The following is a 272756-nucleotide window of genomic DNA, read 5'->3' on the forward strand; positions in this document are numbered from 1 at the left end:
AAGGTGCCAGCAGAGGCAGGTATCAAACCTAAGTTCACAGGTAATAAAGCCCTTCAAGTCCACATGTGTTGCCTCTTCACACAGCGAGATGGACTGATTTTTATCAGCTGTGTGACTGATTTTCATTGATTGCAGTTTGCTGTGCACATTTTAATAGAAAGGGAGAGGCTGAACAGCGGAGGGCTGTCTGTCTTCTCCTGGCTGCTACGCTCCTGACTCTTCCCAAAGGAGATTTTACCTTGAGAGTATCAGACCATCTTCAGGGCTGGAGAAGTGTCTGGAGTATAGGACCAGAGGTTGGGAGACCCTTTAGGAGCAGCAGAGAGCAGCACTGAAGCCAAGAAGCAAAAGGCAGAAAATTCCAGGGGGCAGGGCCCCAGGGTACCGTGTGGGGTCTGAGCGATCCACAAGCCCTGCTAGAAGTTGTTAGACTGGGGAGGTGGACTGGAGAAAAAGTCCCACCCAGCCAGGCCACCAAAACCAAGAAGAAAATCCTTGCAACCTTTACTTTTCTCAACATGCCAAGACTCTAGAAACCACAAATATAAACACAAATGTTGGATTGATGACGTGTTTGAACATTGGACTTGCAAACGGAAGACAGGTGGTAGGAAATTAATTTATGTTCAAATTAAGTGAGCTGCAGGGTCAAGGCTGTGCAATAACCTCAGTTAATTCTCTTTCTTTTTCTCCTTGTTAATTAGACACATGAGCTTTAGCTGTAGTGCACTTGCAGTCTAATTATCGAAAAAAAGTTCACATTTTAAGAAAGAAAATTTAAAATTAACAATACTAACAAACAACCTTCTCATTGCTGACATGTATGTAGATTAGTGGTTATTTCCCTAATTCGTGTAAACCACTCATCCAGTAGAATTTGGATGACTGCAGCCATGATGACAACTTTACCTACTTAAGTTTTCTCTTAACAGTTGTGGCAAGCTAATACACAGAGAAAAACAAACAAGTCAAATTTTAAACACACAATCTAACACGTGGGCATATGCCATAAGCAGTGGCATTCCAACACTTTAAGGAGAAGAAAAAAATATCACAAAATAATTTTAAACAGAAATTACCATTACTCCTTCTCTGACACCATGTCTCCAGGAGCATCCTGAAAGCATTTTGATCATACTGATGAGGGCCCTCCAGACTCCTTGGGGAATTTCCAACACCCACCTCCTTATTTTCTCAGGCAGTCACAGGAAAAGAGGTTTTGTTGAAGATGCCAGCGCGTACTGGACTTCTTAAGATGTTCCAGGCTTAACCCTTTCCTGACTCTGACCACCCTGAAGATACGATCTTCACATTGCAGTTTACAGTGTTAAATTAGGACATAAGCCAAATCCCAAACCTCCTAAACTAACAGGATGAAAAATGCGCATGATGTGTTTCCACAGAAATACTGGCGAAACATCTCACAGTCCTGCAACAGTTGCCTGGGAACCTCTGCTATGCCCAGTGCCTTTTAACCCCAATAGATTTAGCTGCAAACTCTAACTCCTCTCTGATAAACACTGCATGACATACTGTAAAGAGTTCTGTTCAATAGGACAGCTGAGTTGCCATTTCTCTTGATTTCTCAAAACAACTATATTCTCATGAGTTTCTTTCACAGTTTGCTTTCCACAGAGTCATATTTTGGGTTCCTAGAGAAATATTATGCGTCTTCTCTAAATCTACAACTTCCAGCATGAGGAGACAGCTCTTTGTTGTATTTTTGTCCGTACTGTGTTAGCATTTTTGTAGCAGCATGAATAAATGTCTGGTTTTGTGTGGTTAATCAATCTAGCTGCAACACCAGCTCAGAGCACAATATTACAGGGCAATAATTATAAAAACACATTATTCTCAGAAACAGAGACGCTGACTGTTTTTCAGGTTACTATCTATCTAAACTGAGACCTGATGTAAGTGGGGGTGAGACACTAGGATTTTGCCAGCTTTCAGAAGGAATGAGTTTTGCCCTGTCTGTGTTTGGAAGCCACTGTTATGCAGCACATCGGACAAACATCCACATCACAGAACGATTGGGGTTAGAAAGGACCTTTGGAGATCACCAAGTCCAACCCACATGCTAACGCAGGTTCACCAGAGCAGATCACACAGGAAGGTGTCCAGGCAGGTTTTGAATGTCTCCAGAGAAGGAGACTCCACAGCCTCTCTGGGCAGCCTGTTCCAGTGCTCTGGCACCCTCAAAGTAAAGAAGTTTCTCCTCATGTTAAGATGGAACCTCCTGTGCTTCAGTCTGTGCCCATTGCCCCTCATCATATCACTGGGCACCACTGAAGAGAGTTTGGTCCCATCCTCTCAACACCCACCTGTGAGATATTTATTATATAAGCATAAACAAGATCCCCTTTCCATCTTCTCCAGGCTGAACAGACCCAGCTCTCTCAGACTTTCCTCATAAGAAAGATGCTCCAGACCCCTTATCATCTTTGTAGCTCTCCGCTGGATTCTCTCAGTGATTCCTTGTCCTCCTTAAACTGGAAGCCCAGAACTGGACATCCACATGAATAACATAGTATGTTAGAGTTACATTATACTTCAGTATCAGTTTAAAAGTTACTTTCAAATCAGCATAAAATCTAAGGGTTTTGCAAGCAATGAGCTGGGTTCCAAACCAAAGCAACCACAGATTACTTTCCTACAGGAGTGAAAAACTCAGCCAAAAGCAAGTTTAGCTCTTCTTCACTGCTTGATGATTTCTGGTAGGAAAGCCTTATTCCATAGCCTCCCAGCTAAGAAGACTCCCTTTGCTGGTTTCTAACCACTTCCACCCGCCAAGAATGAGAAGGCCAGAAGTCACATCAGGACAACAGAGTAGGGTCAAGAACGAAGCAGAAGACGACAGCCATACTACAAGACTGGACAAGGGTCAGAGAAAAGTACAAACCAGCAACAGCCACAAGGAAAGTGTAGGAGGAGACTTGGAAGTTAGACAAGGTGGAGACTGTACAAAATAAGAGATTGACAGTAAGAAGGCTACAGGGGCAGATGGCAGGAAAAAAAGCACGACATTATCACACCATTTCTTCTCTTGATATCCATCTTATTCCTGGCGGAAGCATCGCAACTTCAGGAAACCAAGTGAAGTGACTTGTACAAGTGTTCCCTTTTGCCCATTCTTAATTAAAAGAAACAGAAAAAAAACCCAAGAAAACCATACACATATACAAAACAAAGCTCCTTCACCGTCCTAGAAGCAGCAGCAACCTTTGGAGGAATGAAGGCAAGACAGAATGTATATTTTGACTATGTAGAGGCCCCAATTTCAGTCTTTGTAATTCCCATGGAAAGGTGCTGTGTAGTCAAGGACTAGGTAGCCAGCACCTTGACCACAGACATTGTCTCATGCTTGTCATGGTTAGTTCCCTTGCCTCAAGCAGTCACACGCTTTGTGGTATGCCTTAACAGCAGGGGAAGAGACAGCATTTGGTTAATATGGCGCTCAATAAACAGTACTCTGGGTACGTTTCTCCAGCCTTGGCATGACTCACTTTCCAAAGCCACCTTCCAACCAGAGGCTCGGAGCAGTAACCAGCATGGAATTCAGTCACACCAGAAGCTCAGGCTCTGGAGCGAGGGGAAGGTCTGAGCAACGGCAGCAGGAGATGGAGTAGCACATGCTGGGTGAAGAGTACGGAATAGCTGGAGACTTAACTCTCAATTTCATACACCGAGGTTAAACAAAGTGCATGGATACTGTTCTGTGGTTGAATAAAGCCAGCCAGAACCAGACTGCTGAAAGAAAAATAAAGTCCAGGCAGGAAGAAAGAAGCTCAGACTAGTCTTCCACATGAATATCCTCCTCTTTCTCTTCACAAAAATCTCTTTTTTTTGTTCCCAAACTCAGCACTGGTCTTTTTGGGGCTGTAACATATTTTAAGAATAAGTTAAATGTTTACTTGCTTCAGTTAACATATATTTTCTACATGACTGAACGTGAGGCATTCCTGCCCCCAAAAAAAAAGAACAAAGAAAAACAAAAAAATCTTCAAAATAGATATGATAACGAAACAAAAGAATGCTCCTTTTGTAAGTAATCTCATAAATACTGTGGAAACCTCCTTTAAACAACCATTGCAAAAATAAAGCATCAAGGAGACTTCCACATGCCTATTATTTTAAAAGTAACCCCAGCAAAACCCTCCTAATTCTTGAAATGAAACCCTGCTGAGATTATTAGATTCACAACACATACAACAAAAAAAACATTTAGACAGCTATATGCAACATCAGTACTTTTAAATCTTAGAAACGCTACCTGTGCACATCTCTGCTCAGCATCACTACTTTGGGTAGCTGACAATAGGCTGTTCGGTAGTTTTAACAAAATACCAAAACGTGAGGATTTTGAATGATCCTATAAAACTTCGTGTTTAATATAACATTTTCATTAGCAGCGTATTCTTGTATTTATCCAGAAGACTCTAAAGCTGCCGATTCCCCAAATACTGTACAACGTGCCAAAGACCAACCTCGGTTCACACAAAAATATTAAGTCAGCCTCCCTAACCTGGCTCCTGTGCAAGATGACACTGAGTTAAACTGGTTATTGCATCCTACTTGTGTTGGGATATTAGAGCGGATTCATTGCCAGGTCTCTCCTCACAGAATCCACATGACAGTTAACTTCACGTAACTGGAGCTACGGGTTTACCTTTCAACCCAAAGACGGTAAAACAGTGTTCTCGCATTCCTCCTGGACACCAATTTAATTCTGTAAGAAGTATGCCACCTACTGATGCACTATTTACCATTCTTCAAGCGCCTTCACACAACTACTGATCAAGACCAATCTTAGCTGTGTTAGCTGAAAAGAAACATAATATTCCATGAATTTACAAGAAATGACACCGCTCTCAAAGCCAGTGAAATGTGTTTTATTTTAAGCCACTGCTAAAACAAGGACAAATTTAGTGCAACCTGGAGTTCATAATCTGAAAACTGAATAGTTAAATTACTAAAATGGCAAAACTTGTCACCATTATACAGTACAAGACCTTCATATTCATTGAGTACAGTTACATAAAGATTTATAGTTATTCAAACTGCTTTTGGTATACAATCGCATCACTAACTGGGCTGTGAATCACTGTAACACTGCACAAATAAGCAGCAGTTCCAGCAAATTATAATAAATTTTAGTATTAAATACTATCCAGACAGTACAATAGAACAAAAGCCCTCTAAAACTACAACTCCAGCTATACAACAGGAATGTACAAAGATGGTACGAAATAAAGTGACTACAGTGGCTGGGCTCTGTACTTGCCTCTTCAGAGCTCAAGTACAGTAAATGCTCGACAGTAGCGGCTCTTGCTGAAAAGCCAAAATTCTTACAATAAAATAATTCCTGAATCTTGTCTATATCTTTGCAAGTCAACTGTGTAAAACTAGGTGTTTACTACTGACTGTGTTCCCATCTCCAACAACATGTGGCTCTTCATAGAAAAGGTCCCAGACAACGTTACATTAGAAAATGTAACGTTTTAAATTTGATACCATTTTTGAGAGACCTCATTAGTCTCGGAATGTGGGTTGCTGGGTTTTTGGGTTTTGTTTGTGTTTCGTTGTTGTTTTTAAAAAAAGCTTACACAATCTTTTAAAACTCACGAACAAAGATACCACACAAATTGCATTCAAGTACATCATCTTAGCTGCTTTTTCACATCCTCATTTTGAGACAGCAAATCTTCTTTAATTTTAGCATATGGGTTTGAGTTTTGTTTGGTTATTTTAAGGCTTTTTGCATTCTTCTGTATTATTTATGCACCTTCTTCTGAATGTTTAAACTTGTTTTAAATATGGCAACTTTTAATTGTTCATTTATAGAGGGACTATCTTCAAACTGCTTTTTTTTCTGACAAAATCTTACAAAACATCCAAACACTTTCATTTTTCAGAACACCGAAGGTACGTATGAAGTGTTTGAGACACGGTGTCTTCTGGGACAATAACAACATTGTATGTTTTCATCAACTTCAAAATTCAATTACCAAGTCAGGGTTCCCATATAGGGGAAAAAAAACCATAGCAGGATGAAACAATCTCTACCTTATTACATCTGTCTATAAAGCAGACTTGTCTGATTTGAATGGACCAAAATGCAGCCTTTCATATTTTTAATTTTCATTTACAGTTCTGTATTTGTAATCAGGAGTTTTAAATAAACTCAGTACAATTTAAGACTCACATTACCGAAGAACAGCTTTCTCAATGATATGGTTGACAGCACCAGTTACATATAGTCAGAGTAATGTTTTCCGAAGATTAATACAATTATTAGATTATAATAATGTTGCCAGGCTAGTTTAATGCTTTCCAAATTTTGATACTCAAGGAAAAAAGCTATCCAAAACATTTTCTTTTTAATGGTCCAGAAATTTTGTTGTTAAGTAAAAATGAAGTATTTTATAAGATACTTTTCTCATGCAAATTCAGAAGCTATGCTGTTTTCCTCAAAGGCTAATAAATAGACTTATCCCTTTATGTAATTATTGATTGGTGTTACATTATGTATTTGGATCCAGCCTGAAAAATAATTCCATTTATAAAAATCTTTTTCAGTGCAACTGTTGTCTACTTAACTTTTTGAACAGTTGTAAGCTTTGGGAATCACACAATTTTCTGCGTTTCTCCAGGGAAGTAATTAAAAAGGAAACCTACTTCAGCAACTTTATAAAATCCAACATAAGGAATAAATCAGTTAAAACCTGGCTGTTCCTGTGGTGTTGGTTTGTTGGTTGTTTTGGTTTGGTGTTGTTTTTTGTTGTTGGTTTGGTTGTAGTTTTTTTTTTCTTTCCCACATGTACAGCTTTGTACATTTACAAGGCTTCCAATATCTTGTTCAATTTGGTTCAGTACTAGTACTAGTATATCCTCATATCCTGAAATTCCACCCGGTGAGAACGCAAGGGTTCAAAACCCAGAGCAAAACTTAGTCCTGAGGAACTGTTGTTAGTATTTTATTTTCTTGACATTCCAACGTTACAGGTAAATAAGTACGTTCTTCCTGGAAGAAATTACAGCCAGAGAATGGTTTCAAATTTTTGACTGAAACGACACTGAAAGTCAATCTTAAAAAAAATGAAGGTATAGGGGGTGGGGGGCAAAAAAAAAAAATCCAGACAACTTTTGTACAACTCTTCAAAAATATGTTACTAGTTGCACCTTTGAAACAGAGGAATTAAGATAACTTTGCCCCTCTGCTTTGGGCTCTAGAGAAAAACAATTCCTGAGGCTGGACATTGTATAAGTTGTAATAAAATAAAAGAGCATGTAATGGTTTTTGGTCTTTTTGTCACATGGTATACACAGATCTCTCAATCCGAGGTAATAAACTATGAGTAAAACAGAATTTTAAGTCAGTTGTAAAAACTGGAAGTTCATATTAGTGAGATCTCATACACATAGAGATACACACACATCTATGTGTGTGCACATGTGTGAACACATATGTGAATATACAAAAACATTAAAAGTCTTTTACTCTGTGAGAAAGGGGAACTTTGTGAGATCCAAGGCAGAAATGCAGATGGCAAATGAGGACTAAAACAAAGCAGGTCTCTAAAAAGACCAGTGGAATGCCTTCCTGAAACACAACGTTGCAAGGAGAGTGTGACACCTCTTAGTAATTTTTGAGGTAAGAGACATCAGAATTGTACACATGCCATTAAAATTCAAGAACAGATTTAGAGAGTTTCTCCTTGTTTGTATACTATATCAACAGTTCATTCTTCTACAAAAAAGCTATTAAGATTCTTTTGTTCTGCCAAAATAAGTAAGACTTCATGTTCTCTTGCAAGTGATACAGGTTTTGAGGTGGTGACCTTGTAATTACCAGCATGTGCCTTTTTCTCTCAAAGGATGTATAAAACCAAACAAAACTCAAAAAGCATTTTCAAACCACAGGCTACGTAAAGGTGCAGATTTCCCTTCAGACAGAAGGCAAGTCAGCAACAGTGGTAAGAAAGCTGATTAGACTGCTAAAATGACTTGATTAAAAGTGTCTCTAAAAAAAATTCAGTGAAGGTAGTTAAGAAAAATGAAAAATCAATTTACAAGAAATTTCCCCTTTATGGTTTAATTAGCTTCCTTTGCTAAATGCTTAAGTGCTCACTGAGTAACAAAATTCTCTATTACTGAAAAGAAAATTCATATGTGGAGGCTAAGAAATAAAGAATTAGACTAGTCAAAAAGATGACCAAAATCGTCAGAGGAAGAAGCTTCTATCTGCTACTTTTAACATATCTATGTGAGAGACTAACACACAAATTGTTTGACACAGAATTAAAGTCTGAGAAGTAGTCGCATACAGCTTCAGTAAGAAATTTAGCACTTTAAATGTGACTGGCAAGCTTCAAGAAACCTAGCTGAAGAAGTATTTATCAAATTATGCTCAGCTACCCACTCTGCCCTTCTACCAGCTCTGTGGAAGTCAACAAAGAGAACATGTATTTGCACCTCGACAGTTTCAGAGCAGATTCTCACATCTTCACATAAATTTAAGCTCAATAAAGGTAGCTTTGAAACAGAGTGTATCAAGGGGCTACTTGGGCAGGTCACAATTTTCTCCTGGCAATGGCACCCCTGGGCACATACTGCCTGGCCAATATCAGTATTATTTTTCATTGTCTGCAGCAAGGTATTCCAGAACAGATTTTTGCAGAACGTCAGTGCTCTACGTCCCACTGTGAATACAGCACACACACAAGCGAGAAAATGAGCTATCCTGGCCCAGCAGGGATCCTGAATATCACGCCTGGGACGGTCTCCTCTGAACTCCTATCATAGACAAGGGATTTTTTCATAAATATTTCAACGGTCTGAACACAGCAGTAAATACAATTACACGTGAGTGGACAATATCGATTATGGACTGTAAGTGCACGGTACCACAAAGCACAGAACAGCTATTTTGACTTTCACCTCGAAGACTTTTAACGCTGACAATTACTTGAACATTCATTAGTTGAATTTTGCTTTACATATCTGTGTTCTTTCTATCTCCTTTCAAAAGAGGAATGAAGTGAAGAGGGCTACATCTTTGGATTTTTCAGATGTTTTCCAGGAGCCAACCAACCAAAGACATATTTAGAGCTTGCTCTCCATCAGACACCTTCTCTATCATGTCACAATATTTCAGCACTGCTTGCAAGAGATCTCCAACTTTCCAATCTCTTTCTTGCAGTCTTCTGGAAAGCTAAAGGGGAGACAAGGAAACACAAAACAAAATATTTTGACCAGCACATCCTGATGAACAGTTACAGAAGTTATTCCTGAAACACTAGCTCATAAGAGATCAGTTGTAATGAGTTAATCCTTACGCCCACATCTATAAAAACAAAAACTTCCGCGAGAATCAGGCACTTTTCTTTAGGGCAATTTTCACAAAATTTACTTCTAGAGGGAGCAACATTTTCAAATGATGTGGTGCCACAGGTATGAAGGCTGTGGTTCATCAAGACTGCAGAAAACAGGAAATCCCGAACACAACATTAAGAAATTTGCCACCCCTCCCATGCCAATAATTCACATATAAAAAGACAAAACTCTGTCTTAATAAAAGGATGTGGATTTTCCTTTTACAACATATAGTGTGGTTTGGGTGGCACACAGGCTACCCTCAATGAAAACAGTGTCTTCAGAGTTGGGAAATTATAACATCTTGGTGAAGAGGAAAAGGTGAGGGTTATGTTAAACTGCCACTTGGGAGTAGAGATTAGTGTAGCTGAAAACAATTTTTTTTTGACCGGGGTCCAAGCAAAAAATCTTCTTTTGCTTGTCAAGCTCAGCTATATATTGAAGAAAGTCTCCCATAAGAGAAGGATGCATTTGCCCATTTGCCCAGGAGTAAAAGAATATTTTAGGTTAAGCAAAAAAAAAACAAACAAAACACACGACACACACAAAAACAAACTTTATTCTCTGCAGCTTTCTGGACAGCCATCAATGCTGCATTTAATGAACACAATTTAGACACACTACTTATTGTTCAGAACTGTAGAATTTTATTGCCTTTTTATCCTCCCTACCATGACATTCTATATATTAAGTTTAAAAAAAAAAAAGTCATAAACAGCGTTCAGGGAAATATCTTCCACAGCTACCAAATTAAAAATTCATAATGTTTCTTCTATGCAGGCTGTCAGATTGCAATATGAAATTCTATGAAAAAAACGAAAAGGAATACAACCTCTCTCTGCTTCTTCACCTAGGTGATGTTCCAACTGCCAACAAGGCAGGTGATGGAACTGACAGAAAGAATGTGGGCATAAAAATACGTACAAAACAATTAACTTCTTGAGTGAACAATTGACTTGGACGAGCAGAAAGATCCTCTCTGATGTTGAGTACAACAAATCTTGAACATCAACAATTTTTTCAGTGAAAAAAAAATATATCTTTTCTACACAAAAAGGGACTGAATTCTGTAGTTATTTCTGTAAATTTTAAAACTGAGCACAGGAAGCAAGAGTTTTACAGTCTACAACAAGTAATTCTGTAAATGGTGTTTGTTGGTTTATAAAAGAACAGTCATTTTTCTTATGTCAGAAGAAGCTTTGGCTAATGTCCAAAGACCTACTTCAGCAGATACAGTGTAACACTTCTGTCCAAAGAAGACACCACCATGGTTAAGATGACAGAGCTGGCACCTGGCTTCACTAATCTTTACATTTTAATGTAGAGTTCAAAGTTCAATCCCACTATTTCTTTAGCAGACCGATCTGTTTCTTACTGTCAGACAAGGGAAATATTGAGTTTACTCAAAATAGATACCAGCAATCCTAAAACAGTTAGATATGGCCTGATTAAAAATTGAGTATATATGTTTTTTTAATGCAGGCACTTCCATATCCACGCTGTCAGGCTTCTCAAAGAAGTCAAGAACTATCTATTCTATGTTACTGGTTTCTTGTTCTGGCTTCTAACAAATGTATTTTGTTTTATACACAGGTATTTAACTTCCTTCTGCCTTGCTGAGCATAACATGTGTCTTTAAGTAAGAGTACATACCCAGCTGCAGCAAGTAATACCTCGCCTGACACATGCTAGGAGTATTTTTGTCTTTTATGCAGCCACACCACATCATTACCCAGCTGTGAACAGCTAACACAAGCCTTTCCTCCCTTCCAGAAACCACCAACTGCTTATAGTGAAAATTACTGTTTTCCGTGTGATCTAAAGTCCAGGTTCATTCCCCAAGTAACTGAGGTAACTTAACAAAGTACCTGAGACGATCAGAATCCCATTACTGGCAAGAGATCAGTGTGTAGGCGTCAGTTTAGTTTTCTGCTGGGCTGCAGCACCCTCTGGAGGTGCTTGTCTGGCTCTACTACTGACAGAACTGAGAATGACTATTTCTAATTTCAGACCCTCAGTTTGATGGTCAGAGATCATTCCAACTGGGAAATGGCATGGAATAAAAAAAACAGGTAATTCTTCCCTGCCCCAGGGGGGAAACAGGATTTCAGTTCATTTTAAGATAACTGCACTTGGAGAACTACAAATTAACCTACAAAAATAAGTGAATCAACCATTTTAACATGTTTTACGTTTTATCTTGAGGTGTCAACTCAATATCAATCTACAACTGAAGTGTCAAGTAGAAAAACATTGCAATTTCTTAGGAGTGCATACATAATAGACACTGCTATTTTCCAGAGTGATCTTCTCAGTATATTCTCTTCTTAGGGTAGCCAGAGTGGTGTTCAGCTGCACAGCCAGCTAATAACATCCTTCCTATGCCTCCTCAGGCATTGGCTCCAATAGCAGCATCACTTCTTCACAATCTACTAAGTCAGAGCTGGCAGAAGAATGAGAGACTAAAGGAAATATTTTAAAAGAGGCAGCTGCTATCTATTTTTTGCCTGACGTGATATATTGTGCTGTAAAATACAGGTGTCTCTCACACACAGATTTATTATTAACACTCATGGGTGCTACCACTATTCTGCCCGTGTATTTGCAACACTGCAGTTCATATCCAACAACCGTGATGGAGATGGATAGATCTTCAAAAGATGACAAAATGACTCATGAGGTCAGAACAATGGTAGTCACTAAACCAAACTCATTCACATCAGAAGAACTTCAGCAAAGGCTGGGCCAGGCACGTGAGAACAGAAAAAGTCAAGTATTTTCTTCTTCATGTTAAGACACTTAGAAACTGTATCAGGGAAGGAACATACGAATAAGAATTAAACCCAACAGCTTCAAATAAAAACAGAAATGGAGAAAAGTATTCACAAACTGCCTTCTAGTTTATGAAAGCATGAAGTACACTCTAAGTGTCAGAACTCATGTACAACAAAATGTATTTTTGAAATCCTTCTAAATCGAACATACCAACCTCCATAAAAGAAGTATGAGGGATATGTTTCACTTTGCACTAAGAACATTTCCCAGTTTTCTGTGTTATCTTATGATAGAATACATATACCACACTGTTACATGGGCAAAAGAAAAACAAAACCAGCATTCTTTTTCTGGACTAGGAAAGGAGAAGCCATTCTTAGGAAAATTCAGCCCAAGTATGATCTGGACTGACCTCTAGGTACCTTTCACATTCTTACCACAAGTCTACCGCAACAAAGCACCATAGGTGCAAACATTCATCGAAGTCTGGGGGTCTATTTAGTCACACTGAGCTCCACTTCTGGGCATTCTGCTCTTCTCCTGAAATGATGATTTTTTGCTTTGGAAAGCACCAAGCTGAAAGTTCAATACCAAATTTGGGAACTGAGAGCAAGCTTTTCCTCTCTTAATATACTGACATGCACGTTAAGTTGTTTTTGTCAAGACCTTAATTATGGAACATATACCAATGGCATCACGTTAACGCTTTTTCACGTTACCAGGTCACAAAATAAAAGTCTTTGATAATTTATCGTTCATATCAACCTCATCATTAGAGACAATGCCTATACAGAATCATAGAATTGGTTTGGGTTTGAAAGGGCCTTAAAGATCATCTAATTCCAACCTCCTTGCCATGGGCAGGGACACCTTCCACTAGCCCAGGTTGCTCAAAGCCCCATCCAATCCGACCTTGGACATTTCCAGGGATGGGGCATCCACAACTTCTCTGGGCAGCCTGTTCCAGTGTCTCATCACCCTCATGGTGAAGAATTTCTTCCTTATATCTAACTCAAACCTCCCCTCTTTCAGTTTAAAGCCATTAACCCTTGTCCTATTACTACATGTTCTTGTAAAAAGTCTCTCCCGCTTTCTTGTAGGTCCCCTTTAGGTATTGGAAGGTGCTATAAGCCTTTCAAGTAGCCAGGTAATGTTAAAATAATTCCTTGGTAGAAGAAAAAAAACCAAAAGGTCAAAAGTAATAAATGCCAGATTATCATGTGCAGTTTGGTATGTAGCTACAAAGGAATAATTTTTAGGATTTTATAGGAATAAGAAGTTTCTGTTATATGTTTGTGATGGAAATACTGAGGTCAGTACACGTAGCAAAATTTCCCTAAGAGATGTTAATTGCTAAACCCTAATCTTTAACATTCTGCTTTCTCTTTGGTCACATATTAAATTCAATCTATAAAACTAAAATAAAGCCACCTAAAAATGAAAGAATCTTACTGAGCCTTCTTTCTTAGTAGTTTTGGTTGCAGTTGTTTACAGAATAAAAAGATATTTAAAATTTAATTAGAGCCTACATTTCCTTCCAATAAGCAAATGTGCATTTCCTAGCAAAAAAAACTTGAGGCTGAATATCAAAATATTAAGTTAGAAGTTATTTTGCATAAGCAAGTTCTCAGAATGATTCCATTTATAGACCATTAAATAATACGTAAAAAAATGCCTGAAAAAAATAAATTTTTCAGTAAACAAAAATGCTATAATTGTATCCTCTTTGGAGTAAAACAAGGAAAATAACTTGTGAAACAAGTTAACTCAGCTTGGATTAATACTGTTTTATTTGTAGTACATGCACAGGCTAAACAGGCCATTCCACTTCGACCTCTCAGGATTCAAATAATGATTTTTCCTCAACAGCAAATACTTCATTATTATGGAGTGGCAAATAAAGCAGCTGGTGTATTGCAGCAAATGGAAGTAAAAAAAGAAATCATTCCCCTTCCCCACCACCCATCAAACCCAAGTACTTACAGAGACAAATTCCCTTGTAGCAGCATCATGAAAGTGAAGTTCTGAGAACTCTGTTTCAGAAGCTGCCAGCCACTGGAGTGCTGCTCTGAGCTGGGGGTCCACCAGATTTGGTTCCAGATCAATATTCACTATTGCTAAAATCTTTCGTATTTGCTCCACACCTAGTATTGAGAAGAAAATCATTAAATACTTAGCTTCAAATTTGTTTCAAAAAAGTATATGTAGTTCACTATTTAGACTATATTATCTTAAAAACCTCAATTTAATACAGGTAGATAATGCAAAAGGAAATAATCATGCTGGTCTAGAGCATTTCTGTACTTTCACATTAGGAAGTACCATTTATCCCATTTACAACTGTATGCAAACATAGCTAAGTGCTAAAAGACATTAAGCTTTAATGTATATTCCAAATGTCCAGGAATTTAACACAGCCTTTCATAAATTGTTTGAACAGCAATGGTTCCTACATTGTCAATCAGTCATTTGGGTTTCCAAATGCTATTTTCGCTATGCCTTGATCTACTATATTTTTTGAAAGTGTGTATTTCATAATTCTTTCCTGCACAGGCAGATTGATCAGATTGCGTCCGATTTCTTCCAAAACCTAGTACTGTTTTTTTCTGAGGCCTATCCGGTTTTTCAACACTCCCTTTACAGCATGAATTAAAAAAAATAGCACAGTATTGAAAGAGCAGTTCCATAAATAACACAGAGAAACTACAGTATTGTCATCTTTTGCTCCCGCTCTGAATTTCTGTACCCAGCTTTCAGAGTCATCCTTTGTCACACCCTCAGAACAAACTAAGAATATGATAGTGCTCTCCAAGTTGTGTTTAAGTCTCTACTTCCTGACTATTGGACTTAACTCTCTAGAAACAAGGAATATATTTGCAATAAAAACCTATGTTCATGTGCAGTTTACCTCAATCTCACTGTTCTTCCAGTCAAGTTTATAAAAATTGAGGCACATAAAGTATTCATTCCTAACTGACAAAGCGAAGTAAGATGAAATAGATTCCCCCAGGAGGAAAAAAAGAGACAGAAAATTAACTAGCGGAACTATTATCATAAGTGTGCTTTCAGTGGATAACAGAATATTTGCCAAAGAGCCCCAAAATCTATTATCTTTATAGGAGAAAGCATCAATTATTAAAAAAATCATGACACTTAGTGGATGAAAAGTACTGTGGTAATGTATCACTGGGAAATTTTGAAATATTTTTTTATTTTTATAAAATAGATGTACATTTGGTAATAACAAGGTTTGGTAAAGAAGGTACAGCCAGCTTAGAAAAAAAAACGCATTTCTAGTATGACATGAACAGAGCTTCCAAATATAAAAGAAAAAGTACAAAGGTTTTCTACCTAGAATACTATTTAAATGGTCCTACAATGAAAGTAACAGAAAGAGTCTTTTCAAAACAATAATGATATGGTAAAGAACTTAAACTGGAAAAATTTCACAAAAAAAAAAAAAAGCAGTCTGTTGCAGTCCAGAAGACACCAAAACTATGTAAAGAAATACAATCAAGAATTATTTTAATTGAGTAATTTGAACATTTGTTATGTTAGAACTTTTTAGTTTCATTTTCTCAGAACCTTACAGTTAGATGTGATTAAAAATAAAGAGATGTGGTTCGTTTCCATTTATTGTTCCAGGAGAGAAAGAGAAAGGGAAAGAGAGAGAGAAAGAGAGAGAGAGAGAAAGAGAGAGAGAGAGAAAGAGAGAGAGAGAGAAAGAGAGAGAGAGAGAAAGAGAGAGAGAGAGAAAGAGAGAGAGAGAGAAAGAGAGAGAGAGAGAAAGAGAGAGAGAGAGAAAGAGAGAGGGAGAGAAAGAGAGAGGGAGAGAAAGAGAGAGAGAGAGAAAGAGAGAGAGAGAGAAAGAGAGAGAGAAAAAGAGAAAAAGAGAGAACCACACATATTATTGCTTATATCAAGACTATTTGAAGAAGTGTACCATGGTTGAATATCCTCTAAGTGGATAGCAAAGGTTTCTTGAAATGCTTATTTCATCTTCTGAATATACCCAGCACAAAGAAAAGCTCCATTACAACTTGCTCTAACATCAGCTCATCTTTAAATCATCCTCATACACCCTGTATTCAGGCTGTTCTCATTTGAGTGAAACTTTGCCACTTCAATCAGACTGGAAGCAGTGCAGACATCTACAAACCAGAAAGCTCTAACAAGACTGTGGATAGACGCTATTTTTATATTTCAGTAAGAAGAAAGCGATTATAGCAAACGTATCGAATCAAAGCTTTTCTCCATTTCTCATGACTTCTCTTCCAAGGTTAATACAGCCATGTGAATAACTTCTTCAGTATTTCAAACATAGCCGTGTAGATGCATTGCCTTGGCTGCTTATCAAATATTTTACAAAGAAGTTATTCTATGCACATAAAATTACGCTTTCAACATGCTGATGAGAGTTCACTACCTTATGTTATTAAGTACATGCATGAGCATGAGAGACTTGCATTTCCCAAAGGCTGCACATTTCAGTAACTTTAGAGATGTATGTAGGGATGAATCTAAGAATGCATTCTGACACATGACTGACGTGTTATGATGAAAAGGGGTAATAGTGGTGTCACCTTGTTACGCAGTCGACAGAAGCAAAGAATTAACAAAAATAATTCATGCAGAGTGCACAGGTCAAGAACAGTAGAATATGCTGGAATTGACATTACCTTCTACAGCGTCCTTGGAGTCTTCATCTTTATCTTCTGTTCCATCACTGTATTTTAAAAAGAAAACAAAATTAGTAATACAATCCAATATATGCACAACAAATATAGTCAAACCTAAGAATCTAATGAAGGTTAAAGGACAGGAAGATCATCAAAGAATTATGAAGTGGTTATGAAAAGAAGCTTTGCTTCTCACACCATTTCATGTTGGGAACGAATAATAATCAACTACACAGGATTTGCTCTTAGGAAAACAATGGAGAAGAGAGAAACTAGGGAAGAGTGTTAAAGATCATAATATGAAGACATTTTAAAACAAGACAACTTACTGGTTTTAGTTAAAGATGATAGTTTAGTTTTTGCTTCATATGTGGAAAGATTGAGCCATCTTATGTCACAGGTATGAACAGCTATAGATTATTCAAAGCTTTAAGTCCTAAGTGTTCTACAAAAATCAGTTACCAAGCAATTTTGAAAGTTTTCACAAGCTAAAGGAAAAAACAGAAATCCTGTAGGAAGCAAGCTCTAGTTTGCATGAAAAAGTAAATCTTAAAGACTTGTAAAACTGCAAGCAAGAACATGCACAAAAGGGATCTTTCATTTTGCAAGCAGAACACATCAGTTTAGCACAGCAAAATTTAATCATTCAGTATGGATTAATTTAACCATTCAGTATGGATTAATTAATGAAAAAAAATATTGTGATTAAGTGAGACGAGTGTAAATAATGTAACAGCATAAAAATGCACTGTATTTTCCCAAATAATGATTTCATGCATTAATTATGAGGAACCCATCTGGTTTATGTTTCTCAACTCAACCAACCTGTCTGATGTTGGAAAGGATAAATTCTCCTCATACATATCTCCTTCTAAACCAAGACTGCTCCAGCTACTGCTGTTACCATTACTGCCAGGAGAAGAAGAGAACACGGCTGAACTAGAAAAGAACAATACCTCAAACTAGAACCTTCATTTTCCTTAGAACTGTTTTGTCAAGACATTTAATGCAAGGGCACTGAAACTTCCTAACCAGGTTTGCTGGAACAGAGTACAAACATGACTGTCAGTGCTATTCAGAGCAGCAATGTGCACAATAATGCAAAACTGACAAGTTTCAGTACACACATGGAAGTATTAATTCGTACTCATTAACTTTCCAGATCAGTGCTAGCAGTAATTCTGTCCCCAGGTCTAAGCACACTGCTTGTTATTTATACAAGCTCAACAATTTCAATATGATTACCCATAGGCATACGGATTACAACTCTAATACTTGCTTAAGGACTAGCTAAGAGTACTTAAAATTATACATTGTGAAGATAACTGCACGAACAAAATCCTTCCAACTCGTTCCAAAAATCCAATACTGACCTCCAACAGCCTGATGAAAAGGAATTCTTAGAGCAAATAAAAAACCAGTTTTGTTTTTAATTTTCTGAATATTGTTTTACAAGTTGATGTATTGCTTTGTTTTTAAATAGAGGGTTTTATAGATCAGTGAAAACAATAGTAAAAAGATGAATTCACTCAGTTCATAAACATACTGCATTTATTCCACGACTACATTCAGCCAACATAGAGAACTGAAAGAAGTGAGCATGTCCTTACACTGGTACATTTTAGGCATTATAATTAGCAGAGTTCCTTAGGCCTATGCTTGTGTACAAGACTGAGCTACTCATATGATTAAAGCTCCTGTTCCCCAACTTCATACCTCTCCCAGAGCATGTCTGGAAGCCTCCCAGGAATAAGATTTCAAGACAACCAGCATTCTCTGAGAAAGCTAGATTGTCTACGTTAGATGGTATGACAAGCCATGAAGCAACTCCAGAGGACAACTGCTGTAAGATGCTTTTTCACCTAAGTTTTGCATGACTATTAAAGCTCATTCCACTCAAGGCAAATAGCAAAATTTAAAAAACACAAATGGTGGAAAGAAACATTTCAGGAGACAGACATTCATCTCTTCCAAGAGTCTGCCAGTAGCAGTATTAACTGTTACTGTCCTTTCCTCTCCAGTATGCCTGCTTGGATCCTAATTTCAAAACAGCAGCAGCAGGTTAGCAAGCCTGCAATATGAACACACCCTAGCAGGGGAAAAAAGAAAATTTTAAAGTTGCAGATGCTTCATTCAGCACATTGTTGCTTATTTCAACAACATGTGCAAAGAACAATCAAACAGTTCTCTCATTATGCAAAAAAAAAAAAGAAGAAAATTAAAGAGCAGAAGCTTCCAAAAAAACCAACTTCATTTGCACAAAAAATGTAAACCTGGTCTTCAGAACATTTCTCAAGCTACTGTGTGAGACTATCATAGTATATATGAAGTATTAAATTTGTTCTGAAATACATGTATAGGAAAGATTTAACATAGCGCATTGATACCAGTACTTTGCACACAAACATCCTGTTCCACTTCAAGTTCCAGATGTATAACACAAGTGGAAGCCAAAGCTGTCCCAGTTCTGGGACTAAAGGAAAAAGTATCTGCAACCTAACAGAATGACCTCATGCATACTGCTACTCTGATTGGGTAAGAGACTAATGTATTTTCGAGATGTCAAACTTGGTCTGAAATAATCATATACTTAACCATACAATTACAATGCACAGTGATGCATGAGACTTCTTTGTAAAGTATGATTTTAAGATGCCAAATTAAGAGCCTTGAAAATAAAGTCCTGCAAACATAAATCAAGCAGTAAATAAAGGCATTATAATGCTTCTATAATGCTTCATGCAGCTCTTCAACATGAGTTAGCTGAAGAATTACAAGAAAAGCTTTCAACTTTCATATATATATATATATATATACACTGTATTTATGGGAACTATAGCTCAGATCATCTGCTTTGAGATTCTGCATTATGTACATACAGGCAAAGGCAAGAGGCTTCTGCTCTGAATTATAATCTAACCTGGATGCTCCGATTCATCCTCTGGAACAGCCTATATCTATGCCTATACCTGTACCTTAGCTAGAGAGAAAGCTTAAGACTGTTTTATTTCTAAACTAAAGTTGCTACCATTAGGCAGGCAAAGCAGAAGATATAAGCACTCCCTTGCATAACTACCTTTACCGACTCCACTAAAGAATTTTCTTTCCTATTTCCATTCAAATGGAACTGCAGGGATGATGCTTGGGTAATTCTTTCCAAGTTGTCTTGCTCCCTTGTTTACAGAAAGTTTAATCCTCTGTGAAGTACTGAAGTACAATTTTTATATTGATCTGAGATGCAGAGGGCATGTACCATTTCAACAGAGCTACCACAAAAAAAGTCTTTTTCCTGAAGTAAAGCAAAGCAAGTAAATTGAATCAGTCCACTAAAGCTTGTATTGTTAGTGTTGCTTTCTGGGGATTGTGATCTTGTGTCCCAAAAGAATTTCAGCTACCATTAATGGGATCTCTAGGTTTATTATTATGAAGATAATTTTGAAAATGCCAGCTAATGGAGTCTCAAGTACCAGTATTTATCAAACACTGCAAACATCCAAGAAAATACTCAGGGAAGGGAGAGGTCCTCCCCTACCATGTAAAACTTACTTAATGTTCACTATTGTCACTTAATTGAATTGTACAATTGTCTCATGATACTTAGTACTCCAACGATGGTACAAGCAAGACTGCTGACGGCTTCTTAGATACAAGCAAGCCACTTGCATTAAGAAATAGACGTCAGAGGAGTAAAGCCACCTGATAGTACATTTAAATGTTTTAAATAGATATGGCTTATGTATAATCAGCACAGTATGTTTTAAACAGATGGCCCTGACCATAAGGAAAAAAAAAAAAAAGGACAAAAAAACAAACCAAAGCAAAAAAACCCCAAATCTCTAGCTGTTTTAACTGCACAGAATCACACACACATGCCCCCTCTATGACTGAATGGCATTTGCCTGTTTTATTAAACAGTTCATGCAGTTTTTTATTTGCTTAGAAGATGCTAACACTGTTCCACAAACGGTGTCATTACTGAACCTTGCTGTGTTACAGAAGGTCTCCCCCGCCCCTTCGTACTTGGGGCACTAACCCCAAATCCTGTCACTCCCACCTACTAAACCTCAGCAAAACAAATGAACCCATGTGCTGTTACCACTCCACAGTTAGTTTTGTACAACTTGGCTGATCCATTTGCACATGTCAGTTTCTTCTGCCAACGCCTTGCTACCCAAATTATGCCTCCCCTTCTCTGAGTTAAATGCTAATTTAGGTCACTCCTCATGTAATGAGCCACAGATTTTCTTCCAAGTTATAGAAATTACTTTATCATCCCCAAAAGAGATTTAAAAGAAAACAAACAACAAATACATATCTTTAATCTGAGTGATGCTGGAAGTACTAACTAAAAAGAAAAAACCTCTCCCTCATTTCTGCTACTCTTCAACAGAAACACTGTTTACTCATTTCTCATATATTCCTTATATACAAGCCCAGGACACAATTCTAAATATAATTTTCCCTGGCAACAGGCTGAGTCAGTGCAGATTTTTAAAATTTCCATTGTAATCTTCGTTAGTTATCAATCAGCCAGCGGAATTATAGTGAGAATCTCTGTGGTAAAAGTTACTAACCTGAACAGGTAAGTTCCAGTATTACACACCTGTGAGCTTGTCATTAGTAGTACATAAATACTCCACCAGTATCAGTTAGAACAGCTTACAAATTCAAGTCCCAAAAAAGACAAAATAGCTGCTAAAGCTCCTCAGGCAAGTTAAGCTCATATTACTTCTTTTCAAGAATAGATAAATTTACATAAAACATTCTCAATTATTAAGTTTTAATATTTCAGAGCACAACTTCTAAACAGTACTTTCAAGTTGTATTTTATACATGCATCTTTTGCTAAACCTTAAATTATATATGTACAGTTTTACATTATGTGACTCCCATCAATGGCAGTACAAACTCCACATATTTTACAGAGTATATAGTATGAACATTTGTGGGCAACAACATTTTGTAAGAAAACACAAACATTATATTAGAGTAATTTCTAATAAAAAAGGCTTTTGTGTGTTGAGGACAAAATAATCTCCTCTCCTCCAACCCCCATGAGACAAGTACTTGATGCTAAGTTTTGATGTAAAGATAACCGTTTAACTGTACTAACATGTTTATAGTTACCTGTCGCTAAGGTGAAGAAAACTGCTGCTCTCATCAGGATGCTCGTCTTCAAAACTTAGATTGGACCAACTCCCAGTGCTATCATCACCAATACTACGACTCAGCTGCTGGCTAACAATAGATTCAACAGAGTGAAATCCTTCTCTTCCAACAGAGCTAAACAAAAATTAGAGACAAAAACATCACTGCATTTCATGTCAATCTGTGTTACTTCATTTACAGCAATTTAATACCATTTCAAAGACATTAAATTTCAGGGCGGGGGGAAGGAGATTCCATAAATTCCATTAATTTGCTCCCTATTCTCAACACAAGAAATGGAGCAACCACATCAATTTGAAATTTCAACAGTTTTAAGCCAGGGATTGGAAATCTTTCACTAGAAGGTAAAGGGAGCAGCACAAATAATTCTCTCATTTGGAAGATTATTTGCTATAAAGCATAGAAGGCATTGTAGCCTTACAGATCGTATATCAAGGTACACTTTTCAAGCAGAAGACTTACCACTTTTTGAATTTGTTCACCATAGGACAGTTTGGTTCTTGACCCCTGCCTGCTTTCAGTATGACCAGCTAGGTGTTCTGCTACTTGGGGCAAAGTGCTTAAGTACACACTCGTGTTTAAAATATTAGGATGCCCTTTTTTAAAAAGGTCTTTATGTTAGCAAAAATTTGTCTTCTTGCTTCAAGAAGCATAACAACGCATGACATGTACAGAATTTTTCCCTCAGGAAATAAATTTAAATTTCTTATTCAAGAAACAATCAAGCAAGTATCAAAGGTAATCTTTAGAAGACACTTCAAAAGATCCAGTTTGATAACTTTAAAGAAGTCTGAGCTCATAACGAAGTTATGAGAACATGCAGTTATGAACTAAGTTTCAGAGGCAAAGTGCGATTATCTACATACAGATGAAGTGGTAGAAAGTTCAAGAAAAACCATCATCCTATTAACACCATAGCAAGCAGCCACTGTAAAATTCGCTATTTAAAATGTCAACCTTAACAATATCAGCGACAACACTTTGCTCCAGTGGGCATGATTTTTTGCAGATAAATACGTACCTTTAAATAAATAGTTTTAGCGCTTGAACTTGAACCCCTTTGGGCAATGCAAAGGTGATTTTTCGCCATTTTTATTTACAGTTATATCAGCACTACCAACAGTTCTTTTCACCACACAAAGCAGTTTCTCAAGAAATTTATGCATACATGCATACATTAAATGACAATGCAAGAAACATTTATAAATTTTGTCAGGTTGAAACCCTAATATTGCCTCCTTGTCAAAGATATAATAATAAATAGTACCTCTTTGAACCCTGCATTTTATTGCTGTCATGTTCTAACTAGAAATTTTAAATAATGTCTTCAAGAAGTGATTCAGAAAAAGTGTCATCTTTTATACTGCATATACAGAAAAAACACCATATTACTACATACCACACTCTGAGTAAGGATTCAAGCCTGTTGTGTAGAAAGCCACAACATATGTCTTATTAGCACTTTTGCACTGCTAGAATATTCCACAGTATCACGGTATGTTTGGGATTGGAAGGGACCTCAAAAGATCATCTAGTCCAATCCCCCTGCTGGAGCAGGAACGCCTAGGTGAAGTTGCACAGGAACATGTCCAGGCAGGCTTTGAATGTCTCCAGGGAAGGAGACTCCACAACCTCCCTGGGCAGCCTGTTCCAGTGCTCTGTTACCCTCACTGAGAAGAAGTTTTTTTCTCAAATTTAAGTGGAACCTCTTGTGTTCCAGCTTGATCCCATTACCCCTTGTCCTATCATTGTTTGCCACTGAGAAGGGCCTGGCTCCATCCTCGTGGCACTCACCCTTTATATATTTATAAACATTAATAAGGTCACCCCTCAGTCTCCTCCAAACTAAAGAGACCCAGCTCCCTCAGCCTTTCTTCATAAGGGAGATGTTCCACTCCCTTAATCACCTTTGTTGCCCTATGCTGGACCCTCTCCAGCAGTTCCCTGTCCTTCTTGAACTGAGGGGCCCAGAACTGGACACAATATTCCAGACGGGGTCTCACCACAGCGGAGTAGAGGGGAAGGAGGACCTCTCTCGATCTACTGACCACCCCCCTTCTAATACATCCGAGGATGCCACTGGCCTTCCTGGCCACAAGGGCACAGTTGAATACTTTAATTGAAAGGCCATAAAAATTAAAAACAGATCTTACAGTTTTCTGCAAAAGCTAACCTCACACAGAAAACAAAAACTCCCACTCACATCTATTGAGCAGAAGATAGTATGTATGTGTTTCATATCAAATCTTGAAAAGTTTGATTCAGTTCCATCGTGGTCTTTAGCCACTGAACGTATAAAAAAAAAAAATCAATTTTATTATTCATAATGATGACCCTCTAGAAACAAGGAAAATAAACCTTCAGCTACTGTGAGGAATGCCAACACAAAAAAAGTAGGAAAATAAGTATTACTCTCTCTACATATATATATATGTATTTGAAAATATTGTTCTTGGACCTGAAGAAGAGGAGATTCCAAGTCACTCTGTTCACTGCACAGTCCATTTTAAAAAACAGTTGCTGTCTGCCCCAAAGTTATGATGCCATGTATTTTCTATTTTTATTTTCCTATTAAAGGAAATAGTATATTAGCCTTTCTTAAGTACAGGAGAATTTGAAAGTCAGTTCTGTATCTACTGTATTATTAAAACACATTTTAGCTTATAGAATAGTAAGTTGTTTTTTTCTTAAAAGAAGGTGTTTCGTTTTGGTCTTTTTTTCCACCAATAAGGACACTGTCACAGCAGTCATAATCAAAATGAAGCCTTCACACTATAAATCAATGGCTAGCTTGACCAGTACCGGATGTTGATCCTACTGACAAAAACAAAAATAAATTACTTTTCGTTTTTAGCTCAGAAGAGGCAATAAAGATAGGTAACAAACCTGGATTCCATCACGGCTCACAGATCAACAAAACCTGTAAGGTAAACTATTCTTTACTGTAGGCAAAAGTAACAGCATTTCAAGTTCCACGTACTAGTCAGCTACCCTTCTGAATGCACATTTGTATAAACAATCCTTTTCCCGCTATCAAATGCGACAAATAAGAGAAAATTAATATTACCTTATGTTAACTGCCTGACCAATATTAGTCATAGCTGATGTCATTATTTCAGTAGTAAGGCTTTCAGCAAAACTGACTCCATCTTGTCCAATACCACTGTCGGCTGTCAGAGTTGTGTAATTCAGCTCCGCTTCACCTTTCTCTACGGCTACGGTAGCCCCCTTGTCAGAAAACACTGCCTTCTGTTCTACATCAACGTGAATTTTAGGAATATCAAGCTGAAACACTCTTGATTTTTGACAGGCACGACCTAATCCAGAACGAAGAAAATGCCTCACCGGAAAGGAGGATTCTTGCACAGGTAGATGATGAGATGTACTTTCTGTATGGTACCGATGTTCTTTCATACTACAGCATCTACAAACAGTTCCAGAAAAAGGAGACAGTTTCTCAGTGTACGAGACCCTATCTCCATTTTTTCTGTTTTCAGCCACGTGGAGAAGAGCTGACTCTAAGCTCATTTCTAGAGTATCATCTGCCACTTTTCTGGCATATTGTTCAATAGCTTGAATTATGCTTTCACTGTAGCGATTTTCATTTAAACTGCCTGTACTATGATACAGTTTATGATCTGGGGAAAAAGGAAGAAACGTCCTAGAAAATCTTCTTTTAATAAGATCCCCTGTGATTTCATCAAATTCAGTCTTTTTATATAGACAGGAGTCTGTCAGAGACTTGGGCAAACATGCTCCCGACACTTGCAGCTTCTTCCTGACATCACAAGTGATACTGCGAGCAAGGGATTCTGAAAAATGTAACAACTCCGTGTATTCTGTTTTCTGCGTGCTGACACTCCTTTCCGACACTGGGTCTTCACAGCGATGAATGCTGCTTTTCACTTGCTGGACTGCATCTTTATTGACTGCTTTGATCTCCAGCTTACCATTAACCTGTGCATTTTGCCCAGGAAATGTCTTTCTGTTGTATCTCAGTTTGTTTTTTCTAGCAGCTTGCTGTAAGCCTGATTTGATAGACCTGTACACAAGTCTGCTAGCATATTGATCCATTAACAGGTCTGCATTACCTCCTTCTCTTTTCAAAACTCGAATAATATGATCTGCATATTCATCAGTCACACTTTCACAGCTTGGGTATTTGGAAGTCAAACCTGTCATGCCCGAACCTTGTGGTAAAGGAAGGACAGAGGAATCTCTCTCCCCTAGCCACTGGTCCCACACTTGACCACACTGTTCTTTCGAACTGTAATCTTTACCACCTTTTCTCAGATAAAGGCGATCCACCTGACAATTAACCGGCTTCAACCTCAACAGTTTACAATGCCTTGATTTCACTATTTTCTTGGCCTCATTGATGACTTTTCCTGCCATATCACCTGCAAAATTCCATAAAAAATTGCACGTCTCTTTGCTTTGCATACCTAACTGAACTTGTCCATCAGTTTCTCTTTCATGTGTTCTACCATCTAAATGGGAAGCAGCCATTCCAGTCGCCATTGAAATTATACGGCTAGCTAAGCTATCTGCATACTGAATTGTTTTCTCTGAATGCTCCTCTTTCTCAAGGGGCATATCAGAATGATTTTCATCTTCGCTACTTTCCACTTCTTCAGAAAGAGATCGCATGAGTTTCAGCATAAACTCCTCATTCTCCAAAGAGTCACGTTCAGTTTCAGACAAACCAGTAAAGGATGGATTGTACGGTGTAGAAGGTGGTGTTGCAGGTGCAAATTCCTTTGCTAATTCTCCTTTGAGTTTCTTAGATAGTTTTCTTAGGTTTCTTTCAGAACTACCTTGACACGGTACTAAAGGAGTTGGTGGGGGTGTATCAGGCATTACAGAGGTATTTCCATCTTTGACACTTGATTTATCTTCCACCTGCAAAGCATCTTCACTGCCAAACATCACTGAAGAAAAGCTATTTGCATGCAGAAAACAATCAGCCTGCCTGTAAGTCAAAGGTCCTGATGATGGTTTCTGAGGATCACGGCTTTTTGAGGGCTTGTTTAAGCATGTTGTTGAGCAGCTTCCTGTGTCAGTAAAGTCCTCTGAAATGTGCCTAGCAAGTGTCACAGTGGAACAAGGTGGTGGTGATTTTGAAGAAAACCTGTGTCCTTTTTGTTTCTGCCAACAATCTCTACATTCTGAAGAACGTTGAAAAGAATGAGCTGGAGTAAGAAGAAATTTACATGGGTTATTCAAAGGCATATGTTGTTGTTCTACAACTATAGAAACATTACTTTTTTTCTCAGCCTCTTGCCTCTTGATCACACATTGTTCTTTTCTACCAATATCTCCATAAGTCTGTGAGCTCACATTACACGCTAAATTCTCACTAGTGTTGTATAACACAGTTTTACTTTTATCAACAGATTGTTTTATGACATACTTGGCCGAATGATCTGCAAACACATCCTTGGGGAAATCTTCACCAGCACATTGCACACTAGGTTTTTTATCTATTATTTTTCTTGTTAAAAGATCCGTATACTCTTCGACTGCTTTTGTTACTCTAGATGAGGTTATGGCTTCATAAGCTTCATTTACTATCATATCTACCATAGTTCCAGAGAAAGTATTAACGCTTTTTGAATCACTTATTAATTCTGAACTACTATCCATTCCAGATCTGTTATTTGTTTGTTTGGTATCATTTCGGTTATGTAAGAGTGATGGAGTATTTTCAGCACTTCGACTGTGATTTGAAGTTAGGTATACATTTCTGAAAGAAGCAACTTCCTCCTCTTGCTTTCTGCTTGTAAAAACCAGATGAGTGGAGTCTTTGTGTATTTTCATATTGCCATCAGAAGTCGGAGCAGTGGATACTTTCGCTTTACAAGCATCAGAGGAAACTTGACGTTGACAAAGAGCTCTTCCAGCTAAAGGCACAGGTATTGAACTCACAACCCCAGAGGTGCAAAATAGAGCTTGCTGTACTGTATAATCCATCATAGAATCTTGGATTGGCTTCAGTGCTACCCTTTCACTAAAATTAGGAAAAACCGTGGAAGTCTGTGTGGACTCTAACATACTTTCTGCGCTCACATATTTAATATTGTCCATGGAAACACTAATGGCTGCTTGTGTTGTGAAGGCCACATCAACCTGAGAGAGTTCAATAAAAGCTTCCTGAATGACAGATTCAGACAAATCTCTGGCATAGGATCTTACCACTTTGTCTTCATAATCAAATGGTGAAGGTTGTGCAGCTGTAGGTGTTGATGGATATGAAAACTGGCATACTTCCATGATTCCTTCAAAAACAAGTTCTTCAGCAAGGTCTGCTGCAAACTGAGCAACGGTGTTGGTAAATATTTGTTTCTTTACATGCCGCAACTCTTTCAAAGCACCAGTTATAGCTTCACTCACCAAAAAGTTTGCTATCCCATTAATGGCACGCTCCTTCAAGGAGATTGCTCTACGTCTTCCAATCTCATAAAAAGCCATCTGAAAGACTGAAGAAGTCAACCTGGCAGCCAAATGACAAAGTGCATTGGTGCATGAAGAAACACCTTTTTGCAGGTCTTTAAATGCACTGCCAAAACTTTTTTCAACTAATTCGGTTGCAAATTTTTGAATGCTATCTCTAATCATTAATGGCTTATGTTTAGATTTTGCGTGTTTATCTGGCTCCTTACCAGTTTTCACTTTGAGATCTGCAGCTTGATCCTTTTTCTCTTTCAAAGCACTCCCTTTGTGTTTTGAATAATTTCCTGGACATACTTGTTCTGATGAGCGAAAAACAGAACCCAGTATTTCAAACGAAACACTATCAGCGTATGCTGAATAACTATTATAAGCTGCATCATGGTGATTTTGATCTGTCCCATCACCACCAAGATTAATTCGACACAAACATTCAGAAGAACCACAGCTCCCTAGTGGACTGAAAGCTGACGACCTAATAGGACTGAACAAACCTCCATTCTCTTCCCCTGATGTTTTAACTGGGCGAGGGGAATCCGGGACATCAAAAACGCTGCTATACGGTGATTCTGGTTTACGAGGAGTTGGTTTCTTTACATTGGATGGGAGAGTGGGACGATCAAACTTGAATTTCTGAGGATTCATTGTAATGCTTGCAGAAGACAATTGTTCGTGTACAGTCCTCCTTTTCTGGTAGGGATTCCCTAGGCTGGGATCCCTAATAACTTTACAAGAGTTTTCCAAGGCTTGTTCCAGCTCATCAAATTGATCAAAACTATCAAAAAATTCACCTACTTCTGAGTCTGAATCCTCTATACCATCTTTCACTACTGGAATTTTTGGCAGCTGAAGTTTTGCCTTCAAGCTTTTTTGATATCCTTCTTCATCTAAGAAGATGATGGGGCTTGGGCTGGAGCAATCTGACTCGGAGGATTCAGCGGGAGAGGAGGAAAACAATGGTTTACATGAAGAATTAACACCTTGATCAGAAGGATTATATGGCTTATAGAAACTCCTTTGTATCCAAGGATCAGAAATTGAGGTTGTAACTGAATTTTTTACTGAGGACAGTTCCTTAAGTCTCAAAATATCAATCAAAGTAGAAGATCTGGCAGATGACTTTCGACGCGCAGAACCCACAAGGATCTTTGAGTCAACAGCTTCTAAACACTGAGCAGGGATGGTCTGAGAAGCAGCATCTCGATGGTTTCGAGAAGAAAAGCTGCATGCACCTGTGAAAAAATAATAACAAAAATAAGAAGAAAAGATTGTTTGAAAACCAAGAATTTTTGCAGAACTACAGAAAATTGGGGACATATTTTGATAGCAATTGCTTGGGTTTATTGCAGCAAAATGTTATCTGATCTTTCATGATTAAAGCATTCTCTCTTGTTTTTAAAACCTGTTACACTAATCTAATCACTGACAAATTCAGGTATTTTTTAACACACAAAGTAAAACAAGATTCTATTTGATCTGCATCTGACACTGAGATTAGAATCTTTGGTTTATGAGGTGATAAACTGCTGCAAAAAGAAGAAAAAAAATAAGTTTTCATTTGCATAATATACCTTTACAAAACATGATGAATATAAAAAAATTACTACTTTCTCATGAAATACTCACAGTCTAAATTTCAAACAACGATTTCTACAAGTCAACAGTATGCAAGAACTTACCAGCACTTTGTATCTTCGAGGGCTCATCTTCATCTAAATGTTCAAAAGCAGTGACAAAATCATCCTCAATTGAAGAAACTGACTGATTGGTGTCGTCATCTTCTCCATGGGATGTCTCTGTTTGATGTTTTTGTGATGAGTTTATTTCCACTGCATACCTTATGCCTGTGGTATACTTGCTCAGCAAGGTAAATATATAATCAACTTTGAGCCTTGGGAATGAAGGAGACAGTCTCATCACACAGAACACTTCAGGATGGTGATTCTCGAAAAAGAGAGCAACAAGAAAACAAATGTAACAACCTTGGAATGATTTCAAATCCTCAGGAGTAACAAGGGATTCCTTCAACACATTTTTATGAACAGTAAAGAATTTACAAATATTTTAAAGATAAGAAAATGAATGGAACAGTTTGTGTAGAGTGACAGTTAAAATCATTTTCATAACTTCTGCATTCTGAATAAATCATTGCAGTAAAACAAACAAAAAAGGTTCTGTAATACAATCCTGACAATATGTACTCAGGAATCTACTAAAAAATGTACATTAAAAATCTGTAGAGGAAGACAGTATTCCAAAGTAGGTTTATGCTGAATGGTACTTCAGTTTATGGGTTACTCATGTCTTCAAGGTATTTATTACCTTATATGCCACATAATTAGATTTCACATGCATGATTAGTCAATTTGGCTTTAAGAAGTTTGCTTTAACAACTCTTATAATTGGAAATAATATAATTAACAACAGCAACACAATAACGTAATAGTATTGGAAATAAAAATAATGGAAATTAACATAACTGTAAATAATTATTTAATAAGAGAAGATCCCACTGTTTTATGAACACCTGACATTCTCATGATTTTTGGTACCTCTGCTCCAAGAAGAAAAGTCTACAGAGGATGAAAGCTATAGGTAACTTGAGCAGAGACAAGTAACTTGACAAGTTTTGTCTTCTTCCCAAATTGGCATTGAAAAGGACTATAGCAGAAGCATGGGATCAGCACCATAATTAAATATTTGTTGAATATTTTCCATTAATAATGCAGCACTTTAAAGCATCAAGTTTATTTTGAGATTTTTCTAACATTCACTTTAAAGAAACACTGAAATATAACATTAATACTACTGTGGCTAAGATGGCCCAAAACCACATGCAAGACAAGGTGTGGCATGACTAAACTCTTTATGAGGCCAAATATAATGCTTCTGTAATTAACACATGCAAGATGACACAAAATGTTTACCTGCTGTTTCATGACATAAGGTTTTGCCAAGGTTTTCTTTATATCTTTTAGAAATATAACCTCATTTTCTTTTAGTTTGCACAACTGGAGCGATTTCAGAACATCTGGGAGCTCTACAGAAACAGTTGCCAAGTCCTGATTTAAATATACAAACACAATGAGAATACAAAGGGGAAAAATAAGGAGTAAATGGTAATGGTTTTGATTTTATATCCCCCTTAAATATTAACAGCTGCTAAATTTGATAAAGCTTCTCTTTTCTCACGTATTTCTTGCCCCATCCCCCACTTATTCTCTCCAACTATGGTGTAAAGTTTGTGTAAATAAGCTTTAATTCAGTCCATGCTCATCTTCAGGTCACTGTTCTAGCAAAAGACGAAATTCCACAGTTTCTCAGGCACCCAAAGGGGCTTAAAAGTCACAAAGGTGACTCTTGTGAGCACTGAAATGCAGCTGCACATCCTACAAGGTATGCAACTACAAAGACTGAACTGAGCTAATAATGGTTCTCAATAGATCTCTGCATGCTCTTAGTGTTTTAGCTCACTCTTACACAGAGACAAGGCACTTTCTCAAGCATGATCTTGGAAAGCTTTTTTCCTAATATATAAAAGGCCTATGAAAGATTTATTATTTTTTTAAACAACCTAAACGCTACTGATTCATATGGTACAAAGCAAGTCTCCATAAACATGACTTAAACCCATTTTTTCAAAATGTCATCTAACTCTAGACAATCAAACCGTTCTTACCCATACTTGAAATAATGTCTAGCGCTAGAATCATTTGATTAATTAGCAACATTGATACAACTTTGAACACAAATGGATTGAGAGTTTCTGGTTTTCATTTTTAAACATAAGAAAACTACTACAGCAATCTCTGTCTCCCAAGATCTAGACAGACTAGAAATGTGGAGTTGCACTGTAAACACGTGTGAGTTACATGGGAAGATTAAATACTTCTTAAAATGCCATGGCACAACCCTACTATTTTGCTACATTTCCCCTTTTAAAATAACATTTCCTCATCTAATTCTCCAGATTAGTATCTTGAGGCATAAATATAATATCGACTCCTGGTCCCCCACCAGCAATTCACACTTAGCAGTCAACTGATTAAAGTTTTAGCTTTGCAGATGACAACTGCCCCGTATTAATAAGTAAAACTCTACTAAAGAGAAGGTTACAAATGAAAACACTTATACACACATTTATAAACAAACAAAAAACCCCAACCAAACAAAACAACCACCCTCCCCAAAAAAACCCACACAAATTTCCCCGCCCCCACCGATTTAATTTATTCCAGACTGCTCCAATACAAAGACTGGCCCAGGTAATATTTTACACATATATAAAACACTGATGGTCATACTAAAATAATTATTTTTCAGTCTTTCAATGATACTAAAAACTTGAGGTTTGAAATGCTCAAGATATACATATTTCATTTCTCAAACACCAAAATTCCTCCATCTAAAAAAACTTATGTACTACTTAGAAGAAATCACCAGGGCTAAAGAACATTATTTTCCAACAGCGATACATACATACACACCTGCAAAGGAGCAGCACTCATCTCTTCAGCAAAACCTATAAATGTAACCTGTAAAATAAATACATGAACATAGTGAAGTACAGAAAAACCTTTTTGTTTTCTGCAGATACTTGAGTTAAAAATTCAGCAAGCTTTACCATAAAGCTTCATTCTACTGCCATGAAAACCATACCTTAGGGTATAATAGTTTGCACCAACAGTAGCACATCGGTGTTCATCTGTCCTTGCTTCAAGCTAGACACATATAAGACAGTTCCAGTCCGAAATCTGTCCATGTTAACTAACTGTAATGCATTTGGATATACTGAAGAGAGCATAATGCCAACACATTCTACAATTTACCATGTAAATTGATTAGCCTAAGGCAAAACCACAACAGATTACCTAAGCCACATGTTAGCATGCAATATCCAAGTAGATAAACCCCTAAAAGAAAATATTAAACAAAAACAAAAACAACAAAAAAAAAAAGGTGTTGTCAGGCTGTCAGGCTCAGGAACCTGGAATACGTCAGAAATGTCAGCTTTACCTCAGGTTTCTGTGCTTGTGGACAAGACAGACGTTTTATTACACAATCTCCCTCTCTTCTGTCCACAGCTATCTTGTATTGTTCAACACAAACAGACCAAAGAGAGTCAGTATATTGTCTTACCTTCATTCTTCAGTGTCAGATCTATTTTACATCCACTACTCAAACTTTGTTTCAAATGTCATTTAATATAATATAGTACTTAGTATATCCTTAATGATAAATCAATAATGTATCTGCACGCTCAAAAAAAAAAATCTCAAAGCGTTTATTTTCAAAACAAGGTTGTAAGAAAATAAATTCTGCTTCCGTTTTGTAGATATGGAACAACGCACAAAGATAAAATACTTCCATTGATGTTTGGTCTCAAGTTTGACATGGCTTGGATTCAATTATTTCAGAACACTATAAAATAGACTGAATTTTATGTATTGAAGTCACAGCCCACACTAAATTTGTAGCAGCTACTCCCTCTTACTGTAAGGTAGCCAGTCAATTCTCAAGTTCAAAAACAGTAAAGAACATCACTATGTTTAGAATCACTTACTATTGAGTGGTTCAACTATCTACTTGTGCATACATAGACTATATGGCAGGGATAAATCTAGAATACAAAATGGCTGCAAACAAAATTCTGGTTTGAACTGTATTTGAGTTTTGAATATATTCTTTCAATGTGTGACCAGAGAAAAAACCCAAAATTTATTTTTAAATTAAATCATATTAAAACATTAAAAATGCTGACTTGTTTATTTCAGGAGGTCTCATGCTAGGAAGCTATTACGCACTCAGAAAAGATCTTCGTGTTTAAATGAACTTATCCTTACTTCAGTTATGAAAAAATTATAAATGAAACAAAGCTGCACAGTAGCATTCCAAATAGCTTCAGACAAATTAGAGGTCCCCAGCACTGTATTCACTGTGTTAACTATGAAACAATCTTGTTTGAGCAACATACCCTTCAACTCATACATCTTTTTTTAAACTCCTGAATCTTTTATCTGTACAATATTTGCAAGACACCTTTAAACTTCTACATCTTTTTATCTGTACAATACCTACAATACGAACTTAATTCCTCCAGAGAAGAGGCAAAATACCAAGTAATTTAAAGGACTTGGAAAAAAAGCTCAAGTTACCTGAAGAACATTCTGTGAGGCTTTATGGTTTGTTGCTGTCGTGGATTTTGGTAGTGTTATTTTTTTCCACGAGTGTTTGCTCTTCTGTCTTCTAACGTGTGCTTTCCTCCTCCTCAAGATAATAATTCCAACCCTCTCCTTCTCCCATAGTATAACTCATTGTGTAAGACAGGGCAGGAGTTATAGTTTCACACATATGAAGGTCAACTAGTCCATACTTAGATTGATTGGTCAGCAGACCGTTGTCAAAGAGACCACACCACTGCCAACTCTGCCTATTTTGCCTCAATGACAACACCAACTTGGATTTCTTTTTTGTGCCCAAACTCCAGTCTTCACAGAAAAATAATCACCTTTTCACAGACCTCAACATGTCTGAAACTAGTACATCAGTACAAAAGTTGTTGGGAAGTAGGCCAGGGAGATAGTAAGGCAGGCAGTTGGTAACACAAGCTTTTTCTTTAAACTAAAAATAGTGTATGAGAGACTGTATTTGCAGGTTTTCATAACCCATGGGTAAAGAGGAAATTAATTTAAAAGGTATAGGAAAACTAAATTCTGTTTTTTGTAAGTCTGACTAATCACCTTTGCAGTCCTAATAACATTCTTCTAGTGTTAGTCTGCATATAGGTGTCATTCTCTATATTTTTGTAAGAAAAAAAAAAATGTTCTGTGGCAGGATATTGACCTTCTTACATTTCAACCACAGGGCCCTTAATTGCTTGAGCTAATAGGTAACTAAATATAGTCAGCTATCCTTCTCCATAGGGACCATCATTACAGGCATATAAAACACATTGCCAGGTATTTGCTACAAGAGAAAAAAAACAGGGGGGGGAGGAGGGGCAGAGTTTGAAGGGTTTTGTAGATTCTAGAGCACAGTCCATCTGAACAGACACAGACAAATTTTTGCCCATTTCTCCACTGCTTAACTCTTCTTCCTCACCTTTAATCTGCCACAGCTCTTCATCTTTCACAAATTCAGCTTCTTGCCTGCTCCCCAAATGTTTCATACAGTCACAACATCAACACCTAGCCAGTCCCAAAAACCTTGGTGATACCCAGGCAATTGTAGGTCATTTCTGCTGGTCACATAATTTGCCTCTTCCCTTTCTCCTGCTACTCCTTACCCAATTATCAGTCTTCTCTAACTACTTTCTGAGTCTTTTTTGCTTCATTTCCCCTTCTCTCAGCTCAGGCCACCCTCTCCTTCTCTAAGCTCCTTGTCAGGCCTGTCAACTACTACTTAGTAGTCTTCACAAACACTTAATATGAGATAGATGGTATACATTGCTTCTTATGTTTTTCTTTTCCCTTCGGAGAACCTGCTGTTAGTCTCATAACTCAAACAGCCTTAGTCATTCCCCCTCACAGCCCCCCTAGCTTTACCTAGACAGTCCTGCATTCTGTCCAGGTCTACTTCTCAGACCTTGCCCAGCTTTTGGTCCATCTGTATCAATGTAAAAGAAGTCCAGATTTGCAATGTTGAGGCTTCAGCTTTTAATGCTGAGCACAGGGCAAACAAGAGCAATCACTTCATCTTTTATCTTCAGATCTGATTCAAAATGTTCTGCTACTTGTTAAGATACAATTCACTCAACCTGGATCACAGGAGTGCTCACAAATCCAGTACACCCAGTTATGCAATTCTTACAAAATCATGTATCTACACATTTTGCTTTTTCTGATTTCACAAATCCTTCAAAGTAGAGAATTATGATCTTGAAATGTCACAGCCCTTTTCAAGACTATAGTAACTGAATTCAAGACAGACAATAGGGGATACAGATTTCAGGGCCAGTAACTTGCAGCATTGTTCCCATTTACTGTCCTGCAATTTCCCATACTGCTTCAAGCTAAATAATATTTTCATAGCCATAAAATATATGTAAATGGTCAAGTTATGCCAAACCTCAATAAAATTATCTTGTTCTTCCCGATTTAGACATTCCTCTGCTGATACACTGCATAATTCTTTTCTGCTGTGTAGCAGTGACTTCATAGAGTGCAGTACACCTTCACCAAAACTCTGAAAAACAATGAGAAAAAAATAAGACAAAAAAGATGCATTTTCAGTTTTGTATACATGGCTCATGCATTTAGCCCCTGCCCCCCACAGGTTTCCCTACTTAAAGTACTATTTCCAACTAATTTGTACATAAACCACCAAGTGTGAAGTTTAAATTTACTTCAGGACATGGAACTAAAATGCGTAAATTGTCTTCTTCAAGCAATATTTTAATTCCAAAGGATGCTGACCAGCCTGTATTTAAAAAAAAAAAAAAAAAAAAAAGAAAAGGAAAAAAAAAAAGGTGAGAACATGCAGACTTGGAATAAAGAAACAGATAAATCCAAGCCCCATCTATTTGTTGCATCAAAGCCTGCATATGGAACTTTTCCATTGTTCTTTCCTTAAAAGGGATGAAGAGTAAATTTTGCCAAGAAAAGTAATGGAGGTGGCTTCAAAACTCAGAAAGGAAGAAAACAAACAAACAAACAAAAAAAATCAAGAAAATCCACACACATTCTCCTTTCCAATTCCTTGAAGACTATGAAACAACTGTAACGTAATTCCATGTAAATACTTCTCGTAAACTTTCTTGTATTTACACTTACGGTGACATGCAAGCACCCACAGATGGCTAAAAAAGGCTTAAGAATCTAAGACTTTCTCCAAGTGCAATAAAGTGCAACAAAACAAAAGAACTATCATCACTGGTATTTGAAGTCAAATAAAAGAAGACAGAACAACAACAAAAACTGGTTTGCTCAGCTTGTAAAAAAGACAACATCTTCTCAATTGTTTTAGGAAATTAGCAGCCTTTTTTTTTTTTGTCATCTTCTATAGCAAGTGGCAAGGTTAAAAAGAAAAACATGATCACGATATGGTTATAAATTGTTAATCCAGTTATTTATTCTCTACATGACTACCCTGTTAAAAATGAAGTGAAAAATCCGTGTGTCCAACTTATGACAAGTTATTTCAAATTTGTGTAGCTTCTTAAACAATAGTAGAAGTGCTAGATAGCCAAACTTAGTCAGAGAATGTTTTGCATTTATGATACTCCCACAGCAAAACCAATCCCTTTATGGTAAAAACTGATCCTACATATTACAGTTAAACCTCAACAATATTTTTTTTTCCCCTGTAGAAAAAATGGTATCAAGCACTACTACACCAGAAGCCCAATTATTACAGCATGGCCAGTGTCATCATACTTGTGCTCATTAGGAAAGTGTTCCTAGAATAGATAAAAGTAAAATATAAACTTTACTTCAGGATCCTTGAAATTACCAAAATGTATTTCAGAATGTTAGCAAACATGGCTCAGACTACCACCCAGACAGCCAAGGCCAAGTGACTTTAAAGCAGTCAAAACAGTCATTTTTATGGCAAAGTAACATCTGAACTATTTTAAAATGCATTTAAAGCAATTATTGGGTCATATGAAAAAATTAATGAACTGTTCATTTAATTTCTACTTTAATCTATCCCTTTGTTCCCATATGTTCAGTTGCAATTTACCTCCCCACTTCAGCAATATATCTTTGTACTTTCTGAAGTATGCTAACAGTCTTTCTCTTTGAATCACTGTATCAACCAGATTTACAGGTGGCAGCAACACTAATATTGCTCAAAGACTCTTGTAGTAATTCCACCATTCATCTCATACAAAAGTAATTTCTGAAGTCAAGTGCACTTGTTGAAATGTCTCATTTTCAGCTTCTACAATAACTTCAGTCACAGCACTCAAAATCGTAATTTAAAAAAACAAAGTCACACAATGTAACCTGCTAATTTTCTGCAGACCAACAGTGACACAGTTTGAGAAGGGTTTATCTCTAGTAGTTTATTCTCTAGTAGTTAGCTTTTCTAAGGCTACAAACTACTACATATACTTTATTTATAAGCATGTATTTTTCCCTAGTTTAACATCCTGAAATAAAAAGCACGATGGATAATTAGAAGAGGAGTATGGTATTGGCAGCTACTATAGTTAAGGTGAAAGAAAATTCAAGATTTTGGAGAATACAAAGTTGAAGTAGGAGAATAAAGATGCAACAATTGGAAAAAATCTCCTTCAGGTCTGGAAGAACCAGCACACAAGACTATATGTAGGTCTGGGAGCACACTGATGGTGGCACTATGTAACTGAAGAGACAGAATAACCATATTAATGAATATGGAAAAGAATAAACATGGAAAGAACAAAAAAAATAACTTACACAATATATACATAGGGAAAAGATCTCATCTATTTAGACTTCTATAGATTATTTACACTGAAATATATGAAGAGTTAACAAAACCAGAAAAAGAGTTTACTAAAAGAGCTGTTTCTGGAAAAGAAGAATTTGCCTGAATGGAGTCGGCAATGGGGTTTTTCGGATGATATAGCAGACACAGGTCAATAACCAACTTCCACAAAATTTATTGTGAGACTGAAGTCAAGCACCATCATAATTAATAAATGTAATGGAGGAGAAAAAAGTAAATCTATAGATTAAATCTGATAATTCAAAATAAGTAGTTGTCATTAGTTACGAGGAAAAATACCATATCATTCAGGAAGAACACGTTCAACATAAGAATATTTAAAATGCAACCATATTAAGTACGAAGTTATGTCCTTAGAAACTAAAAGTAAGCCTTAAAATAGAATTGCAAATTCACAAGCTGGGAAATACGAGACCTGAGGTGACTCCTTGATCATAGTATAGTACTCAATGGTCAATACGATACAACACTGAAAACAGCAAACATGACCCTAGTATGCATCCTTTAGGGAGAGACTGACATCATTGGAGCTACTGAGAAGGACATCCGGTGTAATTGCACATACAATATCATCCACATGTAAAAAGCAGATTAACTCACAACAAGCACAGAATGTAGGACTACGAAAGATAATCACTGGAATGCAGAAGCTTTCATACAAAAGCAGACTAAAACATTAGTTTACACAGCTTCCAAAAACAAAGGCTAACAGAGGACAGATCACCAACTGTAAAAACATCACAAGGGTGAACATCAGTGAAAGAAAAAAACTATTTAAGCTGACATCCTTGGGCAAACAGGTATAGATATGCTGTGAATAGCTTCAGCTTGCAATTAATAAGATTCTCAGCTACTACAGCAGCATGGTTCAAAATACCTAAAAACAACAGTAGGTTTGGGGTTTCTTTTTAATCTCCCCTAATTAATTGTGAGATTATATTTAATAACTTTTTCATATCCTTATCAAAATTGTGCTTGCAACAGCAAAGCACTGAACTCAATTTCAGAGAAATCCTCCTATCCAACAGACAATGAAAGCACATTCTCTCACAACCTCAGTCTAGGAGACACCCAACTACATTAAAAACTGAAAATCTGCAAGTCCCTGAGACTATTAGCCCCATTTAGGTAAGGACAAAAGGTCAACTTCAAGAAAAGGACTTAATTTGGTTTTATAAACAGTACAACTCATTCCAATATACCTCAACATATGAGCAAAAAATCCCAGGCAATCTATAAAGCTCTACTTGCTTGGTGTGTGTACTCCTTCCTCACAGAAATTCAGAAGTCACGTGTCTAGCAAGAAATTCTATTTCAATAGTGAGCACGGATTTTGAACTTAATAACTTGTACTGGGGTAAAACCACAAATTATCCTCAAATGTGTGCATAGCAAAACAGACCTAATGACGAAAATCCCTCAAAGTTTTGCACTGTCCCCTAAATGGTCAGCAAATCAAGAAGTCATTATTTATGGATCCTTCACAGTGCACTGGAGGTAATTCTATACTAATCAGTCTCATGAACTATTTTAAACAACTGCTCTCTAATACTTGAAGCAACTCACAAACCTGTAAGATGCCACAATCGGCAGAGAAGTCCAGTGCTGGAAAGGCATAATTACTCTGCTCTTAAGTGACAAAACAGCTCTTTCTGATTTCATGTGCTGTAAGATTTAAACAGACTCAATATTCTGAAGTAATTTTTTAAATGTGCATACCATAACCATGCACTGACAAAAGAGCTACTGCAACAATTCCTGTTAGGCATTATGAAGTTGACATAAATCAGACCACAAACTGTGAATCAACAGAAAATATAACAGCGTGATTCTAACCATCCAACTCTCTGGCTCTGTGAGAAAGAATGAAAGTTCCACATTATAAGTAGCCACTCCTCAGGGAAAAACAAGAGGAGGCACCTACAGATCAAAACACTGGAGTCTGGCTGTATTAAAGTGTATAATTTTGAGACACCTGAGAAGGGTCATATTCATGTTCCCTAGAACCGTGCAGTCCAGAAGGCTTGATGGTATTAACAAAGCAATTCACAGAGTTAATATTTTAGGTAACCACTAGAATCAGTGAGCAATCACTGGTCACTGTCGTTATTAGAAAGATGCTTCTGCAATCCAAAGGTCTGAAAACCAAGGGCGGTGCTGATTTGTTTGTTTTGTTTTTTAAACGGAAGAGAAAAAATGAAAAGTCCTTTAAAATACACTTTATATTCAGGTTAGGAATGCAAAATTACTTGACTATAGTTTAAGATCTCTATTTCAGCTGGAGATTTCTCATAAACCCATAGAAGTTTTTATAACGTGTATCTTAAAGTGAGAGAATAAAATCTATAATTATAATACAAACTGCTTAATGTATGGCAGTTAAAATTCCATATCAGGACCTGGCACAACTGATGTCCCTGGCAGCCCCATAATGCTTACCTTTGCCTTCAGTTTCTACAGGATCTATACCACAGACGGTTTCTTTAAAACAACAAAAATCTGCTTATGGAATAAAAGAATGCGATTGCATGTGACAAGATACTTTCTCGCCCAGTTTCTTGAGCATTGCACACACTTGTAAGTACAGAATTTATTAGTAACCAGGAAAGACCTAGAAAAATACTCATCCGTATTCAATGATTATGACTGGATAAATAAACTTGTTCCTTCAGGAAAAACTGCAACTTTCATTTGAGCAAGTGCTTATAGAGGTTGCAAGAAAATTTCAGGAAGAGTATTTATGTTCTCCAAGCTAAAGTGATAAAATATAAAAGAATAAGTAAATAAATACTGTAAAAAAAATATACGTAGTAAGTACTAGACATAATTCATTTTTCACCAAAGCACTGACTAGAAGTTCATGTAAACACAAGGATAAGCCAGTCAAGAAAAAAAAAGATAAAGCTATCACAGTAAGTCCTAACACAGACTTTACAGAAAAGTTTTCAATTATTACACATAAACTTGAAAAATCTGTGCTCAAAATAAGTTATACTCGAAGTTTGTTGGAAAATTTTAGTAAATAAATACATCGTAATTTCATCGTATCACCTTAAAACAAATGGCAAACACTACAGGCAAAAACATGCACGCCTTTCTTATATTATTCTGTTTCCCAGTTCAACTACACCAAATATGCCAAAGCACAAAGCAAAGGAAGCTTCTCTGCATCCGTGCAATGATAGGTAACCCAATTTAAAACATATTTAAAAAAAAAAAAACACAAAACAAACATCACCACCCCAAAAGCCCCAACCAAACCTACCAGTTCACTTGGTTCATTATTAGACTGTGGCAATAAAGATCGAAAAGCTCTCAAGTATACATATTTTTAAATGCAGATAATTACCTTCTTCACAGATATTCTTGGTTTTACACGATTGCCCTGAGTCCTGGCATACATATCCATGATGTTACCAATCTCAGTATTTGAAGAAAGATGTCAGCTCAAAAATACCTATGGAAAACATTTATAGTTGATTATTTTATGTTTCCCGATTTAGATTGAAAATGCAAGTAGACAAAAGAAGAACCAATAAGAGCAATTAAGAAGCATTTTAAAACCAAGAAAGATTAAACAGCACACCATCCATAGCAACTGCTGTCTTTGAAAAAGTACTGCCTTAACGATTCTCAAAACGATGCACAAAATGCAAAACATGCCTTACAGTTAGTTCAGACATTTTTCTTTAACTAGATTTCAAGGCTGCATTTGGGGGGGTAACATTACATGAAATATTATTTCACTATCCCTGATACTCTGATGAAATTTATCAGCAAATTCCTGTACCATCCAATGCACTGGAACTACCCTTCAACAGTCTTGATAGGAAAATGTATTAGTAATTCACTCAACCAACTGGCCCATTTATTTCTGTCAACCGTAAGTGCTCCAGAGCGTCACATGTGACTCCTGTTTAGGCCAACACGTATCAACAATCTTGTCCTCTGGCACTGCTTTGGGCAGTCCCGTCTCTGCTCACAAAACACAGGGGACCAAAGATGCATTTACCAGAACTCTTACTTCACCAAAGTGGGTCAGAAGAGTTTCTGCTCAAGTCAGCTGCCCTTATGGACCTTTAGCCTCATTCTAACAGCAAGAACAAAACAAAATAAAACACAGCAATGAAATAAAAGTTTTTCAAGTTTCCCTGTTTAATCAGCAGCAATGAAAAGAAGCAGAATAACCTAGTTTGTTACATTTATTATATACATAATTATATATTATAGTATAATAAATATATTGTTATAATTTATATTGTACTATATTATACTATATTATACTACACTACACTATACTTCTATTACATTCTGTTCTATTCTATTATATATAGGGTATTAATAAAGACAGAAAGCATGTGCTGGACTTTTAAGTTCTACGGAAGTTTTAATACTTCATCTTTTCCGACAGTCTCACACTTTAGCCAGGAAAAGAGCTCCTAGACCATCCAAAATAAACCAGGTAAGGAGCAAATGCTCATTAAAATGACTGCAAAATAAAAAATAAACACCAAAACACCAGAGTATAGGTCTCCTTTGCACAACTGACTGGCTTGGTTTTCTCAATCTCAAGCATATATTTAACCTTTATACAAGAAAGAAATCTTAAATGTAATTTAAATAAGAAGATGTGTATGAAGTAATTTTATTCTTCATCTTCCCCCCCAGCACATATAAAAGTAAAACCTCCTCAATATTATAACAGCAAGATATGGTTTGGTACATCTATTCGCATTTCACCTTGATTTCTGCTTTCCTTCATAAAGAGGAACTTGCTAGGATCTTAGGAAAAAAAAGCAAAGGATCTTAGAAAAGCTAGGCTCTTAGAAAAAAAATACACTATGTAAATACACTTTAATCTCTGGGGCACAGCATGTCTCTTATATATGAAGCTTGGAAAATTAAGACAATGACATGGAGTAGCTAGGTACATGTTAGACACATCATATATATTATACATAAATAAAATAAATACAAATAAAAAACTAAAATCATAGCAAATTTCTGTGGATGGTAGTTTAAAAAACATAATGATGCTTCTGTTGAGACTCGTGTTTAAAACAAAAAAGCCATGAAAGAGTATCAAGCAAGAAAAAGAAAGCCACCTCACTTGTCCCTACTGCTCTATCTTCAATGGCTAATCCACACTGTTAATCTGATCATATCAGGTAAATACTCTCAGATATATCCTTGTCCTAGGAAGAGCCAGCTAGTGGAAAAGCTGGTTTCTCACATAGGGTCAAATCAATAACCTGAGACCTACATTTCTGGACTGATCGCTTCCTGCAGCAAAAGCCCAGCACAGCAAAATCACAGAGTTGATTTTATCACTACCTTAGCTTATGCAGGTACAGTAGTCTAGAGTTACACTGCCTTCGGGTAGAAGGTTAAGTGCTTTCCTGTGGCATCAGCTAGTAAACGCTGGAGACCAAAGCATGAACACAGAGCTACCTACAGTGTTATCTACCTCAAGAAATGAACAGTCTTGTAAATCACAGTACAAAGACGCTGAAAGATGCTGGACAGAAACTGTATTGGTTTATCAACATATCATCACCATTCTGTCTTGCCTGTATCCTGTCATGCAGTACTTGAATTATACAGGTTCTCTCCACCACCTATAGCATCTCAGGTCTCCATCATCCATCTCGGAGAAACCTGAAGGGTCCCATTTGTCCAACAGTGCAATACGATTTGAAAGTGTTCTTTTTAATGTATAGAACTACTATCCATTTTCAAAAGAACAATGCTCCAATAATCTGAGAAGTACCAAAACTTCTAAACTAACTGGAAAGGAAGTGAAAGCACTGACAAATAAAGCAGTGTGGAAATATCCCATTTTTTTGTGTAAATAAAACCAACCATTTAAAATAATTTTTACTTCTGTACATTGTATTTGACTATTAAATTTAATTTCTTCCTATTCTAAACTCAAACTAAAGGGGGAATAAATGGCAGAAGTATCAAACGTAAGAAGAAGAAGACCTTCATGTTACTGAATAACTGTGAGGAGATGCCAAAAAATAAAGAAAAAAACAAAATAATGGGAATACTGATAAACACCCATGCTAAGTTTAACCATCTCGACCTTTCTAGCAAGTTGGATGACCTTAAATCCATTTTTCCAGTGACTCCTCAAGGAACACCTTTCTCTCCAGACCATGTAATAAGCATTTAGTTAGCTTTTCCGGTCTTGTTTGAATGTACGTAAGGAGCAAAATTACACAGCAAAATCAGCTTAAGGGAATCAAACAGGATTTTTGCCATGGATTTCACCTCTTTCTATAAATATATTCTATGTTTAAATTTATTAAAAGTCAGTATGCATTGAAAACCATTAGCTGACAGGAAGAGCATTTATGTTTTGTCTGTAAAGTGAAAATGTGCCAAAATGTGCCAAATCTCTTAAATAGCTCTATGGGCATACGTGTGTCTTTGCACAGCTATGTTAAGGGCGTACCAGAACATGAGGAATTTGAACCAGATAGACAATATACTTGAATTATACATAATATTTTCTTATTAAATTATATTTCCCACAAAAGATTCTAGCTGAGGACAACAGTACATCTGTGATTATGTTTCAAGAACATATTTTTGCTGTAGTACTGTTACAAAAAAGAAATTTTTCTTTTCAAGCAAAAGTACTTTTTTTGTCTTCAACACAATGACCTGAAGCAGCCAAAAGAAGTTTGCTGATGATTTGCAAAAGTCAGGCTTAATCAAATACTGAGCTGTGAAAGATTAATTCCAAATATCAAATTTTAAAATACCTTAAAACCAATATGCACTCTTTTGTAACCTTAGTAGAACAATTGCTATTGAAAACCAAATGAAACAAGCCTACACTGACAAGCAGGCAGAATAGTCTAACGGATCCTTTTCTATTCCTCATTTCAAGTAATATATCACTTTCACTAATTGGGTTGGCATCTTGACGAATTCTGTTTTATAAAATAACAATTTGTCTCTACCACAGCCACATCCACACTAAGAAAAGAGGGTGGAGGGTGGGGGAAAATACATCTGTGTTGGTCAGCATTAATGACAATTACAAAAGGTTGAATTTTCTTTTTCTTGTTTGGTTCTAACTATTTTACATTGTGTTTTTGTTACATAGAGGCATGACATGAATACCAAGCTTCACCAATTTCAAAAGAATCCTTCATTTTCTCTGCCTAGATCATTGTTAAAAATCATTGCCCCCAGTTTCCATCCAACTCCTGGGTCTGGATTCTCAAGTACAGCTTCAGAAAAAAATTACTACTCCTTATACTAGAAATATTCATTCGTCTAGATTTTGTGGTTTGTGCAATTAACTTCTAGTTTCTGTACTTTATTTTGTTGTGTGTTTTGTACATAACACAACTAAACCAATTCAGTTGGTGGTGTACTATTTTCTAAGCAGTGGCATTTCCTCACCCAATCTGACTTCCTCTTAGAAGGAATACCTTGTTTAGGAGGTACTTCTTTTTTCAGATTACATCATAATAACAATTAACAGAAAGAGGGAACAATCTAATCTTTTTTTATTATTTTTCCACAGAGTAAGACTCTCCACCATTATACTTCTTCAACTGACAACAGATTTCAAACACTCCCCAAAGGATAAGAAATTAAAAGGCATCACCTAAGATGGCATAATTCAATTACCATGCCTCAAAAAAATCATCCTTCCTGCAGACCAAGAAATTCCCCTGGACAAACAAGGCTAATTGTACAATTCTGAAATAATCTTGAAAAAGTGAAGCACATTAAGACTCTTCTCAAGTGTAACATGGATAAATTAAGCATATTGTGTTATATCATTGATTTCAGTACCACTGATCTTTCCCAGATATAATAGAACCTTTTTTCCTCCCTGTCTCGCTCTGGTAATATCTCAGGGCTTCAATAAGAAGACTGATATCAGAATTATAGTACATAACTGCCCCCCACCCCATTAGACTTCAGTCATAATTAAGAAAGCTTCTCAAAAGAGCCAAGAGAGTAAAGGAACAATACTTGTTGTTCCTCCTCCCTTCATGGAGAAAAGGAATTGGGGAAGAACATGGGAAGGGAGGGGGAAGAGACACTTTTAAAAAGCAAAATGTTGAGAATCGGGTGAGCTTAATCTGTGCGTACCAAACACAAGCCAACCAATGTAGGACGTGAGGCGAACTTACTTAGTCTCCGTGCATCACCATCACAACCACAAGCCAGCCTCCAGCCCTGGCTGCAGCCAAGCTCCAGCCGAGGGGTCAGCGGACCTCCCACCGAGGCGCCCCACCCGCAAGGCCCCGGCGCAGGCCGCCGCGACTACCGAGGGGCACTGCGGGAAGGAAGCGGGGATGCTGTGAGCACCGCTCCGTGGGTCTCGGGGCCAAAGCGCCGCGTTAACCCCTGTGCCCCCACCCCTCCGAGGGTCTCGGGGCCAAAGCGCTGCGTTAAGCCCTGTGCCACCCCGCTTCGTGGTGTGGTACAAGGGCGGCCCCACCCGCGTCTTCTCCTCAGGTGTGTGCGCGCCGCCGCAGAGGACCCACCGGGGCCGTGAGGGGCAGCGCTGCCCCAGGCCACACCGAGCCCGCTGGGGAGGTGCCAACAGCATCTCCTCTCCGCGGGGAACGCCAGCGGAGGATGCTCTGTCCCTCCTCCGCTCCCCACCTGTGGGAGCGAGCCCCGCCTGACAGGCCGGGAGGCTGCGCGCCGCCCTCAGCGCTTCCCCCCGCCCCGCGCGGGGACGGAAGCGCCGGGCCCCTCGCCCCCCAGCAGAGCAGCAGGGGACTGTTGGGCGGGATGGGGGGGTGAGGGATACAACAGGCGCCCCCGTACCTGACTGACTCTCAGTAACCAGCACCCGCAGCCATTTCACCGCCAAACGCAACGGACCGAGACTCTGCTCCGCCACCTCCCCGGCGCAGCGCCCTCCGCCGCCCCGCCCCGCCCGCTCGAGCCCCGCCCCCGGCGCGCGCTACCGCTCTCGCGACGCTTCCCACCAACCGCATCCCCCCGCCCCGCACACCCCCGCAGGGAAGGGAGGGGATAGGGAAGGAGCATCACGTGGTGGCTGCCGCCGCGCTCCCATTGGCGGGAACGAGAGGCCGTCCCGGAAGGGCAAGTGTAGACTCTTGCATCTGGGCAGGAGCAGTCCCGGGTTCCAGTATAAGTTGGGGGGCGACCTATTAGAGAGCAGTGTAGGGGAAAGGGACCTGGGCGTCCTGGTGGACAGCAGGATGACCATGAGCCAGCACTGTGCCCTTGTGGCCAGGAAGGCCAATGGCATCCTGGGGTGTATTAGAAGGGGGGTGGTTAGTAGGGCCAGAGAGGTTCTCCTTCCCCTCTACTCTGCCTTGGTGAGACCATACCTGGAATATTGTGTCCAGTTCTGGGCCCCTCAGTTCTAGAAGGACAGGGAACTGCTGGAGAGAGTCCAGTGCAGGGCAACCAAGATGATTAAGGGAGTGGAGCATCTCCCGTATGAGGAAAGGCTGAGGGAGCTGGGTCTCTAGCTTGGAGGAGACTGAGGAGTGACCTCGTTAATGTTTATAAATATGTAAAGGGTCAGTGTCACAAGGATGGAGCCAGGCGCTTCTCGGTGACAACCAATGATAGGACAAGGGGCAACAGGCACAGACTGAAGCACAGGAGGGTCCATCTGAATGTGAGGAGAAACTTCTTCACAGTGAGGCTGCCCAGGGGGGTTGTGGAGTCTCCTCTGCAGACATTCAAAACCTGTCTGGATGCCTTACTGTGTAACCTCATCTGGGTGTTCCTGCTCTGGCAGGGGGGATTGGACTGGATGATCTTTTGAGGTCTCTTCCAATCTCTGACATTCTGTGATTCTGTGAAGGGACTCTGGGAGCATGAGGTTAGGTGGTTGCAGTGCCTTTTGGCAATGCTTGTGCTCGCCGTTGGGGTAGCGCACGCCATCCCCGGCCATTACGTCTGTTACTCAGTGTGAGGGGGTTGGGGGCCGGCCCACGTGCCGCGCTTGCCTCACAGGAGCACGACTCAGCCTGTGCGCGCCTGGCCGTGACCGGGACAGCCCACCTGTCCATGCCGGGCCTGCCTCGCTGGGGCTCCTTGGGTGCTCTGAGTGGGGCTTAGGCCGGATGGAAGCACTCCCCTCCCGCAGCACAGGCGCCAGGGAGCCTCTGCAGCCACAGCAGCGTGGGGTGGCACAGTCACAACCAGGATCTCTGCCGTGGCACAGGGCTTTGGCACTCTTCCCTGTGCCTGGCACAGTATTTCCAACCTTTGGAAAGGCTTTGGGAAGTTGTGTGCTAAGCTCCCAGGCGTGCTGGGGAGTAGATTTGTGAGGCGGGTCTTTCCTGCCTAGTCACTTTGAAAAGGAGGCCTGGCTTCTGGTTGATTGTGTAAGCATCTCATTCCAGGCTTGTTATCCCACCAGCTGGCTCAGCAGGGTAGATGGGTTAGAGGCTGGAGTCTGGTTTTATTCAGATGAAGCACAGACAGGAGACTGTCAAACCCTGTCTGAAACTCCTCTGACATTCCTCCTTTCTCCATTTTAAACTAGGTGCTGCCAGGTTTTGCTGTGCATCAGGTGTGCTATTTGCCACGTAGCACACTTATATGTGTATTTAAGTGTACATGGTGTTGGGACCTGGGGTTTCTTTCAGTTTGCATGGGAACAGTAGTCTCATGTAGCTTCCCAACAGTACTCCATTTCAGCAGCAGTTCCTTCAGACGCTAACCTGACAACAAGAAGGAGGGCACAAAGAAAGTGTGATGGATAGTATAATGTCAGCTAATAACTCTGTCCCTCCCCAAAAGAGGACACATCTTTCTGAGGCTCAGCATATGAGAGTGAAGCTCAGGAGGAGGAACAACAATATAACCAGAGTTCCCCTGTGACTACAGGCACACGCAAGGCAGCATGTGGGCTTGCAGCAGCTTCTGGAAGACTAAAAAAGAGCCCCAAAAGCTGAATTCAGCAAGAGTCCAAAACTTAGTTTACCATGGGAGAGGGTAAGGAAGAAAAAAAAAGTAAAAAATCATAAAAATATGCTAGCCTTGTAGCTTTTTTTCAGCACTGGGGGATTTCAAAGTCTAACCTGCCCACTTTGCAGAGAGAAAGACAGACAAAATGGAGAGAAACTACCCTGGCTTTCTTTTAAGGTGAATTTTTCTTCTGGGTACCACCTGAGCTGTGTAAAAAGGATATGGGAATTTTTTCTACTGTTTTCTGGATAATTCCTGTTTCTGCCTAGCTTCTGTTTTTACTGAAGCTGTGGCTTTTATTTCTCCTTAGTACTTGATCACAGGCTGTTTCTGGGCTGTATAGTCATTTTAGATGTTCTAGAAGTCAGAGGATGCATATTCACTCATTTGCCAACAGGCAGAGAAACTACATTTTAATTTATCCTAAAAAATAATAAACTGTGCAATGAAGCCCACAAACCATGCACAGACTAGGTAGATAAAACATTAGTTGTTCTGAATTGTGTCACAGTGTTAGGTAAGTGTGACAAATAAAAGGTTTCTCGTATTCCCAGGGACTGCAGGTCCCTATGGAATGGGGAGAAAGTAAAAGAATGGTAGAATCAAATTAAACTCAAGTTAGTCATCATTTCAGTGCCCACTGAGACCAGCCTGGCTTGGAAATACACTGTCATTTGAGTAAAGAAATTTTAACAGTTTTGCACTTCTTCGGTTAACCAAAAAAATACCACATTTTGACCAACTCCTTCTTTCAAAATACTTTTCAGATTTTTTAAAATACAAAAAATGCTATAAGAGGGTTTTGTTGTTTTTCATGTATCAAGACTTACAGTAAGTGAAAAATTTCCAAAACAGAATAGATCTGGAAACAATGTAAACATGAGAAAGCATGCTTTAAAAATAAATTCAAACCTTTTATTCCCTTTGTTTTATAATTCCCCTTAGACCATTCAGAATAATGAGTTCCTATCGCTCCCTGCCAAAACCTTGAAAAAAAATCAAGATTTACTCTCATCAGGAAACTATGAAACATAACACACAGCACGCCATTTTTTGTCAGAAAAAAATGAGGCTTTATGTAATAATAAAAATGGGGATAGCTTTGAAATAGTGATTTATAAATACATATATATATATATATATATATATTTACAATTGGTTTAAGTACTGGCTATGTAAAAGCACAGGAAACTTGGCCAGTCAGCCAACACTTCTTAACATTTATATTAATTACGAAGAGCTAGAGTATTGTTTTCTGGGTTCTGGTATGTTGTGTCCTGCATAGTTCTATATTTTTCAGGGCAGAGCCTGGCCAGGCAGAGCCTGTCTCACTATCCCCAGCCAGCGAGCAGCACAAGCCAGGGACAGCCCCAGCCTGGGGCGTCAGGCACCTGTGGGAACAGGGACAGGTCAAGGCCAAGTCCGTGTGTGGGGGTCAGGATTGAATCTGCTGAGAGGAACCAGCATTAGGCGAAGCTGACTGGACAGGGCCATGCACCTGTAGTATTTTCTGCCTGCTCTTTTGGTGTGAAAAATGGGCATCTTGGGATTCTTTTTGTCAGAACTACTGTCATGTCCCTGGCAGTAGCCTGAGTCACAGTCTGCACCTGTCTTTTAAGCTTGATATTTTCAGGATCACTGGCTTGGAGCAACTTGTTGAAAGAGAATCTCAGGCTGACTTGTTTGGCATCTCTCTAAGGTACCAAATGCCAGTTCTGTAAAAGGATATTAAGAACTAGTCTGTGACTTTATATCTGGTTTTCATCCATTTTCTCTCTAGTCTTTTACTTAGATATTTTCCTTTGTACATGAAAGCTACGCAGTTGCACACTTGTGTCAGTGTTGTGGGTTTGGTTTTGTTTTGTTTTTATGATACTGCCTCTGAAAAATGTCCCTCTATAATCACAACTTTATTAAGTTCAGGCAAGACTTTAAATTACAACAAATAACACCGATGTAATGTATAATAATACAGGTTGCCTTCTCAAAGGCATATAGGCAATTTACAGTCTTCATATTCCTGCCTTTAGCAGGAGGCATAGCATACACTTCTTGTTTCAAAAGCTGAGTAAGCCTTTCCATTGCTCCCCTTGCACCAAGCTGGTAAGGATCTGCTGTACTTGAAACTATTTCTGCCCACCCCCCCAAAATCTAGAGCTCGTAATGTAATAATTTCTTTAATGACTATTAGTGGCTTATCTGTTTATATAATAACACACCCTTCTGCTCCCCAGCCCAGCTATCTATTTCTACAGCTGCACTGCTGTTGGACTGTGCCAGAATGAACATTTGTAAAATTAAGCAATAAATGAGATTGAACTGAGAAGACCAGAAAACAACCTGCTTTCCTTCCTTTTTGCTGATCCAGTTCGCCAACATAATAAATGTGTCAGCATGGCACTGGGGATAGTGCAGTGACAGCTGAAAATGGAAACGGCTTAAATTGGCTTGTTCTACCACCAAGAGCATACCACTATGTTGACTTGCATTGCCATTTAGACCTTGCTCAGTATCTCCTAGAAGATGCTCTTGATACACCTACCATCTACAAAACTGGAACTCTTCGTTCAAGTGCACAAGTTCATTAGTCATCCTGTCGTTAATCTTTGGCCTGGGCTGGACCATGGTGTTTGTCTCTGACAAGGGTTTGGTTTATGGTGTCATGGCATAATGTGATGTCATTTTCTGGTTTCTTTTCACTGCGTGTTTCACAAATCTGTTGTTTCCAGTGACCTGTTTGAGAAGTCATTTTTATTTGCATTTATTTGTATATTGACTCCATTTTTCAACAGTGAAAACCTAATAATCTTTATAAGTATAAATATGTTGCAGCTATTATTCTTCTTTCCCAGAAGCTTAATCTGTAATCTATGTAAGTCCTTATCCAAAACAGTATGCATTAAGTGTGTAATCCACAGACTGTATACTGAATTTATCCCGCAGGTGGCCAGTTATGTCCTGCTGACAGATAAGTTCTCGGAGCCAATTTACTAGGCTTTTTAATGCAAAAGGGAAAGTGTCACAAATGAACCTTATGAAAAGATGCGTTGTACTGCATAGGGATGGTTTCAGATGCGATGAGATTCTTACCCAAAGCCTTGGAAGGCTCTCTGGATTCACATCCTTTCTGTGCATTGTGTTTATCTGGAGGATGCGATAACGCCGTTGCTACGTTACACAAGAGTGTACAATAATAAGTGGAGCTGGCTGAGAAGCAAAATTTTTATTCTACAGGAAATTCCAGCTTGTCAATATTTTGTTTCATGGAGCGCTGGAACAAAACACATTGGCTCTGCAGCCTTTCTGGCAAAAATGGGACAATCTGTTTCTCTGCCAGCTGACAAGTCTGGGGAGCCAAGAAAGCAACTGAGCAGTCAGCATATTGCCAGGGAGCTAAATAGCTGGTCAGCTGAGCTACAGGGAGCAGCCAGCTTGGTTGGATTTCTGTCCAGCGACCACAACCAGATCGTGGCTTAAGCTTCTGTAGAAAGTTATAATGGACAATCCAGCAATTCCAATGCCAATCTGTTCAATTAGGGAATGTTCAGACACCCTCTCAATAACTGACCACTGTCAGAAAAGAATGTAACTCTACTGCACTTTGGATTCCTGATGGATTTATTCAGTTTCTGCCTTGTGATTTACGCAAACATTTATTGCTAGAATGAGCTGATTGAATCAATGAATTTTTTCTTAAGAATCAGAGATGATACCCAAGCCCATGAGGGAGTTTTCAGGGTGTCCGTCACTGATAGTTTTGTGACTATTGTTGTTTAAACAGTGTTGCATGCCAGCAATACCTAATAGTATCTGCTTGTGTATGCCTGCTAAGCAGCTGGTACAGTTACTGTGGACAGTACACTATTAGATTGAAATAAATTCTTCTGTCTGATTTCAGATAACACACAGTCTCTTTGTCTTCAGTCCGTACTTGTGAATGAATTTAAGTTAGGATAAACTTGCCAAAAATGCAGTAATGAGGCAACTATGTCTTCTGAACTAGGTAAAATATACTGGTCTTTACTGGGTGTTCAGTAATGTTGAGGTCAGCATGAACACAGAGAGCGCCCTTCTTTGTGAGAACTAGCTGTGCTCAAGTGTCAGGTTTGCTGAATGTAACCTTAGGTATTATTGCAGAATTCTGGCATTTTTCCAGTTATCTTTCCCTTTTGGTGTTTTTTGGAAAAGATACTGGACAAGTTTGTAAACAGAATTGTATTTTTGTGCTCCTGCAGTTTATGATTATGGTATTGTCATAAAAGGTATCAGCTGCTTTTTTCAAATGTTTAGGTAATTTCTGTTGCCGGGTAAATCTCTTAGTTTCATAAATCTGCAGGTACTGTATACTCTATACTCTTCTCTCATTTGTTAGCAACCAGTTGATGCATATACTTCCTGTTTAAAGCCCAGAGTTGTCATATACCATCATTACTTCAACTGCGGTAACTCCAGGGAACAATGAATTCCCTTGTAAATGCTTAGTGGTAATTAAATTTTCTGCAACTTCATCTGTTTAAGTAGTCTCTAATACTCCTGCTGTGAAATCAGAGGAACAACAGATGCTTTACTGAGCTACATTTCAAATCTTCTTCCTGCTGCATGTAAATAAACCTCTTATTTTCTCTCTCAAATTCAAGTACTGCAGAGATGGCACAGCAGTCTTAGTGAATCCCATCCTCTAACCATTTGGATTCCAAATGAATTCTGTGGCACTTGCTTTGCTTTTCATTGACCTTTATATTTTCTATGCATGGCCCAGTTTATTGCTGTTTTTACAGAGCTTACTCTTGAACTGGAAATCATTTGCACTGTGAGTCTTTTTCTACAATTAAAATAGTTCAATGTACTGTTCATGGTGTGCTGCTTCATTTCTGGTGGATTTGTTATGCAGTTTGCTGTGCAGTGCTGCAATGTATCTTAAAATGTGCTCTTCGTCTCAGATGCAATAACTTGAGCATATGTTTAAGGTTTCAGTCAGTATTAATCAATGTGTCTGTTTGGATTGCCTGGTTTTATGTTCCACACACAAGTAACTGCTGCCATGTGTCATTTAACTCTCTCTGATTCTTAATTTCCTCAATGTTGCCACATACTCAGAGATTACTTCATTTCCTCCCTGATTCAGTATCTAAAAGAAATGCTCTTTAAACATGAGTACATTTTAATGAAAGTGTTATTGTCTTTTCCATCAAAATATTGAAGGGAAACTACCAAATCCTTACAAGCACTTGGTGGCATCTTTTCATCAATAATAGAAGTATTCATAGCTTCTCCCAAACATCATTTTCAGTTCTCTCTCTCTCTCTCAAAAAAAGAAAGAAACTAGAAGTGATGAGGAATCAGTCACTTAAGACAAGCTGGGAGTGCCTCACTCCTCCATCCACGTGGTTGTATAAAAGTTCACTGTCTTACAAAGAGCCCCAAAAAGCCTTGTGTCACAGAGAGGGAGGCTGGCATTGTGAAAAATGGACGCTGTAGCATGCCCTTTGAGGACCTCTTTGCAAATTCCTGTTTGAAGGTGGAAAATTTGGGCCAAAATGAAACAAATCATAGAAATGCCTGAAAGACTGTGAGTTCTTCCCTACTGCTGTAAGGTTTCTGACTGACTTTTTCTGAGCTACCTTTGCTGAAGGGTATTTCATTTTCCCAATTAATTTTTTCCAGGAAAAAGCTTGGAAGAGTTACATTTACATGGCCTGTTGAGAACCAAATAACTTAAATTTTTCAGTTGTCACTGAAGATGATCAGAGCATAAATGTAGAATATAAACAATGTCTGAAATGTCTTTCCAGAATACATCTTGTTTAACTGAACGATCGGGAGTGATGACTACCCCACGTACTCCTGGTGTACAGCATCTGGAATCTGTTGGGTCAGTAATGGAATGGGCAGGGTAATGATAAACCATGCCTGAGTCTAAATAGGAATGATTTTTAAAAATTCTGCTTCTGGAGGTATGTGGGTAATGATCACAGTAATGTCTATAATATTCTGTCATTAAGTCAAGGCGCAGCTTGAAAAAACACAAGCGTGGCACTTTCTGAAAAAGTAGCTCCATGATTTTGCTTTGACCATTAAGACATGAGCAGAATGTAGCTTCGAAGAACAAGTCTTCCTATTTCTTTCTTGCAAAAATGTGACACACAGAAAATACAGTATCTGTTGGCAGAGCAACACAAATGTTCTACACTATTAACGATAGTTATGCCTCCCTTGATTATGACAGTAAATCGAAATTTTCAAGAGTCAAATGTAGCTTAAAATTATGCATCTTGGTAAGACCATGTATTACTGGGTACTTTAGACCACATACCAATTATCTATTAGTTATTCTTTTAATTAAGAAAAATAAATTTTAAGTTTGTTGAAAGTCTCTCTTCTTTGTGGCCGCTGATGCCTTAAAGCCATGGAAATATATATATTAAAAACCTAAAACATTTTCAGTGGTGAAAAGCGAATAATCCATTGTCTGCTTGCTCGGTTTTAAGAACCTGCATGAGGAATATTTGAAATTGTAATAAAGTCTATTAAAATTGTTTGAATAATTTGTCATAAATTAAAACTGATAAGACGCAGTGCTATCTATAAATGAATGGAAAATGAGAATTTATATTTGCTTTCAGATAATTGCCCAGGTCACATCCTGCGTAATAAAGCAGATGTGCTATAGATAAGTCAGAATTTGATCCTGAAAGCTGTATTGTAAAAGTATTATTTTTTTTTTCCTTATCTGCCAGCGAAGTTTCCAGAATTACCAGCAGCTTTTCATTTCATCAGCTTTGAATACATGGAAATGTCGAGGCCTGTCCCTGGAAGATGGCTATCTTGAGGGATTGCGGTCAAAAGGTTCCTTAAGTGTTTTCCTGCTACTAAAAGTTAGGTAAGCATTTTATGTTCTTTAGGGACAGTGAAGGTGTGGTACAGGACAGAAAATAGTGGCTGAAACCTCTATAATTGTAATATTTCTTTACCTTCTGCTAAAATGTCTATGATAGTCATAAGCGTAGGACCGTCTCATCCTTTATGAGCTGAAGTTAATAGTATAATAAAGTCACTGAAGCTAAGTTACAATAATGTACTGATAATGGATTCTTTAGTAATACACCCTTTAAAACACATCGTACCAAAGGAGAAAAATTGAAGTGGATTTCATTTCCCCTACAAACCTTACTTTACCATTTTTATATCAGGAAATGAAGTTACATTAATCTGATTTAGCTTATTCATCAGCAAAACTACATTGATTTTTCAGGGCATTGAAAGCATTTTTTTTTTCAATGTTTGAAGACTGTTATGAATGGTTTGTGTGGCAAAGAACTTCAGGGTTTCAGAGGAATCACTGTGGAGTTTGCATGCGGCTTTTGTTAGGAAACAGTGTAATGCTTGGTTTTTCGATCCTATTTCTCTCAGATTCTGGCAAGGCAGGTTTGGCTGAAGGGGCACATTCTTCTCCTGCCTCCTTCATCATCCATGGAGGGGGAACCCTTTGAAGCTTTGAATGGCTGGTTTTCCTTATCACAAAAAATAGAGGGTTTTTTATGAGGCACAAAAGTCCACTCCTGATACACCTGATGGGTAATGTGCCATGGGGGAAGAGCCTAAACCTGAGAAATGGGAAATGTGCCAGGATCTAGATTGTAGCTTTTTTTGTGGTGTTGTTGTTGTTTTTTAATTCAAGGCATTTATTTTGTCCCCTTCTTTTTCAGGTGTGCCAGGGGAGGATAATTTTCTAGGTAAGTGCACTTGAAAAGACTGCAGAAACCTGATCTATATTGATGGTGTTAAGGCAGATTTTCTAAGTTTCAGGTGTGTAGCTGCTAAGTTTTAAGATATGATTAAAAAACTCCGATTAATATTTATAGTTCGTTTAAATAAGTAATTGGGACTCAGTGTGGCTAAGTGGCATTTCTGAGGGCAGTATATATGTGCATGTGAGAGAAAAATATACACTGTGCTAGGAAGAATCTCTCATTTGTGTTAAAATAAAATAATGTGGGTATTTCCCGGTTGTGTGCTGGAAAGGTAATGATGCACACTGCAGGTGAAGGAGGCTTGTCAGAGCAAGGACTGCTGCTCACATTGTTGACTGAGGAAGAGAGTACCATATAGACCAAGCATTGTGGTCCCTCAGTCTTCAGAAGCATCTGTGAGAAGTCAGAAAGCAAATTTACAGAAAATGAACTTAGAGAAAGTGTATTTAAAGCTACTGTGCACTGCACCCTCCTCCCTCAGTACTCCAAAATGCTTCAAAAATTCTCCACACACAGTGATGTAGGGCAGTCCTGAGGTGGTGGTGTACAGACCTTTCTAAAGTACGTCTTGATTCATTAGAAAGAAAAACCTGATTTAAAAATACTAACGTACTGCTAAAGGACTACTGGATCTTTATGGTCTATATTCATTATATGAAAAACTCCTCAACATTTATCTGAAGTGTGATCATGCTCGCCTCTCTTTTCATTCAACAACCTTTTACAATGGATGATACAGAACTAATGCGAAATGATCCTCAGTCAAAAGTAAAGCTCCGCCAACAGGACAAAGCATTTAGGGGCATGATTCCAGATATTTTGTCCATCTTTGTACTATTTTCACCAGTCTCAAACTATGTAGTCAATTTGATGTAATAGGTCTCCTTTGAAATATTTGACAAGAAGCTGCACAAAACACACGTGCAGTAGTACATAGTACAGTTAGCCACATTTCTCTCAAAGCATGCAAAGTTTGCTTTAAAATGCAGAGACTTTCTGTAATTTTCTGAAATTTGTGGCTGAAAGAAGCTCATTTCGACCTCTTATTCTATTAAATTTCCTACCACCATAGAAATGTCAACATTTCCATGCCAGATCCAACAGTCCAGCCCGTTTTCTGTCTCTGTAGTTAACAAGAGTTGTACTACATGAAGACGCATGTTATTCAATGAAAACCAAATATAGAAAACATTTATTTATAACTTCTGACACTTAATAATTTTCTCAAGATTTACAGTGTGAGAGACACGATTTCTACAAATGTCCTTGTTAGGGATACAGATCTGATCTTCTAGCTAGTGTTAAATTTCCTTTTTTTTAATGAAAGTGGAAGTTCTGCACTGTCAAATACATTGGCATCCATGCAGGGCTGAATTATCTACACGATACCGTATACAGTGCTGAATAGCTCAGTGTTTACAGTTCTTACATATGCACAAAAAGCGCCAAACTCACCTCTCACTTGAAATCACCAAGAGATTTATCCAATTCATCTGATGCAAAATTCAGACAGGATTGACCATCATCAGCATTTAGACACACCATGAAAAGTGCCATAGGATCTTTAGTGACCACAAATAGTTGGGTTTTCTCCTTCTGTCTCACTGGGAGGAGGAAGGGAAGCTCCAGCAAAAAAAGCTGGGATAAAGTATCTTCCTGGGACACTGGTTACGTGTCAAATCAGCTACAGAATTAGTAACGTCATTCCAAGCTGTGCTTTTCAGCTTTCTTTGGAGATGTCACATTCCAGTATGGAAACTACTTAGCTCATGGGTTTTTAATAGCACTTTTAAAGGATTGAGGCTTTTTCTTTTCTCTAGCAGTGCTTTGGTATCATTTTGGAGAAGAGGTTGTCAGTGTTTCTACTTTAATTCTGTTCTTCTCTCTGTAGAACCTGAGCGTGCAGTTTCTCCCAGCTTGCCAGTGGTGGAAGGGTAATATCATGCTCTCTTTCACTTTTGTCATTCCTCTCTTCTCCCAGTACCACCTCCTCCTCGGGCCAGCCCTGGTGCTAGATCCTTCTGTCCCTCCATTTAGTTCATTAACCCAGCAGATCCCTACCACGTTGTTGTTTTGGTCGTGGACTCTTCTTGACCATGTTAGGGAGTTACACTGGTTGGCAGAGAGGTCTGACAAAAACCAGTGCTGGAGCTAAGTCAGTAGCAGAGAGCAAGACAGAGAACAGGCGTGTGGAATCACAACCTAAAATTACTGTCCTTTCAAGTTGCACTATAGCATAACTCATAGTATGTCTGGAAAAGCAGGTGAGCAGCTCCCTGGTTTGAAGGGAGAGCAAATGAGGGAGCAAACCAGGCTCTTTGCAGTAGGTTTCTCACTGAGATGGAGCTCTGCAAGCACTAGATGGCCTGCTTTTAAAGGGAATGAGAAATGTCATCCGTTTGTGTGCAAGAGAGGATAAAAAAGTACGATTGCATCTGCTTTATTATAAATCATGTAGTGAATTCAGGGAATATCAGTTTATTATGGTGCTGTGGAATCACATAATATTGTACTCACTTCATAAATATTAGAAGTGATTTGTCAGATTGTTTAGATGTAGGATCAAGTTAATAAATGAAAACTATCTGTGTACAGGCTCTTGCTGTACTTTAAACTTCTTCCGTAGTGATGTAGTTGAATTACTTCATACTTGCTGACAGATGCAGTTACTGCAGCTCAGCTGATGTGGTATCCTGTGACCTGACCGTGAGTATGAGCCATTGGAGACTATATTTTCAACTCAACAAAAAACAATGGCAGCGGTTAAGGACTAATTCTGTATACCGAATATCATCTCTGTTTTCAAAGTGCATTTCTACATCCCCATACCCAGTCCAGTAAAAAGACTCAACACGTCTGTAAAATGACAGTCATATGCTTGAAGGAAGAGGCACCACCGGTGTTTGGTGTTGGATGCCCTCAAAGACGCTGAGGGCCAAGAGAGAATGGAAGGTAAGAGATGCAGCTGCCCTGCAAAGTATGGTGTTATCAGCAGGTGTTTTGCTCCAGTTTTATATTTGACTATGAAAAAGGGAGGGCAAGAGAAAAAGACAGGACTCAGAAGAGAAACTGCATTTTGGCTGAGGTAAATGAAAGTCCTGCTAGAAGTTATGATTTTTCTTTCTCTAAAAGAGAATGGCTTCAATTCTATGCCAGTAAAAAAAGTCAATGCAAAAAGAAACACTTCAAATATTTTTGTAGAAGTCTTTAACTGCTAAATAAAAATACTACTACTAATAATAAAACAGTTAATATTGAGAGGAAACCAGGCTTTGGTGAAAGAGCAAAGACTCTAACACAAAATTGCAGCAGCATTGTTATATGCATCTTATGCTCCATGATGCTTTAGGTGCCAGAACCACCCGGTGCCCAAGGCTGGGCTGCAGCAGGATTCTAGCATGGCACAGACCCTAAAATTCTCACTTTTCTCTGTTTAATGTGGGAGGTGGGAATCTGACAGCAGCAACAATTGAGTCTGGCAGCCAAAACGGGAACATTACTGAGTTGGTAAAATGTCATGTAACATCTTTCCAGCGCTGCGATTGCTCCCAGGCAAACCCCTTGTGCCAACCCAAAGGGAGCCTGACAGTCACAAAGTAAATAGGTCTGCTGCGGATAGAAGTGCTCTTTAAATTGAGGGAAAATATTTTTCCTTCCACTTCCCCAGGGATTAGTCTGGATATCAGATGCATTTGAATGAGGTATTAGATTAACAGATGTAAAAGAATCAGAAGGGTTTATGTTCCAGCCTTTTCTCCATTTAATCCAGGAAGGGGAAAAGTCTTTATTAGAAGTCCCAGATTGACTGACCATCTGAGAAAAGATAGTACATTGAATCTTGCTTTCAAGATATTTACATCTGTCTCAAAATATATACATTTTGAGAGGGGATTTTGGACATAAGAAAAAATGACCTGTTATTCATCCTGCTGGCAAACTAGCACTTCATCAAACCTTAACTGAGCTTAGTCAGCCATCAGCTATGGTTTTTATTGACTAAGAAATAAATGGTGAATGACTAGCCTAACATAATTAAACATTATTGTATTTTTCAAGAATTTAGGCTCATTTTCCCAGGCTTCTCTTTCCACAATGTTTGGAAGATTTAATTAATATTCCTATCAATATTTTAAATAGGCTCAAGATACTGGGAATAACATAGTAATTGTTTTCATGGCTGAGTGACCACAGGGCAATGAAATGGTACTGAGAATTTTAAAACCAGAGACATTTGACTCGTAAAGCATGATACACCTTCCTAATACAACTTTGGGAAAGTTTTACACCGAAACTGTAGAATTTATGCTGTTCATTTCTCAATGCTGTTGTGGAGCAGGGCTGGCACAGATACTATCTACTCCATCTCCATTGGTTTAGCTCTCTAATTCCTTTCTAAACTCTTTAAGGATCATATTTGATTTTTATTAATATATGTACTCATTCAGTTATTTTCATATGAGATAATAAGATAACAAATGACAGATGTGACTAACTGGCATCTGGACAATTTCAGATTTCAGCTGGATTTCTTGAGGCAATAGATGCTGTCTGATGCTCTCCCACCTTCAGACCTTGTGTATCCCGTGTGTACCAACACTTCCTTGGGTTTACAGTGTGCAAATTAGCTGAGAGAAGGGGCTCAAAACATGGTGGCACAGAAGGTAAGGAGAGGAAGCGAGAGAGACCAAGTGACAGAGCAGAATAATGTAATGCTCACCTGCTTGGAGAGTCAGTGCTTAAAGACGAAAAACCCACCTCAGAACATACTGCTTCATTCAAGTGTATGGGTGCTCATCTTAGGGAAGGGTTATCTACAGAATTCCAGGTAAAGGCACCCTCCTCTGAACCTGCACTTTGGCTCAGATGAGAAGTTCACCCCAGAACCCACCAGCTCCTGCCAATGTCTGTAAAAGCTGGGAAAGGAGAAACCATTACGTACCAAGCTCTTTCTGCAGGTACTGTGAAGTAATTTGTGAACCTACTATGCTTAAATAAGTGGCTTCCCCCGCTCCAAACAATACTTGGAAGCAGCTCCGTGGTGTCTTCAGCCACTCCTGCATTCATTTTTATTCACCTGAAAATAACCCTCTAGTGTTTCTGATTGACCAAATTGATGTTTTTAAGCAAAGTTAGCTAGAAAATAAGCCAGCAAGCGTAAATCAGAAGCACATACTCTTGTTTTGCTTGAAGGCTCCTGCTGCTGACTTGACCTTCAGAGAACTGACAGCTTCAACAGCAGGCTGGAGAAGATGTGCCCAGGAAGCCTCAGCAAAGTGGCATTCCCTCACGGGGAGGGAAAACACACCGTTTGTTGAATAGTTATGCCACTAGCGGATTATTTCCAGGGACAGAGTGTTAGGGGATTCAGAGGTATTAGATGTATGATTTTTAATTAATGAACTGATTTATCCAGAGTATAGCGTGACTGCCAGGAGAACATCTATCTTCTGTTCCATTGACGTCGCTAGGCAGCAGACAGATTTTTTTTTCGGAATGAAATTGAAGAAAGGAAATTGCACTTGGCAACGGGTAATTGGGAAATGACGGCAGGCACCTGAGAAGGGCTGAAAGCTTTGAGATACAGGAGAGGCAAATAGCAGCGAAAGGGCAGAGTGGAGGAATGAGTTCAGAGGGGCAAGCCAAGGCACAGCTGCGCGCTGCCGTCAGGGAAGGGAAATGGAAACTAAAGCCCGAGCAGAAACCTCAGCTGCCCCGACGAGGCATCTGCCACATCCCAGGATGTCCCATTTCATCGCCGCGACATCCATCCATCTCTCCCGCTATAAAAAGAAAGATGCACTTCCGTGTAGATCCCCTGGGTTTGCAGCTAAAAGAGCAGGACTGGGGCCAGCTGCTGCTCTCACTCATCTCTCGCGCATTTGGCCGGGACAGAAACTGTTGCACCCGACTTGTGTTTTGTTGTGTTTAGAGGACAAATTCAATCCGTGATGTTTTCCCGTCATTAGATGGCTGGGGATAATCAAGGCCATGGTTCTGTTCACATAGGTTGTTTTATTTCCTAAAAGTATGCTTATAAATATGATCAGAACTGCAGTTATATAGCTAGAAAATAGCCTGTAATAACTCCAGAGGAAATAGTATGAACATCTAAATATACAGGCAGTTTGGGCTAACACCATAGTCCCACAGCTCCTTCCAGGACAGGGGCAGATTTTAATCTGAACACAAAATTCTAGTGGCCTAAATGCATAATTTTAAAATAACTTTATTTCCTACTTTTTACCATGCCCACTCTTCCAATATTCTAGTATTAAAATGTTCTAATATTCTAATGTTAACATGAAATGAGGGAGCTGCTCATACTGCCGTCAGTTTCATTTTTACCCTTGTAGTTTGTCACTCCATCCCAGCTAAACCTCTTTGTAAGTTGCTAATAGATTTTGTTTTTTAGACATCCATACAGCCCTTTTTTTTAAAAAAAAAAACCAAACAAAAACAACTGTCCAGGCAAGAGCTCTGTTAGATTTGCTTCTAGGGATTTGCTTTGGGACTTCTAATTTAAACTGTTTCCTGCCTACCACCACCATTTATTCGGATTTTAGTGAATTTCATAATGGGAGTTAAATGTTAGTACAATTTCAAAGTCTTTATCATCAGCAATCCATTGTCACTGCTATGAACGCATTGATCATGCACCGCAACTACTAAAATATATACTGTGGTATGTAGTTTGCCCATCTAACCAGATTCCTCTTAAAATTATTAAAAACTTCCCTAACTGCATCTCCCAAGTTAAGGCTTATAATGCAACCATTTTTTTTTCCACATTCTTCGACTTCTTACTCACACTAAATCTAACACAGGGGTAAGAAAACCTATGGGAAGCCTACCTTTTGTTAAGTCTTACTGCCAGAAGCGATTTTGGAGAGTTCACAGTATAAATATACCATAGTATTCAGTCTCCTCATATACCGCCTAGTGCCATCCCCAGCAGTGTTCCCTACTTTTACCTCATTAGCTATTTCTCCCAACACAGTCTCTCATTTAAGCCAATGCTTTATTTCAACCAACCATTTCAGATACACACTTAAAACACAGCCGATTTGATCCTGAGAGATTTGTAGACACCTGGAACTCATTGTGTGTTAAAACCACCCGATCTGACCTTTAAAGAGTCTGGGTTATCCACAAAAATGCCTCTCCCACGTACAGTCACTTCAGGACAACAGGATCCTAACCACAAGATGACTGCCATCACCAACCGGCTTAGGTTCTTATACACCATATTTTTCTTTCTGTATATGCCATGGATTGTAGTTAATTCCACATCACATCTTGCGTTGGGTGCCACCCTGGTAGCACACTGACCCACAACACTGCAGAACTGCCCTGTCTTCAGGTCCTGACACGGAGTCAACTCAAATGAGTGTTTATCTGGGTTGGTGTTGGAGAGGTTCAGCAAATACCACTAAGGAAAAATGTGTTTGTTTTACTGCCGTGTGCTTTGGAAAAAAGGGGCACTACTGTATCTTCTGTTTTAACGACTGTTGTTACTATGAATGCAAATGTAAATCTATTTTTACATTTAATATGCCATATGCCAGCAAGACCTAGCGGAAGAGCCCTGCAAATGTAAACACCTACGTGCACAGTGACCTACTTACAAGTTACACGTGGGCTTGCACGTAGCCATATAAAGTATGTCTAAAAGCTGTACTCAGAGCCTGCAATTTGAAACCATTTTCAGGCAGTGTGTGGCAGACTGAATAGAGATGATGCCTGACAAGTCATTCATCCAAGTTTTATTTAGTTTTAACATACAGTTTTCTTTTACGTTACAAAGGCTTACACTGTGCCAATGACTTGCCATTGTATTGATTTCAATGGAGAATTTTGGTTTGGACTTGATGACATTGATAGCAGCCCACATTTTGAGTGGATGACATTTAAAATTCGGTGTCATGATGTTCAAGGATTTCCACTGACTTCCAGGCACAGAAAAAATTCGAGGACTTACATACATTGAATGCATTCTGTTTATTTGAGAAGGAAGATCTCATACGAGTGCCCATTATGGAAGGCATCTCATCATGTACAATAAAATCAACCATTGCTTCCAGCAGAATACAAAAATACACATCTCAGTGACTTCCATACAATAATAAATATGTAATCATGCATCCAACAATAAAAAGGCACGGAAAACTGGTCACTTAGTAGTCATAAAAAATACTAACTATATTAACAAAGCCACCCAAATTATCTGTACAAGGAAATGTAACAATATATTCCAAAGGTGAAAACACATAAAACATCTTTAAAATAGTATATGCAATAAATACCTCAATTGTTTTTTATATATTAAAAATAAAACTGTGCCATTGTAAACAGTATGTAAACAAACAAAATTCACTGTTCCTTACCATTATTACAAGTAAATAAAGCCAAAAGTTACACCCCTGCTCTGTTAGATATACTTCATTGGCAAGTTTTGTCAGGCAGTTTAAAGGTTTACTCTTTTCTGCGGCAAACAGAGCCCGCTATGTGTGTAATTGTAAGTACTAGAGCAACCACTAAGCTTCAGAACTGACTGCCCAGCATGTGACAGGTCACCAAATAGTCAGAACTGAAACTAGGAAAAGCAATTTTTGCAGTGTTATGGACAAAATTAATTGATTTAAACTACGTACAACAGTGTCAGTAAAACTGAGCCGCTTATATACCACTGCTTTCCTATAGGTCTCGGGGGGCTGTACAAAGGTAGTAAGCATCCTTACTCCCAGGGGTGGAGAAAGTGAGGCACACAAAGGTGAACTGAGTTGCCCCCAGTCTTGCACCAGCTGTGCAGCAGGAAACCAAAGGCAGAATCCAAACCTCCAGCCACTTCCTCCTCATCTCCTCGCGTATCGTCTACTCGTCCTGGCCTTTCCAACAAATAATGGTGAGTCCTGAACTCCAGTCCTGATTGTAATGACAGAAAGATAACGAACATGCAAAAGGGAAGTTGTCTGCTCACTTGGGCTCCCATCTGCTCCCACTAATAACCATGGAGGTTTGGCACTGACTGCACAAGAGGAGCTTTTTGACCCCAAATCTGTAATCAGATCCACAGCAGCAGACCAGCCAGCCCAGGCAGAGCCCTGTGTATCCCTCAGGAGTCTATGGATTTTCCCAACTGTTTGGTCTGTTGAGCTCAACAAGCTTTTGGAAAGTTCAACCAAGGTACATGCTTCCTTCCTTATTAGGGAAGGGAAGAGTAGAAATCTAAACATGATCCTTTCTTAAACAAAATTACAGCAAAAGACCCCTGGGACTGGTGGGCATTCTGCACAGACGTCTTCAGAAAGAGCCTCACGGGGGAGCCGGCTGGCTTGCTAAGTTCATCAGCTTTTGATAACATTGGCAGAACTACCTCATTTTACAAACTCTGCTGTGTCCCTGGGATGACTACCTATGATGAATACAAACTTACCTGTTCTGGGCACATATATTTCAAAGTGCAAGATAGCTCTTTTTTTTTTTGAAAGTTATATTTTTAGCCTTAGATGAAGAGATTAAGATGTATCTATTTAGCTGTTTCACAGCCTTGTGTCTTTTTACAGTAAGAATATACTTAGAGCATACACAATTAAAAGATACCCTGGAAAGGGATTTAGGAAGCGCTGCATTACAGTATTTTTCCTCCCTGGTGCTATTAAAGAACTGATCCTTCTGTCCCCTAAGCAAGTGATTTCTCTAATATCAAGCAGTTGTCTGATTTGCCTTACCACTTCGTATTTTCATCATTTTATTTATCCATTAAATATTAAAAGAATCATTCTACAGACTGGCTCTGAAGATACCTCCATGACTTGATGAGAAGTTTAAAGCCATATACTATATAACCTTATTTTCTTTTTTCTTCCAATAAGGTACTCTGGGATAAGATACTTCAAGTGTCTCACTCCAGACCTGGGAAGCCAGGTGAGCTGTATGAAATCAGTAGGTATACAAAATAGGTGGGACTACTTATTATTCATCAATAAATAATTCTTCATTTTCACCTGCCACGCCGTATGCCCTCCTTGTGGAGAGAGGTATGAAACGTGATCTGTTTTTAGAAGATTCTGTATTAAATCTTACAAAAGTTATTTTAGAAGGTATTTTCTTAGATATATTCAAGGATCAGACCAATGAAAAATTCTGTACATTCTCTGAGGCATATATTTCCACCTGTGTTGTAATTTGCAGGTTCTGTAGAAAAATTCAAATAGCAACTGCAGATTTCACATTGGGAAAAAATAAATACATTTCACTCATTTAAAAAAAAAAAACAAACTATCACAGTAGGAAAATAGCCAGTAAACAACAGATTCGGGCGGGTTTAATCTTGGCCTCAGTGAGATCAATGGGAGTTTTGCCAAGGATTTCAACAAAGCCAAAATTTCACCCAGAATTGTATACAATTCTTTAGCTGACAACAATCATAAACATCCTGCAACTCCATTGTATAAGTTAAATATTAATAAGCATCTGTAAACATCCTGCAATTCATCTGATATAAAAAATATTACAATAAAAACAATGCAGCATCTCAAGCATTGTATAGTTTTAAGTTTTTTTGGTTCTACACACAAGTAGGCATAATTATATTGGGCAAAACCAGGGTATGTATATACATACATATGTACAGGTTTGCACACACATACACCCTACAAACTAGATACTACATATATACACACATGCACATGTGAATACTGGCAAGAGAACAACATTCATAGGTATGGCATTTGTAAGTCTACCAATGGTCAGTCTGGTGATAGCTTTTAGGCAAGGAAGAGTTACTACCTCCCCAAATCCTCTGTAGGCTTATACATAAATGCTACAACTAAAATACATGAGCCATCTCTAAGAGGGACTAAAGCGCTGTTTGAAGCTAAGCACATGCCTCAGTCCCAACAGATCTATATGTTTGCAGACAACGAATTTTCCTGTGGAGTGAAAAAGTCCAAGAGGAAACGAAGAGCAAAAACTACTGAGTGTGCAGCAATTTTTACCTAAACCAGTACAAACCATAGTACATAATTTCATTTTCTATTGAATGTGGTTTTGAATTGAGTGGAAAATGTGTGTTTCAGCTTTTTACTACAAAATGCAATTCAGACCCAAATATACGAGTTAGGCAGAAAACTAGATGGTGCCACATCTCTGCAACACTTCATGTGTACGTTATGCATCCACTCATGCAAGAGAGTGGATGTTACTACAGGATTAACTAACAGCCGTACTTAACTGGAATACCGGTTTAAGTGACAAGCCTGGCTAACGAGAGAAACCACCCATGTTGGGCTGGGATCCTCTCAGGACCTTTAAAATACCTTATAGATTAAATTTTCTTTTTTGAATGCCAGAACATTCATTGCAAAGAAATTCATGCAAGTCCATAATGCTTGGCATTTAAAGATACCAGCTCTGGATATATAGTTGTGACAGCGAGAAGTTTTGTTAGTACTAACTGATATGTCTGCTGTCACCGTGAATTAAGCTGCTGGTATTGGAGGTCATTAAATTATTTGTGTGTGATGACAGCAACGAAGGACCAGGCCTCTGGTGCAGAGATCAGACCCTCTTCATCTCTCAGAAGCTCCTCAATGGCTTGTCAAGTCCCACCTATCGCACATCTCATCTGCTGTGAACATGATCTCGCCCTTTGATGATCCTCTCAACAGACAAGCTTCAGCAAACTAACTGACTAGGTATACCACTGGCAGCTCTAGGAGGGTCCCATGTTTCAGGTTTTTTAGGATTTAAATGACATGATGTAAGAGAGTGGCTAATGAAACAAGTTTGTTCAGGGCAGGTTCACAAGCTGTGCACCTTGAGGGGAAAAACAGTAATTTTTGTCATATATGGATAACTGCATTTTTCAAAGTGCATGTTTTAAGGGGATAGAAATCCAGGACAGAACGTATGGACACCACAAGTGAACAGATGTCTGTAGAAAATCCTCTGAAATCTGGCTAAGCAGTACAGTCCAAATGCCTATTTCAATATCTAGAGATGGCATCTTGTGAGAGGATGATGACACTAGAAACCTTCCCGGTAAGCACCCACATGCCTGTGTGCTCATTGTCAACCTTCACAAACTGTCCCAGGAGAAAAACCTTATATTCTGAAGATTCTCCTCAAGAGCCCCCAGGCCCCGTTTGCCAGCAGACATGCTCTCCCTCCCTGAAAAGCAAGATCGAGCAGCAGCAAGGGTTTTCCTCAACCTCTCCATTCATGTCAGAATTGACTGTAACTGCAAAGAGATTTGTTCCCAAACAGAGCTTACCTCAGCTAACGCAGGGAGAAAAACACAGTCACATCTGTAACACTTTCCCTGTTAATGATATTATCACATTATTAATTAAACCAAATTTTTTTCTATCCAATTAATACTTTAGTTTCAGAAAAGTAGGACTTTAATGTTAATTCCCTTTAAATATCCATAGTAGGGGTTTAAGGCACTGTGGGGATTTTATTTTTGGCTTTTCACACAGTTTGCATCATGAACACGAACTACCCAAGTTTACTTTTAGTTCATTTCTTCCTGGTTTCATCTTCCAGTTCACATGCTCTAGAATAACATAGTTATACCAGCATCAAACACAGCTTCCTAAAAGAAATAACTGTTTCCAATTAATTGCAGGGGGATAGCGGGGGGGTGGAACTAATTGCTTTAAACTTACAAATATATTTTTCCAATGTTTTTGTTCCATAGAATAAAATATAGACTAGTCACTTGCATACTTGTCCTACTAATAGCTACTGTAATTTCTAGCATTTTCAGAAGTCTTACACAGCTGGTGGAGTTAGCCGAAACACCTCTCTTCCAAAGGGCATTCCACAACTCAAAATCCCCTCAAAGAGCTTTTATTAAAAGCATTTCTTTCAGCTGAGAGACAGAGTCTTCAATTATATAAAATAAAAGTTTATAATTCTACCATGTACATCTATGAATTTTCTGTTGACTGCTCTGAAGGTGGTAGGTCTTTAACCACTGCAGCTAAATTAATTACAGTTTGTCCAGGAATACTCTAGGGTCTGTAATTGCCAGCATTTGGCTAGTTTGCCAAAGTGTTAACAGTGCTAACATTTTATTTACAGATGATGAGGGGTTGATGTTTTAAGTTTAATTCTACAGACTAAAAAAGAAAAAAACCCAGCCTTTCAAAACCTTCATTTTTTGAGTTACAATATTGAGGACAACCACTACTAAGCCTACAGAAGTTGCTATGAATTTTGGTATTAGCTCCAACTGGCTACAAGAATAGTCTCCTGAAAGCCTCCAGATGGCTTCCAAATGGAATATAATTTCTGAGAAAAAGACTGGGCTTCTGGATGGCAGAAATGAGCATTTCAAGTACATAAGCTAACCATTAACAGAGCTATTAAACCTAACGCAACAGTAGTAGAAAAGAACTAGATTTTTTTTTTCTTTTTGTAAAAAAGATCATTTTCCACACTATATTCTATATATAAATACAGAAATTTATACAACCAGTAAAGATTTTCTATTGATAATTACCAAATGATGCTTTATCGATCCTGTTGACACTACCATTCATCTCTGAAGAGACAGCAGAGATATTTTAAGTCCTGTCTCAACTCCTCAGCATCCTCAAGTCATCAAAACCTCCTCCTTTTACTTAAGACAGCAATACACTCATGTACAGTTCCTGCAAATATTAAATCTTCGCAATTAGAATAAGCAGCATCAAACTTTGATGATATGAAAATCATACCACAAAACATACAATCTATGAAAACACAGTCAAAAAAATGGGAGAGCCTGTGGTAGAAATGTAACACTCAAGACACTGCAGCTGAGAGGTACTTTTGGTATCGGGGTGAAAAAATAAATTTATAATTATTCAATTAATTTTCTGTAGCTCTCACACAAGTGACAAAATGATTTCCTGGTTGTAAGCTAAATATATTGCTCCAGCTCTGTTATCCTCAACAATACATATCACTGTGACTTTACCTTTCAGAAAGACTTTTTACATTGCTAAGTATTAGTTACCAGAGCTATCAAACCTATATGCAAGAACTTAATACTCAGAGGCACAGAGAGATCAATGGAGAAACAGTAGTAAACATTAGTAATGCAATCATTAAAAGGAAGCATCAAACAAAATGAGATCACTGTGGGGGGTTTTGTCTTACATGTCCATTCTGGAATTATCGCTGCATAATATGTAGTTCTACATCTATTTTTAAAGTAGGACTATGGAACATCCTCTCATGCTTGCTTTATATATTAATTTTCCATTTAATGTGAAAAAGGTCCCCTGCCAGTCTTCCTGAAAGGAAGATTAGATGCACTGAAAAACACTGATAATTTTACCCTTGAAATAAGATCTGTTCATTATCAAGGCATTATGAAATTTTCATTAAGTGAATTAGCATCGCTGAGTTCAATTAAAAAGTCAAGATTGGCAGGTTATCTATTTCTTCACAGAAGCCATAGGAATATATGAAGCTGGCCATTATAAAAAAATCATTTCCTCTTGTTCGAATTACGATTATACAACATTGCAGTATGAATTTCTTTGGGCAAGGATGGACAGAGAAAGATTATTTCTATTTATGATTTACAGGATGTTTACTCCAGTCACAGAGTAAGAAATACAGTATTGAAAGAGTCTGGGAGGGTTTTTGATCACACACTTTACATTTAACTGTTCTTCCACGTTTAAAATATTTTTCTTTGAAAGAATGACATGTTCAGGAATAAAAATAGTGGTAACAGGGAAATACACAAAAATGTATCATAAAGAAAATTTGCAATTGCCATCATATAAAATTTTGCATTTTTGAACAAGTTTTTCTTTACAATATTGTAAAAAAAACCCCTACAACCATGAGTTTGCCTGATTTCATTCAGTTTCTAAGAAGAAGGCATTAGGCGTTATAAAAGCAATACTTGCACGACCTGATTCAGAGGTTGCTACAGCAACTGAATACAGTGAGCTGGAAAAATCCCATTTTGAAAATGACAAAAGAGAAACATGCATTTAGCCATCTGCTGCCATTTTAAAACACGCATTTCTCCTCTTCCTCTTTCTGAGGTGTAGGGCATTTCATCTATATGAATACCAGCCACTTCAAGAAAATGCTGATCGCTCTGTATTCTTCTCAGATTTCAAGGGATGCAGACTTACCACAGAAATTAAGTGTATTTAGCTACAGGAAAAAAATTCATCCAGTAAAATTTGTCTAGTGATGTTTTGTCTTGATGAATCTAGCATGTCGAATCAGGCTCCACAAGATCTACTGGGATAACTTGTCTGAAAAACTTTGTACTTCTAGAGGATGTGTTTATCCTATTTTTGTTGAAATATTGGGATGTGTGCATTGAAACACTTTAAACATCAGGAGCTGGGACTTTTACAGCATTAAGGAAAAAACCTCAAACTTGGAAATTACAATAATCAGAAGATAGTAACATTATTCAAAAGTCTTTCTTTAGAAAAGCCGCATCACCGAACACAGTTACGACCCATCACCAGAAAACCCTACAAAATATTTTGAGCCTACTTGTCAGATGCATTTGGATTTGATAGCCAACACTAGTCTAAGGCATGGAGTTGCATAAAATTTGCTCTCCTGGGCATCTAATAAATACAGCATAAACAATGCTTACTTTTTTTTTTTTCTACTTTCATGTTTAAAAAAATCTTCTGGTTAGGGCAAATGAAGTTAAATTCTTTGGTGGTCATTTTAAAAAAAATGAACTACATAAAGACAATTGATCAGTTGTCCAATACTGAGGTAATTTGAGGAGTGCCATAAGAAAGTTGCGTTACAAACAACATTTGTCCATTTTCCCCTGCCTAAAAGCAGCTCCCATTATTAACAGATGCAGCGTAGACCTCTGCAGCAACCTGAAGAGATCCCATTCCATAGCCCATCTTAATGCATTGCATATTGCAAGGCTGAAAGTTGTTAAGAGAGTGTATCCTACAATCAGAAAAGCAAAGGAAGTTCTTCCACGTATGATGTCCTTGAATCAACCAGGAAGATTAACTACATAGTCTACTGGAACATAGATATATCAGAATGCTGCCACACATTAAAATATAGCATAGCTTACAGAGAAACAAAGAGAAGAGGAAATACAATTCATGAAGACTTGACAGGTGTCATCTGAACATCACTAAAGGGGTGAATGTCAAGTACATTTAAACCAGAAAAAGGTAATCTTTCAATTGTTTGCCTAACTTCCCATTGTTTGCATATACTTTTCCTACAACATGTCACTTGGCAAAGGGATTTTAGTTTCTTTTAATGGAAAACATAATGGAACATAGCCTTTTACTTTTGTTTGTGTACCAGGATAATCAATTATAATATGTCCACAGAGCTCCCAGAGTGGTGCCCATTGAACCTACAGCAGCAAGGGCACATGGTACTATAACTGGATATAAATTAAGCTTGTTTTGCTCCTTTTTGTTTTTTTTTTTTTTTCTTGCAATAAAACAGTGAGAGGAATAGATTTTACTTTCCAAGGGATGATTCTCATCTACTTTCCAAGGGACGACTCACATTGTACTCATGCAAAAGGGAAGGCAAAACCAGGATGCAGTACTTGACAGTGGCCCCTTTAAATGGAGAAAATAGGCTTTGGAAAAAACAAATGAAACTTTACGCTGCTGCCTACAAGGAAAACATACATAGACATTAAGATACTCTTTAACCTGTAAGAAATGCCAAAGCTACTCAATTAAGTAAAAGTCAAGTGTTCCAATGACACCTTGTCAGGAACAGCAAGGAAACAGCGACTCTGTGCAAGTTTTCTGGCAGGTGATGCAATGTAATCTCATCTCAAACATTTAAGTAGTTTGTTGTTTTTTTTTTTTTGTAAATATATGCAAATTATTTTTCTACTAGATTAACATTTTTGTGAAAAAATAACCAGGAAATTCAGTTATGAAGCTATGTTTCATTTAAGTAAGCTGTAAATAACCTTATAAACTCTGGTCTAATGCAAATTCTAAACAAAGATGGTTTTCATTTTTTAACCTGTTTACACTCATAGATTACTATCTTGCATGTGATTCATCTTTGCATGCATAGTGTAAAACCTTAGACTTCATTTTTTAAATGTTTATGATCTACTGATGTCGGAGTGCTGACAAGAAGTGAATCAATGCCTTTGTAAAGAAATGCACACAGAGACATTTTTAAGTTAATAGTTAATTAGTAATGAGTAAAAGCTTACCCCACAAAAATCAAATCAGCTGCTACATTTTAAAACTCTTCTTATGTATGATAAATAAAATGAATTTTCCTGCAAAAAATTTTCATTAATCTTTCAACCTGCTTTTTGAACAATAAATAAAACATTTAGTGCCTAAAAGTTCAAATATGCTACAGATGTTTAAGATAACTGAATAACTACATTAAAATGCACCATGAGAAAATTCTTCATCATTTTCCATGCAGGAAGCCAATTGATATTTTTGTGAGGTACCGGTCTTTCAAAAATACTCATAAGTTAGTTACCTGATATACCTTCTGTACATAGTATATTTAAAAATCTGACTGTACAGTGTTTCAATCATATATAATGCATATAATCTGCTGGATATGGCACAAATGCTAAGTTTCCACACCCACACATCCTTTGCTGTAGAACACATTTTAGGCATAACACAACACTGAAGAATAGAAAAGTGCCTGAAACTGAAAAAAAAAAAAGACACTCAAGTAGTAATAAATTAAATCTCATTCAAACAGATATAAAAGTTGTTCAAGTGTTTATAAAGTATCAGATGTGTCATGCAACAGAACAAGAAACGATTCAGGCAGGCACACCATGCATTATAGTTCGCATTCATGGTATCACAAGGTATAACTTCTCTCCCCACTCCTGCGCAGCCAGGGAGCACTGGTTCCCTGGGGCGCTGCTGGGCTCACCTGGGAAACCTCCAGAACCTCTCGCTCTCCTGCACAGGAGGTTTCACGAAGCTTCGCCTCGGAAGAATAACTGGACAACCTCATGCTGTACAGTGGGATCTTGCTGCAGCGTAAAGAGAGGCATACAGAGCTGCACGTAAGCAAAGCGATCATTTCTTGATTATATTTTCCAGCCAGTGCAGTTCACCATAAACTGATCAATTTACCCAAATGTGCTTATCTGAACTGGCCGAGTTTGCACACCAAGAAGACGTCTTTGCAGAACACATCACCTTTTCCTTTTTTTTTTTTTTTGGCACAAATCCTTTATACTCTCACAGCAAGCTCTTCACCATACAAAACTTCAGAGATCCTAGCCTGTACAAACACACCAGTGCTTATCCTTCCACAGAGTAAACTACAAAGACAGCCAAGTGCCTGCAACAGCTTTGTTCCTCCAGCCACTTTCCCTTCTCTATGGAGAGCACCAGCATAATTACACTTCAGACAAAGGGGTGTTCTTCCCGAGCTCTTTAATTCCCTGCAGAATTCGCTTCATATGACCCACTTTCGTTATCCCCAGGTCCTACAGAAATTCAAAAAAAGAAAGAGAGAAAAAGAAAAAGAATGTTTATTTATAAAAAGGAAAAAGCCAACCAACCAAACAAAAAACCCAACAAAAACACCCCATTGATTGTGATCTAGCCATGCAGCAGATGTTTAGAAATGTTTTCACTGCAGTCAACACGAATTGGAAAAGATTCTATGCCACTAGCAAGTGTTGCCTAACAAAAAAAATTGCTTAGAGCATACAATAAATCTCTTTCTTTCTCTGGCAGACAGAAAATTACTTACCTGCAATAACGACAACCCAAGGCACTGCAATATCTGTCAAAAACATCTTTTCCTTGACTTCTAAGTACAAAAACCTTTCACAACTTCTGGCAAAAAGAACAATCTCCCCCTCCTCTCTAATACAGCAATCGAATGTTTGGTAGGATGTGATGGATTAGAGCTTCTGTCCAGCAATGTCACTTGATCTGAGGCCCTACGATGTCTGTTTTAATCAACAAACACACACATCCCCAGTTTCTCAAGGGAAAGTGGATATAACAGCTACAGGCATGTAGGACAACTTCCCTTTAGAGAGCAATAGAAAAGGTAAGTATTTGTTTTTCATTCCATCTCCTAACATGGATCTTCTTGATTAGAGAGCTGGAAGAAAAATTCTCAGAAACGTGACAGTCACATCCCAAAGGAAAATGTAAAAAGCACAAGCGTAAATCTCTTTGTAGCCACCACTAAAGCAATCACATCAGCTGAAATGTTTCTAATATAAGTTTCTGGGACCCATCTCCTTATGAGTGATGACAGACAAGAAATGTTTGCAGCAAACCTCTTCCAGCATTAGTAACAGCTTTAGCAGCATCCGTTTGTCAATTTTGACTGGCCCAATGGTGAGAGGAGCAGAATGGGATGCTCAGCTGTGCTAACGATCCCCAGCTGCGCTAATGAATTTTCAGCTCAGCTTGGTGAAAATCTGCTTCCCTCATCTGTACAACCCAGCTTTGAAAAATGCTTTAAAATCCTTGTGTTAATGATGTTGAGCAAGTGGCAGATTCAAGCACTAGTTATGTGTAGAATAAACCTTACATAAACAGACTCTGATTAAATAAAAAAAACTTTTCTAAGTTTCACTATCTGTTTTTCTATCATAGACATTCTTTCAATTTAATAGGAAAATTGTCCTTTACAAAGACATGAAAAAGGAGTGTAATTAAGGAGCTTGAAATAGTTTTTCTCATAATGAGTGAAAAATGAAACCATACATAATATTCTGTACATACTCTACACAAAGACTGTATCTACCCTTCTATAGCCACAGAAACCTCAGAAAAACTGCACTTTATATTACTTAAAAGTGTTAACATGCAATTAATTTTACATTTCTCCAAAGGAAGAAAGAGGTGCTAAGATGCCCATGAATAAATTCTTTTATTGTAAATGTAGCAAGGCACAGATTATACAGGTGGATTAATTTTCAGCGAGTCAAGACTGAATTCTGGTTATGTTAGAGATGAAAAAAAAAACCTGGTTGTTTCTTCAGTTGAAAACTGTCATTACTATAAATACCTGACCAACCTTTACAGCCCTCAGGCACAGAGGTGCCAGCATTAAAGAGTTCAAGATTTTTTCATAAAGTCCGCAAATCAAGCACTGAAAAAGCTTCTGGTTTTCTGCACCACATCAATTTATATTTTGTTTCCTCTAATGGTCATCTCACTTATATAAAAATGTAGTACTAATTTTTAAGTTAAGAGAACTGATGTAGGTAGTAGTTGTTAAACTCGTCCCACAATGACAGTAATATTGTTCATTTTAAATTTGGAGAATATTTTATTTTTTTATGCTAAACTTAATCTTTCCATGAATCAAAAATATGCATGACTCCTGAAACTACTGAAATAGCTTAGGGCTACACGGAGAAAATTCTACGTAAGGAAAAACCCATAAGGATACTTCCCAAACCATGAGAAGCCACACGTGTTAAAGGTTAAGAACTTGCAAATTCGTCAGAACAAACATTTTTCACAAGCAGAACTTCTGTTGGACAAGCAACATAGCGAGATGCTGCCAGACTTCAAAGATTAGAGGAAAGAATCATATACTGAAATTCCCAGAAAACTCAGCCACTTTTTCCACCAACCTTTACAAAGTATCGTCAACAACACCCACATTTCAGAGGCAAAAGATTTTTGGTTTATTTCCCTTCCAGTCGAAGTTGCTGTAATGCAGATCAGAACAGCAAATTTCAAGAGCATCATCACAATTTTTGGGACCCTTTTGACCCCCCTGCCACACTTCCAGGGAAAATAAAAACCAAACCAAACCAAAAAAAAGAGACCACCCAAGATAAACTCTGAATTTTTAAGCTTATGTAATAGTTTGGTTTGGAGGAAATTAAAATTTATACATTCCTGACACTAGATGCTATCTAGTACTGTCAGTTTACTACTGAAGCAGGAAAGTTTGCAGAAATTCTCTCATCTCAGACTAAATCAGCAGCATATGATACATCATTCAACAACCAAGATCCTCCAAAGATCTCTGCATTTTCTGAATGCATGAGTTTCACCATGCTTTACATAATCTGTCCATATTTAGTTGACAACTAATTCACAAAAATTCAATTTGATTAAAATATAGCTTTGAAGACAAGACTCTAGCCAGAGTTTGAGGAAGCAAACAGTGCTTTTTTCTCCAGATATGGCCTTTAAAACTACAGGATCAGCTCTTCTTCTACTCTCCCAACCTTCTCTGCCATCTTTAGGCCTTTCGGCAGGTGGGGTTCAAAAAATTCTCGAAAAAGAAAGGCTGGGCAAGAAAATTGTTGCAACAGCTTTCAGGAGGTCTTTACCTGCATTATATTATGGTGATTGCCTGTCTGCTTAGCCAAGAACCCACTTATTCCAGGTTTGCCCCACAGAATTTGGCCAAGCATACCTCCAATGTAATACTACCAAACAATTTATATAAACACTCCTTAACATTAACGTCTTCCATTAACATCTCCCCTACTCTATGCGCATTCCCAGTGTCAAAAGTCACCTAGCATGCCCAAAGATGAGCAAATCTCACAGAGTATCTTTCCTGCAAACACACTACTGCGAAACACAGAGATGAAATGCCCCAGACTTCAACAGAGACTTCAGCTCAACAGGCACTGCTCATCAAGCTGACACGAGCCATGGAAGCCCTTTCTCCAAAGCAACCAACATTGCTATGGAGCCCTAAGGAGATGTCACCCTGCCGAAGCCTGCCAAATGTGTTGCAGTTCTGACTGTTACTAAGTTGTGTCCATAGGAAAAAGTTTATCAATGCTAAGATGCCAGTATTTATTTCAGAAAAACGAGAGTCTAGTTTTCAATGAGTTTGCTTGTAAAAGAAGGTTAAAAAAAAAAAAAACAAACCGAACAAAACACGACAGCCTTTTTTTCTACAGTTTCTACAACACAGTGCAAAATTCACTGCCCAGTCTTTCCTCAAGGGAAAGATAATCACATGGGTGTAAAAGTCTAAGATTCCCCTAAATAAAATCAGGCATAGGAGGCTGGATAAAGGGTATTATTGCAGGGGCTGAGTGGAGGGAAGTACATGGTTCCACTTGGAGGTGCTCTCCATTTGCCAGTTGCCACACACAGAACTAACCAAGAATGGGATCCACAAGCTACACAGAAATATAATTAGAGGTGTCCAGTTCTTCAGGCAACGTATTGATCTATTCCAGTGATGCGTGCAATGGATGAGAGTTTCATCAAATCCTTTTCTGGACTGCTTTTCATCTCTACTTTTGACCACAGACAGGCCCAGAGGATTCAATTAAAATGGGCAACGATTTTTCCCGTTGTCGACATGAGAGGTAATAGAGGTAAATGTATTGCACATGACTTGAGAGCTTGTGGATCAATGGCGAGCCCATTTAGTCTGGCAGGAGGCACAAGCCTTGCACTGGAGGAGAGGCCGTAGACAGATTATAGCCTGCGAGAGCACTGACGACTCATCTGTACTCCTCGATAGCTAAAGGAGGAAAAATTAACAGGGCGGCTTGTGACGTGTTCCCCATTTCCTAGGAGCCACGTTATACTCCTTGACAGCAATTCTGGTGAGAAAACTGCAGTCTGCTGGAGCCATCCTTAACTGGTTCCCAGCAGAGATGGTGCCATGGATCTAATGAATGGTGCGAGTGCTAAACTTCGCTATTTTAAATTTGGTGTTTGCACACAGAGTGCAAGCCATGCTTGGCCAAAAGCCTGGCCTAACTTACGAGTGGCACTGTATGGGGCAATTCCAGACAAAGATCTCTGCTAGCATAGTATACTATACCCCTGGCAACTGGTGCAAAGCAACTCCTTGCCCAGCTATGCTGAGCAATTTAAAACCTGTGCACGGGCTTCCAGGCAGCACTAGATAGAGGGGACAGTGAAAGTCTGTCTCTGCACAGGCTCTATCTAACACAAACTTTTAGATATTTCAGGGCATAGGCCTTTGTGATGGGGTTTTATTTATGCTGAATCAGCATGAGTCTTAGCAACAGGGGTAACAGGTTGATAATAACCCTGCTGCAGATATTTCCTTGGCTGAAGTGTCAGTCTTCTGGGCGTGTAGTCAAATTGGTACCTGTCAGAAACGAGGCATGGCCAGAAGTTTAAAACTGATTTTACCTACCATCATTCATTCCAACAAATTCATCGTCTTGATTTATTTTCAAGATTTCATAACATTTTAGCAAGCCTAGGCATTGTGTGATGCTGAGTTTCCCAGCTGTCACCATTTTAAGTAGTTTTAAATCTGTTCACTGCCCTTCCAGAACAGGGACTTGCAAGATCCATCACTGTAACATTGTGGCAGATTGCTTGGGACAATTTTCTATTTCTAAATTTTTGTAGGGAAAGACTATCCTGAAACTGTCTCTCTGCGTTAGGAAGTATCCTGAAAGAAAGAAATCTAACTTCCATGGAAAGAAGCTTAGGTGGTCCAATATCAAAGGGTAAAATAATATGCAACAGTCAAAGGGATCATCTCAAACACAGCTATTTTCAGCAGCTGCATTCTACTGCAACAGCCACACAAGGCAAGCACTACCTTATAACATCAAGATTTCATACTATATAAATTCCACCAAGAAGTGGCACAGTTGTATGAAACTGTTGCTTCTATCTGGCGACTACTGTACTGTGGCTAGAGCAATGACTTTCACTCCAAATGTAAATGTTTGCAATTTATACAACATCCTATTTCCTCTCTTAGGTGCTAAAAGCAGTTGCAAAACACATTATCAACAACTCATTACTACTGAGCTCCTGGAAAAAGTAATGTAATGAATCCCCAAAGATATAGCCTCTATTACATATAATGGATGCACTTAAGTCATTCTTGAAAAAGACCAGCAAGCTCAAATAACAGCCTCAGCCTGCTAGGTAACATCTCTCCTGCAAAACTTATAAATCTGACCTCAAAGGAAGTAAGTTGTAGAATTTTTGAGACAATTTTAAAAAGTGCTCTTTTTTAAATCTCTACAGCTAAAATCAGGCAGAGGTTGACCAGGGATGAGAAAACCTATTGCAAAGGTCTATTTTGACACACAAACACCAATAACATGTAAGACCAATGCTGCAATTTATTAAGCTCCTTATCTCTCTCACACCCACTATATCCAATATATATACAATAAATCACCTGAAGCAGGTCAGCCCCTCGTAGCTTCTGACCTTGAAGTAGAGAGATTCAAACTTATTAACACCAATTCCAACTGATCCATACTGATCCCGTTTAATGGAAACAGTGAACTCTTGAAGATAACATTATATTACACCGATGTCAGTAAGATATCAAGCGTGCTTTTCCTATGCCTTCTGACATAAACTATAATGCTATCATTCTGAGTAAAGTGCAAAAAAAGGAAATTTCGGTTAACACAGGTATTTCTGGTTGCGAGTACAAGTCAGCACTTGAGAAATTCAGGCCAAAGGACAGCGCATATTAGTTTATTGCATAGTTGCACAGTGTAAGCCAAGCTACAAGCACATAACAAGTGCAGGGAAAGAAGAAAAGTTGGTTGGTGTTTTGTCAAAGAAAATGGTCAATAGCAGAAAAGTAGCACAAAGGAAATACCTTAAGATCTCGCCTTTCCAGATGTAAAAGCTCAGAGCCTCGGATGTCATGGCTGATGAAGATTTCTTTGTACTCTCCCAAACTGAGCAGATCCAGCCAAGCAGCAACTTCATCTGTGCCCCATTTTTGAACTACCAAAGTTAAGAGCAAAACCCCCTTAATTTCTACATGCTCAAATGCATCACAAGCAAAGGTTAGGCCAAAGAGAGTGGAAAACAGAGTAGAACTGCCGTGCTAGCAAAGGGAAAGGTTAGAGGTGTAATTTCCACAAAAACTGACAATTTTCTTTTTACATGCAGGTTACAGGTTAGCAGTTAACATGAGAAAGTATCTAAACAAAGTTGGGGTTCTTTGCTTTGCAGCCATGCTTTCAGCTTTACTCCAGTTTCTTCAGTAAAGCCTTTAAACCCTCATGTCCCAACAAATTCACATTAAACCATCTTAGGATCAGTGGCGCAAAGTCTAATGTTGTTCTGCTTTATACATTAATTTATTAGTATCATCCAGGGAGAGAAGCCTGCAAAAACTAATTAATATGTAAAATTAAAATAGCAACAATACCTCTAATATAGCAATGGCAGCAAGCAAGTCTGGTTTTAATTAACAGCTTATAGATTTCTTAATTAATGCAACTTCATTCTTTAAGCTACTGTGTTACATAGGCCATTAAGAAGCTCTCTGTAAAACATTGTTCTCTAAGGTTAGTTGCCCACATTAGTCCTAATAAGACCACATTTATTAAAAAAAATAGTTATGCTACTTATTGCTACAGTTTTGCAACTTCATTCAATACTGATCAGTTTTACAATGAAGTAAAACCTAAAGTCTAATCTAAAATCTAAAGTCTGATCAACAAGTGCAAGATTTTGCAGATTTTGACCAAAAAAAGAAAAAGATGTAGAAACAGTTTTAGGACCATCTGATCACTCTTTAACTCCTGGACATAATCTTAAGGAAGTAAGTTCATGGATAAGAGTGGGAAGAGAGGAGAGTGGAGTTTGTTCAACTTCTACTAATTAAAAAAAATCAATATTGACTGTCATGGCTTTTTGTTTGATTTGTCTAACTTGCTGAACTCAAAACCCATCTGAAACTCAAGAATAACTGGTTAATTAAACCAGTGTGATAAAAGCTACTGTGCACCTTCTAAAACTAACCTGAAAAACCTGAACTGGAGCTTCACAGGGGAAAAAATGTGTTTACCTACCACTTATATAGCTACGTGTTAATCACATGTAACCACTGGCAAAGACACAGGTCGTGTCACATGACGAAACTATCTAAATATTTTCTGAGTAGTTCTTTGGTTCATTTGGAAGTCTTGGGGTCTTACTGAATGCTTTCTAAATGCACTGAAAGAAACCTTCATCCTAATGAAGATGTCAGTTAGCTCAGTTGCTTTCCACTTTGACTACTCTTAGGTAGAATGCATCATTTCAGCTCTTAGAAAAAAAAAAACAAACATAAAATCACATTTTCCCCAAACGCTACTATTTTTCTTGTAATTTCAAAACACATACCAGGCTGAGGGCTGGTCTTATGCTTCTGAACTTTTTCTTTTTTAAACTTTGGCACTATGCGAAACACTGTACTTCTATTGTTTCTTTTAGCATAATCCAGAGAGGGATCCTGCATGAAAGAAGAGGCACAGTTATATTTAATTAACAGAAAACAACAGTGACATTACATGCTTAGTTGGTAATTCATAGTTAATCAAAAAACTAATACAAAATTTTACTTTCATAAAGAGCAACGTCGGGATTTAACTCTATACTTATTTCATATATATGTTTCAAATAACCATTCGAAACTTTTACATTCACAAAAGGGAACAAAATACACAAAAATGCCCCAAGCTTAGAAGCTTGTTCACAGCAGACAGAGAGGTTTCAGGATCACTACTGAAATTGTCTCTCCAGATCACGAGGGATTGTAACTTACTCTTCCCTATCAGAAGAAAATAAAGTTTGATTAGAAACAGGAACTATTAATCAAACTCACCTCATCATCATTAGGTTGAAAAACATAATAAAGCCAAGGTATCTCAGCAAGTTTTCTCAACTCTATTTCCACGCTGTGCAAAGCATCAGACAACAGCTCTTCATGGGGAGCTTCTAACTGCTGTTTATAAACAGGCCAGAAAAATAGTATCTTTAGTTTTGTTAACATATAACATTTAAATTTGGATATGCTGTTACTATACACAAACAGATGACTACTTCACAGTGAGTGTAAGCAAACAGTGAAAGCAAATAATCTTACCAAATTAAATTTTCCTTCAGAGACACATCAGACCACCCTGACACTACATTTAGTATGGTCCCAACCACAAAGGGATAACTGAGACAGCTGAGTCTCTTGGTGCAGACCAGCTAGACCTAGCCGTCAATCACTGTCATCATTCACCACACTCCAGAGTCATAGAACCCTAGAATCATTTTGGTTGGAAAAGACATTGAAGATCATTCAGTCCAACTGTTAACCTAACACTGTCAAGTCCACCTCTAAACCATGTCCCCAAGTACCTCATTTACACATCTTTTAAACACCTCCAGGGAGTCTTCAGAGAGCAGAAGTTATCAGATAACACCAATACAAGAACAGACTAGAAATTGAAGGGAGCAGCACAAGTGGAGATAAAACCTGACCAGAAAAACAAGAGCCTGGAAAATGTTTGTATGAAAAGCAGTGTGAAAAAAAAAAAAAAAATTGAATAGAGGGTAGTAAGTCTGAGTTATTCTTTGCAAATGTCTTCATATGATAGATGGCTCTCTCATGGTCAAGTAAGAGGAAACGGATCTTACCAAAGATGCTCCATTCCCAAAGGTCTTCCAGTGGTGACACAATACCCGCACCACCCCTTCTAAGTAGGTGAGACATGGAGTGACAGCCACTGCTGCTGGCTGAGGGTGGGAAGAAAAGGGACCAGGCATGGAAGAGGGCATGACTGCACTCCCAGATGGGAGACAAAAAGCCAAACATATCAGTAAAGGCCAGAGGAAAAGAAAGTGGAGCAGTCTAAAAAACTTAGGACTTTCTGACTTAGGGGAATTTGGCTCTATCAATGCTTTGAGAACCCCATGGGGATGGTGCCAGTCTTCCTTAAAACTCTGGTCTGGAAACTATTCTGCAGCTGTTGTGTGAGTCAAACCTGTGAGAAAAAGGTAAGGCGAACAGCTGACTCCTGGCAAAGCTGCTTTGGGCTTACCTGGGGTTGCTGAAACACCATTTTGGGGTAAAGTTTAACCATGGAACTCGTTGCTTGCAATCACTCATAAAGCAATCTGAACATCTATTTCTCTCTTTGAAGTAAAAGTAAGTCCCAAAGCAGTGCCGAATATCCTTTTGAAAGGCTCTAATTAAGCTATAGCCTAGTGAATGCATTTTTAAAAAGGAGTTGTAAGAGAATCTTTGATCTCTACTGCTGGAAAAAGATTTTGATGGTGTTGGGGTTTAGAGATAAATTACAAGCCCCCATTAGTTTATCCTACCTAAAAAAAGAAATATTTCCTTTGCTTCAATCATTTGCATATGTGACCTTCCAAAGGAGAGACCAGCTTTAGTAAGATATTGCTGTTTAGTATAGTAATATTGGAAATATAAGCTCCATCTTGCTATTCTGTTCTTTATTCTAAAGTTCACAGAATTCAGTGCCCATAAGCAGATTGATCTTTCTTTTGCCTTCCTGTTTTTTTTTCAATTTGAACAGTTCAGTTAATTTGGAGCACAGTGGAAGACCCACTTGTCTTTGAAAAAGTTACAACTTTTCTTGTGTTTTCATTTAAAAAAATATTTGAGTCACCTATTTTATATAAATGAACAAAGCAAAGAATTCTCTCTTTCTCAACAAGCACTTATCTAATTGCTTGATTCTCAAAGGAAAACATTTCACATGGGGACCAAACAACTCTCATCTGATGGTGAGAAAGTGCATACCTTGGCAATATTGCTCCTGAAGTAAACAATGACATTTTGTTAAAGGAAGAGTCAGCAATTCAGGGTAAATTCTCTTCCCACAATGCCTTGGAAAAGGTTCTTATTTCCAAGGTGGAAATTAACACTATGAATGAAACAATGAAAATAAAGGATTTCTTTTTCAATTCCTTCCCAAATTAAATTTTTAATATGAAAATATTTTATTTCAGTGAGCTTGGATAATTTCATTCAGTTGAAATGAAACATTCTGCCATACTTCTCCCTTAATACTCTGGAAAACTGAGCTCTGTTCTAAACTGGAAATGCTTTCTAAAAAGCCAAAATTGAAATAGTGTAGTTGGAAAAACATCTAGACAAAAAATAGTGGTTTTTATTTTTTACAAACTGTATTTCAGCCATAACCATCTGGGAGATTCCACAAATCAGCTTCACTGTCCCCTGCCATCATATCACTAAAAATTGTATTTATAGCTAATTCACTATTTGTTTTCATCTAGCTAATACTGTTTTATGAACTTTGTTAATCATATCTTACAAGAAGTGGCAGGAATCATAGTTTCCTTGCATATGTATTTGCATTTCTTTTGTCTCCTTCAGGAGGCATAATAGAAAAACTCAAGAGCCATTAAATGGCAAGAAAAAAAAGCTTACCAAGTAGTATCTATAACAAAGGCATCAATTTACTGCTATCAGGAGCTTTGATCACAGAAAAGAGGGGTGAGGGAGAATTGAAGAGACAAAAAATAAACAGGAGGATACTAAAGTAAGAATGTCTGTCTTTGTCAGATGAGAAAGATAATTTGGAGAACAGCGTATGATGGCAGTGGCTGATGTATCGAGCAAGACCTGACATTCCATGTGTCTCTATTTTAATCAAGAAAGGGACCAACATACATGTAGCTTCAATATTTATAAAATACATGACAATAAGGTTAACTGGGGTGTCTTGTTATTGTGACTGTGAAATACTGTTCTAAACAAGCACAATGTCAAATGAGTGCAATGGACAACTCTGAAAGATTATCTCATTATCTTCCAAATGGCCTTTTTATTAAAAAATGGGTTTGATGCAGACCCATGAAGACATTTGCACAAACCATAAGGAGAAGCAGAAATAGAACACGTAAAAATCAAAAATGGACAAATGAATAAAATTAAGCTTCAGAGCCAGAACAAGGGACCACCCCCATTCTAATACACCCCAGGATGCCATTGGCCTTCCTGGCCACAAGGCCACAGTGTTGGCTCATGGTCATTCTGCTGTCCACCAGGACCCCCAAGTCCCTTTCCCCTATGCTGCTCTGTAATAGGTCATTACCCAACTTATACTGGAATCTGGGGTTGTTCCTACCCAGATGCAAGACTCTACACTTGCCCTTGTTATATTTCATTAAATTCTTCCCCGCCCAACTCTCCAGCCTGTCCAGGTCTCGCTGGATGGCAGCACAGCCTTCTGGCATATCAGCCATTCCTCCCAGTTTGTTGTCATCAGCAAACTTACTGATAGTACACTCTATTCCCTCATCTAAATCACTGATGAATATATTGAATAATACAGGTCCCAGTACTGACCCTTGAGGCACTCCACTAGATACAGGCCTCCAGTTGGACTCTGCCCCATTGACCACGACTCTCTGGCTTCTTTCCTTCAGCCAGTTCTCAGTCCACCTCACTACCCAATCGTCCAGACCACACTTCCTCAGTTTAGCAGCAAGGATGCTGTGGGAGACCGTGTAAATGCTTTACTGAAATCAAGACCGACCACATCCACTGGTTTGCCATCATCTATCCATCTTGTTATGTCCTCATAAAAGTCTATGAGGTTGGTTAAGCACAACTTCCCCTTGGTGAAGCCATGATGACTGCCTCTAATGACCCTCTTATCCCTGATATGCCTTGAGATGGCACCAAGGATAAGTAAGTTGTTCCATCACTTTCCCAGGGACGGAGGTGAGGCTGACCGGTCTACAGTTACCTGGGTCCTCCTTCTTGCCCTTTTTGAAGACTGGAGTGACATTTGCTTTCTTTCAGTCCTCAGGCACCTCTCCCGTTTCCCAAGACTTGGCAAAGATGATGGAGAGTGGTCCAGCAATGACCTCAGCCAGCTCCCTCCGCACCCACGGGTGTATCCCATCAGGACCCATGGATTTACGGATGTCCAGATTGCCTAACTGGTCCCTAACCCAGTCCTCATCAACCAAGGCAAACTCCTCCATCGTCCTGCCTTCCTTTGGGGCCTCAGCGGTATGGGGCTCCTCAGGACAGTTTCCGTCAGCACACAGACAAAGAAGGCATTCAGTAACTCTGCCTTCTCTGTATCTTCTGTCACCAGGGCACCCACCTCGTTCATCAGTGGGCCTGCATTGCCTCTGGTGTTAGTTTTATCTGCCGTGTATTTGAATAAGCTCTTTCTGCTGTCCTTGACCCCTCTCACCAGGTTTAATTCTAAGGAGGCCTTAGCTTTCCTAGTTGCCTCCCTACACCCTCTGACAATAGCCTTATGTTCTTCCCAAGTAGCCAGACCTTCCTTCCATGATCTGTAAACTCTCCACTTCCACTTGAGTTTGTCCAGGTGTTCCCTGTTTAACCACGCAGGTCTCCTGGCTCCCTTCCTTGACTTCCTACATGTCAGGATGCTCTTATCTTGAGCTTGGTAGAAGCAGTCCCTGAACACTAACCAACTATCTTGGGCTCCTTTACCTTCAAGTACCCTTCCCCATGGGATTTCCCATAGCAATTGCTTGAAAAGGCCAAAGTTGGCCCTACTGAAGTCCAGGGTTGTGATTCTGCTTGCTATTCTGTTCCTGCCACATGAGATCCTGAACTCCACCATCTCGTAGTTGCTGTAGCCAAGGCAGCCCTCAACCTTTACCGCTTCAACCAGACCCTCCTTGTTAGTGAGGATGAGATCCAGCAGCACACCTCTCCTAGTTGGCTCATCCACCATTTGCATCAGGAAGTTATTGTCAATACACTGGAGGAACCTCCTAGACTGTGGCTGGCCTTCCAGCAAACATCAGGGAAGTTAAAATCCCCCACCACAACCAGGACCTGTGACTGTGAGGCTGCTCTCAGCTGTCTGCAGAAGGCCTCACCAACTTCCTCACCCTGGTCTGGTGGCCTGTAATAGACATCCACAACAGTATCACCCCTGCCAGCCTGCCCCTTAATTCTCACCCACGGACTCTCAACTCGCTCCTCATCCACCACTGGACAGTACGTAATACATTGTAGTTGCTCTCTCATGTAAAGAGTAACTCCACCACCATGCCTGGCTGGCCTGTCTTTCCTGAGAAGGACATAGCCATCCATGACCATATTTCAGTCATGTGAGCTGTCCCACCATGTCTCCGTAATTGCCACCAGATCATAATCACCTGACTGAACACAGGTTTCTAACTCCTCCTGCTTGTTCCCCATGCTGCGTGCACTGGTGTACAGGCATTTCAGAGACCGAACTGAGCACACTGATTTCACGCTAGGGTATGGGAGGCCTCCCAGTCTTCATCAATTCTAGAGTGCTGTCCCACCGGTGCAAGCCCAGCTATAACTCCATCCCCCTTTGAATCTACTTTAAAGCTCTAGAAATGAGCCTTGCTAATTCCTGCCCCAGCATCCTTTTCCCCTGTGAGATTAAACTCCCACGCATCACTGTCCGGACTGGTGTCTTATAAAACCAGCCGTTATCAAAGAATCCAAAGCCCTGCCTGTAGCACCAGTCTTGTAGCCAAGCATTTATGGACTGAATTATTCTATTCCAGCCCACGTTGGCACCTGAAAATGGAAGTAGGGAAGAGAAAATATCTTGTGCCCCAGACTCTTCCACCAACTGTCCCAAGGCCTTGAAATCTTTCTTCATTCCCCTCAGACTACGGGATGCAGCTTGCTCCCCACCTGTCTGGAAGATCAGTAGTGGGACAGATATCTGAAGTGAGGTAAGATGGGATGGATGCCAACCTAGGACAAGAATTCATAACTCATTCCAACCCAAACCAGAAATGCAGTGCAATATCCTCCAACTGGCCTTACAGAGCTTCTCGTAGCATGTCATAAATCCTGTGCCAATTTAAAAAATCAGCAAAAAACAAATCACAGATAGTCTGAATGAGGAAATAAACCCATGTGTTTTGTGACCTTACCAAAGGCACTCTGCCTACTAGCAGAGATTCAGTTTCATTATGTAGGGCCTTCACATTCACAGCTATCTCCATGGCAGTGTTTCTGGTAAGGCTCTAGGGAATAAAAAGCATGAAAATTATTTGAAGTGATGCAAGTCAGACTGAGAATAAGTACTTTGGGCTTACAGCACAGATCTTAAGTGTCGTGTCTTAGAAGGAATACATCAATTTATCTCTACACTGACAACTTCTTCAGCACTGAGAAAAGAACAAAAATGTAGTATGAATTTATTTTCTTTTCCTCAACTTCATTTAATCTGCCCTTATGCAATCCTGAAGATCACCAAGTGACCAGCCACCTGTGAGATGTATTCACGATTTTTATGGATGACAAAGGCCAGCAGAAAAGTTGTGGGCCTCATTTAATGACTGTTGAACCAAATTGTTCACCTTATCCTTAGCAGAAGTAAGCTCTTATCCATATTTCAAAAAGGTTAACTAATATATTTACCATATGAAAATTTATGTTAGATATAGACAGTCTCTACCTAATTAATCTTTTTTGTGTGTGTGTGTGTGTGTGTGTGTGTGTGTGTGTGTGTGTGTGTGTGTGTGTGTTCAAACCCTGAAAACATCCAAATTGTCTAGTGTGAAGAGACAATCCAGGAAACTAATTTCCTCTCATCCCCTTTGCATTCTCTGCACAGTGCCTGGATAACAATTAAGCATGAAAATTTCCACAAGAATCGACCTATATGTAGTAACATTTGTTGAGCCATTGTCATGCCTCCACTGTGTGTCTGGGGACTTGCCCACACAGTTATCTGCAAGCAGATGTGAACTTAGCTTACTTTCCCTATTTTTTTTGCTGTTTGCTGGCCCAAGTTTGCTTTATTCATGCTCAGAGCTACATTGGTACACCACCTCACTTGATCTATTAAGCACTGCTGCGGCATCGCTTTGGGATGATCACCCCTGGCTGTGGACCAACGTTGCAGATGAGGTGAATTCTTGACTGCTTCCAAAAGGCAACAGACACAATCTTACTGTGCCAATCATCCAAACTCCCTATCTCCCTTTGACTGCTCACTTCTCCCTGCAACAACACCCAGAAAGTCTGCATTTTAAGCGTCATTACTGCCCCTTTCTAAAGTCCCATGTTCACAAAAGAGAGTATCAGCTGGGGAGGACACTGATGAATGCGGAAACTGCATCTTCTGCCTTCTCAGGTGTCACATTGGCCTAACATCAGGGGGGGACTCTCCTCTTTAATACTCTTCTGTAAAAAGGCAGTTCTCCTAACTCCCATTCCTGGTATTATTAATACATTTCAGAATGATTGAGCCTGATCTCTACAAATTCATCAGCTATGGGGTGTTCCTCTCTGCATGTGAAGGGTTGAGATCCCTGCTGCTACACAGAGCAGTACCTTCAAAATCGGAACTTTCCCTTTACTTTCACCTTAGAAAAAGTGGCAAAAAAGGGGAGAAGATACAGCACCCATTCACCTGTTAGGCAATTTCATTTAAATTTGATCATCTGTATGTACATTTAGGAGCCTTGTTTATCAAAAATTTCACGAATTATCATCCAGCTTTTTTTAATACGGACACAGAGAGTACAATACAGTTCCCGTGTCACAAGCTTTTGCAGGCAGATATTATAGCTTATTTCCTTATACAGATCCTATAACTTATTTATTTATAAATAAATCTCTGTTCTTCCTTTACCTCAGGAAACCTCGGGTTGGCTTTATTTAATGCATGCGAACACGCATTAACAGCATGAGCAAGCTCCTGCTCCAAGAGGCCATGTATTTTTGCGGCTTCACAGATCCTACAAAAATATTAAAAAAAGAGAGAAATATTTCTTATTCTTTTTAAAGAAAAATTCTGAAGAGTACACTTTATCAGATGAGAAAATATACAAAGATACGTTTCACAAAACACTTTCCAAAAAATACACTGCTTTATAACAAAAGTTGAAATACAAGTATCTCTTCAAGCAACATGGCACCTCATGTAAATGATATCCATCACACAGAAGACTTATTTTGCTGTGAAATACTGAAACACATTTTTTTTGTCTTGCTATGCCAAAATTGTACCAAAAATGTTGGGGCTTTTAATTTAAATAAACAAAAGAGGAAAATCCTGGCACGTTAAGATAACTGACTTGAAGTTATTTTAAAAACCATGACACCTTTTTCACAAGGCATATCCTTCAGATGTGACAGTAAAATGGGCTGCAATTATCTGAGATTCTGGGAGGTCCATCTGTAATTACAACCTCTGGATCACCTCTAGAACAGTAAAGTTTTTAAGCTGTCTTGGCTAAACTTCACTTCGGGTAATTTATAATCTAAATTAGTCCTCTATGACTACTGAGTCACCAGTACAGTTTATGAAAAGAATATGTAGTTCTTTAACTCCTTTCTTATCAATGCAACTCAATGGATTCCTTTCAGTCTCCTTCCAGTGGTGCCCAACGATAGGATGAGGGGCAACAGGCACAGACTGAAGCACAGGAGGTTCCATCTGAATACGAGGAGAAACTTCTTTACTTGGAGGGTGCCAGAGCACTGAAACAGGCTGCCCAGAGAGGCTGTGGAATCTCCTTCTCTGGAGACATTCAAAACCCGCCTGGACACCTTCCTGTGTGATCTGCTCTGGTGAACCTGCTTTAGCAGGTGGGTTGGACTGGATGATCTCCAGAGGTCCCTTCCAACCCCAAACATTCTGTGATTTCTTGACATACTCCAAGAACCGATCTTGGTGCTTAAGATAATTTGTAATCATAATGAACTGAGTAGCAACTTTATAAAACATTCTGATTTTTAAAAAATGCATTTCTTAAAAATTCTAGTGTTTTGTTTGTTTTTGTTTGCTTATTTGTTTGGTTGGTTTGTTTTTTGGTTTTGTTTGGTTGGTTGTTGTTGTTGTTGTTTGGTTTTTTAATTTTGTGGAGTGTTTGGTTGGTTGGTTTTTGTTTTCCCCCCGTGGAAAGTTCAAGTGTGTTCTTTATTAAAATACTCGCATCTCAGAAAGAAACTAGTTCTTGAAAATAAGCAAGGCTGTGGGATCAGTTTTATACCATTGGCTCACCATCATCTCAAATCATTTAAGTTACTGAACTGTGCAGGGACACAGAGATGAGTATTTTGAGCATTAGGAATGAAACAGAAAGCTGGCAATGTGGGCTCTTTAAATGTTGGTGTCTTTACTGTTTACTTGTACAATATTTTAAGAAAACTTTCAAGTTTATTGAAAAGTGCTCATCCTTCTGAAATTCTGAGTAACAAGGATTTAAAGAGAAATAAAGTCAGGAGAAGTTAAGGTCAGGTGGATAAATCCATACTTTTGACTTCTAAAGTTGACTTCCAAAGTTTTTTTTTTCAAGAAATATGTATTTGCTTTTGCATCAAATAAGAAGTTACAATGAAAAGCCTCTCTGCAGAGATGTTTTCCAGTTTTCCATTTCCACTGCTCCTTCGAAAAGTTGGTTTTCATAAGAAAAAAATATGAAAACACACAAAAATAAAATTACAGAAATACCTAAGAAAAGCATACTTAAGCTAAGCCTCAAAAATAAAATAAAATAAAGTTTAAAAAATTAAACAACTGATAGAGTGGCAACTAAACATTAATCAGAAAATGGAAAATATACACTTCTATGTATGCATTTGCATGAATAATTCAGTCTTGGTGTATAGGCTGCCAATTCAAACTTATTAATTTTACTGTACCTGGTAATAAGTTCTTCTGCAGCTTGTGAGCACAGCTGGATCTGTGCAACTTCTTCTTCTGCAGCCAACTCAACAGCCTGCTGAGGGTACAAGGGAGATCGAATGACAGGTTTACAGGAATCATACTTCTGTTTGTCTTCCCAAGACTTCAGGGTGTTTTCAAAGGCCTAATCAAAATGAATTATACATTCAGTATTCTTACTTACTTTAAAAAATAATTTTATGCACATTTTAATGTCTATAAGATTTTAATTGAAATTAATTTAATAAATAACTTTTAAATTTTATATAAATAATACAAGCCCTATAAATCATACAAACTCTGTAAATAATGACATGAAACTTAATATTTTTGAAACTTAATATAGAGAATTAGTAACTTCTGAAAGCTCACTTTCTCTCCCTGCTTTATCCTCAGTAAGCGTCTCTCAAAACAATAAGAACACAAAAACAGTGATAACACAAGCATGGATAGTAAGATCCAAATCTGAAAGTAATAAAAGATTCAAACCTGAAAAATGTTGTGAAAAAGGTAACAAATTTACTAAATATAGTTCGAATGCCATTAATTTCACCCTACATTCACCATCCAGTTACTGGATGGAGAACTGAAGGGCAGTTACACCTTCTACTCAGTAATCCCAGACAAGCATGAACTCTCCTGTAGCTTTTGACTGGGTTGACTGGGCTCTGCCGATGGCTCTTCTGTCTGAGACTGGGTCATGGGGGAGAGGGTGGATTAGTGGGACAGAGAGAGACACAAGAGAAATCTGCAGAAAGTCATTCTGAAAAAAGTTATAGAGGTTTGCTTTCTCTCCCTGAGAAGGAAGGAAGAAAAAGGGGGAGGGAAGCAGAGAGAGAAGGTGAGAGAGGGAAAGGAAAGGAAAGGGAAAGGAAAGGGAAAGGGAAAGGGAAGGAAAGGAAAGGAAAGGAAAGGAAAGGAAAGGAAAGGAAAGGAAAGGAAAGGAAAGGAAAGGAAAGGAAAGGAAAGGAAAGGAAAGGAAAGGAAAGGAAAGGAAAGGAAAGGAAAGGAAAGGAAAGGGAAAAGAGAAAAGAGAAAAGAGAAAAGAGAAAAGAAAAAAGAAAAAAGAAAAAAGAAAAAAGAAAAAAAAAGAAAAAAGAAAAAAGAAAAAAGAAAAAAGAAAAAAGAAAAAAGAAAAAAGAAAAAAGAAAAAAGAAAAAAGAAAAAAGAAAAAAGAAAAAAGAAAAAAGAAAAGAGAGAGAAAAAGAGAAAGAAAGGAAAGAAAGAAGGAAAGAGGAAAGAGAGGAAAGAGAGGAAGGAAGGGAGGAAGGAAAGGAGGAAGGAAGGAAGAAGAGGAAGGGAGGAAGGAAGGCAGGAAGGGAGGAAGGCAGGAAGGGAGGAAGGCAGGAAGGGAGGAAGGAGATAAAATCTTGACCATTCTTACTATACATCAGTAAGAATAGAGGGATAGCACTAATAAAAGTGATAAAAGCTAAAAAAGAGCTCTGTCACTTACACAAAAGAACAATTCTCTATCCAGCTTATTACAGAAATTATATAACTGTAAGTAATTATAGAAGTTATGTAAATAATTATAAAACATTTTTGTAAGCACTGTTTTTCGTTCATGTTGTAACTGAATCAAATTATTACAGAAAACAATGTTAGTGACGGTATCTCGTAACACACTTTCTGCAACATACTCTGTCTCGTGTTAGCATCTGAGCTCTGTTTTTATGTATGATCTTAATAACTCCTGGGGGCTGGATCCATGCCTCTCCATCAACTTGCACTGGAACCCCTTCATCACCAAGTATGGTGATCTTCACAGACCGACACTGGAAGAGAACAAACACATTATTTTACAGAGCAATAAATATTAATGAAACTGACGGGCCACCTGAAATATCTTAATTACTAGGAGCTGTGGCTTCCCTCCAGGACTGCGTCAAGGATGAAGCGCTTTTATACTTCATTCATCATGGAAGACAATTTGTTACCCGTTAAAATTAAAACAATGTCAGCGCTTTATTAATGTATAGGGTGGTGGTCACCAAGAGCACCGCTACTTGCCAGTGTCCCAAACTGCTGCCAACCGTGTTGCGTGTTTTCAAGTCAGAGACAAACCTGAGCTATCCTGTGGTGCTGCAGTTTGATGACTCTGGACACTGCCATCTGCATGCTGCCAAATACCGCAACAACTTCCAAGATTTTATCATCAAATGATGGAGCCCCAAATATCTGAAAGGAAAAGAAAATATTCCATCTTTGATGGTTAATCCAGTGCTTAGATTGCCTGTTCAATGAAACAGATTCATTTACTATTTGTTTTCAACATTTAAATACTCTTATTTACTGCAGAATAACTACACTTCCTCCCAAAAGCCACAGGAGTGAGATGCCATAGACAACAGGCAAGTATGATTTTAAAACAGCAATGCTAATAGCATTTCAAATATCTGAATGACAGGGCATATTCTTATAAAGGCAGGATGGCATGTTTCAGCGTGCAGACTAAGAAATGTTTTTCAAGGCAAGATGAAAAGCCGATTCAAATCTCCGCTTGGTTAATGTCCTTCATATCTAAGAGGTACTTGAAGTTAAGAGGAGTAATGGTGTATTTTTTTCTCAGAAGTGCTTATCTTATATTCTGAATTCTCTGGAAACCAACATCTGAGTCCACACTTGGCTTTGTTAAGCACAGCTTTCATGCTGAAGAGGATCTTGTTTGTGCTGTATACAGTTATCCACTGTAAATATGAAAACTGCTTCTGTGTGGAACAAACATCCTGATATCCAGCCAAAACACCAAATTTCCATGAGCTTACACAGAGTACAGGAAGTCTCACAAGTGCCATTGCTAGCTGGTGCCCTGCGGTGGAATTCAGCCACATCATGGGGCAAGTCTTAGGCTTGACTTCAACTTGACCATTTCATCCCAATATGCAATAGGGAGCAACTACAGAGAAAAACCATCAGGAAAAATGACTCCAGTAAGAGTTTAATGGGTAGAAAGATCACCTCTCTGGATGGTACTCAGACCATGCCAGCTGGTGCCATGGGCAGAGTAAGCTGCATCAGAGACACCTGAGACAAGAGTTCCTGGAGGTGAAGAATACAAGGGTGCAGACCCAGGACTGTGTAATCTAGATAGTGTCTGCAGCAATGGTTTGGGGAGGGAGAGGATGCGGAACAGGCTGAAGGACTTTGATCCCTGCTGCCCACCAAGCCAGCAGGAGCCTTCACCTCCGTGCAGTGAGCAGTGGCTCTGGCCAGGAGGCTGAGGAGGCCTTCTCAGGGAAAGGGCTGCACAGCACAGTTGCTATATTTTGGCACCACATCCAGGTGATGTTTCCCTTCAGAGCATCCCAGGCTTGCACAGATAGGTCTTGAACAGATCGGCGTCAAAGAATAAAAGGGCAATTTCACTTGGTCTAGTGTGTTTTGAAGCAAAAGGTTTCTCCATCTGAGTTTTTCCAATTTCCATGGAACTTTTTCTGTTTTCCGCATGGGGAGGTGAATGTCTTAAAAAGAGCAAGATGGTGATTCTATTATTCTAAGGTAAAAAGTATGGAGACTCCTTGATCCAGCTTTAGCAGCTATAACTGACATCTACTGGGATAGTTCTGAATGGATTAAGAAAAAGTAGTTGTACAATTTCATGATATTTTGTGTTTCCATTTTAGCAAAAGGATGGGCAAACCACAACACAATCTGCTGTGTCTCTCCAACAGCAAGGCATGTCTGTACTGAAAAACAACCGTACTATTATCTTTTTTCTTTAATATAAAGCCAAACAAGTCTCTAGAGATCAACATTTAAGAAACAATTCCCTCCTTTTCTGTTGCAGGTCATGTTTCCAGCCTGTCTTCTGGACACTGAAAAGCCATGCCTAAGCAAGCCCTTCTCAAGTTGGTCAGCATGCAGCTGCCCTGCTTGGCTCAGTTATGTTTCAGGAATAGTTGCATCTGTCAAGGCAAGGTCTTTCTTTTGTCCTGATAAGTAGAACCAGCAGCACTTAATATCAACACCACTTCTGATGATCAGTCACTCAAGAATACACTAAAGCCACGAATTATGCTCCTAACTCCATCCAGAACAAATGTGTCACTTTGCTGGCACATCTGATCACCAGAAGACTAAGAATATCAGCAAATTTTCTCCAAGACACACACACTTGCTTTGTACTGGTATGACAGCTAGGACAGATCTTCTCTCGCAGTGAGGCAGTCCAGGGAGAAAAATAAACTCCTGAGCAGGAGCTGAGCAGACGTTAGAGATGCTTTCAAGTTATGAATATGAACATGCAGTATATAAAAACTTCAGATATCCATAGCCAAATATAAACACAACTGCCATCCCCTGACAAACACAAAAAATACGAACAAGACATTGAGGTAAGTTTAAATATTTTTTGTGACTTTTATATATGTGTATGTCTGTGTATATATAAGGAAAGGATAATAACTCACAAGAAACCACAAGCATTTCGGAAAAAAAAATCCTGAATTGTCTACATTAAAATCACAAGCTAATTTGCAACTACAGTTTTAGGTGATCCAAACCTCATACCCACTATATCAGGACATGCAGAATTAGGATAATCTGCTGATAATTACAATAGTCACACTGTGCGTGAAGTGGATGGCAGCAGTAAGACTTCTTCAAGTTGTAAGACATTTAGGTATCCACGTACCATAACATTTCTTAGGAGATATGAGGAAGAGGGGGAAAAAAGATATCTTAAAATATTTTGGAAGCTCATTGAAAATAATATTTAAAAAACAGATTACCAGTCCCACTAAATTATCAGTCACTAAATGAATCATTTCTCATTTTCTGAATCACCATCCCTTAGTCCAAATTTGAAGAACAGGAGGAAAATTCAGGTATTAACCATGAGTGATTATCCTTGTCCACCTTGCTTATTGTTAGAATATAGCAAACAGGGGAATCTGTGCTTTGAGAAACCTTATTTACAGGTATTTGTAAAACAATATAGAAAGAAACTATTTGTGTATTTTTTTATAAAATTAGTTTCTAAAAATACTGTCTCATAGAGCCAATAAAAATCATTATGTCTTATTATGAAGTGGACATGACAAAAGGCAATAGACAGAGAAAAACCATAGCATATATTTTCAATTAAAAAAATAAACAAGACAATACAGTTTAACCTCCCTGAATAACAGTTGCTATCCAAACTATATGCTACTACTATTAAATGCAAAGAGCACTTCATGGTATTTATTGCTGGTTTCGCCCAGAAGGTTAGTTTTCTTTCATGTTACTCACATCATCTTCTTTGGTTCCACCCCAGAAATTAGTCCCACCAGCATAGCTGGGAATGTTTAGCACAGCTATGCCCTGCAGACTTGGAAGGGGGATGTACTGTCCGTCACACTGTAATGGATAAAAGATCATTCAGTATATAAATAATGTGATAAAAGTAATCAGTCATTTTTAACACATGAAGCTTCAACAGAGCTGGCAGAGGAGGACAGAGTTGTTAATGGGTTTGACACAAGCCTATTCCACTCACGCTGTGAAGCAGCTCCAATACAAACCTCCATTTTCACATCCCTTATTGTGAAATTCCTCCTGCACTTAGACTATGTTCTGTCTATCTAGGAATAAAAATCTTTTTGCAATGAAAAAAGCTACCTCCCTGAGTGTACACAGTAAGATCACCATAGACATTACAAAAAGCTTCATTTACCCATTCAATGACTAGTTTTCCATCATATATTTGCACTCCTGAAATTGCAATACACTCATCATTTAGGTAAATCCATTGGGGTAGAAGGGGTGGAAATTAAAAAAAAAAATCCAAGACTATTTCTAGCATAGCCACAAAGATGTAGTTAAATGCAAGTGTTATTAGCGCTGTATGCTTGGCTTCCTGTAAAAATAACTTTACTCTCCTCCCAAAAGTGCAAAGGTAAATCTAGGACTGACCCCACAGCTGCTACCCTGGTTTGTTACTCAGTTGTTGACTTGCTCCTATGACCGTTCAGTCCTTCTTTCTAACCACTTCATCCTCCAAAACCCATATGCAACTCCCAAGTTGCTCAACGCGATCATGGGATGCTGTAGGTCAACCTACTTATGGCCAAGAGTAGATTTACATAATCAGTGAACTAGCTCTTGACTTCCAGCAGTACCATTGCCTGCCGAGGCGAGACAATGACCTCAAACCACTCCCCTGGGCTAACACGTGCCATCCTGCTTGAAGCAAGTTGAAAATAAAAGGTCATAAATGCAGGTGTCACTTTGGGGATCACGAATTTGCAGGTGAAGCTGCCTTTGAAGAAGATTGCTAGATGACCGCTAGTTGCCAGTCCCACAGAAGGATCTTAAAATCATACAAATGAAATGGAAATCCTCAGGAAATAAGGACAAAATCGGTAGCAATTTTATCAGCAGGAGAAAGAGATGCAAAATCATTTCCAGAGTATGCTTAATGCTCTTTTTATGATTTAATCTCAGCAATAAGACAGAATTTAACATTTTAATAAAAATGTGACAGTATCCAAAATATGCTGTGATATTAATAGATGCCTCACAACCACTTCTATTACAGCAGAGGTCTGCCTCCAGTTCCTGAAATTGATATTTTTAATTTCCAATACTTTGGACCTCATCACACGTTTTAGCATAAGGCTAATACTATGCAAGGCAATTTCTACTTCCTGGTTTATTTCCAGAAATATTAAAAAATAATTATAGAAAGGTCAGATTTGAATGCTTTATTGAATCTTATTTGAATCTTAGTGAAAAGATCCTTAAATTAGAATTCTATCTGCAGCATACATAACGTTCTTTCCTGTCATTATATTTGCTAACTACTGCATAATTCTTTGATAATTACTCAATCCTTAGATAACAGCAATCTTCTGCTGCCAGAGAAAATCCTCCTAGATCTCAGAGGAGTGAGAAAGAGTTCCAGTAACTTGAAATTATTCTTTCAACTTAAAAAGCTATCTTCACATAAATATCATGAACTTCCATATGAAATACTTACGATGACATAAAAAGAGAAATTACATATGTTCCCTGTCAAAATCCAGCCTAGATACTCTTTGGGTGAAAATAACTGTAACTGTCCCATTTGGTAATCATTTACAGCACCTTCAAGTTCCCAGTATCATGAAGAAAACTTAGATTAAATGGCTGAACTTAAAAGACAAAACCCCTATGTTTAGATCATTCACACTGCATTTGTTGTTGCTGTGATAAAATCTTGTTTCTTTTGTGTGAATGTCTCCAACACCTATTAAAGAACATCTCTACCTGTGTAGCTGGGCTTCTTGTGGTGCACATTCAGAACCTCCTCTCTTCTGTCAGGAATTTTTGACTAAGATAACCTGTGTGTTCTCCCTATAAGTGTAATCAAGTTTTCAGATAGTTTAACCTGAAGGATTAAGACTCCTTATCTCTTTCCTTCTGTTTAGTGCATATTTGTTTCTGTTGTCTTTAGAACCTGGTTTCCCCTTTGATGCAGTGAACATCAAGAAACATAGCCTACCTAATTTCTAATTTTTTTTTTAAACCCAGTAACTACAAGAAACATTATACTGGGTATTTTGGGATATTTAAGTACTGACATTTTACTCAAAAAAAAAAACCAAACATCTGGGGAACCACCTTTTACATAGCACATTTTTAAACAGTGCCTTTGAGACCAGCTTGGGTTGACATAAGAACTCCGAAAGGTTTCAAGAGGAAGCCCAAATTCTTCACTACACATGGTAGAAGCAAGAAAACAATTCTGCCCATAAATGAAATTTACCTCAAGTTGAACTTTTTGTTCTAAGTTCTTGTAAGTTCTCTGCAGTAGCTCTTTTGTGCCAAGAACTCCATACCACATCATGTTTTTTGTCCGACTTCTGAAAATAAGTAAAGCAAAATTCACATATTGAAATTCAGACATTATTATGCCTTGCATTGGTACGATGAGAAAAATTTAAGAAATTCAAATAGAGATAAGGAAAATAAAATAATCGAAAGGTCTTGGCTTTGTCACTGACAATTATATTACCTGCACTTTTCAGGGTGCTCCTCTCGCTTGTTATTAAATTCTAGTGAAATTTTTGCATCTAACCCAATTCCAAAGTAGTTGTTCATGACACATTTTTCTGAATACCCCTCCCTGTTAGAAGAAAAGAGATAATCAGGTGTACAGCTGGACAGCACATGGACACGCAGAGCTTTGACCAAGATTACGGCTGGTGTCAGAACAGATACCTTAACCAGGAGACGTCAAGAGATGTTTCCTCTGAGTCTCCCTGAGGAAACCCAACAGCAGTCGAAGAAACTGCTTTTATGTTTATGGGGACACTCTTCTTCCTCCACCAGGAAGCGCCCAGAACTGCTTCAACATCTTGCTGGTGGCTGAGGTTGCGTTCAGACCAGCAGTTTGGGCAGGAAAAGCCAGCTCTGAAGGACTGCTGTCCTCCTCCTCTCAGAGCCACTGGGCAATGGGCAAGTGAGCAAATGTCTCCTATTATTTCTGCTGCTGCAAGACAATTCTGCACTACTCATAACTTAAATGGCACAATCCAGCCTGTCTTCAGAACCTGACGACTACTCCCAAATGACAGCAAAACAGAAATTCATAATGGAAAAAAAAAAAAAAAAAGATTAAAAAAAGCAAACTAAAGCAAAACAGTAGATTTGGGAAAAAAAATAGTTTCTTACAGTGAATCCGGATCCGGGTCAATAAATGGCGTAGCACCAAATGGATCAATGTTTGCTAGCAACATTTTGCTAATAATTGAACTTCCTGCAATAGAAGCAGCTAGACCAGCCCTCAAGCCTGATTTAAAAGAAAAACAAACAAACAAATTTGTATTTGATAAACAGAGAAACATACTGTCATAATAAAAGCCACATACTGAGAGACAGAATATTAAATCTGTAGAGGAAATTATTATGATTCTATCTCAGTTTTTCTGTGTATCATTTATCTTTCCAGGTCTCTGACTCTCTTGAGCAGAAAGGTACTTAATACCATCATTGAGAAATTAAAAAAAAATAAAGAAAGAAAGAAAATTCAGGATTTCAGATCAACACTCACTGGCTGGCATAGTAATCAAATGGGTGACCTAACATTCAAAAAGATTACTAGAACTTTTTATTTAGTTTAATCTTCCTATCCAAACTGTCCATGATTTTCCTTTGGTCCTCTCTAAGGAATACCCTCACCATCTTTACAACTGGAAGAGTCACAGTTTAACTTAATTTGTGGAAAGGTCACATCCTTGCCATGCCTACCCTGACTAATATCAAAACCACTCTAAAAAACACTGTGGAACACATGTAAACAAAGAAAGTACTTTCTAAAAGCTTTCACTTAAATTGACCTAAAGAAAAATGTAAGCTCAGCTCCATTACGTTTTAGTGAAACTAATGAAGTTAATTAAAACAGTGTTTTACCAATGCCTCCTAGTACTAATTGCATTTTGATAAAACCTGATTTTTTTCAACTGTTTTTACTGCACAGCAGCTTTCTGTAGTTTCAGTTATCCATCTGATAAGATATGTCTACAGACACTTCTTACTCAGAGGTTTGAACCTTACATGGCTCTGTCCCTCAGCCCCTTCATAGCCTCCATTGATTAGGATCAATGATAGAAGGACCTGGGGACATCAGTGGGTGAAAACTTGGACACGAGCTGGCAGTATGTGCAGGCAGCCCAGAAAGCCAACTGTATCCTGGGCTGCATTAAAAGCAGCGTGAGCAGCAGGTGGAGGGAGGTGATTTTGCCCCTCTGCTCTGCTCTGGTGAGACCCCACCTGGAGTCCTGTGTCCAGCTCTGGAGCCTCAGTACAAGAAAGACATGGACCTGTTGGAGAGGAGCCAGAGGAGGGACATGAAAATGGTCAGAGGGCTGCAACAGCTCTGCTGTGAGGACAGACTGAGAGAGTTGGGGTTGTTCAGGCTGGAGAAGGTGCCAGGGAGACCTTACTGTGGCCTTTCAAAATATTGAGGGGGAAGTTGTGGATGCCCCATCACTGGAAGTGTTCAAGGCCAGGTTGGATGCAGCTGTGAGCAACCTGATCCAGTGGTAGGTGTCCCTGCCCAAGTCTGGGATGTTAGACTACATGATTTTTACATGTCCCTTCCAACTCAAACCACTCTGTGATTCCATGAATCTAAGATCCTGAATTGCATTTTTCATCCTCCAGAATTGAACGCAATAATTTCTGCTACATTTGATGTTGTGCCAAATGATCAGGAATCTTCTACATTCTTCTGCATTTCCTACTCTATGATACAACACAAAGATGTGTAGATGTGTATTTCAGTTCAAAGAAACTCAGCGCTCCTGGCATGAAGTCAAAATTGCTACTTGACAGCAAGCAGGAGAACAGGAGGCAAAATTAAAGTTGTGTAAGGAACAGGAGATTTCAAAATCATAATTACCTGGGCATATAATCCTAGTGTTAAGTACTGGGAGGTTTTCTTTGCTTGCAGCCAAAGCTGGAGCAGAGAAAGAGCCTGTCTGAGAATGGATACCTCGGCTTGTACGTCGATCTGGAGATCTTGGTGCAGTTTTAGCTGTGCAGAAGTAAAATAGCACTAATTAGACCTACTGTGACATTATGAAATACATAGCTTTTATAGCCCTGAAAATACCTCAAAAACATTAATTTAATCTGTTACCATTCCATGAAAAATGTCGCTCCCCCTCACACCATAGGTTTTCTTCTAAATACAGGGAAGAAAATTTAGAAACAGATGAAATGACAAGCACAAATTAAAACGAACAAGTGTGCATGGCATTCAGTATGAGGAGTTTCAAATTTATGGTTCAAGCTACTAGAAAAAACTACCTTCTATCCAGCTTCAAATGCAATAGTAATTAATGCTGTAGTAAACTTCTGAAAAGCATGGTAATGAAGTAATATGAATTTAAACTTAAATTCAATCTATATTTACTTATAAATACATATATTATACAGTAGATTACTATTTACAACAATTTTAACATAGATAGCTACTGTAACCCACAGACAATGGAAATACCTGATCAACAGCCACACTAATTGCTTCAAGCAGCTAAAATGGCCTCCCTGCCTACATCAGGTTTCTGAAAACATTTGACAAAACTCTGGCATCTTTATCTACATCCAAACTGAAAACTGCAAGGGAAGGGAAAAAGCCATATTCGGACATTGTTGCCTTCTGCAGTTCAGAGAGATTCTGGGGGACATCAGTTTCCCAGAGGAAACTCAGCAATTCCCAAAATAACTGAAACAACTTATTTGCTAAAATTCTCCAGAAGATGGATCAATAAAATCTCATGACAGATAGCAAGGTGTGGTAGCTGATGTAATTGCTGTCCCTGGGGCTGCATATGGAGGTGACGAAGAAGGACAGGCTTTGCAGAGGGCTGACCTCAGGTGCTGCAATTTACTTTCCTGGCAGAACTTGTTTCATGCAGACTGAGAGAATGAGCCAGTCCCTGCTTTAGCCTGGGGAAGTTAATCTTCGTGAAATTCAGCCCTGTCAGACGTAGCCAGAAATGGGTGCCCCACGGAAGAAAGTTTGGGTATTAGCAAATGCTTTGCTGTAGCATTTCCATGTGTATGTAGAAAGCTTTTGCACACCAGATGACCACAGACAGACATTTCTTGGCTACCTCTGCTCACAAATTGTCTCACACATTTAAACTACTTCAGCTTAGGACAATTTCAACTTTGATCACCTGAAGAAACTCAAAACAAAAACTGAAATTATTTCAAAGCGATCTGATGTATTCCTCTCAAAACCTGAAAACTAATTCAGCAAAAATAGAATGATGAGGACTAGCACCAAGAAAGCAGAAGAAAAACACCACCAGGAGTGTGGCGGGACAGAAAAAATATCCCTTTTTTGTAGCAGGAGGTGACAGCTCGGTTCATCCCAATCATTATAACTCAGCCTGAGAGTAACATGGCTGTACTGTATGAAGCCATTAATGGAAAGAAAATGTGGAGTGGGAAAATCTAGAGACAAAGGTAATAACAAGAACCAGGGTTTAGAAATAGTGTTCAAATCAATTCAGGCCAGGATTTGGGCTTCTTTTTTTTTTTTTTTTTAATGATGATAACCTAGCATGGAACAGTCAACAAAATGGCAAATTCTTCACCCTTTTGTATCCCAGGAATAAGATTACACATCCTTCTGGATGACTTGCTTAAGGCAAACACAAATTATTAGATGCAAGACAGGGCTAAGTGGGTGAAATTTTCTGGACTGTTTTATATAAAAGATTTAACAGCTGTATAACAGTCTTAGCAGTTGTCACAAAATTATGACAACCATACAACACAATGACTTGTATCTGTGCACAATAAAACACTGTACCAGTGTTAAAACATGAGAAGGAATAAAAACCACAAGTGATATCTAGCAAGAGTTATTAAATATTTAGAAGAAAGTAATTAACACATGGAAAAATATTATCTTCACCAAATGACCAGGAAGGTCCTTGGAGGGTAAAATATAATATTCAGTACAAAATTAACATTCATTTTTCATAATACTACTGAAAAGTTCACAATGCTATTCACACAGTCTGTTCTCTCTGTACTTGGGAAGGCAGTTACATTAAATAGGAAAATCAACAGAGCAGCTGCTCTTTATTTGACAGATGAGACTCATGGGGATAACTGCAATAAAGATAAACTTTTGCTGTTCATGCTCTGATAAAAACAACAGAGGCCTAATGAGTAAAACTGGTGTTTCATTGCAGATAATTGAATTCATGTTTCATGCTTCTTCCCTAAACACCTATCCACTGACAGCTTTAATATGCACTCTATTTCACACATATCAGATGTATGAAGAATCATACAGCTCCCGAACAAATGCAGAAATTGTACTACCAAGAAATAAGGGGTTTTTATATACTTATAAATATGGGTATACGTATGTGGATATTTTTATTATATATTTATGGCAGTAGGATTGGGTCATCTGTAGGACTGGCATCTTCTACAAGCTACTACTGAAAATGAGCAATACACATCGACTCCTACAACAAAGTCAAAAGGAGAGGGGCCAAAGAACAGAAAATCATTGATACAAATCTGAAATCCATTCCTGGAGAAAAGGAAATGTGAGATGCTGAATTAACAGAAGACCCAAGAAACTAATGATGTATTTCTAGGGTAGGAGCTACCGACACAGGCATGAGCTTCAGAGCAGAGCGTCAGGAGGACATCATCTCTGGAAGATCTTGCTGTGGGTTAGGGTAACAGAAGGAGATGCAAATCCCAAACAACTTTGCCGACAACTGCTTTTGCCAAAGGAAGTTCCTCGCTAAGTATCTAGAGTACGGCTTTTGCTGTTCACCAGTTATCACTATTTCCCCGTGACCTGCAGTTTAACTCAAGACCTCACCTGCAGTGCATCACTGTCCAGTTCGGTAATATGGCAAAGACTGGAACTTCCACCTATAGTAAGAAGCAGCTTTCCTAATGTTACTATGCAGCTTAAGACTCTTCAATAACCCTGACACGTGAACTATCACTCAGAACAAAAGGCAGTGTTCATGTTAGCGATGGGAAATATCCAAACACAGACCTCTGGCTGGATTGGCTTGATGACAAAATCAAGCAAGGGAGGATGTAAGTGAGGGTCCCATTTAGACAAATCATCCTTCCTTCTTCTACTGCAGCACTCACTGGCAGATTTCATAAAGGACACAAAAAGGAGAGATTTCACCCTATCATTTGAATGTGGGAATTAGTACCGTGCTATTTCAGGAGATGACTACGCTCTAGATATCATTTTATGCACAGTGACTGAACACTGAATAGACAAAAAGAATGCTACCTTCCAATCAAGCTGCTTTAAACTAAGATCACTCTATATTCTAATTGCTTTGTACAATCATTGATACAAATCATACAACTGATCACTGATAGAAACAATACAACTGGGTTCTTTATGTCGCATTTTAAAACCCAGCATGGGCTACCCACACACAAATGCTATTGCCTTTTCTTTGGAGAGCAACCTGCAGAGCCCAACAGTGAGGACAGAACAAGGGTCCCACAGGAAAGCAGAAGCACTCAAACAGCAGCAGCTGATAAAAGTCAATCGGACCAAGGCCAGAGCAGGTAGGGGGCTCTCCAACTTGAAAAGCAAGAGCACCTTGGTATAGTGGCTTGCTATACAGCAGCCGATAGCTGCAAGGAATCAGTTGGACTAATGACCTGTATTTGGGAAAACAATGCAAGAAATTTTTCATGGGAATAAGCTCTAGGATACTGAAGACTCTGGTTCAAATTTCTGCTCTGGATTAGACAAATAGAGAGGGTGACCTTAGTACTGCCATGCCTCAGGAGACTTCCATGCTCCAGTTTGTCTTACATTCTTTCCTGCTTTATGCCATTCCACTTAATATAAAAGACTTAAATTTCATTCTCTTTGTTCCACTAACTGTCTCAAGGTAAGTTCCCAGCTGAGACATCAGAGTTTCATTGTCAACACAATGTTTCACACAATTTGAAATGACTGATCGAAATTCCTGTAATGTACCTTAAAACACCTATGACTGAGACATGCTATTGCCACCGTTACGCAGGCTCTGGTCTTTGCTCAAGTTCATGTAGGAAGGTAAATGTAACCATTGGATTAAATGCAAGAACTTCTCTCCCCAACAAATACCTTCTCAGCTTTGTAAATCCATTCTAAAAGTCAGTTCACCTCATTTCCTGCATTTTTCCTTCAACTTTATCCAAGTTTATCCAAAACTCTTAAAATTTATGACTAGTTTCCAGTGAAACAACATGCTAGTATCTTTAATTATGGAGCCAACTATGCTCCATAACACAACTATAAGGAGACAGCATAATTTAAGATTATTGTACTCCTAATTTACTCACTTGATGGAGACTCAAGTTCCTTTGTATCTTCCTCTTTTTCCTCTTCTTTGGATTCATCCAATTCTTTGCTATATTCTAGTGGGGACTGGTTCACTTGTTCTTCACTATGAGCATTCTGCTCATCCACAACTGCTTATTAAAAAATAACCAAACAAAACCAAACCAGAACATTTCAAGATATTAAACCAAAATCTGCATAAAAGGTAAATTAGCTTTTTTTTTTTCTGTAGATTTAAGTTTAAAAATATTAGCAAAAGATTTCTATTGCCAATTCAGTGAGAGTCTAGTGATCTTTTGCCCATTGATAACAATTTGCTACCAGAAACTTTAATTTTGTGGAGGATAATAGTTACAAAAGAAACACACATATGCACACATATGTGCATACATATGTATGCATACATGCAATCATCAACACCCAAACACGCTGCATGTTTTTTCCTTGCAGCTTGTAAAAAGCACGTAGTTTTGTCTCTGTGAAAATGTAGAAATCAAGCTTTAATAATTAAAATTTATGACAGTAAAGAAAAAAACCCTGCATCATTATTCTATCAGTAAGGATCAAAACGTTGCTGATGTGCACCTTTTTCTGCTTGTTCAATGATCTGCCTCACCGCCTTCTTCAAGCTGTTTGCCCGGAGCATTAACTGTTCCCTCGGTTTGAAGAGTTTCTGGGTGGAAGACTTTGAGACACACTCCGCTAATTGCTCTTTACTTTCAGACAGGGATTCTTCACTTGAAAACTCCTCTGCTTCTTCTTCCACAATGGGGGGAGTGATGCCTGGGAGAATGGGAGCAGCTTGGGCTTCTGTGTGAAGAGCCTGGAGCAGTAGGTCTAGCTTCTCATTTAACTCGGTGCACTAAGACAAAGTGAAAAAGAACATACACACACACAGAAAAAAACCCCAGTGACCATGTGAACATTTTCATGAAATTAAATATCAGATTATAGGGAGGGATCTGATTTCTCCATGCGGTAGGATTTAAAATTGTCTGTGTCTAATTGTCCATGTAAAATCCAAACCCAGGTTCAACATTTTGGAATAGCGTGAGTAGGCCTGCATTGTTTTTTGCAGACAGATCTTGTGACACCTAAGGAGATGAGAGCAATCATAACAAAAAAACCTCCACCCTCACACTAAAATAACACACTGTGCTAATCTCAGCCTGCCACGTAAGCAGGGTACTGATTAGATCTTACTCCTCCACCGATGGCCAGCAGCACAGAAAGAACCACGACAGATGTACCCATACCATGCATTGTAAGAAATTATGGATGCTCAGTACCCCAATTTGCAGAGATAACCTACGGCCCAGCTGTTTAACTGAAAACACATAGTGGTTTTGGGCTTGCTTTTTGCAACACAGCTGGAGATTTAGGCAAGTGAGCTGTCACAGAGCAAAGAGGCTCAAGCCAGAACCAACCACTGTCAAATACCTCTACCCCTGACTGGGCAGTTGTTCTCTAGGTACACTGGAAGAGAGGTGATTTTCTGTCCTTAAGGGAAAGGAAAACAACACTGTTTGGCCCTGGAACAGTAAAAAAGAAAATTCATCTTCTAAAATGTGCAATGAATAAAAATGTGAACCAGGAATTGCCATTTAGCAAGTACATTTCCTGACTCTGGGATTGTTCATGAATTTTTTCTTCTTTTCTTTTCAGCTCACGTAAATTTTGTGCCTCATACCAGATCCTTCTGGGGCTTTTCAGCGCCTTTGCAATATGACCTCTACAATTTACAGCTTAAACCATTATCTTCAACACTGTAATCTCTCTTCCCTTTATTCTCCCGGCATATTCTCTCTTCGTTATCCCATTGTTTTCCTGTAGCTCACTTAATCCCTTTCAGAGAAAAGTGTAACTCCTAATGCAAAATTTATCTCTATGTACATTACCATGTACTTTATCCTTTCGGAAGGAAAAAGAAAATGTAAACAGTTTATAGAGATCTTAGAGTTTAAAGATAGTTTGGAAATAACCGTTCTGTGCACTATGAAGAGAAGATTTTTGAAGTCACTGGTTGAAATGGAAGCCAAACTGGGCATCCTGGAGAGGTTTAAAAATTACACACCTATAAGTTATAACACAAAAACACAACTGTAAACCAGAAAATAGTCATTGTCTTACTTTAATGGCCATGGTATCAGCTTCCTCTGCATTTTCCATAGGCTTTTCATAAGTCTTCCCTATTTTGGCAACGAAGTCTTTTACAGTTTCACATAATATTCTTCAAATAAAAACAGGAGAGGGGAGAAATCAAATTAATTAAGTAGGTATGTTTTGAATATTAAATTTTGATGGCAATTGGTTTATGTGCATATTGCAATACACCGTTCTTGTTGGAAACTGAACTCTGATCAGACTTGCAAAGAAGATGATACTCTTTTCTACGGCTTGCCAAAGTCAAGGAATAAGCTTTGAAACAAAAACCCTTTCCCCTTTCTTATTCCAGCCTTTGCACACACTGCATCTAAGTCTCCTATTTCTAAGAAATTAAATAAACACGACTAATTTTACTCATTCCCTTGCTTGTACACCTTCCAGACCAGAGTTGTTAGCAAACTTGCCTTCACTTTGTTAACTTCAAACAGAGTTTTAAAAGCTCCTGTGGGAAGATAAGGTCTAGAAACCATGGTGAAAATCTACTGACTTTAATGGAGCACATCTTAGACGAAAGCATCTGGCCACACATATGCCATCGTGCTGCCCTTGCTTTCGAACTCGAGCTGACCACAGAGGTTGCAATGGATTTTCATTGTGTAAACCAGAGAAAGACTTGGATCTTATTGCCTGTACTGTAGACAGACAGCAAACTCACTAACGAGGTGTGGATAACTGCTTAGTACTGTTCATTTGGTTGGAAGTTATTTGACAGAAATGAAATAGATTTAACAAGACACAGACACAATGTTGAATTTGGAGTTATAGTAATATCCTGCAGTTTAATTTTCAACATGTGCAACCAATGTATACTTAAAAATAAAATCTTATTAACTTGGTTTTAGCAGAAAAAAAGAGACATGATATTCAGATGTATTTTTGAAGATACTGTCACTGGTCTTCTGCATATCGCAATATATAGAAGTTTCTTCACAGAGAAGATATACACAGAATACCTCTTATTTCAGATGATGTCCAAGATTTGCCAAATAATTATATCTCATTTTTAAGTGTTTCAGTTTTGGGGAATATAAACCTGTTTTCTGAGGCCACTATTTATTGAATTGATATAGACAGAGCTATGACAAAGCTACCTAGCTGAAGTTCTGCTTCACATTGGTGAAGTTGTTTGTCCTCTTAACTATATCGATATGCATAAAATAAAACAGAAAACAGTTAACATTAAATAGATCCCACATTTGCATTAGTAACAATAAATTTCATATTTAAGCTGCATACTGACATGGAGTGATTTAAACCAACTTTATATTATTATGTGATTTTAAAATAATGTTGATGTGTTTACAGTTAACATATCCATTACAATGGCACCACATAGAAATTCTGCAGAAAAAACATCCTTTCTAAAACATATACATCAACATAGATTAAGCCAGGCCAGCTGGGCCAGCCATAAGAAAATCAGGCTTACACAGAAGATTATTATGGTTATGATGTTATACAGGGGATTTATGTCACACATCGTACATAAAACCCATCAACTCACTTGGCAGATGATATGACAACTGAGTGCTGATCAGAATTGAGAATTTTTGCAAGATGAGCAGCAACTGAGTCCTCATAAGCAGATATCTGAAAACAGAGAAAAAATACTTCCATTTCCATGCATTTCAGCAGTTCAACACCAAGTAGTAAGTTAAAATGCCTCCAAAAAAAACAGGATTTCCATTTCAGATCTAATACAAGGACAAACAGCTGGCAATGCAGATTCTACCTGCATGCTGTATTGTATGTAGCAGATTTTTAATACTCAAAGTGCCACTGCATCTAAGAACTTGATACACAGTTCTTTTCCTCCTGTAGAGAAAACAGTAAGTTATTTCTGGGTTAAAAGTAGTCCATGAGGCATAAAAAATTCTACCATCTTTTTAGATTTATCACAATCAAAATTATTACAATATAATATCTTTTATTTCTAAAACAAGCACAGTTTCCATCAAACTAAACTGCTCAACTAAGAATAAAGCAAACGTTTGCAATTACAATCCTGAATTTTCTTTTCACTGTCAGATGGGCTCTTACTCCCCAAGTAATCCCCACTGACAAAGGCTGCTAAACTGGTGTAATGTTTTCAAAACCTATTCTTAAGGAGCAAACCATTTAGGTCTTAGTCTTTACAATAAATTTTGGCAGAACAAATGTGTGTATTGTCTCTTTTATTGCATGTAAGAATTATAAACCCTGAAATACTCAGGCAAAGATTTGGAACGGATCGGATTCACACCTTCACACACTATAACCTGTCTTAAAGCAGGCATGGACCAGTTTGAAGATCAAATTCTAACCAAATTCTAAATATAAAGCTAAAAATAAATGCGGTTCTGAATTTTTCTGACAGCTTCTTTTAAGAATCTCTGAAAATCTCTTCATGTGTGTGTGCTCTTGATATGGAGCATGTAGATGTACTTTTTTTTTTTCTCCTAAAACAGAATCACAGAATGTCAGGGATTGGAAGGGATCTCAAAAGATCATCTAGCCTAATATCCCTGCCAGAGCAGGAACACCCAGATGAGGTTGCACAGCAAGGCATCCAGGCGGGTTTTCAATGTCTGCAGAGAAGGAGACTCCACAACCCCCCTGGGCAGCCTGTTCCAGTGCTCTGGCACCCTCACTGTGAAGAAGATTCTTCTCATATTTAAGTGGAACCTCTTGTGTTCCAGTTTTCACCCATTTACCCCTTGTCCTATCACTGGTTGTCACCGAGAAGAGCCTGGCTCCATCCTCATGACACTCACACTTTATACATTTATAAACATTAATAAAGTCACCCCTCAGTCTCCTCCAAGCTCAAGAGACCCAGCTCCCTCAGCCTTTCCTCATAAGAGAGATGCTCCACTCCCTTCATCATCTTCGTTACCCTGCGCTGGACTCTCTCCAGCAGTTCCCTGTCCTTCTTGAACTGAGGGGCCCAGAACTGGACACAATATTCCAGGTGTGGTCTCACCAGGGCAGAGTAGAGGGGCAGGAGAACCTCTCTCGATCTACTAACCACCCCCCTTCTAATACACCCCAGGATGCCATTGGCCTTCTTGGCCACAAGGGCACAGTGCTGGCTCATGGTCATCCTGCTGTCCACCAGGATCCCCAGGTCCCTTTCCCCTACACTGCTCTCTAACAGGTCCTTCCCCAACTTATATTGGAACCTGGGGTTGTTCCTGCCCAGATGCAACACTCTACAACTTGCCCTTGTTATATTTTATTAAACGCAGCCTAATTGTAGAACTCTGACAATAAATCAGTTTTCATTTCAAAGGAATAAACAATATTTAACCATCTGATCTGTAAGAACGAACTACTATTGTTCAAATATCGGTATAAAATTTCTGGAACCAAACCAAGTGAAATAACTTTCCTGAAACTGGAGGAAAGAAAGATTTATATATGTACTTTTGTTTACTTTTTGAACTGTGCTTTAATACATCAACTACTGTAGGTTTAATCATTATTTTTAACTCGAGAAGCTATGTAAAAACATTAAAATGAAGATTGAAGAGGGTACTCAAAAGAAAACAGCTTTCTCCAACTCAGAGTAATAGGAGGTAACTGTAGCCTCCAGAACTGATTTTCCAAAAAAAGAGGTTTTGTATCAGCAGTTCCTTCCATTTTCAGGAGGGGCTAAAAATAGTTTCAAAGCCAGAACTAAACAGAACAAATGTGCATTGTTTTCTTTACGAGATGAAACTTGAAAATGTTAACAGTTTTGCAATATTAGAGAACATGAAGCCTGGGTCTGACTTTGGTAACAGAGCTGTGTACAAAGCAACCCCATTAACATCTCAGCCAGCGGAGCCCCAGCCTCTTTGCTTCTCCATATCCAGCAAGCTGTCAAAGGTTATAACCTCTTTCCAAATTAAAACAGCCTGAATTGTTAAATTTTTCAAGAACTTGCTGATTAATTATTGTTTCTCAAGTATTTTTGAGCTATAGTTGATTTGCATTAACTTTCTAAAGGAATATATTATTTTCTCATCTTCAGTCGGACTTGCCATGCCAATTAATTCGATTAAAGCATCTCCCTCTGTCTCAAAACCAAAACCTCATTGGATAGTAAAAGCACAAATCTAGTCTGAAAGACAGACTAAATTTTTCTTTGACGTCACTTACGATTTTCAGCTCTCTGAAAAAACGAGAATATTGGTTGGTATCACTTGATCTTTTATAAATGGCAAAAAGCTTGCTTCTCTCTCTTTTTTTTCTCTCTCTGTCTTTCAGAACACAACCCTCTCCAAAATAGAAGGTTTTTTCAGTGCTTATTCCAAACTCAAGATAGCAAACATTTTGCTTTTACAGCTATTAAAACTTACTTTCATATACTTACATAATTACACTTTAAATAATAGTATTATATAATAACACAATACTCTATCATTATATATAATAATTATATTCTTATAAAATAGTTATATAAATACAGGATTTTGTTATATAAGAATAAAATATGATATTATGTCCTTATAGATAGAATAATATATAGGGTGTTTCAAAAGATGGACCCAGTTTCAGGTAGTGTGTCATTTCAAATTGGTTCCATATTTTTGAAACAGCCTGTATACTTATATTTAGAAACTAATATATAAGAGATATTTATATAAAAATATATATTTCAGCAAGAAGTTTTTCTGACCACTCTGCTGAAGATTCCTTACCCTCATTCATTTTTGGCAAATAATACAGAACTGGAAACCCTGATTATTTGAGATACACACCATGAACAGACATTAACTCAGTTCAGTTAGCAGATCACAAAACATCTCTTTCTATTTTTCACGTGAGTGCTTCTATTATAAATATCATAATCCCAGAAGCTCACAGTTAAGTATATAAAGCAACAAAACAAAAGTAAAGGTTCACCTGGCATTCCTCTGACTCGTCTGCAGTCACTGGAAGAATAGAAGGCTTTGCTGGTAATTTCAGTTCATATGACATTATACTCCACCTAAAAGAAACGTAACAGCTTTAAGTTTCCAGATTATTAGTTTTATCTTTTCTCCAACATACCAACAAAAAGAAAACTAAATGTCACACCAACTGTTTAAAAAATAATAATAATAAAGCACCTGAATTTTTAATTGTAGCTAACTGAATAGGGTGAAATAATTAAGCCTAAAGATAATAATTGGTTTTATTGCCTAGGTTTTTTGTTAGTGATTTGGTGACGAGCCTTCTTTGTGAGCAAACTGTGGGACATTCAGTGCAGGCAACAAAGATTTTCTAGCAAAACACTGACAGTATAAAAGAATTTGTGCAAACTAATTGCAGAAGTCAAAGGAAAATATATGCATTCCTAGGGAAAAAGCTCCAAGGTGACATTAGCTTTTCATCTCAACTAGGGGAGGGAGGCATGAGAACCAAGCAAATGATGAAGTATCTTCATTGACATATATATATATATATATGTTTTCCTCTGGTAAAGGACAGTACTTGACAGCATAGATAGTATGAAACCACTAACAGCAACATCCTTCTAAATCCTGCTGAAAAGAACAAGTAATCGCTGCAGGTGGCCTTGGGAGCAAGTCTACAGAAATTAGAGCAAAAAAAAAAATGACACTGAGGTCTTTTCAGTACATAAAAAGACAAACCCGATTTAATCTATGAATCTTTCAAAATACCCAGGCCAACAATTATTTCTAAGCATCAGTAACAAGCATTTCTCTATATCTGTAGAAAAGCTTAAAATAAAACAGGACTTGTTTCTGTATTTCACAAAAACCCTAAAATAAAATCCTCTTTGATCACATTCAAGTGTTTGTACCTAGAACAAGAATAAAAAAAAGACACTTGAGAAAAAGGAACAGAGTATGAAATACCCCTCTCAAAACCAGAGTGTTACACCTTCATTGGAATGACACAACCACCACCTCCTCTGACTTTTTTAAAATTGAGATTGCTCCCTTGCTTCATGGATGAAAACAACACAAAACAAGGAGTGGGAAGACCTCTTAGTTTTGACTAAGAAAATGCTTCCAACAGAAATAGTAGTGGATCAAGCCAAAGGTCCACATAGCCCAGCATCTTGTCCAGAGCTGATGCCTCGGGTAGTTATGTCAAGGGTGAAAGCACACGTTGAGAGCTCTCCCCACATCCAAGAACAGAGAGCTCAGGTGCTTCCTGAATAAAGATGCTCCCTTCAATAGTATTTATTAGTGAACAAGGAGTCTGTAAAACAGCCCTAAATGGTTTTGAATCTATACAAGTTCTTAATGTTTACAACTTCCTTTAAGAGGCAGCTCTGCAGCTTCATCAGTTATCACAGTATCACAGTATGTTTGGGATTGGAAGGGACCTCGAAAGATCATCTAGTCCAATCCCCCTGCTGGAGCAGGAACGCCTAGGTGAGACCGCACAGGAACATGTCCAGGCGGGTTTTGAATGTCTCCAGGGAAGGAGACTCCACAACCTCCCTGGGCAGCCTGTTCCAGTGCTCTGTTACCCTCACTGAGAAGAAGTTCTTTCTCAAGTTTAAGTGGAACCTCTTGTGTTCCAGCTTGATCCCATTGCCCCTTGTCCTATCATTGTTTGCCGCTGAGAAGAGCCTGGCTCCATCCTCGTGGCACTCACCCTTTATATATTTATAAACATTAATAAGGTCACCCCTCAGTCTCCTCTTCTCCAAACTAAAGAGCCCCAGCTCCCTCAGCCTTTCTTCATAAGGGAGATGCTCCACTCCCTTAATCATCTTTGTTGCCCTACGCTGGACCCTCTCCAGCAGTTCCCTGTCCTTCTTGAACTGAGGGGCCCAGAACTGGACACAATATTCCAGATGGGGTCTCACCAGGGCGGAGTAGAGGGGAAGGAGAACCTCTCTCGATCTACTGACCACCCCCCTTGTAATACACCCACGGATGCCATTGGCCTTCCTGGCCACAAGGCCACAGTGCTGGCTCATGGTCATCCTGTTGTCCACCAGGACCCTCAGATTCTGTAATCTGTGGAGAACATGCTTCCCAGTTTCACCAAACATTCTCCCCTCTGACTCTTCAGGTAAAAATGCCATTGAAGACATGTCCCCATTACTGTCTTGGCCACCCTTACAACTATGATCTGCACTCTAAAAACCAAAACTGAATGTTAAGTCTCTACGATGGGTTTAGCCCATCAGAAACCCAGACGAATACAAGTTTAATCTCATGGTAAATCACGTATATGCACAGTTAGGTTTACCTGTCTAACATTTTCGTGCTGGCTCGTTCTAGTTTCTCCAAAATCTGAGGAAGTTGTGTATCATCATCACAGGATCCTCCCCAACCAAGGACACGAGCAAGGTCATTTCCAGTACCAAGGGGTAACACTCCTAACTGACACTGAAACACAACACAGGCACAAATCTACTATTGAAAAGTAGAAATAAAAAGCACAAACTATTACAAATGCTTGTTAGTTCGAGCAACAAATGCTAATTATACAGTGGGTGTTCGAAGCTTTTAAATCAAACTCTACAATCCCAATACAACTTGCCCTGTTTACACCAGTGAAAATTTTCATTGAACAGTAACTATTGAGTTTGGCCCATAGACAGATACATGACAAAGAACTAAGTCAAGGAAAAGTAAGCATACAAAAGTTTAGTCAGTATAGTCAAGGAAAGTTAAGTATACACACTTGCCTGTTTGTGCAAGCTGAGCTTATCAATTTCTGACAAGACCCAACCCACGCTCCCATCGCCACCACACACGAGAATCCTGAAGTTGTCAAACTTCTGAAATAACCGCAAACTGCAGAGAAAACGTAGCCTGTTAGAGCCAGTTACGTCCATTGGCGAGAGAGCAGTTAAATTCATTAGCAACCATTACATGAAAATATGGTGCATGGCACCTTTATGGTGGTTGTTTCATGGTTCTGGAGCATGTGGATACAACCAACTACTTAAAAAGAAACCTATCTGCAGCCCATCAATTGCTGTATATCTCACTTACACTGACATTTCTGACAAATAACATGCCAAGTTTTACTTAAAAAAAGAATCCCTTGATATTGTTTTCAGGATTTTATTGATATTATTTTTAAAATTTTATTAGTATTTTCCTAAAACTTTCTAAGCTATGAAATTGCCACTGCTCTATGCTTCCCATGTCAGTCAGAAGCACAAGGCGCCAAAGGGGAATTTTTCACTAGAAGAGATTAAGACACCACAACAGAATGTGCTCCACAACACGGGTGGGCTTTTGCCAGCACATGACTAACCAAATGCAAGGACAGTTGGAGGTGATTACTACACATAAGGTGATCATGACAATATAAATCCATATAAATACTAGAATGTCACGTTAGATCCTTAAAGCCATATTCTGCTTTCACTTTCTATGGCTCTTTCTCCTGTTCTGTGACTTTTAACAGCTAAAGGATATAACACTTGGGCATTCCAGAAAAGAAGGACAACAGAGACAAGAACAAGCAGAAAGGTGAGACACAGAGGAAAGGGGAATGAGATGTGAAGAAACAGCCAAGAAGTAAAACCAACAGGGATTTAAACTTAAAAAAAAAAAAAAAAGTAAAACTGGAAAGTAGGAACTCTTAAAATAATAAAGATACTTATTTTTAATGCATGTTATTTTCCAGAATATGTATAATCACAAAATTATTTATAAAAAACAATGTATTAAGTTCAAAAGTTTTTGAGGCATTTGTATTTTTTCTAAAGAAAATTATGTCACTTGTATACAGTAGACAGATAGCTATTCAGAACTAAAGATGCAGATTTTTGAGGAAAAAAATGTTGATACTAGTACAATTTCTCCTCCCCGAGAAAAGATAGAAAACCTCTTAAAATTACATTCCCTCAAATAATTCACCTCAATTTTTCAGACCAACTAGAAAAAAGAAGGCATGAATTTGACCTTCATGAATGAGCAAGGATGCTTGGGTTGTGGCCACCACTACGCAAATTTCATCCCCATCTCTCCAACAATCAAGCCTTAGATTTTGTAGAATGCCTCATAGTTTTAACTCTATTCTTGCTCCAAATATTGTGAGATACACATTTTCTTGACCATTTGCATACGTTGCCCACAACCATATTTTGAAGTTTTCCGAAGATAAATGTTTTAGTGTAGTCGTCCCTCAGCCACTGCAGACTCTTCCCCTGACATTTGTATTCAGCATTCAAAAAGATACAGAGCACATTTAGACAACAGGTTTATTCCATAGCTATTCACAACAAAATTACAGAAAAATCTGAATTACACATATGAAATGGAAGAAAAGCACCTGGGCCATGATTTATAATGGTTTTGAATATTACCAGATACCAGAAGTCGAAACTAAACAGAAAAAAAATTGGGCCGATGGGGTTTGGTTTTGAATTTTGAAGTGAGCTTTTCTAAAAAGAAAATATCATTCTGAAATCCCTTCACCCACCAGAATTCATCCTGAAATTGTGTTATGTATTATATTTTAATTAAGAAGTAAAAGCAGATACTGGTGATAGAATTATAGCAACAAGGGACAACACAACACTCTACTTTGCACTAAATTTCCTTGCAGGAATGATGGCTCAAGATTTCCAAGGTCATTACCCTAAGTGAGGTCCTCCATTCATTAAATCGAACACCTGAGCTGGATTTAACGACTGTTTGAATCGACGAAGAAACTTTACTCCCTGATTGTCTCCACTCTTTGAGTTAACAAAAACTAAAAGAGGACTGGCACAGGATGGCGGGCATGTGGCTTTCCAGAAACCTGCGAACATAGTTAGAAAGAATGAAATAAATAAGGCTTTCTAATATGGACAACACAAAAAGAAATCATGGGAAAGAGGAAGAAAGAAATGAAGGACAAAAGCAGTACATTTTATCATGCATATAATGTAAATGCTAAACTGAATATTAGCCCTGCAAGGAAAAGATAATTGCTAAAGATTTACCAGTTCATTTTCCTCTCTCTGGTATTTTCAGTACCTAGCTTTAGTAAAATCCTGAAGACAATAGCTTTATTGTTTTTCTGCAGTGAGAAAGGTTACCCTTCTAGCATACTTTTCAAATCGTGTCTTCACAGATTATCACATAATTAAATATATAGTTCAGTTACAAGTGTTTGGTATTTATTCTGCTTTTTCTTTAACCTTACTGGGCTGAACTGGATCATTCACGTCTGTATGAGCTTTCTAAGACTAGTCACAGATTTTAAAAGCTACTGTACTCAGTTGCTCCCAGCTGAGACTGCATGAGAATTTCTTTACTGAAGCCATACTATTAATTATAATAGAATCATCAAACAACAGACGTTCAGTTGTGATCCAAAGCTTACTGAAGTCAGTGCAGGTCTTAACTGATGACAGCAGGCTTTCTGTAAGGGCCTTAGTAAACATGGCTAATGAACACTGTTGTCATTAACTTGAGCAGTCCATGGAAGTAGTGGTTTCTTCAAAATCAGATATTACAGGAACACGTTTTGACATTTGTTTCAGGCAATAGTAAAATAAACATGCTGGTTTCAGTTGCCTAAAAAACCTACTAAATCTACACATAAAAAATTGGCATTAAAGAATGATAATTTAAATCCACATTATCATAATGTATAATTTAAAATACAGTTTGATTATTTAAATGCCAAGAAAAATAATTTCAAATATGGAATAATCCTCCTAGCATGAATAATAAGCAGCATGATGCTCTGGTCTGAGACACCACATAGCAAGTAATGAGACATGAGTGAATACATACAGCATGAACAACCACTTTTACTAACTTCATACAATAAAATTCATTAAATTGTGTTAAAGGTGTTGGTCCACATTTGCCATCAACACAAACTATAAATTAAAGCAGTCAGATTTCATGATACTCCTTATTAAATCCACTCCCTGCCTTTACACACCATCTCCCACTGCTCACACATCTCCATCCCGAGCCATCAAAGAGCACCTCCGAGTTCTGAACATTTGCTGTTTTTTTACCAGTGTGTTGCAGGATTCTTACACTGCTTCTAGTTAAAAGCAATTTTAGAGAGGCTATGGAAGCGGTTCCTCTCTTTAGCCTGGTAAAGCAGCTGTTGGATCTGAGCCATTCAGCTAGCTTACCTCTGCATAAAGCAAAGTTACCTATAATTTGAGAACTCTTAGAATGAGGGATGCATGCCAGGCATCACCCCACTTCATCTGAAGACTCTGTTCATTCACTTGAAAAGTTTCCAAGGGTCATAAATAAAATGGGAGAAAACTTCTAGTGGAGAAACTTCCAAAAACATTTTTTAAATCATGTCTGTTAAATAATCCTCTAAAAAGTCATATGGAAAATTACACTTTTCTTCAAATTTGAAGTCTGCATCCACCTGCTCAGCAGGATGATTTTAGCCTTGTTTAGTCATACAGGCACTGCAAGTCCAGAGCTACCACTGAACACACTACAATACTACGTACCATCAGAGTCTATACTGTTTAGTGCTGTTGGAGGTATGATCGATACCTTACATTGGCCAAGTGGACATTTACGTGGATATAGATCTTTACAGGCAGTGTGAACCTACAAAACAAACAAAAAAAGTTATTAACTCACAGCGGAATTTTGAGGTGGGAGTATAAGTGATACAGTATTTACGTAACAAAAACAGACTAATTCGTAACATCTAGGTCTAGAAGGAAGAAGAGCGAGACTGAAAAAAAAAAAATAGAAGTGTTAAACCATGAAGGCTTGTGTGCTGGTTTGACTGAAAATGAGTTAATTTTCTTCATTAAGTTAGAAAACTTTCTTTTTCATAGCTAGCGCAGTCCTTATTTGGCCTTAGTTCGAGAACAAGAAGATAACACCACAGAACAGAGTTGTTTTTAATTGCTCTGGTCTGAGAGCTAGGGACGTTCTGAGCACTCTGCCCACAGATGTGAAGCATTGAGGAAGGGGGGCATGGATGGGGCAGAGCTTGACTGACATCCAGACTGATCAATAAGAGTATTCCATCCCATTAGCATCACGCTTCATGTTTAAGGGGAATCGAGATGTTCAGGGCTCTTTCTCCCTTCTTGGCCTTCTTCAGTCTTTTTGTCAGAGCCAGGGGAGTTCTGTTTGGGATGTTTAGTTTAACCTTTTAGCATTTTGCAGACACCTCTGGGCCTTTCTGCCTTTTCCCTTTTTTCTCTCTTTGGGATCCACTGTTTGGGACCAGGTGCTGCTTCCTGGTACTGGTTGCTCAGTGTGGATGGAGTTCGTGAGGAATTGCATTGAGTACCTTTTATATTCTATTTCTACTTTATATATATATTTACTAGTAGCGTATAAGTATTTTGCTATTTTCTTAAACTGTGTTTACCTCAGTCCAAGTTTCTCCCTTCCCTTTCAGTTCTCTCCCCTATTTGGAAGGGTGTGAAGAGGGGTGAGTGAGCAGCTATTGGGGTTGTATTGTTAAACCACGACAGCACGTTACTCATTCCACAAATCATAACTTTGGAGTACTTCATCTTCAGCTACCCCTATAGCACAATTGTCCTTACAAAGGAAGGGAGCACCAAGTTCCCAGCAGCCAGAGTCTGTGTTGGGGGCAGCGGGCACGTTGTTCACATGCAAACAACAGCTCTGTACATGCCTGGTCCACCTGGATGTTCTGGAAGATGCATCTGCACTAAAGCAAACGCACCTACCGAGCCAGACCAACCCGACAAAGGTGGGTCCCATAAACTATGTGTTGGAGAGGCCTCTTCTGTAGTTACTGGAAAAACAGGCACACACAGAGGATGCTGCACTTCACCTAAATTTCAGATCACTTCTGGAGATGCCAATCATTTCCCACTGCCTACACACAGAGCCTCAGCAATACAAAAACTGCTGACGTTCCACTTCTATAGCCTAGCATATGAAACCCATCTTTTCAGACAAGTTAAAAAAATGAAGAGAAAATTGTATTTGGGGAAAACAGCAATAGCATAGTTATTACAGAATTTCAATCAGCAACCTACAGAGTGCTCTAAAGAAGACAACTTCAAGATTTTGCATTAATAAAAACATTACTACAATAGTAATAATAAATAGCAATAAATATTAATACTAATAATATTGCTAAATATTACTAAAATATTACTACAGCAATATCTACGATAAAAGAGGCAAGAAAGTAACATGATTATCAGGCATACAGAACAGGCATCTGAACCTTCAGTTACCAGTTAGGAGAAGGCAGAGAAAACACACTGGATGACAACACCTATTAAAGAAAAGCTGCATCTGTGGGTGTATTAAAAATTAACTGAAGTCGGTATGATAGTCATGAGAAATTATGAACTTAATCCAAAATCATGGTTATGAAATGACAAAATGAAAATAGTGGTGAGCAATAAAGCTTGCAAAATCCTCGATGCTTGGACATGGTTCATTGCACCTACCATAGCTTTACACCAAAGGCACTTCCAATCTTGCAGGCGTAAAACACTGCCACAGGTCTTGTCACAGACTGCGCATTTGGCACTGACGGGCAGATTACCCTCTAACCACTGGTGAGGCATAGCTATCTGTGAAGAAGCAGTCAGAAAAGTTAAATTCAGAAATAGGAATGAGAGGCTTTTGTCTCTCAAATATAGGTTGATGTAAACTATTTTCTGTAACTCTACCCTTTCATCAAAGAAGCAGGTATGGATGACCAGAGTAAGTGACACTGATGCTCGCAAGGGAACAGCTATGAAGGTGGACTGTGGTGGTGTTTCATGTGCTAGGCTGAAAATGTGACAGCTGAAGAAGGGAGACACATCTTATTCAAGTATTCGAGTTACTATGGTAGCAACCAACCACAAAAAAGGGGCAGTTAAATCTAGAGACTCCATCATACAAATAAGTACCCATTCCCTTAATGTTGACTACATGACACAAACTAATTAAAATAACTAAAATTCAGAAGAATAGGCAGGACAGCAGAATAACTATGCAGCTTTATGTATCCCCCCAGTCACCATGACTGGTAGGTCACTGCTTGTAAATCAGTCCCTAAATGCTGTGCAAAGCTTTACTCAGTGCACCCTTTGTCCCAGTAGTACCATGGACAACTTAGAAATAACCATCTAGGAAGAAGATTCATGCCACTGGTACAGACATAGCTCTGTCTGTAAAAATAACCTATCTGTTACAATAAAGCTCTGAAAAGCTTTTGTCATTCCTCCTGTTAATTTTAAAGTTCCTGCTTTCATGAGTAAAAAATACCCTCCACAGGTCAGTGAATTCCAAGCAGGCCTCCTGGGGAACAGCCATCGGTAAGGACACAAAATAGATTGCCAAAACAGCGTGGTAACACTATTAAAATACCACCTTTGCTTAAGAGCAGTAGGAACTTCTAGGAGCAATTGTCCAGCTTCAGAGTTTCTCTGCATGTGGCCTTTAAAATCTTCTAACACAGCTACAACCTACTGCCCACAGACACTAAACTTGCCTTGTGAGACAGGAGTATAACTTTTGTTCTAAATACCATGCTAATCTTTGAAAAGTGTTCAGAAATGTAGCCACCTACCACTAATTTCAATGGGTCACATGGCAATATGTTTGTGCTTAGCCTTTTTTCCCCACAAAGAAAAAACAGCTTTGTAAAATACTGTAAATATTAACAGTACTTACACCATCTTCATCCTCTATGATGTCTTTTCCAATTGAGGCTAATGTAGTCCATTTGCAGTTATTTGTTGCTCTGACAGCACATCTTTTATGTGCTTTAAACTTGCACACTGGAATACATAAACATGTATACTATGTTATTCCTTGTATTTCAGTGATATGTATCTTTTTAAAAATTAAAACCAGATATTTCATAAAACAACCAAGTACATGTCACTTACTGATGCACCCACGACACAAGCCAACTAAAAGAAAATGCAGTTCATAATCGGTCCAGCTTTAACTCACTAAACTGGGTTTAGAGGCAACAGACACTATATGCAGCCTTTGTAGTTTTTCATACATGCTTTGAAATGGTTAAACATTTGCCAACGTTCAAGGCTTGAGTACCTCCTCAACTTTATAGCTGAGTTACAAGTAGCCAGGCTAAGAGGCTCTGCTAGAAGAAAGGTTAGAAACTCAGCAGCTGAGAAACACACCATTTTGTTTGCTTAGCCGTAGCCCAGAGAAGAGAACTGTTTGGTTGGAAGGGGCCTATGTTGATCATCTGGTCCAACTGCCTGATCAGTTCACGGCTGACCAAAAGTTAATGCATGTTGTTAATGCATGTCCAAATCCCTCTTAAACACTGACAGGCTTGGGGCAGCAACCACCTCTTTTCTGTTCCTCCAGTGACACAACTCAGATACCAGGTTTAAATTTGTAACAAGTTGTAAGAACATGTTTCAAATAAGTATTTTGCTTCAGGATCTTTGCTTCTTTGCATAAAGAATCCCTTTTAGGCATCATATTATGCCTGTTTTCCCAGAAGCTGAGAAAGCAAAGAGCTGTGTAGTGATATATTTATTCAGGATACTGGTAGCTACAATATTTTCCAAGAGGTTACATTAAGTAAGGAAGAACCTGAATTCTTATTTGATTATTTTTTAAAAATCTACTAATCGCAATATTCAGCACGAGTCTGTAGTACGGCCAGACATTTTGACAAATCTAGTAACTTTTTATATTTTGCTCAACTCAATAAGACTAGTTAATGATATCATATTATACCAAACAGGCCGATGCATACAACTGTGGGTATTTCTCTTACTGGAAGTGCATGACATCATTCTATCTAGAGTGCATTATACAAATTATTTTGGCAAAGGCCATTAAAGGTTTATGAGAACTAGCCAGCAGACCAGAAGTAGTAGTCTCTTTTCAAACAAATACTTGACAGGAAACATCCAAAGCTTTGGCCTATTGCTTGCCCACCATTAAAAACATTAAGCCATGGTACAAAAGGTCTTGCAAATCATAAAGCTCTCACCTTAATTCCACTGATACTTTGCCAGATCAATTTAAAAAGTGAATTGAGACTATGTAAGCAGCATTTGAGTTTGAGAACAATCAGCCCTGTTCTGGGAGATGCGTGAAAGTATGTGCTTGACTCGAAAAAAGAGAAGGAAACAGAAAAAGGAGTTTCGTTCCTTTTACAGTAATTCCCCTGGTTATTTCAAAGAGTAGCATTCATAGACCTGAAGTGTGCAAATATCCCATATTATTCAACTAACAGGGTAGGCTTGCATTTTTAAAACAGCTCAGCATCATACTGTGTGTTTGCCAACCCAAGCTGGTTCCAAATGTCTACAGGGGTCAGCTCTCACAGAAGTACAGGCCGCATTTTCAAAAGTGTTAGGCCTTGCGCAATTTTGCCACTTGGATGTATTGGAGAAGATATGTCACCTTCATATTCCTAAATAATACACACTTGTCTGCCATGCAGACCTAAATACAACAAATCACAGATGTGGAGCAGTAGGAAATCCCAAATTACTACAGCACAGCAAAGTAAGGGAATTTTGAAGTCCTGTTGAGCTAAGGTTCACCTAGATCTCAGGGTCTTATATTCAGCCTTTGGAGAATACAGAACACTCCTTTCTCCACAAGGAGAAATTTAGACCTGTGATCTGAGGAGTTGCAGCAAGCCACACCACGGATGGCAAGCAACAGCTAATGATTCCTTTCTGGGCACAGTAAATCACTTACAAATCTTAGGTCAGACTTGCTGGAGGTCTGCAACACCAACATCATCAAACAACAATTTGTGCTACTCTGAGCATTAAATATTATCAAAAGCAATGACCTTAAGACACAGATTAAACATTTGAGCAAAATACATAGCGGTACAGAAGAATTGGGTATAGAGAAAGGAAAATTTTACATCAAATCTCAACCTTAGTTACCAATATTCTCTAATTTATTTTGTCTCAGATGACACCGTATCCCATTCATGAATCAGTCTGATACCTGAAATCTTTTGGAAACATGCAGACATACTGCATGATATCAATTGCTACTATTTCACCAACAAAACTTGAAAGATCAGAAAACGAAAAAGTAGACAAACTAAATCGAGAATATTTGTAGAACATTATTTTAAATTTGTGTAAATGTTTCTAGTTGGAATATGAAGCAGGTCTCTCATAAAGCTAAGAGAACAACCTAACTAGCAAACAGTTGTCACAGTTGTACCAATATCTGCTGTCAGACACAGTGATTAAATCTAAAGCTACCATTATCTATAATGAAGAAAAGTCAACATAACTGAACATTATGATAGAATCTCCTGCACTGAAAGTATACATCTTTGTTCTAAAACACTTGAATGCATAAAAAACATACCTTTGTTTTCACAGTGTACTGTCAAAATAAGGTTTTGATTTTATACCAATTTAAAGAATGGGGTAAGTAAGTGAAGCACAGAGAGATTGATGGCAACATTGGCTACTAAGTTTGGCTGTTGAAAAGACAATGAAGACTTTTGGTTTTTTCAATTTTTTTTTCTTATTTTCTTATTGTTTGACTTCGTGATACTAAAATGTTCTTTCAACATTGTTTGTGCAATTCATCACAGGAGAAAGTATCTCATCTAAACTGCAATCTCCAGCTTATGTGGTATATTTGATAGTCAACAATCAAGAGTCAGTCATGATAGTAACACTACCTAGGGAAATACATCTTCGAGAATAATCATGAAGGCAGAGTTCCACTGGCAATGACTTGGATAGAAATGCAGTATTAGTACACAGTAATCAAGGCTAAAGAGTTTTGAAGAGTTTCTGTAGATAATGATCTATAGCTCTTTACATTTCTTTGCCTAAACACTCCATGTATCCCTATGTTTACCTGACAACTCTTATGATTAGATTCATAGGCATACAGCAAGCTAAGCTCTGAACAGAAGAAACCTCTGAGGAGTATCAAGAACAAAAGCCTTACTTGATACAACTGGTTTGGAACAATTTCTGAAGCAAGGCAAAAAAAAAAAAAAGAAAAGGAGAAGTCCTCTGTCCTAGTAAAGGACACTCTGTGGATGAATGTAGGGGAGATCAGGCCTTTAGAGCTTGCTAGAGGAAAATTTTTGTTTATCAACACAACGTACAGATAACACTTGAAAAGTAGGTTATCATTTGAGAAGACTCGAAAGAAGGAACTAGTGGGTGGAACAGCACTGCATCTCAAAGGTGTGCACGATTAATTTTTTTTCAAGTCAATGGTTTTTTGAGCAGTAGAAAGAATGAAGCCTGGTTTGGTATGAACTTACATCTTCAGTTTGATATATGTGTCAATTCTTTTACTTATAAATAAATACAAGTTCACACCACAGTCTTTTTCCTAGTGAAGGCATTAACAAACCCTCTTTTTCTACTCTGGTTTCCACAAAACTTACAGGAGTATCTTCAAGGTGGCCTGCAATGAACTGGGTCAATCTTTGCCAAAGGCTACTGGGAGGGAAGGGGCTCTGAAAACAGAAGGCACACACTGATCTTCTGAAGTATCGGAAGCTGCAAAACATCAGCGATGGGATTTATTTCTATTTTGTTGTTACAGTCAAGGATCAGACCACAAGAGCACAAAGACTCTAAGCTACTTTCAAGATAACTTGTTGTGCCAGTAACCCAAACCACTGAGGAAGAAGAGCTCCAGTATCTCCTGAGAAGCAGCCTGTCATACTTTTTAATACAAGATACAACAGAGTAGCCTGGGATCAATGACCACACACGTAATTGAATTTAGTATAGATATAAATGGATTTCCAGGGTAAAGCAGTACTGGAAGTTTCAGATACCAGGCATGAATATTTAAACAGGGTTTTTAAAGATGTAATGAGAAAAAGTAGCACAGAACATGTCTGGGGAATTTTAAGACTCCATACTTTCCACATCGTTTCCTCAAAGAGTGTACATTGCTAACACAGATTAAGTCGAAAAAATAGATGGTGAAATGCATTAAAAGTGCGTAAGACAGAAGCGAGTAAATATGAACTCAGTCACATAAGAATTTCAGAGAAAGAAGTAGTACCAAACCAAAATACACTTCTTTTATGAAAAAACTAAGGATAGTTAAACACGGGTTTTTACAGATAGATAGAATCAAGGACAAAGTATGAATATTCCAGTAAAAGAGCCAAACTTGGAGTGATTCAGATTAGATGCATAACTAAAGTTCTCCTTTTATTTTTAAAAATGCTTGGGAAAAGAAAAATGAGAGAGATATAAACTAGTAGCTAAAAAGTAAGAGTAGGTAAACTTATTAATACATAAAATAATAGTATCTATATATAAACCAATCCACGTCATACATGTTCATGAAATTGTGAACCAGTGAAAGCAAATCCAAACTACCATCAAGAGCCATTTGTAAACTGCTGAAAGATCTACGGGCATCAGAAATGTGGATAAATGTAGCATTAGTTTGTAATAAGTTATTCAGAAAGTTGACAAAGTCCAAATCTGGAAATCAGGGAAACTTCCTCAATGTGAAGTTAATGCCAGCATCTTGGAAATTAAAACCATAGTTAGAAGAAAAATAAGACACTGAAAAAACAGAAAAATATGAACTATGACCATTACCGCTGATAATCTTACAAGAATAATTCTCACTAAACAACCTTGTAAAATAGCTATAATATTAACTTCAGAAAGGATAAATTCTTTATGAAAAGAAAGAAGTCTTTTCTTTGCCTAAGCAAATATTACTGTATTTGTACAGAGATGCAATACAACCGCATTTTAGTTAAGCACATGATGCTTCCATCTGCCAATATCAGACACTGAAAATACTATAATTGCCTTAAAACTGTCCGAGCGACTTACACGCAGTGGAAAACATATACCAGAGGAGCTGGAAGTAACTATGCAATTTCTAATTTCTGTGAAACACGTTTGTCCCGTTCCTTGGCAACTGCCCTGTTAGCTACATTAAAAGCATGGACAATTCAGGACAGTGGGTTAATGTTTCCTTTGTAAGATTTCCTTAATACACATTATTGTGCTCAGACCTCAGGTATTATAACAGTATCAATAACAGAAATGCATTTGCAGTTAGGTAGCATACGTTCGAAAATCGTGTTTAGTCCGGATAGTTAGCTATTTTGGTAAATAAATATCTCCACATTCCAGACATATATATATATATATATATATATATACATATATATATAATAAGGTCACACTGATGCTTTATTTTCTGCTGGATTCCAACATAAGCACATTTGTTACTGCTTTTTCTTGGAGCTCACAGCAGAAAATAAATAAGCTGTTTGAGGTTTATTATAAATACTTGTTTGCAAAAGTCCATTTCTCCAGATGAGCTTAATGCTGAAGTCTTAGCCACACCTCCTTTTTCTTTGTGCTGGATTTCATCTGTTGAACCATCAAAATGCAAAGGCATCTACATTTCTACCCCTTCACTGCATGAGAGAATATTTAAAGCAATAAATCTGTCCTCATCTGTCCCACCTGTGCTGCAGGATTGGGCAGCAGCAACAGAGCAAATAAGAATTGGAGGGAAAGAAACGTAGTGCTGAACGAAGTGTTAAGAATTTTTATAGATTTTGGGCAGAAACTACCATTATTTTTTTTTTCTCCCGAGGAATGCCGATTCTGCAAACCAGTGAGACTGCTTTGTTTCACATCTGCATTTTTGAAAGGCAAATCAAAGAAATCCTATATTTTCTTGCAAACCTTCCACCCAGAAACACACATTCCAAACTGGTTGCTGCAGCAGAAGGAACCATTTTATTGGGAGGAGTTAGAAAAAGGCACCCGGAGCACTAAGAAGGTGGGCTAGACCATTAACAATCCCTCTGCCCAAAAGAAAGTCACTCCAGTGAATAGATTTCTCCCTTCAGGCTTTTTTCTCACTCATTATTTTCAGAGTTACTACTTGTCTTAAACTTTCAGCCATCTGTCTACATACTCATCATTATAAACGGGGGGGAAGAAAGCGTTTATTTTACCTTCGCAAGACAGGCCGTGAGAAGTGACTCCAGAGAGGCTCTCTCTACACACGTTACAGAAGGTAGGTCGGGCATGGGAGCAGGCGTACCAGTTATGCATCCCTGAGAAATGTTCCACATTAAACTGTGCGGTCTAGTAAAGGAGAAGTTAAGACAAATTTGCAAGTACAGAACACAGCTACGGTGACTGAAATTACCTACGGTTCCATCTTACTGGGGGCGACAATGCTACCATCACCAAAAGTATTTTTTCAAAGGGTATTTAGCCTGCTCTCCCTCCAAACTTCTGAAGAGAAGTGTGATAATAAGCTCTCATTTCACTAGTAAAGGTCTTAACATGAAGCTTCACTCTGACATTAGACACACTATTCACAGTAAGGAGGGTGAATACCCCAGTTCTGTGTCCTGTAGCTTGATCTGTTCAGCTAGAACAGGTTGCATCAAAAGGGATGTCAACTTACCTCATAGTGTTCTCTGGACTGAACGGACTTCAGAGAGCTTATCCAGTCCTCCATTTCTTTTCTGTTCTCAGCACACAATATTAGCCTCCTAAATGGAGTGATTATCTGAAAAAGACAACACATTCCGATTAATACAGGTAATAAAAATCATTATCGACTATAACATTTAACATACTCTTTCCTCCAAGATGATGTAAAGGAATACACACCCTAGGTCACAACATATTAAACACTGAAAAATATTTTCTTTAACACACTACTAACAATGAAGGAGTTTGCTTTTCCTTTTTCAGTTCCCAAGTTTCGAATCAGGCTTCAGTATACATCTTTCCAAGGTATATTGATCACACCTCCTCTGTCCATATACTGAGATCTACATACTCAAATAGCAGGCACTCAAACTGCTAAAACAACCATTCTGGAAATTGCTTATTGACTAAGATTGCAATCCTATTTCATAACAGCATTACAGCAACTGCAAGGTCCATTCAAATTGCTAGAGATGAAAACAAATCAAAATCAAAACCCCGTAAGTCTTAAACAACAATAAAAGTTTTCATCATATTTCTCTATCTTGTGTATTGGTACTAAATTTACACAAATTAAAACATAAATAAATTTAAACCAGAACCTTTAAGGTAAAACTCAGTATAGAAGCACATACAAAGCTTTCTAAAAAGACACAGAGAACAAAAGCAAACAGTTGAAATTATATCCTACTAGGATGCTTGAATAAATCCCTGGATCAAGTAGACGCTGGGGAGTTTTCAGTGGTCTGAAGTTAGACTCTAGAAATCTGAAAATGGTGTATCTCAGAGGTTCAGAGTATAAGCTGTTTTCCCCTCTCCCTCACCAGCAGAAAAATAATTAAAATAACAGGAAGGCACCAGAAACTATCAGCTAACTCCCACTGAAATTATTTTGAGCACTGCACTAAAATAGACAGCGCAGTTACTTACATACCAAAGAATTTAAAACAAAATCAGTACATGAAATTAAAGAGAAGTTATTTGTTTTATCATAGGAAGTCTGAAAAATAGAAATAAATTCTTTATCTTGCGCATAAATCTATTGCAAAGTGTGTACCACCCACATTTGCAAATTACTTAAGTAGAACAAAGAAAGGACCACCAAATAATGATCATTCTGAGTATTGTTTTAAATGCTACAGGCTAGCTCTTGTAACAATTGCACAATATTAATAAATACTTATCTACAGCTGCCATTTACTTACCCAATCTCTGCCGTAAATAGTCTCTAGCCTTGATTTGTCCTATCCACTTCTTCATTAAACTGAGCTGCACTTCAACATATCTCAGAGGCAACGTAACAGAAGTGCAGCAAGCTGCAAGTCACATGGAAGAGGCAAAAACCCCGTGGGCTTGCCCTTTTTTTTTTTCTTTTTAATGTACTCACTTCACATGGAATGGAATAGTTCCTCTATTTCCTTCAGTCTTGCTTAAGCTTTTTAATAAGGTTTATTAGTAGCTCTCCGCAGCTCTTCCTAAAGAACAGTTAATGCAAAGAGCAATGCTTCTTTCATTAGTTTGGAGCCAAACAGGCGCTTTATTACTTCAAAATGTTTTTTCTAGGCCAGGTCATCAAATGAAGCCCAGAAAAGCCATTAAATCATAATATAACCTTGGCTCCAACAACAATCAGCATTCTGCTGGAATTTCCAGGTTTCAGTGGACTCAGAAATCTTACTTGGGCAAATACACCCACCAGATTATTTCCTATTATATAGCATGACATTATAATATGGCTTAAGTAAGGTCAAGTCCACCCAAAACACTTGGTGTCCGTGCTTCCCCCATGCTCACTACTGATGCCAACCTGTAACCAGATGTTGTGAAACGCCATTAAGCAACAACTGCATTTGTTGCTGAAGACTCATGTCAATCTCAATCTTTTCAAGTAATATTTATTTATATGACTCATGTGTCTATTACTACCAGTCACAGAAAGCCCCCGTGTGTCCCCCTGACTCTCCTCTCCCAAAATCAAGGCCTTATTTCAGTTGCTCTCACATAGTTTAGTGCCAATGGAGATGCCCTTTGGTATCCAAAGCACCAGTGTGGGGCAGGTAAATGTGATAGAGCAGCAGCTACGGATAAGCCAGGTGGGACACCAAAGACCATCTCAAAAGGTACTACACACTCAGGTACCAGCAACCAAATCACATCTGCAAACATCGCTAATTAATTCATGTAAACATACCAGAAATTCCTGTGTCCCTGCTTCTTATTAAATTCAGAGCATTATAAACTTAATAAAGTCCAGAACATATCAACAATCTAAAAGTTAAATTATATGCTGATGATCATATGAATGTAGGATCAATTATTATTAGCGCTCTAAAAATAAAGGGGAAATTTGGACAACATACATATTTGTAAATACAGCATCTATAACATTGTGATTAAACTACGTGTTCTCTTTGATTTACAATTTTTTACAACAAACTCCAAGAAGGAATACGATAACACAAAAAAAAGACAAAATGTATTATATGCAAAAAAATTCAACAGTGCTTGAAATTTTTCTTAAAGTAAAAAAAAAGAGAAACTAATCAGTCCATTTAGGTTCTCATCTATTTCAGTCTACAAAATCATGGAGAAGATGTACTCTTGTTATTTATTAGATATTTCATGCAACATAAGAATCCAGGGAACCCAGGAAATGATTAGCTAACAACAAGAAGTGCTTTTCCCTAAATGATACGTGTTACTTAGACTTGAAAAGTATTCCCAAAGGATGCTGAGGAGACCAGAAATATAAGCATCTAAAAAGGTATTTGACAAATTCATCATGAATAGATGCATTATATACTGTAAAACACAGTATCTGAAACTTTCAACTTAGCAAGTGCCCAAAATCCAAGGAGTGAATTTTGGGATGTTATGCAAGAGGAACAACTGCTATACCCGCCTTGCTGCTCATACTCCTGGAGTACCTGCTACTGCTGTTCTATGACTTTGATTCCGTATGGCTTTATGAGCTTTATGTGAACTCAGTATAGCTGTTCCTGCTTGTCCCGAACAGAGAATGACTTCCTATACCTTCTTATTTGCATTTATACAGAAGGCATGCTTTCTTATGAATGCTTACAGAAAGTTATTATTAACCAACTTAAATGTGGTGTCTCAAGTGTTTTCATTAAAGACAGTTGAACCTATATGCAGACATAATCAAAACTAAAATGGATTTAATTGTCCTTAAAACTATTTTAGGGTCATGTAAATTTGGATTTTACTAGTAATCTTATCTCATTGCATGCATTTAAAATCCAGTATCTTTTCTCTACTGACTAAAGTCAGTATCTTTTCTTCTATTACTTATTATCTCTTTTTTTAATTAATGCTTGCTGCCTTAAATATTATTATTTCTATGCCACTCTGAATACGCTAAAACTCTCAACAGACAAGAAGAAACTGTATAATATAATGACAAAGGAAGTGTCACAGGAACCACTGGAAGACCACTGAGGTAACGTAAGAATAAGAAGACTCCTAAATCTTGGAGGAACTCAGGTGCTAATGGTTCACACGCTGACAAAGCAGGAGACAAATCAAGAAGAATGAAGACAGACAAAAGGCCTTAAAAATAAATAAGTCAAGCCGATTTAATTTAGAAGATTAAGTTACTTTGAAAATTTTCACTGTTGTCAAGTAGCCAAGAAGTCATTGCTGATTTTGGAAGAGAGACTTATCAAAGCCAGATACTGCAGTATATTGGAAAATAATGAAATTGAGGTAGTGGGAGTAAAAAATGCTTTTAATGCAGTAGGCATAGGGAAAGAGTGAGTATATACAGTCTGAAAAGTTGAAGGCAAGCAACACAAGTCCTAAAACATCATAGGGAATAAAGAATGTCTGGATAGGAAGAAAAATGGTCCATTACTGTGATAATGTTCCTGTTCCGTTCAGAAAAATAGGGGACTTTTTGAGTGGGGAATGAAGGAGAGAACAAGAGGACATTGTTCAATCTGCCACCACATAGGTCCTGCCACAAATTGGGATTTTCATACTTGTTGACACTAGGATAATTTGTCTTCTAAAAATACACATATATTCATACATATGTACCTACATATCTGGAAATTACTTTGATTACAATTACACAGTCCAGTTTTGACCCATTACTGCAATGTTTCTTTCAAACAGCAACTATTAGGAACAAGCTTAATATCTTGAAAGGGAAGAAAATTGCACCTCGGGCTTTCAGAGGGGCTAACTTTACCAAAAACATGCTATATACCTTCAAACCAATGGGTTTAGATTTATGATTGTAAAATAAAATCAGAGAGAGTTCTACTAAAGCCTGTTGTCTAATTTTTAACATCTTTTACCATATCAGCAATATATAGGAAAATATAGTCACCAAAGCTTGTTCTCCTTTACTGATTAAAAACAAAAAGCAGACACTATATTTGCTAATCAAGAAAATAATGGTCTCCATCTCAGCAGCAACACAGCAGCTACTGTAAAGCACCCTTCTTCCTGCAACATGATATTTGCACTAAAGCACCTTCTGCTGCTCTAAACTATTATCAGGCATTACACTAATAGCACTTTGTACGGCCGATCTTGAATTGACTTAGTAATGTGGAAACATCACTTAGAATCTGAAATGGCTGGGGAAATGTTCTTCCTGTTCTTTGAACAAATATTTTTAAAATATCTTTCTGGAACTAATGAAGACAGGGTGATATAAAGAGAGAGAGCACCCTCACTTTAGGGACCGTACCCTATGCTTGGGGTATGAACGTAACAGATTCAATGTTTACTAAGTTCTCTGTGTTTCTAGACATAGGAAAGTGAGTTCTGGCAAATACCTTTGCTTTCTGTCTGACCCACCATTTCCCTCTCCTCAAGCAGAGGGGTCCATATGAATGTGATGGATGGACGTACCTCCATCACAGAGGTGTGGGTGGACTGCTGGGGTCACTGATGTCCCCACATCTACCAGAACTTGTCTGCAAAAATCACAGTGCTAACAGTTGGGCAGCTTCCTACAGTGCTTTAATTTATTGGATACAGGATACTAAATAAATTATAACGTTATATCACTGTCAATGATGTAGTTGGTGCTTTATGGTGAATTGTCACTCTTATTTTTCAGGATGAGCTGAGCCAGGCAAAAGTATAAATTACAAAGGGAGCGGCGGATTTAAAAGCAAGGCAAGTAATAAATGGCTATTATATTCGCCTGAGTACAATACAGAATTTATAATCAGAACAATTAGCTCTGTCTATTCCACTAAAACGTTGCTTCCCTCTTCTTGCTGGCCTTCTCCTGTTTCATTGTTGCCAGGCTCACAAGCAATGAAGTAATGTATGGTTTGGGCCCCTTAGGAGGGTGAAGGAAAGGGTTAGTCCCACACAGCATCTCCTGCACCAGTACAGCAAGACAAGTGGGCTTAACTAAAAGGCAGGATAAAAGTGGTTACATCACAAAAACAGGTATATGTCTACTCTGATTTGACTCTGCAGCAGAATGCAGCCCAGGTAATTTAGGTGGCCATGCTTTGGACCACATCACCAGCAAAAATGAAGGAGCATCTCCCAGAATCCATCCAGGTACATGAAGGACAAGAAAGTGATGACGAGTAGCCAGCATGGATTCACCAAGGGGAAGTCATGCTTGACCAACATGATAGCCTATGATGAAATAGCTAGCTTGGTGGATGAAGGGACAGAGGTGGATATTGTCCACCTTGACTTCACTAAGGCTTTCAGCACTATCCCTTAAGATCCTCATAGAGAAGCTGATGAAGCATGGGTTGGATGAAAAGACAGTGAGATGAATGTCTGGGCCCAGAGCGCAGGGATCAGTGGCATAAAGTCTAATTGAAGGACAGTAACTAGTGGTCTACCCCAAAGGTCAGCTGCACAAATGACCTGGATGATGGGGCAGAGTGCATCCACAGCAAGTTTGCCGATGACACAAAACTAGGAAGAGTGGCTGATATGCTGGAGGGTTGTATTGTCACCCAGGGGGACCTCTGCAAGCTGGAGAAATGGGCCAACAGGAACCTCATGGAGTTGAACAAGAGAAGGGCAAAGTCCTGCACCTGTGGAGAAACAGCCCCAGGCACCAGTGTATGCGGGGGGCCACCCAGCTGGAAAGCAGTTTGGCAGAAAAGGACCTGGAAGTCCTGGTGGCCAACAAGATGAAGATGAGGCAGCAATGTGCCGTTTCCACAAAGAAGGTGAACGTTATCCTGGGCTGCATTAAGACAAAGCATTGGAGTCAGGCTGAGTGAGGTGATCCTTCTCCTCTGCTCAGCACTGGTGAGGCCACACCTGGAGTGTTGTGTCCAGTCCTGGATTGCTCAGTAGAAGAGAAACACGGACATACTGGAGAGAGTACAGCAAAGGGCCGCAAGGATGATTAAGCGACTTGAGCATCTGACATATGAGGAAAGGCTGAGAGAGCTAGGACTGTTTAGCCTGGGAAAGTCTCAGGGGGGAATCTCATTTATTTTTGTAAATTCTTGAAGGGAGGGTGCAAAGAGTCAGTGGACACAAACTGAAAGACAAGAGACTCTGTGTGAACACCAAGAAACACAGATATTGAAAAGCTGTTTGAACCTGGTCCTGGGCAGGTTGCTCTAGGTGGCCCTGCTTCAGCAGGGCCTTGGACAAGAAGACCTTCAGAGGTCCCTTCCAACCCCCAAATCACTCCATGATTCTATGAAAACAGAATCCAGGTAAATCAAGTAATCCACTTAGGACACATCCTAACTGTAAAACAGATGCAAAAATCATCCAGCAAAGGACACTTTGTCTGTAATCTACAGTTCCTCAAATTTGACCTCATGTATCCATCATCAGCCAACCTCTAACAGAAGACAATTATTAATTCAGAAGTCTACTCTTATCATGAGACAGTTAAAAGAACTAGGGAAGGAAAGTTTCATGAATTTGGAACAAAGAATTAGATATTTATCTTAAATCAGTATTTAAATATAGCAAAAGCAATAAATCATTCTTGTAAATGTAAACTGGAAACTGCCATATACAGTTCAAGGCCTGCACATTAAATTCTTTAAAGTCCTTACATAAAGATTTGTTAAGCACGTTATTTCAGACTGCTGTGCCCTTAGCTCCAGTTTCAGCAGCTCATTACACGTTTATCAGATGGGATGGCTGCTGTACTTAAAGGAAAACATCTAGTTAAATATTTAATGGCTTTAAGTGCAAAGTTATATAAAATAGTACAGCAAGTGAGTATTTTCTTATTCTATAATAACAGATTCCTGTTTAAACATGATCCAGCTGCTGGAAGCCAGGGATTCTTGTTCACTAGAAGCAGGAAATTTATTCAAAGTTTACACCAATGTCCTTGTTTATAAAATTATCCGGTATACAGGAACTGCACTGAGGGATGATTTTTAAGGTTTCTCCAGGTATTTTAACCACATTGAGAGCAAGAAGAGAAAGAAACGTCAGAGAATACGTAAGTGTAGAACTGCAGGAAGAACGAAATTTGGCAATCTTCTTGAAGTAATTCAAAGACCAGTGCTCATGCTCCAAATGCCCCAACTGCTTCATCAGTGCTTTACTATCAGTGCAGACAAGGAAATAAAAGATACTTAAAATGCATTTTCATCTATGCAAATCTTCTTAATGTATTTAATAAATTAAAGAAACTCTCAGAAAACTAAAGGAAGAAATAGAGACATCTGTGAACTATTTAGAAAAAAATCCTGCTTAAGCTTGAAATCTGTGGAAAACAATAAATGGAAACATAACTAAAACAAGAATGTACAATGTAGCTCAGAATGGTCACATTTTTAAGCATCCCCTTTTTTACCTCTTCTGAAAAGTGTTCAGCTTTCTTGTAATAGCTTAATCCCAAGCAATTTATCTATGGATTTTAGCCTCACAGCTGAAATAAATGCTTTATTGCTTTTTCATAATGAAACTTAAAGCTTCAACGTTTCCAGACACTCTAGGGAAAGGGAGACAGCGCATCAAGTCAGAGATAAGGAGCTTAAAACTTGAAAGTCACACCCAAAGCTATTCAAAGAGCTCTCAGCTTCATTACGTTTTTCTGTCACTGTCACAGGGAGGGGGAAAATGAGCAAATGCTAAATGGAGGAAAAAGAAATCTAAGTGCATCGCAAGTGCACACTAATTGCTTTTGTCTCTCCATTTTTTGTTCCCTGAAGCATATTAATTTGCTATTTCAGTTTTGAGGTTTTTTTTCCTAAGCTGCCTGAATATAGGAAAAAAAAAAAAAAAGGAGTTGAAAATGGAACTAAATGGAATACAAAGCACTTCCCTCCTCTTTCTGTGGTTTGGGTATTGCTGGGGCTGGGAACATCGAAAAGCCTTCATCATTTAGAGGCTCATCAGCATCTGTATGAAACAGCAAATGGTTCACAACTAGGAGAAAACTAAAGCCATCCCAAGAGTTAGCTCTGTGTGCAAAGCTGAGTCACGCTGAGGAGCCCAGCACGGGAACTTGAACTGTTTCCAGCAATATTCCACCTCCTGGAGATGACAAGAGGCCTTGAGATCTTCAGAGCTGTGCCTCCAGGACCTCTGTCAGCCCGGTGCTAGACTGCAACTGAAGCACAGGGAATGTCTGGAGATGCCATTCCCCAATCTGTGATGGTGCCATGCAATGACCCTTCTGATAACACCAAGGGGAAAATTTAAAATACAGTGTATCCAAGAGTGGGATTCACCTCTCAGAGGAAGACACTCTAAGTAAAGACATCTACAAATGTGTCTGCACTTCCACCATCATCGGTGTATACCATTGCCAGTGTTAAGACACAGCCAGAATGCAAAGGAAATTCCAAAGTGAACCTGAGCCCAGGAAATTATTGTACATCTACAGGATAAATTGCAAGGTAAATTTGAGGCAAAGTATGCTGAGAGGAATCCTAAGGATAGCACAACAAGCAGTACTTAGCACTTCAGTAAAATTTCTTTTGTTTTTCTTCACACAAATAATTTCATAATACTACTGTAAGCTCATAAATCATACCCAGATCACTAATGATAATAACAAAATCAACAATAATAATAGTAGATATTGTTATCATTTAGTTTAAATTAGTATGCAATTGAGTTAAGATGCACCAATAGCTGAGTTTCATGAGGTTCACACCAGCTGAGTAAATTTAAGGAGAAACTATTTCAACTTGGTGGTTTATGTAAGTTTATCAAGAAACAGAAGCATGTTTCCAAACACAAATCTATTCTTTGAGTGACCTGTGGTTTATTAAAGGAAGAAGTCAAGCAAGAGTATCTCTCTTCAAGGGAACATCAGCAGAAACTACGTGCATCTTGAGTAATGTGCATTTTGAGTAATGTGCATTTTGAGTAATCAAAATACATTTTTAATAAATAAATAAAACTGCAGATAGATGCACTCTAGAGTATTCCTACAGAGCAAAACCGAAGGTTTAATCACACAGTGAAAAAAGTTTGCTTAGCAGTATATGAAACCAGAGGAAACCACCCCAAGTCTGAAATAAGACAAAGCCTTGAAGGTCGTTGCTGAGCCCATGATCCCACATGATCCCAGGAGTCTCCCAACACCAGCATGGCCAGATGATTTCACCAAACTACAGAAAGAAGAAAGACGGTGAAAGAGAAGCAGGAAAAAGCCCAGAAAAGGCCAGTGCAACCATTAGGTGACTGGGCTTCCAAAAAAACAGACTGAGATAGAATAGTGACTGAAGGAGGCTTTAGGCTATGAGTAAGGAAACCATCTCCTGATGTCCACCAAGACCAAACTGCAGTAAAGTGGATTTTGCAAACAAGCGGGGCAGCATTAGAGAAATACCTCCACCGGCATGCATAAGCATTTCTGCAGCTAAATAAAGCTCAAGACCCTGAGCTTTGGGCAAATCAAGAGTCAGTAATAAAACTGAATTTATGTTAGATTATTTAAAGGAAAGAAACTGTATTAGGATAATTATTCCCAGCTTTGAGACTATCTCTCTCTGTCTCTGATATTCAAAAATACAGAAGACTGGAGTGCCCAAACCTAAAGATGAAAGGTTTTAAATTCCTTTGGGAAAAGGCTCTTTTCCTCTTGATGTGGCTTGGGGAAGGTTAAGCAGTTCTCACATTCCCCAAAGTTCTCATAGTCCCTGAAGAAAGCCTCAACAACAACTCCAAAAAAAATCTGAGTGGCAAGAAAGGAAGAAAAATACGTCCAAATCAAAGAAATTTACACTCTCTCTCCAACATACTACAAAGGTCTGGCAACACATTCTCTTTTCTGAGGCCATAATGAACATTAAAAGTTAATTTTCTATAGTGAGTTAGAAGCAGCTAATCTCAACAGTGACCAGAGAGCTGACTGATGTCAGAAGCAGCAAGGCTGAAATAAGCTGCTAAAAAGCAATATGCCTTCAAGCCCAGTCCTAATATTTGGACTAACGTTGGACGTTAAAGTCCAACAAATAGCAAGAACTGAGTTTCCAGTACAACTAGGCAATTTCCCATTAAAAACAGCGGCTGTACAGCAGGATGCAAAGGTTAAAAGAATTGGTTTATGCTTTAAACTGATTCCACATAAATTACATACCAGTAAACTGTACATCCCCAGCCAAGATGTAGGATATGCTACATTCAGAAATATGCATAGGAAATAAGGTAATCACAGTTCTGGAATAAAACAATATAAACTGGAAGAAAACAAGGCACATTTTAACCACAGCTGAAACACAGTTGCTCCAACAGATTATTTGGCCTCACTAATCTATAAAAAGTACCTAGCCATCTCAAACTAATAGGTCAAAGGAAAATCAGCCAACATAAATGTTTAGTTTTACAGAATCTGTCCGAATTTACAGAGTATCAAGAAAATTGCAGACAACTGGATACAATTTTTTTTTTGTTTAAAAACATATTAAGCAGAACAGTCTGCTTTCAGGTCAAAGTGAATTGATAAATCTGACAAAAAAAGTGGAAATTAGAGAAAAAAACCTTTCAACTTTTTTGTAACAAAATGACACTCAGGGACTAACCAATGAAATGCTGTGCGTGGTTTGTGTTGTTTTTTTTCTTTTTATAATATGAAAATAATACTTTGAAACAAAATTTAATCCATTTAATTTGAACTAAGCTAACTACTTCTGTTCAAAAAAGGTAAAACATCAGTTTGACCCATAATTATTTTTAGTTCAGTGACTGAACCAAAAAGACTGACGATTTTTATGTTCCGATCATGTGATGAGAAGAAAGCTAAAGGACATTTAAAAAGCAAGAAGGAATAGTATGAATTTTTAATATGGGGAAAGATTAATGGATAACAAGCACCTTATTATTCTCTTACAAAATTTTGGGGTGAAATTCTTAAACTGGAAGAGAAGCATAAAGTAGCAATAGGGGAACATTTACAGAAAGAACAAATTTTTGATTACTTACTTCCCCCCTCTTGATACCAAGGTACTTCAGAATGAGCCAAGCAAGGTATTAAACAGACATTACAGTGACTTGAAAAAGTTCCGTGTTAGTAAAAACAAAGAAACACACACCCAAGAAAAACCACAGAAGCATAGAAGAAGTATTTATGAATTACAGACAGCTCTGAATTACCAGGAAAAGGATCTTGGTATCATTGTAGAGGATCAAAAAATGCATAATGTGTTGCTGCTGCAGAAAACAGACAAAATGTGGGATCCATAAGGAATGTAAACGAGTGTTAACTTAGAAAACAGTCCCGAATATCTGTAATTTGTACTCCCTGAGTGCCAAACCGGTCACTTCACTTACAAGATGATGCTGCAGAATACTAGTCAGAAGAACTGAAATAATAGGTAAAAGTAAAGAAAAATGTTTACAAATATTATTTACCCTGGAAAACAGTCAAACTGAAAGGAGGTAATAAAGAATATAGGATAAAGAACAGGCAGTTTATAGGTTTCTGTTGCCTTTGCCTCATAACACTAGGTGAGAATACTTAATTAAAGCCTAGCACATTAAGAGCTCTGCAAGGAAGTATTTTTCCACAGAATAAATAATTAGACTCTAAGGTCTATACGGTCTATAGCATCACTAAAACCAAGAAATCAGCAAAAAATGATGACATTAGACATTTTTGCAAGCATACCCAGAATCCTAGTAATCAACGTTATTGGCTGGAATATAAAGTCTCACTTCCAGCCAGTTTCTAATTACTAAAAACTGCAGTAGGCTTTCCAGGACAGCAGATCTGCCTACTGCAGCTTCCTCCCTGTCAAGATGACCACTTTCAGAAGACGCATATTCAACAAAAAGTACTTGATTCAGCACCTGATTCAGAAAGCTAAAAGCAGGGATTGACATTGCAGGTGCCCTGGATGACAAGGCTCCTATCACAGCTAAGAGAGAGTTAAGTTAATAACTGAATTGAGCAATTACAGGAATTTACTTTAAAGAACTATTCATCTTATCCTACATATGTAAATTTAGAGGTCTATTTAATCCCACCCAAAGTTTGGGCAAGCTGAATCCCTATCATCTAGTTATGTTAATTCTCATGTTCCTGGAGGGCAGCTTCCAGAAAAACAGTGACATTATTTATTTCCTCTGTTACTCTCAGGTGTAATTAGGTAACAGAATGAATCTGATTTTCACTTTTCTGAGTATACATATAGTACAAAACTGAGACTACGTGGCATGTGTAAAAGCTTAAATTGGACTAGAAGTTGGCCTAATCAAAATCAAATGTCTAAAGACAAATATATGAAGTAATGCCTCAAAGTCAGTATTTCCACCCTGAAATTATTATTTTCCATCATATTTATCACGGAACAGCATAAATGAATTAAATGTTTCAAACATCAGTTTGGATGGACTAAACATAGGTGCTGCTACATGATGCCTGTGCATTTTACGTGAGACTCTAGAACAGATTTATAATAGCCTAGAACATTTCACACATCCATGTGGCTCAGCAATTGAAAGGAAGCATGGTTAACATCTACAGAGGTTTTTCCTAGCCAAAGTGCATCAGAAGTTCTTCATCATCAAAAGCAAGACAGAGGTAGAAACCTAAGCCGAAAGGTAACCTGTCAAAATTCCTTCTGAAATCACAATTCATAATCACCTTGTTGCCCTGAGGAACTTCATTAATTGAATATGCCTCTTCGAGAATCATTTCAGTATTTAAAAAACCTTCTATCAGTTAGAACAAAAGCACGCCACTGATGTTCCACATGCCCACGCTTGCATGCTGGAGAGCACTATTCAGCCTTATTCAGTCTCAAGTATTGTTTTGAGAACAATAAAGAGATTTTTCTTAATGCACTTGAGACACCAACAAGCCATCTTCCATCCCTGCAAGCCAAAACGCATGAGGAATTACAGCTCTCAGCAGAACTGGTCACTGCCCCATCTGCTTGCATGCAATAGGGATGGGGGGCTGATTCATCCCTGAAGACATAACACGCTGTGCAACTACACTCCTCAGGACGTGCTGAGACAACATAAGCCACCCACTGAGGCCAAATCAAAGAGCTGTTGGAAAAAAAACAAAGAAAAAACATTCAGCAGATTCCCCAGCATCATGAGGAGGACTCAGTGCCCACTCACAGCACTGAGCTGCATCCACGGGGAGAGTAAAAGCCCCCATGTTCTCCTGGTGTGGCTGATGGAGGGGGTGATGCACATCGTCCATGCCCTAATCGCCTTCTTGAACCTCTCCTCTCTCCCCACAGGCTTCAGAGAGTGGCACCTAAAGAGTCATTGGGAAGAATCTGGCTTTGAGGGTCTCATATGAAGCCTCTGAAGTCAAGGGTCTAGATGAGAATGCTCATGACTACAGAACATTCATCATGTATTAAACATCATTCTACTTGCAAGCTCCTTCACCAGGAACTATTTGCTAGCAATGAGCTGCTTGTTAATTGAAAAGCAATATCATAATCAATAAAAAACTGAAACAGATAAACTGTTTCAAGTTTAGCAGCTTCTCATTTTAATTATCAGATATTTATTTATCTCAGCTTTCCCCTGAACCTCAATTTGTTTGTAGTAAGAAAGGAAAAGTATTCTGGTGAGTAAACAGTGGTATTTAGTTACATAAAATACTCTGCAAGCATCTGCATTACAAATAAACTCAACCTTAAATCTGTGCGTTATGACTAATTTTAGACTTGAGTTTTATCCAAAAAAAGAGCATGGAAAAACTTGACATGCACAGCTCTGTCTCCAAACATGCAAACTACCCGGGGCAAAAGAAGGCAAACCAGTAGCTGCCACAAACTGCGGGTGGGAGATTGAGGGGGCAGGGGTAAGTGAAATGATAAAAGGATTTGGGGGAAAAAAAAAATGTTTAATGTAAATTTTAAAAGGTGTGTTTTCCTGGAAAGATCGTCATTTGGTTTCTATTCCATCTACATAAGTATGTGTTAAAAATAATCTCTATTGGGACAAAAAACCCAAGAGGACTACATTAACTACAGAAAGCTAAAGTTAAGGATTTAATTTTTGCTTTTTTAACAAAGAGAATGCTAACAGAGCACTTATAAAGAATAACAAGTGATTTTAAGAAAGGCCAGATTATCTTTTTTAAGATGAAAAAAAAAAAAAGGAAAATTTAATGTTTCTTTTTATTTATAAGGAGTATTGCTGGAACACTACACTCCTCCCTCAAAAGCAGTGCAAGCAAGGCCAGAGCTGGATTAATTCACTGAGCTGTGTTGCTGGGAGACTGGGTTAGGCAAACAGAAAGAAAGAAGCCAAAAGATTAAGCGAGATGACGACTATTACCATATTTCACAGTCAAATCAGATGACACTTCAATCCAGGAGAGCTATAAACCCAAATAATTCTTCAAAATTAATTTGAAGACTCCTTAGAGAGAACACTGTTAAAGCTGTAGGCCCTGAGATTTTGTTTTCACTACTGTCTTCTACAGGAGTCTTCGTAATGGATATAAAAAAAGTATTTGGTGAAGAATGAGATAATGAGTGAGCATAAAGGATTATGAAGGACACCAAAACACCGAACAATGAAGAGGAAAAAAAAAAAAAAGAAATAAAAACACCCCAAACTATGCCACTTTTCTTCCCCCCCAAAAAATACACCAAGATGAATATCTTTATTTTATGATTCAGTGATTGGTGGTAATACTTCAGAGAGAAGTGTTTTCTTTATTTTCCTTTTCCTGCAGTGGAGGCTGAAGTGAGGGAAGTTTGGGTCTTTAGGGGATGCTGAGCCTTATATCTTGAACAAGAAATGATGATCATGACTGCTCATCATGATCAGTTCATCATCTTTGTAGGCTTCATTATTCCTCAGCCATCCCGATGCCTCCATGACAGCTTTACTTCTGGCCAGGAGCAAGGCAGAAGCCAAGCTTCTAAGCAACACCAAAAACATCTTTGAAAGGCAAGCTGGTATCTCACACAGCCACCTCCACGTTTGAGACATTCTGTTAAATCAGTCTTTTTTATTGTGTTCTTAGTCAGCAAAGAAACTTAGATTGATTTAACAAGCCGGCCTGTCCAGGCCAATGCAAACACGTCTTTGAAGTGCTCTGACTACTTCAGTAGCTGCCTGGGAGGTAGCAGAACAAGGAAGACCTGGTGATGCTTTCAGAAGGCTTGCACTGGATGGCCTTGGAGAAGAACACTGGTAACACAGGCCACCTGTGATCATTACAATTCTCAGGAAAATGGAAAATCCACATTTTAATAGAGCATAATGGGATCTGCAGGTTAAGAAAGGTGACACCATTGCAGTCAGTGGGATAACACATAACTTTCGGAAGGAAAATTTTACCCATGATCTTCCTCATAGTTAGTTCTTTTCAAAAAAATTTACTTTTCCAGGGTTTAAGAATCAGCAGAGGAACTATGTCAGACATTATCACTTAGTTCCAACAAAGAAGTTGAACAACAAACGGCAAGACCTGTGTGTGAAACACACTTGTGAACACAGATTTATGAACACTCTTTGTTTCTTATACCAGTGTTGGAATCAAGGTACGAGCTGGAGACAGCTTTTCCACATGACTTGGAAACATACAGGAATATGATTGACAATGAAAACAAAAAATACCCCACATCAATATATCAGAAAAGAAAAAAATCTTATTATAAGAAATTAAAACAATAACAAAATCACATTTTAATCAATTCAGCATGTCACCTTGAAGACAAACCACAGCATAAAAGTAAGCTGTACTAATGAGTACTAACCAAGTACTAATACTGAATTTTGATAAATTTTTAATGCCTTGTACACAGGCTAGCACATCTACTCTTGCAGCTTTACAGTAAATCAATACAGATGGAAACGTCACTTTTTCTTTTTTATTTCAGAATAGAATAGAATAGAATAGAATAGAATAGAATAGAATAGAATAGAATAGAATAGAATAGAATAGAATAGAATATTTCAGTTGGAAATGACCTACAATGATCATCTAGTTCAAATGCCATTGGATGCTGTACCAGCAACATTTGAAGCAACTGTTACCTAAAACTCTAAATTTTGCTAAAAAAACACAGAGACAAAATTATCAAGAGCTGATGTGATATTGTTGTGATACATAAAGACATTTTCAAATAAAGGACATTTTATTTCCAAATAAAAATGATAAGTTATTCAGAGGATTCTTGATTTTCTTAGTAACAGTGTATCTAAAGCTTTCAAGATCAGTATTATAATGGTTCCATACCGTGAAGCTGTTGTTGACATTTTTTGTGCTTGATTCAGCTACGCTGGCATCTGACAGGTCAACTTCATCAAATATTAGTGACTGTGAATGGAAAAGAACATAAAAATGTTAAATGTAGTCTGACTCCACTTTCAGGTATGCTTACAGTCTGTGCTTTCATTTCCTTGTGTCCATCCCAATTGGAAAAGAAAAGCAGAAAAAAAAAAAAAAAGTAGTGAAAAAATAGAATACAATGATGTGATAGAACCTCTTATTACAACCCTGAACACAGTCCTATTTTCTACCTAAATGGTGCATGAGAGTATACAAAGGTGGCTCCAAAGTGATATAGATCTTTAAAATCTCTTCTGAAGTTGTTGCTTTTTTTTTAATAGATGCAGTTTTGGGGGGTCTGCTTTGTAGCATAATTGTTGTATCAGAGAAAAGAGGTTGACACCGGAATGCGTGCAGGCAGGTTTTGAATGTCTCCAGAGAAGGAGATTCCATAACCTCTTTGGGCAGCTTGTGCCAGTGCTCTGGCACCCTCACAGTAAAGAAGTTCATGTTCATATGGAAGCTCCTGTGCTTCAGTCTGTGCCCGTTGACCCTCATCCTATCGTTGGGCACCACTGGAAGGAGTCTGGTCCCATCCTCTTGACATCCACCCTTGAGATATTTATAACTATTGATGAGATCCCCTCTCAGCCTTCTCTTCTCCAGGCTGAACAGACCCAGCTCTCTCAGTCTCTCCTCATAAAAGAGATGTTCCAGACCCTTGATGACCTTCGTAGCCTGCCGCTGGACTCCTTCCAGTAGTTCTTTGTCCTTCTTAACCTGGGGAGCCCAGAACTGGACACAAATAGATTAACTGCCTACAAATGAATTAACTAGTTTTGGGATGGAACTTTACATTCATGAAGGGGAATTTATGATACGGTATCCATACAAGAAAACGGAGCTCAAGGGCCTGAAAAGATCCCTTCTACTCCTTAGTTCGATGTTCCAGTAAGAGTACTATATGTCTTCTTTAAACACCCCAGCCTCTGGCAAAGGATTAATTAGCTTCTGTTAAACTTACGTTGGGTCTTGAAGCACAGAAGGGAAAACCAACAAAAACGTGTCCCCTTTTTTATAGCCATAGCATGTTCTTCCTCTTCCATACCATGGGAAGGAGAATGGATGCTGGGGGAGTTTCAGCATTTCTGGATTCAACGCTACAGAGTATTTGTACAACCGCCTACATATTACATCTCCTTTTCTCATCTTCATGGCAGAGATGATGTTGCCATTCCAAGAGCTCTCATCTGCCATTTATTAAGTCTTTATATAAACTGCTCAGGGTAGCACCATGTGCAGAGAAGTGTGACAACAGAGGTGCTTGAGTGCTGAGCTCCCTGGAGAGGTGACATTTTCCCTGATTCATCGCAGCCACACTACCACATACCATGCAATTTTAGTCATATAGTCCTAGAAAGAGAGGTCTCTATGTTTTGGTACTATTTTTGTTGAGAAGATGAGGCTATAGAAGTTGACAGGGACCTGAAGCAATTCACCTACAGCTCCCAGGAGTCACTGCAACCCCACAGGGTAAAGAAAAGCAATGCCCACGGCTGTGAAACAGCACAATTCGAGCCAGCCCAACAAGCCAAAATGCTCCCAGTCCCTGTCCCAAGGGGGTGGGAGGAAATGCCTTTCAGCAAGAAGACAAGTATTCCCCTCTGCACACCCCCAATTTTCCCACCAAAAAATTTCACTTGTCGGAAGACAGCTTTTTCCCTTCTAAATCAGCTTCGGCACAAAATCTTCCTGTCTTGATTTCACTTAAGCATTTCCGTCTCTTTAACAGCAATATGGGCGTCAGACTGGAAGAGTTTTAATGGAATTCAGTCTGAGGGATTGAGGGACAGCTGAGCATTATCTAGTTTTTACTTTTTTTTTTTAATGTTAGATTTGACTGCCTGCGAGCCACCTTGAAAACAAATAAACAAACAAACAAAACCAAACCAAAGCAACACAACAACAAAACTACAAGCCACATGCAACTCCTTAAGATTAATTTATTACTTGTCTGAATAGTCCAAAAAGTTAAAGTAATTGTGATAAACTTCACTAGAAAAATAGGTAAAACACCAGTCCTCCTTAGTTAAAGTTAATCTAACATACTACATTTTATATACAGTAGTATTTAAACAAGACAATCACTAACAAATTGTTACTTTATAATTATTGCACTTAAAAATCTAAACAAAATTGACGTTACAAGCATACGGTGTTGGACGCTATAAGCACAGAATTACCTTTGAATCCTTAGCATAGTAAAGAGTACGTCCTCGAAGTTTGAAATAACGTTTTTTCCACCTCTGAAAGGAACTGGTTTGCTTCAGTAGTAATCCTTCTTTTATACTTGTCTGGAAAATATTAAAATACAGAAGACAAAGTAAATACACATCTAAATAGCTACACATATAGATGGAGGTTATGTTTTTAATAATTGATGTTACACCTCATGTAACCATGAATTTACATTTGTTTCCATTCACATTAAATTGAGACATTCTCTGGACAACTAGAATTTGCATTGCTAGTTTTTAATCAATTACAGTGTTGGCAAAATGCTAATTTTACAACTAAAATGAAAAGGCAGTCGAGAGGCATATAATTGTTGTGAAGATGAACACAAAATCATGCGATTGTTTGGACAGCTGCAAACCCACAAATATTACAGTAAGCAACAAGTGATGGCGGCACAATTCAGACAAAAAAAATCTAAAACGCATCTACACAAGGTCATTTCCAGTCCAGAATCTAATTATGTTGGGGAGAAAAACAATTTCCACATAGGCACTAATTCAAAAAGGTACTTAAATGCGTGTCTGATTCAAGCACATGAATTATGCCTTTAAAGTAGAGGGAATGATCCAGTATGATGCAAGTCATGCACAACTACAAACGCACTGCTGAACTGAAGCCTTCAGCATGAAATCAGCTTAAAAATAAGAATAATTATTATATGGAAAGTGTGAGAAAAGTACCAGCTAGGGATATTTTTACCAGGCAAATATTTTTAGTCAAAAAACGATTCGCTGATCCAAACCTTTCCACTGCAGCCTGAACCCTGCCTACATAAAGCCCATTTGTTGAAATGAGTAAGACACAAATTAGTATATTTTAAACGTGTATCCTGCTTGTGCCAGCATGTGTGGGATTCATCCAACCCATTACAGAAATTCTCCACTTAATCATATGAAATGACATGACATAGCATACTAATTGTATGAATCTCAAAATTCATTTTCTTCAGCTCTGAAGCACACAAAGGGTATGAGAAAAAGCAAGAACATTTGGATATTATACTCCAAAATGGTCTCTAGTATTTCCAGAATATTTACAATTTGTAGTGTAATAACATGATGCGAAACATGGAACGCAATTTCTAGACAACGTGATATAAACATCTGAAGTTACACTAGACATTCAGAGGCTTAACCAAGACCTGACCTAAAGTTCATAAATATAATCTTCTGTTATCAGATGTCCGTAACTTTAATGACAGTAATAAAAATACAGAAAAAGCAGAAAGCACTTCAATGTTCCTACCGCTCCGCTGAAATGAGAAACATGGCTGTTACATATGCACATCTCACCCTTCACTGAGATACTCTTAACATCACAGACTAAGAATATGGTGTAACGCTCACAAAGTGATTGAATTAATGCTCTCAGAAAAGCAGCCAGCTCAGATGAAACGTCACAGCTGAAAGTTTGGATCTATCTCATTTCCCTTCACATGCTGACAACTCAGACCAGTGCATAAGGCAAGTTGTAGAGTCCTGCATCTGGGCAAGAACAACCCCAGGTTCCAGTATAAGTTGGGGAAGGACCTGTTAGAGAGCAGTGTAGGGGAAAGGGACCTGGGGGTCCTGGTGGACAGCAGGATGACCATGAGCCAGCACTGTGCCCTTGTGGCCAGGAAGGCCAATGGCATCCTGGGGTGTATTAGAAGGGGGATGGTCAGTAGGTCCAGAGAGGTCCTCCCTCCCCTCTACTCTGCCCTGGTGAGACCACACCTGGAATATTGTGTCCAGTTCTAGGTCCCTCAGTTCCAGAAGGACGGGGAACTGCTGGAGAGGGTCCAGCGCAGGGCAACCAAGATGATTAAGGGAGTGGAGCATCTCCCTTATGAGGAAAGGCTGAGGGAGTTGGGTCTCTTGAGCTTGGAGGAGACTGAGGGGTGACCTCATTAATGTTTATAAATATGTATAGGGTGAGTGTCATGAGGATGGAGCCAGGTTCTTCTTGGTGACAACCAATGCCAAGGGGCAATGGGTGAAAACTGGAACACAGGAGGTTCCACTTAAATATGAGAAGAAACTTCTTCATGGTGAGAGTGCCAGAGCACTGGAACAGGCTGCCCAGGGGGGTTGTGGAGTCTCCTTCTCTGCAGACATTCAAAGTCTGCCTGGACACCTTCCTGTGTAACCTCATCTGGGTGTTCCTGCTCCGGCAGGGGGATTGGACTGGATGATCTTTTGAGGTCCCTTCCCATCCCTGACATTCTGTGATTTGGTCAGCACCCCTGCTGTAGCTAATGGGGTAGCACTTCACAGCGGAAAGGGGCTGCTCACCACATGCAATTTTACCATTGCTTGAGATTTTCTGACCAGACCCTAAGAAAAACTAGTTTTACGTGCCATAAATAGATTTAATGAGTTAGTGAATGCATGCACTTATTCAAAACCCGTTGCAGTAGTCAGGCAGCATTTCTGTTTCACAGCGCTCTCTGAGATTTCAGAAGCTCATATACAGAATGGGAATAAATGACTTGTGTGTTATCAAGGGTCAGAAGACGTAATAGCAGAGAAAATCAGTTCCTAGAAGACAGTACTTCTTCCACATACATGACAGGCGATGACTTATTGGAAAAATTTCCAGAGTGGAAGGGAATCAACATTCCCTAAAATGCACTGTATGTACTAGGAAACTCAGAACATAAGTTATACTGAATATTTTCAGGGATTTTAAAATCTGTTTAAAGAACATAAATCTCCCCAAACCTTGAGCTATTACCCACTAAAGAATAAATTAAGTCTTTCATGTCATTTTCATGCCTATGTAAGCCATTTCCCCTTATTTCTACTCGCTCCTTAAAACACCAGTATCCCTAAAATCAAACCAATAAATTCAAAACTAAATCTGTCTTGGAAGTCAGTCCCTTAAAACTAACTCCCTAAAGTTGGCAGCAAATAACCATGCAGGCTCTATGGAATGTATTTTTGTATCAAAAGCTTAGAAACAGATTAGGTTAGTAAACATCCCCCCAAGAAATGTAATCACTTCATGAAGTATACATCTGAAGTTTACATTTTACCACCCCTAGATATACTGGGCTGAGGTTTCAGCATCTTAAATAGGCAACTCCATGGCTGCAGACATCAAAATTGAGCATGAAGCTTCAGCCCATCATCCTTAATTAACTTCATTTAGCCTTTAAAATGTGCAGAAAACTTCCAGCTGCCAACTGAGTCATTAGATAATCTGCTAATAATGCTTTCCTGAGTCTACACACAAGTCGCAGCACTTACAGTAATTTGAGATTGGAAGGGACCTCTCCAGTTGTTGAGTTTGGGTCCACATTACTGACCACGACCAGGTCATAGGAAGTTTCTTAAAAACATTGTTCAGGCTACAACTGCACCTTAAGAAAGCAACCAGTACCTTTTCCCTTCCCAACAGCAGTTAAGACAGTGCTCCAAGATCTTGCTGTTCTGAGAAACCTTCTTCTAATTAATCTCAGCTGGACATTAAATCTCAAGCATAAGCAATAATCACTGCCAGTTATATTAACTACTTTCCTACTGTAATTTCAGAGAAACAAAAAGTGGACATCCCACAATCCCATGCTGCTTCTCACATTTACAGAAACACCTCTCATCTGCTTGCCAAAAACTCTGACTTCCCCATACAGCATCTTGTATCATCTAGCAATACAACACCACTCCAGAAGTACGTGACTATAATGAGGATAGGATAGGATAGGATAGGATAGGATAGGATAGGATAGGATAGGATAGCATAGCATAGCATAGCATAGCATAGCATAGCATAGAATAGAATAGAATAGAATAGAATAGAATAGAATAGAATAGAATAGAACAGAACAGAACAGAACAGAACAGAATAGAATAGAATAGAATAGAATAGAATAGAATAGAATAGAATAGAATAGAATTCAATAGAATTCAATAGAATAGAATTCAATAGAATAGAATTCAATAGAATTCAATAGAATAGAATCACTATTCCAGCATCCCTAACAATCTTCACTACTTTAGCCATTAACAACTAGGAAAATTATTCATAATATTATAATCACAACATCACGGTGCTCCAGAGTGGTGTATTTTCCTGAAGAAATCTAATTATAAAAATCACAACCACATTTCATAAATTAAGAAGGTGTACGTATGTGTTAAATTATCCAAGAATGTTGAATACAACTCTACATCACCATAATCTACATGACAAAAATAAATGGGATATTTTGATAACTAAATTTGATATTTGATATTTGATAACTAAAAAATGAGAGGCATCATCTTTTATATCAGATTTTAAAATATTCAGTATAATACCTGAAAACTCAAAACTAACAGTTTTAATTTCAAAGACAATAAACCCCACTGCCTTGCTTCTAATTCAGTCAGTTCATAAAGTCCCACATTTGCACAGAAGTCAATTTTTTTACTTCTGCTGCTACTAGAAAGATCAAAAGAAAGGAGAAAATATTCTGAATCTAGAAAAGAAAACAGGAAAGTGCCTACAGATGCGTTATTGGCAATGGCAAACTGAAACATTGAATTATTATAGGTAAAAGTCTCCCCTCTACTCCTTTTCAGGTATATAAATGGATGTGCTGCTCAAAATGTGTCAGGAAAGTGAAGAAAAGAACATCAGGACATTTCTGAAAGTGATGAGAATGAAAATGGGATCACGAAAGCCCATAAAACAGGGTACATCAAATGTAAACAGGAAATTAAGAGGGTGAAGAAGCAATTTAAGATGCCTTGCAACGGATGCTCATGCTGAGACTAAAATGTTCTTTAAACGCCTTCAAAGACGAAAGACTGCTATGGGTTTGGTAGGATCATTTTTCAACAGAGGTATGAAAAAGGTATTCAAGGATGAGAAGATCACAGCAAAGCAGCTCATAAAATTCTTGACACCTCTATTTTCCAGTGAGGATGATGAGACGGTATCTCACACAACGTCTTCTTCCTAACATCAGAAGAGCTACATCAACATGAAGCTATACATGAAGCTATGAAGATATACAGGAAGCACTATACTGGCCCAGGTGTGGACCTGATGGCATAGACTTTAGGGCCCTGAAGGTCCTGAAAGGACCACTGACACTACCTTTCAATCCTGGTGAGACAGCAGAGTCCACACAAAGGAATAAGATTGCTGATCCCATACACATCCAGTGGGAAAAAGTCAACAGAGTTTTTCTAAAGGAAAGTTCTGCCTTGCTACCTTCAGGGAGTTCAGGGCCTGGAGACAAAGCATGTGGATAAATGAACATCCAGTGGACTTGGATTTTCAGAAAGCCTTTGACAAGGCTTCCCACCAAAAACTATTGAAGAAATTAAGATAGAATGGAATCGGAAAAAGTCGTTTTTTGTGGATTGCAAGTTGCTTGAGGGATAGGAAGAACAAGCAGGCTAAACAGGCACTCTCTTCTGGATGAAAAAGTCATAGCAGCAGGGTTCCCAAGGAATCAGTTTCATTCAAATGCAGTGACTCAAAGAAGGATTACACAAGGAAATCTTCATATTTGCTGAAGATACTAAGCTCAAATTCCATGCCAATGGCAAGGAACTCAAAGGATGTTATAAAACTGAACAGGAGCTCAAAGAGGCAGAAGATGAGCTTCAGCCCAGGTAAGATGCTCTGTTTTGGGGAAAACATCTAAAGCTCACTATCATTCTCAGATCAACTTTGAATGAAGAAGAGATCTGGAAGTCACAATTCACAGTTCTCTGTGCTCAACCACAGCCAGAAAAGCCAAAAAACTTTGGCTGCCACCAAGAAAAGTAGCAAAACCAAGGCAGAGGATGTCATTTTTCTGCTATATAAAACACTGGTGTACCAGAAAGTTCTGGTCTCTTCAACTCAAGAAACAGGATTAAGAGAAGGCACAGGGAAGGATGACTCAAATGATTCAGAGCAGCTGCCTTACAAAGAGACTAAAAAAGCTGGAACTCTGCAGTTTGAAGAGCAGAAGATCGAGGGGATAATACGATTAAAGTTATTAAAGCAGAATATGGTGAATGCAGAACTATTTTTCACCAAATCCCACAATATTTTAACAAGGAGGCATGTGATGAAGCTATATTGAGATTAGCTCAACAAAGATAAAAAGCAGCACATCTTTACACAGCAGGTAGTGACTTTATGAAGCTTGGCTGTCATGAGAGACTGGAGAAGCAGACAGTGTCAGCGAGTACAAAAAAAGGGTTAGACAACCGAAGAACAACCACCTCTGTATGTGGCCCTTTTCAATACACTGTGGAGAGATACTGGAGCACTGAAGGGCAGCCAAACTCATGTCTTGCCCCTGAGCAGCCTTTCCTGTTCCACTGCTGAGGATGGATTACTGTCTGAATCACCGAAAAAAAAATAAATCATAGGTTGGATTTTTCCTGCTACGTTGACAGTACCACTTTTGCTCTAAAGTCTGATGTTTGTGGTTTTAAATGGATCTAGGCCTTCATTTCCCCAAATAATTAATATTTGGATTGTTGACAGACCGGGCCATTAAAGAAAAAAAGACGATAGTGTTTGATATTGTCTAACGCCCTCCTGTGACGCTTCCTATTCATATGACTTTATGCAGTGTAGTACTGAAATAAAACCAACCCTCCTCTTTTAAGTATTGTGGAGAGTTTGGTACATTTTCACCAGCTGCAGGGGTATGGCTTTAGGCAGACAGACCCTTCATTACATTACAAGGTAAAGTCTCACAGCTCATAGTAACGCAGAGCCCCTTAAAATATTCCCTGTGTTCAGCAGACTGAAAACCTCTTTTATTATTAAAAAATCTGACAACCAACCTCCTGATTTTGATTAAAATTATGACCTGGGAATTCCAAGTTTCTGATTTTCTTGACAATCTCTGTATAGCAGTTTCCATTACTGTCACTTACGCTGAGAGATTTTTCATTACTTACGTCAAAATAAAAATAGATTTTTATCTACCAAGAATAAAAAATTCATCAGCTGCTCAGTGCCAGGTTACATTTTTATTGAATATTCCTGATCATAGTGAAGGGAGCCTGACATCTGAAAATTAAAAGCAAACCAAGAACTACGTTAAACCTATGAATTTATACAGCTAAAAACGGTCAAAATAAAATTGAAAAGTAAGATCATCTTCTTGACTGTGTAACACTGCTTTAATTTCAATAAAATCTTAGTAAAACAAGTACCATCAAGAAGTGATCACTCAGTGTAACACATTTAGTGTAACATGATATATCGTGGGGTATATAAAGCACCACGTTTGCCCCAGACTGCTGCTGCTAGCACATCCTCCACGTTACAAGTACCATTAGTGACAGAGAAATCACCATCAGTAGCAAGCTGCATATGCTCAGTCTGTCATTGTTGATGACAGTTATCTTTAACTCATTAAAAACAAAATGCCTAGCTAGCTATGAGAAAACAGCTTCCAAAATCTCAGAATGAAAGTCAGCCACACTGCCCCCACCCCCCACCACAATACTAACCTGTGGTTAAACGTCATCATTTTTGTGTAATAATAAAACAGTATGTTCTTCCAAAGTTATTCTGATATAGTATAATTTTGGCGTCCTTTGTGTGGATGAACTCTATCCTAAATGAAACTGTAATACAATGCGGTGCATTTTTTCCTCAACCTTGTTCTTCCCTCATGTTCCCTTCCAGCCTGTGCTGAGGAAACAGATTTTACATTACTGATGTTAAAATAATTACTGCTTCCTCTACGTGGAATATATGGCAGTGTAGTAAAACACGCAGCAAATATGAAACTGCAGAGACGTTGCCATAACAAAAATATCTTGGTGGCAAGGTGAAGTCCAATTAGCAGATTGATTTAACAATACAGGTTATAACACATACCAAAAACGAATAGGATTTTGCCATATTAGGATGAAACATTACACTGGAAATTTAAAAAAATAAATGAATAGATAGATAGATAGATAGATAGATAGATAGATAGATAAAAACTTGATACAAGATTGATGGAATAGGCTGCCCAGAGAAGCTGTGGATGCCCCATCCCTGGAAATGTTCAAGGCCAGATTGGATGGGGCTTTGAGCAACCTGGTCTAGTGGAAGGTGACCTTGCCCATGGCAGGGGGTTGGAACTAGATGATCTTTAAGGTCCCTTCCAACCCAAACCATTCTATGATCCTATGTTCTCACTCTGTGTTCTCATTAATCAGGGCATGAAACAGCTGTAATACACTGAAAAAGGATAAAACACTTCACAGGACTGTGACCTTGTACCAAAGACTTAAGAGTCTTGGCCTGTATTGTACAACTCAGCAAACTTAGCATTTTACAGCTACCATTTAGAGCTTCAGTAGGTCTTCCTTTTAAACTACACATGCTCTGAGAAGAGATTTAAAACAACTAAACCTAACTGATCTTGAAAGAGAAGAAGAAAGAAAGAAAGAAAGGAAGAAAGAAAAAAAAAGAAAAAAGAAAAAACCAAACCCCATGATAAACAGTCTAAGCACTCAGCTGGCAAGAGTTTTTTCTTTACCAGACTTCCTTAGGTCTTGGTCTCAACTAAATAAGAGGAGCACTCAGCACATTGACCAGTCTCTGAAGTATATGCAGTATAGGTCCAAACCAAATATTTTGCTGCCTCACACAGCAAAATGTGAAAAAAAAAAAAAATCCCATTACATTTCCACAGAGAAGAGCAAACTCTTCCTCTGGTTCTATCCAGCATTAATATGAAAATTACAGTTGATCAGTTACTTAAGGAAATTACAAAATCAGCATATAACAAAAATATATTAAACACCACTACGAACTTTTAAGTAATCCTTTCTTGAAAACAAATTATAAGTTAAATTTGTCATAACAAAACTTCTGTGTTTTACTTCTTTCAGTTCTAATTTTTGCCCCTCCGAGAATGTTTAAACAAATTCCAGTGATGCTGTCAGACATCCCAGGAGCTACCCTGGGCACAAGAGAGCCTATGCAGAGCAACTTCAAGCTTGCGACTCTCTGGGGAAAACTGGGGAACAACTCATTTCCCTCTGGCTGGCTTTTTCCACACCTCTGCCTTTCACCAATCAAGGTAGGAATGAGAAAAAGCTTTTAACAACAGAATTCACACAAGGCCAGGAATAGTTGTAGAGTACAGTAGAGTAGAGTACAGTAGAGTAGAGTACAGTAGAGTAGAGTACAGTAGAATAGAATAGAATAGAATAGAATAGAATAGAATAGAATAGAATAGAATAGAATAGAATAGAATAGAATAGAATAGAATAGAATAATAGTTCAACTGGAAGGGACCTACACGCATCACCTACTCCCAAACATACAGATTTCAAGAAATCACAATATCACACAAACGTGTTTAAAAAGAGCAAGTTCTTAGAATCTTCAAATTTATTCACTTATTTGAACAGATGAAAAATGTAAAAATACCTTCCCATGCATTCACTTTCTTCACTAAATTACCAGTTATTGTTAGAAAGTGATCCATCATTGCAGTTTTTCTCTTCCTCAATATTCAAGTCTATAGAAACAAATGGACACCAATTTCACAGACGCTGTAGCCCTGTGATACGCAGATTCCTGATATGTTTACAATTATAGAGAAGTTTATTAACTGAATATCCAAGCATTCTTGAATTTTTATAGTTTTTCTGATTGCTGCAGATACAGAGATTACACGGTTTAATCTTATTCAGTGGCTGCACTCCATTGCAAGTTTATATTGGCCCCAATTTTGTTTTACTGGATGGCAAATAAAATCCTGGATATGCATTAATCATGTTTTGAATTACATTTTCTAGTATTTTTCCACTAACAGTCTTAGCTTAATGTTCTACTTTTAGAATAACTACACTAATAAAACCTTTCATTCCATAACAACTCAAAGGCAAGGATCTCTCGCTTACCTATATAGCTTTTCGGGCCTGGAGAGACAAATAGTAATATATTTCCCACTACCATGAAATGAATCTTTAAGTGAGAAGGCTGGGAATATCATTTGAGTGACGATGGCAAAATTGTACTAGTGAAATATGCAAAAAGAAAAAAAAAAAGCAGTGCACAGAAACAGGTACTTAGAATAGCTAATGTATTCCAGATAGTGAAAAATCCTTTTGATTATCACCAAGGTTATGTAGAGAAAGCAGAAAAAAAGGACAGATACGCCATAGAGTGGAAATCTATTCCCAGTTTGACTGCAAATTTTATGTGTGACCTGGGGTAAATCAGTTAATGGGTGTTCTTTGGTTTTCACACTTTATTCTCCTTCACAAGAGTCTGGCTGTGATTTCTCACCATTTCATTAAGTGTCTCACTAGAACTGGCAGAAGGCTGGTCCTACTAGTAAAGACCAAGCTGTTGGGGAATAGGTGTGCCTTAGCTTATTGAATTATTGGGTATAATGCTTCCTATCTTGGCCTTCTCCACGTTCTTTAGCACCAGGTCCTCTGCCTCACTCAGCAGCAGGCACAGGTTTGCCCCAGTCCTCTTTTCTCTGCCAACGTACCTGTAGAAGACCTTCTTGTTGGCCTTCACATCCTTTCTACATTCAACTCCAGGTGGCCTTTGGCTTTCCTAACCCCATTCCTGCATGATTGTCTCTCTAAATTCCTTCTGGGTCACCTCCCCTGCTCCCACCTTTTGTATGCTCCATTCTTGTGTCTGAATTTCTTCAGAAGTGCCTGGTTCACCCATGCAGACTGCTCGTAAGATTGCAGGACTACCACGAACAGCCAGATTCCGCCCCTCTGTTTATCACTCTACCTTGTGTTAGTTCTAAAAGTGAAATTTCCTGTAGCAAAAACACATCTTTTTCCAAAGGTTGTGGGGTTTTTTTGTTTTTTTTCTTTTTTCTGTAATTACTTACAAATATTATTGAGTTACCCCTTGTACAATTTCTCCCAATCAGGATTTTCTTATACAAAAATCCAGCAGTTCTAGACAATGTCTGGAGCCCAAACTGGCACGAAAAATCCCAGTTCCAGTCACTATATTTTACATAATATGTAGTTTTAAATTTAGTAAGTAACTATTTGATATCTTGGTGCATCTTGGAGGAGGAAAAAAAAAAAGCCACAAAACACAGATTGCAAAATATACTATAAAATATATTATATAGCCAAACAGATCTGTAGTTTACTTTCCAGGCCACTAACCATCCTCATAACCTCTGGTAGGTGACTTATTCATTGTACCTCAGCTCTGAACAGGCAGAAAAGGAATAACACTTCTTCACCCCAAAGAGATGTAATGTTCATACATTCACTTGTTTGTGCAGCTACATATAAATATTGCCTGCGTACCTACTGAACCAGTATAAATTTAGTAAAAAGATTATTATTGCAAGAATACTGCCGAATTCCCCCAAACAGCAAGGCACTTTTAGTAAAGGACAGGGTCTCAGCTGCTTCTAGTTCATCTCATGGTAAAATCCCATTTTCCTTCCCAGTCTTCACCAGCAACCCCAGTGGAAGCAGAATTCCCACATTACAATGAGAGGAGGAAATTCTCTCTTTTGAGATGAGGAGACTGGAGAGCAGAAGAATAACACACATCGGACCCTCCCTTCCCTCTGTTTACTGATGGGAAATGAGAGCCTGTAATTACTTTTGAATTCACATTCCCTTTGTGAGCAGGCTCATTCATGTACATGCTATTTTCTCTCATTCAGAAAACACAATAACGCTGCTTCTCTCCAAACACGAGTCTCTGACCAGAGCAGCACAGATCAGTAATTCTAAGTGTTTAACACGGCCTGGCTTGTGCTTGTCCATCCATCAAGCAACCTCTGGCTCTATAAAGGCTCCAGTTTTTACTCCGTATCCAAACCCTTGAGCTGTGGAATACAACACAACACCTCACTTCGCTCCAGGGCAAAATCAGGGAGTGAGTCCTCCTCAAACATATTTCTGGGCATGTGCAGGAGAAGGAGGTGACTGGACACAGTTTGCATGGACTTATCAAAGTTGAATCATTCCTGAACATCAGGGAATCTTTTCTAAGACCCCTGCATCAGACAACAGTATTGCACGCACCATTCCACTTGCTATTCAACAGCTCTTATTGCTAAAATATAATAAATGTAATACTCACTTGCTATTCTTCTTTCCGTGAGTTGAGCACTAAGTATGGACTTGGCCTTTTGAGATTGAAATACCTTGATGGTAATTTTTTTCCATTTAAACAACGTAAGTGGCTATTAACAAAACAGCCCTAGTATGAAACCAAGCAAAACAAGAAGCATGGAAATAAATGCACTAGAATAAAACTTTACTATAGTTGTCATTGTGGGGTTTTGTTGTTGTTCTGGGTTTTGGTGGTTTTTGTTTGGTTTTGGTTTTGTCTGTTTTTCGGTTTGGTTTGGTTTTTGGTTACTGAGAAGAGTACTTCCCTTATAAATGAGTTCTCAGTTTTATAAAACCTGTCACTTCACATATCCATTGTGTAAGAAGATTTGGCACCTTGAAGGTAGGAGCATTTACATGTTTTACAGAGCGCTTGCTTTCAGATCGTGATGCAAAACCTGCTTTCCAGGGGAGCTAAAAAAAGCAAATCCTATTTCAGCTTAAATAAAACCTCAAAAATATTCTGAAATCTTTGTTTAACAACATATCCTCCATACCCACTAACAAAATCAAGAGACTCATAAAGGACCTAGAAGATGCATAAAAAGATGTCTCTCCTCCAAGGTAGTATTAACCAGACACAGATTGCAGAAACAGATTATCTACCATCTTATTCAGGTGCACCATTTTTTCACTGGAATTTTTTTTCCTGGCCCATTTGTTGGCAAAAATGCCACTATCATTTAACACCTGTGTTAGAAGGAAGAAACACACGAGCAAAGATATACTGCATCTCATAAGCCTGCTTCATCGCTTCTGTAGAGTTAATCTTCATATGTTCAGCTCCCAGTCACAGAATCCCTAGACAGAATGACGGGGATCTAAACTCTGGCTTTTCAAATGACCTAACTGTCATTACAAAAATACACCATCCTTCTTTCCTTGCTATTTAAATGAGGTCTGCATCTGCCTTTGTCAGCCATCCTTAGACTATTCCCATAAGACATTTGCCTAAGACGTTCTTAAAGACCCAAGTTACAGAAATCTTCCTCCACTAAAATGTTTTCCCTTGTGTAAACCTCCCTCGTTGCACTTTAAATCCATAAATAGCTGATGTAGGACAATTATGTAGATGTAAAATGTCAATAAATGAATTCAAAACTCAAAGGCCATTGTTAATTCACAGTACTTTGTAAAGAGAAATGAAGAACAGCAATCACTTGATAGGATGATTGATTCACTCTTCACTTGGCATGCCCCATCTTTTTGTTGTTAAAAAACACACTGACCTTTCATCGGGAGAAAATATTACGAATATGCATATTATTAAATGAATAATATGAACATTATTAAATGAGTCACAAGGTTGTTCTGCTTTTTGACCAAACTAATTAATTTACATCTAGAAGTATTTTTAAACAGAATAAACACGGGAAATCGTAAATGTTTTCTCACGAAGAATATAGATTATGAAAATTTTATATCCTGCTATGTACTAAGATCAGGCTTAGCAAACAGTCCTCGAGGTAGATACAATTTTGCTGTGTGAAACCTCTCAATGAAGTACCATTTCAAGAACATTCAGGAGTGAGAAGCTCTGCTCTCCTCTGGGATGCAGGTCAAGTGTCCTGTGTATTTCACTGGCCTTTCACATAAAAGTGGAAAGCATGGAAAACAGGTTTTAAAAACAAATGTGGTCAATCAGATTTCCTCTTATGTTTCCTTATCATATTTCTTTGGTATCTACTCTCTTCTTTTTAAAATACTTTTCTTCTTGTAATTGCTTACTTGTGTTTAGCATAGGTGATATAAACTTTTGAGATTCATCCCATTTCTAAGCATGAAGTACTGAAGGAATGTCTCCAGTTGTTACCTTTTCCCTGTGATAAGAGCTTGAGTTTGCCAGATAAACCCCAGAAAATCTTGCCCATGCCACCTCCCATGCTGTGACAATCACAGAAGGGAAGATGCAGCCACACTTCAGCGCACGGCGCAGCATCTCACATTAAGCAGCCAACAACATGAAATCTGAGTTGACACAACAAATTAGGATCTTCAGTGACAGAGTCACGTGCAACGTTTCCAGACCAGTGATTTGGAGCAGAAAGGCAGGGTGGGTGTTCGTAAGAACCAAAACCACCAAAACATCTGAGCCAGAGCATCCCGTCTCCTTTGCACACTTGTGCTGGAGGCCGAGTTACCTTAGAACTTTCTCCATGCACAGACGAAGTCGTAGAAAACAAGCCAGAAAGCATTAAAAATGTATTAATCAGATCTAAGCTGCATGATGAAAATTTTAAATCTACAGGATGATCTTCAGTCTCCTTTCAAACTAGCTAGGCTTCAAAGAAAAGTCTAAGTAATTATAGCCTTATCCTGTCTTAATTCCATGAAAAATAATTCTAGCTATTTGTGTCATGCTTTACCTTATAAAAAATGAAAAACCCTTTAGATTAAATATTTTAAGAAAAAATAATTGGTCCAAAATCTCATTTGCATGAAGACACCGTGAGTTTATTAATTGGTTCCAGACAGCAGCTGGAGGTGCTGAGCAGAAGGACCTAGATGAGAGAAAAGTGACAACAAAGTCAAAGTACCTACATCAAGAAAAATTTCTGAGTCATCTGAACTTAGCACTCTTCTTTCAACCAGATTCCCGATATGGTCACATACTAGCAAGAAGTCTGGGAATAAATGTGATTAATACTCCTTTTTTCCTTCTTTTTATTTTTTTAATTTATTATTATTATTTTTCTACACCAAAGATATGCTTCTCAAACAGTTTTTATCTGTACACTACGAATTTAAGGCAAGTTTCAAATCAGCTGTGTTTTCCTTTAGCACCACAGCTACGAGCTGATTTTCAGGTTGCCAGCTGATAGGTGATCAATCAGTGAGGCTGGTTAACAGCAGCCAGAGATTTCAAGAGGCCATTTGATCCAGCTCCATTGAGCAGCAGCCTCTGAGGGTGCTCATTTGCTCTAGAGTTGCCCAAACCGATGGAGGATTATTCATCCAATGACCCTGTAGTTGCTGCTTTCAAAGTGTCATTCAAGACATCAAACAGGTTTTCCAAACACAATATGCACATAGAATAAAAATGGAAAGCATTTTAAGTACACAGGAGAAAATATTTCTCACCAGATTTTCATATCTAAACTACAAATCAGAATTGCTAAACCCTCAGAGAATTTCACTTGCACTTCAGGAGACTGAGGGGTGACCTCATTAATGTTTATAAATATATAAGGGTGAGTGTCATGAGGATGGAGCAAGGCTCTTCTCAGTGACAACCAATGACAGGACAGGGGCAATGGGTACAAACTGGAACACAGGAGGTTCCATTTAAATTTGAGAAGAAACTTCTTCACAGTGAGGGTAACAGAACACTGGAACAGCGAGGTTGTGGAGTCTCCTTCTCTGCAGACATTCAAAATCTGTCTGGACACCTTCCTGTGTAACCTCATCTGGGTGTTCCTGCTCTGGCAGGGGGATTGGGCTGGATGATCTTTCAAGGTCCCTTCCAATCCCTGACATTCTGTGACTCTGTGATTCTGTGATTCAAAATGTAGCTCCATACCCTCAGAAGTGGCAGAATACATCATTACCATTAGCAGGCATGGTAAATGGCCTGTCAACACAACACCATGGGCGCCATCACCAACAACAGCCTTAAACCTCTTTATTCTCCACTGGAAGTCACGGTTTAATTTATATACCTGTTAGTTAATGAAGGTCTTAAACTCGCAAGAGAAGCCCATGGGGGAAAACGCTGGGACAGGCGCTGACAAGCTAACAGATGATGGGAACGGCAGGAGGCCTTGAGGTGGGTTAGTTATTGAAGGCTAATGGCCTCCTCCATCTTCCTCATGCCCGGACCATCCAGCTGAACACAGCACCAACCCCTTTAATTAATGGGCCCTGCTAGGAACCAGGTCTTTTGCTTTTTTTTTTTTTTTCTGCTTTAGGAACCGGTTGGGTTATAATTCAGAATGAAAAGGCAGAAGGTGTGTTTTCTAATATACTTTAAGGATGATGGAACGATTTTTTTGTTCTATGGTTTTAAGAAATTGGCTGTCCAATTTTGAGACACAGGTCAAGGTTGTTGCACATTATTATTGTTGTTGTTGTTGTTGTTATTACTACTGTACCACCTATTTTAAGACTCAACTTGAATGGGGTGGGAGCTCAACGAAAAACCTAACAAATAATAAATACTCTGACACATAAAGTACAGTGACTGGTGGGAGGAAAGTGTTTTCTTTGGAGGTTGGGGTTTCTTTTTCAAGAAATTTTATGGTAGTTTTACATCCTGGTGCCTTAATCACCAAAGAGGAATGCAAAGCCTGCTGTGCCTTGGAGCATCCTTTTGGTGCCATTTATGTTTGGAACAAAAAGGGGCTGAATCTGGTTCAGGGCATAAAACAAGGAGTTACTATCCCAAAGAGCCTGCAGCTTTAAACAATGAAGATATAAAAGGACGCACTTAGACACCTTATGGAAGGAATGCATTAGTTTTTAACTAAGCAGAAACAAAATTTGTATTAGTTTGAATACCAAAAGGAGATGAAGGCATTTAAATGGAGAGAGACAAGCGGTGTGATATGTGTGAAATGAGAAAAAGGATCCTTAAAGCAGCACTGGTACAAAGAAAGAACAAGGAAGAAAAAACAATTATTAAGTCTAGTATCATTGCCAATGTTGGGAGAAGTCACACAAATCAGCAAGGTTCCTTTGCAGTGTGAGCTTTACATCCTCTGATTTACAGTAACCATTCATATATATTTTTTTATAATCAAGGATTATGCACATAAATAATCATATTCATTATGAATAATCAAGGATTGAGAAAAGCTACACTTTGCTACTCTTGTTGAGAGAATGTGCACCAACATTCCCATCAAGAGAGACGATTTCTTTCTGGATAAGCAAACCCCAGCAATATAGGGCAGGAGAGTAAAATACAGTACATCTCACACCTATTGGTAAGCAAGGTAGAATATTCTTATTTTAACGATATCCAGAAACTGGTCGTCTGAGGAAAAGCCACAAAAAAGTATAATTATAACCAATTTTTAAATTACACTAGCATTTACCTAGTATGAAAGAGAAATAATCTATGAGTAAAGTCCAACTAAAGTATAATTGGATATGTTATCAGAAGAGATGTGGGATAATACAGGTACAGAGTTTTTTTCTTTTCTCTCCTTAAAAATGGTTGATGTATTGTTATCTACAAACTAGGAATCTGAATAATAAATGATGACCATTGACCACCTTTTTGTGTTTAGTGAAGATCGAGACAGGTGCTAGAAACAGATGCACTGGCCTGGCATACCACATGATGCTAAATTATACATACAAGATGCAAGAGAGACTGCCAATTAAATAATCCCAGAAATTACTTGCTATAATTGCATCAACAGCAAGGAAAAAGATAATATGGAAGCTATCTGTATGAAAGAATCACATATTGCCTTTCCATAGGACCCACATATAGGTGAGAATATACAATTCCAGTAACCGAATTAGTTAGTTTTCAATGCAAGACACAAAGACAGCTCCACTACCAACTTGGTACTAATTTTAAGGAGTTCTGATAGAATTCAAATGGAATTTAGAATTTAGATATGGCAGTGATGATTTTTACTTTAAAGGTATATCATGAGCCTCCACAAAAATAATTTAATCCTTTAGAGGTTCTAAAAGATATCATTATAAAGTAGTAAATCATTATGAAGCAAAGGTTTCCTGCAATGTTTCAAAAAACCCCATTGTAATTATTTCTAAAATTTATTATATATTGTCATTACAATAAATTAGGAAGCAATACCTTTTTCTATCTAATGTGAGCATTTCACACTCTACATAATTAATACTTGCCTATCTATTTTTCTGAAAAAAGATAATAAACTGGTTTATAATTAGCAATTTTGCTTTCTACAATGAATAGACAAGTAATACAAATAGTATTTCCACAACCTCCTAGAAGTTATTTGTTGCTTTGAACCAAGCATTTGTTTCATTAATGTCTCTTGTGTACCTTCCTGGTACTCCTGTTCTTCACAGTGCTCTTTTACACAGCAGGATGTCATGGACACTTCCAAAGCATAGACTGTTTCTGGACATAGAAACTACTTTGGAAATAAATACAAATATTTGAATACAAAATAGCTGATGTCAAAGAAATCTCATGTTAATTTTCTTTGTATATGTTCCATTTTATGTTTTTGCGTTATTAAAATGACTGTAGATTATACACCTGAAATTCAGAGCTGTTGTTTTTCTAGTCAAGTCATAAAAGCTGTTCGAAAAGCTAGTTCTTATAGGAACTTCCTAACTATGAGCAACCTTGTCATTATACTATGTGAAAAGAAGAACACATTCTGACTTTTATCATCTTCAATACTCTACATCTAATGTCTTGAACAAATATTAAGATAAAACACAAGCAGAGTGTCCTTCTAAAACATTAATTTTCTTCTAAATGAAAATAATCCCTAAAAGCTTCTATTACTTTTTATAAAAACTGGATTACAGCTCATGACCACGTGGGGGTAGTAGCGGGACAGAAATGCTCAGGTACGGCGTCTTGTGCCCAGCAGCACCCAGCAAGGCAAAGTGGCTGTACGAAATAAATGCATTTCTGCGGTGGGTTTTGGATTATTTATAACATACATACTTTACAGGACATCCATATATGTGGCAAATTGCAGTATCAAAATCTGAAATTGGGTAGACTCAGGGAAGATGAGTTTTAAGGCATCCTCTCCTACAAAGGATTTGTTTTGGAAAACCAAAACAGTCACAAATTAACATTTAGTGAGAAAATACATAAGACTTTTGGCAGTCACTTACTGAAAGCTGACATTTTCCATCCACAAGTTACGGAAGAGTAAACATTTTTGCTAAGACATGTTGGTAAATTATCAGTGGTCAGTCACTTCTTGCCTTCAATACAGTTTTGAATTTTATATACATAAAAAAGATGCTCTGGCTTTACTCTTATAAAAAGAAAGGTTAATTCCTATTCGCTTTTTAGTGTAAAATAAGGTCAGTCTTTTTTTCTGATAGTTAGATCAGCCAGTATCATACATAACTCACAAGAGCTGGTCTTGTGAAAGTCTCTTGCCTTTTTTAAGATAAGTATATAAATATTTATTAGATTTGTACTGCACACAAACATAATACAGGAGAAAAAAAAGGCAAAAGTGTTTACTTGCTATATAAGTAGCTATAAGTACATGCAAGATCATACAGTACAGCTAAGTATCATCATAAATTGTGCCATATGATTTGTTCTTACCCCAGCTATGCTGATTCACTGGCTCTTTACTATTTCCCTTAGATATGTTCTATTTTTGATACGTAACAACATACATTACAAATATAGATTACCGTTACACATATAAAGGTCCCAAATGCATTTGATAGCATTCTTATACATGGTTACAGACTGCCAAGAGAGTACAAGCAAGAAAATAGTCTTGAAGTTGGCAAGCCAACCTGAGCTACAGGTCACTGATTTGTTCCTCTCCAATCTTTTTCTTTCCCAATGCTTTTGCAAGTAATACGTCACAAAGTCAATAAACACCAGCCTTCCTACCATCTATGTACAGGCAGTGTTTGTACTAAAGTCAAAATAAGTATTGTTAAGGGCTTGCCCAGACTTGAAAGTTGATGCAGATTACGGGAGTGTTTGACACTAAGGCGTAATAGTTGGTCCATAACCCCTTGTGCAGTCACTCTCACCCGCAAGCAAAAGCATCACATTCCTGTTTTGCTTAATCCTCAGCTAAAGAACTTCTTTGCTGTCAGGATGATTCATTAAATCAACGGCTATGTCTGAAATAATTCTTCAACAGAGCAAATTCAGCTCTGACAACCCAAGAAAAACACAGGAAGAAAAGAAAAAAAAAGGTCAGAATGGGGCAAAGCATCTCATGGCAAAAACAGATCAAGTCAGGGTGGACAAGTCAGGGCAGCATCATCTTCAGCAGTTACCGTTAAACATGACAGAATTCAAGAGCATGAAACTTATTCATCACACCAACTCTCTCTGAAGAGGAGGAGGTTGCTTTCAAAGAGAATCTTCAACTACCTGGTTATTACGATGTCATCTCACTTTAACTGAATAAATAAATCATTTTATAATAATAAAACAATTAATATTAATCTATATGATATAATATCACCATTGTAACACATAAGGGCTTCATTTGTTAGTTAATACCCTTTTTCCTAAGCCAGACGCGATAAGCAGCTTGCGTTGGCACAAAAATGTAGGTGACTAAAATGCCTGCGTTAAACAGGCTTAAAATGACCATAATTAAAGGGGATTAGAAGCTATGCTTGTTTTTACTTTGTGTGTTTGCTAAAATCTTTTACAAAACAGTTGCTTTAATTATAAAATATGGTAAAGAGTCAATTCTTCCCCTTTGTAAAGCTCTCCACAACGCAGCAGCAAGACATTCCAAAACAGTAATAAAACACAGGGAAAATGCAACTTAAAAAACAAACAAACAAAACACACCAAAAAAACACACCACTAAGTGTTTTAAGAATATGACAAGCACCAAAAATTTCTTAGAATTATTTACAGTACTTCTGCCCTTTCGTTTGCAATAGCCAAAGCTTGCAGGCGGTAAAAGAAGGTAAGAGGAATAGTGTATTTTTAGGCTGAGCTGCTGCTATGTAGAAAACTTAACTGACTTGCATAAGGTCATGGTGAGTCAGCACCAACAGAACAGTGAACTGAAATCCTAATCCCATTCTCAAACTACTGGATTGACTCATTTCCCACATCCAGTTACTCTGCTTGTGTTTTATGCAATACCCCGCTCAAATCATGAAGTTGCTTCGGTCAATGGAATTTTTCATGTTACAGCCCACTCTTGTAAATCAATCAATGAAACATTTCATTGCTTTTTAATGAATTTCTGTGATCTCACTCCCCATGTCATATTGTGTATCCTTGCTTAATGCTAGATAAATGAGTCAATCTGGGCATTCCGCGTGACTAATATAAAAGAGTTTTAATGCATCTTCTTAAGAATATGTACAGGAATATGGCTCTACAAAAAGCCCTGATCACAAAATAAATGAGTCAAAACCCAGATATCATCATATATGTAAAGCAATGCACAACATTGTTCAGCAATCAGTTGCTCTGCCTTAGGGGAAAAAAAGAAGTCTGGAAGAAAACCAGCTTAGCCTGGATGTGATTGCTGAAAGCTCCAGTGTTATCTGCTATCCCGTTTCCCCAAAAATAAGACAGGGTCTTATATTAATTTTTGCTCCAAAAGATGTGTTAGCACTTATTTTCAGGGCATGTATTATTTTTCCATGAACAGCAATCTACATTTATTCTTGAACAAAAAAAATCAACATTTATTCAAATGTAGTCATGTCACCGCATTCTGGAACATCACCATAACTCTCCAAACCCTGAATTCCATCAAGAATTTCTCGTGACTCTATTTCCTTTTCCCATGTACAGCAATCAACATTTACTGATATTTATGAACAAAAATCAACATTTTTTCAAATACATTCTACTGCCAATTAATATTACTTTTTTACATGTATAGCTGCCTGGACACTATTTAAATTGACTTTTTTTATGAACTGCAACTAGAGCTTATTTTTGGAGCAGGGCTTGTATTTCAAGCATCCTCAAAAATCCTCAAAAATCATGCTAGGCCTTCTTTTTGGGGAAAGAGGGTAACAACAGGGCAGCATCTTAGTCTCACACAACCTCCAGCTGTTTTGGACAACATGGATCAAGAGGTTACACAAACACCAAGGGCTTCTCCTCTGCACTTCAGATAAATCTATAAACTTGCTTGTTTTGAACTTCGTTGAGAGGGGCAAGAGCTGCTTCCCTTGTCAAAAGCTTTGAGGGAGTCAAGAAGAGTGTCGTAAATCCATTTCTGTACAGCAAAAGCCATGGAGGTGTCAGGGCCGAGTGAAGGCAACTTCATGTGGTTGGTAGGAACCCAAAGGCCATGCCCAGTCAGGGTAACAAGAACCCAAAGCTTCACTCTGAAGGGCACCAGGGGGTCAGGCAGCCTTTTCTGGCATTACCTCAAATGCTGGCACTTGCCAGCCACGATCCAGTTTCAAAATTCTCTTTCATCTCTTCAAGAATTAACCAAAAGGAAGGGACAGAAAACTCGGTTGTTAATATATTTACTGCTGCATATAGGAAATAGGTGAATTTCTTATCGTTCTGTTGCAATTTCCTTATAACTCCCAAGGCTGCGGCAGCATAGACTATCAGTCACATTATGGGAAGTAGGAAAGATGTGAAATTCTACCCGGAGATAGTCAACACACAAAGATTTCTCAAGGCATATGTTACATTTCTAGAGCAAAAGTCAGACGGACCTGGTTGTGTTAAGCAGTCTGGAAGCTACGCTTAAAGAACACCCTCATGAATGTGAGGGTCTCTAAAGTACCTGAAACAGTACAATAACACAGCTAATACATGTTATTTATTTATCTAATATATTTTAAAATATTTCAAGCGAACCTACTATGTGAGAAAATTCAAATATATATAAAATCAAAGAAAGGTAAAGAATACAAAAGTTGGAATAGAGAAGAGCAGACAGTGGTTTTGAGGCCAGTGGATGCCCTTCCTATACATCGCTGCTTCACTCCTCTGAAGCTACCAGTGTGAAACTTTACGTTACCAATTGCTCAAGAGCTGGAAAATGAGATGCTACCTGAGAGCACAGGAGGTATGACGGGTTACTCCTTGAGAAAGGCTGTGAACACATGGGCACTGCAGCAGAAAACATTCAAAATCCAGAAGAAAGAAGAGAAACAGAAGAAAAATGTACTGACAGTTTCCACCAAGGTTTTCAGACAGCGATCTCAAAACCACTCTGGTTTAGTTGCATTAGAAAGCGGTAGAGCTGCCATGACACACGTCTGTATGACAAAAGGCTTCCACAGATGTTGTGCAAGTCAGACACATCTATTAGCAAACTGAATTTTTGGCAGCATAAGTTTTATCAGCGATCTGAAGAAGAATAAGCTGTGCTAGGAAGGAATTTCAACAAACTGTACTAGAAAGCTTTTGGTGGTTTAGGTACAGGTTTAGATTCCTGGGGCAAAAACAATGAGAGTAATCCCGCTCCAGCCCCAGGCTCACAATGACACCAGTTTCTCTTGGGTTTCACAGATCCCAAACCTCTGTGCAGATGCACAAACACTGGCTGAACGGATCCTGCAAGAGCACTTGTCTAACCCTAAGTCTGAAGCAATCAAGAAAGTTTTTCTGAACTGTCAAATTCTACAAACTCATGTCAAATCTATGTTAAAGAGATGGTCAGACTGCATACGCCACTCACTTTGTAAAGCTGGACGGAAGGAAGGGTTTCAATTAGTTTAAGCTAGTACCCAAATTCAAGATGTCTATGTTCCATTTCCAGGAGAAAACGACTCAAATGTCAACTGTCCACAAATCTTTAAGAAATGCAATATATTTAACGCAAGAATGTGGAAATAATGAACTCTATAAAATGCCAGCCCAGGCTGCGCTCTTTCATGCTGCTTTCTGACACACAGACAGAAACTGAATCAAAGACTACATTATTTAATATAGCGGCAAAACACTCCTTTTGCTTAGCAAATATATACCTGTTTTAAAAAATAAAGTCACTCAGAGCAGAAAATACCAATAAACCAAGTATTGATCTGATTACATAATTCATTGTTTGGACAGGTGTGAAACAAGTCTAAAAGATTTAGTTATTTCTAATTATGTATCTTGGATTAAAGAAATGTCGGGATTTTTTTAGAAAATGAAGACTAGGATCAAGCTTTACAGATTCACAAACCCTCTCCACTGATTCACTAAGTAACCTTGGAAAGGCCTTTAACATCTTCCAGCAGCCAGGCTTCCCATGATATGAAGGGCAGCCAAGGCCTCTGCCGTGAGAAAAAGTGAGGAAGTATTAATATTTAGCCTTTATACACAGTTGATCTCCACACGTTTTACAGTATGTCAGGTTATTTTCACTGCATCCTGCACTGGATATAACCAAACGATCATTACTCAGAAATTACTACTTTTTGCTTATTAGAAGACCCAGCTTTACAGTCACGATTTCCAGAAGCAGAATTATTTTCCTTATACCTTTTCCTTCTATGCTTTTCTAACACAGAACACTACCATATATTTTTAAAGGAATGTTCCAAAAATTGGACTATTTGAACCACAAGACTGGTGTGTTTCGCAAAGTAATGGAAGATCAGTTTGGTACGTAGAGAATAAAATATGAAAACATGACAAGTTTGGGTTGTTTTTTTTAACTGAAAGGAAATAATTTCAGGAGGATGTAGAGGTGTGATACAGTCATCACTGAGTGATTTTAATATCTCACTTGTGCAACATCTCCATGTTCTGGCATATCTCATGTAAAAGGCTTTTGCACATTTTTTTTGTTCTTGTTTCTCAGGTACCTCAATAAAGTAGAACCCTGCACTAGGTAAGGCCAGTTAATAAAAGCCTTCAAGCACGTAGAGAATAGGGTTTTTTACACTGATGTGTCATGCCTCAAACTGTGGAATATACAAATCAGTATATTCTATTTACTGCCATGAGAAATTTGCATCTCCATCTACACAACAAAATTACAGGTGCAATACCTTCTTTGCTAAATCGCTTCCTCCAGCTCTGCTTGATCCAGCATAGAGCTAGATCTACTTTTCTCTGCTGAAATAATATATTCTCAGTTTATCCACTGTCGCTCTCTGCAAGTGAAATGAATGCTAATTTGCAAGGGAAGGGCAGAGGACAACTCCAAGCACATCCCTTCCAAACTTCATATGAAGTTTGCTGAAAGTATTTTCCAGCAAAGATTATAAGAACAAGGAGAAACTACATTTGAAGTCATTTCACTTTCTCAAATTGCTATGTTACTCATAACAGTAATTTGGAACAGCAGTTCCCTAACACTGCTTTTGCAAATTTCATGAAACTATGTGCCTATGGCACTTGAGGAACCTAAAGACGGATATTACAGGAGCCTACAAATTACAGTCATATTGCAATGCAAAAGACACTTCACAACCACATCCACTGAGCCCTCTCCCGTTGCCTTAGAAAACAGAAAAACAGATGCATGTACTTCCTCTCCTCATGCAAAAACTAACACAGAACCACTCCCTGCTTTACAAACATTTTTTTTGCTGATTAGTTCAGCCAGAGCACACCCAAACTGCAGCCACGCTCCCCCTGGCAGCGTGACCTCTCACAACCTTCCTGGTAGGCTTATGCAACTGGGAAACCAAAAGCAATTCTGTGTAACTTGGCTAATTTCTACCCATCCGGACTTTTTAAATTAAAAGCAAATAACTGTCACCAAATTTAGAATCGGCAGGAAAAAGTGATTTGGAAAATGAGCATAAAAGCACACTGAGAATTCTGAAGGCTCCGACTTTTCTTCCTAATTTTCAAATGCACAAAAGCGTTTTGTTTTATTTAACTGCTCTTTTCCAGTTGTGAAATAGAGAATACAAGAATTCAGTAAGCTGTTAAAAATGGAAAGGCCTGGATATTAGATGTGCATTTCTGTCACAATTTCAAACAAAACTTTCACCGCACACTTGCATTAATAAGATACTTTATGCCAAATTATTACTTCAATAAACCTTCAGAAATTGCATTTCATTAGTTTTACTTCAACTTCAGAATATCTTTCATCAGAAGACTACTTAAAAGTTAATGTTCTAATAGTTTCCTAAGGAAATACAGTCCTTTTGAACATTTACACCCAGACTCAAAGGCTTAAGTAAAATTCTTATGTATACATGAGGTGAATACAGAGATTACTTTCAAGTGTCACTGAGCTGTGGAAGAAGTGGTTTTCATATGGATCTGTGAGCATGAGCTCTTGAGCACCAGAAACACACATAATGCTTACAAAAATCTTCTAAGCTGCAAACACATCTCCATACAGAGAGGCCACATCTCCATCTCCTCCTTCAAAGGTGGCATCAGGTGACCAGATTTCTTCTGTCACGCTAAAATAATACCTTTGTCACACCTGTCCTTGTCTGGGATCAGCAGATTAAAATCATCCACATAAAAAAGCAGCAGTGGGAATAGGGACAAAAATCATCATCTGTAGACAACTTCATGGGAAGCTTGACAAACTTCATGGAAGCTTGAGGAATTTGTAGACAACTTCATGAGATGTTTGAAGAACTGCACACCATGTACATGCCACTGCTACAGAGAGCAGGGAAATTATGTTTTTAGGGAAGGGATGAAGGGAAAAATCAGAGCCAGAACATTCCTCATCACATCACACACATTGATCCCTCTTCCAAAAAAGCAGATGAACAGATGAGTACAGTGAGTTTTCTACACAGTCTAGAAGGGGGAGAATGAAAAGAAAAAGAAAGGTCATCATCTGATTGATTCTAGCTAAGTTGATCTCCCCACAGTAAGAGATAAGACCTCTGGCAAACAGCTAGATTTTGCTATATTTTGCTAAAAATACCAGCTCATTTGAAGCACTGCACAGCTGAAAAATCAAAATGTACTCTTTTTTTAAGTGGAGGTAACTCCAGATACAGATACTTCACCACAGTCTGGTTTACTTTATGTCTCCATCTGCTGGTACATCCCATTGCCATGTTAGATAATTTGGTATTTCAAAATGTACATTAAAATGTCTTTAAAAATATAATAGGTTGGTGAGCTTTAATTAGGATCAGCAGAATTACAGCTGAAAGTGGATGGGAAAAAAAAGTCCATTAAAGGCTTCACCTCTACAACTGCATTCAACATCACTTCAAACAGAACACTCAAGGATGGATGCCCAGAGCTGAAACAAATACACAGTCTCCAAATGGTTCATTTTTATCACACTTAAGTAAGGATTTATTCTAAAAAGACTAATGAACATGATTTCCTTTGGCCTTAAGAAAAGCTTTCACTTTTGCCATCACTTCTAGTCTACTATTATTTTCTCACATAGCTCGAAATGATTTAAAGAAAATCCTCACGTTTATACACCGAATTATCAAATAATAACAAAACTGAAACTTTTATACACACATACAAAGTAATTGTTTGAAGAGTGACTATGAAGCAACCACTGCTCACTGCTTTACTGTTACCTTAGTACTCAAAAGACAAATAGAAATCCCTGGCTGGTCCCCAAATTGCTCTGTACTCCCACATAAGCTTTGCAAGATAAAACTTATGTCATAAACCTGTTCATAAGCAAGTTCCTGATGGTGTTAAACTGACCTTAGATTTATTGCATCTGAATTTATTGAGCCCCTATTTTTCTCATGACCACATTTATAATAATCATATCAGGTTATGGGAGGACAATACATCAGGGGAAAAAGGAAAAAGAAATCAATACACTCAATAGATCACATTAATTTATTCAAGGTACCCACTGGAAGCAATGCCAGCTTGCCATAAGCTTTCACTTGAAACTGCAACTCCAAAGTTATTAAAAATAACGTTTTCCTTTAGAAAAATTGATTTTTATTTACAAGTCAGTTGCTATAGTTTTGCATTAATCCAATTGTTTTACTTCAAATTACTGAAAGACAATATAGGAGGATAATTATTTAGAAACAGACAGAAAGCTAGGCAATTTGTATTTAATATAGTGAAATAATTGGAAATTAAAAAAACAATTTATCTAAATTTGCCTTATCTATATTCAGCTTCTTGTCAGGGTGTAAGATTTGGTTCAATAGTCTTCCTATTAAAAAGGAACTGCAAAGAGGAAAGGGGATTTTAAAGGTCCCATCCTTGAAATACAAGAAGAAAAACATCTATTACGATAATAATGCATATCATTTTGAACCACACTGAGTGACAAGATAGACAAGTAGAGCATCCATTTTTATATTGGAGCCCTCAGTACAGGAAAGACATGGATCTGTTGGAGGGGCTCCAGAGGAGGCCACAAAAATGATCAGAGGGCTGGAACAGCTCTGCTGTGAGGACAGGCTGAGAGAGATGGGGTTGTTCAGCCTGGAGAAGAGAAGGCTCCAGGGAGACTTCATTGTGGCCTTTCAGTACTTAAAAGGGGCCTGTAAGAAAGATGGGGACAGACTTTATAGAAGGGTCTTTTATGACAGGACAAGGGGTAATGGTTTTAAGCTAAAGGAGGGAGATTCAGGCTAGTTATGATGAAGAAATTTTTTACACTGAGGGTGGTGAAACACTGGCCCAGGTTGCTCAGAGAGGTGGAAGATGCCCCATCCCTGGAGACATCCCAGGCCAGGCTGGATGGGGCTCTGAGCAACCTGATCTACTTGAAGATGCCCCTGGTCATTACAGGGAGCTGGACTAGATGACCTTTGAAGGTCCCTTCTAACCCAAACTATTCTACAATTCTATGATATTTTTAAAATAAAATATCCCATTTCAGTTTCTCTCCAACTAGCCAACAAACAGCTGCTGAAGCCTTTGGAAAAGGCTGATGACATTTAGTTGGACACATTCTTCTCAAAGCACAGCCCAGGGCCAGAGAGGGAAGCATGTGAAAAAACTTTTTTTCTGTCATTTTGTGGTATTTTTAAAGAAACTGAGGCAGGAGGTAGTTTTATTTTAAGATGTGGATCAATTGCTCAGTTGGTGAGCTAAAATTTACCAAACCATGAGGCTGCTCATCACCCACCACACAATTTGAATACCCATTTTGCCATCCAGACCCAGCTCACTCAAGCAGTGATGGGCCCTTCTTTGGTCACGATAAAGTATTTGTGTTCAAAGAGAAAAATATTTCTTAGTTTCCCCTGTCCCTTTCTCAACACCCCTGCAAGGGTGTACACCAAGACAGGGATGTTACTGGAAGCCATCTCTGACCAACATCCCAGTTTCTTATCCAAGTCTGAGGAAAAGAGGCTTCTGAAGACTAAATATCCCCCCTTGTAAAACAGGGGCTGGAACCAAAAGCTGGGCAAAACCACTTATTCCATCAAGCAGAAGCCATTTTACTGAATTTTTGCAATGCAAATTTCTTATTTCCATCCCACGTACCCAGGGAAAAACACCTGCAAGGAAGCCCTGGCTCTATCACGTTGCCACAGCTTTCAGTAGACAAATCAGACAGTCAGTAGCCCCTCCACTTTCCCACATGGCAATGGGAAACTAAAAGTGACTGTTGCTACCCATGCTGAAATTCAGAGGGCTTTGCTTAGCATTAGCTGTCTGCTGCAGAAAACACAAAAAGAAGTATAATTTTATTGATTCCTACTCGACTAAAATGCATACCCTCTGCTAGCTTTACATAAAAAACATTACGCCAAAACGTCCGTAGAAGCTTTATAGGGCCAGATTCTTCAAACTTGACTTTCCCTTTTGCAGATAGATCTGAGTATGTAGCACATCCACATTTTTTATTTATGTTTGCAATATTACGGATACAAAGAAAAATAGCAGGTTTACTGTTCGTGTTCAAGCATCAGACTTTTGGTGTCTTGAGGGAAAAATGTGAAAATTTCCAACTAATTTCTAAAGGGATTCTCACAAGTAATAACCTTGACCAAAAAAAAAGCCTTATTTCTGAGCATGCATTAGGACTTGGTAAAATTAATTACTTTCCTTTTTAACCCGTTAATCATCTGGTTTTCATTCCGGAGGAAGCCTGGAGTTTCATCTTCCTTTGTACTACGACATTAAATCATGAAAATTGCCAGTGGCAAAATAAACACCATAATGCTTCATGTAAGGTTTCCAAGATTCTGGTGGGAGCTCTGTACAGAAGTATTTCTGTACTCTGGGTTACGACATTGTGTTATTTAAATATTAATAAAACAGTGATGTAAACTGCATTAGAAAAGAAAACAAATCTTTTCAATTAAGTTTATTTTTAGAACAGATCCTAGGATTCCGAATACAGCAGCATTTTCTGAACGCAGTATTTTTCCCTTAAGATTTCTCACTGGCAAGACTCCATAATCTACCCGGTTCGGTGGTAGGAGGTGAACTTTTGTAGAGAGAACAAAGGCAGTTCCAAGGACACCTCAGAGCACTTCTAAATGGACAGTCAACACACTCAATAGCTGCTACAAATGTTTAATGCAATGGAAACGGTGATTAGAAGTAAAACTTAAAATTCTCAATGGCATGAAACACAGAGTTATAAGGACTTTTTTCAAGAGCATTTAGTAAACTAAATGCTGAGGGATACAACAAAGAATATTAGCTCACAACACAAGAGAAATGGGGATAAGTGGTATTCTAACAAACCTAATTTATTCACACAACTGATGCCATCTGGCCTTGACCAGATTGTATTGTCACATCTCTCAATGGAAAAAAAAAAAAATCAAAAGCTGTTATTTTTAGGGAAAAAAAAATGTTTCTTTAACGTTTTCGGATAATAGCCAGCAGTACAGAGCTGTGTCAAGATGATGGAATAACCCAACATTACATCTCTGAGCATCACGGTCACAGGAAACAGAGGCCAAGGTTAAAATGTGACCTGTTGTGGGAAGATTTAGTTTAATCTCAGGCTTTAAATTTCTTTTCTTTTTCGGGGGGTGCTCCTGGGGGACGAAAAAGCGATAGTTAAGTACAGGGGTCACCACTATATTAGTTTAGTAACCATATATCCACTCACACTCTCCATGCCACAATTCCACGAGGGAAGGATGTGCACCTCTCACATGTGCTCCCCCGACAGATCAGTCAGAAGCGAGATGCAGCTTTAAACTCCGTTACTTAAGAAGAGCAAACACCTCCAAGAAACCACCACTCCGTCCATGACCAATTGGCAAAGGCTCTACTGTTGATTTCTTAGATAGGGGATTTTTTCATTCCTTCGAAAACACCTGCTGCTGACGGACAGCTGGCATTTTAACGTAAGTATTAGTAATGCTTCAAGCTTAATACCAGGCTTTTCAAAAGAGGACCTGAAAGTGTTTGCTTATGCGCATTTACAAATTCATTTAGCACAGGATATGGGAGAGTAGGAACCCCACGGTGTAATTAAGAGAAACGGCCGAGTTTGTGCCTCTCATAGGGTTAAGGAGGAAGGCTGGCAGCTGCCCAAACCTCCACTTCTCCATCCCTTCTCGGCAGCCAATGCCTCCACATCGCTCCCAGTGCCCTGGTAAGTGAAGGTGCACTCAGGGGCAAGCACGAACAGAACGTGGCTCGGTAAGGGGAACCATAAATACTGTGTTCCCAAGGAATGCACAGTGTGTCTAAATGCTTCAAAGTAAAACCAATCTGTCATTAACCATCACAGAATCACAGAATGTCAGGGATTGGAAGGGGCCTCGAAAGATCATCCAAGTCCAATCCACCTGCCAGAGCAGGAACACCCAGATGAGGTTACACAGGAAGGCGTCCAGACGGGTTTTGAAAGTCTCCAGAGAAGGAGACTCCACAGCCTCCCTGGACAGCCTGTTCCAGTGCTCTGGCACTCTCACCATGAAGAAGTTTCTTCTCATATTTAAGTGGAACCTCCTGTGTTCCAGTTTGCACCCATTAACCCTTGTCCTATCATTGGTTGTCACTGAGAAGAGCCTGGCTCCATCCTCATTACACTCACCCTTTACATATTTATAAACATTAATGAGGTCACCCCTCAGTCTCCTCTTCTCCAAGCTCAAGAGACTCAGCTCCCTCAGCCTTTCCTCATAAGGGAGATGCTCCACTCCCTTCATCATCTTGGTTGCCCTGCGCTGGACTCTCTCCAGCAGTTCCCTGTCCTTCTGGAACTGAGGGGCCCAGAACTGGACACAATATTCCAGATGTGGTCTCACCAGGGCAGAGTAGAGGGGCAGGAGAACCTCTCTGGCCCTACTAACCACCCCCCTTCTAATACACCCCAGGATGCCTTTGGCTTTCTTGGCCACAAGGGCACAGTGCTGGCTCATGGTCATCCTGCTGTCCACCAGGACCCCCAGGTCCCTTTCTCCTACACTGCTCTCTAACAGGTCATTCTCCAAGTTATACTGGAACCTGGGGTTGTTCCGGCCCAGATGCAACACTCTACACTTGCCCTTGTTATATTTCATTAATTTTTTCCCTGCCCAACTCTCCAGAATGTAGAGAAGTTTCCTAGTAGGCACAATTCTGACATTCTTAAGGGTCAAGCAGGCAAAATGCCAGAGGTGAAGTGAAATAAAGGAAAAATAATTAAAAAAAAAAAAAAAAATCTACCCCCAAATCCCTAAGCACCTCTTAAGTCTATGCAATGCTCATGATTCACATAATCATGCTTCTAATAATAGTGACATGCTGAGGTTTTCTTTCTCAAGTGATAAACTGGGAAAATTATTGGTTCTGGTTACTGTGCACTGGAAAATCCAAGCATGGAAAACAGGTACATAGGGACCTATTGAAAGAATTCAGCTTAACATGGACCTTTTCTTTTTGTGGGTGTACCAATAAAAGGGGAGTTGAACGAAGAGTCAAATTTTTGATACACAAATTACTTAGGTAAATAAACATACAGAAAAACCTCATATTTAACAAAACAGAGTGTAATATTCAGGTATCTCACTTGAGGACACTACTTCCAGGAATTCCAGTTGTCCCACACAGACAGATCTGGAAACATTACATCGGTAAACAGCCACAGTGTTTAACAAGAATCACAATAGTAATAGTAATCCCATTTTGTAAAGGCTAAAGATAGGGATAAATGTCAAAAACAATAACAAATCTAGCTTTTATTCATAGGAACTATATAGAAGCAGCAGGATACAGACCACATACCTTAAATGCATACATAACTCTAAGGGGAAGGAAAATAGCAACAGACAAGATACTGGACTTCATCACAGGTCTGGAAGATAAATGAATAACTAACAAATGTGGGGATATCCAAGAAGGAAGGACAATTAATATCTCCTCAAAACAATGCCCAAAGGCAAGAGCAAAGTTCATATAATTATACTGCAAACAGTCCAAGTCTGGAACACTCTTTAAGACAAACCTAAATATGAAAAACTTGAGTGAAGCACTGACTGTCCACCATGAACATTAAGTTCAAGACATCCATGTAATAGTCTTCCACATAGTAACACCACAGAAAACATAACCTGGAGGATCTGAATCTTATACAAGTCTTCAACCTGCAGATGAGTAATAACCTGAATAACTATGCTATTAAAAAAAAAAAAAAGGAGTGTGAGAAAAAAGAAATAGTACAGAAAGATGTAAGTCCACTGTATGGGTCTGCACTGCCACCCATCCCAATGACATGATTCACCACAGCACAAAAGTAAGTAATGGGGACAAGCAAAATCCACGGCTTCATGACAAACTAGGGAACCATTCTGGAAGGCAAAGGGGTTAAGTTCCAGAAGCTTTATTTATTTAAATATCTTTCTAGCATAGCAGGAGCGCAAGAAGACATATATTTTTACAGTTGTTGAAAGTGTACCTGCTACCTCAACATATCTATAAATACCACAACTGATGCAGTTACTGTTCTGCACTCTCCAGAGTACAGTGCCTGCTTGCAGTTCCCACCATCAACCAGCACTGAAGATAAATATAGAACACATCCCTACAGATTTTAAATCCCCTTACCCTAAGCACCATACAGTTCTAAAATCTATCCATTAAAACACATTGTCCCACACAAGTTTTAATCAGTGCCTTCCTTTTGCCCTGCTCACCTCCATCCAGCATGGAGAGGGACATAAGAAAACAAACCTCTCTGAACAGAAACTGCGCTTTTAGGGGAAAAGTACCCAAGAAGTGAAAGCTCTTCTCCCAAGAAAACCAAAACCAAACCCAGAGCATGATCCTGATGAGTGACAAACACCCGCCATAGACATTTAAGCGGAGAGAGTAGATGCTGATTTCTCTGGTTTGGGACAAACCATTTCTGTGAAGTATTTAAGCTCCAAAGCATGGCTGCAAAAAAACAGCACCTGGTTCTTCAGGTTCCTCAGTCTCCAAATAACAAAAATACTGTATAGGGGGCTAAAGCTCTAATGTCTACAAGTGTCCAGATTGAGCCCCACTTTGGCAGCAGTGAGTGGTTCAGACACAATCTCACATGAAAACATGCTTGGGTTTCTCATAATACCCCAAAAGTGTCTGATCTGGCAGGTGCTATCAACATAAATGTGCGCAAAACCTACACCACACCACCAGGAAAGCGGTTTTCATAAAAGAGCCATCACAATCTCTTCTGCTGAAGAACATACAAAAAGGTTGATGGTCCAAGTAGGTCACAGTTTGAAGTGTTGGCCCACAATGCAAGAAACCTGTAACTGCGTCCCATTCTTCAGCTGGAAGGGGCCCAAACCCATATATGTCCCTTTTGAAGACAATAACTTCACTAGAAGCTATTCAGCCATGAAACAATGCCATACTCATCCTGCTGAAGGTGCATCGCTTTGCAAAATATAACTAGCAACATTCAAAGGGCTTCCAAAAAAACATGATTCCATGCACCAGCAGATACTTCCCCAGAAGGCATCAGACCTAGGTTCTGACCTCTGCCCCATCGACCATTTATGAAGTCTCTGTCATACAGTCACTGGATAAACACCGCTATGTATTTTTTTGCATTAGATGCATCACTTTGTGGATTTAATACTATGATTTTCAGGCCGTAACATTTTAATTATATCTTTTGCTACTTAACTCTTGCAGGAAGTGAACACAATGTCTGAAACACAACCAGAGTAAACTTTTAAACCAAAATCTGGATCCCTGACGTTATAAGAAAGCCAGTAATTTCTGCTGGCTTTGTCCTTACTTTCCTTCTATTTCTGCAGAAATATGACCTCGGCCTGTATTTTCTATCCAGAACTGGTGGGGCAGTGTTGTAGTACATCCAGACATGCTATTTGACCTCTATTGAATCCACAAACTTTCACTCTGAAAAAACAAAAAGCACAGTTTAATTTCCAGGAAAAGAATAATAAAAATCTAGTTTTATAGACGTATTTAGACCACAAAATGTTGCAAATTGGCATCTCATTTTTACATCTGTACCTTTTTGAGTCCCCTGTCATTACTGTTCATACGCTGTCAACAAGCCAATTACCTTAAAATAACCACTGGTACCCAAAAATAACTGGTTTTGAATGTGCAATGCTATATTTGACACTCATTTGCCAATTAATATTCTGGTTTTAGCACATCAGTTTACAACTTTTCAAGTCTATTTTAAGCTCTACAAGTACTTTGGTTGCTGAAATTTCGATTTATTTTAAATTAACTAACACAGAAGTAAACCAAACCCCCTTCTACGTGGTTAATGCTCTAATGTCTTGGCTGCAGATAATCCCAAATAGATGCTTCCACGAGTTACTGAGTCACGGCAAGTGAGAGGATTACATTTGCTCAAGACACAACAAAAGCACATGATATCCTGTGCTATACATCCGGCTACTACAGTGATGAACAGGGAAGCAATTCTGTGTATGGCTGCCAAACGTTTTTTTCCAGCATGAGCTCCCAAAAGGCAGCACAGCTTCTTCCTTTCCTGCATCGGTACAGCAGTCCCAAAGGCAGACACGGCAACCTGTTATGCCCAGATCTGATTTAAGGTCCCCTCTCAGGTTAAAAGCAAAAATCCCTTTGTTTTTGATGGGAGGAGGATGAAGTTCCCAAAGCACTCATAGTTCAGCTTCTCTTCTAAGTAACTTTTCACCTCAGGTCATACATGGCTTTTTGCAGCATCCTATCTCATCTTCCCACTCCCTATCCTCAGCTCAGCTGTATGAACAGAAAAATCCCCAGGCAAACAGAAAAATCTGCATGCATGTTTGTAATTAAATGGGGTGTGTACTTCATTTAGATGCAAATTTGGGAGTGCTCCAGAACTTCATGCTAACTCAGACACACATGAAGAACTAACTGCCTGTGTTACCCCATCTGTTGCCAACTGTACTTTAGAGGAGCCCAGAACACAGTTTGGCACATCTCATTTTCTTGTCACCTGAAGTCAGAATCTTTTTTGTTGTTGTTGTTACAAAAAAAAAAACCCAAGAGTCTAAAACTGTCCATTTGTCTATACTTTGGGACAGGGATTGCTGTTTCAGACAATGTCACAAACATGGGTTTCTTGGCAACCTCCTGTTTTGCAAATAGTGTTTGTTAAATTATTTGTAGTCTGCAAGAACGGAACAAAAGGAAGTGTTATGCATTAAACCAATTAATAAATGTAAAAATAACTGTATTTTCAAAGAACTACTTTTTTACTCTTTCTCTAAATAAAAGGAGACAATGCACTGTATATTTAATAGTTCACATGTTAACTCCTAAGAAGCAAAGCAGTATCTATCTTCTGAAATACATTTTAGTTCCTTCTAAACAGTAAGCAACCAAGACTGAAATGTCAATCATAAATATTTTGTAAGCACGACTATTAATTATGTTACTTCATTAACACTTCTGACAGAAGGAAGAAAAAGAAAATTAGCACTGAACTACAGTGATACCATTTTGGATGGTGGCATCTTGGCTTTCATTGATATTGTAGACAATAAAATGATGCTCAGAATCAGACTTGATCCAACAGCCCATGAGAACGTCAAACGTTGATATGCTATGGCATTTGGTCTTAAAGAACAAATGTTTCAAAAACATCCTGTGCAAAATCTCAATTAAGGTTTCAAATTTTGCATCAAAAAATGGACTGCAAGTGCAAATAAGGCTTCTGTATTTCACACCTATTTTTCTTATCTTGTATTCATCACAGTACTTCTAAAAACAACACCTTTTACAAATGCTCACATGAGCAACCACATTAGAGTCAGTCTAGAGGCTTCGATGACTCTTCACTACGTTATCCCACAAAAGAAGAACCTGAAAGACACAGTGGATGAAAATGCAATTTCTACCCTGCCCAATCTTATGTCAAAACTGAAAGTAAATTAACAACTACAGACTTCTTATGGAATACGGGCAGTACTGAAAAACTTACGACTTTTACAAAACACTATAAGACGTCCAGGAAAAACAGTGTGGCAAAGGCGTGAGTTGTGAATCAGGGATGGGGACTCAGTGCCCACCTCCCAGAGACTTCCTCATGATTGCACCAGGCAAGTTTCCACTTCTCTTTTATGCCTTCATTTCACAGTTGGAAATAGCAAAAATACTTTTTATTCATAGAAGAGGGAAAAGATACATTTAGTTATTTGGATGATTCATTCAGATACAATAGCCACGAGAGTCCTTTTAATATGTCAGAGTGAGTTAGACAGGAAGGAGTTATTGGCAGAATTTTCAAATAATCCCTATGCAATATCAAATTATAGTGCAATCTACTGGACACTTAGAAGGGAACCATCTATTCTTTTAAAGAGCATTCATATAAGGTTTCCAGAGAAGTGAAAAAACTGTATGGCATGATGAATTTAATACAGTGTTAGTTAAATAGTAATTTGTCCTAATAACTGTTTTTAATATACATCTTCCTAAATAATTTAAGAAAGAGGTTTCATATTTTCTGGAAGCATCTAGAGTGAGTTCGATGCCTGCACAGATGACAACAGCTTCTTAATTTACTTCACTAGTCTATCAATGTAGGAGCATTGCTTACCTTTACGCAAGGGAGAGAGTATGGGACTTTCCAGAGTAGAATACACAGTTTATTTCTAAATATAAAACCTTTCTCTGGGTGTGTTTAAAAAACTTTACACAAAGCAGACAATTTTCATCTGAACGGTTTAGATGAAGAGCATGATTTTAGCTGCAGAAACCCTAGAAATAATGTTTTGAGACCATTTAGATTAATACCTGATAAGTTGTTCAAGCCTAATCAGAAATTAAAAGTCATAACAAGTCCAGATACTCTAACCTAGGTAAAAAGTGGAATGAAGCTCAGATAGACAGGATCTCAGAACAGAGTTTTAATCCTAAGCAAAGCATCAAGATCAAGTAACTCATTTAGGGATGTTCCCAGTAGTACTTACAGTTTGAATTAAAGGACTACATACAGTTCAAAAGTATGAACACAATCACACAATTTAACCTGCAACACAGTCATTCGAATTTACTTTTTTTTTTTTTTACTATAAAACATAGGATTGGATAAAACATATGTCGTTATATCAATTTTGAAAGCGTATTTTGACACTGAAGTACCTTTGCCAACAACTTCAGGAAAGTCAACGTGTCTGTCTATCTGTCCTCAAGCAACAGTTGGTTATCTGTTGAGTCCTCCAACTATTCATCCTCATACATTTCTGGCTACGTGGACATGCCAGCTTTTTATCTGAATATCACAAAAGTTAGAGAATTTATGAATCATATTAGGTCATCATGGACCCAACATTAGCTTGCAATTTAAGTGTGAGCACAGAATCCATGACGATTTATAATGCAGAATTCATACACAGTGTTGTATTTTTTATTATTTGAGTATCAACGTGGCCTTTTGACCACCACGCCATTGGGAAGAAGTGTTTGAAAGTCCATCTGTATTCTGTCCTACTTTGTTGATAAACCTCTGGATCACTGTATAGGAGCAGAGTACTGAAGTACAGCTCCATGTCAGTAGTTATCAACCTCTTTTTTACCTGAAGGCCATAAAAGCAAAGCTATAGACATCTGAATACTGTACTACTTTTTGGAAGCTTGTGTCCCTAGACACAAAAATGCTGGTTTTTGAGAAACGCACTACAACAAGCTAGAAGATAACATTCCAGTTTCCAATACAGCTCTTGAGGCTGCAGTATCTATGAGACAATTTACTGTAAAAACATCTCAGTGCTCGACCCGTATGTTTTCTGGGAAATTCCCCATCAGTGACAACAACAACAATAAAATTCTTGGATCTTATAATCAAGAAAAAAAAAGAGCCATAAATCCATGAAGGCCATAAATAAAAATGCAAATGCTGGATGATACAACACAGTAGCAGGGGATGAGACTGTGAGGCAGACCATTCATAAAGTTCACACATCAGGCCAAGCACACTTCTTAACAGTCACCAAACTAATGCAGTAGGATTCCGAGTCCATTTTTTAATGAAACCAACTCCAAGTCATGATGTCAGACACTCTCCTGAGAACCAGCATTTCTCTTGCCATAAGACAGGTGGGTGCAAGTAGGATCGGTTTCCAGCTCTCTGTTTCTTTTCCCTACAGCTGCTGGCACTTTCTTAATATCAGGTAAATCATCCATGAAGAATCAAACATGTTCAAAGAATTTTTGGGATCTCCAGGGAAGGAGAGAAACTTTGAACAGATGGGTTCCCAAAGCAGAGATAAAAGAACAGATAAGGAGAGATAAGTTAAGGAGAAACAAAAGAACAGATGATTTTCATGGACAGGATTTTTGGAAATGGAGGAGCTTGGCTGGAAGATAACAAGAAGATCACATCACTAATAATTGTCACATTCTTTATATGTACTCTTGCAGTCTTCTGTATTTCAATGCTTCTGAGGTACCAGGTATGTCCCTTAATGCTCTCCAAACAAGTCCTCTTCTACAGCTGTGGACAATAAGAGATTCTCTTTCCCCCCTTAATCCACTCCTGCATTCTTTCAGTGCTTTTCCCATTCACAGAAGGCTTTGCCATCATGGATCTAACAGCCACTGTATTAGTATATTGACTGTGTGTATTTGGTTTGCACGGCAAGGTTTTGGTGGCAAGGAGGCTACAGGGGTTGCTTCTATGAGAAGCTGCTAGAAGCTTCCCCGATGTCCCATAGAGCCAATGCCAGCCGCCTCCAAGGTGGACTTGCTGCTGGCCAAGGCTGAGCCCATCAGCAATGGTGGTAGCACTTCTGGGATAACATAGTTAAGAAGGGTCAAAAAAAAATGTGCAACTGCAGCCAGAAGTGAGGGGCTAGAATATCTGTGAGAGATGACCCTGCAGATGCCGAGGCTGGTGAAAAAGAAGGGCAGGAGGTGCTCCAGGCATTGGAGTAGAGGTTCCCCTGCAGCCTGTGGTGAAGACCATGGAGGTCCATGGTGGAGCAGATACACATCTGCAGCCTGGAAGGACCTTATGCTGGAGCAGCTTTGCTGGCAGGACTTGTGAACCTGTGGGGGACCCATGCTGGAGCAGTCTGTCCCTGAAGGACTGCAGCCCGTGGAAGAGACCCATGGCTGGAGAAGCTTGTGAAGAACTGTGTAAATCTCATCTAAAGCCTTCCAACTTCGCACAATGCACACGCCAGCAGGGGCAGTGTCGCCAATAAAGCTTCACACACAAGCAAAGGCAGATGTTTCCTGGCATGTGATCCTCAGAAAGAGGCCCTCTGGCTGCTCAAAACATCCATTGAACAGCTCATCACGCTACCCATCTCTCCCAATATGCACAGGCTTGGATTCCTTGCTCTCAGAAAAGCCCTACCAAAACAGAACAAAAAAAAAAAAAAAACAAAGGCATCCAGGGAAAGGCAGATATTTTCCCTCTCTTTGGAGCGTGGCCACCAGATACCACAGTTCACCTTTCAGTTTTGCAAATGCACATTCTGTTCTCAATCCATAACTACTCGTAAAGTAGCCGCAGCACCTTTCTCCCACTCATGTGTCCTCCTGAAGAGGCTACAGAAGCAAAATTCTGTCACTACAAAAGAAATCTAAACCACTCAAAAGTTTCACCTTGAGATTCCTTCCCAGGAAAAGACAGGCTGATGGTGCCAGTAGACTTCTGTGACAACGTGTGTGAGGTTTACACTTTACTACCAACAACCCCCACTTGCTACTCAAGAACAGCCAACTGAAAAGGTCTATTGGAAGTCTACGCACAGACACAATAAAGAAACTCAGCTTAAAGTGTTCAGCACTATCAAAGTGAAATCAATTAAAAGACAGGCATTCTATACACACACTATGGGCTTGAAGTAATCTATTTCAAACTCACTTAAGCTACCAGTATCTCCATTTTCAAATATTTGTCTGTCATTGCCCTTTATTCATGTAATTCTGAGGAAAATCTGGTTTAGTTGATATTTATCCTGGCTAAAAATAAGTGAGCACTTACTTCTCAGCTTTTCAACCTCTAATTAAAACCAGTTCTACAGCCAGACACAGACACTACACTAAGAAGAAACAGCCCCAAGTAACACAATTTTCATTGTTAAAGAAAGTGGTTCAAAAGCAATTATATCTTGTCATCTCTAACAGTTAAACTAACCTCTTCAATGACACCCAGTTATTTTCACACTCAGCATCCTGCCACGAACCAGTAATTATGACCTATACTTGCTGTCTCCACTGACACTGATTTCCAGCCTACAGAGACATAGGCAAATGAGTTTATAACCTTAAGATAACCAAAGGACACTAAAGAGGTTATTTTTTGCAACATGACATTTATTCCTGAACTTGTTTGACCATTAAACAACAATCATTTAGTCGTTTAATCTGATTCTAAGCAAGACGCTCCTTCAAATGGAAAGTTTTTCCACTGTATCATTCTTTTCTATTTGTAGTAAGTCATTAAAACAAAATTAATACATGATGAAAAAACTGCAATGAAGGAAAACCAAAAACCTGTAGATCTTATTTTCCTCCAGGGAGATTAAGATTTCTCTTGCTAGAGAAGGCGGAGGAGGGAAAATTAAAGCAGCAGTTGCACAAGTACAGACTCCAAACCCCTTCTCCCACCTTCCCAAAATGGACTGGCAAAAGACATCGGTTCTCAACGCTTCGTTGCAGTCTGACAGAATTCATGCCAGAACATCAGCAATCATCTTTGAGAAATGAGGGAGCCAGGGAAGTCTGAATACACCTCAGAAAGACCAAAGATAAAAACATCATCCTTTGAAAAGAGATTAAAGGAAGAGTCAAAGAAAAAATGGCCAGAGTATTTTTTCTAGGAAAATAATGAAAAATACAATAAGGTAACAAACCTGTGGGTACAGCAGAAGCAACATGTTCTAAAACTTTTTGACAATCCCTCATGACATTCTCATCACAAGACACAAAGTTAGTCTTGTGTGGTTGTAAAAGTGGCTGGAAAACTTTACTTGGAGAAAATATATATGGAAACGTGACATTTAAAAAAGTAATATAGGTTATTTACAAACTTTATGAATCTAAAGGTCGTAATTCAAAGATGTGCTCTCACAATACAAGCATCAGTGGGTATTTGAACAGATTTTTGAATTAAACACTGCAATTTCATTAGTAAGTATAAGCAAAATACACTATAGGGTATATAATTCTACAGATTTGCCTGAGAACACAAGGTATTATACAAGCTGTGGCTGCACAGACTGCAATGGAACTTAAGGATAAAAGACTAAAAGAAGGAACTGAAGAGATCGCATGATCCTATTCACCTGCTACATACAGTTAATTCTTCAGACACAGCGACTTAGTGTATTAAATCAACAAAATGTGGTACATCACCTGTGATTTGAACTGTTTCCTTTGGTGTCCTCTCCTATTTACAGCTGATAAACCAAGACACGATACAGCTGATTTTACCAAGAATGACGCTTTTAGTAGTTATTCAAGTGGGAGGTTGTTACAGGTACTGCTACCTTGCATGTCATGTCTGGTCCAGCAATTTTGCCTGAGTAGGATACATTTTCAAAAACATCACATCAGGTTATTGGCTAAAAGTTTCACAGAATCACAGAATGTAAGGGATTGGAAGGGACCTTGAAAGATCATCCAGTCCAATCCCCCTGTCAGAGCAGGGACACCCAGATGAGGTTACACAGGAAGGTGTCCAAGCAGGTCTTGAATGTCTGCAGAGTAGGAGACTCCACAACCCCCCTGGGCAGCCTGTTCCAGTGCTCTGGCACCCTCACTGAGAATAAGTTTTTTCTCAAATTTAAGTGGAACCTCCTGTGCTCCAGTTTGCACCCATTAACCCTTGTCCTATCATTGGTTGTCACCGAGAAGAGCCTGGCTCCATCCTCATGTCACTCACCCTTTATATATCTGTAAACACTAATGAGGTCACCCCTCAGTCTCCTCTTCTCCAAGCTCAAGAGACTCAGCTCCCTCAGCCTTTCCTCATAAGGGAGGTGCTCCACTCCCTTCATCATCTTCGTTGGCTGGTGCTGGACTCTCTCCATCAGTTCCCTGTCCTTCTGGAACTGAGGGGCCCAGAACTGGACACAATATTCCAGATGTGGTCTTTCATGTGTGTTTCTCATGTATATCAAATTTAACACATGTAACTATTATCGACGGAAGTCTGAAGCCTATACACGGGAACAAGTTAAACACTACAGGAATTTTGTGTTCTTATGGAACAGATCTTCCTGATCTATCATAAAATCAACTGATTTTATTTTAAAAGAGCTGAAAAATTTGAGTAAAGTAGTCCCAATAGTTTACAGTCAGCTAAATTTTCCTGATGCAGACTTCTATACAAGGGGTCAGGTTTTTAAGGAACAAAGGAAAATGTAGAATATTACGAAACAAAAGAAAGCTCTAGGACATCATCTTCATCCAAAACATATCTCATTAATACACTTGTCTTTTTTCTGCGGCTCAGTGATGTTACCAAGAGTTCAGTTCCAAAGGACCAGCTCCCTCGGTTACCAAACTGCAAGCTCTAAAACTTTTCTGTTCTATCTTTTTGTTTTCCTTTCCCACATCCACACTCTGTAGTTTGCCAACTGCCCTTCAGTGCCCAAATTTCCATTGAAAGGAAGTTCTAACTCAGCCAAGAGAACCGGAAGAATTTGGAGGCTGCTCAGATGGGAAATCATTACATGAAAGCCGTTAAAGAGAATGACATTAATTGCCCTCTCACTTCCTCTTACAATGAGGACCTCTTCCAATCTTCAGTTAAGGTGTCACAGACAAGGGCACATCTAAAGAATCAAATTCTATTTTAAAACAGATTAAAATGCACTTATTCTCTCAATACAATGTAAAACATACAATTACACAAAAAAAAAATCACCAAGGAAATCAAGAGCCATAAAGACAATATTCCTCCCTCCCTGCATCTCCAGGCTTATTATCATTCTTATTACATAATAAGTAACTAAACTCTGAGATGCTTATAAACAAATTTAGTCTAATCAAACAATAACCAGTGCTTCAGCAGTCACATAGGTTTGGTTATCCACGGAGAACTGCCTCGGAGAACAATTCTTCACAGTGCAATGTCCCAAACAAAGAGATTTCACTAGGAGAGCAGAAAGTGAATTAAATCAGAGAATGATTTCAAGTACTGAACATCTTTTCGCCTTCCACAGACATTTTCTTTTCTTTTGCTAAGAAAAGACTTATTTTCTAAGAATAAACTAAACACAGAGAGGAGATGAAACCCACAATACAGGGCACACTCTGGAAAACCCCTCACTAATGACAGCAGTCACACTCTCCAGAAAACTGAGAGTAAAGAGGTCACGATTTTATAACTGGAAGCTGCTCGTCCCTACTAGCAGCAGAGAGTGCTTTTTCTCCCAAGTATTCACCTCAAAACAGGTAATGTCGTCTTCTCAGAATAAACAGGAGATAGAAAGTCTGTTTAAACATTCACTGTATTGTGCGTAGTTATTAAGCAGCCTGTATAAGGAATACTTTGGTAGATGTATTTTCCTTCGTTCCTAAAGCTCTCTAGGAACATAACAACAAAAAAACACAGGAGTAAAAACAGAGAGCTGAGCTATAAATAGAATTTTTTCCTACTAAAATTATTACTAGACTTTCTTGGTAAACAGCTTTAGCTGAAAGAAGCCTGAAAGAAAGCTTGATACGATCTCCTTCCAACCCACAAAATATCCACTTCTAGGCAGAGTTAATACAAAACCAGATAGAGAAGCTGCTGCCTGGAATAAGACAGGGCAGCAGAGACATCTAATTATGCTCCGTAACACTTTGCTGTTTACACAAAACAACAACAAACAAAAGAAAAACCCACTCCCATTTTTCATACAGGAAATTAAAAGCCCTAATTATACAATCAGCAACGCAAACGTTACTATTCAGAGCTTGATAAGCATTTTACAATCACAAGGAGAAAAAAGAGGAATAAAGAAACAAATATTTATACTGGCTCTATCTTTATTTCAAAAATGTGATCACATTACATTCATTGAACACTTTTTTAAGTGATAAAGTCAAGTACCCAGAAACTAAATACAACCAGAATAGTTTGGCTGAGCGATTGTAATTTAGCGCTGTAAATCACATACATATTTTTACAGATCTGCAATTACAAAATGATATGCTATTTCTTTCCACTGGAGTCTCACTCCAGGTGAGGCAGTGAGCAAGATATAAGACTTGTGTTCAAAGAGCAAGAAAATTGTGTATTTATTTTTATCCTGATAATATGGGGGTGCCACACCACCCAGTCTTTATGTTGGCTTCAGAACTGTTCATTTCCTCTTAATAAGACACTTTTCACCATCATGTCATTCAATCATCAGTGCATATTATCTTCTTATCTGTCCTGTGAAGTAAGAACATAGTACCTTTCTCCTTTTGTAAACAAGGACAGTGAATCACTGATAGAGCCGAGGGCAAAACTTCAGAACTTGTCTCCATTCGCAGATTCGCAAATTGCTCATTCCTGTAGATCACAGATGGACTTGGATTTTAATGTTCTCATGGACCTCAGGAGAAGTGATGAGCCCAATTCTGCCATAAATAGAGTCCCTCATCCTTACCAAAGTTCTTGAGCCCTGCCCATCTGCTAACCATGTATTATTAAATAAAAAACCTGCCCTTCTCAGAGCTTCTTCTTCCTGGTGTTACCATTCGCTTCCTCCTTCCCAGTAAAGCACCATGTGTTGCTTACAGCACTGTGGGACCACATTTTGATAAGAGTATTTGTGCTCAGGCAGTGTTTTGACAGGCTGCCAAAATTCTGCAGACAACAAAAGCAACAACAGAAAAAGAATATCTGTTTTCCATCTTTTGTAACTGAGCTAAAAAACACTCCAGGATTTCAAGCAACAAAGAAAAAGCACTTTTTTTTTGGCTTTGTGGTTATCTCTCCTGAATTCCAAAGACCTGCAGTAAATAAGAGAATTAATAGAATGTCTTTTAAAAAATAACAGAGGTACAAAAATCTTTTATAATGAAAAGTGTTAGGCAACGTAGCCTAGAATAAAAGGAGATCAACCACAGACTCTTGGTGCCCTTAAAAAATAATTAAAAGTGCAGCTCCTCAGACAGCAGCAGTAGCCAAGGGCTAGATAATGTGCAAATCCCAAATTCACCTCTGTGAAATGATACGCTCCATGCAACACTGACCTTGTTTCTCCCTTTCCCATCCCACACTCTTACTGGTCTACCGACTATGTGCAATTAAAACAACGCCGCCTGAGGCCATATCACTTCTTCCATAGGTTTGTTTTTTTCCAAAGACAAGGTAGGGAAACAACAGAGAACTGGCTGGGAGCTCAAATTCAGAAGAGAAGAGAAAGACAATCTCTGAATCAGTAGCTACCAAAGTGCAGCCCCTGCCACAGTAAACCAGCACAAGTTTAATCCTTAAGTGTTGAACAACAAAGTAAACTGTACAAAGAAATCTGCATGGACGTTTCTATGGAAAATATTCTACAATGCAGCTTCAAACAGCTGGGAAGGAGGAGCGGAAACAAAGTCCCCAAACTCTGTGTAACATAGAACACTGACATCTCCTTGTTCTGGTGCTCAAAATATTAAACCCAGTGAAAAAGCAGCCCCCCTTCTTCAGCAGAACTACATCAAGGAGTGTTTTAAAAGTCTAAAAATGTGGACTATACACAATGATGACTGTTTCAAAGCTGTGTGAGTGACTTAGTTTTCAATGATCTTGTCAAATCATCCTCTTGTCATTCGCAAAACAGCCACACAGAGGCATCTTTCTTCAAAACTCTCATTATTTAAATCCACTCAACGGGTTTGATTTGGCTCTGAATTGCAGGAGATTCATTGCTCTGAAACATCAATATACCATTAGATTGCCCTAAACCAGCCAGCACCGTATTGCTAATGACTCAACAGGGAAATTACAACTGCATTGCCCTGCACATCCAGTTGTCCTGGTTTTGTTAAAAAACAAGTTTCTCTTTTAGTGAATTTGCCTGTCAGCTAAAGCCTTCGTATTAGCTGCATTTTCCTGGAGAACCAGATACATGTTTTGGTAAACCTAGCAATGGAATGCAAACTTATTGATAAGCATGGATGGACATCTCAGGAGAGGGGTAACCAGAAACAGGTGACCCAGAAACTGACCAACTGTGTATAACATTCCATTCACATGAATACTTCATATAAAAGTGGGAGATCACGAGGATCTCAACCCGTTTCCCTTTTGCTTATGGCCGACATTAGGAGAGGACCTTGCGAGTCGTCCCTGCGAACTGAGGCCTAGGGACAGACTGAAGCCAGCTCCGGTTGGCTACAGAGTCTAATCCAGGACTTCGGGTGCTGGCTCTGCAGTTGCTGAGACTTTCAAGATTGGTTTTGTATATTTTGTGTTATTTTCTCTATTAGTAGCATTAGTAAAACATTTTTAATTTTTCCAACTCTCTTCTCTCTGTCCTTCTTTTCCTCCCAATCGCCTGTGCTGAGTGGGAAGGGGTGAGAGGGAAGGGCAAAGGGGGAAAGTGGGGGGGAGAGGAGGTTAACAATACATCTGCCAGGGTTTGATTGTCACCCCGCAATCTAAACCCTTGACACCAGTCTTCTCTTGATACAAGGAAAAAATGCCTAGAAAATCCTTCTTGAAATTCAAGCACTTTCCCCGCAATGTCCACTTAGCTACTGGAATGAAATTTATTTTGCTAAGCACAGACAGCAGGCAGTCTCTGATACAGCTATGACTTGGTCCATTAACCTCTTTGAGAACTTCAATCAAGATCTCAGCTCTGCCTAAAAACCAACTGGGGATGTAATAGGAATTGCAGAGCACAGATGTGACACAGCTGGATGCAGACACAACATGGACATCAAGAACTGCTATATAGCTGTTCTCCCTATGGCAATCAGTGGCTCACGTGTTAATGGTGGCAAAAAAAAGGCGACTAGTATGTCTATTGTCCTCCTCATAAATCTTCCCCAGTGGCTGTAGAAGAAAGAAAAGCTCCCCAACACTACACAAGAGAAAACCACCTCCCATCCTCAAATCAAGGACAGGAATAAGTCTGTCAATAGATTATTCGGTCACAAAAAAAAAAAAACGTTCTTTCTCTAGAATAAAACACTCAAGAAAAAATGGGTGATGCTTAACGTGCTTTCAGCGTGTTCTTGGTAAACACACTGGATCCTCTTTTGGAAGGATGGGATGAACTCTACTAACAGGATGAAGTTGGAAAACGTTATTTCACCCTCTGTCATCACTTCATTAGGTTTCTCCCTATCGTTGGAGGCTATAAGGCTTTTTCCTCTAATGAGTTTCATTTTGTGGGTCATTAGGCTGCTTCCCTTTTAAGTCAGAATCCTACCTGTGATTATACCACAAGCTTGACTTCAAGCAAAATGGTAAAAATCCTCTGTGAGCAAAACATCTTTTTTGATACCCTTTTGTTATCCTTTCAAAAGCTGATGCAATCAGCAGGCAGTTCTGCGGGATCCATCCCAGCCAGTGCCGCCAGCCTACCTGGGCAGACAGTGGAGAAAAGGTTTTTGTACCATTTGATGTGTTTTATCCTGAAGAAGGCACCTAAACCAGGCCAGACATCAACCTAAACATGCTCATTTCCCTCCACTGATTATAAAGTGGAAGTGACTGGCTCAATATTAGGTAAGATGAATATTAGCTCTGCCATTTTTTGTAGTCTAGACTCATTTCTGCTTTGCCTTTTTTTTCCCTGTTACTGAATAGCATAACTTGTACTCTTTTAACTTCTGTTTGCTCTTCTTTGCCAGTTGTCTCTCTGAGTTACAAACTCCCATCTCTATTTTCCAGCACCACAGATGTGTTCTTAACAAATGTCAATTGCATTCTCTTCATGAAAAATACTGTATCTTAGTTTAAAAAAAAAAACACAAAAACAATCAAAATACAAACCACCACCACCCCAACCCAACTAATGAACAAAAAAGCTAATTATAAATGTGATATTTGGATCCAAGGTTTTGGCTGCAGGAAAACTTCAGGATTTGCTTTGATCAAGGCAGATGAAAGCCAAACCTGACAGTGAAAACCCAAACAGATGACTTGTTTTTGCAGAATCCTGTCTGCATACAAATTGCCAAAGTTTGATGATGTACCCAATGCAGGGATTACAGTCACTGCAAAAGGGTGATAAACAGATAAAGACCTACACTTTACTTATTACTACCCACTGTAGGTTTTTATTATTATCTTTCATATTCCTGGGATTTTTGCATGTAAGTTACACATGTGCATCACCATGTTCATCCCTCTTTTGCTGCCAGCTTGCCTAGATAGTTCCTCCCTTTGGAGCGGAATAAGGAAAATGCTCCATAGGGAAGATCAGGCTCAAACCATTTATTTTTCACATGGTGATTTTTGAATAAAGTGCATTAAGATTAAGACTCAAGCAGCTGAAAGAGTCTTTATATGTATCTCAGCAGCTGGGCCGAAGCAGATTGCTAACAACAACTGTAAATTGCTGTTTTATCTGACGTATTCACAGTTTCAGAAGGGAGGGACAATGTCAGTTCACACATGTGATGGTTAACGGTAAAAACAAAGAACAGGAAGAGGTGAATATCATGGTCGCCCACAAAAACACCTACACAGTATTAACAGGGATAAATTAGACCTTTCTGAAGAGTATTTTATGCTGTTCTACATCTACTTTAGTGCTTAAATCAAATATTTCTGAATTACTTTTAAGAAGAAAAAAATAACCCTCTATAAAAATCTTAACACCAATAATTCTGAAGAACTAGAAATCTCAGATTAACTTGGCCAATTATAAAAAAAAAATACTGTTATTTTTTGCACTTTATCTTCATTAGAAATATATCACGGACCAAACAAATAAGCTGATGGATTGACTATTTAAAGCATAGAGGCATATGTCTAATGAAATCAAGAACGTCAAATACTCCTTCTGTTTGGGACACTCAGCCTTTAATTTCATGCTTCAGATCAATGCAGGCAAGTTTAGGAAATCTGTCGGCCTCACATACCGCACAAGGTGGAAATCTACCCTATGGAGAAGGAATCTGGACATTCAGCATACGAGAGCAACGAGGAGACGCACGTAAAGAATCTTAGTCCAGCTCACTTGGTAACCGAGTTGCACCCAGCAGGATGTTTAAAAATGAAGCGTTTGTTCCTCAAAGTAAATCACCGAAACATTAAAGCTGAGTTTTAAAAATAGCTTTTTCTATCATTTGAGAATTTACATTTTTATGTCACTCTGTATTTACAAGCAGCTTCTCTACCCAAACATCCATTTGACATTAAAAAAAACACACACATATCAAAGGAATGATATGCAGAATAATCACTGAGTATAAGTGAGCAGAAACTAATTTTAAAAATAAGCCTGTTTGAATAGATTATTCTAGCAATTTAAATGTGTACTTTTTCTTTGAAAAAAAGTAACATTAATAGTACCTGGATCACTTTCCTCCAGATGCTACCAATTGTTAGGTAAAAGTATCTGTTGCTGTACGGATATGAACACAACAGAGAAGACACAAAACTAACATAGAAATAACACAGGTAATTTATTAAGCTGTTGTACCCAAAGTCCGTTTCCAAACTTCACAGAGTTGTTCTAATGCAGTCTAGTGACCAGTCAAAAATTCACATATGAAGAGATTTATGGCTAACACTTTCCTGTCCAATTCACTTTCTAATTAACTTGTCTAATTTCACTGCTAGTAGAAATGTTAAATATCTACAAGTCCTACGAATTAAAAAGTGAGATAGTGGGTTCCAGCACTTCTAGGGAAAATGAGAGATATAAAAAAACACGTTATTATTGCAAATGTTAACCCAAGCTTTCTCCAAGTGACAAATAACTGCGCCGCTTATTAACTCATTTCACTCAGAAAGATTAAGGGTAACTGGCAATACAGCCCTACTTTATGAAAAATCTCTGAGGCTGGAGAATGAAGAGGAGGGAGAGCAACTTACTTTCACTTTAAGATGTGGAAGCTACTAGAAGAAGGAAATTTTAACAGGTTTTTTTTTAAATAACTGGAAGTTTTCAACTATATTTCAGCAATGAATTCCAATCTGAGTAAACTGTAAAGTGATTTGAGAATACACAATTCCAAAATTCATGGTTATTAAAGGTACACCTCTGTTTTCTTCTACCTAAGACAAACATGCCTTAATTGCAGTCTCGGTGCATAAAAACTCCCTACCAAGGCAAACAGAGAATTATAAAACTCCATTAGCTTTTCAGCAGAAGTTTAGATTAAATACAGAACTTCAGGTGCAAAATTGCAAAAACTAGGCAAACCATCTCCAACTAATGCTAAAAGTGTATATGCTGCCTTACAGTTCTTAATACAGCACTACAAAAAGCAAACAAAACCAGGTGCTGATAAACTCAAGTTTTTAAAGGCTTTTTTCTCTAAAAATTATCAAGGTAGACTATGAGCAAAATAAATGAGCAAAATCAAGGTAAATTATAAGCAACATTGTTTGTAGATTATAAGCAAAATAAAATTAAATGTTATGGTCAAAAACATACCAGACAAATTAACTTCTTGCACCATCCAGAATATATTGCACAACAAATTAAAGTTTAAATCTGAGCTACAGATCAGACCAAGGTTTGCACATCCTTTACTGTAGCACACAGCCATTGAGCTGGAGGTAAAGGCATTTCAGATGGAAAGCAGGCACAATGCAAAAATATACAGAATAGGTAAATTGCATGGATTATGGTGGAACATTGCACTAAAAACCTGAGAAAAATACTACAGGAAAGGCTTACAGTTTTTAAAATCATATGTTTTAAAATTATTTAAGACATCTAAACAGGTAGATAAATGAAAAGGAAACATCCTTTTATCAGTCTGATTATCCTACCTCACTAACCCCTTCTCTGGATTCCATATAGGTTTTCATCAGCAGATTGTTTAAGAAAAGGCATTTGCTCTCAGACCCTCTTTAATGGTTTTAATATTTTCTTACAATGAACTCACAGTATCCCAGTTAATACAGTAAGAGCATTTAAATCCATGATTCTCTTTATTCTTTCTCTGTCAGACTCATAAGGAAAAGTTAGTCCTTGGTTCTCACATTAACATATGTAACTAGTCATGCAACCCCCAAAAAGATGGAAAATGGGTTATTTCTGAGTAGTATCTAAGCAGATACTTACGTACAAAAGATACACATCTACAAGCAAAATGAATAATCTTTGGGGACAGTTACACTGCTAGTAACTCAGTCCTAAACACACCAAAAAAAAAAAAGGCAAATTAAATTAAATAAAAGAGAAGACACTGGAAATGGATAATTAGAAAACAACCATGATCCAGAAGATCCTGCCAGCTTGCAGCTGTAGTGAGTAACAGAATATTGATAGAAAGCAGCTAACCCTATTCACCAATTACACATCTGTTTAAAAACTGCAATGAATATACAGCCTTTCAAACCAACGTTAATGTCCAAAAAATTTTCTTCTCTTTGAGATAAAGCAAGGATGCCACTACATGTTGATTCACCTCAGTGGTTTTTGAGGCAAAAACGCCTGGAGAAAACATGAAACAAAACCCAACACAGGCTCCCTTGCCAGGAAAACAACCCCCTAAACTCCCTAAAAATTTCCATGTGTCTAACATATATATAGTGTACACAGGCATATTTATGCACACACACACAGAGATATGTATGTACATGCCTGTGCACAGTGTATGCACGAAAATAACTCTGTATGTATGAAAACAAAATCTTTAAAATATGCAAATATATATAAACTATGTATATTTGTGTATATATTTCTGTATCTGTTAATATGCATATACGTACATATATTTATATATGTGCACGCACACACACACACACAAAATCTCAGCCATGTCTCTTTCTCAAAATTTGCATCCCAAGAATAAGATTAAGTTTGCTTGAAGAGAACTAGATAATAATTAATGTATTATTTATTAATATTTAGATAATGAATAATGCATTATTTATTAATATATAATTAATATAACTTGGACTGTTACCTGTTTCCACAGGAGAGTGCATTAACCACTCTTACTTGCAGTCATCTTTTTGCATTGCTGCTCTGTACTGACAAGCCTGGAGAAGAGGAGAGCTACTACACTGTATTCCTGTCCCCAAAGGCACTAATTAATTCATAGACCATAGCTTAGAAATTTATGAAAGTGAGTATCTGAGACTTAATTGAAGGAAAGGAAAAACTCTTCCTTTTTCAACTTGTAGGAATCACACACTGGCCTCTCTACATTTCTGAGCTAACCTCTATATTATATTACTTTATTCAACTGTTAAATTTATTTAAAGCTATCAAACCATATCAGAAAAAATGTCAAAAATGAAAGTGCTTACAAAACAAGAACATCAATCAGCTTTAAGTATTACTTACAGCCAGAGGAAATTAGGAAATTAAGCTCTCAGATTCTACCCCTACATCACACTCCCCACCGCATCCTTTAAAATCACCCATTTTTTGAAACCATGGGTTTCTTATTCCACATGTCAAGTGCTGACCCCCTGCTTTTCATCACAAACAAGTGGTAGGTGAAGCAGATGAGCAAAAGAAGAGCATAAATAAACTATTTAAAAAAGAAAATATGCAGTGGATTTGGGCAAAGGGTGCAGTACCAGGTTATCTCCATTCACTAGACCATCCCATTTGTCGCCTTTCCAAAGCGCTCCCACCCTGTGAGCAGACGGAAGGGTTATCATCGCCATTGCGCAGATGTGGAGTTTCATCCAGCTGTGTAACGCGCCAAGGGAAGCCAAGCAGAGTCTGGGGGCTTCATCTGACTCCTTCCCTAAGGTTTCCACTGACTGCACAGGGACTTTATTTACTGAAGTTGAACAAAAAATTCACAACAGAACTGGCAAAATGTAACAATGGGTTTGTTCTCATCAACTTAACATCTGGTTTCTGAATTAACATGGAAGGAGTTATAATTATTAAAGCAGAGTAATCACAACAAATAGCAAGAGCTCCCTGTCTCCAGAGTGACTGACCCTATTTGCTTGCATCCATTTATTGTTTTTGGTTTTTTACAGATTGTAAACAGTCTCAATTACATCTCAAGCAATCCATGTTTCTTGTTTTTATTGATCAGCACTGTCAACTGGCTCAGTTCTGTGCATAAGAATTTCATATACTGTAAAATGCCTCAGTACAGTATGAATTTTAGGTACAGTTACCGTCCATATGGTCCCATGCATACAGGTGTACTCCTTCTGGATGAATAAGCAAACACTCCTTGGTAATCTAGTTAGGACAAGTTTTGAATTTAAAAAAAAAATCTCATGAGAAATAAAATATTCCAATCCCCAAACATCGTCTGCTTAATATGTAACAGTCATCTAATCTGTATTTTTTCCTCAATTAGCTTAATTTGACAATTGTTCTCCTGAACAGCATGTCAATATCCTATAAAAAATGGATAAATGAAACTTTCTTCAAAAGTAGTTTTCTGAAAGAATTACAGATATTAAAACTGTTGGCAAAAATTCTTCCTCTTTTTTTTTGTAAGTCAAAAACTGCATTTATACAAGCACAACTGAACCTAGTGGTGAACACTGATTGAACTACCCACACCCCCAAAATAAGAAGGTGTGCTTATTCTTATTAAACTGTGAATTAAATTAACAACAGAATTCAAGATACTGCAATCTACTCCATTGCCAAAATACTACATTATTTGGATGGAAATTCTAACCTCATCCTTGCTCGAGTGATGAGCAGGATGGCAGTTAAACCAGGCTTGGGATAAACGAAGTGGAAAGATTGGACTTTATTCCCCTTCCCACACAATTCATGCTCTACAAATAGTTGTTTTTCACATCCTGGTGCACGGCAGTTCTGTCCCAACTTGCTCAGTTGTAATAGCCAACACTGGCAGGGCAGATCATGCCTTTCCCTCTTACTCATTCCACCTAATCTTCTGCCCTTTCAACAAACTGTATCTACTTTCCACGCCCCCCCCCCCAATCTCATTTCAAAACAGATTGTTTCTTCTCTATCTGACCCTTTTTAATTTGGTTTAATAATCCAAGAAAATACTTCTTAGCACAAATGGGGAGAAAATGTTATATCTAGAGGAAAACATTTGCTTGGACAGAAAAAAAAAAAAATATTACAAAAAGGCATGCAAAAAGCATAAGAAACAGAATTAAACTGTTTGCTCTGGTGATGTACTTGTACAGGCGTCATGAAATCTCCAATTAATTTCCCATTTACCAAATTCCAATCACTCAACTGGACACAGGCTGCTTTAAGCTGAGCCGGCATGAAAACGATAGATCCACAGACATAGCCAAGAGTCCCTGAGCAAACATCGCGGCTTTTTTTCCTCACTCGGTTCTGCTTCCCAATTCTTTCCTGATCATTTCTGAGCCAGATCAAGTTCACCACATGGGCTGCACAAACCTCCCTCTTCCTTTCCCCATTTCCTCTCTACTTTTAAACTAACAGACTGACGTAGCTCGTCTCCTCTGTTAAAACACTGTGTTTATCCCCAGTTTAACATAATTCTTTTTTATTTTTTTTTTTTTAATTAATCTCCAGCACGCTCAACGGAAGTTTTCCACATGTTCTACTTGGATGAGCATGTATTAGTTAGTGGGTCCTATTTTTAGCTGTTTTGCCTTACTTTGCAGTTTATTTCCTTAAATAGCAATCTGGATATCGACACAGAGCTACGCAGATGAAAAATAAAACATATTCCCTGTTTCACATACATTTAGGGCCATGGAATTTTAAGCTTATAAATAGCAATATCTGAACTGAGGAGGACTGAAATTTAGCATCGTAAGGTTAAACTAAAAATTTGATTATTATGACTTGCTAACTTATACAGACTTTTTTCATGGGACATCAATCCACTTAATTTTAGATCTTATTTTTTTTTTAACAATGGAGGAGCAGCAGCTGCTACAGAATTTACTGGTAATCTTAATTATACTATAAGCTTTACTCTGAATCCCCTTTAAAGTTGAGGCACCTCAACGGAGGTGGACAGGATCTCCCTCTGGAGGCCTTCAGAGGCATCTTCCTCCCTCTCCTGCCAAGGTAGGAAACTTCACTTGGTTGCACAATGGGTTGGCTCCCGCATGCAAACTCAGCCCAAAGACGCTCATTCTCTCCTTCCCGTTCCCCATCACCCACATACTGACCTGCATTTCACCCCCCTGTCAACGTTGTTGATGGAACCCGGATCAATGAAATGACTGAGGTAAAAAAAAAACCAAACAAATTCTTTTTAAAAGACGATCATGTCCAAAATCTTATTTACAGAGCAAACCAAAAAACTGGACCAGCAGAATGAAGAGAAGCAAATGGCAAAGCCACAAAACAAAAAAGCCCACAAAAGGAGATCACTGTGGGAAGCGTAAATTTCTTAAAGGGCTTTCATCTCTGAATGGTGATACCAATGGGGAATAGAATCAGTCTGGCTTCACCATACTTGTTGTAGTTTGAGTACAAAACACTGCAATGAAGTCACAAAAGAAAAAAAAACTTGCAAAGCCTCACTTCAAATCAGAGGAAAGTGCAACTTCTCATGGTTTTGCAAAGCTCTGCCCAAACTAGGGAAAAATGGTAAGCTTTCTGATCAAAGTCTTCTGTTCAGTGAAGCTGAGATGAAAGAAAATCAGATGGTATTTTCAAACGTGTTTGCAAGTCACGTAACCACATTAGTTAATAACACAGGAGATACCTTCTCTTCCAAGGCAGATGTGTCAAGTACAGGACCAGGAGGAGCTCCAGCATGTAACAGAGCTTGCTGGTTTTTGTAGCTTTGGTACAAGTTTGAATTAACCAAAAGCCCCTTCCACAAACAATGCAATGCATTTACCCGTGCACTTTTTTGATTGGTTAGTTTCAAGTTTTTCAAGTCTCCTCATCTGTATTTTCACTCTACACCCCAGTAAGGTCATCTTCCATATTCACCTAAGCACCCCAGTGACAAATCTTACATTAATCTACCTTAATCTTTGAGAAATCAGTCCTATGTTCCATATGATAACATATAACAAGTTATGATCATATAAAATAATCCCCTTCTCCTGTGGGGATACTTCTGTGCTGCCAATAACTTCCAGAACATCCTCGCTGACTCCAAATGGGCTTCCCATTTCTACAGTACCTTTTATAGCACTTAAATGGGAAACTTAATTAGTCAAGACGGAGACTGGAATATTTTTTATTTGACTTAATTTTGTATTTTATGTATACAGCTTTTTACTAGAACCATTTAATGAAATGAATGATTTAAAGAAGATGTTTTTGATGATGGTGATATCCAGAGCACACTTTTGTTTCACAGCAATGCAGGTAGCGCGATATGGATTATAATAGAAACATGAATAAAGCAAACATATTAAAGTGTTTAATACTATACAACGCTAAAAGTTGCCCTTTAATAGTCACATGTTAAAGTATTTAATAAAAGAAGAAAGCAGCTGTGTGTTCAACAAGCAACTGTTCTCTTGCTTCTTTGTGCTTTGAAAATAAGGTATTTTAAACTATCAGTTTATCTACTAGCACATATCAGTAAGTATTCAGCGACACAGTATAATGCCCTCCTTGATAGGTTCTAAATTCCTGTTCCTGCAATGTCGAGTACATAGTTATTTTAGTAAAGTACGATTCCCAAGCATCTGTCTTTTGAGTTAAAAGCTTCAGGAGGAAGCTGATGATCTAGCTGTTGCCAAAAAGTATTTTTTCAAATCAACATTATAATTAACAAAATTAGCATGAAAGCAGTCACAAATCACAGAGCACTTCCCTTGTAATAACTCATTATACAATGTTTTACACTAAGTGTTCATAACTAATCATTTTCATCTTCACAGTAATGGGGATCAAAATAAAACCAGGATAATATTTTTGTACCTCCAGCAGCAACACAAAATCCTAAATATAATTCCTGCACATCAATATTCTGAGTCTTTGCTATTGACAGTGAATGTGAAAAGTCTGAGAAGAAAAGACTATGGTGGTTTCAAGTAAGTGACATTTATATACCTCAAATTAAACTAAATTTTCAAAGACAGGTATCTAGACCAGGTATCTACTGCATATTATTAAAATAAACCAGCTATAGGTAAGAGAATATATTACAAAGAGAGACATAGCTGTAGATTAATTTTTAAATTATCACTGAAAATGAAACAAAATATAACGCATAAATAGAAACAAGACCAGAATGCACTGAGAAATACTAAGACCAACACAATTTCCTCCAATATACTCAAGATTATAAAACAAATCTATTTTAGAAGAAAAGGTGCTCACTGCACAAGTTTACTAAACTTAAATGCTACTACTGAAATTAGCTCAGTTAAAATCCATCATTCACAGACACACTTGCCTTTACACAGAAATCCAGTTTTACAGATGTACACTTATAGCTCGCAGGCTTAATTTCCTTACAATACTTACTGCTTCATGATTCTCTAGAACTATGTCTTCACCAAAACCCAGAGCCTAGTCTAACTCTTATTTCCCAGGAGTTTCCTCACAAATCAGCTAAATACAAGATTGCAAGTATGTACCGTGGCTATTCTGTGTCTCGAGGTTTTTATATGCCACTGCCCTCCGTCAGATTTATTACTCCCCCATAATCTAATATAGAAAGAATTCACCCGATTGGCTAAACTGCACAGCGAAATGTTTCTATATAAAGCAATATTTTGAGCTTCCCGGTTGGGATGTTCCATGAGCGTGACACTTTGAAGGAAAAGAAAATTTCCATCTACGAGTAAATAGAAAGCTACACTCCAAACATTTTCAGCTATTTGAGATATTTTTAAACATCAGCGTTTCTTATCAGTATCTATGTGGTTCAGACTGGAGAGAATCATAGAATAGAATCATAGAATCATTTTAGTTGGCAGAGACCCTCAGGATCATTGAGTCCAACCGTAACCTTACTCTAGCACTAAACCATGTCCCTAAGAACCTCATCTAAATGGCTTTTAAACACTTCCAGGGATGGTGACTCCACCATTTCCCTGGGCAGCCTGTTCCAATGCCTGACAACCTTTTCCATGAAGAAATTCTTCCTAATATCCAATCTAAACCTCCCCAGGGGCATCTTGAGTCCATTTCCTCTCATCCTATCACTTGTCACTTGGGAGAAGAGACCAACAGCCTCCATGCTACAACCTCCGTTCAGGTAGTTGTAGAGTGTGATAAGGTCTCCTCTCAGCCTCCCTTTCTCCAGGATAAACAGCCCCAGTTCCCTCAACAGCTCAGAAACGTGAGATGGAACCAGCCAGGAGCTCCAAGAAGGGAGCAGCCATTCCATCTGCTCCTCCTTTTTGCCTGCCCAGGGTCACGTAAGAGATGGGGGCTACAGAGATCAGAAAGGAAACACAAAAAAGAAAGCACTCCTGCTCATCTCCCAGCACCCTTCACATCCACACAACAGCCTTCTTGCAGTGGATGGCCTTTATCCTATGGGCAGTTTAAGGACTGAAATACGAATGGCACAAGTGGTACAGGTGGGAACCAAAAATACACACAGGGAGGATGGATGCAATGGCACAGGTGACTTAAATGCAAAAACAGTGGAATGAGGGATGAGGGAGAAAAAATACGGAGAAGCAGAAATACTGGAACTTTTACTAAAGCCCTCTGCCTCCCAAGGTGACTTCAGCCAGTTGACACCTGAGACCTTGAGTCATCTATACATCCTAAAAACTTCCACTAACATCTTTTAACTAGCACTGATATTTAAAAAATATTTTTTCCTTGTCTAAAACAGCAGTTGATTAAAGCAGTCTTCTAATAAAGAATATTGCAGCATCAAAGAGCTGCACTTGCCTTTGTTCTCATTAAATGAGCCTCATCTACATATACTATCTATTTACTTACCTATAAGGGAAGTGAAATGGCTTAGGTGTTCATTACAAGTTGCATTTTCCCCATTTTGCAAGCATCCTTTTTTAATGCCTATCACATAGTCTGTGCACTCCTGCAAAAGCCAGCTGATCTCCTAAGCCTTGTGTAGATTCAATCCACCAATATACTTAGTAAATGAAAATACAATTCTCTTTCCCATGTTATTTTGATTTATACTTTCCATGAAGATATTAACAAAATCAATCATGAAACGTTTGACACTTTGTACTTCTACACAGCAGTCTTAAACTGGTAGAACTGCCCTATCGAAAGTCGTTTTCATGTAGTGGAAAAGGGCACGGGAAAGATTAGATCTGGGAGATTTGCCTTGAGCAGCGAGTGAAACCATGACCATGAGCATTCAGAATGGTATTTGTGAGTGAATTGTTCCTAGCATCCAAATACAACACTATGATGTTTGGGTTCTTATTGAACCTGCTCTTCTAAGGTGATTAACACAGCATTTCCCCAGGTGACCTAAATGCAAGGTAAGACATGGTAACTCCCGTCTGAGCACCAACACAGTCACCTTTTTGGGAGCGGAGCAGATCACCTCCAAGCCTCTGGAGAAATTACATATATAACAGCAGAAGATAATGAATGAATGAATGCACCCCAAAATGGCTAATGCACACCTGAAAACTAAATTTCTGGGAAGAGGGAGGAGAAGGGAAGCAGCAATATCCTACAGAAACCCCTGGCACCCATTAGCCTTCATGTCAGCAAGTCTCGCTGCTGACCGATTGTCATGTGGATAAAGTCTGACCAGATTAAAGAAAGTGATAAAAAAGAAAGGGATGCCCAAAAGATGGGGTGGGAAACAGGATGAATTGCTTTGGAGAGGCACATTTTTCTTTCCACTGGCTATAGAGGGAGTTCAGATGACAAGGAAGATGACTAACCTTGGCATCAGTGAAATGAAGCGACATGAATCCCACCTTACCTACTCCTTTCAGAGGTTATAAAAAAAAGTTATTGTATTCGCAATACGAAAGCTAAATTTCCCTCTGTTACGCTGTTAGGATTGCACAATTTTTATGTAAAAAGCTTTGGTTCAGCAAAGTAGGTTTTTAATTAATTTTTCATATGGCTTTTCTGACAATCTATTTTCACCTCAAAAAGCACTACGGTTTTATATTCAGTCTAATGGTTAAAAGCATTTCAGATGACAAATATAATCTATATTTATTTGCATCATAAAGCAGTTTCTTGAAGGCAAAGCATGATAAAAGAAGTATGAATTGTCTAATGAAAAAGACATTAACATTTGTACTTATGAAATTGTAAGTATTTAAAAGTAATTATTCAAAGATTACTTGAGAAATGTTGCATGGACATGATACGTGGACAACAGGAACCAAAGTGGCAAAAAGATCTACGTAGAAAATTATATCCATATCAAACACCAAAGACCACTTTTCCTCAAAAAAATATGTAATTTAGATTCTTTTTCTATGTTGTCTGTAACAAAACAGATGAAGATCAGTCCATTATTACCAGACACTTTTCCAGATACATCTGCTGTACCTCAACTCTGAAGTTTATTAGTTCATTACTTTATTAGAGAAGCCTAAGAGTAACCAGGTAAACGGAACGCAGTTCATTAGCAGCTCTGAACAGAATACACACTAATTCGGTGTTGCAACATGCAAAGTGAATGGAATTAAGGAAAGCAATTTTAGATAATGAAATTTAAAATACTTTATATTCTATTAAGTTCCTTCCAGACTCCATTGGACAAAAGACAGACAGACAGAATCAGCTACAGAGCTAATTATCCCTCTTTTAGATCTTCCTAGTGAAATAGCCTGTTCTATTGATAAATTGATTCCCCACGCTAATACTGAGGTTTAAAACGAAGAAGTTCATTGAACTGCTGAATTATGGCTGCATAGCTTTTTCTGAGAAAACTGATGGTACTGGCTTTGATAAAATTGTTGGACATAATAGCTACAGAGTGTAAAAAAAAAAAAAAAAAATAAGGTGGTGTGATGCATCTTATTTCAAGATCATCCATGGGTTTTTATTGCCATCCAGTCCCTGCAACCATTGACACATTCACTGGGAAAAAATGCTGGGCACTGCCAAAGCATATTGTTTATTGGCATAGAGACCAAGAGCTCAAATGAGTAGTTCCATCAGGTATGCATTCAGCATAAACCAAACATCACTCGCAACAAGATGACGTAACGAATGTAAAAGCGAAAAGAAAATGAAGCTGCGAAAGAGGAGCAAGCGCGGCAGCCCCAGCAGTGCAGGGATGGAGGGAGGTAATTAGGGCACTGACGCTGGGAACAGCAATAAAATACCGCATGTGAAGCCCACCGCTGTTTCTTGAGTCGTTGTTTTTCTTGACATTGTCAGATGTTGGCTGGCACCCACTCCCGACAGGTGCAGAAAGGCCATGCCATGGCCGATGCCAGGCTGGCCCAGCTGACTCACTGTGGCAGGTGCTGCCCACGAGTTCCCCCCCAAAAAGGGAAGGTGACCCCTCCAGCCATGCCACCCGTAGCCAAGAAACAGAGAGAAACCCGAAGTGCCCGGTGGGTGCCCAGCAAATGTGGCGCAGCCCAAGATCATTCTCCGGGGTCACCTTCTTGAAAACTCACCAACAGCTTCTGTGCGTCCTTTTGTTCTGGTTAAAGATGTGCAGGAAGAAAAGGTGTCTGTGGATGCATAACCAGGACTGTGGACATTTCACAAGCCCCACGGTAAAGAACTACTTCAGCAACTGAGCTTTCAAAAAGGAGAGACAGTTCTTATTCTGGTACAATAGAAAATTTAATTCTGCTGCCTTTGTTTGCAAAATCAAAGTTCTCTTAGAGGCAACTATGCTCATGTAACAGAAGCGATCTTTTTTTAATTGGTTTTTCAATTAATTGGTTTCCAAGGCTTTCGTAATTTCCTGCAAGAATAAAAGGGCCATATTCTCTGTCATATCCAAGATTTTGCTCATTATAAGAACTTCCATTTACTTCATTCACTAAACTCAAGAGAAGCTGTTCCTGAACAAGGATTACAGCTTCGGGGTTTGAGTCACCAGGGCAGATCTACCAAGGTCTTTTGCTGGGAGTCTGGGAGCTCAAAACAAAACAGAAACTGCCCCAACACCCTTCCCAGCAAGAAGTCTTTTGATCATCCTCCCATGCAGTTCAGAAGCTGCAGCAATGAGGCAGAGAAGGCCTCTCTTCATTCCACATCAAAACCCATGCACATTTGGCTACTTCTCCCCCTCCCAAGGGCTTCCATCCTGCCTCCAGTTTCTCTCACAAATCATCAGATAAGCCAGGCTTGTCCATGCACCGATCGGAAAACCGACAATTGTTCCATGTAATAGTTTCCTAACAGCCTCTCCAGACATGCTGTTCTCTCTTTTGGAGAATAGTTTCTCTCTAGAAGGGGATCCAGGTGGTCCTTAGGGACTCTAGAGTCTGTCATAGCTCCTTCCTCTTGCCTGGGAATGGAAAAGCTTTTGATCTTAGCCTAAGCAGTCATAAACCGAGGTTTGGTGGTATGACAGAGCCATTAGCCATCTAGCCGCTACATTCTTTCCGTTTTGGTGGGCATAGCAAAAGGCACCAAACTATTCTGAACCCTGGAACTAATACTTTATTATAACATCTACTATACCTATGAATAGTGAAAATTCGGAACTGCCAAGTGAAACATTTAAAAGCTTTGCATACAAACCTCTCCCTAACTACCTACAGCATTAGAGGCCAAGTCTCTGCTCTGTAGACCAGCAATTCTCAGTCTTTTCCTCAACTGAACATGTTCTTCAGAAGCCCCTCTGGGCTTCTAAGAAGCCTCTCCTTCCATCACTGCTATGGGTCCCCTGTCCTCCTGCAAATTCCCAAAAGCTGAAAGTACCAACTCCCCTGCCCTCTTCTCTCCTTGCAAGAGATAGAAAATGGTAAGCAAGCTGTTTTCTACACTGTTTCCCACACTCTCGTTCATCTGAAGAAAAAATAGACAATATTCATACAGGTAACTATGAATAAACCAATTTAAATACTTCTACCATCTGTCATAGTGTTTCTTGTTTCCTAAAGTAATGAATGATCTGAAAACCTGGTACGAGGTATTGTTGGCTCTTCTTGAAGGTCCAGAAACTACCTGTGAGAACAGAGCAGAGATTCTGCAGAAGAGGTGTTACGACGGATGGTAAGTCTCCCAAAGCAGTAAGTCTTGTACCTCCATTTTCACAGCGATCAAAATCTCAGCTCCTAAGAAATCGCTGCTTTTTGGCAGCCTATATATTAGCAGGATGTGTATATTGGCCTCGTCCTTGAATTCACATTTCTGTTTACGAGAAAATAAAGTTAGCCAGGCCCTTTGTTTTATTTTCCAACTTCTGCTCGGTTCATAATAAGAGACTGCTTTAAACACCATCAGATTTTCAAGAGCATTCAGCATCAACAACTCCCATTCAGGCATGTAAATAAGTCACTTTGGATTTGCTGGATGCTGAGTGCTCTTGAAGAGCTGCCCCATCTACTACTTCTGTACCACTTCACATACTACTCACTGGATTTAAAGATGACATTGACAGACAGACAGTGCACTACCCAGGACTAACTTTGATCATTAGACACGCAGGGAGAAAAGCTCTGTCATGTTGCAGAAACGCATTTCAAAACAATACACTCTTCCTCATATCTCTGAACCCAAGTGTTTAAATTACATACTTTGTACAGATGTCAACACTGAAAACAAAATGAACTTCCCAAGTACCCTCATTTTTCAAACCGTTGCACAATTCATCCTAGGTTGTAGCAAGTGATCACAAAACAGACTTCTCTCAGCGCACATACATATGCACATTTTAATTTTGCTCTTTTGAAACTTTCTTGATACTAAAACACTTGGGAGAGGCCATTATTGAATGGCTGAAGGGAATATGCCATGATTAAAACTGCACAGCTTTTGCTTCCAGGCCTTTCATTAGGAAGGTAAGAATTCATATTCTTCTGAAAACCGAAGAGGAGGCATGGACATTCCCAGTTGTTGTCATGGATACAGCTGCTGAGAAAAATGTCATTGTACCCCTGCAGATAAACGCATGTGCCAACTGCTTGGAATACACAGCGGTAAAACCACCGCAGACGTTAAACATTCTCACATAGCCATCAGGTTCCTCTTGAAATGTACACTACATACAAAAAGAAAAAAAATACAAAGTTATTTTTAAACATAAAGGTTATGGCATGAAGGAAGAAAAGGCTAGGCAGTTAAAAAAAAAAGTTGGCACTTTCATAGTTCATGATGTCATGGAGGAAAAAATATTATGGAACAATAGCATGAGTAAAGGATCAAGTGTCAGCCCAACTTAGAGTTATCTGGATTTTGTCAGTGTGTGTTATAACAGTATTGTTAACTACAATAACTGTATTTCTTAGGTCAATGGACAATTAAAGAAACCAAACAAATTTAAAAAAAAAAAAAAAGTAACAAACACACATTGGAAAATTCTGAACCAGGGAAGCTCTGATCCTGATTAGACCACCTCATAGTGTCGGCATTTTTACTTGGACTAGGACACTCCAAATCTCTTTTCACTTCAGCTTTACATTAACTGTTTACTGGGGACACAGATCACAAAAAATGAAGAGTTTGAAAACATGAGACTGTTCTTCCTCGTACCATTTTCCACATCCACTGCTGGGACAGGTGCTTGAATGAAGTGAGGCAATTACCAGGATGTTCCTCGAGTTTTGCTACACATCGTGCAGTGGTATTTCATTGCGCCAAGCAGGTGGGAAAAAGCAAATACTGTCCCCACAGAGAGCAGGCAAGGTTTTGGATTCTCCTCCCCTGGTCGAGTGAAAGGACACAACTCCCTCTCCCTCCTCAGGTAACCCTTCAGATATCAGCTGCTAAACAAGCCCAGAAGGAAGGGAAGGCAAGCGGCTCCAGGGCAATCATTACTGTGAGCAGGCAAAGCACCCAGGGCTGGTCAGGATGTGGAAAGGTGAGTTTGGTGGTGAGGCACACAGAGACAAACAAGAAAAGACTGCCTCCTCTCCTGCAAAAAGAGGCCTTCAGGAGCATGGAAGAAACCATCCCAAACTAAGGAGCTAATTCGCCATTGTGCAAAGACCAAAGAAATAAGGAAGCAGAACTGAGCACCCTGTTATAAATCTCTCCTCATAAGTACTTTGGGACAGGCCTAAACAATACAATGCCGTGTTTTGCAGAGATATGTGAGCTACCGCTAAGTGAAGCACGTTGAAACTGGAAGCAAGATAACCGCTTGACCATGATGTAACACCCCAGCTAATTAGCTTCGTTAGGAACAAAGCCTGAGAGGGTTGCACTGCATCCAGAAGACAAGCAAGTCCATTTAGGACTAGCTAAGGTGCCTCAGTACTGCAAGACTGTCTTCCATGTAGACACTTGTGTGATGTATCAGCCAAAACTGTAAATCATGATACAATAAAAATAATAATCATCATCACTATCATCATCATCACCACAGGAAGAGGCACAGTTTCATTGGAAAGTAGTTGTGAAGTACATGTGGTAAAAAAAGAAAGGTGAGAACATCCAATTACACCCCAAAACATCAGTTATTTTACCGAAGCTGGAAGGGAACTCCTCTGTTTGAGGAGCAGGCAGAGCACGGATCCTGTGTTAGCACAGATTCTGACACTGCTGCTTTCAGAATAGGTCATGATGCTTATCCCAGCCAAGAAAATAGCTGTTGATCGGCGTTCTGCCATATCTGATCATCGCTATGGCCCAGCACCTCACCCTGGTGTCCACTGCAACACAAAAAGTCCTTTGAAGCTATCCAGTTGTTTTACAAAAGAAAAACCACAAGAACAGAAAACAACTTGAAACAGCTCACACATGGCAGTCACCCCCCTTCCCATCACTGTAACCAACAGACCTCACAGGCATTTGGCATAATGGCTAAGTGCTGCACGATTCAACTGAAAAAAAAAATTAAAAGGTGTTTTAAACAACTGTTCAATAGATTCTATAGTAGTCATCTCAGCTTAGGAGTTGTAACTTCCTCTTCAGGAATTAACATGTTTTCTGAAGAACCTCCAAGCCCATTTGAGACGGGAAACAAACAAACAAACATACAAGAAAAAAAACAACCAAACAAACAATCTGGCCTTTCTCGTTTGACAGATAGGTTTTAAAACATAAGTTCATGTCGCAAGTACAGATAATTATGGCATGAGAATACACATTTCAGAATGCACATGCCTTGCAAAATGAAAATTTCTTAATAGTTACAGAAGGACTTCCAGTACTTGCAGCCACAAACCCCTGTCCTTTGATCCCACTAGCCTACTACACCTCCCACGCTTGTGTAGCAGACAATTAGGGAAATAAATGTTTTTAAATTAAAATAATTTCTTATCCTCAGAATACATACAAGGTTTAGAACATCATCATTTCAATCCTGAAAGATGGAAAGGTTTAGCTGGATTTTTGAGGAGGCAGGCAGTCTTGTTTTACTATTTAGACTCCAATAGCAGCAATTAAAAATATACTCTTAACTGAAATGACACGAATTCATGGGTAGAAACCCACCTGAGGAGAAATAAGGAAAACAAAAAATGGATTGCATCAGGAGCTACAGATTATAGAAAAATCAAGAAAAAATTCATAGGCTGGACGCTGCCCACCAGGCAACATCCTCCCTTTTAAGAAGAACTAACCATGTCCCATAGGCATCACTGCCTTCCAGGAGAAAAGCTGTTATGAAACCATTACAACAAGCAACACCTGATACAGTGCTAGAGGTGGAACACCCACAGGTCACCTTCCTGACCAAGCTGTCCCACAGTATTTCTAGGCACACGCGCAGCAGCCAGCGCAACCTACAAACACTTAAATCCTGTTTCTTGTTTGCTATAAATGTCGTCAGTGTGATCTGCTTACTATGAAAGCAGAAGGTCAGGTGCATACTAAGCACACCGCACAAAGTGTTAAAATCACACACATTCTCACTCCTACTCCAGAGATATTCCTTATTTCTCTGTGTCTGGTTCTCTGTCTGGAGCAGGAGCTTACACACAAGTGGATCATAGAATCATAGAATAGTTTGGGTTGAAAGGGACCTTCAAAGGTCATCTAGTCCAACCCTCTTGGAATGAGTAGGGGCATCTTCAACTAGATCAGGTTGCTCAGAGCCCTGTCCAGCCTGGCCTTGGATGTTCCTAGGGATGGGACATCTTCCACCTCTCTGGGCAACCTGGGCCAGTGTTCTATCACCACCATTGTAAAAAATTTCTTCCTCATGTCTAGCCCGAGTCTCCCCTCCATTTAGTTTAAAACCATTGCCCCTTGTTCTGTCGTAACAAGCCCTGCTAAAACGTCTGTCCTCATCCTTCTTGTAGGCCACTTTTAAGTACTGAAAGGTTGCAATAAGGTCTCCCTGGAGCCTTCTCTTCTCCACGCTAAACAACCCAAACTCTCCCAGGCTGTCCTCATAGGAGAGGTGTTCCAGGGTCAAGTACTATGTCCTTCCTTGCCGATGCACTAAACACCCTCTCCTCCACTGAGCCTTCATTTAAGCCTCTGTTGGCTGTGACAACACGTGAAGGGAGGAAGTTTAGGTTGGATCTTAGGAAAAGGTTCTTCCCCCAGAGGGTGGTGGAGCACTGGAACAGGCTCCCCAGGGAGGTGTCACAGCCCCAGGCCTGACAGTGTTCAAGAAGAGACTGGACAACACCCTCAGACGCATGGTGTGAACTGTGGGGTTGTCCTGTGCAGGGACAGCAGTTGGACTCAATGATCCTTGTGGGTCCCTTCCAACTCAGGACATTCTATGATTCTGTGATTCTATAAAGACACCTTTAGAAGCTACAACAGTCCTATTCATTGACAACATTATGCCCACGTCCAGGCCAAAACCACAGACTTAGAGGCCACTGAAAGAGACAGTCAACTTGAGCATCTACTGCGATGTGTAGTCCCAGGTTTCCAAGACATTGCCCAAAAAGCTGCTGCCATGTTACTTTGCTGTTCGCAAACAATCCCCTGCCTTTGCTGTGATCCAGCTTCAGAAGGAACCTGTCCCATACACTACACCATTTAAACTGCACTGATGAAACGCGCTGGCTGCCCTCTCCATCCTCCGCTCTCTCACACAGAAGCCTTTAGGAACACTAAGCACATCCATCCCCGTTGTCCAAAGCCCAGGATGCTGACATTTCAAATCACACTCTCCTCTATGCAACTCACGAAAATAACAATGCTCAGGCAGCTGCTTGCCTGTATGCAATGAACCCAGCACAGGTTGCCAAGAGACTGCAATGATGAGCAGCATTTATTCCTGAATGCTCTCAAATGGGCTTTCACTATATGTTATTTCTAAGCCATAAAACATCAAGACCACATTCTTGTTTCAGTTTAGAATTAGTTTTTACAGCCGATATATAAAAAGAGGTAGTTGTAATAGACATGCTATGATGTTCTTAGCTGGAACTATATAAACAGTGCTTCTATAATAGGCACTACTCTGAACTTTATCAGGGAACTGCCTGAACTTCAGGCTTCACGCCTGGCACTGCTTTTCCTGAATTTTAAACCTGGAAGAAACATCTGCAAAGATGAGAAAAACCAAGCTATACAAAATGGTGAAGGAAAAAATAAAAAATCTGAGAATATGCAGTTTTCAGATAGTGTGTATAGAAATTCTCCCTGTAAGGTCCGTTCCCTAGGGTAAAAATTAAGTGCAGATTCAGTCAAATTCAAGAGGCTCCAAAGAACAGAAAAACTCAGCCTATTATACCACTTAACAAGATACTGCTAGCGATTTTCAGCCTTTCAATCTAAAAATAAGGTAATTTTGCAATTAAAAGCCACCACTAAACCTTAGGTGTCAGAACATTTTTCCCATTTATACCTATAAAGATTAATAATAATTTTATACGCTGTGTAGCTACCTAGAGAACAAAAGTTCTATCACATGTCTTTCTAATACAGCCTTGCACATATTCTTAGGCTTTAATCATTGATCATTTTTTTCAAGCAAAACTCAGCACTATCAACTTTTTTTTCCTGTGGATGCTGCATATTATTTTTGTCATAAAGCTGAGTATAAATTTATTTTTGTTCAAGTTACATTACACATCTCCCCAATAAAGGAAAAAACACAGAAATGCTTTTCTGTACCTGACAAAATTCTGCACACATCAAGAATGAGAGGTTTAGTATTGCTTAACACCTTAGAGAGTGGAGTTGACATCAGTATTTCTCTACCACCATATGCTGCGGTAAAATGGATTAGTGGTATTAGTGACAATTGACAAAGTTTGAGTGGTCCAAGGTCAAGTAAAATGGAAGAGCAAGCTTGGGCTCAAACAGGACACATACAGTCTTTCGACTACACTGCACAGCTGGAGAAGTTTTATAATCACGTCCATGACAAGCAATTTACCAGAGGAAAAACATTAAAAGCATGCCCAGGACACGAACAGCCAAGAAGTCTCCATTTTATCGAGCCCCTGTGCCAAGCATTTCCTTGCTGCATTTCAGTGGGTCTTTTTCTGCACCATACTCGTGACCTGCGAGTTATCTGTCACCACCTGCAAAAGGTGCAGAATCAGCCGCAGTGATGCGGGAAGAACAGTGAGGATGGTGCAGCACCACCCTGGCACCCTCAACCGCACCGTCACCAACCACGTCTCGCTCGAACCCCAGCTCATCAAACGTGATGCAGAATGACATCCGCAACAAAAGAAAAATGTGGAAATAACTTGAGTTCTTGCAATTTACTTTTGTAGGAAATTTTTGTTTAGTTTAGTTCCCAGTTCCCCTGAGCACCTCTCAAAATTCTAGCTTTCAAATTTTAACTGAAGCAGCATACAGTCTTACAGCAAATAAATCACAGGTATAATAGTACGGAGAGTATTTGAAAATAGCAATCTGTCCAGGGAGTTTTCATTTAAAGGCAGAAGAAAGACTTTAGACCTTGATAAGGCATGACATGATTCCATGCCATTGATCTGTAATCACACAGCTTTATCTGTAATGCAAACAAAAAGTTATTTAGAATACTCCTAATTAGGTACAATAAATGTACACTGGCACACTACTGAATCTATAAATAGACAGCAACCACACCATCTTTTCCCTGCTCCATTTTATAAGGTATGGGAGAGGCGGGGGGAGAAAAACAGCACTTTCCTTTTTTTAAGACGTTTCTTAAAGTTGTACCATTGAAAATAAGTTATTATTTTTCTTCTGAAGGTATTAAACCTCAGCAGACATAGGCTGTCCTCAACACTTGTGTAAAAGGAAGAGAGAGAATACTCAATTAGAAATAAATCAGGAACCATATTCTAGCAATCTGTAACATACTCAGAGAGACACAGCTCCAGGCAACCCAACGTTGCTTTGAAAATGTCCCTCCTCTGAGCATGGAGCTGGGACCAGATGACCTCCCAAAGTGTCTTCCAACCCAAACTACAATTATGATTCATAAATATTTTTTTCCTAGAAAAAAGTCCCTCTCTATAACCTCTCACACCTACACACAGTAATTTAAACTGTGGATTAGCTATAAATAACCTTGGTGTACATTTCAAAGAAAAGGTATAATCATCCTTGGCATAAAATTCAGCAGAAGCCCATTTGCCTCTTGCCGTGGCTGTGACTTGTTTTATTTTTTTCTTACTTAAATAGAAAAATATAAGATTTCCCAGTAATTTCCAACTCCTCGCTGTAAAACTACCTCCCAGGGACACAGGTTTATCACGGGCTCAAAGGGTAATTTGAAATAGGAGCCCTTTGTAAAACTGTTGGCAGCAGATCCCTGGCTGACGAAGGGTGGGGAAAGAGTAGAACCTGTGATTTTAACTCCTTTTATCTCCTCCTCAGTGGTGCACACAATGACCAAGTGAAAAAATGATTTTTTTTTTTCTTTTTTTTATTTTTGATTTTTTTTTAGCTTAAGCAGGTAAGCAAAAAAAAAGTCCTGGTTCACATTCACACATACATATGCACAGAACTACTGGTCTCTTTATGCAAGAAGTAAGACATCTAAAGTGTACATATAATCAGAACTATGGAAAAAATGCAAAGCTTAAGGAAACTGGAATAAAGATTATGTATTCTTCAAAAAAACAAAAAAAAAAAAGGAAAAATAAAAAGCTATTCACTGCCGTTGCATTTAGCTTGCAACACAAAGTAACTTGAGATAATACATAAAAGCCATGATGGGTTTTTAAGCATACAGCTTGACATTGCCAGGACATTTAATAGTTTACTTTTGACAAGCGATGATCAGGAGTTCTGTACTTTTTAGGATCTCCTTTTCCCTAGAAATGCTGAAGAAGCAGCAGAACACAGTTTTACAATGCAGCATCAAGGGAATAGGTAGAAATCTGACAACCTTCTGAAGCCCAGAGTATTCTTTTTTAACGTATTTTATAAAATTACCAAGTATAGCAAGTCACCTAGTAGACAGGATGCAATCACAGCCCTTAAGTTTTGTAATTGCCTTTGAATGTTTGAAAACTTAGTTGCCAGTGGATCAGGGAAGATTGGAGACCATGGGCCTAAGCAGTAAAGTGTCTCAAGTATAAAGGGTAACTTGCCTGCATGTAGTTTCGAGGTACACTCACAAAAAAGTTATCTCTTCAAAATGTTAACTAGTGGACTCAATACAGGTAAAAGTCCTCTCTGTGCCTTCAGGAGCAGGCAAGAAGCTGCATACAGATATGTGTATTAGCCCAGCATTCATTCACAAGCAAAAAAAAACCCACCAAACCCCACAAACTCCACAACAAACAAATAAAAACCAAACAAACCAAGATGCAGTTGACTGAGCTACATGAAGAAGTTTTCTTAAATTCTTTTTTCCCCCCTGCAAAAACATGATAATGAAGACTTCTAAGTTATATGCAAATTTTGCTTAAACAAGTTCACTCACTCAGAAGAAAGAAAATCAAGTTTGACAACATCAGATAGATGGCTCTGAAGGTTATTCCTGTTTGTCTGTAATGAGAAGCTGTGTAAATATCATTTATTATTATTATTATTTCCATAAAAGACCAGGTTTAATCACAAATATTGGCTCTTCATTTCACACCCAAGTAACTCACTTAACACTAGCTCCCTGTGGCAGATCTGCATCCTCCCAGCATTCTTCCCAGGCAGAACCCACATATTATAAATATATCAAGTTAATATACACTAGTAAGGATTACTGTTTATACCATGAACACCACCATATTCTTTCAGTGATGGGATCCTTGACTCACCAAACCCCCTTTTACCCTTCTCGCTCTTTCTTTTTTCACTTTAACAGACCTTTGACCCCGAGGCCAATCACTGTTTGTCTACAGAGTAACTCATGTGAAGATATTAGGCAAAAAATGACAATAGCTGGAAGTCACCAAAAAGGGTGCATTAGTTTTCAAGTCAATAGCTGCTCAGTGAACCATCTGCTCCCAGTGCCACAAAAGGAGGAGGCAGCGCAGAGTGACACTATCCAGAGGAGCAACCTCATACATCTGCACCCTCTCTAACACTCCGTGCCCCAAACTTTTTGGTCATGGTCAGTTCCTCTCTTTATGGGGATTATTGGGAGAAACCTGGCAGAGACACAGGCTGAAAGGAAAAGAGATGTCACCCTTTCTCTGTTCAAACTCCTGAAGAAACTGTGACAGCGGCAGGCGGGAAAGGAGGGAGAGAATGAGAAGCAAGATGTCTCTATGGGAGCATTAAAACAAACACAGAAGTATGTGCCTGTCCTCATCATCAACAGCGAGCGTGTACAGCGAGGGAAGAAGCCTCTGCCCGACGGGCGGCACTGCTGGTTATCCACGCTGGTCCTTTCCAACACCCTTAGCTGAACCAGAACAAGCCACCGCGCTCACCAAGAGCTGGGGAGACACCCACCTCCCTCTCGCTCCAGAGCATCGCAGCAGCTACAAGGACAACCAGCTGTCAAGCTGAAGCCAGCCAAACTCGGTTGCTAAATTTAAGCGACCGCACAACAGGACATAACTGACCAGAGCAGCGTGACAGCCCTTTAGATCCACTTAAATCTCCACAGGCACGAAAAACCTCAGCGGATCTTCCCAGCACGAATCTATGCCAGAAGTGCAAAACGACACCGAGGGCACGGCCGGCTCTCCTAGAAAGACCTTGGCATGGCTGGACATGCATCCTCCCGGCGGCTGCCGACTCAGCAAGCACCCGGGGAGACTCACCACCCACAAGCACTATTCAGCTTCAAAACCCTATTAAGGTTGCTAAGTGACAATAATGTAGCGCGATCTCACACCATTTGCAAACCCCAAATGTTTAAAGGCGAGGAAATGAACAGTTCAGATCATCATAAATATCACGCCACCCATCGAATAAACAAGTAAATTCTCATTAAGTGTAAAACCTTGCTGAATTCATTACAATAACACTAACTCTCCCAAGAGTGCAGCTCAGGTTTTTCTTATTGTGCTTTCAGTATCTAAGCGGTGAAATATTCCTAAACAGGAACATTAGTCAAACGAAAAACTTAGCTGGAAAAAAAAATTATTTGCTCTTTCTTCATAATTGTGCAATATATCAGGATAATTCCTACACAGTAAAAGTTTTATAAATCAACTACATTCTGACTTCGCATATGAAATTTTTATGGCCCGCATCCAATGAGCACTTAAGGGCCGGCTTAATTTTAAGAAGTAATTAATCACATAAAAGTGTACAGGACTGAAGTGTTTCAGTATGTGCTTAAATGTTTTACTAGAATAAATTTCTTATTTTATTTTAAATAGCATCCAATGCAGTAGTCTTATTTTTTACCACATGAATTAAATAATATTTATTTTCAGTCAGCATTAAGCTTGTTTGCTGTGATAAATGCAATGTTTACATTAAGAAGAAATGAAGTTTCTTTTTATCATTATGTAGAAGATGTAAGTTATGGATGCTCCCAAGCCAGGCTTTTTTTGCCATTGCTAGAAAATTGAGAGTTGTGGCTTGAACTTAGGATAGCAGAGCTACATTCACTGCACTGCTACTTAGTAGCTTGTTCTTAGGTTTTTAGAGGAAGATTTCAGACAATGCAACTTACTTTTTGGAGGCATGAGAGGAAAGGATAAAACAGTAATATAAGAAGGTGGCAAATACAAAAGTGAAAGAAAGAGTTCTCTCTTTGCATAAAAGACAAAGTCCAGGTACCAAAGTATCAAACTGAAAAAAAACTAACAGAGCTAGCCACACTGTCAATAACTTTATAGCATCACATCCACCTACATTACAAATAACTATGTAGAATCTCAAAAACTTAATGGCCAACCAGAACAAAATATTGGTCTTGTGGGTCCTTCACCAGTGAGCTACCAAACCACCTTCACAAGACACCAAACTACGTCTTAACTATCCCTATCCCAGGAAAACATCCAAAACAGCAGAACAACTACAGAAACATTATTTTGTAGCCAAAACCCCATATTCTGAGCTTCAGTGAATACACACACAAACACATAACACTTTACATTCTCTTCTTCCTGAACTTAGATTTTGAGGTCTCCAGACTTCTTGTTCCACAGATCCCTTACCAGAAGCACGGTTGGTCAGAGTTCAAAGAAAATGACAGTAACATTAGTTTTGTTTTGGTTTTTTTAAGTTAACCTTTTGGAGCATTCCAGAGCAGGAATATTGGTCTAAACTGCCTTTTATCATATTCAGTCAGTCAAGAAGACTCAATGCTTCCCTTCAGATAAAGACTTTGTGATGGCCAGACAGACTATTCTTTTGATCACTGCTTCAATTACAAAATCACTGTAATTCTACATATTCAGCTACAGATACCCAGACTAACTTGGCTAGTCCAGCTAGTCATACAGTAGTCATACAGCAGTCATACAGCAGTCTTGCATCTTGGATTCTGATGTAACTGCTGGAAACAATTCAAAATGTCCACAAATTATCTGTATAGCTTCACACGGATAAAGACCCCACTACAGAACAGTCCTTTCTTGAGTGAGCTCTGGCATGGCTGTTATGTGTCTCCAGGACTATGCGCATGAAGTTCACAAGATAAGGCATCTCAGAAAGGGATTCCCAGTTGTCACTCATTCTTCAATTAGTCTCTTCTTGTGATTCTTAAAATGAGGGATTTTCTCTAAGCTACACAACAAACTCTGTGTGTTTCACCTGATCTTTTTGTTAGAAAAGCATTTCTCAGCTCCTTTGGGAAAAGAAAACACAAAACAATCAAAATCTCTTACATTAAAGGATGGAGATTGTGATTATCTCGTCTTTTTCCACAGTCACAGCTGATCAGCTGGCTGGGGCAGGGTGGGGGTAAGGGGAAGTATAATTCACTTATCTTTCAATACAAAGTAGCATTAATTCTTCACAGATTCTAGAAAGGGAAAGGAAAAAAAGAAATACACACCAAAAGTAACATTTTCGTCAAAGATGTGCTTCCAAATATCTACTAAAAAATGTTACAAGCCTCGCCTTTCTAGTACTTAGCTAGCAATTTAAGCTTTGCCAATACATGCATCACTAAAATGCCTTAGCAGATTTCATTTCAGTTTTATACAAACATGTGTCAGAATTTGGAGTGGTAATGACCACTGTGCCTTAAATAGTGTAACTCTTTCCATTCTAAGTCTGCTCGCTTCTACACAGTGCATTCAGTCATCTTTAACTTCCCAAAACTCCTATGTCTTTGGCTAAAGTTTTCCATTAATGGACCCTTTTTTGAAAGCTTATGTAGAGACACAGCAAGTATGAGAAGCAACAAATGTTGCACAGCATTTCACGCTAAAACCTGGTTTGCTTCTTCTGGGCACACTCTAGAACTGAATTTTATATATATATATATATATATATATATATATATGTCTATGAAACCTTAAATACATTACTCTGTGCATGAGTGCATGTGTCTGCATGTATCAGGAGCATATACTGATGAACTGATTCTGAAGAGGGAATCAAATTTGCCAGATCTTTTACAACAGTTGTGAATAAAAGTCAGTGAAACGTTTCACTAAGGATGAATATACAGTGCATGCACTCATCCACTAATTGAACTGCAGAGTGAAAATCAGGGAAAATAGAAACACTGCAGACAGATACCCTGCAGCACCCTTCTACCTTTTCTGTAGGCACAACCAGATGTCAAGAACTTGAGGATGGGCGCTGTGCATTTGGTCGCTTCTGTTCTGCTCCACATTGTGTGAACACAACGGTACAGTTTGGTGACACTACATGTATTACTGCAATCGCAAAATAAGCTGCAAATTACAATGCATGTTGAAGTCATGCAGATCCAGACAATCCTAACGCACACACAGGTTCCCCATTAGGGATAAATTTGTTACTGTGGCATTTTCCTGGGAACTTCTGGTACATAAAAATCAGGTTTCCTTAACCAGAAAGGAATCAACCACTATTTAGCGGAGTAAATCAGGAATTAGCAAATAATAAAAGCTACAAAAAGCAGATTACATTGCGGATAATGGTGTTTGTGAAGTCCAAGGCTGGTATCAACCACAGCACTTTACATTTAGGTGAATTAACAAGCTATAGCAATCGCACAGAAATGTTCACCAAAAACAAACAGGAAGTGACTACTGGGACTTGGCACCATCAAATGTCACCATATGGAAAAGGTTAGAAACTTTTTGAAGGCTGTTCCTAAATGGCTGGTGTTATCCACTAAGGCAAATAAAAACACAGTGGGGAATTTAATTAATTTAGTTTTATTACTCCATAATTATTTAGGATACCTAAAAAAATATATTAAGATAATTCTAGTAACAACTTGTTCCATTTAACTAAGCAACACTGTGTCATCTCCATTAACTATAACACATCCGTGTTTCTGAACATCTCCCACATCACAGCAATTTCATTATTAACAAAAAACACTGGGGGTGAAGGAGAGGAAGAAACTATTCTCCCAAATACATTACAAGTGTATTTATCTCATTTAATACACCCTATTTTCTTGCATTTCCTGATTTATATTTTCTGCTCCAGAATGTCTGCTTCGTCCAAAAATAAACCCGGGTCAGATACCCAATCACACATTTGAGAGCAAAACACGTACCCAGCAGAGCTTTCCCATTAAAGCAGGAAGCCAGGTCAGCAATGCAAGTGCTATTCTTCATATCCACTTTTTAGCAGAGAATATTCAAGACCAGAGAAGGAACTACAACCGTGCACATCTGACAACTCTACTTCCAAGTATCCAGGGACCGTTTCATTTATTAATGTTGTGCTCACCCCTAAGATGAGCAGAATTTTCAAACTGTCAACTCTAATTTGATCCTTCCCTTCTCGACAGGCCTCAGCTATCAAGAACTGAAGCAAGGCCATCTTTGTAAGGAACATACTTTGTACTACAACGATTAATTTTAAAGAAACTACAATCCTACTCATGACAGGCAGAGCTTTCAGGCTGCAACCCCAGAGAACCAAAGTCATCTGTTTCATTTAAGAAAGGCATCAATGCTGCTTGTCTTAACCAGCATCTTTAAAAGTTAAGAAGACAAATTTAACATAGACGCATGAAGAACTTCACATAACTTAAATCCCTAATATAACACTGTACAGCATCATATATGCTACTGCAAAACTGGCTAGTTTTCCAAAGTCCTCATAAAAACAAAATATATATTTCAAAAACCTTTTTTACCAATAGTAAAAATTTTATGCATTTATGCATTTAGGTCTCCCAGAGGGAGGGAAATTGTGGGTAGACATCATGAAGTCAATAATTGTTCCAATGCTCTCCATTGGGGATTTCAGCTCAACTGCTCGAATTTTACAAGGTACCTGCCACCTGTTTTATTCCCTTGCGTTTCCTCAGGGAACACATAGGAGCTCCACAGATGCAACAGCTTCCAGGGTGAGGTTTGAAGATGATGGCTTCAACCTCCCAAAAGTGCCAATTAATTTTGGTTCTGACTCCCCTAACGACACCTTCTGCTACAGTGTCACTCAAAACCTGTTTGCTTGAGCAAACAGGTCATAGGTACAAAACAAGGTGTCAGCCCAAAGAATAGTTTAGTCCCCTGCACCACAACTCCTTCTCAGGTTTGCAGACACTAAAACATGTTGCTCTCAAAGTTTTCTGTTCAAGGAAATTAATAATGGCCATATTTTGAGACAGACATGCCTTTAGAGTACTCTAAAAATGTGAGGAATACATACACATAAACCAAAAATACACCCAGAATAGAAGTGACATACTTGTCCAGCTCTATCAGCTATCTGTTTCTCACAGCAATTTAGGGTAAAAGTAGTTTTGCTGAAATCAAGTTAGCAGTTTGCAGAGGAAGTTGCTCTCCAGTGTGGGCAAGTTACAGCAAAATTGAACAACAGACTTCTAAGTAGAACTGCGAGCATATGATCAGCTTATCACAAACAAGCAATGAACTCAGTGTATTTATATCTGCCAATATAGTATTCTTTCATTTTCCCATTCCATTTTTCACTCCCTGGCCTCAGTCAAACAATTAAATTGGTTTTATTTAGGAAGAAGGCAAAGTTTAAAAAGCTCACTTTGAGCACTACACGTGTTAGAAATCTTTAGACTTACATTTGTGCTAGCGAAAGGGGTTTGCTTTCATACATACATTTGCTAAATCTTATTATACACACGTTGAAAAAAAATCCACTCCTGAATGATACTGTCAGCAAAGTATCACCATATGGTGGCTTTCACAAATGATCAACTGTACCAAAACATCTAAAAATAACATCTTCCTTAAGTAAAATAAAAACAATTACCAGCAGAGACTTTTGGGTACAGCTCTGGGCTAAGGAATCAATACCACGTTGCTGAAATGCTTCAAGTAAGTATATGTGCAACCTCTAGAGAAAAACAGAGCATTCAGCAGCCCACAGGCATCAATGATAAATGCAATATACATGTTTTGGGTTCTTCCAAAAGTCTATTTTATGTAAGACAAACCAAATCCATTTAATTAAAACCTTAGCTTATAAACACATTCACGGAGTAAGAGAAGCTTAACAAATCTAATTTGAATGAAAGGGACTAGCTGCGTAAAAGAGCAGCTCCCTGATGTTCCTTGCTCTAGTGGTTTCATGTAACCACTGATCACCAACTACTACAACAGCAAACATACAACACCCTGAACTAAATGGGAGTTGTCTGTCTAAATATAGCCACTTTTAAATAATGCATTGCGAGTTATAAAATAAAGTGCTACTGAATTATTTAATATGTGTCTCATCTTTAACAAAGATATATCACTTTTAATTAAATGGAAAGAAAGATATTTATATTCGGGGTTGCATATTATTGTAAGTTGCAACCAGTAAAGCAGCATTTTATGACTCCAATTATGTCAGCAGTCAGTTTTTCCTATATATATATATATATATCTGATTCACAGAAATAGAACTGAGACACAAACTAAGATAACCAAAAGCATCAATTGTAGAGCTGGCTTAGAACTTCAGGCGATCCCAGCTTCGCATTCACTCACAGCCCTCAGAGACAGAACATCCCACCAACCTGTAACAGTTGGTAAGAATTGGCTGGGATCTCGTGCTCACAAACCTGCTTCAATAACCTTCATAATCCACATTTTCCTTATGCAAGTATCAATCTCCAGGAGAGCAAACCCTTGAACACACTTAACACCACTACAGTTAATAAAGCATCATATTCTGTCACTTTTAAAACATTTTGAAGACTGCCACACAGAAGTGGTGTTAAAGCTGAAAGTTTGTGTAGGACTATGTTTTCAACATGATGCAACAGTTGTATATTATTTACTATAATAACCCTTTAGCCAGGCCTAATATCTGCAAATGCAAAATTAACATTTAGCAATAACACGGGATGACATGTCACATTTAGGAGGCTCCAGGAAAAAACGGCTTTTCACCTCGCATAATGGGATAATACTGCTGTTTAACAACAAATGCTTTCTGTTTAAAGGTGGCTGCCTCTTGGATGTATGTAGCGTGTGAAGCAAAAGCTCAAAGGAAGAATGGCCTCAATTTGACAGGATTCCACAAACAACCCCTTAATAACTTTAATGGGTGCTCTGTAAAGGAAACACCACCACATGACCTACTGTGTAGAAACCAAAATGTAAGTGTGATCTGTCTGGGCTTGCATGGAGTCAAACAGCAAAAAACTGATGTTGATGTCTCTGCACCCAATGGGGCTTTGTACAGACCCCATCACGGAACATGGACCATGCTTTGCAGAAAGTCACGGGATCCTTCTACACAGAGAGTAAGTCAGGTCTCGTTATTTTTGTACTTTTAAATGCATGCTTGTTGAAGTGCATTTTACAGGAAAAAAAAAAACGTGACGCAAATACATCATTCATCAAAAAGTCAACTCAACCAGGACGACTTCAGCAGCCCAAGCCAGCCAGATAAAAAAAAAAAAAACTGCATTAACCTTACATTTTGACAGCTGCTTTATCTCTCCAGCCCCGCCAGCCAGGAGGATGCAGAGGAGTTCGCTCCCGTCCCGCCAGGTGCCTTTCGAACTGGAAACCGCGTTCCCTCCCCCGCGGCGCTCCCGCTCCCGAACGGGATGGAACCCGATGTGGCACCGCGGAGCGCACGGCGGCCGCCCCCCGGGGGCCGGGGGGGAAGAAGATGAGCGGGCAGGGGAGGAGGGGGGGGAGGAAAGTTGGTGAGGAAGGGCTGGCTGAAGCAGCCCCCCCCGCGCTGTGAGGCAGGGCGGGATCCCCGCGGTAGCGGTGCCCGCCGCCGAGGAAGAGGAGCCGGAGGGGAGGCAGCCCCGCCGCTTCCCCCCACACCCAGGACGCCAGGCAGGGCAGGGCGGCTGCCGGGGCAGGCGGCTTCCCCTCCGGCCCCGCGGAGCTGCGCCGCCCCGGGGGGCTCTTCCTGCCAGACGGGGACAGATGTGGACGCAACAGCTGGACGGGGAGGAGGGGAGAGGGAAGGAAGGAAGAGGCACGGCCGCCTCACCGCTCCCCCCCCCGCTCCCGCCGCCGCTCCCGGGGATGCGGGCGGGATGCAGCGGCCGCCCCCGGCTCCGGGCTGCCCCCGCTCTAGGATGGGGATGGAGAAACTTGCCCCGGAGGCAGCGGGGCTCGCCGGCTCCTGCCCCCCTTACCTTGCTGCGGATCTGGCCCGAGGTGGACACTTTCCGGATGAGTTTCTGGGGGCCCTCGTGCTCCCCTTCGCTGTCCGACGACTCGTCCGCCGGTCCCGCCGCCGCCGGGGGTTGGGGCTGGGGCTGCTGCGGGATCCCGGCGCCGCTCATCCCGGCCTCGGCCCCGGCCATCTTCCCGGACTCCTGCCGAGAGAAAGCACACGAGTCCGGCTCAGCCAGGGCAGCCGCTGCCGCTCCCCTCCCCGGGGAGGAGGAGGCGGTGCGGGAGGGTGGGGAAAGAGGCGGCGCGGGGGGGAGGAGACGGAGGCGGCGGGGACAGAGCCGGGCGCTGGGGGAGCGGAGCGGACCGCCCGGCCGCCATCTTCCGCCGCCCCCTCTGACGGGGAAGGGCCGCGCTCCCGCCTCGGCCACGGCGGCCGCCGCTGCCCTCTCGCAGGGCGCCGGGGCGCCGCCACCCGCCGGCGGGCGGAGCCGGGGCGGACGGGCCCGGCCCCCCGCACCCCTGCGGCCGGGGAACCGAGCGGCCGGCGGCTGCAGGGGGCGCCGAGCGGCGGCGGGTGGCGGTGCCGCCCCGCTGGCCGGGCCGGCTCGGGGCGGGGGGACCCGCCAAAGGTGAGCGGCGGTGCCGGGGGCGGATGAGTCCGAGAGGCGAAACTGGCGAAGGTGAGTGGGGAGGGTCCCCGGTCCCCCCGCACCTGCCCGGGCGTCCCCGCGTGTTTCGGGGGACGGGACGAGGCACGGGCAGAGAGCCGCCCGCTGGCATCCCAGCGTGTACCCATCGCACCGCTGCCGAACACCACCGGGTGGCTTATGGAACCGGGTGTCGGCGGAAAGCCAAGTTGTGAACGTTTCACACAAGCACAGCGCAACCGTCCGGCTCTGAACACGGGGCTCAGGGTTTCTTCTGGGGACTGGATGGATAGTGCCTAAAGCAATGGGTTCCTTATCCACACCTCCAACGCGGCAATCCCGCGGTATCCTCCAGCGCTGGACAATTTTGGCAAATGCATACATTGCTTTCCAGTTGTTTTCTCCTCTTTGTTTAATTTTCTTATTACTCTATTTGTTTCTGCCTTTGTAAAAGAGAAGCTTTTCCTTTCGGGGAAATAAAGGGTCATTTTTCCCTTTTAATCTCAGATCTGGCAGCTCACACAATCTCAAAATGTCACCACGTGTTCTGAATTGTGGGACTTCAAAATTACTGTGGCTTGTATGTAGTCAGTGTTCAAAATAAGCATTTAAATCACAGCAATACTAAACACAACACACAGCTCCTAGCTGCATGGACCGGATTAAACATAAGAAAGTAATCAATACTTGTGGCTTCTATATTACCACAATTCTATTTCTATTTCTAGAAAGGGAACTGACATCTCTTAATATGCTAACATAATGCTGCAGTACCTAAATACAAAGCAGTTCATGAGAAACAAAAACAAACCCATAGTGTACAACCTATCCTACACCACAGACACCTTGCCATGATCTTAATTTCATATGTTCTGGAGTATCCCATTTATTTTATTTGGGCTTTTATTCATAGTAGGGGAAATATTTCCATGAAGCCTTGCAGCTCTTGTGGCTTAATTCTACATTACTGCAACAGGTACTTCAAGTGTGATTCTACTACTGTCCTCCACGTAGGATCGCTTCTATTAAGTTACATTTTTTTAATTGTCAAAATTTCTATTATGTTATATTTTAAAGGAATTTCGATCATATTACCTACATTCCGTATTAGAATAATAATAGGGCCTAAATCCTGCCATTAATACCACATCTCAAAATAGATGAAGTTCTCACATAGTGCCTTTTCATTACAGGTTAATTGTGAAACTAAGGGATGACTCTGTCTTGTCTGACTCCTCACCTGAGGGAGTTTTCCTTGTGCAAAAACATGGGATCAAATTTGGGCAAGCACAAGTATGTACTGCTCTCAGTGAATTAATTTAGGGCATGGCTAGGAAGAAAGATAGGTTAAGAGCAAAGTTTATGGACACTTGTTCTTTCCATTCTCCTTTCCTCCCCTTCTCCACATTAATTTCAGGAATAGCAAATTACACCAGAACATGTCTCTCTGCAGTTCCTTGAGTCTTTTGAAGGTGAATGACAAGTGAATGTTGCAAGAGGATGACAAGACACAGTTTGCTAATTAACACCAACATGTATTATATGTAATTGTGACTGTGATTTGAGGAACACTTAGTGCTAACAGAACACCAGCAAGACTAACTCCATTTAATTCAAGTGACTTAAATGGCACTAGCTGAACAACACTAGTTACTGTTAGATTTGTTCCCATACTAAAAAAGCATTCAAAAGATGGGTGCATGTGACTGCCATGTATTCATATCACAGGAGCAACATCCTGTGTGAAGTTACATGCAAAACTGTTTACAAGTAGACCTTTCAATCACAGAGGATACCTTTCCAAATTCAGTTGAAAAGGAGAGATGAGACAGCGGGGGGAAGAGGCACACAAAGACAGCATATTACTCAAGTGTATAGTTTAGGATTGGTACATTTGAACTCGGGGAGACAATGAAGCTGATTCTATTGGTGAACCAAAATTTACACCTTTGTTGTTTGTTTGTTTGTTTGTTTTTAATAAAACATCATCTGGTTGCTTGTTTCTTAAATATTTAGACCTCAATCCTAAAAACAGTAGGTGGTTCAAGTGTATTTCCAAAAACAGCCTTCCATTGAAGTTTTGGAACAACAAACACACTGCACCAGTATCTTCCAGACTGAGACACTACTGTGGTTTGTTTTCAAACAGCTTTTATAATTGGTTACACTGCAAGCTCATTTAAAAACTCATCTTGAATTTTATAAAACATTGGACCATTTAGCAATGGATGTAAATGCTTTCTTTTATCATATATTGCACGGAAAAACAGAAACAAGATAATAATTTTGGTTTTAAATATAACAACTCCCATGACGTCCAGTGGCTATTACAATGCCAGCAGAGGAGCTGGAGATCTCTTTAGGTGCCTGCACAGTCAGGTTGGATTTCCTTCATTAGATTTCATCTCAAATACATAAAAACTGGTAAAAATCTATCTGTACGTGAAATGGGGAAGAAATACAACTCTTCAACTTCCGCTCATTCAGAGTTTAACTAACAGCCCCAGCTTCTATGCACTTCCTGCACCATGCAGAGGGCATCGCATGTCCTCATGTGGGCCACCCCATTGTGATCTTCCTCTCTCCTGACTGCCCAAACAAAAAGATTGGGTTACAAGGAGGGAACACACCAGCCTTTCACCTCCAAGTGAGTCTCTTTCATCGTATCTTGATAAACATCAGAGCGCTATGAAAAAAAATCCAAATGAAGTACTAGTTATGTTCTCTCAGGTCACTGAATGTTGTGAAGGTTTTAGTAGTAATGACCTAAATCTGCGAATGATAGGAAATGTCCCACAAGTATGGTTCAATGACAATATGGTTTCTGCAAAGTATGTAGCGGAATCTGCAAAATTACGGGCTCTAAAATCTGTAATCAGGTAATATGTACAGAGTTCTTCAAAATGGAGAAACAAAGCAAATGTTAAGAATTGCTGACAGTGCCCCAAGTTATTCATTCATGTTAGCATAGAAATTTGTTTCTACAAATATATATGTAGTCCATGCATGAAGACAGCTTTAAAGGTATCACCATTTCCACATGTTCTGCTTTCTAAAGGCGTTAATAGATAATCAGGGTCCAGTTCCAGCCTCTACCAAGGGAAAGCTGCCTAAAACAATGACGAAACTTTGCCTCAGTAAGGACTACCAACTTGACTTGCATCACTTCATCTCACAGCTGAAATTCTCCCAGGTGGTCGATGTCAGACTCAGCACGAGAAATATTGAATAGCACACTTCAGCTCAGTGAATGCAGCTATGGATACTGTAGTACGAATGGGTACCACTAGACTGCTGCAAGTCAGGGTCTTGAAGAATTTGGGGCTATATGCAGCCTTTAAAAAAACCCAAGTAAAGTATTTGCATGTGCTGTGTCTTTCATTTAACATACTCAGTTTCACACTTCTTAGTAATTGCCTTAAGTTTCCTAACTGAAACAAGGGACGCTTGGTGAAAAGCGTAAAGAAATGTTCCATTTAAAGGGAGGTGCTCAACTGATACAAAAACAGCTCTGCTGACATCATTTGTGCTATGGCAATTGATATCAGCTGATGATCTGCCCTTTATATTCAAAGAAGCTCGAAGTGCTGGGTAAATATATGCACTGTGAGAATGCTTTAACTCGACCACATCCAGTCCCAATAATAGAATATGTGTCACCAAAAAGCATATGCAATGTAGAAATAACTCCAAATACACAAACACTCTGAGCTGGAGATTATAGTTTATAATGCAGATTAACGCACTATTTGATTCCAGGAACATAAATGATTCCAGCTCTAATATCGATCCCTTTGTAACAAGCATATTTACCTCTTTTTCTCCAGGTCACTTTGGCATTTATAAACTGAAGGGTAACACTTTTTCTTCCTCCACCTCAAAAAGTTGCTCTGAAGGGATCTGGATGAACAGTGGTATGCATGACAGGTTAACAATGCATTATTCATCATGTTTAAAAGACTTTATTGAATCTTTCCTAATTTTGGTGGCTAATGATAACTATAGTTTTTAACTGGGCTCTCCAGACTGAGGAAATTAATTTCAGGTCTGCCTGTCTGAACTCCCTCTGCAGATCAAGTTAGTGATGATAACACTTCTTTCCCTCCTTACTTACCGAAGTGGAAGTCAAAATATAACAAAATGTATGCATATCGCTGTTAAAAAGAGTAACTACCTGTAGGTTACAAAAAACGTGCTGAATGCTTCAGAGTGAAAAGGTGTAAAACTGTCGAGGTCACCAAAATAAAGAATCAGTTCGAAAATGTGTTAGGACCCATCTATGCATTTCAAGGGAAAGGTAAAGTCAAAACTCAAGTCTCATGCAAATTATGAAAGTCAGATCTAGAACTTTGCAAGACATATATTATATATATTTTGAGTACAAAGCCACCAAATCTCTCTTGGAAGAATGCAGGGTGAGCCTTACATTTTCTGTTACTTTTATTTAGCTCAATCACAGAGGGCCTAATGCAGATCTTACTGGAGTGAGGAAGAGGTTTTCCATTCAAAAGTGATATGTGAATTAAGGAAAGGATTTTGTAGAAATTTGAAACTGCACACAGACAAGTCCAACCCTGAAAGTCAAAGGAGAAGTTGTGGCTCCATTTGATGTCAGTTATCAGTTATTTCTCCAAACAGTCATCGGAACAGCACTTCTCAATGACTTCTGACCATTTACATAAATAATTAACTTGTACAGATTCAAAACCTGCAAGAAATAGTTTCCCCTATCCTGCTGCTCTTTTTCAGTGTTTGACGAGGGAGGGAGAGGTCTGGGTGCCTTTTTTTTTTCCCCTCACCATACAGTTCTTCACTTGAATCTTCCTTTGCCCCCCTTGTAATAAAAAGCCTGCTAATGAGTAGATACAAAGAAGAACAATGTGGCTTCTGCCACGGAGACTATTTATTTTGCAAGCAGGTTACCAGGTAAAGGATTGAGTGGTTTTGCTGAAACGAGAGTCTTGTAAAGGAAATCAGTGCAGGGGTTAACCTTAAAACTGCATTCATGTCTGTACTCTTCAACAAATGCAGCAATGAAATGACAGACGTGACCCAAATCCTGTCCCCTAATGGGGGAGGGGAAGAAAAAGAAGAAAAAAAAAAAAAAGGAAAAAAGAAGATATGTGCTCCTTGTTTATCTGAGCCTTGCACACAGAAGGAAATGGGTTTGGATACTTCAGCCAGGACTCCACATTTCCAAGCAGAGGGGCTGCGATCCATCTGCCGCCAGAGTTTCAGCTGAGTTTTGGATGACGGCAGCCAATTTAAATGGCACTGTTTAACAGGATAACGCGTTTGCGGGAATCAGCTTCCCCGCCTTCCTCTCATGATGTCTTCATCTCTCCAGGCAAAAATCTCGGGTTTCCCTTGCCTGATCCTTTCGGTGTCAGCTCCATGTTACTAGAACACGCATACGGCTGTTTTCCCTATCACAGCTGCATCTCCAGCAGCAGCTTCAGGGCTTGAGGACTGCAGAGGGCACTGAAATGGGATGTTCAACTTCACAACAAAAATGGGGCTAATAAAGATGTATTTGGGAGGGCTACAAATCTTAACAGGGAAGAAGGTGAACTTAGTTCACTGTGGGCATCTCCAGGGCTGAGCTGCCGCTGTCCCAGGAACAGGGAGACCCAGTCACCCAAACTAGAGCTCTCTCTCAGCTGCTCTTTAAAACTGGCTTTACAAGTAAAACCCAGGGGCCCTGGATCAACGCAAGGAGTTGGCAAAACATGGTACAGCCAACTAAAGGGGAGCTTGGCAATGACGTAGCTCTGTGCTTCGCATCGCCTCACCAAGTTCAGGGCCAGAGACAGCCTAGCCTTGACCTCTCAGATAGCGTGAAATCTCCCAAGCAGCTACCCGAAGTCTATTTTTAGCCCTGCCTGATGTGTGTGTGTGTGTGTGTGTGTGTTTGCACAATGGAGGAAAGCCTAACGGCAGCACCAGACGGCCCTGAAAAGGGAAATCTGATTTTATCACCTGCTGGGGATGCTGGTGACACTATTTCCTCTGCTTGGAAGGAGGGTCTCCGAGCTGCTTAAACAAACAGCAAAGCCACCGAACCGCAGCTTCCCTCCTGGCCAGTTCAAACAACCCTCTCCCTTCCTAGCCGCTGAAAGGCACCCACCTTCCCCGCACCCCACAAAGCAGCGGGGTACCCCGGCCCTGGCCCGCTTTGCCGCTGCACCGTGACAGGGGTGATTCTCAGCCTGGCTACACAAGAAGGGGGGAAAAAAAGTGTCTCTTTCTGGAAACCACCTCCCAACACTGGACACGTTGCTTTTGCGCTGCTAAGAGCGTTTAACGGTATCAACATCCAGCCCCCCCCCCCGGCAAAGTTGAAGGCAAGGCTCTCGGTGCTAATCCTAGGCTTTCCACCCGGGCAGTGAAACTCAGAAAGAGCAATGAACTCCCCCTTCCCCAGAGGGACGAGCCCGCCAGCAAATGGCCGGACACGGCGGGGGCGAAAGGCTCCCACCTCCCAGCTCCCCGCAGGGAGAAGACGAGAGCCGGCGGGCAGGCTCCGGTGCGGAGCGGGGTCGGGAGAAGGGAAGGGGCAGGGGGGAGAGGGGCACCGATAAGGATGACAGCCCGACCCCCCGGCTGAACATTACAGGCAGGAAAAAGGGTAGGAAATGCCTATGCAACTGCAAGGCACGCATGTACCTACCAGTTCCTCCCAGGCGGGGCTGCGGGCGCTATAGCAAGGGTACCCATGCTCTTCCATCCCCCCGCAGCAGGTCCCCTGCCCCGGCGGAGAAAGCGCCCACGGGCAGCGGAGCGGGTCCCGCCGGGCTGCGCTCCCTCTCTGCCGCTACTCCGGCTGACAGCGCTTCCCCAGCGCCGCTCGTCCTCCTCCCTCACCCCCGGCCCTGCTCCTCCCTTTTTCTCCCCCGGCCCCGTCCAGGCCCCCTCCTCCCTCCTCGTCCGGCTCTCCTCCCTCCCACAGCCACCGGGCTCAGCCCCGGCTCCCGGGGGAGCCGCCCTGCAGCTGCCGCGCCGCTCACATCATCACCGCCGCCGTGTCCTCCGGTGCACGGCGCCGAGCCCGCCCCCGCCGCCCCCTGCCCGCCCGCGGCACCGCCCCGGGGGCTCCCCGGGCGACGTGCACACCCGCCTTCCCCGCTCCCGGCCCCGGGAAACCCAGCGGATTACGGGCAAATCGCCTTGACCGTAAGCCGGTTTACAGCCGCTTCGGCTGTCGGCGGCGCGGCGAGGCCGGCGGGCGAGGATGCTCCCCGCGGTGCGGTGCGGGGAAGCCCCCCTCGGTGCGCCGGGAGCCGCTCCTGCCCCGCCGGGGTTGTGCCCTCAGCCGTCTCCCCCAGCCCGGCCCGTGGTGCGGGGGCGGAGAGCGGGGTCTGCGGCCCCGGCGGGCCCGGCTGGGTGTCCCGGGGCGCCCCGAGGGGAGCGCGCAGCGCTGCTCCTCACACCGCTCTGCTCCGAGCTGAGCCCCGTCAGCGGGTGGGAGGTGTCGAGGTCAAGGTCCTGGTGCTGGGACTGCCCTCTGACCCCGCACCAAGGCTGTGAGAGTACGATACCACACATTTTAAGCCCCTTTGGGCAGCCTCTTTCCGCCACAGAGCTGATGGGTGGCCCCACACATACCACACATACAATCAGGTGCCATTGCGGAGAAGACAATGTGAACGTATAGGCCACATCTGACACGGGGTGCCTTTCATTTCCAGGGCCACCACGGCTGCCTTAGGGAGTAGCAGGATTTCTCTGCCCTCCATCACACCTTTTATTAATACACAGTGTGTATAGTTCAGTCTTCTCAGTTTACTGCTTACCAGCATACCCTTGAACATGTATCCACTGTATTACGTCTCTTCAAGTGAATGTTTTATCTCCTTCAAACTCAGTATTTTCACTCATTTGTTCCTCCCTGTTGTTGCAGAATAGCGGGATGTGTGAAAGAGCAGGACTAGAGGAGAGAGCAAGAAAATGCAGCTCAGTCACTGTCCAAAATTATGGTGTTCGTCAGTCCAGTTCTTCTGTATGCCTTTTCATTCCAGCCTGCTCTTCTGAATTTGCAACTGTCATGCTTGATCACAAAAAGTAATCTCTGGGTCACCTACATGATAAGTGTGAACATCAGTCACACGAGTCTCCTTCTCTGCAGACATTCAAAATCTGCCTGGATGCCTTCCTGTGTAACCTCATCTGGGTGTTCCTGCTCCGGCAGGGGGATTGGACTGGATGGTCTTTTGAGGTCCATTCCAATCCCTAACATTCTGTGATTCTGTGATCAGAAAACGAGTTGGATTTCAGAAGAAATAAGAAATTTGTTTGTATTTATAATAAGTTTTAATCATGTATTTGTTTTCTTTGTGTTTTAGAGCTTTTTTGTACCTGAGCTCTAGCTTCCACAAAATACATCAGCAATTTACAAACAGTAGCACTATTGCCAAAAAAAAAAAGGTGAAGTCTTACCTATGCATTTAACTAAGCCTATAGAAAAATGCCATTAAGTTAAGATGGTGTACATGCAAGTCAGGCCCAAAGAAGCACCACAGCAGCACAGCTCATTTGAAGAACTGAAACTGATACATTTCTTTCAACAGTATAAAAAGGAACTATTTTTGTTGATAATAAGTTTATCAGTGGTCTGTTGATGGACTGCTTTGATGGTAAGAGTGTAACCTCAGAAGGAAGCAAACAAGATGTATTTTGCATTTTGGAAGGTGGCTTTCACAAGCCAATGATGAGCAAGAGTTGTCCAAGGATGTCTGGTCTCCTTCCCCTTGTCTCCTGAGTATGAGATACTGCTGAGGAATGTCACACTATAAAGGGCTTTGCACTAAGAATGAGTGTCAGAGTACTATTAGTCAGCTCCTCTCCTTTCCTCATGATGTATCGGAAGGTCTCACATGATGGTTGTTTATACCTCTCAACATTTAGCCTCTTTAGCCTTGGCCACGCTGGGGCTTTCTGGCAAAAAATGGCCTGCCATTAAATATATGTCATGCTAGCACCCTGCATTTCCTTGCTTGCTGAGCCACAAAAACTGAAAACTCATAGACAAGAGCTTTAAGCAACTTGAAGTTACTTCTTCAGCTGGAGCACTATACATAATATTTTGCCCTGAAATTCAGAGAGATGCTTCCCATGTCTGCAGCCCCATTTGCTGTTTCTTGTGCCCTGAATCTTATACCTGTGACTAGACACGCAATTACATTCACCTCATTTCATCCCCTGGAGTTCAAAGCTTGATTTCCATAAGTGGAAAGCTACTATAGGCCCCAGAAGATTACAACAGCCTACTTAGGCTGAAGGTACATTTCAAGGGCTTGTTGGATAAGGAGGACAGACATCAGCCGCTGCTCCAACACTGCTAGGTCTAAATGAAACCTGTATAAAACTGTCAAAGCTGACATGGAATTTGAGGATGGATGTCAGAATCACAGCATTTTTTAATATTATTATTCAGTAGCTTGCTGCCACATTTACAGAGGAGCAAGGGAACTGAAGTCAGGCCCGAGGCAAGGATAAGCTTCATTAGCGAAGGGGTAGAGGAGCTGCCTGCGAAAGCAACGAGTGACCAACTGTCCCCTTGAGAAGATGGGGACGTTGGACTGGGAGAAGAGTTCACTGGAGGCAAGTCCTAGCAACTGGCTTGGGAACAGACAGTGATTCTTCTAGCTGGTCTCCCAAACTGCATCAAAACATCAACACAGCCTGGGGGTTGGTTTCAATTCGTTAGGATTTTTTTATTTTGTTCCAAGTCATGTTGGTTATTTGGTTATTTGTTTTGGTTTTGATTTTTTTTTTTCTTTTCAAGTTTTTCCACTTAGTCTAGACATTTGGGCTTTAATTTCTCAGTAGTCTGTTCTATCTGCTGTGTTCAAAGATGCCTTATCTCCCTCTACCTCTCGTGTTCCCTGCCCTTAATGACTCAGTGAAAACTGGATCAACAAAGCGAATGTTTCATTATTGACACTTTTTTTACATGAAGCACGTTGAAAATAGTAACACATGCCTGCCTTTCCTAAGCAAAATATTTTGGATATATTTGACACACTGAAACATACAAATTCAGACATTCACAAGAAATCCCCAACCTCCATAAGTATTTCCCTTCCTTGGGGAAGGAGAAGGAACTTTCACTTTTTTTTTCCTTAATTTGAAGTAGAAAGACATTCAAAGGATGAGATTTTTACGGTTGTCTGTATTTTCCACCAGCATTGCCTTTAGCATATATCACATAAAGAGTGTACACTAATTTTCATCAATTTATGCAAACATGAAACTTCCTCCTTTTCTTGGCACCCAGTATACAAGCCTGATTTGAGTAAATTCTTCAAGGAAATGTCATTCTTCATTCTCTTCATTGTAAACATGCTAGTTGGCCTTTTTTTTTTCTTTCCTGTTAAATAATTTTGTATAACACATGAAGGTAGGACTTCCTCAACATGGTAGTTTCTGCCAGACAGACAGGTAGGAGCAACCCACGGTAGGTCATCAAAATTATAAATGTATTAAAAGTAGAGCAAAACACACATACTCTTCAAGCTGGTAAGCCTTCAGGTAGAACTGAAGTAATAGAATGAGTTAAGAAAAACATTTTAAAAATAAAGGTATGTTTTTTCAGTAACATTTATATGCAAAATCCTGATAGCTGCCTTGAAACTGACTATTTTCTGTTTATGAGAATATCCAAACTATTGTAGAAATCCTGCATTTCTCTCACTTTACAGTGTCTGCTGCTTGGGACTGTCTCAAACGTGGCACCTGAGAAATGTTTTTAGCCTACAGTTTTTGTTCATAGACTTTCTCTATCATGTGCTTTCTCTCTTCATCATTATTATTCCTTGTTACTCTAATAGCTGATTCTGCACATACCTGTAAGAGACATGATGCTTTTAAACAGTTCCCCGGAGCTCCGGATTTCACAAGGGGGAAATTATTTATGCACCTAGCAGACATTTGTCTATTTTCTAAACAAAGAGCTTTAGGAAGAAAGAAATTGCAGTGAGAAGAAAGCTTTGGGAAAAAGTGTTTTACTGGAGCAGCAGCAGAGCTGTGGAGGGGCAGTCAATCCCCCAGCCCCTTCACTGCCCTCCCACCAGTTTTATTTCCCCTTCCCTATTTTCCCCCTGCCTAGTGTCAGCATCCCCTGCTGCTTCTGCTGGCATGGGTGATCACCTCAGTGCCTCCTCCTGGGTGGCACCATCAGGGGCTAATGGCGCCAAAGTGTGTTTTCCCTTATGGACTTAATTCAGAGACATCTGCGTGGGGTGTGTTTGTCATCCCACCCCTTTGGCCACCCTGACCTGCCGCTGTAGTTACAACAGGTACCCTGAAAGTCAGCAGAAAGATGATGTGAAAGCACAGATGGCTGCAGGTGACGATTTCTTAAACTGCTGCTAAACCTCACTAAAGACCTCCACCAGTGCCCCTGGCTGAGGGCATGTACTAATACTTTTGCTTAAGGATACTGCTGAACCAGATTTAAGGCATTCTAGCTTGCCATGGATGGTTTTAGACAAAATACCTTGGGAAAGAGTCACTCACTCCAATCTCTTGGCCCAAGGCAACACCAACTGTATTGAAATCGCCCTCAACAGGCATTGCCTGTTCAAACCTTTATGACCAAGGCTTTATATCCTTCCTAGAGGATGTAGTTAGTGAACGATATAAATCTGCTGTGCTACAACCTTCATCTCAACCTCCATGAATACAAAGAACCCATTCCATGCTTCTTCAGTGATAACTTTTGGGCATTTGGAGGCTTTTGTCACCCATTTCTACCCTAAGCCAGCCCAATTTCATTCTCATCACTGACTTCTCAGCTCACACTTCCAAAGGTGTTGCCTGTGCCTTGCTTGACATCAGGCACCACGCTCCAGCTGAGGCCTCACCTTAAATAACATCAGCCTGGGTTTGTCCAGGCATGATGTACATGCTCCTTGGTCAATCATCCTGACCATTAACGAGGATATTGAAACATCCTTCCAGCCTGTACGTGAAGCAGGGCTTCCTCCTAATGGTGTGTCATTGGATCTGTGAGCACCAGGCAATCTTTCACCTGAATGGTTTCTGAGGAAAATGTCACACAAGTGTCATAAGTTGTATAAGTCACAAAGTACACGGCGTCTATCCTATCCACAGGCCTGACTTGTTTAACATTATTTGCTCTTGAAAAACTTGTATATTTCACACCCCTCTCCTATTTTCTTCCAAGTACTTACAGGCGGTTTATTGTTATTTGGGGGAGAACTGAAGTTTGTGTGATGGATCAGTAATTCCTGAGTTCCTCCTTTTCAAAACTTGTACTCCGTAATACAAGAACTGAACCAATTAAACACAAGATGTATCTTCACCTCGTTTTTACTTACGAGCCGAATACCTCTGGTGGAGTTTTGCATTTGTGGTCACAGACTTTGGGAAGCCTGGCATGGACTGAAGTATCTGCTTCTTTGAATTCCTTCAGACCTTGCAGATGCAACTTTTTTGAACAAACATTTATTCTAAAAGAGAAAGAGAAACAAATAGTAAAGCATGAGGGTTACTAATGTCATGCTTTAAAAAAATGTACAAATTAATAAATATATTATTTCTGAAATGCTCAGAACAAGAGCAAACATTTTATTTAAAGAAACACTAAATGACTAAAGGTTTATGATACCAAAATTGCGGTGAGGGGAAAAGAGATTTGCCTCCATCCTGACTCTTAAAAAGGATAAAAGAGATGGCAAAATTATTTGTGTGGAAAATTTAAAGAATTTAGGCCACCCAACAACTGGGCACTGAGATGGAGCCATTCCTTTTTCCTTTTTATGTGTTCTACCAAATACAATATTTAGGAGCTTTCCAATTACAGCAGATCGATATGTAAAATTCCTGTTTTGGCCATTTTTCTTCTTGTAGTCTATCATGGTGCAGGTTCGATGAAAAATTAAAACATATATTTTTACCAAAGAAAATCCTCCTTACTAGACGAAAGAGAAAGAGACGGACTTTTAATTGCTTGCACAAGTGAAAGGAAGAAGCAACAAGATGTGTGTGTAGTGGTGGGGGAATATAAGTGCAGCCTTGTGGCCATTGTGAATAAGTAAGATGGATTTGTCAGCATGGTCCTGATCTACTTTGAAGATGAGCTAAAGAATACTGAGACAAATAGCAAAAAAAACCAAAACCAAAAACAAAAAATCAGTTTTCACAAGAGTGTGTGGGTACAGTGCTGAAAATCACCGAGCATTTTTGTGGCCAAGACAGTAGGTACAGGCTTACTTTAAGCACACAGTTTGTCCCATTTATTTCACTTCCAGCACATGCTGAAAGCACATACTCTCAATAGGGAACCTTGCAAACTGACAGATTTAAGAAGAGGAATATTTGATCTATAGAGAAAGCATGGAAGGAAGAGAAATAGCTATGAGAAACACAGCAGAAAATTGTCTGTTCACTTCTCTAAGATGATGCATTTTTCTGATAGTAGCAAATAAGTCAGTAAATCCACAAATACCGATATTAAGTAAAACTGACGCTTTTAGTAATTGAGCCAAGTATAACAAGATTAAATTAATTCTTATAATACTATAATTCCTGTGATTTAAATTCAGTTATCTCAGAGACAAATTGCTCTGCAAAGTTTTTCATAGAGTCTATTAACTTAATGTGGAGTTGAAAGTCTGGCATTGCTTTAATAGTGTTCCCACGTTACTTTAAAGGGATCTCATCAGATGGTTTGCATAGCTATTTTTATTTTTTAATGAAGAGAGGATGCCGCATGACTTACCAGAAAAGAAAGTACATTTTTGCTCCTTTAACCTCGTTTAAATTGCATTTCTAATTTAAAGAAAGAGTCTTAATTCATGAAACAGCCGTAGTTTATGGGAGAGCTTTAAAGTAGCATTGGCTAGATATAGCCAAACCTAGTTTGGATAAATGTGAAAGTAAATAAAAGGGACATTTCTGTGCATTTTAGATTACTAAAGCTGAAATATGCAGGGAAGGCTTATGTTAAAAAAAAAAAAGTATTCTTAAGTTGGCCATCATCTTGTCATTTACCATAGAAGTCACTTGTGAATAATGTTTTTCTTTGTTTTTAGAAAAACTAAACAAACAAACAAACAAAGTATTGTCTTACTGAAGTTTTGCACAGTTAAAATTTTGATGTTATTAGTACTACAAAAAGTTGTAATGAACAAGTGTGTATTGCTACAAGAGATTACAGGTGTAAGTAGTTTATTAGTACAATTTACCAATCTGCATTACTACTTCCAAATGAAAGCATATCCAGGCATGTATACTTCTCCCTCTTCTTTGGTATTTTAGAAACAACAACATTCTAAGAAATCTGGTCCTAAAATCTTACTTCACAGAGAGCTGAAGTAAGATGTGTCAGATTTTTCCTACTAATAATGAAAATCTCTCATTGCGGGATGGAAGAAACTCTGTGTCTGCTGGGGGGTCCAGCCAGCCCCATGCACAGGGCTATGGGGTGGCGGGGAAGGTGTTGGGGTTCCCCATTTGCTGGGAGTGTGGTACAGCTGGGATGCTGTGCAGCTGAGATACAGGTCTGTTTGCTTGTGTCACTGAACGGATGTACCGGGCTGTGAAATGCCTGAGGAGCTGATTCTTCCCTCGTCAGGAAGGGTGAAGCAAGGTAACAGTGACCAGTGAACACATTTTTGACTAGATTAATAGCAAAAGGGTAAATTAAGGACAAAGTTTGAAGATGCCTTTTAGCTTTATGGTGGTTTTTTTGCACTCATACAGTGTAAGAACAGGGATATGATTTACAACCAACCTTTTTTCCTGCGTGAGGTTTGTGAAACTTAAAAGGGGTTTCATGTTTGTGGCCTGTGGGTGAAGCTATGCCAGGAGGAAAGGTTTGTGGCTCGAATGGAAAAGTACAAACCTGGTGAACCTTAGAGAGACTGAGCAGTTCCTGGTCAACCACATTTATTAGGCACCAGTTTCTAAGATGGAAGCATCTGAATCCCATAGAAACAAACTGAGAAGGAATCAGAGACAGACAGCCTTTGAGTAATAATATTTGCAGATGTCATGAAGACAAAGGGGATGGTAAATCATTAAAAGGATCGATCATTTAAATAAATTATTTTGATTGGCTGGTGAGATGAACATACACAAATATATTTCTGAAAAGCCAAATGCAAAGCTGTGCACTTAAAAACAAAGTCTATGGGAAACACCTTCATGAAGGATTCTTTAAGGGATGCCTTGATTTAAAAAAGTTCTTAGGGGTTACGGTGATTAACCAGCTGTGTACGATCTACAGCCAGAATTGAATGGTAAATTGGATTTATGAGTAGAGTTGGCTCGATGAATGGAAGAATTTCTGTTACTTGTAAATGAGTGATGTCGCTTCTGTGCTTGGTACTGAGGTACATGCAGTTGCAGTACAGCATCTGGTGCTATTGTCCACACTCCAAACCAGATGATTATTGTTTAGGAAACGTGCAAGGACAAGCCCACAAAGCACCTGAAAGACCAGAAAACATTCTTTATAGCTAAAGACTCTGGGAGTTTGTTGTGATTAACAAGAGAAGTTGAGAAACAAGTTAAAGCTTCTAAGTCCCAGAATAGGAATAAGGTCAATGGGTTCCACAGCTCTACATAAGAGCTATCAGAAACTCTCCCCGCTGTAAGTTTAAAATTAGGGCTAGAAAAAAAGGGTAGATTTTAAGATAAGGATTAATTAATAATTGGAATAACATACCATGGTTCGTGCTTCAAAATTTTTAGACAAAAGAATGAGTATTGTCTTTAAAAAGTACTCATTCAAACTCAGGTGTATCTTATGGTTTGTTCTGTAGAGAACAAAATCATCAACCACAACTATTTTATGCAGGTAAAATCTTCTACAGTATATGTAGTGTATAAACTCTACTGACTAGAAAATCACCAGGGAATCTTCTGAGTTTATAATCATGGAAATATGATACATCTTCTGTAGATTAGAAAAAGATCTATTTTACTACAGCAAGTAGTGGCATACATTGCTGCAAAAGCAATATTTTTTGTCATTAGAAGAGGTCTGGGTCACCATAAAAACCAGAGCATTAAGAATCCTACAGCTGGGGCACATTTTCTGCATCTTCCATCTTGTCCTCCTGATGACTTCCTAGATGGTGATGATTGAAACTGTCTATTAGATATGACAGCTTCCACTGACAAGGGTGTTTGTAATTCTAAGTGAAGAGCAGATGCTAGGATGAAATGCCTTTCATTTTCTAACCACAGAGCTGTTGCTTTGGTAGACTACTGAGACAGCAGTTCTGTGATCACTTAATACCAGCTCTATGTGGTTGTACATTGTGTGGCAGTACAAACTTGATAAAAAATCAAGCAAGAGCATATGATTCCATTTTGGTTGGTTTAGCCAGAGCACACAGCATGGTGTTTCCGTTCACTTTATAATTTTATGTTGAATTTATTCTCGCAGTAGGACAGCGTGAAGTTAGAGTTGCCCGGACAGAGAATGCTTGCTCTATATTAAATCTGATGGAAGAAAAATCCTCTCTTCAACATAGTGTTAAAAAATTTGAATCAGTGGAGAGACTCTGTAGCAGTATATTGCATTCTTATGATTACAGTGGCTTTGGGATCTTACACTAAGTGCCCCAAAAAACAGATTTACTGTCTTGTCAAACTACAGCTTGAGAGCTAAGCTGAACTGGGAGTTAAAACAGAAACACCAAAGAGTAATCTCATTCTGCCTGCCCCCCAGCCACACATGGTAGTACTGCCAAGCCCTGTGAGACCTTTGAAATTGCCAGTGATTCCTGAAAAGAAAAAAACAAGCAAGCAAAAAGCTCCAGTCAAAACAGGAACACTTTCAGGAAAATAGCCGGAGGTAAGGATGGTTTACTTTGAACTTCCTGTTTCAAAGTCAAGTTGTGTCTCTTTAGATGTAGACCATTATTTGGAGGAGGTTAAACTCCCTCATGTTTGACCTACATTGAGTACTGAGATTTGGGAGGGTGCTGTGTGAGCTGGGCATGCCAATTCATTTTAAAGATGGTAGTAGTTGCAGTAAATAAATGATCTGCAAGAATTAATAACTTCTTCGTCAACTGGCTGAACAATTTTAGAAACCATAAAGGTGAGTTGGCCGGAGGTTGGGCAACAATCGTCATATTATTTTTCAAAGCTGAAAGGAGAAACAGTGACAAAGAGGCACTTTGAAATTAGCTTGGGAGGGACTATTCCATAAAACCCAGCAATAAAGGCGTCAGTATAGGGATGAATTCTAGTGGACTGATTTTTAAGGATGAATGCCTTGGACAGTCTGGAATTACAACATCAGAATTCACAATGTAGGTAGCATGAGAAACAAGGACTTCAGGAAGTCTGGACAGGTAGTGAGTGCAGTCTTTGTGGTGAAAAACTGGAATGACACCACCAATCTTCATGGCAGTAGATGAACCTGCCCCTGTGAAAGGCAGATTAGGCTCCACCTCATTATTCTACTTTTTGAAAATGTAGAATTAGTTTTAAAAACATGCTTCAGAGCAAGGGTGAGCCAGTCCTCCCAGAGAGGAGACTATCACCTTCTGATCTGTTGAATTTCACAAGGCTTTTAACACGTGAATCCACAAAGACCCAAGCCTTTGTGAAGAAGCATTAACCTCCATGTAGCTAGAACAGTCGTGTGTCAGGCCCTCAAACCACAAAATTCACAACATTATGGAGTAGTTTTTGGAGTATCATTTTGAAGACCTCTGAAAGCACCACTTAATAAAAATATGCAGTAAGTCTCGCTGTCTTTTTCTTCTGTTATGGTGAGGTCTGAGGGCTCCCATTCTCATGTAGTTTCAGAATTCAGAGTCTTTCATACAGTCATACAATTCATATGATACATCTTGCCTATTTTTTTTCCCTTTGGCTTATTTTCATTCCACACTGAACAAATACATAGCTAAAAGATAACATTGCTAAAAATACTTCAGGATGCTTTCTAGGGAATACCAGCCATGTGTCCCTCCTGAGACTCTTCTTTAACATTCCTTAACCCACATGGTATTCAGTGTTTTCCAATGACAGACTGTGCCTTCATAAATAAGTTGCATAAGTTCCTTATATGAGCTGTGCATTGCATATGGTGGAATAATTGCCTTAAAATAATGTTGAGGTTACAAAAGGAAGCAGTCATAGAGGTAAGAAATGTGAAAATGAAGGTAATCTGTGCAAAATCACTACGGTCCTGTTGTGCAAGTGCCCAGTCTGAGCCAGTCTCTCATTATGGCCTATTTTTTTCCTCGTGATTTATTCCAACTACAACATACCTGTTATTCACCAGATGGGAAGCTAATTGATATTTCTTTCTTTTTTTTTTTTTTCATTCATAGTAAACCTGCTCAGTGGCTTAACATATTACCTTTTACTTCCCACTCACATGGACTCAAAGTAAGTCAGTTGTCATGGATGTGACTTAGTTCATGAGCCATGTTGATTCTGATCCTTTGATCCTCTGTGCATGCTTTCTCTCTCTGGTGTGAAAAGGCTGTATTCAGATCTTCATGGGATACACAAAGTAATTAATCTGTATTTTTAGGAATTTCCCTGCCGTGTTTCCAAACATCTCCTTTCAAACAACAAGGCCCTGGTATCCCTAACAGCAGAAAGCATTATGCAAGCCAAGCCTAGAGATGCTACCAGCTCTTTTTCTGCCTCACATGGCGTCACCCTCATGACTGCCATAGGAAGGAAAACTTGTTCCATACATCAATAGTGTCTGTTCATGAGCCACACACCTTTGAACTACTGGGTGGAGTACAAAATCCTGCTTCCCGATGCACCGAAGCTCTTCAGTGAGTACCCCTCCTTTCTTCATCTTTGTTGGTTTCAGAGAACCACATCCTATAGCATTGCTCCCAGGAAGAAGCAGAGTTTCACACCAATGCCAGGTCTGCATTTTTTCCATGAGCAGGCATCTGTCCGTATCAGGCTGCAGAGAAAAATCCCATCATCCAGACCCTTTGAATATATTCTGTTTGAGAGGTTGTTGGAAAACCAGATGTCTTAAGGGGTGCAGATCATTGCTGCTGCTATTATCGATGCAATCATTATTGCAAATATCTGGGATACAGCTAACCCTTTTCATCCACTCATCTAGGTGTATAAACAGAACTTAAAGGATTTGACTTCTTCCTAAAAGCCACACACAGCCTATTTTGCATCGGGTTACAACACCAGATTCAGGGACAAATAGAACACTGACATGCAGAACTTTGCAGAACCTCCCTTATCCTTAAAACAGGCAAAAAAAAACCCACCAAGCTCTAGGTTAATGGGAAAAAAATAGCACCATAGCTCCCAGCAGCCCTCAGGCACTTAGCTCTGGTTGTGGAAATCTTCCTGTTTGGCTGCTAGAAGGGCGCAGGAGCCCTTAATCACATCTTCTTGAGGGGGAGTGAAGACGACAAGACCTACCCGGCTTCTGGAAGTCCAGTGCCTGAGAGAGAAGGGAGGCTCCTGGGAGCAGGGAAGGAGAGCTGCCCGCTTTGCCTTGAGCTGATGTTTTCTATGTAATGTTACTAAATGGGGCTTCAATCAGGGCTGTGCAGAAGCCGTGAAATGATTTTTTTCCCCGCTATTTTCATAAGTTGATTGTTTACTGTGAGATCAATCATGCTGCTTGCTTGCATCTTACTGTCATCTCAGATAAGACTCCTTTGAAGTAGACCTGTCTAAAAAGGTTATCCACATGTGTCCATAGCCTTGACTTTCTTGGGGAGCCTCAGTAATCCGCATTTATGGGGATAAGATCAGCTCCCTCTGAGATCATGGGCTAAAAGCATGCAGAGCCTGCTTAGTGTTGATACCAATTTTACATGTTGAATTGTTGCAGCTGAGGAAGCTGCAGCTGCCAAAAGAGTATTATGGCACCACATGGACCCAGGAGAGGTCTTGTTTAGCAAATGAAATGAAGACAAACAGCAAAAGAGAGGAACTTCATTATTGATTTTATCAGCTAACTTTCCCTCAAAGGTGATCAAGTTTCCTTTTTTTTTCAGCTAGCTCTCCTGTTGAGTGTCGAAGGGAGGAGAAGTCCAAGACCTCAGTCATCTGTTCAAAGATGGTTCACACCATAGCTGTGCATGAGGAGATCAGTCCCATCACACCAAGAGTTACAGAGACTGACCAGCCCCTGGTTTGCCGTGGGAAGGCAGACTTCAGTGTTCTCACATTCTGTCCTTGGGCAGAGTGGCATCTCCTCTATTACTTCCTCCTGTTTCCACATCGTCAGCGGTTCTGAGGCCTCCAGGGCAAAGTCTGTGCCTGAGCCAGTGGGAGTTATCACAGGGGACTGGGACTACAACGTCAAAGTGGCCAAGGCACACACTTGTTCAGCTATATTTATCCCTTATGAGAAGGGAAGTGGATGTAATAAGGAGAGGTGTGTTGGTGGAACTGAGCAGCAGGAAGGAAATGACATTTCAAAGGAGGGAAAATGCAAATGGGAATCTAATAAAGGCCAGTTCTAGGGAAGGGAACAGAGGAGGAGTGTACATATCCAACAGTCATCGTGCCGTCTACACATACATGTCATACTTTGTGTGCCTCTGCATTGCCTTCCCACCAGCAAAGGACTGAAAAGACTACATAGGTTTCTTTTTCATGTACAGCTTTCTAATTCACTCAGCCATACCGATTACATATTCCTTTCCACCTCAAGTAAGCAAGTGGATACAAGAAGACAGAAATAAATGAGAATGTAAGAAAGACACACTCTTTCACACTCTTACTATCATCAGACTGGATGTATCATTTCTGCAGCTCCATGTGAGGCAATGAAAATGAAATTAGTTCTTCATGCATGGATTACAGTATTGCATACTGATTTTTAGGCATCCATAAAATGCAGTATAAATAGTTTGTGCTCAGTCCTAAGGGTGAGGTGTTTCATTTGTTTACTTCTGTTAGACCATGGTTATCTTGCAAGCTCAAGGAAATATCTGATTGAAAATTTTAGTACAAATGAGGTAGTTATTTTGGAAAAAGGGTGGAAAAGAGCTGCAGAGTGATAAAATGAAAGTCAAAAAGTACCTCAATTTGAAGAAAGCTGGAAAAAATAGTTTAGAAAAATACAGTAGAAGTGTATAAGCCCGGAAACTACACGGAAAAAACCCAAACCAAGCAAAGTTATTATATCCATTTTTATTTGTTCAAGACAGAAGAAAATGAGAGAGACATGAAAGGCAGCAGAGGGATCATACCAGACAACTTTCTGATGGATAATGGCCAACCCAATCTTGTTATTTTGTGTTCTTTCTTTACCTGTGCCTAACATTCGCCCGTTAAGTTTGGCTGCACATCGCATCCACATCTTGAACACAATCTCAGATGGACTCAATTCTCACATTTTCTTCCTGAAGGAATAAAAAGTTAATTGAGGTGGAGGAGAATTGGAAGTCAGTAACCTTTAACACAGAACGGACTACAAATTCAGGTTGTTTCAGAAAAATTAATAACAACAACAACAACAACAAAGTAAAAAATCAGATTAGCAGGACAGAAACATAAACATTGAACAGAATAATAACTGATTTAAATTAAACATAAGTACATAAGGAGGCTAAACCTTTCAGTCACAATCTGTTGTGCTAGAGCACAGATATACAGACTAGTGAATTCTGTTGTTTCTGGTTCTTAAGGAATAAATGTCACTTTGTGTCCCCTGACTGCATCTGAAGTCAATAAATCCATCTGCTGCCTTTCATGCATGTAGAATGCATTTACATCCCCTCCAAGCCATGTTCATTGACCAGCCTGATATAATTAAATGGTCTGCGTGACACATTCAGATCATTGAATTTAAGCTATTAATTTAAGTATGCTACAGGAGGAAAGGGGAGCACAAATAGCAACAGTCCTAAGGTGCGTCCCTTGCCATAATAGGTTGTCAAGTGTGATGCTAAGATATGTGACAAACAGCAAGTAAAAATAGCAGCTAATTCCAACAAGTGCAGCCTATTTTGATTTCTTTTTGTAAAACCCTCTCTCAGTGTTCTTGGTACTGCCTCTGCAGAATGAAGTGAGTGTGGAGAATAACATGTATCTCCTTCTGTTCAATTAATCTAACACCTTTATTCAATGGCAATATGTTAACTCGTCAAAACTCGTCATTCTCATGCTATGCAATAAAATGTTCCTTAATGCGACAGAGTACTATGTTGTTACCTACCTCACTTAAAAGGAAAATTCCACAGAAAGTATTTTGTACCATCTGTTGCTTTGCCTAAGCAAGCTTTCCCTTTAGAAAATAATCCTGTGAGATGTTAATTAACATCTTGTTTGGAAAAAGTCTGAATAAACCTCTTGCATCGAACCAGCCTTGACATACTAAATTATTTTTTTATCATTCCCTGTCTACGTCTTTCTTTTGACCCAAAGCATATTTTCTCTTTTTGTCAGAGACACTTGAATTTCATTTAAATTTTGGGAAAATACAAGCCAATAAATATTGCCCCATCTTATAAAGACTAGAACTAAAGAGAATTAGCATTCTTTGGATATTGCTCCCACAAATACTACGGTTGCTTTTCATCGGTTCATGTGGATGCAATTTGGTTTTTTTTAATAACACCATTGCTAAGGTACCTACACAACTCCACTGCTGAAACGATGAATCACAGAATGGTTTGGGTGGGGAGGAACTTTGAAGATCATCTAGTTCCAACCCTGTGCCACGGGCAGGGACACCTTGCACTAGATCAGGTCACTCAAAGCCCCCTCCAACCTGACCCGAACATTTCCAGGGATGGAACATCCACAACTTCTCTGGGCAGCCTGTTCCAGTGCCTCACCACCCTCATAATAAAGAATTTCTTCCTAATCTCTAATCTAAATCTACCCTCTTTCAGTTTAAAACCATTACAAATCCACAACTTACGTTTTGTATCAGGTTGTTTGGCACAGAAGTAGAATTAAAACCCTTTGGATGAGAGAATGTTTTAAAGGGAAAAAGTGCTTTTCTCGATCAGAAGCAACCTAGATACATTTGTGCTGCATGACTGAAGATTTGTCTTTTTGTTCACATTTTTTTGGCTAGGTCTGGCATATCCCTTATGAGAAACTGTGGATCTCAAGGGAAAGAAGAAAGGAAGAGACTGCAACCTATTGTTCACCTGGGTGTTACAAAAATATCTTTAATGTGTCAAGTGGTGAAATGTAGGTGGTATAATTTGACATTAACGTGCATTGCTACTCATCACCACACTTTTTAAAACTATCTCTGTCATTGGCATAGTGTCTACACACAAAGCCATTGCACCTTTTTGCCTTGCTGCAAAAAAACCCTCCTGATTTCAAAATACCAGAAGCAGCTCAGAATAGGACTACCCCCATGAAAATGTACATAGCTGTATATAAATATACATATGAAATATGATTTCAAAGTTTTTATTTTGTAGGACTTTACAGAAAGAGATGTTTCTATTTCATAGTTTATTAACCAAAAAAAAATTACTTTGCAAGTCCTTGCAACGAGGATTTAAAGCAAACCCATGCAGTAATATGGAACTGAATTCTGAGGTTTAAGTTAGATTATTAGCAGAATTGACTGTTTTACAATCTACTTGGGAAAGTAGCAGGCAAAAAGGTTTCATGGCACTCTGCCTTTCCATGACCCATGTAGCAATATGGGCTCTGGTTACTTGGGCAACTGATCAACATCTTCACCTTGGCTGTAAATGCAATGCTGGAAAGAGATTAAGAAAAGGAAACATAAAGAGGGAGCTAATTTAAATAGAAAAAAAATAATGCCTGCGATTATGAGCAGGGAAGTTGTTTTAGTTGTTCAAAAGTAGAAGAAAATGACCCAATTCTTACAACATGACAGTAAATTGTTAGGTGTCATTTAAAGAAGAGGTGCCAAGACAGTTTCAGAGTCCTTTCCCATCAAGTCTTAAAGAAAATGCCAGATTCTAGTTACACAGAGGATGAAGAATGAAGGGAATACTTCGTACAAGTACAAAATAAAACACATACATATTATCCTCTCCTGGCAGTAAGGAAACCTGGAACTTGAGGAGGTCGATGTTGCTTCTCTGGCGAACACCTTACTATTGTGAAAACAGTATTTATTCGAAAACTACTTGAGAGCATCAGACTACAACCTGTTTTTTTCCACCTTATAATAGTGGCTGTATGATTCAAAGGGACTGGATACACATGCATTATATATTTAACTTGAATATTATCAAAATTATATAGATTAGGGACACAATTTTATTTCAATTTCTTGTTGTATTTTCTCTCCATGCCACACAGTCTGCATTTTCTGTATTTACCTAGGAAAGTTTTAGGGCAGCAATGTACAAAACAGTACTTTGAAGAACAAAGAAAAGCATCCAAGGTCATGGAAGCTTGAGGCTGAACATATGCTCTGAGCCTGATCCTCTTAGTAAGGGTGGGCACAATCTTTACTGTATAATAGGAAACTGTATTATCCCAGACATTGCTGCAACTGTCACTATAATACAGTGGCCAGCCCTGACACTGTAAGCGTCCGATAAAGAGTCACACAAAAAAAGGATCAAAAGGTTACAAAGCTACAAACCCATCTTAATAAATTCTTCCACCATCTAACCAAGTTAGCCTTGATTTCCGATCACTGGAATTTCTTGCACCTTAGTCTGTTGGAACGATGACTCCTCCGTAACTAAATCACTGTTCCATATCACAGGAATTAGAAATTGTGATCAAGCTAAATCAAACTTTTGCTTAGCTAAGAAGATTGAGCCCACCGTTTTATTTTACTGCAATGCCTATTTTTTAATTTCTTGATCAATCTATGTTCTTTCTGTATGCTCTTAGTTTCTGTGGGAGGTAGAAGGGTTGAGGAACTAATTTCCGATGATTTTTGGCTACAGTTGATGCAAAAGGATCTCTTTGTGTCCTGAGCAAGGAGGAAAACTGTGACAAAAAGGTGGGGCCTGTTGCTGAAAATACTGCTTATATGTTTCTTTCCAGTCTTATTAATCCCAGTATTTCAGTGGCTGTGCTCTGAGACGTGATCGGACATCTGACCTCAAACTAAGGTTTATGCACAAATTCGACTTCATGCACTGCAAGTTCAGAGACAAAATGTTTCTGCTGAGTAACACCAAGTAAATGTTGTTCTCTGAGCCCAAATTTCCCGTTGTCTCCCTGCAGAAAGGAGAATGCAATTGCAAATACTGGTATCAACTTTAAAAAGCTCGCAATATCTCCAAGTGAGCTTTGTCCCTTGTGCAAAGATTAGTTAGGAAGTTTTTCTTGGTTTGTGCTTTTTGTGTGTGTGGCTTTGTTTGTTTTTGTTTTAGTTGTGGCTTTTTGTTTGTTTGGGTTTTTTGTGTTTTGTTTTGTTTCGTTTTTCAAACTAAGCACTGAGGGCAAAACTCACTCCTTTGAGGAACCTAAAGCATGGAGTTGATTTCTGCTGATCTCCTGCTCTGAAACTGAGGAAACTTCAGGGCATGGACACAAAGCATCATCAACTGAGAGCTCATCTGCAGGATCCTCTCTCATTTTTAACTCTGCTTCATTCTCTGCATGAAATAAGGACAACAGGGTCTATTTTTGGTTTTAAATGTAATTTATTACGTATTTGTTGCTTGGTAAATGAGTTTAAGTGGCATACAATACTACAGAATTTCAACCTTACTTTAAAACCTGTCTTACAAATCAGTGTCATGTTGCTACTGGTTTAAGATCAGTGCTGTCAAATATTAACAAAATACAGGAAATATGTCCTTCTTTTTCAGGAAATGCTTGTACCATTGAGTCAGTAAAACTGTTTCAGCTCAAGAGAATCAGATTTAAATGCTACTTACAGACATGCCTAACATCTTATAACAGCAATAAATATTACTGGTGTATTAAGTGTTTGCTTAAATTCAGAAGCTAACAGATGAACTAATTCTGTGTTAGTTCTTCCCCTTCCTGTATGTAACATGATAAAACAGCTTGATGAAGCATTTGCTATTAAAACATTTCTGAAAATATTTTCAGGAAGTGTACTTTCTCTGCGACACACCAATTTTGGGTCTTGTGCAATACTGCACAGAATATATGTATCTTCTTAATATATTACAGGTATGTATTCATTGATAGCTGAAGGGAGGAAAATGGAGAAAAATGTGCTTTTTTATCAGGGATAAACAACACTTTCATTTTCACCAACAGAACTGATGCTATTTGGTTTTGAATCCTAAACCACTTTATTTTAAATGTAAATTTATTTAAATTTCAGTGAAAATACATGCGATATCACTAAACTGATGAAACTTCTGATCCTAACTCCGTACCTCAGCTTTTCCTCCATTTTCCTATCTTGTAACTGGAGCCTGGTTATAAGATACAGGCTGGATTCCTCATCACAACTCAGCTTTGCTGCAGGGAAGGGGTTAATGGGAATGTCACACTTTTAGTTCCCATCATTAAGCCCACAAGTTATTTACTCTAACTGCTCTTCTACTTTGTCCTTCCTACCATGGTCTAAAGAGTGATTCTGGTCCCACTTCCCACTGCCAGCTTCCAGCCCACTTACATCTAGAAAAATGTCAGAAAAAGAAATAAAGAACAACAATGCTGGATCTATGGCAGCCAGGGAGCTTTCTTTATGCTCCAGCCACTTCTTGGAGACTGGTGCAATTACCTTTATTGTCCCAGCAGGTCTTTTCCAGACCTAGTGTATAACATTTTATGTCCTTCTCTTGCTTTGTAGATCCTCAACAGTAAATTTCCAAACATTATTCCCCACTTGCATCTGTCTGTCGTTTTGTCTCTCTCTCTCTTCCAGTTTATTTCACATATTCTGACATGATCCAAGAAAATAACAGATGGTAACTTCATCCAAGTGGGTGTTATCCATGAGGGACTGCAAAATAAGAGCTTGTTTTCCGATAACTTCCTGCCTTTCAGGTCAAACGTTTCAGAAGCTACTGCAATTCTCTAATGTGAGTCTCAAAAGTGAGTTAGGACAGAACGGTTGGCTTAGGTGGGGAAAAATCTGCTGTTGCCTTCAGTGAGCTGGGATTGAGACCTGCCCTCAGACAAAAATTTGAATCCAAACTCTGTTGATTAGATTTGGATGTGGGATTTCTAATGTGCAAAGCATGAGCAGTGTTGATAATACAGTCCAGCAGGAGAAACGGAGGTAGTATAAAGAAAAGTAAAGAATGAGAAGTTGGGTGGTTATGTGAGAAACATCTGCTAAAAAACAGCAGACAGATTAAAAGGCTTAGGAGAGAGGGAAAGAGGAAAGGAAGAATGAAGGAGGGAAGGAAGGGAGGGAGGGAGGGAGGGAGGGAGGAAGGAAGGAGGGAGGGAGGGAGGGAAGGAAGGAAGGAAGGAAGGAAGGAAGGAAGGAAGGAAGGAAGGAAGGAAGGAAGGAAGGAAGGAAGGAAGGAAGGGTCTAAAACTTAGGAGGGCATATTTAGTTATGCGCTGGTTTTGCTGAGCTCCTCCTGAGCACAGCTCCAATTCGTCAAAACTTTAGGGCTTCCCGTTGTGTTGAAAGACACCAATGAAAATAAATGCTGTAAAAGAGTTACAAACAATGAAACAGATTTTTGTTAGATCTCTTTCAGTAGAAATGGGACAATGTCTGTATCTTGTACCAACAATAAAGCAAGGAAAAGTTTTCTTTCCATTCCTCAACAAAAACTATCCTTTTAATCAGGAAAGAGGAAGGAGTGCGAATACTCTGGGATAGATATGGTGATTAGCTATGAAATGGGGAAGTAAGCATATAAAGCATGAGAAACTTTAGTTCAGGTCACAGATGAAGTTTTAGCTTTTCCTTTTTTTTGCTAGGCCTGCTCAGCCTACGGCTTAATCAGTACAGCAGGCTCTAACTAATATAATTAATAGCTGTTGCTGAAGAAAAGGGTACACATTTTTAAAAATAGTGTCAGAACACAGAAAAAATACCAAGAATATAAAAGCAAAAGCAGGGGATAATCTTTAATTCTGGGATAAAGGGGAACACAACTGAATTAGAATGCAGGACATCACTGAAGAGGTTTCAAAAGGCACACAAAAAGGAGCAATTCAAATCAGATAAAGACACAAGCAGTTAGTTGGCTTTGTCTCACCTGCCTTTGGGTGTGTGAAGTAACCCATTCAGACCTGAGCTAGTGAGGCAAAGTTCCCATTAGAGAGAAATAGATGTTTCAAAAGAACAATTCATCTGAACACAAATACTTGCTTTTGGTCAAGATGAATTGCCCTTTCAGGGTGTCTATTTTTTTCCTCTGACTATAAGGTAGACCTTCTGTTGACTGAGGTTGTTGAGGTACTAGAGAGAGTTCAGAGAAGGGTGATGAAGCTGGTGAGGGGCCTGGAGCACAAGTCTGATGAGGAGCAGCTGAGGGAACTGGGGCTGTTTAGCCTGGAGAAAAGGAGGCTGAGACCTTATCACACTCTACAACTACCTGAAAGGAGGTTGAACCATGGAGGGTGTTGGTCTCTTCTCCCAAGTGACAAGTGATAGGATGAGAGGAAATGGCCTCAGGTTGCTCCAAGGAAGGTTTAGATTGGATATTAGGAAAGATTTCTTCATGGAAAGGGTTGTCAGACATTGGAACAGGCTGCCCAGGGAGGTGGTGGAGTCACTATCCCTGGAGGTGTTTAAAAGGCATTTAAACGAGGTTCTTAGGGACATGGTTTAGTGCAAGAGTTAGGTTATGGTTGGACTCAATGATCCTGAGGGTCTCTTCCAACCAAAATGATTCTATGATTCTATGCTCAAACTTAGATGACTGATTTCTATTTGCTCGGGTTAGAACAATTCAAGGCAACCCAGGATATAAACCGTCACCAAATAAAGCACCAAGAACTTTGTTGAGAAGAGGAAGACTTTTGTACTGGGTTTGGAAGTACCATGGTGGGTTGACCCTGTCCAACAGGGAAATGCCCACACAGCCACTCACTCACCTCCATCTCGTAGAAGGCAGAGAATGAGCAACCATCTGTGTGAGTGCTGGCTGTTGGTTGGGGTCAATGCGCTACAACTTTATGTGTTAGTCAGTCTTGTACTAAAATCCTTTATTTTACCTATTTGTCAGGAAGACTTCATATGTTGGTCAATCTTGTTGAATTAAAAGATTGCAAAATAATTGTTTACAAACCCCTGGAACTATAAAAGCAATCTGAAATACAGCTATCATTAAACATATTTTGCACTTTCAAGAAACAGTAGGAATCTAAATGATGGCTTTTTCACATGGACTTGTTAATAACGAAAAATCTTGCCAGTAGCAAGAAATATGGTTTGTGAAATATAGATATAATATTTTTAGCAGCAACATTTTGCCTGAGCTAACACACTTAGCAATAAATTCAATTAAAATCTAGATTTCCTGATACCCACAAGGAAGTAAGAAGAGTAAGAATGGTGAGTGAATTACTTATTTTAAAAAATATAGGGATTACTGTGTTTAACTGTATACACTCTTCCTATTTTTTCCACTTCATTTTTGCTGTGATTTCAGTGCAATGGTTTTTTCCATTTGTCTCCCTCTAGTGGATTACCCCTTCTGTGTGTCAGTAGAGTTTTTAATCTTTAATTTTTCTTTCTTCTTCACTTCTACTGCGTGGCTACGATTTTATTATTATAATTGAAAAATATATACACAGCAATGCCTCTATTCCATCCCTGATGACTGCATCTTTCAAGCTTGTATTTGTTCCTATTGCCCCAGGTATCAGCTGTCTGGGCTAAAATTCATGCAAAATATTCTCAATCCTCTTCTCCCTTTAAAGAAATATAATTATACCATATTGGTTTTCTGTCATTCTTCTGTCTCTCAAGTCAGTTCAGAGACTGCCTCAGAAGGGAGGTCTGAGTAAAGCAGCCTTTTCAGTTGTCTGAATCAAGACTCGGTGAAATGAAGTAAAGCTAAGCACAGTTAAATCATGTCTCAAATATGGAATGCCTTTTCTAAAGCCTCCGGCAAGTATAATCTTTCAGCAACATAGATATATTCTAGTGCTCGATGGATAAAAGATAACATGGTCTCCTCTGTTTTTCAAAGGACCCTCCGCAATTTGGGCAAAAAATACATTTAATTATAACAAACCCAAAATCTGTCTTGGGCATATTTGTATTAGCTGTATTATGATCTTAGAGATTCTGTGGTGTATCAGAGCCCTTCTGCATTTAACACCTATGAACCACCACAAAAAGGCTGTTTCCTGTCCCAAAGACCTTAAGCTACAAAGGCAGGGCAGCCAAAGGAGTGGACTCAGCAAGCAGAATATGGGAATGGAAGGCGGTAATAAGAACTGACAGTGGCTGCTGAATATTATTACTATTAGCATGGGCTGCCAAACGCGTTTGTGGCTGCAGGATTTTATAGGCAGAGGAAAGGTTTCAGGTTTACAAATGAGGATCTGAGGAAGGAAAAGCTCATGACCCCTGGTACTGCTATGTCTGAAGGGGAAAACCTCTTCCAGAGCACAGTTTTTTTCCCGTGAATACATTCAAATTGTGCTGTTGGTTTTCTTTTGTGCTCATTCCAGACAGCACTGCTGTTCAAGGAGGACATTAAATAGATTCTGTTGTAATTAAGCAATTAGCTGCACAATTAAATCTGAAGTTAGATAAATGCTGTGAGCCGCACTCTGTAACTCCTTGTGAAGTGACGCCCAGGTTATTTGTTCCCTGTTCACTGGATTCTCACCTTCTTCTCCTCTTCAAATCCCTTCTGGCACTAATGGGAATAATAATTAAGAACGATAACAACAAAACTCACCATTAAGTTCCTGCATACGGAGTTACTGAGCCAGTACACTTTTACTTGGGTGAGCTGATTCATCTTGTACCAGAGCAGAGAGTGGAGAGAGGAGCTCATACCTCACCCCACTCCCCTTCGTACGTCTACCTAGGAAGGGATTTCAGGTGTTGGTTTAGCGTTACAAACAGTGTAAGAGGGCACTAGTACCTACCCCTCATTACCTACTGTACTGCCTGCTTCCATACCACACAATATAACAGTGGCTGGGCTGGCAGCCGCTCTTTGTGCAACCTAAATTAAGTCCAAGCACACTCAAGTCTTACAAAAAAATTCCTCCCTCCCATGAACTCATTTATTGTTCTGCATGGACCCATTCTGCTAATGTCTACCCACTTGAATAACTGTACTCGTTCTTAGAAACCAAAGTATGACTGACCAGTTGCATGCAAACTGGGTTAAGCCCTTAAATTCTGAGCTTTGGAAGACAAAACTGCATCTGACGTGTTTTGAAGTGCTCTTGAACTACTTCAGCGTACAATGAAGTGAGAAAATAAAAGTAGAACCCAAGGCAAAGCTTTCAAGATGTCCTTAACCTGACCCTCAGACAAAACCAATGCTGAACACTGAGAAAGGAATTGTGAATGAAGAAGAACAGTGTCCCAAGTGTAAACGAAAGCTCCACAATCCCATTTAAGCATTCTTAGAACATTAATCCATTTAAGATATTGGGACAGCAAAGGACCATTGTTCAGGACAGCAAGTGAAAGTCGAGATGGGCTGGGTTACTCCTTCCAACACAGAGAGATACAATATTTCAATTCTTAAAAGATATTCAGAGGAACTTGAGACGTTTTATTAATTAAGAGACTCCATTGTTCATTTTTAAACACAAAAACCCTACAGCCACTCGTAAAAGAAAGAAAAAAAATTCATGCCCTAATGTATAAGCTAAATGTACCAAATTACTTTAATCTCCTCATAATTATAATTTTCACATTTCTTTCACTTGTCATGGAGTTGAATCTTCCCAGACAGACTGTTGGATAAAATTATATGGTTAGCTACAGTACATCAAAGAGAGCAGGTGAAAGGAAGCTGCATATTCACACACACTGAAGTTCTGGATGACCTAAAGAGGTTTTCATACCTCCTGCTTATTCTCTTGCAATCTATCCTCACTTAATGCACTTAATGTTTCTGATTTTCAATTTGAACTGTTTCATTTGAACATAATGGAGAGGCAAAAGAAGCAGGTGAAACAATGAGGTTGTATAAGGTTTGTCTTTGCCTAGTTCGTAAAAGACAATGCTGCTCTACTGAAAACTTCCAGAGAATTCTAATCAAGTCACAGTTTCCCTGGAGAACTTGTGTTAAATAGTCTTGTCCTGAGAAAGTAAAGATTGTACTTCACTTCAGATATGGGCTTAAGGTGAGATGAATATCAAACATTTTCAAGGGCTTTTCTTTTAGAAAGAAAAACCCATTATGTCTTCATGACAGCTGGGGTTGTTTGTTTTTTTGTTTGGTTGGTTGGTTTTTTGTTTGTTTGTTTTGTTTGTTTTATTTCTTAAAGATTTTTTAGGTCAGTCTTCAAATACAGATTTAACCTATTTTCAGTTTAAAATTCCTGGAAAAAAATAATCTCATTCATTCTAATTTATATTAAACACAAGAGATTATATCAATGCAACTCTGTGTGGGATTTCAAACCTCAGACTGGGTCATTTAGAGCTATTTTAAATCTGTACTTTCATGCATGTGTAGCCCATGAAGGTTTCCATTTGGTGTTCGTGATGGGCAGGCTGTAACGCCTTTTCCCACAGACGACAGCACAGAAGGCCCAGTTTTCTGTACTTCATTTACATTGACAAGGTCGAGGGGTCAGGCTGCTGCCGCTGAACTCAGCTTGTTAGGCAGACCCAGACCATATGCCAGCAGGGGAGTCACTGGCAGCTCCCTCGAGCAAGGATTTAGGATATTAGTGTCTAAATGGAACAGTGGGTGCTCACCTCAGCCTTCGTTCTGGGCTAAATCTTTCACTGTGCGTCACCCACAGATCTACCCCATGGCTGGCTGGGCAGGTTGATGATTTTTCATGAAAGTAATGCCCAAAGAGAGTTCAAAGGTTCAGGAATGAGGCAATAAGTATTTTCATCTTTGAGGATTGTGTAAGCCCCACAAACGGCCTCAGGCCCTACTGAACTAATGTTGCAAGTTCCGCAGCTAGGGTAAGTAAAAGTTTTGTTCGTTAACAGCAAACATGAGCTTGTGAGATTGCCTCACAATTTATTGAAATTTAAAGAACGTTGGTGATATGTGGAATTAGCCTGTGCTTAACAATGATGACACTGAATTATAGGGGGGTAAGATTAATCCTCTCTTCAGGAACTTGGGCATTTTACTGATGATGTTGAGTTACCAGCACATGCTACTTGTGACCCCTTAGAGATTATTCTGTGCGATACTCTGTAGACAGATAGCAAAACACAATCCATCATGACATAAATATTAGGAAAAGCCCAAGTGTTTATAACCTAAGAATAAAGGAAACCTACCATGTAAACATTAAAACACATAGAGATTTCAGGTGATCTTTGATCGGGTATTTTGCTTAGCTCTTAATGTAACAGCTCTACGAACATTTTGTGGCTGCCTTTGAGTTGTGGGCTGGGTCTGGAAAAGCTTTAAGGTATGGGCACATAGGACTGGGATGGAACTACCATGTTTTACCCAGATACTACCCATCCACTCTACTAACCAGCTTTGTCTACAGTTGTAGCCCACCCCAGTTATAAACTAAAACACTAAATACAAACCACTGAAGTTTATTTAGTAGAAATTTTACATTAGTGTTGGGGTGGGTGAAGAGCATACAAGAGTTGTTTTAGAAGATCATGGCAACCATGAAGGACACAGGAAAAGACACCAGGAATCTTTGCCAATGAGAATATGTTTGATGCAAGTACAGCTAAATCAAATAAGCCACAAGTGAGCTGATAGCCTACATTGCTGATTAATCTGTATCAGAACTAGTGTGGCCAGCAGTACTAGGGCAGTGATCATCCCCCTGTAGCACTGGGGAGGCCCCACCTTGAATCGTGTGTTCGGTTTGGGCCCCTCACTACAGGAAAGACATTGAGGTGCTGGGAAGAGTTCAGAGAAGGGCAACAAACTCGTGAGGGGCCTGGAGCACAGGCCTGATGAGGAGCAGCTGAGGGAACTGGGTCTGTTTAGCCTGAATAAAAGGAGGCTGAGGGGAGACCTGATCACTGTCTACAACTACCTGAAAGGAGGTTGTAGCATGGAGAGTGTCGGTCTCTTCTCTCAAGTAACAAGTGATAGGACGAGAGGAAATGGCCTCAGGTTGCACCAGGGGAGGTTTATATTGGATGTTGGGAAGAATTTCTTCACCGAAAGTGGTGGAGTTACCACCCCTGGAAATGTTTACAAGACATGTAGATGTGGTGCCTAGGGACATGGTTTAGCGGCAGACTTGGCAGTGCAAGGTTAACAGATGCACATGATGATCTTAAAGGTCTTTTCCAACCTAAACAATTCCATGATTCTAAAAGACACATTCCTGAGTTCCTCAAATTGAAGTAGTCCCTGCCCAGCTGCTGTCCTCTTCAGCAGCAGGGACAGAATCTCACATGGATTTTCTTTCTCTCTCTTCTTGATGGTGTCATTGTCTTTTCTAGCGTTAACACTATGCTATGTATTCCCTAACTCCATCTGCTCCTACATACACATTGTTAATACACACTAAGCTTTATCAGGCTATGAATATCTGTGAAGCCAATGAAATCACTGTTTCTGATCATCTCACTAATCTTGTATGAAAATTTCCATATCAACAGCAGCTTAATTTCAATAACCTAACAATACCATTTTTGCATTTAATTCCTGAATATTTGAGTTCGTGCTGTTCTGAAATCACTGAACTGCTATATTAGTTTACCAGAATATTTTACATTTTTCTAGAGTTAAAAGAAATAGCAATTATGAAAACCAAACAGAAACAACCCTCTTTCCCCAGAGTCAAAACAACACATCAGCAGGACATCAGAGATCCCACCATCACACAGACCAACAGCACGAATGAACCAGGTCAGTATATTTTCAGTGGGTTTCACAACTATATCTGTCAGCAGCAGAATACTGGGGGTTCCGGTGTTGTCCAGGACTCACAAAATATAGTGGTCGTGGTGCTCTCAGCCCCTGTCTGAACCTCATCCTTCATTACTTTAGTTCATGCAGCTTTGTACTGTCAGACTACATCCATCTAGTGACTTTTCCCTCTCCCCCACTTCCCCTCTGGGTTCCTTGTGCTCAATTCACCCTTTTCTAACTGTCCCTTCAGGGCTGGCTCCTCATCCCTCTGCTTCCTCAGCCTGGGGAAAGGAGGAGCACTGAAGGCACATCAGAGACTGTCTTTGTCTAAAGTGCTCCCAGTCCTTGAAGGAGAAATATTAATAAGTGGGTGTAGTCTGACTTAGCCAATGCGGTCTTATCCTAGGTCATACTTCATACAAGTAGAACGTAAGTTAGCAAGTACACTATAATACATTTCCACAGTTTTCAGAAGAAAAAAATCAGGGTCATCAAAAAGCATCTTTCTGAAACCAGAATGACTCTCTTAGCAGAATTCTAGCTCTGGTTCTAAAGGTCAGAAACAGTGAAGCTCCTAGTTTAAGAATTGTTTTCATGTGGGTAAAACCAGATGCAGATTTATCAAGAAGGATGGAGGTTTAAATCTTCTTTAGTCTCTCCTCGGCTCTCCAGAAGCACCAAGGGAGGTAGCAAGCATTTCCCTCATGTGATACGGCGGCTCCGTTGTGTAGCCTTCCCAGTCACATAAGGGTTATAGCTACTCTTGAGTAAAGCATTCCTTTTTCTTTTCTGAAAAGTGGCTAAGCTATTTTTGTTCAAGTTTTCAAAAGAAGTCTTCAGCCCGAGGCAGAAATTCAGCATGTGAAATTTCTGTCCAAATTACTAAAGAATGGTGAAGTTATGAACTACTGAAAACAGATGGAGTTTGGCATAAGAAATTGCAGATGCCACAACTTATGGCCTTCATACTCTGAGCATTTATATTGTAACACATATATGAACGTGAATATGCAGTACCATTCAGCAGTGTATTTTTTTTTTTTTAAACTATGTTCTCTTAAAAAAAAAAAAGTACAGGTTTTATGGCAACAATAATGATCTTCAAGAAATGTACTTCCAAGTAGCTAGAGACTGCTAGGTCAACCTTCCAGTGAGCAATCAGACGGCAAGAACCTCCTTACCCTGATGTCGTTATTTCTTACAAAATCAGTAATGACTGTATCCTTACTTGCTGTTTCAGTTCAGTGTAACAGTGCAAACAATACAGAATAACATGGAAGGGTCTGAACAGATACTAAGGAAGCTGATGGAGTCCATGTCAATTTATTGAAAGAAGTTGTAATACAGAGAACAAAAACCTTTCAGCCCGTAATTAAAAAGGCAGTAATCAGTTCTTCTGGGGTGGTAAATCTATTATAATCACCATTTGTAGAACAAAACCTAGCTTTGACTCTTGCCTATTTTATAATAGTGCAGAAGGAAGAGGTGGATGTTCAAAGAATCATTAGATGCAAAGAAATAAACTATGAATGAAAGCCAGTTTAGCAAGAGCCAGGAGATAAGACAGTTTACATAAGAACCTTGGGATCTTATTGGTGGATCCATTTTTTAAACCAACTCAGATTAAAATAAGGGATAAATTTAGGTTTTGTGTCAAAAAAGGAACAGATGTGTATTTTCATTTTAATTTGATTTATATTGTTCCCAATCAATTCCATACAAGAGAAGCACCTTCTGGTATTACAAAGATTCATTAGAGTGAATTAGATGGGCTCCATGGAAATGAGTACTTATGTGTGTTCAAAATTGACCCATAGAAGAAGAAAACAAGCCAGACACTCTCTACATCTAGTTTTGAAAGCAAGCTATCAGTGGCTACAGATAATTTGAGACAACAACTATAAATTTTAAACCAAAGAAACTAATTTTGCCTAACTGAAAAAGGATACGAAAGTAACCTCTTGATGTCAGGAAGTAAAATTATTGGTAAGCATAGCCAGCCGCTATGGCTTGACTTCCTCTGTTAGTACCATCATAAGGAACCCACACCACTGGGGAATTGTATAAATTTGAAGAGGCTTCCTTTTTTGCCTATTCACACTTTCTGGACATAGTTTAAAATAAGTGTAATGTTACACCTACGCTCTAGACAAAGATTGAACAGTAAATGAAGACTGACTTGCTCCTATTACTGCAGTTCAGCCAGAACATTTGTGTAAAACTCAGGTCTTGCTACATTCAGTATGAGATTTCCTACTAACTTCAGATGAAGCCAGGATTTAATGTCAGCTGTCTTCTCTGTTCTTGTGTAGGAGAACTGAGTACAACTCGGCAGAGATGATCCATTGTTCTTTACAGTCTGCACCTGTGTCTAATTTAGTCTTGCAGCTAGAGCTACACAGCAAAGTAGTTGACAGCTACTAGAGAGAAGAGTCTGGAAACTGTCAACTCACAGAGATGCTTTTTTAGCTCTTGCTCTTTGGAATAAGTTCTTTTCTGTTTAATCAAAGGAAAAGTATTTTTGTTAAGAAACTTCACATTCCAAATAAGAATGCTGTTAAGCCAGGGAACGAAAATACGAAATAGCTGTTTGTTACCAGTGCTGTAAATCATCTGTGAAAGCCTTCACAAACACACCAGATGCAGACTGCTAAATCCTTCCACTTCATGACAGCACTGAAGCACTGACAGAATCGTGCTTTTCATAGAGAGCAGTGAGCAAGTACCAGATATGTAAAGCATATATGCATCAGTTATGATTAGCAAGTGAAGCAGATGCCATATTCAAGAAATATTGTAATACTGTACAGCCAGATAAAATTCACTTATGGGTATACACATGCATATACAAAAAAGAGTAGGTTGTATACATTCACTTTATTAAATTATATTAAATTTTGAGTGGTGTCATGACCAACAGTATAGCATAAAAACAATGCCACATTCAAGTTGAGCATGTAATTATTTATGAATATGTGTAAACATGTATATATTCAACAAAATTTCCCTTTACATAATTATGCACGGAGACAACGTTTCCGTTATAAGTTCCCAGCAATGGTTTGAAAATAAGTAAATATAGTTTTGCTGCGAAGTTGGAGGCTGAACTCAAGGCTGAATCTAAAGTTTTGGAGAAGTTGACTAATTCAGAATTTTAAGATGCTCTAAAAAGCAAAACATTTCATAGATACATGACTCATAAAGGGCTAAATTTCAAGCATTTAGCTTTATAGTTGTACATATGTACACACAGAGGTAAAAGGAAGCTTTGTATATTCACAGTGTGAAATTACTTTGAGTCTGTACAAAATTTTGAAATGTCTCATTATTTCCAGCATAGCATAAGATCTATTCAGTATTCAGGTTATGGATTCAACTAGTTGCATATCTGTTGCAATTTATTACTATTTATTTTTTTCTATAGATATGACAAGAGGATCAATGTAATATTCTAATTTAATATCCCAGATTGGTAATACACATTCATAAAGGACTCCATTGTTATTTTGCCTCATTGGCCTTTACTCTGTTCCGCCAGACCTTGTTACTTAGCCTGTCTTTAGCCTACATCATTTGCAATCTTCAGCTTACAAGAAATTAGGGCAATATCCATAAAAGGATGTTTCAATTTAGTTTACCCTGCCTTAGACCCAGAAAGCAGGTTCATAGACCTATATTAAGTACTAAGAATAGAATTTATACCCAGCCAGCACGCTAGCCAACGGGAAACACTGAAAGTCTTGACATTTTACCTCTCTTAATTGTTTAAAGCACCTAATACCGAGCTCCAGGAATGCATCTAGGACTTCATCAACATTCATAATTTATAATATAATTTGGGGGCTTAGAAGTCAAAGTTGTGTATGCTAAAACAGACGTTTAGCTCGCTCGTTAGTGGCTGTCCTCTGGGATAACTGTTCAATGCTGAAAACATGCAGGAATTAGGTGATTTACTGGAGAGAAATTCTCCCAGCCCCACGGACACTGAGATACCTAAACCGGAAGTACAGGTGATAAAGATGGTGACTTGACTGTGGCTTCTACCTTCTGCTGAGCTCCGTCACTATCTTTTTACAGGTGCTGAGATCCTAGCCTCAACTGGATTTTCCTTGAAACTAGGCTTAGTTTGCTGTCGTGGAAGCTTCAGCCTTTCACAAATTGTTCTGAAATTTACTCCCAAGCTTTTACACACATCCAAGAACAGCAACTT

General features: G+C 39.1%; 2 protein-coding genes and 2 long non-coding RNA genes across 8 annotated transcripts; 2 read left to right on the forward strand and 2 right to left on the reverse strand.

Annotated features, from left to right (window-relative positions):
* Nucleotides 1-4876: 4876 nt before the first annotated feature.
* On the reverse strand, nucleotides 4877-47795 carry AKAP11 (A-kinase anchoring protein 11). Of its 3 annotated transcripts, none has more exons than XM_065850325.2 (12): nucleotides 47694-47795; nucleotides 42232-42339; nucleotides 36516-36632; nucleotides 32936-32983; nucleotides 31376-31510; nucleotides 30128-30392; nucleotides 25066-29680; nucleotides 21957-22112; nucleotides 17655-17738; nucleotides 16830-16876; nucleotides 14134-14294; nucleotides 4877-9214 (listed from the first exon to the last, which is right to left on the reverse strand). In XM_065850325.2, the coding sequence occupies exons 2-12, from the start codon at nucleotides 42289-42291 to the stop codon at nucleotides 9068-9070; spliced, it is 5835 nt and encodes a 1944-aa protein (XP_065706397.2). In that variant the 5' UTR covers nucleotides 42292-42339; nucleotides 47694-47795; the 3' UTR covers nucleotides 4877-9067. The 3 variants fall into 3 exon arrangements, with proteins under 3 accessions (XP_065706397.2, XP_065706324.2, XP_065706484.2); XM_065850252.2 differs by having other exon boundaries at nucleotides 17655-17768; XM_065850412.2 differs by lacking the exon at nucleotides 17655-17738.
* Nucleotides 47796-48273: 478 nt separating this feature from the next.
* Nucleotides 48274-54674, forward strand: LOC139827504 (uncharacterized). The gene is made up of 2 exons (XR_011738131.1): nucleotides 48274-49850; nucleotides 52058-54674. It is a non-coding gene; the product is annotated as an uncharacterized lncRNA (long non-coding RNA).
* Nucleotides 54675-55482: 808 nt separating this feature from the next.
* LOC139827506 (uncharacterized) lies at nucleotides 55483-66361 on the forward strand. The gene is made up of 5 exons (XR_011738138.1): nucleotides 55483-55695; nucleotides 56561-56703; nucleotides 57530-57556; nucleotides 59466-59508; nucleotides 66275-66361. It is a non-coding gene; the product is annotated as an uncharacterized lncRNA (long non-coding RNA).
* On the reverse strand, nucleotides 65554-240586 carry DGKH (diacylglycerol kinase eta). 3 transcript variants are annotated; one of them, XM_065845982.2, is made up of 31 exons: nucleotides 240403-240586; nucleotides 233103-233285; nucleotides 151142-151252; nucleotides 148866-148946; nucleotides 132222-132326; nucleotides 131761-131893; nucleotides 125481-125587; nucleotides 124265-124390; nucleotides 122315-122417; nucleotides 120474-120636; nucleotides 118565-118673; nucleotides 118123-118262; nucleotides 115810-115894; nucleotides 112445-112530; nucleotides 110905-111004; nucleotides 109360-109636; nucleotides 108777-108905; nucleotides 104323-104457; nucleotides 102594-102711; nucleotides 101935-102045; nucleotides 101686-101782; nucleotides 99189-99296; nucleotides 96021-96134; nucleotides 95597-95731; nucleotides 93932-94098; nucleotides 91917-92022; nucleotides 90208-90300; nucleotides 84134-84253; nucleotides 83653-83761; nucleotides 82133-82263; nucleotides 65554-76046 (listed from the first exon to the last, which is right to left on the reverse strand). In XM_065845982.2, exons 1-31 carry the CDS (start codon nucleotides 240457-240459, stop codon nucleotides 75957-75959), a joined length of 3729 nt encoding a protein of 1242 aa, XP_065702054.1. In that variant the 5' UTR covers nucleotides 240460-240586; the 3' UTR covers nucleotides 65554-75956. The 3 variants fall into 3 exon arrangements, with proteins under 3 accessions (XP_065702054.1, XP_071661919.1, XP_071661924.1); XM_071805818.1 differs by lacking the exon at nucleotides 82133-82263; XM_071805823.1 differs by lacking the exons at nucleotides 148866-148946; nucleotides 151142-151252; nucleotides 233103-233285; nucleotides 240403-240586 and having other exon boundaries at nucleotides 131761-131862; nucleotides 132222-132327.
* Nucleotides 240587-272756: the final 32170 nt, after the last annotated feature.

Source organism: Patagioenas fasciata, chromosome 1 (assembly GCF_037038585.1).
Source record: "Patagioenas fasciata isolate bPatFas1 chromosome 1, bPatFas1.hap1, whole genome shotgun sequence".
In the NCBI taxonomy this organism is placed as follows: Eukaryota; Metazoa; Chordata; class Aves; order Columbiformes; family Columbidae; genus Patagioenas; species Patagioenas fasciata.

Excerpts from the sequence above, each read along its gene's own strand:
- AKAP11 (XM_065850252.2), bottom strand. The coding sequence starts at position 42,291 with ATGGATATGTATGCCAGGACTCAGGGCAATCGTGTAAAACCAAGAATA. Across the intron at positions 17,769-21,956 it reads TTTCTTCACCTTAGCGACAG|TTCAGCCGTGTTCTCTTCTT; the intron begins GTAACTATAAAC and ends GTTCTTTTCTAG. Across the intron at positions 9,215-14,133 it reads CTACAAGGGAATTTGTCTCT|CTTTCCAGAAGACTGCAAGA; the intron begins GTAAGTACTTGG and ends TCTCCCCTTTAG.
- DGKH (XM_065845982.2), bottom strand. The coding sequence starts at position 240,459 with ATGGAAGAGCATGGGTACCCTTGCTATAGCGCCCGCAGCCCCGCCTGG. Across the intron at positions 104,458-108,776 it reads GGAACTTGAGTCTCCATCAA|CTAAAACTGCACCAAGATCT; the intron begins GTGAGTAAATTA and ends ACTTCTGCACAG. Across the intron at positions 83,762-84,133 it reads TTCAACCTAATGATGATGAG|GATCCCTCTCTGGATTATGC; the intron begins GTGAGTTTGATT and ends TCTTTCATGCAG.